This window comes from Dendrobates tinctorius, unplaced genomic scaffold (genome assembly GCF_039654945.1).
Source record: "Dendrobates tinctorius isolate UK_male_01 unplaced genomic scaffold, ASM3965494v1 ptg000022l, whole genome shotgun sequence".
Classification (NCBI taxonomy): Eukaryota; Metazoa; Chordata; class Amphibia; order Anura; family Dendrobatidae; genus Dendrobates; species Dendrobates tinctorius.
Genome location: NW_027361690.1, coordinates 41820831 through 42026793, shown reverse-complemented (window position 1 = coordinate 42026793; position 205963 = coordinate 41820831). Strand labels below are relative to the sequence as shown.

Below are 205963 nucleotides of genomic sequence, written 5' to 3'. Positions count from 1 at the left end.
ATTTCATCGGGGTCATCCAGGATAAGGATTTGTGGAAGGACATCAAGGAAGCGTATGTAGGTGACGTACTCTTGACTAACCCACCTGCTGATGTCAATCTGGTCCTTAAAGGGGGCATGTGGTTCAGAGGACAACGTGTTTACATCCCAGAGGCGGTCCGTCTCAAAATCTTCAGAGTGGTTCACGATTCCAAGGTGGCAGGTCATAGGGGGGTACAGAAGACCCAAGAGTTCCTAAGTCGCTTCTTCTGGTGGCCAACATGCCTGAAGGACACAAAGGACTACGTTCTCTCGTGCGAGGTATGTGCTCGTCATAAGACCCCGCGTATGTCACCTACGGGCCTCCTGCAACCTTTACCTATTCCATCCCGCCCATGGGGGTCGATATCTATGGACTTTATTGTGGAGCTGCCCATCTCTAAAGGCATGAATACGATCTTAGTGGTTGTAGACCGTTTAACAAAGGCCGCCCATTTCGTCCCATGCGCCGGTCTTCCCTCAGCTAAAGAGACTGGAGATCTGGTCCTACAGAATGTGTTTTGGCTGCATGGGGTCCCAGATGAGATCATCTCTGATCGAGGCTCCCAATTTACGTCAAGATTCTGGAAAGAGTTCTGTTCTGCACTCAATATTGATGTGTGCCTTTCTTCCGCCTATCACCCCCAGACAAATGGTCAGACAGAACGGACCAATCAGACCTTGGAACAGTATCTTCGGTGCTACGTCAGCCACCTTCAAGATGATTGGCTGGACTTACTTCCTTTGGCGGAGTTTTCTTATAACAACTCTCAGAACGCCTCTACTAAGGTAACACCGTTTTTTGCAAACCTGGGTTACCATCCCAGTATCTTTCCCAGGTCTCCAATAAAGTCTCCGGTTCTGGCTGTAGAGGAAAGGCTTACTACGATGAAACAGAATATGGAGGTCCTAAAAGAGAGAGACTTCAGCCCAAGAGCGCTACAAAAGATCGGCAGATAGATTCCGCAAACCAGCACCTGTGTTCAAGGTAGGGGATTCCGTATGGTTATCCACCAAGAATTTAAAATTGAATGTTCCTTCACAGAAGCTGGGACAGAAGTTCATCGGCCCTTTCAGGATTAATGGCATTGTGAGCTCTGTGGCCTGTCGCCTGAAGTTACCTAGGACTATGAAGGTACATCCCGTATTTCATGTTTCCCTACTAAAGGCTGTCTCACCTAATACTTTTCAGGGTCGTGTTGTGCCACCTCCACGGCCGGTGATAATTGATGGGCAAGAGGAATTTGTGGTCGATGACATTATTGACTCCAGAATTCGCAGAGGTCGGCTCCAGTATCTGATTAGATGGCATGGGTATCCCCCTGAAGAAGACTCTTGGGAACCGGTGGAGAACATCAGCGCTCAAAGGAAGATTTCTCTTTTCCATCAGAGATTCCCCGAGAAACCGGGTTCGGGATCGTCCTGAGGCCGCTTCTAAGGAGGGAGTAATGTCAGGACTCTGGACACTTTTGCTATCTTCTGGAATTTTGCCCTTCTCCAAGATGGTGGTCTGGCCTTCATGTGTTCCTGTCTGCTGCCTTTAAGACTCCACCCCAGTCATTAATCAATGCTGGAGTATTCTGCCTGTGTTCCTTTGAGTACTGGGTTGTCCTGGCTTCTCAGCTGCTGTAGCTTGCTGAGGTTGTTCCATTCGTGGTTGCTTCAAGAGACTATACTGCACTCCCCTGCTGCTGCCCGCTCCACAGCCGCTGGCTGTCTCCGCTGCTCTGCTGTCCTGTTACCTGCTGCCACCTGATCGGTGAGACTTACTGTTTGCTCCGTCCTAAAGAATCTACCGTATGCTTGCTACTTGTGGTTCTGCGATTCCGGCTGACTCAGCGGCCCTGCCGTGCCCTAACCGGACCAGGGTTAGGGTACCTACTGGATAGACTTTCTGAGAACTATACCGTACTGATAACGGCATCTGTTTCCATAGTGACCGGCTATAACGTTCTGGACTTTGTTTCTAAACTATGTTCCAAGCATTCGATTTTTTTAAAGGCGTATACCCTGCAACTGGCCGCTGACCTCTAGCGGCAGTTTATTGACTTTTGTGTTTGTCTTTTTCACACTGTGCACGCATGGTTTTGCTACGTTCTTATATAAACTCGATTCACTTAACTCTGGACTCTGCTGTGATTGTGCTTCTTGCCAAGAAACCCCTGTAGTATCCACTATAACTGTTACACTTGCACGGGATTCCTGAGAACATTGTATCTGACAGAGGAGTTCAGTTTGTTTCTAGATTTTGGAGTACTTTCTGTTCCAAGCTGGGAATTCAGTTGTCCTTCTCCTCTGCTTTTCACCCTCAGACCAATGGGCAGACGGAGAGAACAAACCAGACATTGGAGTCGTATTTGAGATGTTTTATTTCCGCTGATCAGTATGATTGGGTTTCATTTTTGCCCTTGGCCGAATTTGCTTTAAATAATAGAGCTAGTTCTGCCACTTTGATGTCACCATTTTTTTGTAACTTTGGGTTTCATCCTCGATTCTCTTCAGGGCATGATGACTGGGTGACTGGAATTGCTGACTGGATATAAGGCAGCCGACGCCCTTCTGCCTTGCGGGTGATTTCTCTGAGGGATTCTAGGAGACCAGTCTGATTCCTGCTCCTCAAAAGCTAAGTTTTCTGCTCTGCTCTTTGCATTTGTGTTTTGGTTTTGTTTTGTCTTGTTTTTCTGGATTTCTGCCATTCCCTGCTGGGGTGAGCTGAATTCCTTTTTGCTCTGTCTTCAGAAAATACCTGAGTACTGATATAGTCTTTTTGAAGCCTAGCGTCTTCAGGGCTTTTTTCCCTATCAGTCTGTTGGCTCTTGTTTTGATAGGGTTTTTGGCGGATTGCAGACAGCAGCTTTTCTATCCTGTCCTATTTAGTTAGCTTGGGCCCCATCATTTGCTCAGCCTATCTTTCTATCTGTGTGAGTGTTTTTTCATCTTGCTTCACCGTCATTATATGTTGGGAGCTGCCTATTGCTTTGGGGTCTGCTCTGGGGCAGTTTAGATTTCCCTTTTTGTCTTTAGGCTATTTAGTTCTCCGGCTGTGATCGAGGGGTCTAGGGCACCGTAGGAACCCCCCACGGCTACTGCTAGTTGTTGTTGATAGGTTCAGGGGTCTGCAATCCGATAGCTGCCAACTTCTCTGGTTTTCTGGACTTAGCTAGTATTTCTGTTTTTGCCTCCTCCGGTGACTCATTCATAACAACCTCCCTTGCCGAACACCACAGGTGGCGTCACGAACTATCATTCAATTAACTACATTCCACCATTCAATCCCCCTTTTACTTGGGCACCCAGGGCCACAGACCGGGTCACCGCTGCTGTGACACATCCCGCTGACACCGGCCCGGTACCGAGTACCCCACAGCCCTGGGAGGGCGACCCACAGGTAAGTGGAATCTTTGTTTTTACCTTCTGTGTATGTGGCATGGTGCAAGGGCCAGGATGCATAAATGGGGGCAGGATGGCTATATGGGGGGGGATGGATATGAGGCCAGGATGGCTATATGGGGGGCCAGGATGGATACATGGAAGATCCAGAATGGATATATGGAGGGGCCAGGATGTATATATAGGGAGGGGGGCAGAATGAATAAATGAATGTGCCAGGATAGATATATGGGGGACCAGGATGGATATATGCAGAGGCCTGGATGGCTATATGGAGGGGCCAGTATAGATATATGGGGGGCCAGGATAGATATATGGGGGGAGGGGGCTGGACAATAGACATATGGGAGCAAGGATGGATATATGGGGGGGTTGGACAAGGGACCCAGTTGGATATATGGGGAATCCAGGATGGGTATATGTGGGGGCAGGACAAGGGACATATGGGGGCCAGGATGGATATATGGGGGGTTTGGACAAGGCACCAGGTTGGATATCTGGTAGATCCAGGATGGATTTATGTGGGGGCAGGACAAGGGACATATGGGGGCCAGTATGGATATCTGGGGGCCAGGCTGGACAAGAGATATAGGGGGTCACTCTGGGGTGTATTATAAAATAAAGGGGGCAAAGTTGGGTGAGATTATTTAGTAAAGGGGGCCAGAAGACATCCTAAAGGGCTTGTCTAGTGAAAATAAGTCATCAGCTCTCTGCAGGATAAGTGGTAACGGCTGACCGGGGGGGGGGGGATCTGACCGCTGACACATGCACTGATTGGCAGAACAAAGAATTGTCCCTCCCAGGGGTCTCATCCTCATTACTATATGGCCGGATGGATGCCTGACCACCGCCATCTTCATTCTCTATGGAATGCGGCGCTCAGTAGCCCCGTAACCGATGAATGGCGCACAGGCCAGGCATGTGCACTGCTGCTCCATATTGGCAGAACTAAAAGTGCCTCATTCTGCCAATTAATTGGGGGGCCCAGGAGACCCCACCGATCAGCAAGTTACCACTTATTCTGTAGATAGATTACTTGATTTCAACCCCCTTAATCACAATGGCTGTAATGTAAAACACAATTCTGAACACGATTCCTAAAGCTTCTGATCACAGGCGCCCCCTAGTCTAACAGAAAAGCCCATCCTGATCCCACACCGCCTCCCTCAGCACTCTACAGACTGAGTCTGCCCGGGCCGCAAGTTATATAATTGTCTCATATCCATCAGATCAGATCTCCATCCTATCAGAGAGGATGGAGATCTTACATGAGCAACTGGTGCATAGCCATCTTACAGGACACCACAAGCACAGGGTAATTGGCCTATTTACAAATGGGCTCTTATCCCTGCAATTCTTGCCAATTTTGCAAATATCTGCGCAGTATTAAAGAATTTACGAATCTCCATGACAATTGGAAATTCAATATCAGAGATAGAATAAAGGACGAAAGGAGTTATTTACACAGCAGAATGCTCTGCACAAAGTTATACATTGGAAAAACAATCCAGGAATTCAGGAGAAGGATCTCCAAACACATTAGCACAATCAACAGCAAAGCCAATATCCGTACACGCTGTACACGTGCTGCTCACACGGCTCTACTCCGTACACGCTGTACACACACGCCTCCGCTCCGTACACGCTGTGCATACGCGGCTCCGCTCTGTACACCTCGTACACACACGACTCCACTCAGTACACCTCGTACACACGCGGCTCCGCTCCGTACACCCCGTACACACGGTTCCACTCCGTACACACGCGGCTCCGCTCCGTAACCCCGTACACATACGGTTCCGCTCCGTACACCCACGGCTCCGCTCCGTACACCTCGTACACCCACGATTCCACAACGTACACCCACGGCTCCGCTCCGTACACCACGTACACACACGGTTCCACTCCATACACCCACGGCTCTGCACCGCACACACGCGGCTCCGCTCCGTACACCCCGTTCACACACGGTTCCACTCCGTACACCCACGGCTCTGCTCCGTACACCTCGTACACACAGCTCTGCTCTGTACACCTCGTGCACACGCGGCTCCACTCCGTTCACCTCGTAGATACAGCTCTGCTCTGTACACCTCGTACACACGTGGCTCCGCTCCGTACACCCCATACACACATGGTTCCACTCTGTACACCCATGGCTCCACGCCGTACACCCCGTACACACACGGTTCCGCTCCGTAAACCCACGGCTCCGCTCCGTACACCTCGTACACCCACGGCTCCGCTCCGTACACCCACAGCTCCATTCCGTACACACGCGGCTCCGCTCCGTACACCCCATACACACACGGTTCCACTCCGTACACCCACGGCTCAACTCCGTACACACGCGGATCCGCTACGTACACCTCGTACACACGCGGTTCCACTCCGTACACCTCATACACACACGGCTCCGCTCTGTACACCTCGTACACACACGGCTCCACTTCATAAACCTCGTACACATGTGGCTCCGCTCCATACACCTTGCACACATACGGCTCCGCTCCGTACACCTCGTACACACATGGTTCCGCTCCGTACACCCATGGCTCCGCTCCGTACACCCATGGCTCCGCTCCATACACACGCGGCTCCGCTCCGTACACCTCGTACACGCGCGGCTCCGCTCCGTACACCTCGTACACGCGCGGCTCCGCTCCGTACACCTCGTACACGCGCGGCTCCGCTCCGTACACCTCGTACACGCGCGGCTCCGCTCCGTACACCTCGTACACGCGCGGCTCCACTCCGTACACCTCGAACACACACTGCACCACTCCATAATCCTCGTACACATGTGGCTCTGCTCCATACACCTTGCACACATACGGCTCCGCTCCGTACACCTCGTACACGCGCGGCTCCGCTCCGTACACCTCGTACACGCGCGGCTCCACTCCGTACACCTCGAACACACACTGCACCACTCCATAATCCTCGTACACATGTGGCTCTGCTCCATACACCTTGCACACATACGGCTCCGCTCCGTACACCTCGTACACACGTGGCTCCGCTCCGTACCCTTGCAGCTCTGCTCTATACACCTCGTAAACCCCTCCTGACCCCACACATAAACTTCCCATCGTCCAGCACCATGACAACAGCACAGCAGAGTCCTGCATACAGTGAGACCCCTGATCATGTGATCCCTGACTCCGCCCCTCCAGTGACCTCATCACAGGTCCTGTGTGCACAGAACAGTCATCCCCGCGCCTTCCACCTTCTAGCTTGCCTCAGGGACTGAGCGCGCTCCTGAATGCGCGCCTTCGCTGCCCTGGTCAAGTAATCAGCGTCAGGCAGCCAATCAGAGCACGGAGCTGCACAGCCAATGAGCGGCTGCAGCTCCCAAGACTGACACTCCCACTACAGAACTCCCCTTCCAAGTGCAAACTCGCACCCGGGCCAGGCAATGGATCACAGAGCAACTCAGACGGAAGTAATCGATGTTCCGGCCCGGGATCATGGCGGCCTCCTTGGTGGCAGCAATGTGTAGGCTCCGCATCCTGTGCACCTCTCATTGCTCGCCATTGGGCTGCCGCGGTTTGCGGACCCGTCACCCGGGAAATCCGTTCCCTGTAGATGTGCAGGAACCGGAAAGTGACGGGGAGTCGGAGGAAAACGTGGAGCAGGAGCTTAAGAGGTAGTGAGCGGCGAGCGCCTGTAGCGTGCACTCCGTCAGCACCGGCGTCTGTCACCAGTGTCACCGCATGTAATGAGCGGAGTGCCGGGGGCTGAGAGGCGTCCGTGCTGGGCGCAGTTCTTATGGTCGGCACTAGAGGGCGCAGCACAGACCTCCTATCTCCTGCTGTGTCTGTAGGCTGCAGGCTATGGTGACACATCACAGGTGTGCAGGGAGGCGCCTCAGCTCCAGGTCACTGCGCTGTTTCCCAGGATCTCCAGTTTCTTGTAATATATTCTCAGGCTATGTGCACGTGGAGTTTTTTGCCTCTGCGGATTTTGTAGTGAAAACTGCAGATAAATCCGCAGGACTTTATCTGTGGTTTTGTGTGTGGTACACCTCATAGTGGATGAGGTGTGAAACCGCAGCGTTTCTGCACAAAAGAATTGACATGCTGCGGATTGTAAACCGCAGCAAAACTGCGCGGAAAAATCCGCAGCATGTGCACTGCATTTTCCAGTTTACCATTGAAAACAACGGTACTGTACAATGCACCTAAATCTGCTGCGGACCCGCAGAGCCTGAAACGCTGCGCACCCACAGCAGAATCCGCACCGTGTGCACATAGCTTCGCAGTTGTCATAGCTGTCACTGACACTTGGCTGTATTTCCAGCCTGCAGTCTCCACACAGGGGCCTCTGGGAAATCTGCTTTAGTGCCCATTCACACACCGCACACGGATCAATGCGAGTGATGGGGCAATGCAGGTGAACATTTGTACTAATAGGCCTTGTGCTATGATCTCTGATTAAACCAAGTGGAAGTGAACACAGTCTGATCTGCCCCAGATATCCCACAGGCCATTGATCTTGACAGTGAAAAATGGGCTTTCTAGGGGCCATGTTGGACGGAGCATGTCTTCTGTAACGCCCACAGAAGGTCCCTTTCACCAGTTAGTACCATTCACCTACTTGTCTGGAATCTGTGGAGGAAATCCGGTGTCAGTCTTGTTCTCGTTAATTTGTGTCCCTCAGTGCCCTGAAGAGACGTCAGAAAGCAATCCTGCTGAAACGAATGAAGAAGGAGCTGGAGCCTCCTGAACCCGCTGAGAGGCGTCTGACCTGGAATGCCATCCAGCAGATTAGGTAGGTAGTGAAGATGGCAGCTCAAGTTATCATTTGTAACTTATCAAAGTCGTTTTCTTTTTTTGTCTTGGTATTTTTTTTGTGCCAAAGTCATCAAAATGGCGCACGAGAATTTAGCGCAAAACGAATCTGGTGTAAAATCCAAAATGCTTTTTTTTTTTTTTAATTTTGGTCTTTAACTGTCTTTTTGTGACCTTTAGCACTAAAAATGTAAATCTGTTAAAAAAAAAAAAAAAAGAAATTACCTTGCTGAATCCTACTCATATAGGTACTGTTCACATGGGCAGGTTTTAAATACATTGGTTAGGACTGCTCTGATGGTATACCTTGGCATTTGGTAGAGCGGCTTAGTATACATTTTTTGCAAAAAACGTATCAACTAAATACCCTGTTTTATTATCATCTTTTTACTAGCACTTGCTGTTTATTGTTAGATTTTCTTTTACAGCTGAGTATTTTTTCGCGTTTGTTGTACTGTTTCAGTCTCTTGGTGGTGTGAACACTGTCTTACCGACTTGTTCACTGTATGTGCATGGCCCAGGCATTTGTATTCAAAATCTGGTATGTGTCTGTTTTGCAATTAACAATAAAACCACGGACATGTGAATAGCCCCATTGACTAAAATGAGTAGGTGCTCTATACGTGACTCATGGATATCTGAATGAGGCCTGATTCTGTGAGTGATGGTGAGAATGACTTATGGGGCCTTCTTATCAAAGACCCCCTTTTGGCAATCTCTGAGGATCTTGCTCCCAGGAGCACCAGCAAACAGTTGATTATTGTGGGCAAAGCTGCTGTCAGTCGGGCATTGTAGTGGTCATCCAGGTAACACAAGGATGGTTTGAGCATGGCATAGAGTGGTCCTCAATATTTATTCAGAAAGTGGGATCCTACATAAGAGGCCCCTTCTATGATCTGCATATGACCTACTAGAATATGGTCTGGCGTTGGCTTTATTAGTGTGACTGCCGCTCGCTTCATACTCCTCACACACGCTCTGCTGAGCTTTGGGAATCTAAAGGCCCCATCTCACTAAGCAATCTCGGTAGCGAGATCGCTGCTGAGTCACAACTTTTGTGACGTAACAGCGATCTCACCAGCGAGATTGCTTTGTGTGACAGCGATCAGCGAGCGGCCCCCCTGCCGGTATCGCTGATCGCTGCAAGAAATCTCTGGACATTTCTTTGGTCGCTGGTCTCCCGCTGGCCAGCACACATCGCTGTGTGTGACAGCGGGAAACCAGCGATCAGGTGTAAAAAAATAATAAAAAAAATAAAAAATATAGTTATTCTCACCTTCCGATGTCCCGTTCAGCCATCCTGACTCTCTCCACGCTCCGGTCCCAGTGATCCTTTGCACGAATGACCGCGAGACTTTGTTATCCCGCGAGACCGTGACATCTCGCAGTCATTCATGCAAAGGATCACTGGGACCGGAGCGTGGAGAGAGGCCGGAAGACTGCGCGGGACATCGGATGGTGAGAATAACTATATTTTTTATTTTGATTCTATTTTTTACAGGATGGCCGCCGGCATCGCTGTGCTGATCGCTGGTGAAGCTGTCTGTGTGACAGCTCACCAGCGATCACATAGCGACTTACTAGCGATCCTGACACCTTGATATCGGTGTCGGTATCGCTGGTAAGTCGCTTAGTGAGACGGGGCCTTAAGGCTTTGTTCCCACAAAGAATATTTGGTTGAGTTTTTGATGTTGCAGATTTTCTTCTTTTTTTTTTTTTTTTTTTTTTTTTTTTTTATTAAAAAAAAAAAAAAAGGCTTTATTCTCCATTTTTTAATACAATGAAAATATTAACAGTTGCAACTAGAGTTGAGCAAAACGGGTCGGTCAAATTCAAAAGTAGCCGACTTTTGCTAAAGTCGGGTTTCACCGACCCGAGCGCCAAAGTCGGATTTCCCAGAATGCTTGCACGTGACTTTTTTCAGCCACTGAGCAAGGACGTACACTGTGGGCAACAAGATGACATGTGCAGCGGAGAGAGAGATTTTGCGCACTTTAAAAAAGCGGTCCAGCATGTAGGTGTGTTTCCTGTCCTCCACTCCCTGCCGACTTTGCATCCCCATTGACTTGCATTGGGTTTCGTGTTTCAGTCGGACCTTCGACTTTTCACGATAGTCGGCCGATTTCGTTCGACTCAACTTTTGACAAAGTTGGGTTTCATGAAACCCGACTCGATCCTAAAAAAGGCAAAGTCGCTCATCTCTAGTTGCAACCATATCAATAAATTAGAATCATCAATGTCCACTGAAGCCAGTTGAATGTCTGAGTTTAGATCAATATAATGTAGTTGTATCTCAACAACAACCTAAGGGGTACTTCACACTAAGCGAGATCGCTGATGCGTCACTGATTTTGTGACGCATCAGCGATCGCGCCCCCCCACCGGGTATCGCTGATCGTGCAGTAATGTCCTGGGCCATTTTTTGATCGTTGGTCTCCTGCTGGCCAGCATGCATCGCTGCGTGTGGCAGCGGGAGATCAGTGAGCTCCCAGCGCTGTAAGCAGACGCTGGGAGCTTGTATCCAGGGTAAATAGCGGTTAACTAAGCGTGCGTCGCTTAGTTACCCACTGTTTACCCTGGATACCAGCTCTCAGCGCGAGCACGCTGGTATCCAGGGTAAACAGCGGGTAACTAAGCAGCACGCGCACTTAGTTACCCGCTATTTACCCTGGATACCAGCGTCCTCGCTGGTCCTGATCGCTGGTGAGATCTGCCTGTTTGAGAGCTCACCGGCGGTCATGTAGCGACGCACCAGGTCGTATCGTTGTTGGGATCGCTGGTGCGTCTTTTAGTGTAACGGGACCCTAAGAATCATATGCATACACTCAGTACATACAACCTCATACACAAGCCCATCAGCCCTCTCCCCCGCAAGGTCATGAAGTAACACGTTATACAGACATATGATGGAACTATACAGAACACTCTGCTGGTAACTTATACCCACATCTTCTATTCATATAGAGGTCTTTATATAGTGGAATATATTTATTGACTAATTGCAGACAATTGGGCATACTTTGGGTTTCCATGCATTTCCACACCATTACAATTATTTTCCTGGTGCAGAAAAACAGAAATGTAAGAGAGACTCTATGGTAGGACCCATCAATAAGCTCATCTACAGTACCCAGCAGGAGACTACACCACAGGGAAATCAGTGTTCATGAAGAAACACAAGTAGCTCAGGCCAGAATAGAAGGATTTTCGGACAGGACTAAACTGAGCGCAGAAAGGAACCGACTGCCGCTGGGCAATGAAAGCACAAATCATTCCGAGCCACCTGAAACCTCAGCTTTCCAGCCCTAAGGCGACATTCACACGTTCCGTATTTGGTCAGTTTTTTACCTCAGTTTTTGTAAGTCAAAACCAGGAGAGGAACAATCAGTGGAAAAGTATAATAGAAACACGTCACCACTTCTGTATTTATCACCCGCTCCTGGTTTTGGCTTACAAGTACTGAGGTAAAAAAACTCATCAAATTCTGAATGTGTGCGCGTGGCCTAATAAACACTATTTAGTGTCGCTAGCATTCGCCACGGAAGAATAACACCTCTCCCCTTTCATCAATGTTGCAGACTTTCTGCACTTAGCTAAATTAGGTTACTTACATTTTTATCACTGCAGGTTTTGTCTCTTGTTGGTGTGTCTTTTTTTAAATAAAGCTGCTTGGTTGTTGATACTTCCTGGTATTTGGCTTTGACAAAACTTTATTCATACAGTTACATTGAGGGAATAAATATTTGATCCCTTGCTCATTTTGTAAGTTTTCCCACTGACAAAGGCATGAACAGTCTATACTTTTAACGGTAGGTTAATTTTCACATTGAGAGAATGTAAAAAATAAAATCCAGAAAATCACATTGTGTAAATTATATAAATTTACTTGCATTTATTTGCACCATCTTGCTGGAAAAACTCAGGGAACGTGCCATCTTCAGTGCATAAAGAGGGCAACACAACATCATGTAGCAATTTCAGATACCAGTGGCATTGAGGTTTCCATTGAAGAAGAATGGCCCCACTATCTTTGTACCCCATATACCACACCATACCATTAATTATGGATGTCAGGTCCGAGCATTCCTTCATGAACAGTTTCCTGGAAAGTAGATTGGTCGTTGTGGACCAGTTGAATGACCACCAAGGTCTCCCGATCTGACCCCCTTAGACTTTTACCTCTGGGGTCATCTGAAGGCAATAGTTTATGCTGTGAAGATATGAGATGTGCAGCATCTGAAACAACGGATACTGGAAGCCTGTGCTAGCATTTCTTCAGAGGTGTTGCCATCAGTGTGTCAAGAGCGGGAGAAGAGGGTTGCATTGACAATCCAACACAATGGGAAGCACTTTGAACACATTTTATAAGTAGTCATAAACTTGTAAGTAACTCATGAAAGAATAAAGTTACGTTAAAACCAAGCACACCATTGTTTTTCTTGTGAAATTCTCTATAAGTTTGATTTGTCACATGACCCTCTTCCCTTTGAAAAAAATAAAGTTGGATCCAAAATGGCCGACTTCAAAATGGCCGCCATGGTCACCACCCATCTTGAAAAGTCCCCCCCCCCATATACTAATGTGCCACAAACAGGAAGTTGATAACACCAACCATTCCCATTTTATTTAGGTGTATCCATATAAATGGCCCACCCTGTAGTATAACATGCATTATTAATTACCACTTGCTGTGTTCTCTGCTTCCCAGTGATGGTTCAAATTTTTTTTTTTTTTTTTTGCTGCTTGTGACTCCAGTTGTCACTACCTGGCCGAAATCGCTTTATCAGTAAATACGATCAGACGGCCATAGATTCTTTCATCTGAAAGGAACTGCATGATTATGCAAATGATACTGATCTGAGTGTCCGCATAGTGTGATCTGATTCTCTCAGATGAGGGAATCGTAGCACACTACAAGGAGAAGATGGAGAGCAAAATTTCTCCATGTTTACCATATTGTGAGTTCGTGGAAGTTGGACTGCACAAGGATGTCAAAGTACGGTCTGATGCTTTCTACGTACCCATAGACGTTGTGGTGTAATGACCACTGTGTCCGCTAAGGGGCGCTGTGTGGATGTCCCAAGAAAGAGGACGAGAGGCAGACTACGGAAGGACCGTTATGTATCTCAAGGTGGGAGGCCTTGAGATGGAGACTTATGTGTGTATTGAGCAGCAGTGATACTGCTGAGGTGCTGGTTCAATGTGTCAGGGAGAAGTCTCCAGGTAACTTGGGCGAGCCTAGTTACCTGCAAACCCACCCAGAGGGTGTGTTTAGTACACTATGGTAGAGTGTGTATCAGTGTGTGAAGGACCTGTGATGAGGTCATAGCCATGTGACCTGGTGGGTGTGGCTACGGACCATATAAGGTGGCCAGGGTAGGTCACATGTGGTGAATGCAGGGACCTGGTTGGTCCAGTGTGGAAGGTCCCACTGGGATAAGTGTCTCCTGGCTAACAGCCTGTGGAGTGGCTGTGTGTCATGGCTGCCAGCGTCTGAGAGTCCCAGAGGAGAGAGTGGATGTCTGCAGCGTGGAGAAACAGCCATGAGGAAACCCTGACGTGGGTGAGATAACTGTGAGGCTGAAGAGCCTGTGTATGCCAACCTATGTGACCACAGGGAGGACAGAGAGAAGCCCTGTCAAGGACGCTATGCTGATATGAACTTTATGTTGCTTGCTTTGGTTTATGCTGCATATTAAACCGCATGGACTATACTGGTTTTATGGAAAACCTGTGCCGGATCTGGTTTTGTGGCGGCTAAGCGAGAATCCCCTATGTGAATGACAGCGCTACCTCACAACGTGAATAGGTGAGTGGCTTCTGACTTCGGAGAGAATTGCAGCAAATTCTGTAAGTGAAAAAAATCGTTCATTATCACTGCCCCACCGAATGTCATTGGTACTATCCGATAAAACACTGCATTGTACAGGTCTGCTGTATACGCACTCTGAATCTCTGAGCCTTTTAGACCTGCACAGCTACTGCTCCACACACGACGCTGTACGATGAGGTAATTGACTTTTACTTGTTTCTGATTTTGCAGTTAAACAAAATTGCTCTTTATTTCCTTTTGTTTGATGCTACCTTCATGATGATGGTAGAAAATGTAGCAGCAGGCACATGGTGTAAACTGAATGATTTTATCATTTGTTGTGATTTTCTGTTCAGTTTACTGTGGAAATTACTTTGTCACTTAATTTTTCACAGGTATTTGAGAGAAGAGTTTCCGGAAGAATGGCCACTGACACGACTGGCTATAGGTTTTAATGTGAGTACCGATGCCATAAAGAAAGTACTGAAGTCAAAATTTATACCAAATGAAGCAAGAAGAACGAAACAAGATGCCTCCGTTTTCAGAATTCTTGGCCAAAATCTTCCAGTTTCCACAAAAAAACAGCTACAGCTCGAGGCTTCTTCCAAACACCCAGCGGAGCCAGTGTTACCGCTTCAGGGGAATAAGAGACAATTGCTTATCAGCCAGTCCGCCCATCTTCCTCCACCAAAACCATCAGACTCTTCAGAATTGGCTTTAAGGACTGGACATCTGACAAAATCTCTTGCCTTAACACAGGGGTCTCAAGACTTGGTGCAAGGCGTCTTCTCTGCTGTATCTGGTCAGGGTGGTCCGACCACAAATACAAAGGTAGAACCTGACCAGACCATGAACAAGAAAGAGGATGAAAGGACAGTGGATGAGAAATGGGACAGAGAAGTATTAAGTGACAAAGAGCTGGAAGAATTGGCCAACAGCGGCGCTCCGAATAACATGAAAGTTATGCAAAAAGGAAGGGAGTTTTTTGATAGTGATGGAAACTTTCTGTACAGAATTTAATTTTAGTAGCTGAGCATTATAATAAAACCAAAGTGTGCACGGTTCTCTTTATTTTCAGATGCATGGAAAATTGTCATTTTTTTTACTGATAAAATAAAATATTAGTGTGTTCCATCAGAACAACGGACTCCTTGGTGAAAGCTGGTGGACCCCAATATGAGACAGATGAGACAGAATCTATTCCAGGCATGCAGATGCTTTCTCATGTGCTGTTTTGTTTCTCAGACAACAATGGTAAAAGATTGAGTTATATAAAGGAAATTTTATTTATTTTTTTTCCTATTTATTTGGTTAAATCCACTAGCTTTGGCTTTAATGTCTCAATCAATTAGACACATGAAATCATCTGAGCTCTCTCTCGCCATACAGACAGTCTCTCTTCACTATAGTCTCCAGCTGGGATAATGTCACAGGAAGGCTGAGGTTGGGTTACCCAAAACCACGGTGGGCTTTGGATGTGCTGAGGATCTGTTAGTGTTTTTTTTTTTCTCACTTTGGTCAGCTGTACCATGAATGACAGCTAAGCTCGGCACAGATGAGCCGCCTTAGCTCCGTGAGCATTTTCATGTGTATAGCAGGGATGTCAAACTCAAATACACAGAAGGCCAAAATTAAAAACTTGGACAAAGTTGCAGACCAACCTTGATATTTATTAAAAAAAAAAATGTCTACAACTGAGGAATTTTTCCTTATCAAATATAATGATGAAACTTTTCATATGGAAGCAAACGTAAAGGGGTTGTCCCATGAACAAAGGACATTTTAATAGAGTAGAATAAAAATCACAATCACAAATGTGGCATACTGAAATAATATGTTAAGAGCAGTAAAAAGCATTTGACACAATAGCCTAATTTAAATATGTGTAACAAATATACACCGGCGCTACCAAGTGCAAATAATGATGGATATGTGCAATACAGCCGCTGCTGGCGAATGCCCAGGGTCTGTGCACACCCAAGGAAAAGTAAATAACAAAAAATCAAGAATTAAATTGCACCTGCGCTGACTGACTATATCCTGCAATGACCACCTAAGTAGGTCATGAATGAATGCTGTACTTACTTCCTGTGTACTGTGGGGCTGCAGATGAATCCAGCATGTGCCATGTGTAAAAATGGCTGTACCCCGATGGAAACCAGAGACGCAACACCAAGGAGGCGTCCCTCCTGTAGACGGTGGTGTGGGAGCGTCCCTTCAGCTGTCAGCCGCTGGACACGCTGAAAAAGATGGCGGCGCGCTCCGGCCGAGAGGCGCCGCCAGCGTGCAGCGGCAAGGAGGAAGAAGAACCAGGTGACGTCACCGGGAAAAGAGGAAGGGGGCGCGTGCAGGCCAAACTAGAAGCCAACGCGTTTCTAAGGTCTGCGGACCTTCTTCATCAGGGCTGTCAGACCCTGCTGCGCCTAACCCTATATGTGGCATAAACCACACCTCCCCCCACCTGTCAGCATAAAGGGCATGCTAGATTCCAATACATCTACCCACTGCCCGTCAGGAAATGATGCAAAAAACATCTAAAAAAAGGTATCCAATGAGAAAATATTCATATATATGATATATTTTGAGAATAATTTAAAACCATTTTTTTAATATCCAATTAAAATATATATCATATGCAAATAAACATAAAACTTAAGTGTTCATATTTTCTAAAACAAAACAAAACTTTCCCTTAAAAATGCATGCATAAAATTTGTGCAATAAAATTCGTTGCACGGATAAAAAGGTTTTTTTTTTTTTGTTTTTTTTGTAGACCGAAAAAAAGTTGAATTGTTATCTAGGCATGCTCTAATCCACAAATCTGATCCTGATGTGCTAAGTTACCCACTATCACTGAGCAAATCCAGGATTTACCTATTATCACCCAATATCATTCTGGTCATAAAGAATTCATGAATATTATTCGGAGACATTGGTTTATTCTTCGGGGTGATAAAATAATAGGTAATCTTTTGCCGGAATTTCCAAGATTTGTATTTAGGAGGGCTCAAACGGTGGGTAATTTGGTAGCCCCTACTATTAAACCGTTTTTGCCAATCTCATCAGGGGCACGTCCAAGGGGTTTTATACCGTGCGGTACATGCTCTTGTTGCAGTCGTACCAGTTTTAAGAAAATTTTACAGACTGCATTTACCGACTCTCATAACAAATTGTCGTTTAAGATTAAGGACTCGATTACTTGTTTTACCACTGGTGTTATTTATTTAATCAGGTGCCCCTGCGAAAAAATATATGTTGGTCGCACCAAACGCAGACTCATGGATCGAGTGAAAGAACATTTCAATAATATAGAAAAAGGCTATAGTGGTCATCCCCTCTCTAGACATTTTAAAGATTACCATAATAAATCTATTAAGGGAACATCGTTTTGTGGTATCCAACGAGTACACAAAAACGTGAGAGGTGGTGATTATTTGGCGCAAATGTCTCGGGTTGAGTCGCAGTGGATTTTCACTCTGGATTGTTTGGCCCCTAGGGGCCTCAATCAAGAAGTGGAGTTATATGCCTTTTTTGATGGATTTCAGATTTATCCAAATGGTTATCAACATATTTTCTGTTATGTGCAACATTCATGTTGATGGTTTCTTTTTTATTGTTATAAAAAAAAACCAAAAAACAAAAAAAACCTTTTTATCCGTGCAACGAATTTTATTGCACGAATTTTATGCATGCATTTTTAAGGGAAAGTTTTGTTTTGTTTTGTTTTAGAAAATATGAACACTTAAGTTTTATGTTTATTTGTATATGATATATATTTTAATTGGATTATATTAAAAAAATGGTTTTAAATTATTCTCAAAATATATCATATATATGAATATTTTCTCATTGGATACCTTTTTTTAGATGTTTTTTGCATCATTTCCTGACGGGCAGTGGGTAGATGTATTGGAATCTAGCATGCCCTTTATGCTGACAGGTGGGGGGAGGTGTGGTTTATGCCACATATAGGGTTAGGCGCAGCAGGGTCTGACAGCCCTGATGAAGAAGGTCCGCAGACCTTAGAAACGCGTTGGCTTCTAGTTTGGCCTGCACGCGCCCCCTTCCTCTTTTCCCGGTGACGTCACCTGGTTCTTCTTCCTCCTTGCCGCTGCACGCCGGCGGCGCCTCTCGGCCGGAGCGTGCCACCATCTTTTTTCAGCGTGTCCAGCGGCTGACAGCTGAAGGGACGCTCCCACATCACCGTCTACAGGAGGGACGCCTCCTTGGTGTTGCGTCTCTGGTTTCCATCGGGGTACAGCCATTTTTACACATGGCACATGCTGGATTCATCTGCAGCCCCACAGTACACAGGAAGTAAGTACAGCATTCATTCAAGACCTACTTAGGTGGTCATTGCAGGATATAGTCAGTCAGCGCAGGTACAATTTAATTCTTGATTTTTTGTAATTTAAATATGTAATAACAAAGGATAGAAAACCTTGAATTAGTAAATTATACAGATAATAGAGTTTGATGCCAAAAAAAGTGCCCCCCAAACACAGTATAACACTACTGTACCCCCCCCCCCAGCAAGGTATGGTGACCCATCACAGTATGATGCCAAAATTGTGATCCCCACACATACTGAATAATGAGCCCCATATAATCCTCCTTACAGTATAATGGGCAACACATAGTTCTCCATACAGAAAAATGTGCAACACGTAGTCCCTGGCGTCAAGTGCCAAATATAGTCCCCCTCAGGGCCAAAGCTTGACGTGTGGTGTATAGGGAAAAGCATAACCGGCAGCAGACCCATCTGGTGACACTTCTTTACCCCATGAATGAAGGATGATGCTTTTTTAAAATTAAACTTGTCCAAGCATTATTCTCCCTGATAACAGATCCTTAAAGGAACCAGTCATGATGAATCTGATCTGAAGGCAGATTGGAATATTGCAGGAAGAGCTGATCAGATTGATATACGGTACATTTTATTAAATGAAACCCCTGGTGTTTGTATACAGTACATAGGAGTCCAGTAGGTGGTCCTATTCAGTGATTGTAAGTCTTCCCTGTATGACAGTACATGAAGATATCACCGAGTAGGACTGGCCACTGGACTCACATCAGGCAAACACCAAGAATTTATATGAATAATATACAAGTTAGACTGAATCTTTTCCAAGAAACCTACAGTGGGTACGGTAATATTCAGACCCCTTTAAATTTTTCACTCTTTGTTTCATTGCAGCCATTTGCTAAATTCAAAAAACTCTCTCTGCATTCTGCACCACATCTTGACTGAAAAAAAACCAAATGTAGACATTTTTGCAAATTTATTTAAAAAGAAAAACTGAAATATCACACGGTCATAAGAATTCGGACCCTTGGCTCAGTATTGAGTAGAAGCACCCTTTTGAGCCAGTACAGCCATGAATCTTCTTGGGAATAATGCAACAAGTTTTTCACACCTGGATTTGGGGATCCTCTGCCATTCTTCCTTGCAGATCCTCTCCAGTTCCTTCAGGTTGGATGGTGAACGTTGGTGGACAGCCATTTTCAGGTCTCTCCAGAGATGATCAATTGGGTTTAGGTCAGGGCTCTGGCTTGGCCAGTCAAGAAAGGTCACAGAGTTGTTCTGAAGCCACTATTTTATTTTAGCTGTGTGCTTAGGGTTGTCTTGTTGGAAGGTGAACCTTCGGCCAAATCTGAGGTCCAAAGCACTCTGGAAGAGGTTTTCATCCAGGATATCTTTGTACTTGGCCGCATTCATGTTTCTTTCAATTGCAACCAGTCGTCCTGTCCCTGCAGCTGAAAAACACCCCCATAGCATGATGCTGCCACCACCATGTTTCACTGTTGGGATTGTATTGGGCAGGTGATGAGCAGTGCCTGGTTTTCTCCACACATACCGCTTAGAATTATCACCAATGTATTGTAAAGGGTTCCAATGGATTGTGATGAATAAGAAAATGCTCACACAAGAATTGAATTTACTAAATTGATTTACTTAATAAGTGATAAGATTAAATAATAAACAATATAAAACTATAAATACAAATGCATTAATCAGAAACAAGCATTATTCATACGTTACATTATTCAGATAGACGTCAACCAGTCATCCTCCATGAGCCAAGAGTGCCAGAGAACATGTGTCCTAGTTCTTTTAAAATGTCCAGCTAAAAGGTGTGTCCAGCCCCACCATGTGGGGAATGATGTCACAAGTCTATTGTCCATTGGCTATAAACACATCCCCTCAATACCTGTTTTAACCAGTATATAATACAAGAAGCTGGAGGAGGGGGCATCCTGTGTGCCACATAGCAAAAATACAGCAAGCTGGAGGAGGGGCTTTGGAGCACAAGATAACCTAATTATGGCAATGAAGGTCCTTTGTTGGTAGATAAGTGTAAGCCAGTTATTTGCTCTGCTTGGACAATTTGACCATCTCGCTGAAACAAGTTTCAATGACCTTCTTGGAAGGTTCAAAGAGCTGATTGAAACTATATCAATAGTTGGTATTAATTAATTGGAGTGTTGAAACCATTAAAAATAACTTGTACTATACAACCAAAAAGTTCTATCTTCATCTCATCAGACCAGAGAATCTTATTTCTCATAGTCTGAGAGTCCTTCATGTGTTTTTTTTTTTTTCACAAACTCTATGCAGGCTTTCATATGTCTTGCACTGAGGAGAGGCCTCCGTCGGGCCACTCCACCGTAAAGGCCAGACTGGTGGAGGGCTCCAGTGATAGTTGACTTTGTGGAACTTTCTCGCATTTCTCTACTGCATCTGTGGAGCTCAGCCACAGTGATCTTTGGGTTCTTCTTTACCTCTCTCACCAAGGTTCTTCTCCCACGATTGCTCAGTTTGGCTGGATGGTCAGGTCTAGGAAGACTTCGGTTGTCCCAAACTTCTTTCATTTAAGGATTATGGAGGCCACTGTGCTCTTAGGAACCTTGAGTACAGCAGAAATTCTTTTGTAACCTTGGCCAGATCAGTGCCTTGCCACAATTCTGTCTCTGAGCTCCTTGGCCAGTTCCTTTGGTCTGACATGCACTGTGAGGTCTTATATAGACAGGACATGATTTGTAAAGGCACACACCTATCAGTTTAATTAAACACAGCTGGACTCCAATGAAGGAGTAGAACCATCTCAAGGAGGATCACAAGGAAATGGACTGCATGTGACTTAAATATGAGTGTCTGAGCAAAGAGTCTGAATACTTATGACCATGTGATATTTCGGTTTTTCTTTTTTAATACATTTCTACATTTCAGTTTTTTTCAGTCAAGATGGGGTGCAGAGTGTACATTAATGAGAATGAACTTTTTTGAATTTACCAAATGGCTGCAATGAAAGAGTGAAAAATTAAAAGTGGTCCGAATACTTTCCGTACCCACTGTATATATTATTCTGTTGATGCTCTCTTCTCTATATCACACGGTCCACAGATCGAACGATACGTGCAACCTGACAGGTTACCTGTTACTTGCGGTACCATGCTGCTAGAACACAAGCAACCAATATCCACACCCACCTGCAGCAGCACCTCAGTCTTAACACAAAATTACTCTCATTAGCAGGGGTGGGATTAAGGGTAGCCAGGGCCCCGAGCTGTTTAGACTCTGTGGGCCCCCCGGTCATGTGATGGGGTCGGGAAGTCACTAGTTTTCATGACGCATAAGGTCCGTCAAGGGGCGGGAAGGGGTTAAATACTGAGGTAAAGAAAACTCTGCAAATACACAATGCGTGCACGAGGCCTCACAAATACTGAGGTAAAAAACACCAAATGCTCAGCGTGTCCATGAGGCCTTACAAATACTGAGTGAAAAACTCACCAAATACTCAGCGTGTGCACGAGGCCTTATAAATACTGAGGTAAAAACGCACCAAATACTCAGCGTGTGCACGAGGCCTTATAAATACTGAGGTATAAACTCACCAAATACTCAGCGTGTGCACGAGGCCTTAAAGATACTGGAAGGCTTCCACCCAACATCTAGTCCTGACTCACCTGTACCTAACGTCGAAACCAGCTAATATTCTGCAATCACCTGCTGACCTGGACCCATGACCTGTCAGACAAGTTACTTCACATGTCACACAAATGCTTCTGCTTCATGAACATCCCTATATAGAAGAAGAAGCCTCCGATGTGCAGCCTGTGGCTGGATACACAGGAAGAGAAGCTCCTCATCACAGGCTGTGCCCAACATGTCAGCAGAGGGGTTAACGCCACAGACAAGTCGCCGTCTCCTCACACACTGGACACGACGCTGTATCTGGCGACGAACAAGCGCACATTGCACAATCTTAGTCATGTCCCAGATGTTCAGCATGTGGAGGGCCAAGGGGGGACCAAAAAAGACCCCAGGATTGGAACAGGAGCATGGGAAAGTGGACGGCGGTCGGAGGGTCAGGGTTTATATAGGAGTAAGTAAATATATATACATGCGGGCAGCGCACACATGCACAATCCTCAGGTTGTATAACTTTCAACTGGTCAAAACATTTCTCTCAGTGGGCCAAGAAAGAAATGTGGCAGGAATAAAGTACACCTCATAGTAACTTATGTGTGAGGCAGAGGTGACAAGACCCGCCATCTCGTGCCCACCTTACTAGAGGTGCCCACTGCCCACATATAACAAAGTTGATGGAAACAGATGACTTACACTATGATGATTGGTTACCAGCCGCCCGATCACACCCATTTCACAACTAGTCACACCCATTTCACAACTAGTCACACCCATGTCCACGCACCAACCACAACCATTTAGCATTGCTGATCACACTGACTGGTACTGAGGGCACAGTGGCTGGTACTGTGGGCACACTGACTGGTACTGAGGATAAGAACGAAAGAACAGAGAGAGAAAAAAGAGAAAAAACAGAAAGAGAGAAACAGTGAGAAAGGAAGAAAGAACAGAGAGAAAGAAAGAGGGGACAGAAAAAAACAGAAAAAAAGAAAGACGGGAATGAAAGAGAACAGAGAGAGGGGAAATAAAGAACAGAGAAAGAAAGGGGAAAGAAAGAAAAAGAAAGAACAGAGGGAGAGCGAAAGAAAGAGGGGAAAGAAGGAACAAAGAGAGAAAGAAAGAGGTGAAAGAAAGAACAAAGAGAAAAAGAAAGGGGAAAGAAAGAACAGAGAGGGAGAGCGAAAGAGGGGAAAGAAAGAACAGAAAGTGAAAGAAAGAAAACAGAGAAAGAAAGAAAGACAAGGAAAGCGGGGAAAGAAAGATTCTATAAAGATACTATATCAGCCCGACTCACATTGTAGTGCCCACCATGATCCACTCACATGGCCGACATCCCCGAGTCCAGGGCGATCCCGCTGTCGGAGGAGGACATGGTGATGATCTGAAGCATTCCCTAAAGTGCCTCCATGGTTCCGTCACAATCTTTGGTCAGCTTCCAGCACGTCACTTCCGATTGAAAAGTAAGCTCCCGGTCGGGGCAGACTCTCAAAATCTGGGACAGTTGGGAGGTATGAATGCTTCCCATCATTCATCTTGTACATGCATGGCTCCGCACACCTCATACACACATGGTTCCGCTTTGTATGCCTCGTACACGGCTTCGCTCCGTACACCTCGCACACAAGGCTCCACTCAGTACACACATGACTCCACTCCGTAAACCTCGTACACATGCGGCTCTGCTCCATACACCTTGTACACATTCTGCCATGCTCTGTACACCTTGTACACACATGGCTCTGTTCTGCAAACCTTGTACACATGCGGCTTTGCTCCATACACCTCGTACACACGCGTCTCCGCTCCGTAAACACGCGGCTCAGCTCTGTACACTTTGTACACACACATGGCTCCGTTCCGTACACCTCGTACACACGCGGCTTCACTCCGTACATCTCGTACACACATGAGGCTTCGCTCCGTACACCTTGTACACACACGCAGCTTCGCTCCATACACCTCGTTCACACGCGTGGCTCCGCTCCGTACACACGCGGCTCCACTCCGTAAACACACGGCTCCACTCCGTGCATACAGGGCGCCATTCCGTACACCTCGTACACACGCGGCTCCGCTCCGTACATCTCGTACACACATGAGGCTTCGCTCCGTACACCTTGTACACACACGCAGCTTCGCTCCATACACCTCGTTCACACGCGTGGCTCCGCTCCGTACACACGCGGCTCCACTCCGTAAACACACGGCTCCACTCCGTGCATACAGGGCGCCATTCCGTACACCTCGTACACACGCGGCTCCGCTCCGTACACACACGCGGCTTCGCTCCGTACACCTCGTACACACGTGGCTTCGCTCCGTACACACATGCGGCTTCGCTCCGTACACCTCGTACACACGCAGCTTCGCTCTTTACACCTCGTACACACGCAGCTTTGCTCCATACACCTCGTACACATACACGGCTCCGCACGCGCGCAGCTCCTCCGTACACCTCGCACACACACACGCAGCTACATCCACCCTGTAAACCCCTCCTGACCCCACACATAATTTTCTCATCCAGCACCATCACAACCAGCACAGCAGAGTCCCGGCGCATACAATACATTGAGGGCTGTGTGCACAGGACCTGTGATGAGGTCACAGGAGGGGAGGAGTCAGGTGTCACATGATCAGGGGCCTCCGACTGAAGCCCCTAGTCATGTAACCCCTGACTCCTCCCCTCCTGTGACCTCATCACAGGTCCTGTGCGCACAGAGCAGGGATTTATCAGTGAGGGGCTGGCGCTGCGGTGGGTCAGGGAGGAAGGGGTCTGTACATGGGGGGGCGTGGCTCTATGGTGGCGGATTATAATGGGGCAATTATCCTTGGGCTGGTGGGCCCCTTCACACCACTGGGCCCTGGGCTACTGCCCAGATTGACCTCATTATAATCCGCCACTGCTCAAGTAAAGGCATGCAGCATCCACACTGTGGGATTCCAACCTTAACCCCTTTACCACCTTTTTTTTTTCCATCAATATTCCCATATGATGCCTTGTTTTTTACAGGATGAGTTGTACTTTTGAATTGACCAATTTATGTGTACCCAGCAGTGTCGCCCAGCTCTGCCAAAATGGGAGAGGATGAGATGCCACAGCTCGTCTCATTCATGATTGGTTCCTGACGCCAGAAATCTTACTCAAGCCCCTGACTGCAATAGGATTAATATGCAATGCACATGGAAGTACATCTTAAAGCTGTCAGGTTTGGCACAAAAGTCTTTAGTTACTGTGTACAATTTCACATAGCACTATGCCATGATTCAATGGGCTGGGAGGTCATTCAATATGCGTATTAATGGCCACATTATGAATAAACATGCGCGGCCTCACTTGGAACAAGTGAATTGATCATGGCCACATACATCTAGTTGGAATGTAGACAGAAGTATGCATATCAGTTAATTGCAGTCACATGACCGTCCGAGCTCACCGCCGACAGTGGAGAAACTTGACAATGTCTACTGTGTGGTTTCGCACAGAGTGACTGCAGACTTTCATGTTGATCCTGGATAACCCCTTAATGAATCTGGCACCTCTGACTCCCACTCCCCCCCTCCTCCTATCATGGCTAGCATAAAAATTACTGGCCTTGATGATTTGGAGTCTATGAGCCCAAAACAACAAGCCTGGCGTTGTTGTCCATGCTGGTCTTGATCAGATGAGCTGGAGTCATACTCTCTGGATTGATGAAGAGGCACAGGTGCTTCTCACAAAATTAGAATATCATCAAAAAGTTAATTTATTTCAGTTCTTCAATGCAAAAAGTGAAAATCTTATAGAGTCAATACAAACAGAGTGATCTGTTTGAGGTGTTTATTTCTGTTAGAATCATAGAATCGTAGAGTTGGAAGGGACCTCCTGGGCCATCTGGTCCAACCCCCTGCTCAAAGCAGGATTCGCTAAATCATCCCAGTCAGATGTCTGTCCAGCCTCTGTTTGAAGACTTCCATTGAAGGAGAACTCACCACTTCTCGTGGCAGCCTGTTCCACTCATTGATCACTCTAACTGTCAAAAAGTTTTTTCTAATATCTAATCTGTCTCCTCCCATTCAGTTTCATCCCATTGCTTCTAGTCTTTCCTTGTGCAAATGAGAATAAAGTTGATCCTTCTACAATGTGACAGCCCTTTAGATATTTGTAGACAGCTATTAAGTCTCCTCTCAGTCTTCTCTTTTGCAAACTAAACATTCCCAAATCCTGCAACCTTTCCTCATAAGACAGGGTTTGCAGACCGGTCACCATTCTGGTCGCTCTTTTCTGAACTTGCTCCAGTTTGTTGATGTCTTTTTTAAAATGTGGTGCCCAAAACTGGACACAATATTCCAGATGAGGTCTGACCAAAGAGGAGTAGAGGGAAATAATGACTTCACGTGATCTAGACTGTATGCTTCTGTTAATACATCCTAGAATTGCATTTGCCTTTTTTGCTGCTGCATCACACTGTTGACTCATATTCAGTCTGTGATCTATTAGTATACCCAAGTCTTTTTCACATGTGCTGTCACTTAGCCCTATTCCTCCCATTCTATATATGCTTTTTCCATTTTTATTGCCCAGATGTAGTACTTTGCATTTCTCCCTGTTAAAAACCATTCTGTTTGTTGCTGCCCACTTCTCCAGTTTATTTAAATCTTTTTGAATCCTCTCTCTCTCTTCTCTAGTATTAGCTATCCCTCCTAGCTTTGTGTCATCAGCAAATTTAATCAGTTTACCCTCAATGCCTTCATCTAAATCGTTGATAAAGATGTTGAACAATACAGGGCCCAGGACAGAGCCCTGTGGTACCCCACTTGAGACATTCTTCCAACTGGATGTGCAGCCATTTACGACCACTCTTTGGGTCCGATCACTAAGCCAGTTATGAATCCACCTAACAGTTGCCTTGTCCATTCCATACTTAATCATTTTTTCAATAAGGATTGTATGAGAGACTTTGTCAAATGCTTTGCTGAAGTCAAGATATACTATATCTACAGCATTTCCTTGATCCACCCAATCAGTGATACCGTCATAGAAGGAAATTAAGTTAGTCTGACATGACTTATTAGTTACAAACCCATGCTGACTCTGTTTAATCACTTCATTCTTATCCAGGTATTGACATACATGTTGTTTAATAATTTGTTCAAAGATCTTTCCTGGTATAGAAGTCAGACTCACCGGCCTATAGTTACCTGGGTCCACCTTCTTCCCCTTTTTGAAGATAGGAACAACATTTGCTCTTCTCCAGTCTTCTGGCACTTCTCCTGTTCTCCAAGAATTTTCAAAGATTATAGAGAGGGGTTCAAAAATTTCTTCTGCTATCTCCTTCAGTACTCTGGGGTGTAATTCATCTGGACCTGGAGACTTGAATTCATTTAGGCTAGCTAAGTGTTTCCTCACTATCTTTCTGTTTATAGATATCCTGGATTCTTCTATTCCCTTAATAGGACAGTGAATAACAGTTGATGTTACATTTCCTTTCTGAGAGAAAACAGATGCAAAATAGGAATTTAAAAGTTCAGCCTTCTCAACATCCTGTCTTACCATTTCATCATTTTCATCCTGTAAAAATCCTATAGCATCTTTGACTTTTCTTTTACTTTTGACATATCCCCAAAATCCTTTATTATTGCTTTTGACATCTCTTGCAAGCCTCAATTCATTTTCAGCTTTAGCTAATCTGATTTGTGCCCTGCAGGTTCTGCAGACAGCATTATATTCTTCTTTAGATATGCCTCCCTCTTTCCATTTTATAAACATTTTTTTCTTCCTTTTTAGCATGTGCTTAAGTTCTGTGTTCATCCATCCTGGTTTCCTTAACTGCTTCCTATTCTTCCCTCTTTTCGGAATTGTTAACAACTGTGCTTTGAGAATTTCATTTTTCAAGATTTCCCATCCTTCCTGGACATTTTTGTCTTTAAGGATATCCAGCCATTGGATCCCTCCAATTCTCTTTCTGAATCCCTTAAAATCTGCCTTTCTGAAATCTAACCTTGACGTCTGAGTCTTCACAGGTCTTCCGCCTCTAGTTATCCAAAATTCTAAAATAGCATGGTCGCTACCTCCTAGGGTCCCAGCCACTTTTACCTCCTCAACCATTTCCTCCCTGTTTATAGGATTGTTAATGTTGATGATTATGGCTTACAGCCAATGAAAACCCCAAAGTCATTATCTCAGTAAATTAGGATAATTAATAAAAAATACCTGCAAAGGCTTCCTAAGGGTTTAACAAGGTTGCTTGGTCAGTTTCAGTAGGCTCCACAATCATGGGGAAGACTTCTGACTTGACAGATATCCAGAAGGTAGTCATTGTCACACTCCACAAGGAGGGTAAGCCACAAAAGGTCATTGCTAAAGAAGCTGGCTGTTCACAGAGTGCTGTATCCAAGCATATTAATGGAAAGTTGAGTGGAAGGAAAAAGTGTGGAAGAAAAAGGTGCATAAGCATCCAGGATAACTGCAGCCTTGAATCGATTGTTAAGAAAAGGCCATTAAAAAATTTGGGGGAGATGCACAAGGAGTGGACTGCTGCTGGAGTCATTGCTTCAAGAGCCACCACACAGACATACCCAGGACATGGACTACAACTGTCGCATTCCTTGTGTCAAGCCACTCATGACTAATAGACAATGCCAGAAGCGTCTTAACTGGGCCATGGAGGAAATGAACTGGACTGTTGCTCTGTGGTCCAAGGTGTTGTTTTCATATTAAAGTAAATTTTGCATTTCATTTGGAAATCAAGGTCTCATGGAAGAGTGTAGAGGCACACAATCCAAGCTGCTTGAGGTCTAGTGTGAAGTTTCCACAATCAGTGATGGTTTGGGGAGCCATGTCATCTGCTGGTGTAGATCCACTGTGTTTTTTCAAGACCAAAGTCAACGCAGCCGTCTACCAGGAAATGTTAGAGAACTTCACGCTTCCCAATGCTGACAAGCTTTTTGGAGATTGAAATTTCATTCTCGAGCAAGACTTGGCACCTGTCCACACTGCCAAAAGTACCCATACCTGGTTTAAAAACAACAGTATCACTGTGCTTGATTGGCCAGCAAACTCGCCTGACCTTAACCCCATAGAGAGTCTATGGGGTATTGTCAAGAGGAAGATGAGACACCAGACCCAACAATGCAGACGAGCTGAAGGCTGCTTTCAAAGCAACCTGGGCTTCCATAACACCTCAGCAGTGCCACAGGCTAATCGTCTCCATGCCACGCAGCATTGATGCAGTAATTGATGCAAAAGGAGCCCCGACCAAGTATTGAGTGCATTTACTGAATATAAATTTCAGTAGGCCAACATTTCTTTCTGGCTGATGTTTTGGTCACTTTTGAATGTTGGTTGTGCTTTCACACTCGTGGTAGCATGAGACAGACTCTGCAACCCACACAAGTGGCTCAGGTAGTGCAGCTCATCCAGGATGGCACATCAATGCGAGCTGTGGCAAGGCTTGCTGTGTCTGTCAGTGTAGTGTCCAGAGGCTGGAGGCGCTGCGAGGAGACACCAGGAGATGTGGAGAGGGCAGTAGAAGGGCAACAACCCAGCAGCAGGACCGCTACCTCCACCTTTGTGCAAGGAGGAACAGGAGGAGCACTGCCAGAGCCCTGCAAAATGACCTCCAGCAGGCCACAAACGTGCATGTGTCTGCAGAAATGGTTAGAAACCGACTCCATGAGGATGGTCTGAGTGCCCGATGTCCACAGATGGGGGTTGTGCTCACAGCCCAACACCGTGCAGGACGCTTGGTATTTGCCGCAGAACACCAAGATTGGCAAATTCGCCACTGGCGCACTGTGCTCTTCACAGATGAAATTGCTGAAATGACGTGGAAGTGCAATAAGGACTGCGCTTGCTTCTGGTAGAGTAAAGGGTTCTTTATTCAGCCAACGCGTTTCCTGAGCCTGCTGGCTCACTTCATCAGGGCAGATTACATTGGAAGACAGTGAAACATACTTATAGAGAAAAAAGGCGCCAATACAGGGTCAAACAGAATCAGCAAAGGTCAAAAAAAAACAAACAATGAAACTTTATTACAAGCATAAAAAACACAACAATAAGAGTATATATAGAAAAGAAAAAATAAAAATATGTAAAAGTATAAAAAATTAAAATATAAAACAGAGTGCTATGGATCACGGGGTTAAAACATGGCTATAGTTAAAAAAGGTGAGTCCTCAAGGGGTATTAGAACCTGGCTCATAAAATGCAAATGGAAGGTATTAGTCCACTAGACCATTAAGCTTGACTGTGGTGGTGTGAAGAATAAATTGAGGGGTTGTTTGTCACTTTATTTAGAGGAAAAAAAAAAAAAAAAAACAATATAAGCAAAGGTCAAAAATGGTAAAGAATAAAAACAATGAAATTTAATCACAAACATAGAAAACACAACAATAAGAGTCTATATAGAAAAGAAAAAATAAAATTATGTAAAAGTACAAAAAATATGAAACAGAGTGCTAAGGATCACGAGGTTGAAACATGGCTATAGTTAAAAAAGGTGAGTCCTCAAGGGGTATTAGAACCTGGCTCATGAATTGCAAGTGCAGACTATAAAGTGCAAATGTAAGGTATTAGTCCACTAGACCATTAAGCTTGACTGTGGTGGTGTGAAGAATAAATCTTTTCCGCCTCTTCTATCAAATAAAAGCATCATTGATAATATTGAGGCCATAGGGACCAATTGTCTTTAATTTATAAATCCAATAGACCTCTTTTCTATTCAGTGCTTGGGTTCTATTGGAAACGTGTTCAGGGATGTGTTCTATAGGAAAAATGATAGCTTTAGAAAAATCTCTTTGGTGAAATAAATCAAAGTGACGTGACAAACCGTGTTTTTGATACCCAGTTTTAGTGTTGTGTCTATGAGAGTTCATTCTACAGTGAAGGGGTTGTGTGGTTCTGCCAACATACAATTTAGGACAAGGACAAAGGATGACATAGATGACAAAGGAAGACACACAGGACAGGTGGTTAGTGATGGTGAATTTTTCTGAGGTGAATGGATGTGAAAAGATGAATGTATTATGAGCAATATTACTGCATAGGCTGCACCTGGGTTTCAGGCATCTGAAAATGCCTGGTGTCAAGCCAGTGCAGTTATCAGGAGTACACTGGGTCAATCTGCTAGGGGCCAGATGGTTTTTTAGTGATCTGGCCTTCCTAAAAGTGACAGTAGGTCTATCAGGCAGAACTTTATTGAGTATTGGATCTTTTTTGATAATATACCAGAGGTCACCTAACATATTTTTTATCTCTTTATGTTGGGAGTTATAAGTAGTGATGAAGTTGGCCTGATAGTTATCATGTGCATCCTTTTCTTTAGATCTCTCACTTAAAAGAGTTTGCTGATTAAAATTTTTAAAAACATTATTAAAAGTAGAATGAACCAATTGGGAGGGGTATTTTTGAGCAAGGAATCTTCCCTTGAGGACCTCAGCTTGATTATTAAAATCCTCGTCCTCTGTGCAATTCTTTCGGATTCTCTGAAATTGATTATGAGGGATGTTAAAAAGCCATTTGGAATAGTGGCTACTCTTAAAATGGACATAACTATTGGAGTCAACTTTCTTAAAAAAGGTTTTGGTATGAATTTTGGAATTTTTTATAAAAAAAGTGATATCAAGAAAGTCCATCTGGGTATTACTAATGTGGGGGGTAAATTCCAAACCCCATGTGTTATTTTGTATAGAAGAAATAAAAGCATCAACTGAAACGTGACTGGTGTCCAGGATTAAGAATAAATCATCAATGTATCTTCTATATAAAACAATACCCTCTAAAAATAAATCAATAGTAATAAAAGCATTCTCAAAGACCCCCATAAAAAGATTAGCATAAGTTGGCGCGACCCGTGATCCCATAGCGGTGCCTCTGATCTGATGATAAAAATCCCCCAAGAAAGTAAAAAAATTATTATGTAAAATAAAATCCATCCCATTAAAAATAAATTCCTTTTGAGGGTCAGACAGTCGACTGTCAGTTAAAAGAAATTTTTTAAAACAGCTCAAACCCAGTTGGTGATCAATGTTGGAATACAAAGCAGATACGTCAAAAGAAATAAAAACATAAGAATCTTTCCAAGGTGTGTTATTAGTTAAATTGATCAGTTGTGTAGAATCCTTTAAAAAACTAGGGAGCTGTGAGACATGAGGCTGCATGATTCTATCTATGTAAAATGATAGATTACTGGTGAGGGAGTCAATACCCGAAATAATGGGTCTTCCTGGTGGATTAATAGTATTCTTGTGTATTTTGGGTAAATGGTACAGGAAGGGAGTGGAGGGGTTCTTGACTGTTAAAAACTTTTTTCATGGTCATTAAGAACCCCAGAATCATGCGCCTTTTTAATAAAATCATTGTAAAAAACATTGTAAAAAGGTGAGCACCTTCCTTACTGTTCCACAATTTTAATTGTTTTATACGGATTTCACACAGTGGATGCGCCCTGTATCTCTCCTTTTACTTCACAGATGAAAGCAGGTTCACACTGAGCACATGTGACAGACGTGACAGAGTCTGGAGACGCCGTGGAGCGCGATCTGCTGCCTGCAACATCCTTCAGCATGACCGGTTTGGCAGTGGGTCAGTAATGGTGTGGGGTGGCATTTCTTTGGAGGGCCGCACAGCCCTCCATGTGCTCGCCAGAGGTAGCCTGACTGCCATTAGGTACCAAGATGAGATCCTCAGACCCCTTGTGAGACCATATGCTGGTGCGGTTGGCCCTGGGTTCCTCCTATTGCAGGACAATGCCAGGCCTCATGTGGTTGGAGTGTGTCAGCAGTTCCTGCAAAATGAAGGCATTGAAGCAATGGACTGGCCCGCCCGTTCCCCAGACCTGAATCCGATTGAACACATCTGGGACATCATGTCTCGCTCCATCCACCAACGTCACGTTGCACCAAAGACTGTCCAGTTGTTGGCAGATGCTTTAGTCCAGGTCTGGGAGGAGATCCATCCGCCGCCTCATCAGGAGCATGGCCAGGCATTGTAGGGAGGTCATACAGTCACGTGGCGGCCACCCACAATACTGAGCATCATTTTGACTTGTTTTAAGGACATTACATTCTACTTTAATTTTGTGTGTGACTCCAAATCCAGGCCTCCATTGGTTAATAAATTTGATATCCATTGATGATTTTTGTGTGATTTTGTTGTCAGCACATTCAACTTTGTACAGAAAAAAGTATTCAATGAGAATATTTCATTCATTCAGATCTAGGATGTGTTATTTGAGTGTTCCCTTTATTTTTTGAGCAGTGTAGATCACTCTGTTTGTAATGACTCTATATAATATATGAGTTTCACTTTTTGTATTGAAGAAACTGAAATAAATTAACTTTTTGATGACATTCTAATTTTGTGAGAAGCACCTGTATATGTCTCCTTGAATCGGGAGCGCTGTACAAGTGGCGTTCACGTCTATGTAGGATTCGCCGCAGTAAGACTGGCATAGCAAACGCTGCCGCTTGTCATTCATGTGATAAACTGTGATCACCATGCCCCTGTCCCAGCTCCAGCAACTTTGTCAGAGCTGGGATAAACTGGTGTGAACAGCAAAAATCGCATCATCTTAGCACAGCCTTGGGTTGGACCAAAATTATGTAACTACCCAAAACTTTTTACACCAGAATACTAACAGAACAACTTCGGTGAATCAGGCCCAAAATGTACCTCAGTAATCTGCAAGGTGTGAATCTGTACTAAACTGCGCTTATTGTATTACACATTTGATGCACAAGTTAAAAGATTTTTCCCGCATTGCACTGAGCCGCCACGCCCCCCCATGCACCGACCCCATCCTCGCCATCCCAGAGAGATCCACCGCAGCCTGCAGTGATGTGGCTGGGCTGTGTGTTCTGTGTGCACAGGACCTATGATGAGGTCACAGGAGGGGAGAAGTCAGGAGTCACATGATCAGGGGCCTCCGTGTCTGCAGGACTCTGCTGTGCTGGTTGTCATGGTGCTGGATGAGGTGAAGTTTATGTGTGGGGTCAGGAGGGGTTTACAGGGTGGATGGAGCGGAGCCGTGTGTGTATGCAGCGGAGCCGTGTGTGTACGAGGTGTACGTAACAGGGCCCTGTGTATACGAGGTGTACGGAACGGAGCCCTGTGTATATAAAGTGTACGGAGGTGAGCCGTGTGTTTACGGTGCTGAGCAGAGCTGCTTGTGCACGGAGCGGAGACGCGTGTGTACAAGGCATACAAAGCGGAACCGTGTGTGTATGAGGTGTGCGGAGCTATGCGTGTACAAGGTGTATGGTGGGGAGCATTCATACCTCCCAACTGTTCCAGATCCAGCAGGACAGTCCCGATTTTGAGACTGCCCCGGCCGGGAGGTTACTTTTCCCACGGACACAGGAGTACACGGCGGAGCCGCGAGGAGCATTTTAAAATTTGCATGTGACGTTCCACCGGAAGTGACGTGCTGGAAGCTGACCGGAAATGAGGTAATTTCGGGAGGAGATTGTGACGGAACTATGGAGCCACTTCAGGGAATGCTTCAGATCCATCTCCGTGTCCTCCTGTGACAGCGCGGACAGTGGGATTGCCTTGGACTCGGGGATGCCGTCCATGTGAGCGGATCATGATATGTCCTGCATCAGGAGGCTCAGGTGGGCACTACAATGTGAGCCGGACTGCTATAGTATCTTTATAGAATCTTTATTTCTTTCTCTCTCTGTTTCTTTCTCTCTCTCTTCTTTCTTTCCCCTCTTCCTTTCTCTCTGTTCTTTCTTTCGCTCTGTTCTTTCTTTCTCCTCTTTCTCTCTCTGTTCTTCCTTTCTCTCTCTCTGTTTTTCCTTTCTCTGTTCTTTCTTTTCCCTATTTCTCTCTCAGTTCTTTCTTTCCTCCCTCTCATTGTTCTTTCTCTCTCTGTTCTTTCTTTCCCCTCTTTCTTTCTCTCTCCCTCTCTGTTCTATCTTTCCCCCCTTTCTTTTTCTCTCTGTTCGTTTTCTTTCTTCTTTCTTTCCCTGTTCTCTTTTTTTCCCCACTCTCTTTCTTTCCCACTCTGTTCTTTCTTTCTCTGTTTTCTTTTTTCTCTCTCTGTTCTTTCTTTTCCTCAGTACCAGTCAGTGTGCCAACAGTACCAGCCACTGTGCCCATAATGCCAGCCACTGTGCCCTCAGTACCAGTCAGTGTGATGAGCAGTGCCAAATGGGTGCGGTTGCGGTATGGACATGGGTGTGACTAGTTCTGAAATAGGTGTGGTCAGGGGCGTGGACTAAAACTTGATGTGGCGCGAGTAGCGCGCCACAGCCTTTGTCCCTCTTTCCCTTCTTTAAAAGTTGGGAGGTATGCATATACACACCGCAGCACATATACACTGCATCACGTATACACGTAAAGCACCTATACACTTCAGGACATATACACGTTAAACAGCACATACTGTATACACCACAGCTGAAGGTCACGTTCTACACACAATTTTGCCATTTTGATTTCTTTTTGCATTTTGTGCACAATACTTCCCCAGATCTCAGTCACAATGTTGTATTAGAAGAGCAGATCTTCTGGTCTGTATATAGCTGTATACCCTCTGTATGCTCTATATATCCTCGCGAGACCGCTACGTCATCAAAGGTCATTGTTGCAAGGCATCCCTGGGAACGGGACTTGCCGGGAGCATCGCTAAGTCCTGGTTCCACTGCGGGGGACGCCGGAAGGTGAGAATAAAACGATTTTTTTTTAATTATTTTTAACTTTATATCTTTTTACTACTGATGCTGCATAGGCAGCCTCAATAGTAAAAAGTTGGTCACACTAGTCAAACACTGTTTGACAAGTGTGACCAACCTGTCAATAAGTTTTCCAAGCGATGCTACAGATCGCTTGGAAAACGCTAGTTAAAATGCGGGAAATATGCGGGATTTACGCACGCGGAATTCTAGCTTATTTCCCGCAGCATGGAATTGCGTGTGCACATAGCCTCAAACACGAGACAACTGGAGCAGTTTGCTCTTGAGGAGTGGGCCAAAATACCTGTGGAGGGGTGCAGAAGTCTCATTGACAGTTACAGGAATCGTTTGATTGCAGTGATTGCCTCAAAAGGTTGTGCAACAAAATATTAAGTTAAGGGTACCGTCATTTCTGTCCAGGCCTATGTCATGAGTTTTATTATTTTTTTAAAGTCTGTGGAAGCATGGTTGAAAAGCAATGTCTGACTTTCATTTGTTCATTTTCATAGATTTTTGATTTATTATTATCAAGTTATTTCTGTCACCATTGTGGGTTTTTCTGTCATTATGTATATCCCCACTGTAGCTGTATACCCTCTGTGTGCCCCCCCCCCCCCGGCTGCACACAGGCTGCGCTTTACTAGCACTTTAGGTTTCTGGGCTTTACTCCCCATAAATCTCCAATACTAATAATCTGCTGTAATAACCCTCATTCACACGGACAGGAAACCAGGCGCAGGAAAGTGATCTAGTGCCTGATCTGCTTCGTGCTCACCCTGGCTCTCATTCACACTGTGCAGCACTTTATTACAGGGGAAACCCTCTGTCAAAGCCACGCGCGGCCGCAGTAAGCTCCTGTGAGCGGCGCACACATAGGCGGGAGTGCCACCTGCAGCCTCTTATATATAGGCAGGAGTGCCACCTGCAGCCTCTGATGTATAGGCGGGAGTGCCACCTGCAGCCTCTGCTGTATAGGCGGGAGTGCCACCTGCAGCCTCTGATATATAGGCGGGAGTGCCACCTGCTGCCTCTGACGAATAGGCGGGAGTGCCACCTGCAGCCTCTGCTGTATAGGCGGGAGTGCCACCTGCAGCCTCTTATATATAGGCGGGAGTGCCACCTGCAGCCTCTGATGTATAGGCGGGAGTGCCACCTGCAGCCTCTGATGTATAGGCAGGAGTGCAACCTGCAGCCTCTTATATATAGGCGGGAGTGCCACCTGCAGCCTCTGATGTATAGGCGGGAGTGCCACCTGCAGCCTCTGATGTATAGGCGGGAGTGCCACCTGCAGCCTCTGCTGTATAGGCGGGAGTGCCACCTGCAGCCTCTTATATATAGGCGGGAGTGCCACCTGCTGCCTGTGATATATAGGCGGGAGTGCCACCTGCTGCCTCTGACGTATAGTCGGGAGTGCCACCTGCAGCCTCTGTATAGGCGGGAGTGCCACCTGCAGCCTCTTATATATAGGCGGGAGTGCCACCTGCTGCCTCTGATGTATAGGCGGGAGTGCCACCTGCAGCCTCTGATGTATAGGCGGGAGTGCAACCTGCAGCCTCTTATATATAGGCGGGAGTGCCACCTGCTGCCTCTGATGTATAGGCGGGAGTGCCACCTGCAGCCTCTGATGTATAGGCGGGAGTGCCACCTGCAGCCTCTGCTGTATAGGTGGGAGTGCCACCTGCAGCCTCTTATATATAGGCGGGAGTGCCACCTGCTGCCTCTGACGTATAGGCGGGAGTGCCACCTGCAGCCTCTGATATATAGGCGGGAGTGCCACCTGCTGCCTCTGACGTATAGTCGGGAGTGCCACCTGCGCCTCTGCCGTATAGGCGGGAGTGCCACCTGCAGCCTCTGCTGTATAGGCGGGAGTGCCACCTGCAGCCTCTGATATATAGGCGGGAGTGCCACCTGCTGCCTCTGACGTATAGGCGGGAGTGCCACCTGCAGCCTCTTATATATAGGCGGGAGTGCCACCTGCTGCCTCTGACGTATAGGCGGGAGTGCCACCTTCAGCCTCTGATATATAGGCGGGAGTGCCACCTGCAGCCTCTTACATATAGGCGGGAGTGCCACCTGCAGCCTCTTATATATAGGCGGGAGTGCCACCTGCAGTCTCTTATATATAGGCGGGAGTGCCACCTGCAGCCTCTTATATATAGGCGGGAGTGCCACCTGCAGCCTCTGCTGTATAGGCGGGAGTGCCACCTGCTGCCTCTGCCGTATAGGCGGGAGTGCCACCTGCAGCCTCTGATATATAGGCGGGAGTGCCACCTGCTGCCTCTGACGTATAGGCGGGAGTGCCACCTGCAGCCTCTTATATATAGGCGGGAGTGCCACCTGCTGCCTCTGACGTATAGACGGGAGTGCCACCTTCAGCCTCTGATATATAGGCGGGAGTGCCACCTGCAGCCTCTTATATATAGGCGGGAGTGCCACCTGCAGCCTCTTATATATAGGCGGGAGTGCCACCTGCAGCCTCTTATATATAGGCGGGAGTGCCACCTGCAGCCTCTGCTTTATAGGCGGGAGTGCAACCTGCAGCCTCTGACGTATAGGCGGGAGTGCCACCTGCAGCCTCTGATGTATAGGCGGGAGTGCCACCTGCAGCCTCTGCCGTATAGGCGGGAGTGCCACCTGCAGCCTCTTATATATAGGCGGGAGTGCCACCTGCAGACTCTGCTGTATAGGCGGGAGTGCCACCTGCAGTCTCTGATGTATTATTATTATTATTTATTGTTATAGCGCCATTTATTCCATGGCGCTTTACATGTAAGGAGGAGAATACATAAAAACAAGTACAATAATCTTAAACAATACAAGTCATAACTGGTACAGGAGGAGAGAGGACCCTGCCCGCGAGGGCTCACAATCTTCAAGGGATAGGTGATAATACAGTAGGCGAGGGTAGAGCTGGTCGTGCAGCGGTTTGGTCGATCGGTGGTTACTGCAGGTTGTAGGCTTGTCGGAAGAGGTGGGTCTTCAGGCTCTTTTTGAAGGTTTCGATGGTAGGTGAGAGTCTGATATGTTGTGGTAGAGAGTTCCAGAGTAGGGGTGATGCGCGAGAGAAATCTTGTATGCGATTGTGGGAAGAGGAGATAAGAGGGGAGTAGAGAAGGAGATCTTGTGAGGATCGGAGGTTGCGTGCGGGAAAGTACCGGGAGACGAGGTCACAGATGTATGGAGGAGACAGGTTGTGGATGGTTTTGTATGTCATGGTTAGGGTTTTGTAATGGAGTCTCTGGGCATTTGGGAGCCAGTGAAGGGACTGACAGAGGGGAGAAGCTGGGGAATAGCGGGGGGACAGGTGGATTAGTCGGGCAGCAGAGTTTAGAATAGATTGGAGGGGTGCGAGAGTGTTTGAGGGGAGGCCACAGAGCATGAGGTTGCAGTAGTCAAGGCGAGAGATGATGAGGGCATGGACTAGGGTTTTTGCAGATTCTTGGGTGAGGAATGAACGGATTCGTGAAATATTTTTGAGTTGAAGTCGGCAGGAAGTGGAAAGGGCTTGGATATGTGGTTTGAAGGAGAGATCAGCGTCAAGGATTACTCCGAGGCAGCGAGCTTGTGGGACTGGGGAGAGTGGGCAGTCATTTACTGTAATTGATAGGTTCGTAGGGGGGGTCACGTGAGATGGGGGAAAGATGATGAATTCTGTTTTGTCCATGTTGAGTTTCAGAAATCTAGCAGAGAAGAAGGATGAAATAGTGGACAGACATTGAGGGATTCTGTTTAGTAGGGAGGTGATATCTGGTCCAGAGATGTAGATCTGTGTGTCATCAGCGTAAAGATGATACTGAAAGCCATGAGATTCTATGAGCTGTCCCAGGCCAAAGGTGTAAATAGAGAACAGCAGGGGCCCAAGGACTGAACCTTGTGGGACTCCGACAGATAGGGGGCGAGGTGAGGAGGTGGTGTATGAGTGGGAGACGCTGAATGTCCGGTCTGTTAGGTATGATGTGATCCAGGATAGGGCCAAGTCTGTGATGCCGAGGGATGAGAGGGTCTGTAATAATAGGGAATGGTCCACTGTGTCAAAGGCAGCCAACAGGTCCAGGAGGAGGAGGACAGAGTAGTGTCGCTTGCTCTTGGCGGTTAAGAGGTCATTGGTGACCTTAGTAAGGGCAGTTTCAGTGGAGTGGTGTGACCGGAAGCCAGATTGTGAGCGGTCGAAGAGGGAGCAAGAAGAGAGATGGGAGGACAGTTCAAGGTAGACGTGTTGTTCCAGTAGCTTGGAGGCGTAGGGGAGAAGTGATATAGGGCGATAGCTAGATACAGATGATGGGTCAAGAGAGGGCTTTTTGAGGATAGGTGTGATGGAGGCATGTTTAAAGCTTGAGGGGAAAACACCAGTTGTTAGTGATAGGTTGAAGAGATGGGTTAGGGTTGGGATGAAGACTGTGGTGAGGTTTGGTATGAAGTGGGATGGGATCGGGTCGAGTGCACAGGTGGTGAGATGTGATCTTGAGAGTAGAGTGGAGAGTCGATCTTCTGTAATGGTGGAGAAGTTGGTTTTGAAGGTGGAGGGCTGGGAAGTCAGGAGGAAGGGCTCTGGGGGTTGTTGACCAAAACTGTCCCTGATGTTATCAATTTTCTGCTTGAAAAATGAGGCAAAGTCTTCAGCTGAGATGAGTGGGGAGGGAGGAGGTGCTGGGGGGCGGAGGAGAGAATTGAAGGTGTTGAATAACTGTTTAGGGTTGTGAGACAGGGAGGATACGAGATATGAGAAGTAGGTTTGTTTAGCTGTGGCGAGTGTGGTCTTGAAAGTAGTGAGGGACTGTTTGAATGCGATGAAGTGCTCGTTGGAGTGGGATCTTTTCCATCTGCGCTCAGCAGCCCTGGAAGCTCGCCTCAGCTCTTTGGTCAGGCTGGTGTGCCAGGGCTGTCTGTTGATTTTGCGAGTTTTGGTATGTGTAAGTGGGGCAGCGGATTCCAAAGCTACAGCTATTGTGGTGTTATATAGAGCAGCAGCGTCATCTGCATTGTGTAAGGAACTTATATCTGTGAGAGGGAGGAGGGATTCAGAGAATGAGTGTAGGTCAAGGTGTTTAAGATTCCTGCGAGGTTGTGAAAGTTTGTGGGGTGGGGATTGTAGACATGGAGTGAAGAGGGAAGAGAATGTGAGCAGGTTGTGGTCAGAGAGAGGAAGAGGTGAGTTAGAGAGGTTAGATAGGGAGCAGAGGCGGGTGAAGATGAGGTCCAGTGTGTGGCCATCTTTATGGGTGGATGTAGAAGACCATTGAGTGAGGCCGAAGGAGGAAGTGAGAGATAGAAGTTTAGTGGCAGCCAGTGGCGGATTAAGTGGACTATGGGCCCGGGGCTGTTCATAAAACCTGGGCCCCTGTACCCCCCTTCCCACCTGAGCACTGCGGTCCCCGTGCGGGAATTGACAGCCGTACGGACCGCAGCACTTGGTTTGCTGCGGGTCCATACGGAAAACCCGCCACCATTCCACCACGTGTGGACATGGCCTAAAAAGACGTTGCACATAAGCTGTAGGCCTACGGCCAATACGCACAAAATCGCCCAACGTGATCCTGGCCATAGGGGATCCACTTTAATGTCCCCACTTTAATTTGAAGTCCCCTTACTTCATCCATTGCAGTCCCCTATCACCCACTCACTTCATCTGCAGTGCCGCTTCATCATTTGCAGCCCCTTATCCCCCCTTCCATTTCATCATGTGCAGTCCCCTTCCCCCCCAACTTCATGTGCAGCCCCACTACCCCATCATCATGTGCAGTTAATTTTACCCCCACCATCATGTGTAGTCCCCCTTACCCCCAATTCATCATGTGCAGCCCCACTCACCCCCCCTTCATCATGTGCAGCCCCACTCACCCCCCTTCATCATATACAGGCCCCAGTCACCCCCCTTCATCATATACAGGCCCCAGTCACCCCCCCTTCATCATATACAGGCCCCAGTCACCCCCCCTTCATCATATACAGGCCCCAGGAGCCGAGCCGAGGGAGCAGCCAGGGAGGCTGGGGAGAGGCAGAGCATCCTCCTTCCAAATGGTGACGCCGACCGACGGTGAGTGTCAGAGTCAGACTGTCAGTGACCCACCTCCCTGCCGCCTCTTCTCTTCTCTCCGAGTCGTCCTCCTCACTGTGCTCTGCCAGTCGGCCGGCCGCCGCCTCCACGCTTCTCAGTCCTGACCGCCCACAGCACACAGAGAGAGGAGGAAGGAACTTCTGCTCCTGCCTGGGACTGCCCGCCCCCCTTCCAAGTTCCTACCCACTGGGCGGCGGCGGGCGACTCACACAGTGAGCAGTGACATGACAGTCTCAGATCATATGCGATGCGATGCCGACCGACCGGATTGGCCCCTGCCTGGGCGGGTGGGCCCCCTAAAAACCTTGGGCCCGGGGCGACCGCCCCATCCGCCCCTATTAAGATCCGCCACTGGTGGCAGCTGAGAGGGAAGTGTCAATGGGGATGTTCAAGTCGCCCATGATGATAGTAGGGATGTCCGCGGAAAGGAAATGAAGTAACCAGGTGGTGAAGTGGTCAAAGAAGGTTGTGGCTGGCCCTGGGGGGCGGTAGATGACAGCCAGTTGGAGGTTGGAGGGGGAGTAGGTGCGCACAGAGTGCACCTCAAAGGAAGGGAGGGTAACAGAGGGTGGCAGTGGGATTGGGGTGAAGGAGCAGGTATCTGACAGGAGAAAACCAACTCCTCCGCCATGTTTGCTGCTGGGGCGGGGGGTGTGAGAAAGGTGGAAGCCGCCATACGAAAGTGCAGCAGGAGAGGCTGTGTCAGAAGGGGTGAGCCAGGTTTCGGTGATGGCGAGGAAGGAAAGTTTGGTAGTAACAAAAAGATCATGGATGTAGGAAAGCTTGTTGCAGACAGAGCGAGCGTTCCACAGAGCTCCTGTTAGTGGGACTGGGGAAGCGGGGGCTGGGTGAATGGGTATAAGGTTGGAGAGGTTACGGAAGGTTGTTTATTAGAATCATAGAATCATAGAATCGTAGAGTTGGAAGGGACCTCCTGGGCCATCTGGTCCAACCCCCTGCTCAAAGCAGGATTCGCTAAATCATCCCAGTCAGATGTCTGTCCAGCCTCTGTTTGAAGACTTCCATTGAAGGAGAACTCACCACTTCTCGTGGCAGCCTGTTCCACTCATTGATCACTCTAACTGTCAAAAAGTTTTTTCTAATATCTAATCTGTGTCTCCTCCCATTCAGTTTCATCCCATTGCTTCTAGTCTTTCCTTGTGCAAATGAGAATAAAGTTGATCCTTCTACAATGTGACAGCCCTTTAGATATTTGTAGACAGCTATTAAGTCTCCTCTCAGTCTTCTCTTTTGCAAACTAAACATTCCCAAATCCTGCAACCTTTCCTCATAAGACAGGGTTTGCAGACCGGTCACCATTCTGGTCGCTCTTTTCTGAACTTGCTCCAGTTTGTTGATGTCTTTTTTAAAATGTGGTGCCCAAAACTGGACACAATATTCCAGATGAGGTCTGACCAAAGAGGAGTAGAGGGAAATAATGACTTCACATGATCTAGACTGTATGCTTCTGTTAATACATCCTAGAATTGCATTTGCCTTTTTTGCTGCTGCATCACACTGTTGACTCATATTCAGTCTGTGATCTATTAGTATACCCAAGTCTTTTTCACATGTGCTGTCACTTAGCCCTATTCCTGCCATTCTATATATGCTTTTTTCATTTTTATTGCCCAGATGTAGTACTTTGCATTTCTCCCTGTTAAAAACCATTCTGTTAGTTGCTGCCCACTTCTCCAGTTTATTTAAATCTTTTTGAATCCTCTCTCTCTCTTCTCTAGTATTAGCTATCCCTCCTAGCTTTGTGTCATCAGCAAATTTAATCAGTTTACCCTCAATTCCTTCATCTAAATCGTTGATAAAGATGTTGAACAATGCAGGGCCCAGGACAGAGCCCTGTGGTACCCCACTTGAGACATTCTTCCAACTGGATGTGCAGCCATTTATGACCACTCTTTGGGTCCGATCACTAAGCCAGTTATGAATCCACCTAACAGTTGCCTTGTCCATTCCATACTTAGTCATTTTTTCAATAAGGATTGTATGAGAGACTTTGTCAAATGCTTTGCTAAAGTCAAGATATACTATATCTACAGCATTTCCTTGATCCACCCAATCAGTGATACCGTCATAGAAGGAAATTAAGTTAGTCTGACATGACTTATTAGTTACAAACCCATGTTGACTCTGTTTAATCACTTCATTCTTATCCAGGTATTGACATACATGTTGTTTAATACTTTGTTCAAAGATCTTTCCTGGTATAGAAGTCAGACTCACCGGCCTATAGTTGCCTGGGTCCACCTTCTTCCCCTTTTTGAAGATAGGAACAACATTTGCTCTTCTCCAGTCTTCTGGTACTTCTCCTGTTCTCCAAGAATTTTCAAAGATTATGGAGAGGGGTTCAAAAATTTCTTCTGCTATCTCCTTCAGTACTCTGGGGTGTAATTCATCTGGACCTGGAGACTTGAATTCATTTAGGTTAGCTAAGTGTTTCCTCACTATCTTTCTGTTTATAGATATCCTGGATTCTTCTATTCCCTTAATAGGACAATGAATAACAGTTGATGTTACATTTCCTTTCTGAGAGAAAACAGATGCAAAATAGGAATTTAAAAGTTCAGCCTTCTCAACATCCTGTCTTACCATTTCATCATTTTCATCCTGTAAAAATCCTATAGCATCTTTGACTTTTCTTTTACTTTTGACATATCCCCAAAATCCTTTTTTATTGCTTTTGACATCTCTTGCAAGCCTCAATTCATTTTCAGCTTTAGATAATCTGATTTGTGCCCTGCAGGTTCTGCAGACAGCATTATATTCTTCTTTAGATATGCCTCCCTCTTTCCATTTTATAAACATTTTTTTCTTCCTTTTTAGCATGTGCTTAAGTTCTGTGTTCATCCATCCTGGTTTCCTTAAATGCTTCCTATTCTTCCCTCTTTTCGGAATTGTTAACAACTGTGCTTTGAGAATTTCATTTTTCAAGATTTCCCATCCTTCCTGGACATTTTTGTCTTTAAGGATATCCAGCCATTGGATCCCTCCAATTCTCTTTCTGAATCCCTTAAAATCTGCCTTTCTGAAATCTAACCTTGACGTCTGAGTCTTCACAGGTCTTCCGCCTCTAGTTATCCAAAATTCTAAAATAGCATGGTCGCTACCTCCTAGGGTCCCAGCCACTATTACCTCCTCAACCATTTCCTCCCTGTTTATAAGGATTAGATCCAAGGTAGCAGTTCCCCTTGTTTTCTCCCTTACCTTTTGGAAGATAAAGTTGTCAGCAAGAGAGGATAAGAATTTCCTTGACCTGTTAGTTTTGCCTGAGAGAGATTCCCAACAAATGTCTGGATAGTTGAAATCTCCCATGACAACTATGTCATATTTTTTGGAGAACTTGGCCATTTGATGCATAAAGAGTTCATCCATATCTTCAGCTTGCACAGGCGGCCTGTAGTAAATGCCTACAATGGTGTCCTTTCCATTGTTCTGTCCTTGTATTCTTACCCAAACAGTTTCCACAGAACTCCCAGTCTCTGAAGCTTCAATCTCTGTGCAGATATACGCGTTTCTAACATACAATGCGACACCCCCTCCTCGTTTATCAAGTCTGTTTCTTGCAAATAAGTTGTATCCTTCTAGTCTTGTATTCCAATCATGTGTATTGTCCCACCAAGTTTCAGTGATTCCAATGACATCATATTTCTTTTCCTGTGTTAGTAGTTCCAATTCTCCTTGTTTGTTGCCCATGCTTTGTGCATTAGTATAGAAACATTTTAGTTTGTGATTGGTTTCTCTTTCTCCAATATTTTTATTAATTAGATTCTTTTGTCTTTGTTCTTCCTTTCCACTTCTAATAGCAGAGTTCTCAATAGCATTTGTCAGATGTATGGCTTTTTCTGGTCTTTTGCTTCCCTTCCCATGTTGTTCTAGTTTAAAGCTCTCCTTACAAGTGTAGCAAGGCGACTTCCAAATACATGCTTTCCAGTCTTCGTAAGGTGCACCCCATCTCTAGCAAGTAGTCCATTTTATAAGTAGTTCACTCCGTGATCCAGAAATCCAAATCGTTGCTGACGGCACCATCGACGTAGCCAGTTGTTCACCTGCAGAATCTTATTCCACCTCCTTGTTCCATGGCCATCCACTGGGAGGATGGAAGAGAAGACCACCTGTGCTCCCAGTTCTTTCACTTTCTTGCCTAAGTCTTCAAAGTCTCTGCAGATGGTTTCCAGGTCGTTTCTTGCGGTGTCATTTGTCCCCACATGTAGTAGCAGGAATGGGTAGTCATCTGTAGGTCTGAAGAGTCCTGATATCCTGTCAGACACATCTTTAATTTTTGCACCTGGAAGACAGCACATTTCTCTTGAAGTTATATCCAGTCTGCAGATAGCGGCCTCTGTTCCTCTCAACAGGGAATCCCCCATGACCACCACTCTCCGTTTCTTCTTCACAACATTTTTCTTTCTCCATTCAAGAGGACTCTGAAGGCGTACAAGGTTGCTGTTTGTTGGCAAAGTCTTATCCTGATGTATTTCTTCATCGTTTTCCTGCGTGAGAGCCTGGTACTGGTTCCTGAGAAGTATGGGTGCTGACTGCCTCCTGATCCTCCTGCTTCTCTGGGTCACATGTCTCCATTCCTCTGTTTCTTCAGGTGCACTTCGAATTTCTTCTCTTTCTGTAACATGAAGAGATAATTCTGCTCTGTCCAAGAACTCTTCACCTTCCTTAATGATCTTCAACGTAGCTAACCTCTCTTCGAGATTTTGCAACTTTTCCTCCAACAGGGACACAAGCTTGCATTTGTGGCATGTGAAGTTTGGCTTTTCCACTGGTAAATCTGTGAACATGTAGCAAGAAATGCAGCTCACCAAATGGCTCCTGGCCTCTTCCATCTTGAGATTTCTTAAAAACGATGAAAGATGAGCCAAAATTTTCCGATTTCCTCTTTTCAGCTGCAACGGCCAAAACCCAGTGATCGTTGAGCTCGCGGAGACTCTTCACTTATCCCAGAAGGCACTGGGAATATGCAAATGATCTCCTCAAGACTCTTCCCCTGGTTTGTGATAGAGCGTGGATGGGAGGTAGAAATGACTGTGGGAATGTGGTGAGGAGGACCAGGATTTGGAGAGATATCACCAGCAGTGAGAAGGAGCAGAGAAAGTGGGAGCAGGAGAGGGCATGAGGGGGCTGTCTGTGTTTGGAGACAGAGGATTGTATGTTAAGGAACAGTTTTGAGGCGGAGGTGAGGTGGATGGGGAGGATTGAAGAAGAGATGAACAGTTCCTTACTAGGAGTAGGGATTAGGGGAATTAGCAGAAAGTGAAGGATTATATGAGTGAAAGTGAAAACAAACAGAAACATTGTTTACAGTGACTGTACAGTTACCTTCAGTTCCAATTCTGGTTTTAATTCTTAAATTAATCTTCACACTTCTAGAACACACTTATAGGAAATCACACTGCAGACTGAAGTCTTTATGCAGACTTGTGCTCGGCAATATATGTACAACTAAGTGCATTGAGGTGTGAAGCAGAGAGGAGTGGTCTCTGCTCTTCTTGGTCAGACAATTAAGAGTGGACCAGATGTATATGATCAAGCCAGAGTAAACAAGGTCATAAATAACACTGGGGTAAGCTGGGGTTAGCTGAAAGGCATACCATGTGAATGCTAGGTGCAGAGGCAAGTCTATGTGCAAAGCTGGGTGATGCACTGTGTGCCCTTCATAGACAGACAGCAGGAGAGCAGGAGAGCTGGGTGGATGGACATACCTGTCGGAAGAATGTATAGGCGGGAGTGCCACCTGCAGCCTCTTATATATAGGCGGGAGTGCCACCTGCAGCCTCTGCTGTATAGGCGGGAGTGCCACCTGCAGCCTCTTATATATAGGCGGGAGTGCCACCTGCAGCCTCTGCTGTATAGGCGGGAGTGCCACCTGCAGCCTCTGACGTATAGGCGGGAGTGCCACCTGCAGCCTCTGACGTATAGGCGGGAGTGCCACCTGCAGCCTCTGCTGTATAGGCGGGAGTGCCACCTGCAGCCTCTGCTGTATAGGCGGGAGTGCCACCTGCAGCCTCTGCTGTATAGGCGGGAGTGCCACCTGCAGCCTCTTATATATAGGCGGGAGTGCCACCTGCTGCCTCTGACGTATAGGCGGGAGTGCCACCTGCAGCCTCTTAAATATAGGCGGGAGTGCCACCTTCAGCCTCTGCTGTATAGGCGGGAGTGCCACCTGCAGCCTCTGCTGTATAGGCGGGAGTGCCACCTGCAGCCTCTGCTGTATAGGCGGGAGTGCCACCTGCAGCCTCTGACGTATAGGCGGGAGTGCCACCTGCAGCCTCTGACGTATAGGTGGGAGTGCCACCTGCAGCCTCTGACGTATAGGCGGGAGTGCCACCTGCAGCCTCTGCTGTATAGGCGGGAGTGCCACCTGCAGCCTCTGACGTAAAGGCGGGAGTGCCACCTGCAGCCTCTGACGTATAGGCGGGAGTGCCACCTGCAGCCTCTTATATATAGGCGGGAGTGCCACCTGCAGCCTCTGCTGTATAGGCGGGAGTGCCACCTGCAGCCTCTTATATATAGGCGGGAGTGCCACCTGCAGCCTCTTATATATAGGCGGGAGTGCCACCTGCAGCCTCTGACGTATAGGCGGGAGTGCCACCTGCAGCCTCTGCTGTATAGGCGGGAGTGCCACCTGCAGCCTCTGCTTTATAGGCGGGCGTGCCACCTGCAGCCTCTTATATATAGGCGGGAGTGCCACCTGCAGCCTCTGCTGTATAGGCGGGAGTGCCACCTGCAGCCTCTTATATATAGGCGGGATTGCCACCTGCAGACTCATATATATAGGCGGGAGTGCCACCTGCAGCCTCTTATATATAGGCGGGAGTGCCACCTGCAGCCTCTTATATATAGGCGGGAGTGCCACCTGCAGACTCATATATATAGGCGGGAGTGCCACCTGCAGCCTCTTATATATAGGCGGGAGTGCCACCTGCAGCCTCTTATATATAGGCGGGAGTGCCACCTGCAGCCTCTGCTTTATAGGCGGGAGTGCCACCTGCAGCCTCTTATATATAGGTGGGAGTGCCACCTGCAGCCTCTTATATATAGGCGGGAGTGCCACCTGCAGCTTCTGACGTATAGGCGGGAGTGCCACCTGCAGCCTCTGACGTATAGGCGGGAGTGCCACCTGCAGCCTCTGCTTTATAGGCGGGCGTGCCACCTGCAGCCTCTTATATATAGGCGGGAGTGCCACCTGCAGCCTCTGCTGTATAGGCGGGAGTGCCACCTGCAGCCTCATATATAGGCGGGAGTGCCACCTGCAGCCTCTGATGTATAGGCGGGAGTGCCACCTGCAGCCTCTGACGTATAGGCGGGAGTGCCACCTGCAGCCTCTGACGTATAGGCGGGAGTGCCACCTGCAGCCTCTGCTGTATAGGCGGGAGTGCCACCTGCAGCCTCTGCTTTATAGGCGGGCGTGCCACCTGCAGCCTCTTATATATAGGCGGGAGTGCCACCTGCAGCCTCTGCTGTATAGGTGGGAGTACCACCTGCAGCCTCTTATATATAGGCGGGAGTGCCACCTGCAGCCTCTGCTTTATAGGCGGGCGTGCCACCTGCAGCCTCTTATATATAGGCGGGAGTGCCACCTGCAGCCTCTGCTGTATAGGCGGGAGTGCCACCTGCAGCCTCTGATATATAGGCGGGAGTGCCACCTGCTGCCTCTGACGTATAGGCGGGAGTGCCACCTGCAGCCTCTTATATATAGGCGGGAGTGCCACCTGCTGCCTCTGACGTATAGGCGGGAGTGCCACCTTCAGCCTCTGATATATAGGCGGGAGTGCCACCTGCAGCCTCTTATATATAGGCGGGAGTGCCACCTGCAGCCTCTTATATATAGGCGGGAGTGCCACCTGCAGACTCATATATATAGGCGGGAGTGCCACCTGCAGCCTCTTATATATAGGCGGGAGTGCCACCTGCAGCCTCTTATATATAGGCGGGAGTGCCACCTGCAGCCTCTGCTTTATAGGCGGGAGTGCCACCTGCAGCCTCTTATATATAGGCGGGAGTGCCACCTGCAGCCTCTTATATATAGGCGGGAGTGCCACCTGCAGCCTCTTATATATAGGCGGGAGTGCCACCTGCAGCCTATGCTTTATAGGCGGGAGTGCCACCTGCAGCCTCTTATATATAGGCGGGAGTGCCACCTGCAGACTCATATATATAGGCGGGAGTGCCACCTGCAGCCTCTTATATATAGGCGGGAGTGCCACCTGCAGACTCTTATATATAGGCGGGAGTGCCACCTGCAGCCTCTTATATATAGGCGGGAGTGCCACCTGCAGCCTCTTATATATAGGCGGGAGTGCCACCTGCAGCCTCTTATATATAGGCGGGAGTGCCACCTGCAGCCTCTTATATATAGGCGGGCGTGCCACCTGCAGCCTCTTATATATAGGCGGGAGTGCCACCTGCAGTCTCTTATATATAGGCGGGAGTGCCACCTGCAGCCTCTTATATATAGGCGGGCGTGCCACCTGCAGCCTCTTATATATAGGCGGGAGTGCCACCTGCAGTCTCTGCTGTATAGGCGGGAGTGCCACCTGCAGCCTCTGATATATAGGCGGGAGTGCCACCTGCTGCCTCTGACGTATAGGCGGGAGTGCCACCTGCAGCCTCTTATATATAGGCGGGAGTGCCACCTGCTGCCTCTGACGTATAGGCGGGAGTGCCACCTTCAGCCTCTGATATATAGGCGGGAGTACCACCTGCAGCCTCTTATATATAGGCGGGAGTGCCACCTGCAGACTCATATATATAGGCGGGAGTGCCACCTGCAGCCTCTTATATATAGGCGGGAGTGCCACCTGCAGCCTCTGCTTTATAGGCGGGAGTGCCACCTGCTGCCTCTGCTGTATAGGCGGGAGTGCCACCTGCAGCCTCTTATATATAGGCGGGAGTGCCACCTGCAGCCTCTTATATATAGGCGGGAGTGCCACCTGCAGACTTATATATAGGCGGGAGTGCCACCTGCAGCCTCTTATATATAGGCGGGAGTGCCACCTGCAGCCTCTGCTTTATAGGCGGGAGTGCCACCTGCAGCCTCTTATATATAGGCGGGAGTGCCACCTGCAGCCTCTTATATATAGGCGGGAATGCCACCTGCAGACTCATATATATAGGCGGGAGTGCCACCTGCAGCCTCTTATATATAGGCGGGAGTGCCACCTGCAGCCTCTTATATATAGGCGGGAGTGCCACCTGCAGCCTCTTATATATAGGCGGGAGTGCCACCTGCAGCCTCTGCTTTATAGGCGGGCGTGCCACCTGCAGCCTCTTATATATAGGCGGGAGTGCCACCTGCAGCCTCTGCTGTATAGGCGGGAGTGCCACCTGCAGCCTCTGATATATAGGCGGGAGTGCCACCTGCTGCCTCTGACGTATAGGCGGGAGTGCCACCTGCAGCCTCTTATATATAGGCGGGAGTGCCACCTGCTGCCTCTGAAGTATAGGCGGGAGTGCCACCTTCAGCCTCTGATATATAGGCGGGAGTACCACCTGCAGCCTCTTATATATAGGTGGGAGTGCCACCTGCAGACTCATATATATAGGCGGGAGTGCCACCTGCAGCCTCTTATATATAGGCGGGAGTGCCACCTGCAGCCTCTGCTTTATAGGCGGGAGTGCCACCTGCTGCCTCTGCTTTATAGGCGGGAGTGCCACCTGCAGCCTCTTATATATAGGCGGGAGTGCCACCTGCAGCCTCTTATATATAGGCGGGAGTGCCACCTGCAGCCTCTTATATATAGGCGGGAGTGCCACCTGCAGCCTCTTATATATAGGCGGGAGTGCCACCTGCAGACTTATATATAGGCGGGAGTGCCACCTGCAGCCTCTTATATATAGGCGGGAGTGCCACCTGCAGCCTCTGCTTTATAGGCGGGAGTGCCACCTGCAGCCTCTTATATATAGGCGGGAATGCCACCTGCAGACTCATATATATAGGCGGGAGTGCCACCTGCAGCCTCTTATATATAAGTGGGAGTGCCACCTGCAGACTTATATATAGGCGGGAGTGCCACCTGCAGACTTATATATAGGCGGGAGTGCCACCTGCAGACATATATAGGCGGGAGTGCCACCTGCAGCCTCTGACGTATAGGCGGGAGTGCCACCTGCAGCCTCTGACGTATAGGCGGGAGTGCCACCTGCAGCCTCATATATAGGCGGGAGTGCCACCTGCTGCCTCTGACGTATAGGCGGGAGTGCCACCTTCAGCCTCTGATATATAGGCGGGAGTACCACCTGCAGCCTCTTATATATAGGTGGGAGTGCCACCTGCAGACTCATATATATAGGCGGGAGTGCCACCTGCAGCCTCTTATATATAGGCGGGAGTGCCACCTGCAGCCTCTGCTTTATAGGCGGGAGTGCCACCTGCTGCCTCTGCTTTATAGGCGGGAGTGCCACCTGCAGCCTCTTATATATAGGCGGGAGTGCCACCTGCAGCCTCTTATATATAGGCGGGAGTGCCACCTGCAGCCTCTTATATATAGGCGGGAGTGCCACCTGCAGCCTCTTATATATAGGCGGGAGTGCCACCTGCAGACTTATATATAGGCGGGAGTGCCACCTGCAGCCTCTTATATATAGGCGGGAGTGCCACCTGCAGCCTCTGCTTTATAGGCGGGAGTGCCACCTGCAGCCTCTTATATATAGGCGGGAATGCCACCTGCAGACTCATATATATAGGCGGGAGTGCCACCTGCAGCCTCTTATATATAGGTGGGAGTGCCACCTGCAGACTTATATATAGGCGGGAGTGCCACCTGCAGACTTATATATAGGCGGGAGTGCCACCTGCAGACTCATATATATAGGCGGGAGTGCCACCTGCAGCCTCTTATATATAGGCGGGAGTGCCACCTGCAGACTTATATATAGGCGGGAGTGCCACCTGCAGCCTCTTATATATAGGCGGGAGTGCCACCTGCAGACTTATATATAGGCGGGAGTGCCACCTGCAGACTTATATATAGGCGGGAGTGCCACCTGCAGACATATATAGGCGGGAGTGCCACCTGCAGCCTCTGACGTATAGGCGGGAGTGCCACCTGCAGCCTCTGACGTATAGGCGGGAGTGCCACCTGCAGCCTCATATATAGGCGGGAGTGCCACCTGCTGCCTCTGACGTATAGGCGGGAGTGCCACCTGCAGCCTCTTATATATAGGCGGGAGTGCCACCTGCAGCCTCTGACGTATAGGCGGGAGTGCCACCTGCAGCCTCTGACGTATAGGCGGGAGTGCCACCTGCAGCCTCTGCTTTATAGGCGGGAGTGCCACCTGCAGCCTCTGATATATAGGCGGGAGTGCCACCTGCAGCCTTTGCTGTATAGGCGGGAGTGCCACCTGCACACTTATATATAGGCGGAAGTGCCACCTGCAGACTTATATATAGGCGGGAGTGCCACCTGCAGACTTATATATAGGCGGGAGTACCACCTGCAGACATATATAGGCGGGAGTGCCACCTGCAGCCTCTGACGTATAGGCGGGAGTGCCACCTGCAGCCTCTGACGTATAGGCGGGAGTGCCACCTGCAGCCTCTTATATATAGGCGGGAGTGCCACCTGCTGCCTCTGACGTATAGGCGGGAGTGCCACCTGCAGCCTCTTATATATAGGCGGGAGTGCCACCTGCAGCCTCTGACTTATAGGCGGGAGTGCCACCTGCAGCCTCTGACGTATAGGCGGGAGTTCCACCTGCAGCCTCTGCTTTATAGGCGGGAGTGCCACCTGCAGCCTCTGATATATAGGTGGGAGTGCCACCTGCAGCCTTTGCTGTATAGGCGGGAGTGCCACCTGCAGCCTCTGATATATAGGCGGGAGTTCCACCTGCTGCCTCTGACGTATAGGCGGGAGTGCCACCTGCAGCCTCTTATATATAGGCGGGAGTGCCACCTGCAGACTTATATATAGGCGGGAGTGCCACCTGCAGACTTATATATAGGCGGGAGTGCCACCTGCAGCCTCTTATATATAGGCGGGAGTGCCACCTGCAGCCTTTGCTATATAGGCGGGAGTGCCACCTGCAGCCTCTGATATATAGGCGGGAGTGCCACCTGCTGCCTCTGACGTATAGGCGGGAGTGCCACCTGCAGCCTCTTATATATAGGCGGGAGTGCCACCTGCTGCCTCTGACGTATAGGCGGGAGTGCCACCTGCAGCCTCTGACGTATAGGCGGGAGTGCCACCTGCAGCCTCTGACTATAGGCGGGAGTGCCACCTGCAGCCTCTTATATATAGGCGGGAGTGCCACCTGCAGCCTCTTATATATAGGCGGGAGTGCCACCTGCAGCCTCTTATATATAGGCGGGAGTGCCACCTGCAGCCTCTGACGTATAGGCGGGAGTGCCACCTGCAGCCTCTGACGTATAGGCGGGAGTGCCACCTGCAGCCTCTGACGTATAGGCGGGAGTGCCACCTGCAGCCTCTGCTGTATAGGCGGGAGTGCCACCTGCAGCCTCTGCTTTATAGGCGAGCGTGCCACCAGCAGCCTCTTATATATAGGCGGGAGTGCCACCTGCAGCCTCTGCTGTATAGGTGGGAGTGCCACCTGCAGCCTCTTATATATAGGCGGGAGTGCCACCTGCAGCCTCTGCTTTATAGGCTGGCGTGCCACCTGCAGCCTCTGATATATAGGCGGGAGTGCCACCTGCTGCCTCTGACGTATAGGCGGGAGTGCCACCTGCAGCCTCTTATATATAGGCGGGAGTGCCACCTGCTGCCTCTGACGTATAGGCGGGAGTGCCACCTTCAGCCTCTGATATATAGGCGGGAGTGCCACCTGCAGCCTCTTATATATAGGCGGGAGTGCCACCTGCAGCCTCTTATATATAGGCGGGAGTGCCACCTGCAGACTCATATATATAGGCGGGAGTGCCACCTGCAGCCTCTTATATATAGGCGGGAGTGCCACCTGCAGCCTCTTATATATAGGCGGGAGTGCCACCTGCAGCCTCTGCTTTATAGGCGGGAGTGCCACCTGCAGCCTCTTATATATAGGCGGGAGTGCCACCTGCAGCCTCTTATATATAGGCGGGAGTGCCACCTGCAGACTCATATATATAGGCGGGAGTGCCACCTGCAGCCTCTTATATATAGGCGGGAGTGCCACCTGCAGCCTCTTATATATAGGCGGGAGTGCCACCTGCAGCCTCTTATATATAGGCGGGAGTGCCACCTGCAGCCTCTTATATATAGGCGGGAGTGCCACCTGCAGCCTCTGCTTTATAGGCGGGCGTGCCACCTGCAGCCTCTTATATATAGGCGGGAGTGCCACCTGCAGCCTCTCCTGTATAGGCGGGAGTGCCACCTGCAGCCTCTGATATATAGGCGGGAGTGCCACCTGCTGCCTCTGACGTATAGGCGGGAGTGCCACCTGCAGCCTCTTATATATAGGCGGGAGTGCCACCTGCTGCCTCTGACGTATAGGCGGGAGTGCCACCTTCAGCCTCTGATATATAGGCGGGAGTGCCACCTGCAGCCTCTTATAAATAGGCGGGAGTACCACCTGCAGCCTCTGACGTATAGGCGGGAGTGCCACCTGCAGACTCATATATATAGGTGGGAATGCCACCTGCAGCCTCTTATATATAGGCGGGAGTGCCACCTGCAGCCTCTTACATATAGGCGGGAGTGCCACCTGCAGCCTCTGCTTTATAGGCGGGAGTGCCACCTGCTGCCTCTGCTGTATAGGCGGGAGTGCCACCTGCTGCCTCTTATATATAGGCGGGAGTGCCACCTGCAGACTCATATATATATAGGCGGGAGTGCCACCTGCAGCCTCTTATATATAGGCGGGAGTGCCACCTGCAGCCTCTTATATATAGGCGGGAGTGCCACCTGCAGACTTATATATAGGCGGGAGTGCCACCTGCAGCCTCTTATATATAGGCGGGAGTGCCACCTGCAGCCTCTTATATATAGGCGGGAGTGCCACCTGCAGACTCATATATATAGGCGGGAGTGCCACCTGCAGCCTCTTATATATAGGCGGGAGTGCCACCTGCAGCCTCTTATATATAGGCGGGAGTGCCACCTGCAGACTTATATATAGGCGGGAGTGCCACCTGCAGACTTATATATAGGCGGAAGTGCCACCGGCAGCCTCTGACGTATAGGCGGGAGTGCCACCTGCAGCCTCTGACGTATAGGCGGGAGTGCCACCTGCAGCCTCTGATATATAGGCGGGAGTGCCACCTGCAGCCTCTGACGTATAGGCGTGAGTGCCACCTGCAGACTCTGCTGTATAGGCGGGAGTGCCACCTGCAGCCTCTTATATATAGGCGGGAGTGCCACCTGCAGACTTATATATAGGCGGGAGTGCCACCTGCAGACTTATATATAGGCGGGAATGCCACCTGCAGACTTATATATAGGCGGGAGTGCCACCTGCAGACATATATAGGCGGGAGTGCCACCTGCAGGCTCTGACGTATAGGCGGGAGTGCCACCTGCAGCCTCTGACGAATAGGCGGGAGTGCCACCTGCAGCCTCTTATATATAGGCGGGAGTGCCACCTGCTGCCTCTGACGTATAGGCGGGAGTGCCACCTGCAGCCTCTTATATATAGGCGGGAGTGCCACCTGCAGACTCATATATATATAGGCGGGAGTGCCACCTACAGCCTCTTATATATAGGCGGGAGTGCCACCTGCAGCCTCTTATATATAGGCGGGAGTGCCACCTGCAGACTTATATATAGGCGGGAGTGCCACCTGCAGCCTCTTATATATAGGCGGGAGTGCCACCTGCAGCCTCTGCTTTATAGGCGGGAGTACCACCTGCAGCCTCTTATATATAGGCGGGAGTGCCACCTGCAGCCTCTTATATATAGGCGGGAGTGCCACCTGCAGACTCATATATATAGGCCGGAGTGCCACCTGCAGCCTCTTATATATAGGCGGGAGTGCCACCTGCAGACTTATATATAGGCCGGAGTGCCACCTGCAGCCTCTTATATATAGGCGGGAGTGCCACCTGCAGACTTATATATAGGCGGGAGTGCCACCTGCAGACTTATATATAGGCGGGAGTGCCACCTGCAGCCTCTGACGTATAGGCGGGAGTGCCACCTGCAGCCTCTGACGTATAGGCGGGAGTGCCACCTGCAGCCTCTGATATATAGGCGGGAGTGCCACCTGCTGCCTCTGACGTATAGGCGTGAGTGCCACCTGCAGACTCTGCTGTATAGGCGGGAGTGCCACCTGCAGCCTCTTATATATAGGCGGGAGTGCCACCTGCAGACTTATATATAGGCGGGAGTGCCACCTGCAGACTTATATATAGGCGGGAATGCCACCTGCAGACTTATATATAGGCGGGAGTGCCACCTGAAGACATATATAGGCGGGAGTGCCACCTGCAGCCTCTGACGTATAGGCGGGAGTGCCACCTGCAGCCTCTGACGTATAGGCGGGAGTGCCACCTGCAGCCTCTTATATATAGGCGGGAGTGCCACCTGCTGCCTCTGACGTATAGGCGGGAGTGCCACCTGCAGCCTCTTATATATAGGCGGGAGTGCCACCTGCAGCCTCTGACGTATAGGCGGGAGTGCCACCTGCAGCCTCTGACGTATAGGCGGGATTGCCACCTGCAGCCTCTGCTTTATAGGCGGGAGTGCCACCTGCAGCCTCTGATATATAGGAGGGAGTGCCACCTGCAGCCTTTGCTGTATAGGCGGGAGTGCCACCTGCAGCCTCTGATATATAGGCGGGAGTGCCACCTGCTGCCTCTTATATATAGGCGGGAGTGCCACCTGCAGACTTATATATAGGCGGGAGTGCCACCTGCAGACTTATATATAGGCGGGAGTGCCACCTGCAGCCTCTGACGTATAGGGAGTGCCACCTGCAGCCTCTGCTTTATAGGCGGGAGTGCCACCTGCAGCCTCTTATATATAGGCAGGAGTGCCACCTGCAGCCTTTGCTGTATAGGCGGGAGTGCCACCTGCAGCCTCTGATATATAGGCGGGAGTGCCACCTGCTGCCTCTGACGTATAGGCGGGAGTGCCACCTTCAGCCTCTGATATATAGGCGGGAGTGCCACCTGCAGCCTCTTATATAGGCGGGAGTGCCACCTTCAGCCTCTTATATATAGGCGGGAGTGCCACCTGCAGCCTCTTATATATAGGCGGGAGTGCCACCTGCAGACTCATATATATAGGCGGGAGTGCCACCTGCAGCCTCTTATATATAGGCGGGAGTGCCACCTGCAGCCTCTTATATATAGGCGGGAGTGCCACCTGCAGCCTCTGCTTTATAGGCGGGAGTGCCACCTGCAGCCTCTTATATATAGGCGGGAGTGCCACCTGCAGCCTCTTATATATAGGCGGGAGTGCCACCTGCAGACTCATATATATAGGCGGGAGTGCCACCTGCAGCCTCTTATATATAGGCGGGACTGCCACCTGCAGCCTCTTATATATAGGCGGGAGTGCCACCTGCAGCCTCATATATAGGCGGGAGTGCCACCTGCAGCCTCTTATATATAGGCGGGAGTGCCACCTGCAGCCTCTGCTTTATAGGCGGGCGTTCCACCTGCAGCCTCTTATATATAGGCGGGAGTGCCACCTGCAGCCTCTGCTGTATAGGCGGGAGTGCCACCTGCAGCCTCTGATATATAGGCGGGAGTGCCACCTGCTGCCTCTGACGTATAGGCGGGAGTGCCACCTGCAGCCTCTTATATATAGGCGGGAGTGCCACCTGCAGACTTATATATAGGCGGGAGTGCCACCTGCAGCCTCTGACGTATAGGCGGGAGTGCCACCTCTAGCCTCTGCTTTATAGGCGGGAGTGCCACCTGCAGCCTCTTATATAGGCGGAAGTGCCACCTGCAGTCTCTTATATATAGGCGGGAGTGCCACCTGCAGTCTCTTATATATAGGCGGGAGTGCCACCTGCAGACTTATATATAGGCGGGAGTGCCACCTGCAGACTTATATATAGGCGGGAGTGCCACCTGCAGCCTCTGACGTATAGGCGGGAGTGCCACCTGCAGCCTCTGCTTTATAGGCGGGAGTGCCACCTGCAGCCTCTTATATATAGGCGGGAGTGCCACCTGCAGCCTTTGCTGTATAGGCGGGAGTGCCACCTGCAGCCTCTGATATATAGGCGGGAGTGCCACCTGCTGCCTCTGACGTATAGGCGGGAGTGCCACCTGCAGCCTCTTATATATAGGCGGGAGTGCCACCTGCAGCCTCTTATATATAGGCGGGAGTGCCACCTGCAGCCTCTTATATATAGGCGGGAGTGCCACCTGCAGCCTCTTATATATAGGCGGGAGTGCCACCTGCAGCCTCTGACGTATAGGCGGGAGTGCCACCTGCAGCCTCTTATATATAGGCGGGAGTGCCACCTGCAGCCTCTTATATATAGGCGGGAGTGCCACCTGCAGCCTCTTATATATAGGCGGGAGTGCCACCTGCAGCCTCTGACGTATAGGCGGGAGTGCCACCTGCAGCCTCTTATATATAGGCGGGAGTGCCACCTGCAGCCTCTTATATATAGGCGGGAGTGCCACCTGCAGCCTCTGCTTTATAGGCGGGAGTGCCACCTGCAGCCTCTTATATATAGGCGGGAGTGCCACCTGCAGCCTCTTATATATAGGCGGGAGTGCCACCTGCTGCCTCTGACGTATAGGCGGGAGTGCCACCTGCAGCCTCTTATATATAGGCGGGAGTGCCACCTGCAGCCTCTGACGTATAGGCGGGAGTGCCACCTGCAGCCTCTGACATATAGGCGGGAGTGCCACCTGCAGCCTCTGCTTTATAGGCGGGAGTGCCACCTGCAGCCTCTGATATATAGGCGGGAGTGCCACCTGCAGCCTTTGCTGTATAGGCGGGAGTGCCACCTGCAGTCTCTGATATATAGGCGGGAGTGCCACCTGCTGCCTCTGACGTATAGGCGGGAGTGCCACCTGCAGCCTCTTATATATAGGCGGGAGTGCCACCTGCAGCCTCTTATATATAGGCGGGAGTGCCACCTCCAGCCTCTTATATATAGGCGGGAGTGCCACCTGCAGACTTATATATAGGCGGGAGTGCCACCTGCAGACTTATATATAGGCGGGAGTGCCACCTGCAGCCTCTGACGTATAGGCTGAAGTGCCACCTGCAGCCTCTGCTTTATAGGCGGGAGTGCCACCTGCAGCCTCTTATATATAGGCGGGAGTGCCACCTGCAGTCTCTTATATATAGGCGGGAGTGCCACCTGCAGCCTCTTATATATAGGCGGGAGTGCCACCTGCAGACTTATATATAGGCGGGAGTGCCACCTGCAGACTTATATATAGGCGGGAGTGCCACCTGCAGCCTCTGACGCATAGGCGGGAGTGCCACCTGCAGCCTCTGCTTTATAGGCGGGAGTGCCACCTGCAGCCTCTTATATATAGGCGGGAGTGCCACCTGCAGCCTTTGCTGTATAGGCGGGAGTGCCACCTGCAGCCTCTGATATATAGGCGGGATTGCCACCTGCTGCCTCTGACGTATAGGCGGGAGTGCCACCTGCAGCCTCTTATATATAGGCGGGAGTGCCACCTGCTGCCTCTGACGTATAGGCGGGAGTGCCACCTGCAGCCTCTGACGTATAGGCGGGAGTGCCACCTGCAGCCTCTGGCTATAGGCGGGAGTGCCACCTGCAGCCTCTTATATATAGGCCTGAGTGCCACCTGCAGCCTCTTATATATAGGCGGGAGTGCCACCTGCAGCCTCTTATATATAGGCGGGAGTGCTACCTGCAGCCTCTGACGTATAGGCGGGAGTGCCACCTGCTGCCTCTGACGTATAGGCGGGAGTGCCACCTGCAGCCTCTTATATATAGGCGGGAGTGCCACCTGCAGCCTCTGCTTTATAGGCGGGAGTGCCACCTGCAGCCTCTTATATATAGGCGGGAGTGCCACCTGCAGCCTCTGACGTATAGGCGGGAGTGCCACCTGCAGCCTCTTATATATAGGCGGGAGTGCCACCTGCAGCCTCTTATATATAGGCTGGAGTGCCACCTGCAGCCTCTGACGTATAGGCGGGAGTGCCACCTGCAGCCTCTGACGTATAGGCGGGAGTGCCACCTGCAGCCTCTTATATATAGGCGGGAGTGCCACCTGCAGCCTCTGACGTATAGGCGGGAGTGCCACCTGCAGCCTCTTATATATAGGCGGGAGTGCCACCTGCAGCCTCTTATATATAGGCGGGAGTGCCACCTGCAGCCTCTGACGTATAGGCGGGAGTGCCACCTGCAGCCTCTGACGTATAGGCGGGAGTGCCACCTGCAGCCTCTGACGTATAGGCGGGAGTGCCACCTGCAGCCTTTGCTGTATAGGCGGGAGTGCCACCTGCAGCCTCTGATATATAGGCGGGAGTGCCACCTGCTGCCTCTGACGTATAGGCGGGAGTGCCACCTGCAGCCTCTTATATATAGGCGGGAGTGCCACCTGCAGCCTCTGCTTTATAGGCGGGAGTGCCACCTGCAGCCTCTTATATATAGGCGGGAGTGCCACCTGCAGCCTCTGACGTATAGGCGGTAGTGCCACCTGCAGCCTCTTATATATAGGCGGGAGTGCCACCTGCAGCCTCTTATATATAGGCGGGAGTGCCACCTGCAGCCTCTGACGTATAGGCGGGAGTGCCACCTGCAGCCTCTGACGTATAGGCGTGAGTGCCACCTGCAGCCTCTTATATATAGGCGGGAGTGCCACCTGCAGCCTCTGACGTATAGGCGGGAGTGCCACCTGCAGCCTCTTATATATAGGCGGGAGTGCCACCTGCAGCCTCTTATATATAGGCGGGAGTGCCACCTGCAGCCTCTGACGTATAGGCGGGAGTGCCACCTGCAGCCTCTGACGTATAGGCGGGAGTGCCACCTGCAGCCTCTTATATATAGGCGGGAGTGCCACCTGCAGCCTCTGACGTATAGGCGGGAGTGCCACCTGCAGCCTCTGACGTATAGGCGGGAGTGCCACCTGCAGCCTCTGATATATAGGCGGGAGTGCCACCTGCAGCCTCTTATATATAGGCGGGAGTGCCACCTGCAGCCTCTGACGTATAGGCGGGAGTGCCACCTGCAGCCTCTTATATATAGGCGGGAGTGCCACCTGCTGCCTCTGACGTATAGGCGGGAGTGCCACCTGCAGCCTCTTATATATAGGCGGGAGTGCCACCTGCTGCCTCTGACGTATAGGCGGGAGTGCCACCTGCAGCCTCTTATATATAGGCGGGAGTGCCACCTGCAGCCTCTTATATATAGGCGGGAGTGCCACCTGCAGCCTCTGACGTATAGGTGGGAGTGCCACCTGCAGCCTCTGACGTATAGGCGGGAGTGCCACCTGCAGCCTCTTATATATAGGCGGGAGTGCCACCTGCAGCCTCTGACGTATAGGCGGGAGTGCCACCTGCAGCCTCTGACGTATAGGCGGGAGTGCCACCTGCAGCCTCTGATATAGAGGCGGGAGTGCCACCTGCAGCCTCTTATATATAGGCGGGAGTGCCACCTGCAGCCTCTGACGTATAGGCGGGAGTGCCACCTGCAGCCTCTTATATATAGGCGGGAGTGCCACCTGCTGCCTCTGACGTATAGGCGGGAGTGCCACCTGCAGCCTCTTATATATAGGCGGGAGTGCCACCTGCTGCCTCTGACGTATAGGCGGGAGTGCCACCTGCAGCCTCTTATATATAGGCGGGAGTGCCACCTGCTGCCTCTTATATATAGGCGGGAGTGCCACCTGCAGCCTCTTATATATAGGCGGGAGTGCCACCTGCAGACTTATATATAGGCGGGAGTGCCACCTGCAGACTTATATATAGGCGGGAGTGCCACCTGCAGCCTCTGACGTATAGGCGGGAGTGCCACCTCTAGCCTCTGCTTTATAGGCGGGAGTGCCACCTGCAGCCTCTTATATAGGCAGAAGTGCCACCTGCAGTCTCTTATATATAGGCGGGAGTGCCACCTGCAGCCTCTTATATATAGGCGGGAGTGCCACCTGCAGACTTATATATAGGCGGGAGTGCCACCTGCAGCCTCTGACGTATAGGCGGGAGTGCCACCTGCAGCCTCTGATATATAGGCGGGAGTGCCACCTGCAGCCTCTTATATATAGGCGGGAGTGCCACCTGCAGCCTTTGCTGTATAGGCGGGAGTGCCACCTGCAGCCTCTGATATATAGGCGGGAGTGCCACCTGCTGCCTCTGACGCATAGGCGGGAGTGCCACCTGCAGCCTCTTATATATAGGCGGGAGTGCCACCTGCTGCCTCTGACGTATAGGCGGGAGTGCCACCTGCAGCCTCTGACGTATAGGCGGGAGTGCCACCTGCAGCCTCTGACTATAGGCGGGAGTGCCACCTGCAGCCTCTTATATATAGGCGGGAGTGCCACCTGCAGCCTCTTATATATAGGCGGGAGTGCCACCTGCAGCCTCTTATATATAGGCGGGAGTGCCACCTACAGCCTCTTATATATAGGCGGGAGTGCCACCTGCAGCCTCTGACGTATAGGCGGGAGTGCCACCTGCAGCCTCTTATATATAGGCGGGAGTGCCACCTGCTGCCTCTGACGTATAGGCGGGAGTGCCACCTGCAGCCTCTTATATATAGGCAGGAGTGCCACCTGCTGCCTCTGACGTATAGGCGGGAGTGCCACCTGCAGCCTCTTATATATAGGCGGGAGTGCCACCTGCAGCCTCTTATATATAGGCGGGAGTGCCACCTGCAGCCTCTGACGTATAGGCGGGAGTGCCACCTGCAGCCTCTTATATATAGGCGGGAGTGCCACCTGCAGCCTCTTATATATAGGCGGGAGTGCCACCTGCAGCCTCTGACGTATAGGCGGGAGTGCCACCTGCAGCCTCTGACGTATAGGCGGGAGTGCCACCTGCAGCCTCTTATATATAGGCGGGAGTGCCACCTGCAGCCTCTGACGTATAGGCGGGAGTGCCACCTGCAGCCTCTGACGTATAGGCGGGAGTGCCACCTGCAGCCTCTGATATATAGGCGGGAGTGCCACCTGCAGCCTCTTATATATAGGCGGGAGTGCCACCTGCAGCCTCTGACGTATAGGCGGGAGTGCCACCTGCAGCCTCCTATATATAGGCGGGAGTGCCACCTGCTGCCTCTGACGTATAGGCGGGAGTGCCACCTGCAGCCTCTTATATATAGGCGGGAGTGCCACCTGCTGCCTCTGACGTATAGGCGGGAGTGCCACCTGCAGCCTCTTATATATAGGCGGGAGTGCCACCTGCAGCCTCTTATATATAGGCGGGAGTGCCACCTGCAGCCTCTTATATATAGGCGGGAGTGCCACCTGCAGACTTATATATAGGCGGGAGTGCCACCTGCAGACTTATATATTGGCGGGAGTGCCACCTGCAGCCTCTGACGTATAGGCGGGAGTGCCACCTGCAGCCTCTGATATATAGGCGGGAGTGCCACCTGCAGCCTCTTATATATAGGCGGGAGTGCCACCTGCAGCCTTTGCTGTATAGGCGGGAGTGCCACCTGCAGCCTCTGATATATAGGCGGGAGTGCCACCTGCTGCCTCTGACGTATAGGCGGGAGTGCCACCTGCAGCCTCTTATATATAGGCGGGAGTGCCACCTGCTGCCTCTGACGTATAGGCGGGAGTGCCACCTGCAGCCTCTGACGTATAAGCGGGAGTGCCACCTGCAGCCTCTGACTATAGGCGGGAGTGCCACCTGCAGCCTCTTATATATAGGCGGGAGTGCCACCTGCAGCCTCTTATATATAGGCGGGAGTGCCACCTGCAGCCTCTTATATATAGGCGGGAGTGCCACCTACAGCCTCTTATATATAGGCGGGAGTGCCACCTGCAGCCTCTGACGTATAGGCGGGAGTGCCACCTGCAGCCTCTTATATATAGGCGGGAGTGCCACCTGCTGCCTCTGACGTATAGGCGGGAGTGCCACCTGCAGCCTCTTATATATAGGCGGGAGTGCCACCTGCAGCCTCTGCTTTATAGGCGGGAGTGCCACCTGCAGCCTCTTATATATAGGCGGGAGTGCCACCTGCAGCCTCTTATATATAGGCGGGAGTGCCACCTGCTGCCTCTGACGTATAGGCGGGAGTGCCACCTGCAGCCTCTTATATATAGGCGGGAGTGCCACCTGCAGCCTCTGACGTATAGGCGGGAGTGCCACCTGCAGCCTCTGACGTATAGGCGGGAGTGCCACCTGCAGCCTCTGCTTTATAGGCGGGAGTGCCACCTGCAGCCTCTGATATATAGGCGGGAGTGCCACCTGCAGCCTTTGCTGTATAGGCGGCAGTGCCACCTGCAGCCTCTGATATATAGGCGGGAGTGCCACCTGCTGCCTCTGACGTATAGGCGGGAGTGCCACCTGCAGCCTCTTATATATAGGCGGGAGTGCCACCTGCAGCCTCTTATATATAGGCGGGAGTGCCACCTGCAGCCTCTTATATATAGGCGGGAGTGCCACCTGCAGACTTATATATAGGCGGGAGTGCCACCTGCAGACTTATATATAGGCGGGAGTGCCACCTGCAGCCTCTGACGTATAGGCGGGAGTGCCACCTGCAGCCTCTGCTTTATCGGCGGGAGTGCCACCTGCAGCCTCTTATATATAGGCGGGAGTGCCACCTGCAGTCTCTTATATATAGGCGGGAGTGCCACCTGCAACCTCTTATATATAGGCGGGAGTGCCACCTGCAGACTTATATATAGGCGGGAGTGCCACCTGCAGACTTATATATAGGCGGGAGTGCCACCTGCAGCCTCTGACGTATAGGCGGGAGTGCCACCTGCAGCCTCTGCTTTATAGGCGGGAGTGCCACCTGCAGCCTCTTATATATAGGCGGGAGTGCCACCTGCAGCCTTTGCTGTATAGGCGGGAGTGCCACCTGCAGCCTCTGATATATAGGCGGGAGTGCCACCTGCAGCCTTTGCTGTATAGGCGGGAGTGCCACCTGCAGCCTCTGATATATAGGCGGGAGTGCCACCTGCAGCCTCTGACGTATAGGCGGGAGTGCCACCTGCAGCCTCTGGCTATAGGCGGGAGTGCCACCTGCAGCCTCTTATATATAGGCGGGAGTGCCACCTGCAGCCTCATATATAGGCGGGAGTGCCACCTGCAGCCTCTTATATATAGGCGGGAGTGCCACCTGCAGCCTCTTATATATAGGCGGGAGTGCCACCTGCAGCCTCTGACGTATAGGCGGGAGTGCCACCTGCAGCCTCTTATATATAGGCGGGAGTGCCACCTGCAGCCTCTGCTTTATAGGCGGGAGTGCCACCTGCAGCCTCTTATATATAGTCGGGAGTGCCACCTGCAGCCTCTGACGTATAGGCGGGAGTGCCACCTGCAGCCTCTTATATATAAGCGGGAGTGCCACCTGCAGCCTCTTATATATAGGCGGGAGTGCCACCTGCAGCCTCTGACGTATAGGCGGGAGTGCCACCTGCAGCCTCTTATATATAGGCGGGAGTGCCACCTGCAGCCTCTGACGTATAGGCGGGAGTGCCACCTGCAGCCTCTTATATATAGGCGGGAGTGCCACCTGCAGCCTCTTATATATAGGCGGGAGTGCCACCTGCAGCCTCTGACGTATAGGCGGGAGTGCCACCTGCAGCCTCTGACGTATAGGCGGGAGTGCCACCTGCAGCCTCTTATATATAGGCGGGAGTGCCACCTGCAGCCTTTGCTGTATAGGCGGGAGTGCCACCTGCAGCCTCTGATATATAGGCGGGAGTGCCACCTGCTGCCTCTGACGTATAGGCGGGAGTGCCACCTGCAGCCTCTTATATATAGGCGGGAGTGCCACCTGCAGCCTCTGCTTTATAGGCAGGAGTGTCACCTGCAGCCTCTTATATATAGGCGGGAGTGCCACCTGCAGCCTCTGACGTGTAGGCGGGAGTGCCACCTGCAGCCTCTTATATATAGGCGGGAGTGCCACCTGCAGCCTATTATATATAGGCGGGAGTGCCACCTGCAGCCTCTGACGTATAGGCGGGAGTGCCACCTGCAGCCTCTGACGTATAGGCGGGAGTGCCACCTGCAGCCTCTTATATATAGGCGGGAGTGCCACCTGCAGCCTCTGACGTATAGGCGGGAGTGCCACCTGCAGCCTCTTATATATAGGCGGGAGTGCCACCTGCAGCCTCTTATATATAGGCGGGAGTGCCACCTGCAGCCTCTGACGTATAGGCGGGAGTGCCACCTGCAGCCTCTGACGTATAGGCGGGAGTGCCACCTGCAGCCTCTTATATATAGGCGGGAGTGCCACCTGCAGCCTCTGACGTATAGGCGGGAGTGCCACCTGCAGCCTCTGACGTATAGGCGGGAGTGCCACCTGCAGCCTCTGACGTATAGGCGGGAGTGCCTCCTGCAGCCTCTTATATATAGGCGGGAGTGCCACCTGCAGCCTCTGACGTATAGGCGGGAGTGCCACCTGCAGCCTCTTATATATAGGCGGGAGTGCCACCTGCTGCCTCTGACGTATAGGCGGGAGTGCCACCTGCAGCCTCTTATATATAGGCGGGAGTGCCACCTGCTGCCTCTGACGTATAGGCGGGAGTGCCACCTGCAGCCTCTTATATATAGGCGGGAGTGCCACCTGCAGCCTCTTATATATAGGCGGGAGTGCCACCTGCAGACTTATATATAGGCGGGAGTGCCACCTGCAGCCTCTGACGTATAGGCGGGAGTGCCACCTGCAGCCTCTGACGTATAGGCGGGAGTGCCACCTGCAGCCTCTTATATATAGGCGGGAGTGCCACCTGCAGCCTCTGACGTATAGGCGGGAGTGCCACCTGCAGCCTCTTATATATAGGCGGGAGTGCCACCTGCTGCCTCTGACGTATAGGCGGGATTGCCACCTGCAGCCTCTTATATATAGGCGGGAGTGCCACCTGCTGCCTCTGACGTATAGGCGGGAGTGCCACCTGCAGCCTCTTATATATAGGCGGGAGTGCCACCTGCTGCCTCTGACGTATAGGCGGGAGTGCCACCTGCAGCCTCTTATATATAGGCGGGAGTGCCACCTGCTGCCTCTGACGTATAGGCGGGAGTGCCACCTGCAGCCTCTTATATATAGGCGGGAGTGCCACCTGCAGCCTCTTATATATAGGCGGGAGTGCCACCTGCAGACTTATATATAGGCGGGAGTGCCACCTGCAGCCTCTGACGTATAGGCGGGAGTGCCACCTGCAGCCTTTGACGTATAGGCGGGAGTGCCACCTGCAGCCTCTGACGTATAGGCGGGAGTGCCACCTGCAGCCTCTTATATATAGGCGGGAGTGCCACCTGCAGCCTCTGACGTATAGGCGGGAGTGCCACCTGCAGCCTCTTATATATAGGCGGGAGTGCCACCTGCAGCCTCTGACGTATAGGCGGGAGTGCCACCTGCATCCTTTGACGTATAGGCGGGAGTGCCACCTGCAGCCTCTTATATATAGGCGGTAGTGCCACCTGCAGCCTCTGACGTATAGGCGAGAGTGCCACCTGCAGCCTCTGACGTATAGGCGGGACTGCCACCTGCAGCCTCTTATATATAGGCGGGAGTGCCACCTGCAGCCTCTTATATATAGGCGGGAGTGCCACCTGCAGCCTCTGACGTATAGGCGGGAGTGCCACCTGCAGCCTCTGATATATAGGCGGGAGTGCCACCTGCAGCCTCTGACGTATAGGCGGGAGTGCCACCTGCAGCCTCTTATATATAGGCGGGAGTGCCACCTGCTGCCTCTGACGTATAGGCGGGAGTGCCACCTGCAGCCTCTTATATATAGGCGGGAGTGCCACCTGCAGCCTCTTATATATAGGCGGGAGTGCCACCTGCAGACTTATATATAGGCGGGAGTGCCACCTGCAGCCTCTTATATATAGGCGGGAGTGCCACCTGCAGCCTCTTATATATAGGCGGGAGTGCCACCTGCAGCCTCTGACGTATAGGCGGGAGTGCCACCTGCAGCCTCTTATATATAGGTGGGAGTGCCACCTGCAGCCTCTGACGTATAGGCGGGAGTGCCACCTGCAGCCTCTTATATATAGGCGGGAGTGCCACCTGCAGACTTATATATAGGCGGGAGTGCCACCTGCAGCCTCTTATATATAGGCGGGAGTGCCACCTGCAGCCTCTGATATATAGGCGGGAGTGCCACCTGCAGCCTCTGACGTATAGGCGGGAGTGCCACCTGCAGCCTCTTATATATAGGCGGGAGTGCCACCTGCAGCCTCTGACGTATAGGCGGGAGTGCCACCTGCAGCCTCTTATATATAGGCGGGAGTGCCACCTGCAGCCTCTTATATATAGGCGGGAGTGCCACCTGCTGCCTCTGACGTATAGGCGGGAGTGCCACCTGCAGCCTCTTATATATAGGCGGGAGTGCCACCTGCAGCCTCTGACGTATAGGCGGGAGTGCCACCTGCAGCCTCTGATATATAGGCGGGAGTGCCACCTGCAGCCTCTGACGTATAGGCGGGAGTGCCACCTGCAGCCTCTTATATATAGGCGGGAGTGCCACCTGCTGCCTCTGACGTATAGGCGGGAGTGCCACCTGCAGCCTCTTATATATAGGCGGGAGTGCCACCTGCAGCCTCTTATATATAGGCGGGAGTGCCACCTGCAGACTTATATATAGGCGGGAGTGCCACCTGCAGCCTCTTATATATAGGCGGGAGTGCCACCTGCAGCCTCTTATATATAGGCGGGAGTGCCACCTGCAGCCTCTGACGTATAGGCGGGAGTGCCACCTGCAGCCTCTTATATATAGGCGGGAGTGCCACCTGCAGCCTCTGACGTATAGGCGGGAGTGCCACCTGCAGCCTCTTATATATAGGCGGGAGTGCCACCTGCAGACTTATATATAGGCGGGAGTGCCACCTGCAGCCTCTTATATATAGGCGGGAGTGCCACCTGCAGCCTCTGATATATAGGCGGGAGTGCCACCTGCAGCCTCTGACGTATAGGCGGGAGTGCCACCTGCAGCCTCTTATATATAGGCGGGAGTGCCACCTGCAGCCTCTGACGTATAGGCGGGAGTGCCACCTGCAGCCTCTTATATATAGGCGGGAGTGCCACCTGCAGCCTCTTATATATAGGCGGGAGTGCCACCTGCTGCCTCTGACGTATAGGCGGGAGTGCCACCTGCAGCCTCTTATATATAGGCGGGAGTGCCACCTGCAGCCTCTGACGTATAGGCGGGAGTGCCACCTGCAGCCTCTGACGTATAGGCGGGAGTGCCACCTGCAGCCTCTGCTTTATAGGCGGGAGTGCCACCTGCAGCCTCTGATATATAGGCGGGAGTGCCACCTGCAGCCTTTGCTGTATAGGCGGGAGTGCCACCTGCAGCCTCTGATATATAGGCGGGAGTACCACCTGCTGCCTCTGACGTATAGGCGGGAGTGCCACCTGCAGCCTCTTATATATAGGTGGGAGTGCCACCTGCAGCCTCTTATATATAGGCGGGAGTGCCACCTGCAGCCTCTTATATATAGGCGGGAGTGCCACCTGCAGCCTCTGACGTATAGGCGGGAGTGCCACCTGCAGCCTCTGACGTATAGGCGGGAGTGCCACCTGCAGCCTCTGCTTTATAGGCGGGAGTGCCACCTGCAGCCTCTGATATATAGGCGGGAGTGCCACCTGCAGCCTTTGCTGTATAGGCGGGAGTGCCACCTGCAGCCTCTGATATATAGGCGGGAGTGCCACCTGCTGCCTCTGACGTATAGGCGGGAGTGCCACCTGCAGCCTCTTATATATAGGCGGGAGTGCCACCTGCAGCCTCTTATATATAGGCGGGAGTGCCACCTGCAGCCTCTTATATATAGGCGGGAGTGCCACCTGCAGACTTTTATATAGGCGGGAATGCCACCTGCAGACTTATATATAGGCGGGAGTGCCACCTGCAGCCTCTGACGTATAGGCGGGAGTGCCACCTCTAGCCTCTGCTTTATAGGCGGGAGTGCCACCTGCAGCCTCTTATATAGGCGGGAGTGCCACCTGAAGTCTCTTATATATAGGCGGGAGTGCCACCTGCAGCCTCTTATATATAGGCGGGAGTGCCACCTGCAGACTTATATATAGGCGGGAGTGCCACCTGCAGACTTATATATAGGCGGGAGTGCCACCTGCAGCCTCTGACTTATAGGCGGGAGTGCCACCTGCAGCCTCTGCTTTATAGGCGGGAGTGCCACCTGCAGCCTCTTATATATAGGCGGGAGTGCCACCTGCAGCCTTTGCTGTATAGGCGGGATTGCCACCTGCAGCCTCTGATATATAGGCGGGAGTGCCACCTGCTGCCTCTGACGTATAGGCGGGAGTGCCACCTGCAGCCTCTTATATATAGGCGGGAGTGCCACCTGCTGCCTCTGACGTATAGGCGGGAGTGCCACCTGCAGCCTCTGACATATAGGCGGGAGTGCCACCTGCAGCCTCTGACTATAGGCGGGAGTGCCACCTACAGCCTCTTATATATAGGCGGGAGTGCCACCTGCAGCCTCTTATATATAGGCGGGAGTGCCACCTGCTGCCTCTGACGTATAGGCGGGAGTGCCACCTGCAGCCTCTTATATATAGGCGGGAGTGCCACCTGCAGCCTCTGACGTATAGGCGGGAGTGCCACCTGCAGCCTCTGACGTATAGGCGGGAGTGCCACCTGCAGCCTCTGCTTTATAGGCGGGAGTGCCACCTGCAGCCTCTTATTTATAGGCGGGAGTGCCACCTGCAGTCTCTTATATATAGGCGGGAGTGCCACCTGCAGCCTCTTATATATAGGCGAGAGTGCCACCTGCAGACTTATATATAGGCGGGAGTGCCACCTGTAGACTTATATATAGGCGGGAATGCCACCTGCAGCCTCTGACGTATAGGCGGGAGTGCCACATGCAGCCTCTGCTTTATCGGCGGGAGTGCCACCTGCAGCCTCTTATATATAGGCGGGAGTGCCACCTGCAGACTTATATATAGGCGGGAGTGCCACCTGCAGACTTATATATAGGCGGGAGTGCCACCTGCAGCCTCTGACATATAGGCGGGAGTGCCACCTGCAGCCTCTGCTTTATAGGCAGGATTTCCACCTGCAGCCTCTTATATATAGGCGGGAGTGCCAACTGCAGCCTTTGCTGTATAGGCGGGAGTGCCACCTGCTGCCTCTGACGTATATGCCGGAGTGCCACCTGCAGCCTCTTATATATAGGCGGGAGTGCCACCTGCTGCCTCTGACGTATAGGCGGGAGTGCCACCTGCAGCCTCTGACGTATAGGCGGGAGTGCCACCTGCAGCCTCTGACTATAGGCGGGAGTGCCACCTGCAGCCTCTTATATATAGGCGGGAGTGCCACCTGCAGCCTCTGATATATAGGCGGGAGTGCCACCTGCAGCCTCTTATATATAGGCGGGAGTGCCACCTGCAGCCTCTTATATATAGGCGGGAGTGCCACCTGCAGCCTCTGACGTATAGGCGGGAGTGCCACCTGCTGCCTCTTATATATAGGCGGGAGTGCCACCTGCAGCCTCTGCTTTATAGGCGGGAGTGCCACCTGCAGCCTCTTATATATAGGCGGGAGTGCCACCTGCAGCCTCTGACGTATAGGCGGGAGTGCCACCTGCAGCCTCTTATATATAGGCGGGAGTGCCACCTGCAGCCTCTTATATATAGGCGGGAGTGCCACCTGCAGCCTCTGACGTATAGGCGGGAGTGCCACCTGCAGCCTCTGACGTATAGGCGGGAGTGCCACCTGCAGCCTCTTATATATAGGCGGGAGTGCCACCTGCAGCCTCTGACGTATAGGCGGGAGTGCCACCTGCAGCCTCTTATATATAGGCGGAAGTGCCACCTGCAGCCTCTTATATATAGGCGGGAGTGCCACCTGCAGCCTCTGATATATAGGCGGGAGTGCCACCTGCTGCCTCTGACGTATAGGCGGGAGTGCCACCTGCAGCCTCTTATATATAGGCGGGAGTGCCACCTGCAGCCTCTGCTTTATAGGCGGGAGTGCCACCTGCAGCCTCTTATATATAGGCGGGAGTGCCACCTGCAGCCTCTGACGTATAGGCGGGAGTGCCACCTGCAGCCTCTTATATATAGGCGGGAGTGCCACCTGCAGCCTCTTATATATAGGCGGGAGTGCCACCTGCAGCCTCTGACGTATAGGCGGGAGTGCCACCTGCAGCCTCTGACGTATAGGCGGGAGTGCCACCTGCAGCCTCTGACGTATAGGCAGGAGTGCCACCTGCAGCCTCTGACGTATAGGCAGGAGTGCCACCTGCAGCCTCTTATATATAGGCGGGAGTGCCACCTGCAGCCTCTTATATATAGGCGGGAGTGCCACCTGCAGCCTCTGACGTATAGGCGGGAGTGCCACCTGCAGCCTCTGACGTATAGGCGGGAGTGCCACCTGCAGCCTCTTATATATAGGCGGGAGTGCCACCTGCTGCCTCTGACGTATAGGCGGGAGTGCCACCTGCAGCCTCTTATATATAGGCGGGAGTGCCACCTGCAGCCTCTTATATATAGGCGGGAGTGCCACCTGCAGACTTATATATAGGCGGGAGTGCCACCTGCAGCCTCTGACGTATAGGCGGGAGTGCCACCTGCAGCCTCTGACGTATAGGCGGGAGTGCCACCTGCAGCCTCTTATATATAGGCGGGAGTGCCACCTGCAGCCTCTGACGTATAGGCGGGAGTGCCACCTGCAGCCTCTGATGTATAGGCGGGAGTGCCACCTGCAGCCTCTTATATATAGGCGGGAGTGCCACCTGCAGCCTCTTACGTATAGGCGGGAGTGCCATCTGCAGCCTCTGACGTATAGGCGGGAGTGCCACCTGCAGCCTCTGATATATAGGCGGGAGTGCCACCTGCAGCCTCTGACGTATAGGCGGGAGTGCCACCTGCAGCCTCTGACGGATAGGCGGGAGTGCCTCCTGCAGCCTCTTATATATAGGCGGGAGTGCCACCTGCAGCCTCTGACGTATAGGCGGGAGTGCCACCTGCAGCCTCTTATATATAGGCGGGAGTGCCACCTGCAGCCTCTTATATATAGGCGGGAGTGCCACCTGCAGCCTCTTATATATAGGCGGGAGTGCCACCTGCTGCCTCTGACGTATAGGCGGGAGTGCCACCTGCAGCCTCTTATATATAGGCGGGAGTGCCACCTGCAGCCTCTGACGTATAGGCGGGAGTGCCACCTGCAGCCTCTGACGTATAGGCGGGAGTGCCACCTGCAGCCTCTGCTTTATAGGCGGGAGTGCCACCTGCAGCCTCTGATATATAGGCGGGAGTGCCACCTGCAGCCTTTGCTGTATAGGCGGGAGTGCCACCTGCAGCCTCTGATATATAGGCGGGAGTGCCACCTGCTGCCTCTGACGTATAGGCGGGAGTGCCACCTGCAGCCTCTTATATATAGGCGGGAGTGCCACCTGCAGCCTCTTATATATAGGCGGGAGTGCCACCTGCAGCCTCTTATATATAGGTGGGAGTGCCACCTGCAGACTTATATATAGGCGGGAGTGCCACCTGCAGACTTATATATAGGCGGGAGTGCCACCTGCAGCCTCTGACGTATAGGCGGGAGTGCCACCTGCAGCCTCTGCTTTATAGGCGGGAGTGCCACCTGCAGCCTCTTATATATAGGCGGGAGTGCCACCTGCAGTCTCTTATATATAGGCGGGAGTGCCACCTGCAGCCTCTTATATATAGGCGGGAGTGCCACCTGCAGACTTATATATAGGCGGGAGTGCCACCTGCAGCCTTATATATAGGCGGGAGTGCCACCTGCAGCCTCTGACGTATAGGCGGGAGTGCCACCTGCAGCCTCTGCTTTATAGGCGGGAGTGCCACCTGCAGCCTCTTATATATAGGCGGGAGTGCCACCTGCAGCCTTTGCTGTATAGGCGGGAGTGCCACCTGCAGCCTCTGATATATAGGCGGGAGTGCCACCTGCTGCCTCTGACGTATAGGCGGGAGTGCCACCTGCAGCCTCATATATAGGCGGGAGTGCCACCTGCTGCCTCTGACGTATAGGCGGGAGTGCCACCTGCAGCCTCTGACGTATAGGCGGGAGTGCCACCTGCAGCCTCTGACGTATAGGCGGGAGTGCCACCTGCAGCCTCTTATATATAGGCGGGATTGCCACCTGCAGCCTCTGACGTATAGGCGGGAGTGCCACCTGCAGCCTCTTATATATAGGCGGGAGTGCCACCTGCAGCCTCTTATAGATAGGCGGGAGTGCCACCTGCAGCCTCTGACGTATAGGCGGGAGTGCCACCTGCAGCCTCTGATGTATAGGCGGGAGTGCCACCTGCAACCTCTTATATATAGGCGGGAGTGCCACCTGCAGCCTCTTACGTATAGGCGGGAGTGCCATCTGCAGCCTCTGACGTATAGGCGGGAGTGCCACCTGCAGCCTCTGATATATAGGCGGGAGTGCCACCTGCAGCCTCTGACGTATAGGCGGGAGTGCCACCTGCAGCCTCTGACGGATAGGCGGGAGTGCCTCCTGCAGCCTCTTATATATAGGCGGGAGTGCCACCTGCAGCCTCTGACGTATAGGCGGGAGTGCCACCTGCAGCCTCTTATATATAGGCGGGAGTGCCACCTGCAGCCTCTTATATATAGGCGGGAGTGCCACCTGCAGCCTCTTATATATAGGCGGGAGTGCCACCTGCTGCCTCTGACGTATAGGCGGGAGTGCCACCTGCAGCCTCTTATATATAGGCGGGAGTGCCACCTGCAGCCTCTGACGTATAGGCGGGAGTGCCACCTGCAGCCTCTGACGTATAGGCGGGAGTGCCACCTGCAGCCTCTGCTTTATAGGCGGGAGTGCCACCTGCAGCCTCTGATATATAGGCGGGAGTGCCACCTGCAGCCTTTGCTGTATAGGCGGGAGTGCCACCTGCAGCCTCTGATATATAGGCGGGAGTGCCACCTGCTGCCTCTGACGTATAGGCGGGAGTGCCACCTGCAGCCTCTTATATATAGGCGGGAGTGCCACCTGCAGCCTCTTATATATAGGCGGGAGTGCCACCTGCAGCCTCTTATATATAGGCGGGAGTGCCACCTGCAGACTTATATATAGGCGGGAGTGCCACCTGCAGACTTATATATAGGCGGGAGTGCCACCTGCAGCCTCTGACGTATAGGCGGGAGTGCCACCTGCAGCCTCTGCTTTATAGGCGGGAGTGCCACCTGCAGCCTCTTATATATAGGCGGGAGTGCCACCTGCAGTCTCTTATATATAGGCGGGAGTGCCACCTGCAGCCTCTTATATATAGGCGGGAGTGCCACCTGCAGACTTATATATAGGCGGGAGTGCCACCTGCAGACTTATATATAGGCGGGAGTGCCACCTGCAGCCTCTGACGTATAGGCGGGAGTGCCACCTGCAGCCTCTGCTTTATAGGCGGGAGTGCCACCTGCAGCCTCTTATATATAGGCGGGAGTGCCACCTGCAGCCTTTGCTGTATAGGCGGGAGTGCCACCTGCAGCCTCTGATATATAGGCGGGAGTGCCACCTGCTGCCTCTGACGTATAGGCGGGAGTGCCACCTGCAGCCTCATATATAGGCGGGAGTGCCACCTGCTGCCTCTGACGTATAGGCGGGAGTGCCACCTGCAGCCTCTGACGTATAGGCGGGAGTGCCACCTGCAGCCTCTGACTATAGGCGGGAGTGCCACCTGCAGCCTCTTATATATAGGCGGGAGTGCCACCTGCAGCCTCTTATATATAGGCGGGAGTGCCACCTGCAGCCTCTTATATATAGGCGGGAGTGCCACCTGCAGCCTCTTATATATAGGCGGGAGTGCCACCTGCAGCCTCTGCTTTATAGGCGGGAGTGCCACCTGCAGCCTCTTATATATAGGCGGGAGTGCCACCTGCAGCCTCTGACGTATAGGCGGGAGTGCCACCTGCAGCCTCTTATATATAGGCGGGAGTGCCACCTGCAGCCTCTTATATATAGGCGGGAGTGCCACCTGCAGCCTCTGACGTATAGGCGGGAGTGCCACCTGCAGCCTCTGACGTATAGGCGGGAGTGCCACCTGCAGCCTCTTATATATAGGCGGGAGTGCCACCTGCAGCCTCTGACGTATAGGCGGGAGTGCCACCTGCATCCTCTTATATATAGGCGGGAGTGCCACCTGCAGCCTCTTATATATAGGCGGGAGTGCCACCTGCAGCCTCTGACGTATAGGCGGGAGTGCCACCTGCAGCCTCTGACGTATAGGCGGGAGTGCCACCTGCAGCCTCTTATATATAGGCGGGAGTGCCACCTGCAGCCTTTGCTGTATAGGCGGGAGTGCCACCTGCAGCCTCTGATATATAGGCGGGAGTGCCACCTGCTGCCTCTGACGTATAGGCGGGAGTGCCACCTGCAGCCTCTGCTTTATAGGCGGGAGTGCCACCTGCAGCCTCTTATATATAGGCGGGAGTGCCACCTGCAGCCTCTGACGTATAGGCGGGAGTGCCACCTGTAGCCTCTTATATATAGGCGGGAGTGCCACCTGCAGCCTCTTATATATAGGCGGGAGTGCCACCTGCAGCCTCTGACGTATAGGCGGGAGTGCCACCTGCAGCCTCTGACGTATAGGCGGGAGTGCCACCTGCAGCCTCTTATATATAGGCGGGAGTGCCACCTGCAGCCTCTGACGTATAGGCGGGAGTGCCACCTGCAGCCTCTTATATATAGGCGGGAGTGCCACCTGCAGCCTCTTATATATAGGCGGGAGTGTCACCTGCAGCCTCTGACGTATAGGCGGGAGTGCCACCTGCAGCCTGTGACGTATAGGCGGGAGTGCCACCTGCAGCCTCTTATATATAGGCGGGAGTGCCACCTGCAGCCTCTGACGTATAGGCGGGAGTGCCACCTGCAGCCTCTTATATATAGGCGGGAGTGCCACCTGCTGCCTCTGACGTATAGGCGGGAGTGCCACCTGCAGCCTCTTATATATAGGCGGGAGTGCCACCTGCTGCCTCTGACGTATAGGCGGGAGTGCCACCTGCAGCCTCTTATATATAGGCGGGAGTGCCACCTGCAGCCTCTTATATATAGGCGGGAGTGCCACCTGCAGACATATATAGGCGGGAGTGCCACCTGCAGCCTCTGACGTATAGGCGGGAGTGCCACCTGCAGCCTCTGACGTATAGGCGGGAGTGCCACCTGCAGCCTCTTATATATAGGCTGGAGTGCCACCTGCAGCCTCTGACGTATAGGCGGGAGTGCCACCTGCAGCCTCTGACGTATAGGCGGGAGTGCCACCTGCAGCCTCTGACGTATAGGCGGGAGTGCCACCTGCAGCCTCTTATATATAGGCGGGAGTGCCACCTGCAGCCTCTTATATATAGGCGGGAGTGCCACCTGCAGCCTCTGACGTATAGGCGGGAGTGCCACCTGCAGCCTCTGACGTATAGGCGGGAGTGCCACCTGCAGCCTCTTATATATAGGCGGGAGTGCCACCTGCAGCCTCTGACGTATAGTCGGGAGTGCCATCTGCAGCCTCTGACGTATAGGCGGGAGTGCCACCTGCAGCCTCTGATATATAGGCGGGAGTGCCACCTGCAGCCTCTTATATATAGGCGGGAGTGCCACCTGCAGCCTCTGACGTATAGGCGGGAGTGCCACCTGCAGCCTCTTATATATAGGCGGGAGTGCCACCTGCAGCCTCTGACGTATAGGCGGGAGTGCCACCTGCAGCCTCTGATATATAGGCGGGAGTGCCACCTGCAGCCTCTGACGTATAGGCGGGAGTGCCACCTGCAGCCTCTTATATATAGGCGGGAGTGCCACCTGTTGCCTCTGACGTATAGGCGGGAGTGCCACCTGCAGCCTCTTATATATAGGCGGGAGTGCCACCTGCAGCCTCTTATATATAGGCGGGAGTGCCACCTGCAGACTTATATATAGGCGGGAGTGCCACCTGCAGCCTCTTATATATAGGCGGGAGTGCCACCTGCAGCCTCTTATATATAGGCGGGAGTGCCACCTGCAGCCTCTGACGTATAGGCGGGAGTGCCACCTGCAGCCTCTTATATATAGGCGGGAGTGCCACCTGCAGCCTCTGACGTATAGGCGGGAGTGCCACCTGCAGCCTCTTATATATAGGCGGGAGTGCCACCTGCAGCCTCTGACGTATAGGCGGGAGTGCCACCTGCAGCCTCTGACGTATAGGCGGGAGTGCCACCTGCAGCCTCTGATGTATAGGCGGGAGTGCCACCTGCAGCCTCTGACGTATAGGCGGGAGTGCCACCTGCAGCCTCTTATATATAGGCGGGAGTGTCACCTGCTGCCTCTGACGTATAGGCGGGAGTGCCACCTGCAGCCTCTTATATATAGGCGGGAGTGCCACCTGCAGCCTCTTATATATAGGCGGGAGTGCCACCTGCAGACTTATATATATGCGGGAGTGCCACCTGCAGCCTCTTATATATAGGCGGGAGTGCCACCTGCAGACTTATATATAGGCGGGAGTGCCACCTGCAGACTTATATATAGGCGGGAGTGCCACCTGCAGCCTCTTATATATAGGCGGGAGTGCCACCTGCAGCCTCTTATATATAGGCGGGAGTGCCACCTGCAGCCTCTGACGTATAGGCGGGAGTGCCACCTGCAGCCTCTTATATATAGGCGGGAGTGCCACCTGCAGCCTCTGACGTATAGGCGGGAGTGCCACCTGCAGCCTCTGATATATAGGCGGGAGTGCCACCTGCAGCCTCTGACGTATAGGCGGGAGTGCCACCTGCAGCCTCTTATATATAGGCGGGAGTGCCACCTGCAGACTTATATATAGGCGGGAGTGCCACCTGCAGACTTATATATAGGCGGGAGTGCCACCTGCAGCCTCTTATATATAGGCGGGAGTGCCACCTGCAGCCTCTTATATATAGGCGGGAGTGCCACCTGCTGCCTCTGACGTATAGGCGGGAGTGCCACCTGCAGCCTCTTATATATAGGCGGGAGTGCCACCTGCAGCCTCTGACGTATAGGCGGGAGTGCCACCTGCAGCCTCTGACGTATAGGCGGGAGTGCCACCTGCAGCCTCTTATATATAGGCGGGAGTGCCACCTGCAGACTTATATATAGGCGGGAGTGCCACCTGCAGACTTATATATAGGCGGGAGTGCCACCTGCAGACTTATATATAGGCGGGAGTGCCACCTGCAGCCTCTTATATATAGGCGGGAGTGCCACCTGCAGCCTCTGACGTATAGGCGGGAGTGCCACCTGCAGCCTCTGATATATATAGGCGGGAGTGCCACCTGCAGCCTCTGACGTATAGGTGGGAGTACCACCTGCAGGTTCTGACGTATAGGCGGGAGTGCCACCTGCAGCCTCTTATATATAGGCGGGAGTGCCACCTGCAGCCTCTTATATATAGGCGGGAGTGCCACCTGCAGCCTCTGACGTATAGGCGGGAGTGCCACCTGCAGCCTCTTATATATAGGCGGGAGTGCCACCTGCAGCCTCTGATGTATAGGCGGGAGTGCCACCTGCAGCCTCTGACGTATAGGCGGGAGTGCCACCTGCAGCCTCTTATATATAGGCGGGAGTGCCACCTGCAGCCTCTTATATATAGGCGGGAGTGCCACCTGCAGCCTCTGACGTATAGGCGGGAGTGCCACCTGCAGCCTGTGACGTATAGGCGGGAGTGCCACCTGCAGCCTCTTATATATAGGCGGGAGTGCCACCTGCAGCCTCTGACGTATAGGCGGGAGTGCCACCTGCAGCCTCTTATATATAGGCGGGAGTGCCACCTGCTGCCTCTGACGTATAGGCGGGAGTGCCACCTGCAGCCTCTTATATATAGGCGGGAGTGCCACCTGCTGCCTCTGACGTATAGGCGGGAGTGCCACCTGCAGCCTCTTATATATAGGCGGGAGTGCCACCTGCAGCCTCTTATATATAGGCGGGAGTGCCACCTGCAGACATATATAGGCGGGAGTGCCACCTGCAGCCTCTGACGTATAAGCGGGAGTGCCACCTGCAGCCTCTGACGTATAGGCGGGAGTGCCACCTGCAGCCTCTTATATATAGGCGGGAGTGCCACCTGCAGACTTATATATAGGCGGGAGTGCCACCTGCAGACTTATATATAGGCGGGAGTGCCACCTGCAGACTTATATATAGGCGGGAGTGCCACCTGCAGCCTCTTATATATAGGCGGGAGTGCCACCTGCAGCCTCTGACGTATAGGCGGGAGTGCCACCTGCAGCCTCTGATATATAGGCGGGAGTGCCACCTGCAGCCTCTGACGTATAGGCGGGAGTGCCACCTGCAGCCTCTGACGTATAGGCGGGAGTGCCACCTGCAGCCTCTTATATATAGGCGGGAGTGCCACCTGCAGCCTCTTATATATAGGCGGGAGTGCCACCTGCTGCCTCTGACGTATAGGCGGGAGTGCCACCTGCAGCCTCTTATATATAGGCGGGAGTGCCACCTGCAGCCTCTGACGTATAGGCGGGAGTGCCACCTGCAGCCTCTGATGTATAGGCGGGAGTGCCACCTGCAGCCTCTTATATATAGGCGGGAGTGCCACCTGCAGACTTATATATAGGCGGGAGTGCCACCTGCAGACTTATATATAGGCGGGAGTGCCACCTGCAGACTTATATATAGGCGGGAGTGCCACCTGCAGCCTCTTATATATAGGCGGGAGTGCCACCTGCAGCCTCTTATATATAGGCGGGAGTGCCACCTGCTGCCTCTGACGTATAGGCGGGAGTGCCACCTGCAGCCTCTGATATATAGGCGGGAGTGCCACCTGCAGCCTCTGACGTATAGGCGGGAGTGCCACCTGCAGCCTCTGACGTATAGGCGGGAGTGCCACCTGCAGCCTCTTATATATAGGCGGGAGTGCCACCTGCAGACTTATATATAGGCGGGAGTGCCACCTGCAGACTTATATATAGGCGGGAGTGCCACCTGCAGACTTATATATAGGCGGGAGTGCCACCTGCAGCCTCTTATATATAGGCGGGAGTGCCACCTGCAGCCTCTGACGTATAGGCGGGAGTGCCACCTGCAGCCTCTGATATATAGGCGGGAGTGCCACCTGCAGCCTCTGACGTATAGGCGGGAGTGCCACCTGCAGCCTCTTATATATAGGCGGGAGTGCCACCTGCAGCCTCTTATATATAGGCGGGAGTGCCACCTGCTGCCTCTGACGTATAGGCGGGAGTGCCACCTGCAGCCTCTTATATATAGGCGGGAGTGCCACCTGCAGCCTCTGACGTATAGGCGGGAGTGCCACCTGCAGCCTCTGATGTATAGGCGGGAGTGCCACCTGCAGCCTCTTATATATAGGCGGGAGTGCCACCTGCAGACTTATATATAGGCGGGAGTGCCACCTGCAGACTTATATATAGGCGGGAGTGCCACCTGCAGACATATATAGGTGGGAGTGCCACCTGCAGCCTCTTATATATAGGCGGGAGTGCCACCTGCAGCCTCTTATATATAGGCGGGAGTGCCACCTGCTGCCTCTGACGTATAGGCGGGAGTGCCACCTGCAGCCTCTTATATATAGGCGGGAGTGCCACCTGCAGCCTCTGACGTATAGGCGGGAGTGCCACCTGCAGCCTCTGACGTATAGGCGGGAGTGCCACCTGCAGCCTCTTATATATAGGCGGGAGTGCCACCTGCAGACTTATATATAGGCGGGAGTGCCACCTGCAGACTTATATATAGGCGGGAGTGCCACCTGCAGACTTATATATAGGCGGGAGTGCCACCTGCAGCCTCTTATATATAGGCGGGAGTGCCACCTGCAGCCTCTGACGTATAGGCGGGAGTGCCACCTGCAGCCTCTGATATATAGGCGGGAGTGCCACCTGCAGCCTCTGACGTATAGGCGGGAGTGCCACCTGCAGCCTCTGACGTATAGGCGGGAGTGCCACCTGCAGCCTCTTATATATAGGCGGGAGTGCCACCTGCAGACTTATATATAGGCGGGAGTGCCACCTGCAGACTTATATATAGGCGGGAGTGCCACCTGCAGACTTATATATAGGCGGGAGTGCCACCTGCAGCCTCTTATATATAGGCGGGAGTGCCACCTGCAGCCTCTGACGTATAGGCGGGAGTGCCACCTGCAGCCTCTGATATATAGGCGGGAGTGCCACCTGCAGCCTCTGACGTATAGGCGGGAGTGCCACCTGCAGCCTCTGACGTATAGGCGGGAGTGCCACCTGCAGCCTCTTATATATAGGCGGGAGTGCCACCTGCAGCCTCTGACGTTTAGGCGGGAGTGCCACCTGCAGCCTCTTATATATAGGCGGGAGTGCCACCTGCAGCCTCTGACGTATAGGCGGGAGTGCCACCTGCAGCCTCTTATATATAGGCGGGAGTGCCACCTGCAGCCTCTTATATATAGGCGGGAGTGCCACCTGCAGCCTCTGATGTATAGGCGGGAGTGCCACCTGCTGCCTCTGCTTTATAGGCGGGAGTGCCACCTGCAGCCTCTGACGTATAGGCGGGAGTGCCACCTGCAGCCTCTTATATATAGGCGGGAGTGCCACCTGCAGCCTCTGACGTATAGGCGGGAGTGCCACCTGCAGCCTCTTATATATAGGCGGGAGTGCCACCTGCAGCCTCTGCTGTATAGGCGGGAGTGCCACCTGCAGCCTCTGACGTATAGGCGGGAGTGCCACCTGCAGCCTCTGACGTATAGGCGGGAGTGCCACCTGCTGCCTCTTATATATAGGCGGGAGTGCCACCTGCAGCCTCTTATATATAGGCGGGAGTGCCACCTGCAGCCTCTTATATATAGGCGGGAGTGCCACCTGCAGCCTCTGACGTATAGGCGGGAGTGCCACCTGCAGCCGCTGTTATATATGGACGCGTTCACACAAGCATATAGTGATGTCAGGTTCCCTATTACCGCAGCAGGCGCTGCTATCACTGCCCGTGCCGTGGTGCATGCTTCTGGGTGTTGTAGTCCCCCCACTGTCCGCACCCACCCTCCCCACACAGCCTCGCGGTACCCGGAAGTGAAGCTTTGTGTTGCTGCAGCGGGCGCGCGCACGGGCCCCCAGGAAGCCGGAGTGTCGCTGGTAGATGCCGGGGTGGAGGGGACGGTAATGGCGGAAGTTGCCGGTATTCTGGAAGCGGCGAACTTTGCTGCCGAAAAGCACAAAGCTCAGAGGAGGAAGGATGCCGAGCAGACGCCGTACATAAACCACCCCATAGGTGAGCGGTACTGCAGCGTCCATGTGCCGGTCATCACCTGCCGGAGTAACGAATGGAAAAGGGCCATAACTAGTGTTGAGCATTCCGATACCGCAAGTATCGGGTATCGGCCGATACTTGCTGTATCGGAATTCCGATACCGACTTCCGATATTTTTTCAATATCGGAATTCGGCATCGGAATCGGAAGTTCAGTTGATTGACGGCCTGACGTCATCATGATGCGCGGTGTGTGCGCATCATGATGCGCCGTCATTTCGGGCCTTCCGGGGGTCTCTGCCGGCCTGCCGGGGGGCTGTGCCGGCCTGCTGGGGGGCTGTGTGGACTGCCCGGGGTCTCTGCCGGCCTGCCGGGGGGCTGTGCCGGCCTGCCGGGGGGCTGTGCACCCTGTGGGGGTCTGTACCGGCCTGCCGGGGGGCTGTGCCGGCCTGCCGGGGGGCTGTGCTGATGTCCGGGGGTCTGTGCAAGCATCGTCCGATGGGACTACAAGTCCCATCGGGCGATGCCTGCTACCATGACAGTGATTGACACATTAGCCAATGATGGGACAGTAGTAGTCCCATCATCCGGCTAATGTGTTAAATGTTAAAAAAAAAAAAAAAAAAAATACTACATACATACTACATGCTACATACATACTACATATATACTACATACATACTACATACATACTACATGCATGCTACATACATACTACATATATACTACATACATACTGCATGCTACATACATACTACATCCATACTACATACATACTGCATGCTACATACATACTACATACATACTACATACATACTACATGCATGCTACATATATACTACATGCTACATACATACCACATACATACTACATACATGCTACATATATACTACATGCATGCTACATACATACTACATATATACTACATGCATGCTACATACATACTACATGCTACATGCATGCTACATACATACTACATACATACTACATGCTACATACATACCACATATATACTACATACATACAATACATTCATACAATACATACATAGACATACAGTACATATAACATAGAGTAACATACTTACCAATACTTGTCACATTGTTCCCCGAAGCCATTGTCTTTCCGGAATAAATATTAACATAACAAACCACAAAAATACTCACCCACGATCCGAAGCAGTCCACGAGTGTGTCCCACGACGATCTTGGGTAGAGAACTGCAGCATCAGCTGATGCTGCCGTTCTCTACGGGCTGCAGGAATCCAATGACGGAAGGTAGGTATCCTTCCGCACTGTATTCCTCCGCCACTTAAAAAAAAAAAAAGTCCCTAGTCTCACTTTATGCCATTGCTGTGTGGGAAATTCCCACACAGCAATGGCATAAAGTGAGACTAGGGACTTTTTTTTTTTTTAAGTGGCGGAGGAATACAGTGCGGAAGGATACCTACCTTCCGTCATTGGATTCCTGCAGCCCGTAGAGAACGGCAGCATCAGCTGATGCTGCAGTTCTCTACCCAAGATCGTCGTGGGACACACTCGTGGACTGCTTCGGATCGTGGGTGAGTATTTTTGTGGTTTGTTATGTTAATATTTATTCCGTAGACGACAATGGCTTCGGGGAACAATGTGACAAGTATTGGTAAGTATGTTACTCTATGTTATATGTACTGTATGTCTATGTATGTATTGTATGAATGTATTGTATGTATGTAGTATATATGTGGTATGTATGTAGCATGTAGTATGTATGTAGTATGTATGTAGCATGCATGTAGCATGTAGTATGTATGTAGCATGCATGTAGCATGTAGTATGTATGTAGCATGCATGTAGTATATATGTAGTATGTATGTAGCATGCATGTAGTATATATGTAGCATGCATGTAGTATATATGTAGTATGTATGTAGTATATATGTAGCATGTATGTAGCATGCATGTAGCATGTAGTATGTATGTAGCATGCATGTAGTATATATGTAGTATGTAGCATGCATGTAGTATATATGTAGCATGCATGTAGTATATATGTAGTATGTATGTAGTATATATGTAGCATGTATGTAGTATGTAGCATGCATGTAGCATGTAGTATGTATGTAGCATGCATGTAGTATATATGTAGTATGTATGTAGCATGCATGTAGTATATATGTAGTATGTATGTAGCATGCATGTAGTATATATGTAGCATGCATGTAGTATATATGTAGTATGTATGTTGCATGTAGTATGAATGTAGCATGTATGTAGTATGAATGTAGCATGTATGTAGTATGTAGTATGAATGTAGCATGTAATTTTTTTTTTTTTTTTTTTACATTTAACACATTAGCCGGATGATGGGACTACTACTGTCCCATCATTGGCTAATGTGTCAATCACTGTCATGGTAGCAGGCATCGCCCGATGGGACTTGTAGTCCCATCGGACGATGCCTGCACAGACCCCCGGAGCCTGCACAGACCACCGTCAGGCCGGCACAGCCCCCCGGCAGGCCGGCACAGCCCCCCGGCAGGCCGGCACAGCCCCCCGGAGCCTGCACAGACCACCGGCAGGCCGGCACAGACCACCGGAGCCTGCACAGACCCCCTGGCAGGCCGGCACAGCCCCCCGAAAGGCCCGTACAGACCCCAGAGAGGCTGTACAAGGGCAGGAAAGGGTTTTTCTTATTCCGATACCGGAAGTCCCATAGACTTGAATGGGACTTCCGGTATCGGAATCGGCGATACCGATACTTTTTTTAAAGATCGGCCGATACCATCCGATACGATACTTTGAAGTATCGGATGGTATCGCTCAACTCTAGCCATAACCATTCTATACAATGGCTGCGCTTTAGCCTTGGGTCCAGGAGGAAGGGGACTGTGGGCCCTCATCCACATCAGACTTATATTTGGGGGATCGTAGTTGTACGTGACATGTCTGCAGAACATTGGCTCCATGGCATAGACTCCAGCTCTGCTCCTCCGCATATAACACACGGGCACGGTATAAGGCCGGAGTCGCGAGCGTCCTGGTGCTGATTATGGGAACCCTGGATCCGATGTTCTCGCGTGGAAACGGTAATTGGACTGCAGTCAGATGAAATCTGAGTGCAGTCCGATGTTTTACGCTCACCCATACAAGCCTGTGTGAATAGCGGAGGCATTTGCAGCACGCTGTGACTGATTTGCGCTGCCCCATAGTATAACACTGGGCCGACTGATCTCTGATAAATCCTCACATAGCACTCGCCGTGTTATACGCCAGTGTGAGCGAGGCCTAGCGGGGATTACCTCTGTGGCCCCGATTCATCAAAGCAATAATGCCAGAATTCTGGTGAAAATCGATTTGAAGCGATGCGCAAAAAAAAGTTGCGACTTTTCTCATTTTTCCATCAGTTTTGTGGAATAGGCACACACCCCAGCTCGTCTCGTCCATGACCTTATACCAGAAATCTTACTCTAATCTGTAACTGGAGTAAGAATTCTGCGATTTGGCTGGTGCCCAAGTAGGATCCGATCCCATGTAAACCTTGTAGAAAACTTGACACTCGGGTAGATGTAGAAGATCACTTTATAGTGTGCAGGCAAACAGAAGAGTGTGCCGATCCACAGCGGTCAGTATTACCTGTAACCCTGCAATCGGGCTGACTGATGAAGGTCACTATATGGCCGAAATGGCGTCTTATTTTTGGATTGCCTGCACACTATAAAGTTATGTTCTTACGTTTTCTACTTGAAGTAAGATTTGTAGCCGGGCACGCCACACTTTTCAGATGCTCTTCATAAAGAAGCGTTCACCTTTTCATCAGGAGCATCTGTCTCCAGCACACCCCCTGATCGAGACCAGAGTGACCATCGCCCATCTTGATGAATTGAGACCCATATGTTCGATGGACAATTAGGTTTTGTAAGTCCCATCCATTCGCTCAAGGCTGTATAGAGAGTGCCCGCAGCACTGGGGTCCTGCCGTGTACCGGCACTCAGGCTCACACTGATATCATTAACCCCTTCACTACCAAGGGTGGTTTGCACGTTAACTACCGGGCCAATTTTTACAATTCTGACCACTGTCCCTTTATGAGGTCATAACTCTGAAACGCTTCCATTGATCCCGGTGATTCTGACATTGTTTTCTCGTGACATATTGTACTTCATGTTAGTGGTAAAATTTCATTCATATAACTTGCGTTTATTTATGAGAAAAACGGAAATTTGGCGAAAATTTTGAAAATTCCGCAATTTTCCAACTTTTACTACTACCCTAGCCAAATTATCAATAGTAATGCTCACCACAAATTAAGTACAAAAATCCAAGATCACCTCCAATTGGAGTACAGATCAACACCAGAGCATTTCAAATGGTAAAATATAATTACTTTTATTAATACAAATATCAAAACATTAAAAGACATACAAGTTTCCAAGATCAGTGCAAAAAGAGAGGGACCTGCAACTCCCATTATATGTATTTTTCTGCTGCATGGTATAGAACCTCATAGCTAATAAGCAATCAGTTGATGTATGCTCCTGGAAAGCTATACTATAAATGTCTGCTGTTTACTCAAACATGCAGAGTATAATGACTACACAGCACAAGCTCATCGGTTCAGATAAACCAAAGTTATAAAATAACATCCATGGTATACCTATGTAAACTAGTTAGCATTAAAGCTACTGAGGCCATTACCTGAATCCTGGCAGCGTTAATAGAAGTCCCCTGGGAGAAAAATCCCTCCACCCCTGGGGACTTCTATTAACGCTGCCAGGATTCAGGTAATGGCCTCAGTAGCTTTAATGCTAACTAGTTTACATAGGTATACCATGGATGTTATTTTATAACTTTGGTTTATCTGAACCGATGAGCTTGTGCTGTGTAGTCATTATACTCTGCATGTTTGAGTAAACAGCAGACATTTATAGTATAGCTTTCCAGGAGCATACATCAACTGATTGCTTATTAGCTATGAGGTTCTATACCATGCAGCAGAAAAATACATATAATGGGAGTTGCAGGTCCCTCTCTTTTTGCACTGATCTTGGAAACTTGTATGTCTTTTAATGTTTTGATATTTGTATTAATAAAAGTAATTATATTTTACCATTTGAAATGCTCTGGTGTTGATCTGTACTCCAATTGGAGGTGATCTTGGATTTTTGTACTTAATTTTCCAACTTTGAATTTTTATGCCCTTAAATCACAGAGATATGGCACACAAAAAAGTTAATAAGTAACATTTGCCACATGTTTACTTTACATCAGCACAATTTTGGAATCAAAATTTTTATTTGTTAGCAAGATATAAGGGTTAAAAGTTGACCAGCAATCTCTCATTTTTGCAACACCATTTTATTTTTACGGACCACATCACATTTGAAGCCACTTTGAGGGGTCTATATGATAGAAAATACCCAAAAATGACACCATTCTAAAAACTGCACCCCTTAAGGTGCTTAAAACCACATTCAAGGAGTTTATTAACCCTTCAGGTGCGTCACAGGAATTTTTTGAATATTTAAAAAAAATTAACATTTAACTTTTTTTCACAAAAAAAATTACTTCAGGTTCAATTTTTTTTATTTTACCAAGTGTAACAGGAGAAATTGGACTGCAAAAATTATTGTGCAATTTGTCCTGAGCACGCCGATACCTGATATGTAGGGGGGAACCACTGTTTCGGCGCATGGCAGAGCTCAGAAGGGAAGGAACGCCGTTTGACTTTTTCAATGCAAAATTGGCTGGAATTCTGATCGGACGCAATGTCGCGTTTGGAGAGCCCCTGATGTACCTAAACAGTGGAAACCCCCCACAAGTGACCCCATTTTTGAAACTAGACCCCCTAAGGAACTTATCTAGATATGTGGTGAGAACTTTGAACCCACAAGGGCTTCACAGAAGTTTATAATGCACAGCGGTACAATTAAAAAATCATATTTTTTCCACAAAATGATCTTTTCACCCCCAATTTTTATTTTCCCAAGGGTAACAGGACCCTAAAAGTTATTGTGCAATTTGTCCTGAGTACACTGATACCCCATATGTGGGTGTAAATGACTATTTGGGCACATGGTAGAGCTCGGAAGGCAAGCAGCGCCATTTGACTTTTTTGGCTGGAATTGAGATCAGACACCATGTCGCGTTTGGAAAGCCCCTGATGTACCAAAACAGTGGAAACCCCCCACAAATGACCCCATTTTGGAAACTAGACCCCCCCAAGGAACTTATCTAGATGTGTGGTGAGAACTTTGAACCCCCAAGTGCTTCACAGAAGTTTATAACGCCCAGGCGTGAAAATAACAAATAATTTTTTTTTCCACAAAAATGATATTTTTGCCCCCAAATTTTTATTTTCCTAAGGGCAACAGGAGAAATGGGACCCCAAAAGTTGTTTTGCAAATTGTCCTGATTAGGCTGATACCCCATATGAGGGGGTAAAACACTGTTTGGGTGCATGGCAGGGCTTGGAAGGGGAGGAGCACCATTTGACTTTTTCAACGCAGAATTGGCTGGAATTGAGATCAGATGCCATGTTGTGTTTGGAGAGCCCCTGATGTGCGCAAATAGTGGAAACCCCCAATTCTAGCCCTAGCCCTAACCCTAGCCCTAATGGGAAAATGGAAATAAATACATTTTTTTCATTTTATTATTTTTCCCTAACTAAGGGGGTGATAACGGGGGGTTTGATTTACTATTTATGGCGGTTTTTATGTTTGGCAGCTGTCGCACGCTAAAAGACGCTTTTTATTGTAAAAATAGTTTTTGCATCACCACATATTGAGAGCTATAATTTTTCCATATTTTGACCCACCGAGTCATGTGAGGTCTTATTTTTTGCGGGACGAGTTGACGCTTTTATTGGTATCATGTTCGGGCATGTGACATTTTTTGATCGCTTTTTATTTCGTTTTTTGGGACGCAGAATTTACAAAAACCAGCGTTTCATGAATTTCTTTTGGGTGGTGCGTTTACGCCATTCCGGGTGCGGTAAAATTTATAAGGCGGTTTTATTCTTCGGGTCAGTACGGTTACAGCGATACCTCATTTAGGTCGTTTTTTTATGTTTTGGCGCTTTTATGCAATGAAAACAATTTTATATAAAAAATAATTATTTTTGCATCACTTTATTCTGCGAGCTATAACTTTTTTATTTTTTCGCTGATGATGCTGTATGGTGGCTCATTTTTTGCGGGACAAGATGACGTTTTCAGCGGTACCATGGATATTTATATGCGTTTTTTTGATCGCGCGTTATTGCACTTTTTGTTCGGCGGTATGATAATAAATCATTATTTTTTGCTTCGTTTTTTATTTTTTATTTTTTCGCTTAAGGGGTTAACTATTGGGACAGTTTTATAGGGCGGGTCGTTACGGACGTGGCGATACCAAATATGTGTACTTTTGTTTTTTGTTTTTTTTATTTCAAAAAAATGAATTTATTGGGGAATATTTTTTTTTTTTAATTGGCGATTTTTTTAAATTATTTTTACACTTTTTTTAATTTTTTTTTTTACTTTATTACAATGTCCCATGGGGGACATCACTGTCCTGTGACAGATCGCTGATCTGTCACATCACAGATCACTGTGACAGATCAGCGATCTGTCACAGGCACTGCACAGGCTTCCTCATGCCTGCGCTTTGCAGGCACTGAGGAAGCCAGCTTCCTGCAGGCCCCCGGAGGTCCCCGTCGCCATATTGGATCCGGGGACCTGCAGGAAAGGAGCCCCCCGCAGCAGCGCTGCACATTGCGCTGCCGTGGGGGGCTCAGGGAAGCACGGAGGGAGCCCCCTCCCTGCCGATGCTTCCCTTTAACCCCCGGTACACCGCGATCGTGTTTGATCGCGGTGTGCAAGGGGTTAACGTGTTGGGGGCGGTCCGTGACCGCCCCTGACACATTGTGCCGGGTGTCAGCTATGATAATTAGCTGACACTCGGCCGCGATCAGCGACGCTCACCACGTGGGCGCCGCTGATCGCGATGACGTAATATTCCGTCCATGGTAATTAGGTCCATGGTCACATGGACGGAATATTACGTCAATTGTAGGTAAGGGGTTAAAATTATCACAAACGCTGTGGGATGTGAGGCAGCGGGTCGGTGTATGCCCTGTATGTTGGCTGTGCTGAACTCCCTGGCAGCTGTCAATTACGACCAGCCGGAGAGCAGAAAAACCCCACATGCAGACACAGGTGACGTGTAAATGCCCTCTCTAAGGCTGTGTGCACACGCTGCAGATTAGGTGCGGATTCATCCGCGTGGATTTTATAAAATCCGCAGGTGAAACAGCAGGTCAAAATACCTGCGGTTTTACCTGCGGATTGCTCTGCGGTTTTGCCCTGCGGTTTTTCATCTCCTCAATGGAGGAGATGGCAAACCGCAGGGGAATCCGCAGAAAGAATTGACATGTCAATTCATTCTGCGGATTGAAAACCGCAGATAATCCGCACGGAAAATTCCGCACCGTCTGCACTGCGGTTTTTGATTCCCATAGGGAATCATGGTACTGTACACCGCAGCAAAAACTGCTGCGGACCCGCAGAGGCCAAAACCGCTGCGGAACCGCAGCAAAATCCGCAGCGTGTGCACACAGCCTGAATATCTATCTTTACACCCTAATCACTTTTGTAATCTGCTTTTTTATAAAATTCCAAGTGAAGTGCCTGTGCTGCGGTCACCATGGATCCAGGCTGAGGGCAGCGCTGCCCCCTAATGACAACCTGTTCCAGGAGGGGAGTTGCTGCAGGGAACCGAGTGCAGCCTCAGCTTCCTGTGATGTTCATTTGAGACAGGGAGTGAAGTATAGAAACGAACACTTTTAGGCCCCTTTTACACGTCCTGATATTTCCAGTACCGGAAAAAACAGTACAGGAGATATCAGTGTCCGTGTGTGTACTACGTGTGGCAACCGTGTGCCGCATCAGGACCACACCAACGGCTGCTGGGGAAGTAGCGTTACTGTAAGCCGCTGTCCCCCGGCGACTGGTGCTGAAGCTGGCTGTCATCCATTCTCCCCTGCTCTGCCGTGATCATCGCAAGTAGAGGAGAATGAGTGAATGAAAAACTGACCTGCTGTGACCTCCGGACCGTGGAAGAATGCAAGGGATGAGGTCACTGTGTCAGAGCTTGAACTGCTGTGACCTCATCACTTGCATTCTTCCATGTTCCGGAGGTCACAGCAGGTCAGTTTTTCATTCATTCATTCTCCTATGTTTGCTGGCAGAGCAGGGGAGAATGGATGACAGCTGCCTTCAGCACCTGCCGCTGGGGAACAGCGCTTACAGTAGTGCCACTTCCCCAGCGGCTGTCCGTGTACACGAAGGACAGTGTGCAGCACTTTTTGCGGTCCGGGTGAAAACAGACCTGTCTGCGTGTTTTGCACACGGGCACACAGTCCGTGAAAATACGCTGTCATGTGCATAGACTGATTCATTACAATGTGTCTACGTGTGTCAGTGTCTCCAGTACGTGAGAAAACTGTCACCTCCCGTACCGGAGACACGGACGTGTGAGACCGGCCTCAGGCTGTGTGCACACGATCAGTTTTTGGTGCTGCATATTTTTGTGATGTGAAAAAGACAGCATCTTAGGCCTGTTTCACACTTCCGTTTTTTCAAATCCGTCAAAATCCGTTGGTTTCCGTAAAAAAACGGATCCGCCATTTTTTTGCAGGATCCGTTTTTTTGTCCCATAGACTTCCATTAGTTGTTACCGCGGATCCGTCAAAAAAACGGATCCGGATCCGTTTGCATCAGTTTCCGTCAAAAAAACGGAAACGGATCCGTTTGGCGGACACAAAAACGGAAGTGTGAAACAGGCCTTACAGTTCCAGCAAAGTGGATGGGATTTATAGAATCTGCCCACAGTGTTTTTTTTTCACTTCGCATCAACCAACCTGTGGTGCGTGTTTCACATCATCAACACGTCAATTTCTCTTGAGGGTACGCTGAGTTTTGTGTGTGGATTTTCCCATAGACTTTCATTAGATACAGAAAATCTGCTGTTAAAAAAACGCACGTGGTTTGTGTTTTCTGAGTCAGAAACACTCTAAGGCTGTATGCCCACATTGTGTTTTTAAGCGTTTCCGCAGCGCTTTTAGACGCGCGTTTCTGCTTCGGAACAGCTTAAGAAAAGCATCTAATGTAATAGAATGGAAAACGCACATGTTGTGCTAATGGTGCATTTTTTTCCGCTGCGGAAACGCTTAGCAGAAAAAAAGCGCAGCATGTTCAATAATTGTGCGGAATTGAATGCGATGCTGCATACATACACTGTTATTGCAAAAACGCATAGGAAAACGCATGTCAGAATGCTTGACAATCGAGTCAAAAAGCGCATGCGTTTTCCCTGGCAAGGGCATGCGTTTCTGCTCAGGAAAAAAACGCTTGAAAAACGCTACGTGGGCAAATAGCCTCAAACAGCATATAATGACTGTATCAATAAGGTTTTGTCAAAGCCAAATACCAGGAAGTCTGAAAAGCAAAGCAGCTTTATTTAAAACATAACATACCAAAAAGATAAGAAAATCCAGTGTCAAAAACACATGGAAAAAAAACACTCAAAAAGGCAATGAAAAAATACAAGCAACCTAATTTATCTAATGAGAAAAGGAAAACAGAACCCAAAAGTAACTAGGACGGGTGGTAAATTCAATCTGTATGTCATGCTTACGAAATGCGAGGAAAAGTCGTCTTGTTAGAATACCAGGAAGATTAGAAAGAGAGGAAAATGGTTAATTTATGGGAAAAAGTACACAGATTATAAAATACTTAATTTTTAGCACAAGTTAAAAAATTGAAATTAATTTCACCCAAGATGGAGTCACTTGAGGCGCATCTTACTGTAACATTGCGCTTAGTAAACGAGTAATGTCATCCCTCGAATTTTGTGTAATAGTGATGTATGACTGCGTGTCCTTTTATATTGTAGGGGTTGCCAGAATTCTGTCTCATGAGGCTGGAATCGGTGATGTAGCCGTGCTGCAGGTAAACGTGTGCCGCAGTATTCATTTTATATGTAGAGTCTGCCTTTTATATCATCAGTGACAATATATACTTTGTTGTTACAGTATACACCTAGGGTTGTGTTCACACCTGCGCCAGAGCCTCTGTCATCTGGTTTTGTCATGTTCTCGTTGCCCTATTTATCCCAGTAAAGTAATAGACATCCACTATAAATAAATCACTGTTAGTGATAGAAAATTACCTTTATTCCTCCTGGGAGCCGCCAGCTTTCAGTCATAGAGGCGTCCTGGCACGGCTAGGGTCACCGCTAAGTACACAGTGATTGGCAGTTGTAAACACACCTTGGAACATTGATTGATAGCCGGCTCTACAGCATGTGTGTGCAGAGTGAGCGGTCAAACTGCCGGGACGTGTTCACAAAGTGGTGACTGTAGCTCCTGGCGTGACTTTGTGACTGAAAGCCGGTAGCTTCTGGAAGGAATAAAGTTTGTTTTCTACTGGTAGCCTTGCTTCCCGAGATGTGTGGAAAAAATAAAACACAATGGGAATGAGAACTGTAACGCTGCGCTTTTTTGCGCAATGAAAATATTCATCGTCACAAAAACTCACTAAATACCTAACGTGGGAACGTAGCCTTAAAGGTTTTTTTTAATGCTGATCTGTCCACAGTATAGGTCATTAATCGAAGACTTTTAGGGTCTGACATCTAGATGTCAACGGTGAATATAGTGGAATGTAGCCGCTGTTTATAAACTGTAGTGGCCACTACCAGGTGCTGAAGATCAGCTCCTACTGAAAAGAATAGCAGCTAGTCTGCAGCCACTAAACGGTGTACAGAGCTGCCGTGTTCTGCTCTCTATACTGTTTGCGTTCAGCCGTTGTCATTTTTTGCTGAGTATTAGATTTGTGGTCTCAGAAGTAAAACGATCAGAAACATAGAAGCCCTCCATGTTGTTGGCTTCACTTGGGTACGCGGACTATTCTGTGAGGTAGCGCAGCACCATGGACTTTAGTAACCTGACACCTCATTTTCCTCCTTTGCCTCCTAGGCAGCTCTTCTACATGACACCGTTGAAGATACAAACACAACGTTCCTGGAAATTGAGGAGAAGTTTGGCCTAGAGGTCAGGCGGATAGTGGAAGAGGTGACCGATGACAAGACTTTGCCAAGGATGAGAAGAAAACAGCTGCAGATCGAGCACGCACCGCACTGCAGCCACAAGGCCAAGCTGGTGAAATTAGCCGACAAATTGTACAATCTGCGGGATCTGAAGCGCAGCACTCCGAAAGGTACCGGGACCCGCCTCGCCCATACAAGGAGCGCAGAATGAGTTTTTAGCTATTTTTATTGTTTGACCCTTTGTAGGAATTGAGCGATTTTGTGTAAAATCGTGACTGATCATTGCCTTTGGGTTACTTGGCTGGCATTACTGTCACAAAAGAACCATGAGATTACCAAATGATGACCATACAAACTGCAAACAGATGTCCCTTGTGGGATCTTAAAGGGGTTGTCCTCTTTATTTTAACCCCTTCACTGCTTGGTGATTTTCTGTTTTTTGTTTTTTTTTCTTTTAAAGTCCCCAACTTCCGAGAGACCTGTAACATTTTCATTTTTTGGCATCTGGAGCTATGTGCTGGCTTATTGTGACCTGAGCTGAAATTTTTACTGGTACCATTTGGGATTAGACATGATGTTTTGATTGCCTTTTATTGCAGTGTCGCGGCACTCAAAAAAACCTATTTACTGTCTTCAATTGTCCCCTTAGGACAAGGGGTCCTAAGCTGCAATAATCTGATTGCTTGTGCTATGTATAGTCATCAGCAGACCCCAGCTGATGTGACCGGGGCGCCGATGGGCAGGATTAATGATGCGCTTCTGGCTGGCATGTGTTAAATTATGCTGTCAGTGAGTGGCAGCAGGATTTAACTGGTTAACAGCTGCGGGTGGAGCACCGCTCCACCCGCAGCTGCTAGAGGCAGTTTATGGCTGATTAAATCATAAAGGATGGAGAAACATGTGGGCTCGCAGGAACACAACTTTGACTTGAACGTGAAAGGTAGTGAAGGGGTTGATTAAAAGGAACCTGTCACCCCCCCCCCCCAGGCATTTTTAACTAAAAAAGCCACCTTCAGAAGCACTAAGGCTGCATTCTGTGAAGGTGGCTCTTGTGTTTCTGACCCCATTAACGCCAAAATATAGACTTTTATAAATCGTTCCTCATACCTGCATTCTGTCACAGAGGTATGGAGTGTTGCCGCCTCCCAGCTGTCCATCAACCCCCCTCTACAGCGTCCCTGAACCGCTTCCTTCTTTTGTATTTGCCGCCGTTACATGTTGTCAGGCGCCTGCGCTGTGACAACAGTTCTCGGGCATGCGCAGTGCACTTCCCGGGAACTGACATCAGGCTATCACGCCTGTGTGTTTCTGCGTCCCCAGATCCCGCCCCGCAGTGTGTTATGAAGTATTCACACTGCGGGGCTGGGAATCTTGGGGGTGACAAAGTGCATGTATTTGGGGCTGAAAACATTTCTGAAATTGTGTTTCATAAACATTTCTGTAGTGTACTATTGTGGGCTGCAGAATGCGTTAACTAAATATGTCAGTGTTGTGGAAGTGTTTTTAGATCTTTTTTCTATTTTCATTCTGGGCACCTCTTTGCTGAGTTAAGCTAGGACTACACCGCAACTTTGGTGACAGCCATCACACAACCGAAGGTCACTTGGTGTCGCCACTATATCACAGCAATATACAAGTGAAAGGGTCCAATTGTGACACTTACATGACCTCAAAAAGCAAGTCGCCAAAGAATCAGACTGTTAGATTTTTTTTTTGCGACTTGCTTGTCCTGGTTGTGTAGATGTTGCAATGCGACCCATTCACTTGTACAGCAGTGGCACCGAGTGAACTCTGACGTGCTGCCAAAGTCACCGTGAGCCCCTGCCTTATGACGACTGCAGACCACATCAAAGTTGAATTTGCAGAGAAATCAAAGCCTGTAAAAGCCAAAACGGTGCTACATTGTCAAACGAGCCCAAATGCAAAAGTAATTTTTATCCCACAATTGCATTTGTTGTTGTCTCCATAGGTGGACAACTCCTTTAACAGAGGCTCCTAATGCTGAAAAGAAACAGTTATATGTTATTTGCGTTTTATTATTTTGTCAGCATTATTATTATTATTGTTGTTGGCCTCAAACCTAAACTTTTTTTTTTTTTTTTTTGTAGGCTGGTCAGAAAAGCGAATACAAGAATATTTTCAGTGGGCATTCCAGGTTGTGAGTGGTCTACGAGGCACCGATGTGGCGATGGAGAAACACCTGGACCAGTTATTCAAAGAGAGGGGAGTTTCAGGTTAAATTTGTTGTATGAGAATTCACATGTCCACAGGAGAAGGGCCACGTGCCATAGATGATCAATGTAATCCTGGAGAAACAGGATTAATGCACTGGTATAAAATAAGTATGTAGGCATTAAAGTCAGAACTATTTTACTTTTAAATACTTTTTTATTAAAAAAAAATAATCCATGCCACTTTACAACACTGGCTGCTTTTGCAACCACAAGAACTTTTTTTCTATTTGTTCTGAATGTGTTAATATCTTAAGTGGTACCGTAAATCCACTGATGGGCACATATTTTACATTGCACATAAGTTTGCCCATTATCGCCTATCCCCATTCTTATAGGAATGTCAAAGACCAGCCTAGTTTTGACTCTCCCATTATGAATGAATGGAGTGTTAATGCATTATTATCCATCGCTCCATTCACAGAGCCCCAATTCTCAGGATCGGTGGCGGTCCCAACATCCGGACCCCCAGTGATCAGGCAGTTGTCCCATATTCCAGGGATAGGGGCTAACTTTCAAATGTGGAAATATCCCTTTAAGTAAAGCCACTTTGACCGAATGGGTGCACTGCAATGTCGTTTGCCCATTGATTTGTATTGAAGAGTACAGCGCTCCAAAACTCCCCAAAAAACAACATGCTACGTAGCCAAAGAACAGACATCACTAACTGGTTGACATTTTTAGAAACCTAAATCGATTTAAAATGTTGAAATGCCTGAATGTGTGCGCAGCAAGATAATTCAACATAAAAATGCATACGTTCATTATTTTGAGCATTTTCTATTGCAGCGGTTTTGTAACGCCTTTTCAGACCGATTCCAGGTGGAATCTAATCTGCTTGATAAAGATGTTGTGTGTACAAACACTAAGAGTTTTCCAAAATTCCTCTTGCGCATCGGTAAAAATCCACACACTATTCTTAGGTCATTCAGTGGGTTTTCAGATTTGCAGCGTTCTCGGGGTGTGTGCACATGAGATCTTTTTCAGGCAGATTGCTCCATTGACAAACTTATCAGAAAACGCTCAGAAGAATATACATGTACATTTCCAACTAAAAATGACTTGCCGTGCATATGATCTGGTTTTTGGACGTGTCTTGACCACTTCAGGTTTTTAAAAAGGCAAATAAGTTTAAAAAAAAAAAAAAAATCCATTCTGACATTTTCTGCCCTGAATTCACTCTGAACTTTTTAATACTAGCCAATGGGAAAGCTGAAAGATGCCCGGACGTCTTTTGGAGTGTTTTGCTTAAAAAAAAAAAAGAGCTCAAAAAACACTGGAAGTTTCTTGATTATTCAATGAAGTGAAACAATCTACAGTGGGAAAAAAAAAATAAATTGGTTTTTATAATTGAAAGCACTTGGGGGGGGGGGTGGGATCCCTGGCTGCCAAAACTGTTGGAAGGACACTCAATAAACCATCTAAAAGAAAAACAACAATAAAGACACTTCAGGAAAAAAAAAAAAATCACCAGTTTCCTGAAGCATCTTCTGCTTGGAAAACCGCAGGTTCACCTGAATTTATCAGGCGTGTGCACGCACATATTCTAAATGTTACAGATCTGCAGCACAAAGAGTTAAATTCACATCTGATCCATGGCACCTTATCCACACAGCACATTCATTAAAAATACATTTATTATAATGCCGCAACTTTTTTAGAAGTGAACCAGATCTTCACAACTTATAAAATGCATTAATATGAGGATGTCATAATTCTGTACATTATAATAAATCTTTACCTTTTTGTTTTTTGATGAGCCAATGGATTGCCTATAGTTTAAAGACTTTTAATTAGAAATAATTGATAATTATTATGATGCTGCTTGTATAATGTGATATGAAAGAATATATGTCAGTGATTAATAAAAAGAATGGATCAATTATTGGATTGTTATGTGATCTTGATTTTTCTGAATTGTGTGACCACCACTGGAGAGTGAGGTAGAAACAAGACTGTGTCTCTTTCATTCACTGCTCAAAAAAATAAAGGGAACACTAAAATACCACGTCCTAGATATCTCTGAATGAAATATTCCAGTTGCAAGTTTTTATTCATTGCATAGTGGAATGTGTTCAGAACAATAAAACATAACAATTATCGATGTAAGTCAAAATTAATATCCCATGGAGGTCTGGATTTGGAAGTATACTCAAAATCAAAGTTTAAAATGAAATTACAGGCTGATCCAACTTCAGTGGAAATGCCTCATGACAAGGAAAAGATGCTCAGTATTGTGTGTGGCCTCCATGTGCCTGTATATCCTCCTCACTGTACAAAGCCTGGGCATGCTTCTGATGAGGCAGCGGATGGTCTGAGGGATCTGTTCCCAGACCTGGACTAAAGCATCCGCCAACTCCTGGACAGTCTGTGGTGCAACGTGACGTTGGTGGATGGAGCGAGACATGATATGCTCAATCGGATTCAGGTCTGGGGAACGGGCAGGCCAGTCCATAGCTTCAATGCCTTCATCTTGCAGGAACTGCTGACACACTCCAGCCACATGAGGTCTGGCATTTTCCTGCATTAGGAGGAACCCAGGGCCAACCGCACCACCATATGGTCTCGCAAGGGGTCTGAGGATCTCATCTCTGTACCTAATGGCAGTCAGGCTACCTCTGGCGAGCACACGGAGGGCTGTGCGGCCCTCCACAGAAATGCCACCACACACCATTACTGTCCCACTGCCAAACCAGTCATGCTGAAGGATGTTGCAGGCAGCAGATCGCTCTCCACAGTGTCTCCAGACTCTTTCACGTCTGTCACATGTTCTCAGCGTGAACCTGCTTTCATCTGTGAAGAGCACAAGGCTCCAGTGGCGAATTTGCCAATCCTGGTGTTCTGTGGCAAATTCCAAGCGTGCATTCCTGCACGGTGTTGGGCTGTGAGCACAACCCCCATCTGTGGACGTCGGGCCCTCAGACCATCCTCATGGAGTTGGTTTCTAACAGTTTGTGCAGGCACATGCACATTTGTGGCCTGCTGGTGGTCATTTTGCAGGGCTCTGGCAGTGCTCCTCCTGTTCCTCCTTGCACAAAGGTGGAGGTAGCGGGCCTGCTGCTGGGTTGTTGCCCTCCTACGGCCCCCTCCAAGTCTCCTGGTAGCGCCTCCAGCCTCTGGACACTACGCTGACAGACACAGCAAACCTTCTTGCCACAGCTCGCATTGATGTGCCATCCTAGATGAGCTGCACTACCTGAGCCACTTGTGTGAGTTGTAGAGTCCGTTTCATGCTACCACTAGTGTGAAAGCACAACCAGCATTCAAAAGTGACCAAAACATCAGCCAGAAAGCATTGGTACTGAGATGTGCTTTGTGGTACCCACCTGCAGAACCATTCCTTTATTAAGTGTGTCTTGATTATTGCCAAAAATTTCCATCTGTTGTCTGTTCCATTTGTACATTTGATATTAATGTTAGGACTCGTAAATTTGAGGAGCCGTGACTTGGCTTGCGGGCTTACTGTATCTATTTTGGCCAAAATATTAACCAATTCCTCATTTAATGTATTTATCATATGCATTAATTTTTTTGCGCTTTTTATCATATCAGTTATTGCAGGATGCAGCCAGGCCTCTTTTTGTTGGCTTGGTGTATTGGGGTGTCTTGTCCCTGTGTGTTGCATACTATAGTGCTGGTGCAGCCTGCCTGATAATACTATGGGTGTCATTATAAGGCTGCAAGCCAGACACTTTGCACATCACACTTACCTGTGTGACTGGCGTCCTATGCAAGCCATATCAATGTGCAATTTTTTATACTAGGCAGCCAACCTCTCCATAGTCTGGTAGGTGTGGGGTGGCAGTTTTTATCAGTAGTTTGCACCTGTGCTGCGCCTTGCCTTTATTAGTGGAGGCCTGCTGCATTCTGCTAAATGTGCATTTGCAATTAGACAGAGTTTTGGGAAGGCCATATCTGATGGTATGTGTTTGTTTTTTTTTCTGTTCCATTTGCACAACAGCATGTGAAATTGATTGTCAATCAGTGTTGCTTTCTAAAGGCCCTTTTACATTTAGCGATGCACCAGCGATCCGACCCGGTCAGGATCGCTGGTGCATCGCTAAATGATCGCTAGTGAGCTTTCATACAGAAAGATCTCACAGCGATGCAGCAGCGAACGATACTTACCATTCACACACAGCGATCCTGCGTCCTCCCGCCTCCACGCGTCGCTCGTCTCACACAGCAGGAAGCACCCGACGAGAAATGGAGCCGGACATTCTCGCGCGATCAGCAATGAGCAGCGGGGGAGCCGGTCGCTGGTAAGTATCACACATAGCGATATCGCTAGCAATATCGCTATAACGTCACAAAACCAGTGACGTTTTAGCGATATTGCTAGCGATATTGCTTAGTGTAAAACCCCCTTAAGGCCGGGGTCACACTGGCGAGGAATACGGACGAGTGAGAGGCGTTAAAAGCACGCATTACACACGGACAAATTATTCTCTATGGGGCAGCTCCCAACAGTCGTATATTTCTCGGGCGTATTCTACGGTCCGTGCCAATCGCAGCATGCTGCGATTGTCAGTGTACTACGCCCATAATACGCCAATGTAAGTCTATGGGTGTGCAAAAAATACGGATTACACACGGACCAGATGTGTGACTTGCGAGAAATACGCACCCGGTGTCTTTTAGAAAAGCTGGCAATTCATTGCGCTATACAGTAAACTCACACTGACAGGTTTAATAAAGATAGAAAGAATAGATATAGACACATAGAATACATATATATATATATACATACATGTCATTGTGACAAACATATATATATTTATATTTCACAGAGTTCTTCATAGCAGAATAGCCACTAATTAAACTGCCGGCTTCTATCAAATCATTCCCCAACCCGACATGAAATGACACATGGCTTACATTCAGTAAAGCATTTCATTTCATGTTTTTTTATATGTTCTTGACTAATAATTAGATGAGGGATTGTGTGCAAAATTTGGGAGTTGTAGTTGTTATTTTAAGGGGTTAATTCTTTGTTAAAAAATGCGTTGGCTTCCCATTGCCCTATATTGGTGGCGAGTGGGTTAATCTAACAAAGGGTTAATGTCACCATTCGCTTGTAAGGTGACATTAACCTTTTGTTAGATTAAACCATTCGCCACCGCTACAGGGCAATGGGAAGCCCACGCATTTTTTAAAAACGAATTAACCCCTTAATATAACAACTACAACTCCCAAATTTTGCACAAACCCTCATCTAATTATTAGTCAAGGACATATAAAAAAAACATGAAATGAAATGCTTTACTGAATGTAAACCATGTGTCATTTCATGGCGGGTTGGGGAATGATTTGAAAGAAGCCGGCAATTTAATTAGCGGCTATTCTGCTATGAAGAACTCTGTGAAATATATATATATGTTTATCTCAATGACGTGTGTATATATATGTTAGAAAACCTGTCATAGGGCTCCATTATATGTCCATTTTGCAAGGTGGCGAGAAAATCTCGGCATACGGATGCTGACATGCGCAAAATGCGCAACCACACCTTTCTTACGGATGACATACGGAGCACTATTTAGGGGTCATTCATCCGTATTACGCCTGTAAACTACGGACCGTATTTTTCGTCGGTTAGTGTGACCCCGGCCTAAGGCCGGAGTCACGCTACAGCGAGATACGGCCGAGTCTCGCAGGTTAAAACCAAGCTCTGGCACCGGTACACCGGAGCGGAGCGTGCAGCTCCATGTATTGCTGTGCAGCTGCACTCTCTGCTCCGGAGTGCCGGCGCCAGAGCTTGGTTTTAACCTGCGAGACTCGGCCGTATCTCACTGTGTGTGATCCCGGCCTAAGGCCTGTTTCACATTTCTGTTTTTTGACGTCATTCAAAATCCTCCACTTTTAGAAAAAATGGATCCGCCCTTTTTTTGGTGGACCCGTTTTTTCCCCCATAGACTTACATTAGTGGCGGATTTTGACTGACGGTCGTCCGTCGCATCTGTTTTTTAACGGATCCGTCAGAATTTTAGCGGCTCCCTGGTGGAGGAGCCAGACTCTGAAAAGTTTTTTTCTGAGCGACGGTGCGCTATTTTCTATTGCGCATGCCCACCAGATTTTCTCTGTCTCCCCCCCCGCCCCCCGCGGTTGCTTTAAATTTCTTCTACTTTCGTCTGCAGCGGATCCGACCTAAAATCGGAACCTGTAGCATCCGTTTGGCCCACAACGGAAACGGATCCATTTTTGTGACCTCTGGCGGATTTTGACTGACAAAAAAAGACAGAAATGTGAAACAGGCCTAAGTGGACAGTTTGATTTCACAGACGTTTGATTTACTTGGAGTTGTATTCTGTTGTTTGTGTTCCCTTTTATTTTTTGAGCAGTGTACATACCATACATGTACAGGATATACTACTGCTAAGCTAGGATTGGTATTGTGATCAGGGCTGATATTTAATGGGGTTGTCCCAAATAACGAAAAATCTGCACAGTGGAGGCTGCACAGGTAAAATAACCAAGAGTTATCATCTTGTTAAATGGTTAAAATTGAAAAATCTTTGTAAAAGCAATCAACTTTGCAATTTACATGTTAAAAATCTCCTTTCTCAACAATGGAGGGATTTTTAATTCTATAGCTTAGTTCTTGTTGCCTAGGTTAACGGCTACCTTTGCAGAGGTGGCAGGTTTCTTATGCAATTAGTGTGCTCTTCTAAGCTCTTTGATTAGACCATGTGCACATGTTTAGTGAGGTTTATACCTCAGTATTTGTAAGCCAAAGCCAGGAGTGGAACAATCCGAAGAAAAGTATAATAGAAACACGTCACCACTTCTGTATTTATCACCAGCTCCTGGGGGGTAAATAAGGCCTGGGTCACACTGCGTTATGGCAGTCCGTTAGACGGACTGCATTACACTGCAGCATAACGCGGTGTAACGCAGTCTGTTAACGCTGCCATAGACCCCCATTGTCTGGCGCATCGCGACGCATGCCGTAAAGCGGCACGCGTTCGTGATGTGCCGTCATTCAGTGACGGAGCCTTGGATGCGGGCTGTAGCGTCTGAGGCTCCGTCACCGCTAGCGCTGATGAATCATCAGGGCTAGCGGGTATAGCATAACGCGATCGCGTTATGCTATACTGTTAACCAGCCCGTCAATGCTATGCGGTGTACGGGCTGGTTAAATGTAATGTGAACCTGGCCTTACAAAGCTAATTGTTCCTCTCCTGGTTTTGGCTTACAGATACTGATGTAATATACTGATAAATAGTGAATGTGTGCACGTGACCTCAGTATCCTGCGCTTCTCCTCTGCCTGCGGCATCTGAGGGCATTCTGTTTGGTTCTGGCCAGTGGCCACCATGCCGCCAGGTCAAACTACTAGGCTATGTGCCCACGTTGCGTATTTTAAGCGTTTCATCCGCGTTTTTGCTGCTGCAGAAACGCATCCCATGCAGTCCTATGGGATTCCGCAGTTGCTGTGCCAATGCTGCAGATTTTTCCGTGCGGTTTTCAATCCACAGAAAGAAATGACATGTCAATTCTTTCTGCGGATTCCACTGCGGTTCGCCATCTGCTACATTGTAGAGATGATAAACCGCAGGCTAATCCGCAGATTTTACTAAATCCGCACGGACAAATCCGCAGAGCATTCCGCAGCGTGTGTACACACCCTAAGGCCTCTTTTACACCTCCATTTTTTGTCACACACGTTCTGTCCATTTCTTTTTCTTTAACAGCATGAACACGTTCATTTTAAATGGCATTTACTCAAATCGATTTTTATTTTTTTTACATACTGATGGCCCTAATAAACTCAAAACACTTATACATGATCTGCTTTAATCCAGTTTGGTCCTTTTTTTAAAAAAAAAAAACAAAAAACAATTGGATGCTAGTCTTGAGTAATCAGAGAGGTATTTGTTTTTTTATTTTACAATGAGAAAACTGAAGCATGGACCAAAAATGGATCCTGCACATTGAAAAAAAACCAAACTGTCAGTATTTCACATACAAAAGGAATAATAGAAGTGTGAATAAGGCCTGGGGTGGGGACAAAGCTTCATGTACTTCTATGACTGTCCTACTAGAGCTTTGCACAAAAGAAGCCATAACAACGCCATGTGCATGAGGGCTTCTGCAACAACACACAGGCCGCGGCACCACCCGGAGGCGGGCGAGGAATTAGTACTGGACACAACTTCCGCTTGCTTCGGGTGCCATGGTGACGGACATTTCTTTGGAACGCATGATTGAACCGGAAGTCGTACGTTCGATTCTTCTTCCCCCTGTGTGATGCTCTAACTTTAGTTCCTAGCGGATATCCAGCCTCGTGCTTTCCTCACGGTGTGGAGTCACGGAAGCTCCCGTGGAGGTGAGTGCAGGGGCCATGTTCTGGACTGAGGCTCCTGTAGGTGGGGCATGGCCGGTAGTCCGCCCCCACATCATGTAGCGCTGTCACCTGCTCAGCTCTGCAGTGTCTGTGGGTTACGTGGTCCTGTATGCGGGGAGCAGTCGCCCATAGCATCCAAGCAAGTCTCTACTCACTGTGACCAATGCTGGAAAATGAGCTCTGATTGCTGTGGACAACTGCTCATCTCCCCCCGGTGTCCCTGCGCCGTGTAGACATCGCCGTCCTCTCCTTGTGCGCAGGGCTCCCCTACCCCCAGTGACTACCGGTTCCCGAGTGTGACCCTCCTGAGACTTGTGTCTGTAGACGGCTGATCGCTGTACGTTCAGTGACCCGGTCACACTGCAGACAGGACTGTTGTTGATCGCTCGGTCCCTGTAACGCTTGTTGCTGACGATCGGTCTTGTGAACAACCATTTACCCATCACTGGCATTGACAGACCTCGATGTGGCCGCATTTACGTTTCCTATCAGAGTATCCGCACACAGCTTTTTCTGGGGGAAGACGTTTCAGGAAACTTGTTTTGTCTGGAGTTTTGTAAACCGTAAGCGTCTTTTAGCTTTTTTTTGCTGTTTCTTGAGCACTTTTCAAGGTTTTTTTTTACTCCTGGCGGTCTTTGTTTTTTAGCGTTTTTCCAGCATTCTGAAGGTAACTTTTTTTGCTGGCGTTTTTTGGTCTTTTTTTTTGTTACCTCCATTCAACAATTAAGAAATCTATCGTTTTTTTCAAGCAAAAATGTTGAAAAATAGCTAAGAAAAAGATGACTGAGCGAAGGTTGAGCTTTCCTACTGACTTGTATTGTACACTTCTTTTTAACTACTTGACGACTTTTGAACGTCTTCTACCCAATTCAGGGTTCCAAAGACTGAAAATATGAACATAGAGATGGGGATGTTCATTTTTTGGGGCAGTTTATGATGCTTTTTTCAGGTGAGTTTTGAAGCAGACCCAATCCAAAGGGTCATTCCATGGTAACTTACGTTACAATAAGTTTACTTCTCGTATGAAGTAATGGTATTGTAACGTAAGTTACCATCAACTTTGTAACGCAAGTTACTACATTGTGATGGTAACATAAGTTACCAAGTAATAACACTGTATTTTGTATTTAATTTGTATTCATGTAAAATCAAACTGTGAAATCTATTGAGAATAGTTTAATGTACAATATACATTCACTCATTTTTGTGCCTGCCTTCAAAGAACAGTCTGTAGCCATTATTAACTCAGTTTTTGGCTTGTGAATGTAACGTAAGTTACCATGGAATGACCCCAAACCCATGTCACAAATACGTTGTGTGAATATACCTTTAAAGTGGTTGTCCACTACTTTAATATTTATGACCTATCCTCAGGATAGGTCATCAATAGTGTTGAGCGATACCATCCGATACCCTAAAATATCGGATCGGATGGTATCGGCTCGATACGAAAAAAGTATCGGGTACCGCCGATTCCGATACCGGAAGTCCGATTCAAGTCTATGGGACTTCCGGTATCGGAATAAGAAAAACCCTTTTCTGTCCTTGTACAGCCTCTCAGGGGGGTGTACGGACCTTCTGGGGGTCTGTGCCGACTGCCCGGGGGTCTGTGCCGACTGCCCGGGGGGCGTGCCGGCCTGCCAGTGGTCTGTACCGACTGTCCGGGGGTCTGTGCAGGCTGCGGGGGGGCTGTGCCAGCCTGCCGGTGGTCTGTACCGACTGTCCGGGGGTCTGTGCCGGCCTGCCGGGGGTCTGTGCCGGCCTGCCGGGGGTCTGTGCAGGCTGCGGGAGTCTGTGCCGGCCTGCCGGTGGTCTGTACCGACTGTCCGGGGGTCTGTGCAGGCTGCGGGGGGGCTGTGCCAGCCTGCCGGTGGTCTGTACCGACTGTCCGGGGGTCTGTGCCGGCCTGCCGGGGGTCTGTGCCGGCCTGCCGGGGGTCTGTGCAGGCTGCGGGGGTCTGTACCGGCCTGCCGGGGGTCTGTGCCGGCCTGCCGGGGGTCTGTGCAGGCTGCGGGGGTCTGTACCGGCCTGCCGGGGGGCTGTGCCGGCCTGCCGGGGGTCTGTGCAGGCTGCGGGAGTCTGTGCCGGCCTGCCGGTGGTCTGTACCGACTGTGCGGGGGTCTGTGCAGGATCGTCCGATGGGACTACAAGTCCCATCGGGCGATGCCTGCTACCTTGACGGTGATTGACACATTAGCCAATGATGGGACAGTAGTAGTCCCATCATCCGGCTAATGTGTTGAATGTAAAAAAAAAACAAAAAAAACATGCAACATACATGCATACTACATGCATGCAACATACATACTACATATATACCACATGCATGCAACATGCATACTACATCTATACCACATATATACTACATGCATGCAACATACATATATACAACATATACTACATGCATACAACATATATGCCACATGCATGCAACATACTACATATATACAACATATATACTACATGCATACAACATATATGCCACATGCATGCAACATACATACTACATATATACCACATACGAGGGGCGATCCAAAAGTAATGATAATCAATAATAAACACAATGAAAATAGTGGAAAAAAAAAATTATTTTTCTACATAGTCTCCTAACAAGTCTATCCATTTAGTCCATCTCTTTTCTATACTTAGAATTTCCTTCTAAAAAAATTCTTGATCTTGACCCTCAAAAAAAACTCCCCAACAGCGGTTATCACGTCGCTATTGTCGTCAAATTTCTTGCCCCGAAGGTGTTCCTTGAGCCGAGGAAAGTGAAAGAAGTCACTGGGGGGCTAGATCTGGCGAATAGGGGGGTGTTCCACCAGTTCAAAGCCCGCTTCTTGAATGGTAGCCATGGCAACTGCAGCTTTGTGAGCCGGTGCGTTATCTTGGTGAAACAGCACTCCAGCCGCAGTTTGCCGCGCCTTTTCTCCTTGATAGTCTCCCGCAATCTTCTTATTTGTTCTGCGTAGTAGGAGCCCGTAATAGTGGCTCCCTTCTCCAAATAGTCCACCATAATAATTCCTTCAGCGTCCCAAAAAAGGACGCCATAACCTTCCCTGCTGAGCTTGACACTTTGAATTTCTTCGGCGTCGGTTCGTTTCCATGTCATCGATTGCTGTTTAGTTTCGGGATCAAAGTGGTGGATCCAGGTCTCATCAATGGTCAAAAAACGTGACAAAAAATTCTCCTTGTCTGCTTGGAACTTTTCGAGATTTGCTATTGAAATGTCAACTCGTTTCTTCTTTTGCTCGTCGGTTAACATTTTTGGCACCCAACGCGCGGAGACCTTTCTCATATGCAATTCTTTTGCAAGGATTCTTTGAATACTGCCATATGAGATCCCTGTGACCTCAGCTACATGCCTGATAGTCACTCTTCGATCTGCCAACACAACTTCTTCAACTTTTTTCACGTTTTCTTCATTGAGGGACGTGGATGGGCGTCCTTCGCAATGTTCATCTTCCGTCGATGTTCTTCCCAGCTTAAATTCCTTGGCCCAGTGTGCAACTGTGGAATATGGAGGAGAAGAGTCCCCCAATGTTTCCACCAAGTCGCTGTGTATGTCTTTGGTAAACATTTTTTTCAAGCAGAGGTATTTGATGACAGCTATGAGCTCGTTTTTTTCCATTTTGATGTTCACTCCTTGGCAGTTCATATTCAAATGAATGTAGCTCCCGGGAATCGTGGCCTATTTAAGCGATTTTTTTTTTTTTTTTCCTGGACTAGTGGGTACCTAACAGAGAAGAAAACATTTTATTTTAATTTCTGTGTGCAATAGAAATAACCGATTATCATTACTTTTGGATCGCCCCTCGTATATACTACATGCATGCAACATACATATATACTGCATGCAACATACATACTACATGCATGCAACATGCATACTACATATATACTACATGCATACTACATATATACTACATGCATGCAACATACATATATACTACATGCAACATACATACTACATGCATGCAACATACATACATACATACTACATATATACCACATGCATGCAACATGCAGTCTACATATATACCACATATATACTACATGCATGCAACATACATACTACATATATACAACATATATACTACATACATACTACATATATACAACATATATACTACATGCATGCAACATACATATATACTACATATATACTACATGCAACATACATACTACATGCATGCAACATACATACATACATACTGCATATATACCACATGCATGCAACATGCATTCTACATATATACCACATATATACCACATGCATGCAACATACATACTACATATATACCACATGCATGCAACATGCATACTACATATATACTACATGCATGCAACATGCATACTACATATATACCGCATGCATGCAACATACATATATACAACATATATACTACATGCAACATACATACTACATATATACTACATGCATGCAACATACAAACTACATATATACCACATATATACTACATATATACCACATGCATGCAACATACATATATACAACATATATACTACATGCATGCAACTTACATATATACTACATATATACTACATGCAACATACATACTACATGCATGCAACATACATACTACATATATACCACATATATACTACATGCATGCAACATACATACATACTACATATATACCACATGCATGCAACATGCATACTACATATATACTACATGCATGCAACTTACATATATACTACATATATACTACATGCAACATACATACTACATGCATGCAACATACATACTACATATATACCACATGCATGCAACATGCATTCTACATATATACCACATATATACTACATGCATGCAACATACATACATACAACATATATACTACATGCATGCAACATACATACTACATATATACCACATACATACTACATGCATACTACATATACCACATGCATGCAACATACATATATACAACATATATACTACATGCAACATACATACTACATATATACTGTACTACATGCATGCAACATACATACTACATATATACCACATATACTACATATATACCACATGCATGCAACATACATATATACAACATATATACTACATGCATGCAACATACATGCTACATGCATACTACATATATACTACATGCATGCAACATATATATACTACATATATATTACATGCAACATACATACTACATAGATACTACATGCATGCAACATACATATATACAACATATATACTACATGCATGCAACATACATGCTACATGCATACTACATATATACTACATGCATGCAACATATATATACTACATATATATTACATGCAACATACATACTACATATATACCACATGCATGCAACATACATATATACAACATATATACTACATGCATGCAACTTACATATATACTACATATATACTACATGCAACATACATACTACATGCATGCAACATACATACTACATATATACCACATATATACTACATGCATGCAACATACATACATACTACATATATACCACATGCATGCAACATGCATACTACATATATACTACATGCATGCAACTTACATATATACTACATATATACTACATGCAACATACATACTACATGCATGCAACATACATACTACATATATACCACATGCATGCAACATGCATTCTACATATATACCACATATATACTACATGCATGCAACATACATACATACAACATATATACTACATGCATGCAACATACATACTACATATATACCACATACATACTACATGCATACTACATATACCACATGCATGCAACATACATATATACAACATATATACTACATGCAACATACATACTACATATATACTGTACTACATGCATGCAACATACATACTACATATATACCACATATACTACATATATACCACATGCATGCAACATACATATATACAACATATATACTACATGCATGCAACATACATGCTACATGCATACTACATATATACTACATGCATGCAACATATATATACTACATATATATTACATGCAACATACATACTACATAGATACTACATGCATGCAACATGCATACTACATATATACTACATATATGCCACATGCATGCAACATGCATACTACATATATACCACATATATACTACATGCATGCAACATACATATATACTACATATATACTACATGCTACATACATACTACATGCATGCAACATACATACATACTACATATATACCACATGCATGCAACATGCATTCTACATATATACCACATATATACTACATGCATGCAACATACATACTACATATATACCACATGCATGCAACATGCATACTACATATATACAACATATATACTACATGCATGCAACATACATACTACATATATACCACATACATACTACATATATACCACATGCATGCAACATACATATATATTACATGCATGCAACATACATACTACATATGTACCACATGCATGCAACATACATATATACAACATATATACTACATACATGCAACATACATACTACATATACTACATGCATGCAACATATATACTACATATATACTACATGCATGCAACATATATACTACATGCATGCAACATACATATATACAACATATATACTACATGCATGCAACCTACATATATACCACCTATACTACATGCATGCAACATACATATATACTACATGCATACTACATATATACCACATGCATGCAACATACATATATAAGAAAATAGGGGGGGAAGCCAGCACTGCTTAAGGTTAGAACGCATAAATTGGAGTGCATATGCACATAATGTCTAGCTGTATTCAAAAATGAGATATTTAGCAAAAAAATTGATCAATTCAATTGAGCCACCCCGCCGCGCCAAGGCAATCTCATATGGGGGGTCCTACTCTATATATTTTTAATAAATGCTGTGCCATTACGGCCTCCTAAATACATTTAGAGCATGACCACATCAAGTGCAATCTGTACCTGAACATTACTGGATCGCTCCCATGAAGCCAGATGAAGCAAGTGCAGATGAAGGCCAACCAGGTCTGAACACAGACATATCAGGAATGGCCTCCACACATTGCCTGACCAGCAAACATAGATGAAGGGCGATGTTGGTCCAGACACAGGTGCACAATTAAATAAAGCTTGGGGCAGGGTGGGGCTGCCGTGTGTGTGCACAGCAGCCTAATCCATCACAATGAACACAGAAAAATTAAGGTAGGTATCCTTCCGCCCTGTATTCCTCCGCCACTGTAAAAAAAAAAAAAGTCCCTAGTCTCATTTTATGGCATTGCTGTGTGAGAAATTTCCCACTCAGCTTTTGCCATAAAGTGAGACTAGGGACTTTTTTTTTTACAGTGGCGGAGGAATACAGTGCGGAAGGATACCTACCTCCCGACACTGGATTCCTGGAGCCCGTAGAGAATGGTAGCATCAGCTGATGCTGCTGTTCTCCACGCAAGATTGTCGTGGGACATTCGTGGACTTCTGCGGATCAGGGGTAAGTATATTGGTGGTTTGTTATTTTAATATTTATTCCACATATGACAATGGCTTCGGGGATCAAAGTAACAAGTGATGGTATGTATTCTATGTTATATGTACTGTATGTCTATATGTATGTATTGTATGAATGTATTGTATGTAATATATATGTATGTTGCATGCATGTAGTATATATGTGGTATATATGTAGTTTGCATGTTGCATGCATGTGGTATATATCTATGTTGCATGCATGTAGTATATATGTAGTATGTATGTTGCATGTAGTATATATGTTGTATATATGTATGTTGCATGCATGTAGTATATATGTTGTGTATATGTAGTATGCATGTTGCATGCATGTAGTATATATGTTGTATGTATGTTGCATGCATGAAGTATATATGTGGTATATATGTATGTTGCATGCATGTGGTATATATGTAGTATGTATGTTGCATGCATGTGGTATATATGTAGTATGTATGTTGCATGCATGTAGTATATATGTAGTGTCGGGGTCGTAAACGACAATAAATCCTCATTCACCAGTCATTCCAAATCATTGTGCGAGCGCAAAACATCTGGTACCAATTAAGAATGACTCAGACACGCAGCTGATTCAGTCTTAGCTAATGTCCCGCATCCACACCTGTCAGGAGCAGTACAACAACTGGCTTTATTTACAAATACACAATACTATATTGAGTGTTAGGGGAAGGCGTGCATTAGGCGGGGTTTATGCAGTATACATCTAGTGTCCAGTCTCTCTCTGATTCGTCAAAACGTCTCCCGATGGTTACTTCTTCTTCACATTCCTGAGTTATCTTTTTTAGGAGAAATGAAACTTAACTTAACTCTTTAGACACTGAATTTAAGTGAAAGTGAACACTGGCAGCCATCTTTAATACAGTTACATTTGCATTAGCAAGCAATTAGGAAAAACTTATTGTTTCACAGTATAAAAGTATAAAAGTTATATAAGAAAATATATTTTCACCTTGACAGTAGTATGTATGTTGCATGTAGTATATATGTATGTTGCATGTAGTATATATGTATGTTGCATGCATGTAGTATATATGTATGTTGCATGCATGTAGTATATATGTAGTATGCATGTTGCATGCATGTAGTATATATGTTGTATATATGTATGTTGAATGCATGTGGTATATATGTAGTATGCATGTAGTATGTATGTTGCATGCATGTAGTATATATGTAGTTTGCATGTTGCATGCATGTGGTATATATCTGTTGCATGAATGTAGTATATATGTATGTTGCATGTAGTATATATGTTGTATATATGTATGTTGCATGCATGTTGTGTATATGTAGTATGCATGTTGCATGCATGTAGTATATATGTGGTATATATGTAGTATGTATGTTGCATGCATGTAGTATATATGTAGTATATCTGTAGTTTGCATGTTGCATGCATGTGGTATATATGTATGTTGCATGCATGTAGTATATATGTTGTGTATATGTAGTATGCATGTTGCATGCATGTAGTATATATGTGGTATATATGTAGTATATACATGACTGAACCTGTCAAAGACTGAACTCCTTGTGTTTCCTCCCGCTACTAATGTACCTACACCCGACATTGCCATTTCCGTCTGTGGTTCCACTATTACTCCCCAGCAACATGCCCGCTGTCTTGGGGTCATACTTGATTCCGAGCTTTCCTTTGCCCCCCACATTCGATCACTGGCTCGCTCTTGTCATCTGCACCTCAAAAACATTTCTAGAATTCGACCTTTTCTTACTTTTGACTCTGCAAAAACTCTTACTGTTTCTCTTATTCATTCTCGTCTCGACTATTGTAACTCTCTTCTAATCGGTCTCCCTCTTACAAAACTCTCCCCTCTCCAATCTGTCTTGAATGCTGCAGCCAGGATCATATTCCTCACCAATCGTTACACCGATGCCTCTACCTTGTGCCAGTCATTACACTGGCTACCCATCCACTCCAGAATTCAGTATAAACTTATTACCCTCACCCACAAAGCCCTCCATGGCTCAGCACCACCCTACATCTCCTCCCTTGTTTCAGTATACCACCCTACCCGCGCCCTCCGTTCTGCTGATGACCTGAGGTTGGTATCCTCAATAGTCAGAACCTCCCACTCCCGTCTCCAAGACTTTACACGTGCCGCGCCAATTCTTTGGAATGCACTTCCCAGGTCAATACGATTAGTCCCCAATCCCCACAATTTTAAGCGTGTCCTGAAAACGCATTTATTCAGACTGGCCTATCGCCTCAACACATTAACCTAACCTATCCCTGTGTGGCAGAGCCAAAAATTTTACCATAACCAGGTTCCCAGCATCATGTTCCCACATGCTTTATGCATCCATTAGCCCTCTGTGTCTGTACTGTTACACACTTAACATTATGGCTGGTCCATACAATCAGGGCAACTGTTACCACCCACCTTTCGTGTCTACCTCTTTCCTCATAGACTGTAAGCTTGCGAGCAGGGCCCTCACTCCTCTTGGTATTTGTTATAATCTACTGTATGTGATTATTGTTATGCTGTAATGTCTATTGTCTGTACAAATCCCCTCTGAAATGTAAAGTGCTGCGGAATATGTCGGCGCTATAAAAATAAAATTTATTATTATTTATTATTATAGTATGCATGTTGCATGTAGTATATATGTAGTATGTATGTTGCATGCATGTAGTATATGTAGTATGCATGTTGCATGCATGTAGTATATGTAGTATGCATGTTGCATGCATGTAGTATATATGTAGTATGCATGTTGCATGCATGTAGTATATATGTTGCATGCATGTTGCATGCATGTTGCATGCATGTTGCATGCATGTTGCATGCATGTAGTATGCATGTTGTATGCATGTTGCATGCATGTAGTATGCATGTATGTAGTATGCATGTAGTATGCATGTATGTAGTATGCATGTTGCATGCATGTAGTATGCATGTAGTATGCATGTTGCATGCATGTTGCATGCATGTAGTATGCATGTTGCATGCATGTAGTATGCATGTTGCATGCATGTAGTATGCATGTTGCATGCATGTAGTATGCATGTTGCATGCATGTAGTATGCATGTTGCATGCATGTTGCATGCATGTAGTATGCATGTTGCATGCATGTAGTATGCATGTTGCATGCATGTAGTATGCATGTTGCATGCATGTAGTATGCATGTTGCATGCATGTAGTATGCATGTTGCATGCATGTAGTATGCATGTTGCATGCATGTAGTATGCATGTTGCATGCATGTAGCATGCATGTTGCATGCATGTAGTATGCATGTTGCATGCATGTAGTATGCATGTTGCATGCATGTAGTATGCATGTTGCATGCATGTAGTATGCATGTTGCATGCATGTAGTATGCATGTTGCATGCATGTAGTATGCATGTTGCATGCATGTAGTATGCATGTTGCATGCATGTAGTATGCATGCAGCATGCATGTAGTATGCATGCAGCATGCATGTAGTATGCATGCAGCATGCATGTAGCATGCATGTAGTATGCATGCAGTATGCATGTTGCATGCATGTAGTATGCATGTTGCATGCATGTAGTATGCATGTTGCATGCATGTAGTATGCATGTTGCATGCATGTAGTATGCATGTTGCATGCATGTAGTGTGCATGTTGCATGCATGTAGTATGCATGTTGCATGCATGTAGTATGCATGTTGCATGCATGTAGTATGCATGTTGCATGCATGTAGTATGCATGTTGCATGCATGTAGTATGCATGTTGCATGCATGTAGTATGCATGTTGCATGCATGTAGTATGCATGTTGCATGCATGTAGTATGCATGTTGCATGCATGTAGTATGCATGTTGCATGCATGTAGTATGCATGTTGCATGCATGTAGTATGCATGTTGCATGCATGTAGTATGCATGTTGCATGCATGTAGTATGCATGTTGCATGCATGTAGTATGCATGTTGCATGCATGTAGTATGCATGTTGCATGCATGTAGTATGCATGTTGCATGCATGTAGTATGCATGTTGCATGCATGTAGTATGCATGTTGCATGCATGTAGTATGCATGTTGCATGCATGTAGTATGCATGTTGCATGCATGTAGTATGCATGTTGCATGCATGTAGTATGCATGTTGCATGCATGTAGTATGCATGTTGCATGCATGTTGCATGCATGTTGCATGCATGTTGTATGTATGTTGCATGCATGTAGTATGTATGTTGCATGCATGTAGTATGTATGTTGCATGCATGTAGTATGTATGTTGCATGCATGTAGTATGTATGTTGCATGTAGTATATATGTATGTTGCATGCATGTAGTATATATGTAGTATGCATGTTGCATGCATGTAGTATGTATGTAGCATGTAGCCTGTATGTAGCATGTAGTATGTATTTTTTTTTTTTTACATTCAACACATAGGCCGGATGATGGGACTACTACTGTCCAGGGCTGTGGAGTCGGAGTTAGTTTTGGTTGGAGTCGGTAGAAATGTACCGACTCCGACTCCAGCTTTAAAAAAAATGTATTAATATTTCATAATTGAACTTTCATATGAATTTTATAAATGTTACTCAAATATATATGTTCTATCAAACTATGAACAGTGATAAGCAGTTCTGCTGGAGATAGAGACATTTCTTACTTCTTGTGTGTCACTGTTCTCCACTGCCCTTATCTAATCTTATACTTGGTTAACCTCATGCTGCCCCAACCCCCCTACTTACAATGTATGAAACTGAAAGTGAAAATGTGTTGCAAATTCTTAGTAGTAAAGCTCCTCCTCTAGACTAGATCATACTAGGTGTGCGTCTTCCAAGCATCTCACAGCTGCCTGCTACTCAGAAGAGGAAGACTGTAAGAAGTATTATCCTTTCAACAAACTTTGCATCAGTTAACTGTGAGTACATGAGGAATAATAACAGTATTACTGACCACTATATCAGTTGTACGACCTGGCAATAATTTTGTACAATTGTTTTTAGGAAAAACAATTGTCATTTGGATTGTGAATGCAGAATTAAAAACCTGAGAATGTCAAAGAAGCATCACATTAAATCAGCTGTATTTGAACATTTCACCATCACTCAAGATAGAAAACATTATGTCTGTCAGTGTATGACAAATGATCCAGACGAAAGCAAATGCTGTGAAGCCAAGATGAGTGCATATTCAGGCAAAGATAAAAATGCTCCTACCAGAGCTTCTAATCTAAAGAGACATTTACAGCACTTTCATCCAGAAGTACTGAAAGCAGTGGATGAGAGAGACTGCATCCAAACCAATGAACCAGTGCCCAGCTCTTCCAGCCAAACAAAGGAGCAGAGAACTTTGCAGCCATCAGTTGCAAGATATTTTGTCAGTGACAAAGTTACTGTGACAATGACAGTAGATACATTTAAAAAACAGATCATAGAGCTTGTTGTAAAGGATAGTGTGCCTATTTCATTATTTTCACGACCAGCTTTTATGTGTCTGAATGGGGAAATGGCCCGCAAGCTTGGTGTTTCTCTGGAGAGAGAGAGTATTAGAAAATTAGTAATCGAAGAAGCTTTTAAACAAAAGGAAGAACTTAAAAAAACTCTCAAGGGACGCTTTCTGTTTCTTAAAATGGATGCCTGCACACGTCACAGAGTGAACTATTTTGCCATCAATGTCCGATTTGTTTGTGACAAAAATGAAATAGTTACCAAGACATTGGCAGTAAAAGACACCAAAGCTCATCACACCAGTGAGTTTCTCCAGGTCTTGGTGGAAAAGGTTCTGCAAGACTATGAACTTAAAAAAGAGCAAGTTCTTTCTGTCGTAACTGACAATGCTTCAAATATGATAAGTACTATTAAGCTAATGAATGAGTGTAATGATGGTGACCAGCAGCTAGAAGAACATTCTGGGTCCACAGACACAGAAATGTTTGAAATAGAGGAACACAGTATTGTAACTGAGGAGCAAACTGAAGTTGCTTCAGATGAACAGCAACATGATAGTTTAGATGATCTTGTTGAAATTGTGTCAATATGTTCTATCATTCATCACATGCGCTGTGTTGTGCATACGCTACAGCTGGCTATAAGAGACAGTCTGCAAGAAGGACATGCTGCTGCACTGATTGGCAAGGTGAGAAAATTGGCTACTGTTGCCAGAACCCCTAAAGTTGACTCAATTTTGAAGAGACGTGCTGGAAAAGGGGCAATTATTGATCAAGCAACACGATGGGGCAGTACTTACTTAATGATTCAGCGCTTGGTTGAACTGAAAACCTTTCTTGTAGACATGGCTAACCCTCAACTGACGCTAAATAAAAGTCAGTGGAATCAGGTGACTGAGCTGGAAAAATTGCTGGAGCACCCATTTATAGTGGCTAAAAAATTACAAGCAGAGGACTTAACTCCAGGTATTTTCTTAAAGGAGTGGAAGAACCTGATGTTTCGCCTGTCCCAAAGAGGAGGGTTAATTGCAAGTGGCATTGCTACATCAATGAAACGGAGAGAGGAGCTACTATTACAAAATAACATTCTTTTGGCAGCTGTTTATGTAGACCCAATGCATCGGATTCTTCTAGATGATCAACAGCTAAGTAAAGGAAAAGAAGCTCTGTTTGAAATAGCAGTAAGGATGAAAGGGTTGCAGAACAGTCAGGAGGAACAAGAAGAATTTGGTCGTCCTGCCACATCTTCACCCTCATCATCAACTGATGAAGAATTTAATTTCGAAAAATATTTGGATCACAAGGACCGTGCAAAGCGTTCCCGCATAGAAGAGTCATCCCCATCAAGGAACACAGCCAGTACATTTCGGCAGAATTTTTCATGTGCACTAAAAGAAATTGAGAAATTTGACCGTTCATCAAAAATAACAGTGCAACAAGTGATTCCTCTGTATCCTGACACTGTCAGAGATGTTGCCCGAGTGGTTACTGCTTTGCCACCAACACAAGTTAGTGTAGAGAGGTTGTTCTCTGCTATCAAAATAATTAGATCAGATTTGAGGGCATCCATGAAGGAGGATCTGACAGAGGCAATACTTTTTCTGAGGACAAATTTATAGATTTCTTCTTATTAACTGCATAAAAGTGTTTATTGCATATTTACTTACAGTTTAGAAAAGTTTATAAAAGTTATTTGCTATATTCTAATTGTATTCTAATAAATGTAGTTTTTGCTCTAAGTGGTCTGATTACTTATATGATGGTGAGAAACTGAATAAGCACGATGTTTAATATTTTACAACAGTAAATTTGTTGTTATGAATTGGCCATTTATGAAGGAGTCGGAGCCGGAGTCAGAATGCTGTAGATTAGCCCCCGATGTCTATGCCAGCAGCTGCAAAGCCAAAAAAAGGGTGACAGATTCCCTTTAAGCTAAAGACTCTTAAACAGAATATTATGATTGTAATTATCGTCATTTTGCAATGAATGCAGCCGACGTCTACATATCAGAATTATAGACGTGTCACTGATAATCAAAATGATTTATTACGGTTTTCTAATACGTCTGTAAAAAAATGTTGGCCGGTCGTGATTTTTTGATAAATTGTCCAGAAAAAAAAATTAATTTGGTAATCCTGTGTCAGAGCCTGGCCAAGTATGCTCCGTATAGAGAGGCGAAACGCTCCACAAGTCATCGCCAGCACCGATATTTGGTCACAGTGATAGAAATTATAGCATAATTTGTTCTGTTGAAATAAAGGAAATGATGAACTTATGTAGTAATAAATCTACTGCTCCCATATTACAAAATAACCATGTAGGATACGGGCAAAGTTGGCTGACAGGTTTCATAGTTACAATGCTGGCCATAAGGCTTGTAATTTAGTTTCCCCAGATATAAAATACATGGCACGAGATGGGAATTGCACTTTCACTACTTGACATATCAAGTGCAAATTCTAATTACAGGGTGGGCCATTTATAAAGTTGGCTCCAAATAGTCCGACTTCAAAATGGCCGCCATGGTCACCACCCTTCTTGAAAAGTTTCTCCCCCTCCCATATACTAATGTGCCACAAACAGGAAGTTGATCTCACCAACCATTCCCATTTTTTTTAGGTGTATCCACATAAATGGCCCACCCTGTAGACTAAAAAAAACAACTGTTTGTGAAGATAGGAATTGTTAACTTATTGATGGTCTTTTTCTTTTAGGTGGACTAGAAAGAGAGGGCAGTGATGGCATCAGAACGGCTCGATGCTCCAGAGCTTCCTGACTTCACCATACTAAAGAGGTTGGCACGAGACCAGCTTATCTATCTTCTGGAGCAGGTCGGTGTCTAACACAATGAGTGTGCAAATTGCCTCTTCAGAGAAAAAGAGGACTTGAACTCTATAGCGCCACCTGTTGGTAGTAGTGATCCTACAAGTCACAATCAACCCTTTAACGAGTCTTGTAATATGACTTAGGATAAAAGCCAAATCAGAATCTCAATTTGCAGACACGCTCTGTTTCGAGCTATTGGCTCTCGTCATGAGTGACATTCATGCGTCATACCATCATTTACATGCTGAAAAGAATACGTCCCTGGACACAGTCCTATTTACAACAGTCTTCATCCCGCACCTCATGGGTAGACTGTAGACCAGTGTTCCCCAACTCCAGTCCTCAAGAGCCACCAACAGGTCATGTTTTCTGCATTTCCTTAGTATTGGCTGTGTACGTGATGGAATTCTCACCGATCCTGAGAACATGACCTGTTGGGGAACCCTGAGATAGAATAATGCATGTAACATTGATCTATAGCCGGCGTGTAAGGCCCATTCTCATATGTGCACATTTTTCTCTACAACTACACATTTTACAAATTTTTGCAAATTTCAATGTGGCAGCGCAGTAAATGTTCTGCTTTCATGCTGTGCTTTGCTCCGCACCACATACTATTTCCCACTGCAGATTTTTCCTAGAACATGTTTGAGATTTGGAAAAATCCTGCTACTATAATATAGGAGATCCAGGGGAAGAGTCATCCCCATCCATCCCTTTTGTTTATTGCAAGTCTTTCACCGAAAATAAGCCACTGGGCTTGGTAGTGTGATGAAGCGCCATACAAAGGGGGCTGTATCTGTATTTTGAGATTCTTGCAGTACCAAGTCTTAATATAGGACCACTGGGTCAATAAAATGGGCTCATGAGACCTTACAGATCTGCTCCTTAGAGGAGAGTCTTGCGGCCATATTACCCGGATGGGGATCGCAACGCAATGCTCAGACTGGTTGTCGGCTCTCCCTACCTGAGCATGACATAGAAATACATGCTTTCGCCCTCCTGTCAGGAGAGCTGACGGTCAGTCCCAGCATTGCGTTGTGATCCCCGTCCGAGCTGTCAGGCCGGGTTACTCTCCCCTTATTGTTATACTGTTTCTCAAACAGCTTGGCTTGTGTTACGTTGGCTCCTAACCTGATGTTCCAGTGTCCATTACAGTTCATTCTGCTTCATTCATTGGGCTGTTTTGAACAACGTCTTTCATTTGGCACAGTGAGAAGTATTTCTGCGCAGCCATGTACACTGACCCCGCTGACCACTTAGGCCAGCATTTTGTAATCCATCCATTTTTCCCTTTTTTTTGTATCGGCTCTTGTGAGGGCATATGTCTGGCTTCCTTCATATATTCTTTATGTAGAAAGAAAACAGAGAGCGGTCTCATTATCAATAAGTTAGCTTATGGCCCTATGTTATGTTTTACCCTCGAACATATCGTTTGTTCTAACATGTGCTCCAGTTTTAACATCTATGTATATATTTTACTTACAGCTGCCTGGAAAAAAAGATTTGTTCATTGAACCTGAGTTGATGAGTCCTTTGGATCGGATTGCCAATGTCTCAATATTAAAGGTACCATACAATATACAGTATATGGGGCGGGACACTGGATAACAACTTTTAATGGCCTCAGTGTGCGGAGTTAAATTAGATAGAAAGCATACCTACCTTCCCGACCAGCACCTGGACATTAAAAATGTGTTCACCAGTGGATAAACCCTTTTCATTGAATTTATAGTGGATTTAGATCTGTTGATAAATCTGATTTATTACATCAATTATTTGTATTATTATAGCAACATGATATAGACAAACTATATAAGTTGGAGAACAAGCCCATTTATACCAACGCTGATCAGTAAGTAATGGTTCTTTCTCCTTTTTCTTACATATTTATATTCTGTGACATAAATCATTAAGTATTAATTTTCCTTTAATTTCCGAATGCTATTTTTTCAGTAATACTAAAAATGTAATTAGTAGATACTACCACAACAGATATTGAATCGGATGAGAAAAGACCTGTTTGTAAAAGGAACCTGACAGCAGATGTATGTTGCCCAAACAGTTTGTGTGAATGGACACTAACTGCATTAATTGCATGTGTATGTTTTTAGACCACTTTCACACGTTCAGTATTTGGTCAGTATTTTAACCCCTTAGTGACCAAGCCAATTTTGACCTTAATGACCAGACCAAATTTTACCATTCTGACCACTGTCACTTTATGAGGTTAGAGCTCTGGAACGCTTCAACGGATTCTGAGATTAGTTTTTCATGACCTATTGTACTTCATGTTAGTGGAAAAATTTCTTCAATATGACTTGCTTTTATATATGGAAAAAAAACAGAAATTTGGAAAAGGATTTGAAAATTTTGCAATTTTCAAACTTTTAATTTTTGTACCTTTAAATCAGAGAGTGGTGTCACACAAAATAGTTAATAAATAACATTTCCCACATGTCAACTTTACATCAGCACAATTTTGGAAACATATATTTTTTTTTTTTGTTAGGACGCTATAAGGGTTAAAAGTTGACCATTGAGTTATCATTTTTCCAACAAAATTGACAAAACCATTTTTCTGAAGGACTACCTCAGTTTGGGGGGTCAATATGACATAAAATACCCTAAAAGTGACACCATTCTAAATACTGCACCCCCCAAAGTGCTCAAAACCACATTCAAGAAGTTTATTAACCCCAGCCTCTCAGACATTGATGACTTATCAGTGTTAAAGTAGTGGCCAATCTTGTTAATGGTGCTGGATTACTATTTGTTGAAAACGTTTTGTCCTGATATTTTAATCCCGCAGGGACACAATAAAGGGAAAAGTGTCTTTAAGAATTTGTAAATCATTGGATATATTATTCAAAAGAATAAAAGGAACACTAAAATCCCGCATCCTAGATATTGTTGAATTAAATATTCCAGTTGCAAATCTTTATTCATTACATAGTGGAATGCGTTGGGAGCATTAGAACATACAAAATATCAATGTAAATCCAAGTTAATATCCCATGGAGGTCAGGGGTTGGGAATGTTACTCAAAATCAAAGTGGAAAATCAAATTACAGGCCGATTCAACTTCAGTGGAAATCCCTCAAGACAAGGAAATGATGCTCAGGAGTGTATATGGCCTCTACATGCCTGGGCATGCTCCTGATGAGGCAGCGGATGTTCTCCTGAGGGATCTCCTCCCAGACCTGGATTAAAGCATCAGTCAACTCTTTGACAGTCTGTGGTGCAACGTGACGTTGGTTGATGGAACTAGACATGATGTCCCATATGTGCTCGATTGGATTCTGGTCTGAGGAACAGGCGGGCCAGTCCATAACATCAATGCCTTCATCACGCAGAAACTGCTGACACACTTCAGCCCCATGAGGCCTAGCATAGTCATGCATCAGAAGGAACCTAGGGCCCATTGCAACTGCATATGGTCTCACGATGGGTCTGAGGATCACATTCCAGTACCTAATGGCAGTCAGGGTACCTCTGGCTAGCACTTGGAGGGCTGTGCAGCCCTGCAAAGAAATTCCTCCTCACATCTTTACTCCCCCACAGCCAAACTGGTCATGCTGGAGGATGTTGCAGGCAGCAGAACATTCTCCACGGCGTCTCCAAACTCTGTCACATGTGCTCAGTGTGAACCTACTCTCATCGGTGAAGAGCACAGGGTGCCAATGTCGACGCTGCCAATCTTGGTGTTCTCTGACAAATGCCAATTGCCCTGCATGTGTTGGGCTGTAAGCCCAACACCCACTTGTAGACTCTCATGGATTCTGTTTCTGAAAGTTTGAGCAGACACATGGATGTTAGTGGCCTACGGGAAGTCATTTTGCAGGGCTCTGGCACTTCTCCTGGTCCTTTTTGCACAAAGGAGGAGGTAGTGGTCCTGCTGCTGGGTTGTTGCTCTCCTATGACCTCCTGCACGTCTCCTTGTGTACTGGCCTGTTTCCAGGTATCTGCTCCTTTCTCCGGACACTGTGCTGACAGGCACAGCTACCCTTCTTGCCACAGGTCACATTAATGTGCCAGCCTGAATGAGCTGCACTATCTGAGCAACATCTGTGGGTTGTAGACACCTCCTTATGCTACTGTACAGTACCTTTAGGGGTGAGAGCAATGACAAAATGCAAAGTGACCAACACAACAGCTAAAAAGAATGAGAACAGAGAAATGATCTATGGTCACCCCTGCAGAACCACACCTTTATAGGGGCTGTCTTGCTAATTGCATACCGTTTCTACCTGTTGTCTGTACCATTTGCACAACAGCAGGAGAAATCGAATCACAATCAGTGTTGCTTCAAAACTGGACTGGCTGATTTCACAGAAGTGTGATTTCCTTGGAGTTACACTGTGTTGTCTAAGTGTTCCCTATATTTTTTGAGCAGTGTGTATATTTATGTGTGTGTATATGTGTGTATGTGTGTATGTGTATATATATATATATATATATATATATATATATATATATATATATATATATATATATATATATATATTACACACAAATTCTTAAAGAGAAAAGAGATTTTCCCAATCATTAAAATCTAGTTATGATTGGCCTGTTATGTACATTTGGGATGGTGATAGACATACTACATAATGGCAGAACATCGTTGTTTCATACATTGTAATAACTTTTTCTGGTGCGATTTGTCTCTAGGTTGTGCTTTCTCATCAGACCACGTGTCAAACATGTGAAGCATATTACCAGTAAGTAAATTTCCTTCTTCTTCCAGCAGATGGATGTTCATATTGCAGTCGCCGCCTCTTTTTTTTTTTTTTTTTTTAACTAAACACTTGACTTTTCTTCCAAGTAATAATGTGACTGAAAAGGTTGCGCTGTGAAATATGGCACTAGAAGACTGAAGGTTTGGAACATTTGTGGCTTGGAAATACAGCACCGTATTCACACAGGAAGATGACATAGATTGTCACAGAGCTGTTCAGTAGATATTAGACACTGTCTACAAATCAGTATAACACTAGTCTCATTATGTATATGTTTAACCCCTTTCCTACAATGGACGTAATATTCGTCCATGTGACCTGGGACCTAAGTCCCATAGACGGAATATTACGTCATAGCGTTCAGCGGCGCCCACGTGGTGAGCGCCGCTGATCGCGGCCGGGTGTCAGCTGATTATCACAGCTGACACCCGGCACAATGTTGTCAGGGGCGGTCACGGACGGCAATGTGCAGCGCTGCTGCAGGGAGCTCCATCCCTGCAGGTCCCTGAATCCAAGATGGCGACAGGGAGCTGACTTCCTCAGTGCCTGCAAAGCGCAGGCATGAGGAAGTCTGCGTCTATGCCTGTGACAGATCGCTGATCTGTCACAGTGATCTGTGATGCGACAGATCAGCGATCTGTCACAGGACAGTGATGTCCCCCCTGGGACAACCTAATAAAGTTTAAAAAAAAAAAAAAAAAGTGTAAAAATAATTTAAAAAAAAAATCGCTAAATAAATTAAAGAAAAAAAAAAAAATTCCCTAATTCATTTTTTGGAAATAAAAAAAAAACCCAAAACAATAAAAGTACACATATTTGGTATCGCTGCGTCCGTAACGACCTGCCTTATAAAACTGTCCCATTAGTTAACCCCTTTAGCAAACCCCTTAAAAAATAAAAAACGAAGCAAAAAATGATTTATTATCATACCGCCGAACAAAAAGTGCAACAACACACGATCAAAAAGACGCATATAAATATCCATGGTACCGCTGAAAACGTCATCTTGTCCCGCAAAAAACGAGCCGCCATACAGCGTCATCAGCGAAAAAATAAAAAAAAGTTATAGCTCGCAGAATAAAGCGATGCAAAAATAATTATTTTTTATATAAAATTGTTTTCATTGCATAAAAGCGATAAAACCTAAAAAAAAAAAACCTAAATGAGGTATCGCTGTAACCGTACTGACCCGAAGAATAAAACAGCTTTATCAATTTTACCGCACGCAGAACGGTGTAAACGCACCCCCCAAAAGAAATTCATGAAACACTGGTTTTTGTTCATTCTGTGTTCCAACAATCGGAATAAAAAGCGATCAAAAGATGTCACATGCCCGAAAATGATACCAATAAAAACGTCAACTCGTCCCGCAAAGAATAAGACCTGACATGACTCGGTGGGTCAAAATATGGAAAAATTATAGCTCTCAATATGTGGTGATGCAAAAACTATTTTTGCAATAAAAAGCGTCTTTTAGCGTGTGACCGCTGCCAAATATAAAAACCGCCATAAATAGTAAATCAAACCCCCCGTTATCACCCCCTTAGTTAGGGAAAAATAAAATTAAAAAAAGTATTTCCATTTTCCCATTAGGGCTAGGGTTGGGGCTAGGACTAGGGCTGAGATTAGGGTTAGGGGTGTGTTGGGGTTAGGGTTGGAGTTAGAATTGGGGGGTTTCCACTGTTTGGGCACATCAGGTGCTCTCCAAACGCAACATGGCATCTGATCTCAATTCCAGCCAATTCTGCGTTGAAAAAGTCAAACGGTGCTCCTTCCCTTCCAAGCTCTGCCATGCGCCCAAACAGTGGTTTACCCCCACATATGGGGTATCAGCCTACTCAGGACAAATTGCAAAACAACTTTAGGGGTCCACTTTCTCCTGTTGCCCTTAGGAAAATAAAAAATTGGGGGCAAAAATATCATTTTGTGGAAAAAAATGACTTTTTTTATTTTCACGCCCAGGCGTTATAAACTTCTGTGAAGCACTTGGGGGTTCAATGTGCTCACGACACATCTAGATAAGTTCCTTAGGGGGTCTAGTTTCGAAAATGGTGTCATTTGTGGGGGGATTTCCACTGTTTAGGTACATCAGGGGCTCTCCAAAGGCAACATGACACCCGCAGACCATTGCATCAAAGTCTGCATTCCAAAACGTCACTACTTCCCTTCCGAGCCCCGACGTGTGCCCATACAGTAGTTTTCTCCCACATATGAGGTATCAGTGTACTCAGGACAAATTGGACAACAACTTTTGGGGTACAATTTCTCCTGGTACCCTTGGGAAAATAAAAAAAATTGGTGACTAAATGATCATGTTTGTGGAAAAAATACGACTTTTTTATTTTCCCGCCCGGGCATTATAAACTTCTGTGAAGCACTGGGGGGTTCAAAGTGCTCACCACACATCTAGATAAGTTCCTTGGGGTCTAGTTTCCAAAATGGTGTCATTTGTGGGGGGTTTCCGCTGTTTTGGTACATCAGGGGCTTTCCAAACGCGACATGGTGTCCGATCTCAATTCCAGCCAAAAACGTCAAATGGCGCTGCTTCCCTTCCGAGCTCTGCCATGCGCCCAAATAGTTGTTTACACCCACATATGGGGTATCAGCATACTCAGGACAAATTGCACAATAACTTTTAGGGTCCTGTTAGCCTTGGAAAAATAAGAATTGAGGGTGAAAAGATCATTTTTGTGGAAAAATATGATTTTTTAATTGTACGGCTGTACGTTATAAACTTCTGTGAAGCCCTTGAGGGTTCAAAGTTCTCACCACACATCTAGATAAGTTCCTTGGGGGGTCTAGTTTCCAAAATGGGGTCACTTGTGGGGGGTTTCCACTGTTTAGGTACATCAGGGGCTTTCCAAACGTGACATGGTGTCCGATCTGAATTCCAGCCAATTTTGCATTGAAAAAGTCAAACGGCGCTCCTTCCCTTCTGAGCTCTGCCATGCACCGAAACAGTGGGTCCCCCCCACATATCAGGTATCAGCATACTCAGGACAAACTGCACAATAGCTTTTGCAGACCAATTTCTCCTGTTACCCTTGGTAAAATAAAAAAAATTGAACCTGAAGTATTTTTTTTTTTGTGAAAAAAAGTAAAATGTTCATTTTTTTTTTTTTTTAAATATTCAAAAAATTCCTGTGAAGCACCTGAAGGGTTAATAAACTTCTTGAATGTGGTTTTGAGCACTTTAAGGGGTGCAGTTTTTAGAATGGTGTCACTTTTGGGTATTTTCTATCATATAGACCCCTCAAAATGACTTCAAATGTGATGTGGTCTGTAAAAATAAAATGGTGTTGTTAAAATGAGAAATCGCTGGTCAACTTTCAACCCTTATAAATTCCTAACAAAAAACAATTTTGGTTCCAAAATTGTGCTGATGTAAAGTAAATATGTGGGAAATGTTGCTTATTAAGTTTTTTGTGTGCCACATCTCTGTGATTTAAGGGCATAAAAATTCAAAATTGGAAAATTGCGAAATTTTCAAAACTTTCGCCAAATTTCAGTTTTTTTCACAAATAAACACAAGTTATTTGAATGAAATTTTACCACTAACAAGAAGTACAGTATGTCACGAGAAAACTGTCAGAATCACCGGGATCCATGAAAGCGTTTCAGAGGTATTACCTCATAAAGAGACAGTGGTCAGAATTGTAAAAATTGGCACGGGAGTTAACGTGCAAACCACCCTTGGTAGTGAAGGGGTTAAAGGGAATCTGTCAGTAGGATCAACCCTCCTGAGCCGTCCATATGAGCATGTAGGTCATAGGAAGCTGAATAAAATGATCTTTTGATATTCGTGATCCAATGTCTTATTCCATCTTGGATCCGGAGACCTGCAGGGAAAGAGCCCCCCGCAGTAGCGCTGCACATTGCGCTGCTGTGGGGGTCGCAGGGAAGCACAGAGGGAGCGCCCTCCCTGCCGATGCTTCCTTTAATCCCCGGTACACCGCGATCATGTTTGATTGTGGTGTGCCAGGGGTTAACGTGTCGGGGGCGGTCCGTGACGGGTGTCAGCTGTGATAATCAGCTGACACCCGGCTGCGATCAGCGGCGCTCACCACGTGAGCGCCGCTGATCGCATTAGACGTACTATTCCGTCCTTGGGACTTAGGTCCCAGGTCACATGGACGGAATAGTACGTCCAATGTAGGAAAGGGGTTAAAGTGGCAATACAAGGTATGATCAGGATCGGTGTTAAGCCTCTTTCACACATCCTGGTATTTCCAATAATGGAAAAACCAGTACTGGTGATATCCAGGTTTGTGTGTAACATCCCTGTGGCATCCTTGTGCCGTCAGTTTGCACCATCAGTGTGATATGTACCGGTATCTGGGAAAAGCCATACAGTTAGCACTGTTCCCAGGTTCTAAATCCAGCTCTCATCATTGTCGCCTGGTCTTCCTGTTATCAGCGAGACCAGGCGACACTGATTACGGTTGTAGTCTGTACACGATTCCTGGGAATAACGTGAGCTACAACCGTCATCATTGTAGCCTGGTCTTCTTTTGACCAGGCGACGCTGATGAGTGTTGGAGTTAGCACCCACTGTCTTTGTATCGCACGTATTAAATAAATTGAAAAAAAAAAAGCGGCGTGGGGTTCCCTTTAATTTTTTTAACCAGCTGAGGGAAAGCAGACTGCTGGGGGATGGTGTTAATATTCTGGGAAGGGGCCAATAGCCATAACTGTTCCCAGCCTAATAACAGCTCACCACTTTTTTTTTCGCCTTTATTAGTTAGTAAAAAGGGGGACCTTAAAAACATTACGTGTGATCCATTTTAATAACTGGCAAAGGCTAAACAGACTGCTGAGGCTGATATTAATAGGCTAGCAAGGGGCCATGGATATTGATGGGCTGGGAGCCTTTATGGCTATTGGCCCCTTCTCAGAATACTAACACCAGTCCCCAGCTATTGGAGTTGCCAAAGCTGGTTCGGAAAATTAAGGGGGACACTACTCCGTTTTTTTAATTTACTTAATATGAGCTATGGTGATACCAATGGAGACAGACCTGAATATAAAAGAATCACATTAAGGATGCAAAGGGTAATTTGAAAATTAAAACACCTTTATTAAAGACATTGGTGAAGTGGTGGCACAACTAAGAGGAGTGCCTGCACATACAAACAGCAACAAACCATGGGGGGCATACATAATAGTAATATATACAAGATATTGCACCAAAAGAAAATTAAATACTGAAGGATGAATAATACAAATAGATATATCGGTGTCCAAGAGGACACACCTGACCATAAATAGGACAATATCATAGTTCTAAAGTGCATAAAGTATATAGTATATCCAAAAGAGGTCAGAGTGGATGACGAATGTCATCCGTGAGTCATCAGTATGCATATTTGCGGGACATATGCTGGTAAAAAAATGGACAGGGCAACATGTTTTGCCCAAGGAGACACTGCCCGTGGAAACACATTGAAATGTGCGCATCACCATACATTTGAATGGGACTACGTGTGTAAGTGTCTCCGTTACGCGTGAAAACTGTCCCCACACCTACCGGAGACACTGACATATGAAGGAGGCCTTATCTGTATGGGGATGTGGTGACTTATAGAAATGCCCCATGTGACACTGGGGAATCTGACAAATCTCTTAGTCAGTCATTAATAAATGTCTCTTCAAAATGACCTGATATGTAAGATCCCCTCCTGATTATATAGGCTACTAACGCCCATAAAGTCAAAGAGAGTAAGTGGGCTTACCAGAGATACCTGCTGACATATAGACATAAAACACGTACCTAAAATGCCTAATTTCTCCTCTTTAGATCTCGTAAAGGCAGACAAGAAAGCGGGTGTAAGCCGGAAGTACAAGATAATTTTTAGTCCTCAGCGGGTAAGCGCTGTCCGTGCTTCTCCGGTCTCTGAATTCATATCCTGTAATCATTGGAATTGAAGTGCCAAATATTTTTTTTACTGTTTTCTTAGTTTTACACATGTGATATGATTTTGGAGCAGGAAGGTGTTTATGGAGGTAAGTTGGAGCTGCAGATCATGATAATCTGAATTTATCTTGTTTCTTGTAGAGGGATAATTTACATTAATACTAACCCCTTCCCAAACGGGTGATTTTCCGTTTTTGCACTTTTATCCCCCTCCCACCCACATACATTTTTTGTAAATATTATTTCAGAGTCGATATCGCCATGTGAGGGCTTGTTATTTTGTGGGATGAGTTGTATGTTTGAAAAACATCATCCATTTTATTATGTGATGTACTGGAAATAAAATTCCAAGTCCTGCGAAAAAGAGTACAATTTTTGATTTTTTGGGGCGTTTTTATTTACCGAGTTCATTATAAGGTGAAATGAGCTGGCGCTATGATTCATCAAGTCTGGACAATTACAGCGATACCAAACATGAAATTTTTTTTTTTTTTTTTAATTGGTGAAAAAACATTTTTGTAAATGAAAATTTAGTTTTTTTATCCATTTTCTGAGATCCATAACATGAGCTGACTTTCACAGGAGTACCGTCATGGCAGGCACACGGGTCTTCAGCAGACCTCCAACTGTCATGGCAGCACATCTAGCCCCGCCATCACGTTGCGTGCACTGATGGGCGATTGTAACAGAGCATCCCCTTTGACATTTAACAGGTTAGCAGCAATGGGAGGAGATCAGCTCCACATGTATCTTTTTCAGGCAGATGATGCCTGAATAATACAGCCATCACCTGTCAGCAAAAATTCAGGCTCTCATCAGAGTTGAGTAGCCGGCATATGGTGTAACTGTATATGATATGTCGGTGAGGGGTTAACATATAACAACTATGTAGTGTTATAACGCAGTATAAACTGTATGAGAACTTGCCTCTATGAAAATGAGAAAGCTAAACTGGAATAACCTGACAAAAATCCTGTTTGTTTTTTTTTTCACAGATGTAACCAGTGATGAATGGCATTTTTATCTTCTCCCCTTGGATGATGATATCATCAGTATGGAGCTACCAGAATTTTATCGGGACTATTTTCTTGTGAGTATTACAGTGCTATTGCCTCTTCAGAGAGGAAGAGGACCTGAACTCCAGTGTCACTTATTGGAAGTTGCAATCCTAAAAGTTAGTGTTGGCCCTTTAACAAGTTTTGCCACATGACTTAGAGCTTCTGGTTTGGCTTTTATCCTATTTGGAGAAACGTATTTCGGAGTGTTGCCCCTCGTCAGTTACTAGAGGAGCATTGCATAGCCTATAAGTCTCCTTACACCTGCATGTCACTCTCCACAAGAAGACACGTTACCTCTCAGATCCCAGGCAGAGGCTTCTCATACAGTAAAATCAGATCTCTTGCGCTAAGGAGGGGCACATAACCTGAAATATTTGTCTGCAATAATGTTGTTAGTTTGGCTTTTTTCCTAAATCTTCTGATAACGCTCTTTAAAGGGTCAATATTGACCTTTAGGATTGCTGCTTCCAGTAGGTGGCACTAGTGTTCAAGTCCTCTTGTTCTCACAAGAGACAGTTTTCATTTTTATTTTCCCAGATGAGCATGGCATGGCCTATAAGTCTCCTTACACCTTCATGTAAGGCATGTCACTACCAACAAGGAGAGCAATACAGTGCTGGCACATATGAAATCACCACAATGTCTGTCATAAATCGATAGCATCATGTGTAGATAGATTTTCCTAACATCATTATTCAGAAAACGCACACATTTTTCAATCACACTTGGTTAGCATATTCCTGCTAGCCTGTGAAGTATGGAGGAATTACGAGAAAGTTCATGGGGACCTGCTTGACTTTCTACCTTTTTGGGCTCCCTCTATAACCAGGGATGCACAATCTTTTTTAGTACAAATCCCATATTGCCCAAGTAAACCACTACCTATGAAATATAAAGGGGTATTACCATCTGAGTTATTTATGGCTTATCAAGAGTATATATCTGATAGATGGGAGTCATTGGGACCTGTCAGCAGAACGGAGTTGTTTTTCTACCCATTTCAGCTCTCCAAAGTAATTTACATCCTGCATGTGACTGTTTCTAATGTATATTGCGGAAATTGCCGAAACAACTTGGCATTTCTCAACTCTCATAAACTGCACTGGAGAAAGCCGCAACCTTCCACTTTACTACTTTATGAGGAGCTAAACAGGGGTCAAGAGATCCTATTCTCTCTCGATGTCCACACAGTAGACCATTAATACTTCATACTACATCCTTGCTCCCACACTGGACATGTGAGCAGCCACCAGACAACCATGTCTGTGCCCAGATGGTTGAGGACCACATAGAATCATCATGTTTTCCCCATACAACAAGGTGTGCACTCTGGTCTATACTTATACCTAACATCTTAACTGTCTGTAAATCTTTGTGCCTAAAAGTGTTCTTAAAAACCCTTGCTTTAGTAATCCTAATGGTCTTTGTTTCATAGAGTGATGACGCTACCTTCTTCTGACCGCTGCAGCAAATTGCTGGCCTCAGTACTAATGGTATCTCTGGCTTCAGGTGAACACGGAGGCCAGTGATTGACCGCAGTGGACACCTGAAGGTAGTCAGAACGTCATCACTGCAGAAGAACTTACAGGACAATCAAAGAGGCGAGGAATTTTACAGGTGAGCTAGAACTATTTAACCCCTTCACGACCCATGACGCCTACGTAGGCGTCATGAAAAGTCGTGCCTAAACGACCCATGACTCCCCCGTAGGCGTGATGGTATAAATAACTATAGTTAATCCCAGGGGGCGTAGCTTAGCCCCCATGTGCCTACGATCTCTCTGATTGTCGGCTTCACTTTTAACAGCCAATCAGAGCGATTTGTAATATTTCACCAATGAAATTTGGTGAAATATTACAATCCAGCCATGGCCGATGCTGCAATAGCATCGGACATGGCTGGACACCAACACCCGACCCCCCCCCCCCCCACTACCGACTGGCAGGGGCCGTCATCCTTTGCCCCCCCCCCCCCTGTACCTCCGATGTCCTCCTGTGGCTCTCAGTGTTCCGCCGTCCGGATCATGTTCGCCGCCATCTTGGAAAATGGCCGGCGCATGCGCAGTGCGCCTGCCATTGTCCAAGATGGCGTCGCCCAGAATTTGCCGGCTGCCCATTCATATTTCATTTTGATCACTGTGATAAACTCACAGTGATCAAAATGAAAAAAAAAGTAAATACACCCCCCGTTTATCACCCCCATAGCCAGGTACAAATAATAAAATAAAAAAAAAAAAAAAAAAAAAAAAATTTTTCCATTTAGGGTTGGAATTAAGGTTAGAGATAGGGTTAGGGCTGGAATTAGGGTTAAGGTTAGGGTAGGTTGGGATTAGGGTTAGGCTTGTGGTTAGGGTTAGAGTTGGGATTAGGTTTAGGGGTGTGTTGGGGTTAGGGTTATGATTAGGGGTGTGTTGGGGTTAGAGTTGGAGTTAGAATTGAGGGGTTTAGGCACATCACGGGGTCTCCGAACGCGACATGGCGCCACGATTTATTCCAGCCAATTTTGCGTTCAAAATGTCAAACAGCGCTCCCTCCATTCCGAGCCCCGACGTGTGCCCAAATTGTGGTTTACCCCCACATATGGGGTATCAGCGTACTCAGGAAAAATTGCACAACAACTTTGGGGGTCTAATTTCTCCTGTTACCCTTGGGAAAATAAAATATTGGGGGCTAAAAAAAATGATTTTTGTGAAAAAAAAATTTTTTTTTATTTTTACGGCTCTGCGTTATAAACTTCTGTGAAGCACTTGGGGGGGTTCAAAGTGCTCACCACACATCTAGATAAGTTCCTTGGGTGGTCTAGTTTCCAAAATGGGGTCACTTGTGGGGGGTTTCCACTGTTTAGGCACATCAGAGGCTCTGCAAACGTAACATGACACCCGCAGACCATTCCATCAAGTCGGTATTTCAAAACGTCACTACTTCCCTTCCGACCCCCGACGTGTGCTGAAACAGTGGTGCCCCCCCTCCCCACATATGGGGTACCAGCATACCCAGGACAAACTGATCAACAACTTTTGGGGTCCAATTTCTTTTGTTACCATTGTGAAAATAAAAAATAGCGGGCTAAAAAATCATTTTTTGAGGGGGAAAAAAATTTATTTTTTTTTTCACGGCTCTGCGTTATACACTTCTGTAAAGCACGTGGGGGTTCAAAGTGCTCACTATGCATCTAGATAAGTTCCTTAGGGGGTCTAGTTTCCAAAATGGGGTCATTTGTGGGGGAGCTCCAAAGTGTAGGCAGACAGGGCCTCTCCAAACACGACATGGTGTCTGCTAATGATTGGAGCTAATTTTCCATTCAAAAAGTCAAACGGCGCTCCTTCCCTTCTGAGCCCTGCCGTGCGCCCAGACAGTGGTTCCCCCCCATATATGGGATACCAGCGTACTCAGGACAAACCGACCAACAACTTTAGGGGTCCAATTTATCCTGTTACCCTTGTGAAAATAAAAAATAGCGGGCTAAAATATAATTTTTGAGGAAAAAAAATGATTTTTTATTTTCACGGCTCTGCGTTTATAAACTTCTGTGAAGCACTTGGGGTTTCAAAGTGCTCACTCCACATCTAGATAAGCTCCTTGGGGGGTCTAGTTTCCAAAATGGGGTCACTTGTGGGGGAGCTCCAATGTTTAGGTACACAGGGGCTCTCCAAACACGAGATGGTGTCCGCTAACATTTGAAGTTAATTTTCCATTCAAAAAGTCAAATGGTGCTCCTTCCCTTCCAAGCCCTGCCGTGCGCCCAAACAGTGGTTTATAGCAACATATGAGGTATCGGTGTACTCAGGGGAAATTGCCCAACAAATTTTAGGGTCCACTTTATCCTGTTACCCATGTGAAAATGAAAAAATTGATGCTAAAAGAAAATTTTTGTTGGAAAAATTAAAATGTCCATTTTTTCCTTCAACATTGCTTTAGTTGCTGTGAAGCACCTGAAGGGTTAATAATCTTCTTGAATGTAGTTTTGAGTAGCTTGAGGGGAGCAGTTTTTAGAATGGTGTCACTTTTGGGTATTTTCTGCCATATAGACCCCTCAAAGTGACTTCAAATGTGAGGTTGTCCCTAAAAAAAATGGTTTTGTAAATTTTGTTGTAAAAATGATTCCAAAATTGTGCTGATGTAAAGTAGACATATGGGAAATGTTATTTATTAACTATTTTGTGTCATATAACCAGGGCTGTGGAGTCGGAGTCGTGGAGTCGGAGTCGGTGCTCATTTTGGTGGAGTCGGAGTCGGTATAAAATGGACCGACTCCGACTCCTAAAATATATAATAAATTGGGTACAGTAATTCAATGCAGGATGTGCTGAATATTTTTTCATAGGAGTTTGGGAAAGTTATGAAATGTCCTATAAATGGCTGTTATATTCCTGATCTAAGGCTACATTCACACACAGCGTTTTTCCTGTGTTTTTTGAGGATACGTTTTTCAGCTGCAAAAGTTGATCATCTTTTTAAAAAACTGCATCACCTGAAAGGTTTTTGAGCTCATAGATAATGTTCTCAATAGCAAAAGCAGATTAGAAATCTGCTCTATCCATTTATCCATATCTGTCTATCCATATCGTATCTGTACCAAAAAGAATGAAAACCGGGTAGTACACCAATATATATTCTGTTCTATCTAAATATCTTGATTATTGGATCATAAAAATGATTAAATGTCTGAGGTTCACATTGTACTACAATAAATTTTTCACTTAAATATAAGCAATATGTGTGGGAGTCGGAGTCGGTGTAAGGGAAATTGAGGAGTCGGAGTCGCAGGTTTGGCTTACCGACTCCACAGCCCTGCATATAACTCTCTGGTTTAGCGGAATAAAAATTCAAAATGTGAAAATTGCAAAATTTTCGCCAAATTTCCGTTTTTTTTTTACAAATAAATGCAAAAATTATCGACCTAAATTTACCACTAACATGAAGCCCAATATGTCACGTAAAAACAGTCTCAGAATCGCAAGGATCTGTTGAAGCCTTCCTGAGTTATTACCTCATAAAGGGACACTGGTCAGAATTGCCAAAAATGGCCAGGTGATTAAGGTCAAAATAGGCTGGGTCATGAAGGGGTTAATTATTTTAAGTTATTGTTTTTTTTGTCCACTTTTACACATATCTTGGACAACTTTCTGTGATGATACTTTGGTCCAGAACACAAACATCACTGATTTATGTTGCTTCATATCCAATTTTCTATTGAAAAATAGCCTATTAACATTCTTACCATAAACCTCTGCACATGTCAAGGAAGCTACATTTAACTTTTGGTATAATAGTTTGTGCGGTTCTCAGTTCTGCCAATCTTGGCCATTGTGGGTGATTTCTAAGAGCCTTCGCTGTGTCATTAGTTACTTGCTGTGTAACATCTCTGATGGAACATAAAGTGATGAGGGAGTTTATATCTTTAAGGAAGGAGACCAACGGTGGATTGGAACTGTGGTCAAGGCTCTTCATCTGCTGAATTCTATCTTTGGACCAATGTCAAAGGTCTATGGGATAGGAAGGAGTGCTAAGGTAAAAACTTTACTATAGTATTGTGCTATATATATATAATATTGTGAGGTAGCGCTGTCATTCAAATAGGGGATACTCGCTCAGCAGCCACAAAATCAGATTCGGCACAGGTTTTCTATAAACTCAAAACACAGTCCATGCGGTTTATTCCACCTTCATAAACCCATAGAAGCAACATAAACAGCATTATAGCATAGCGTCCATTGTAGCTTCACTCTGGTTATGCCTGTGGTCACACAGGTTACTCAATGTCCATACTCAGGCTCTTCAGCCTCATCATTATCTCACCCATGTCAGGGTTTCCTCATGGCTGTTGCTCCCCGCTGCAGACATCCACGCTCTCCTCTGGGACTCTCAGACGCTGGCAGCCATTACACCCAGCCACACACAGGCTGTTAGCCAGGAGACAACTCTCCTCACAGGACCTTCCACTCTAGACCAACCAGGTCCCTGCATTCACTACATGTGACCTACCCTGGCCACATTATATGGTCCATAGCCACGCCCACCGGGGTCACATGACTATGACCTCATCACAGGTCCTTCACAAACTCACAGTCTTTTACATTAGGGTTCTTAAACACACCCCCTGGGTGAGTTTGTAGGTAACCAGGCCCACGCCCATCTCTCTAGTTACCTGGAGACTTCTCCCTTACACCTTGAAACAACACCTCAGCATTATCATTGCTGATCAATACACATACATAAGTCTCCATCTTCAAAGCCACCCACTTTGAGATACATAATGGCCATTCAGTATTCTGCCATTCATCCTTTCTCCTGGGACATCCACACAGTGCCCCCTAGTGGACACAGTGGTTACTACGCCACTAATATAAATATATATATATATATATATATATATATATATATATATATACACACACACACACACACACACACACTTAGGTCCATATGTATTTGGACAGAGACAACATTTTTCTAATTTTGGTTCTAGACATTACCACAATGAATTTTAAACAAAGCAATTCAGATGCAGTTGAAGTTCAGACTTTCAGCTTTCATTTGAGGGTATCCACATTAGAATTGGATGAAGGGTTTAGGAGTTTCAGCTCCTTAACATGTGCCACCCTGTTTTTAAAGGGACCAAAAGTAATTGAACAATTGACTCCAAGGCTATTTCATGGACAGGTGTGGGCAATCCCTTCGTTATGTCATTCTCAAGCAGATAAAAGGCCTGGAGTTGATTTGTGGTGCTTGCATTTGGAAGGTTTTGATGTGAAGGAAACATGAAACTATGAAGTTGTAGATTCACTCTGAAGGCATCGAAACTATAAACACATGTGGAATTATATAATTAACAAAAAAGTGTGACACAACTGAAAATATGTCTTATATTCTAGGTTCTTCAAAGTAGCCACCTTTTGCTTTGATTACTGCTTTGCACACTCTTGGCATTCTCTTGATGAGCTTCAAGAGGTAGTCACCAGAAATGGTTTTCACTTCACAGGTGTGCCCTGTCAGGTTTAATAAGTGTCAATACAAAAAATGGTGGGGGGAACAAGAGGCACAATAGTGCCCTATCACTAGTGACACTTGAAGTATGAGCGGTATAATACAGTTCCACTCACCTATACCAGTTGTGTCACCCACAACTGGCTTGAGAGCATATCACAGAATCAGCTGCTGCAGGACCTCCACCAACCACTCACACGTGGAAAAACCTTCAGAAAGTTGTGGGAAGCAGGGTGTGTTGCAGTCCGAGCTGCCGAGATTGACAAATCACCTGGGAAACAAGATGTTGTAGCAGTGTACTCCTTTATTTCCTCCTACGCGTTTCGGCGCCCTTCCTGGCACCTTCCTCAGGGATATCTCTGCTTCCCACAACTTTCTGAAGGTTTAATAAGTGGGATTTCTTACCTTAGGCTATGTGCCCACACTAGCGTTTTTAAACGCTCAGGAAAAGGATCCCCTTCCCAGAAAACGCGCGTCTTTTGCGCGATTTTTGACGCGTTTTTTGACACACGATTTCTGGGATCATTGGGGATGGCTAAAAACGCTCAGCAATGCGGGAATTAATGGGCATGCTGCGTTTTTAGCCGCTAAGCGATTCCTGAGCGGTTAAAAACGCATGCATTGGCACAAAAAGCCAAAAACGCATGCTAATTAATTTGATGCATCTTTTAAGCGTTTCTGCAGCGTCTGAGCTGGCACAAACGCTGCGGAAACGCTTAACAAAACGCATCGTGGGCACACAGCCTTATAAATGGAGTTGGGACCATCAGTTGTGTTGTGCAGAAGTCTGGTGGATACACAGCTGATAGTCCTACTGAACAGACTGTTAGAATTTGTATTATAGCAAGAAAAAAAGCAGCTAAGTAAAGAAAAACGAGTGGCCATCATTACTTTAAGAAATGAAGGTCAGTCAGTCCGAAAAATTGGGAAAACTTTGAAAGTCCCCAAGTGCAGTGGCAAAAACCATCAAGCGCTAAAAAGAAACTGTTTCACACTTTTTTGTTAATTATATAATTCCACATGTGTTAATTCATAGTTTTGATGCCTTCAGAGTGAATCTACAATTTTCATAGTCATGAAAATAAAGAAAACTCTTTGAATGAGAAGGTGTCTCCAACAGCTGCAGGAACCTTTCCTTGCAACCAGAAAAAATGTAAAACCTGTCCATTTATAATGACCACGGACAAGATAAAGATCCCCAACTCACATCAGGACTACAAGATCGCAGGTACTTTCACCTGCACTACATCTAATGTGGTGTACTTAATTATTTGTACTAAATGTCCAACTGGGGGTCTGTATGTGGGGGAGACAGGGCAAAAACTGAGAACAAGGATGAATTCTCATCGCCACACAATAAGAGAAAAAAGAATGGATCTACCTGTGGCAAAACATTTCTGTATCCCTGATCACAGCAGCGTGGATATGAAATTACTGGTATTGAAAGGTAACTTCAAGTCTCAGAGAGAGAGACGAGTCTGGGAGTACAAATTTATGACGAACTTTGACACTCTCAGTGCTGGAATGAATGTGTCGCATGGATTTATGTCTTTTTACATCAATTAAGGAATTTCCTTTTAAAACCGTGTGGGGGCATCACAACACAGAACTAGACCCCAATCGGAGGACCATAAAACATCCGGACTCCTTATCTATGAACTGGTCCAATGTTTTTATTTATGTTTCTCCCTCTCCCATATTGATAGTTCTGCTTCACGTCACTTGTCTTATCTATTGCATTTTTTTCTAGGCTGTATTGTGCATAAATATGTGACTTCAGATTTTGTATTAGCCTAGCCTGATGAAGAGACCTGAGTAGACTCGAAAGCTTGCAAGGTGTTACCATCTTTTCAGTTAGCCATTAAAAGGTATCAACCACTGAGGACACTCAATCCTGAATATTTTTGAAATTTCATTGAATCAATTCTTCCCTCTACCCCTGAAATATTTCCCATGCTATTGGCTGCAACACCCCCCCCCCCCAGCTTGATTTATCCACCCCTATGCTTATTGGTTGGTAAGATGTTCTTTTCCTGAAATTCTGTGCCCTTTTTTCTCCACACATACCTTTTGATCATTGTGTCCAAAGAGTTCTATTTTAACCTCATCAGTCTACAGGACTTGCTTCCAAAATGCATCACGCTTGTGTAGATGTTCTTTTGCCTACTTGTAACAGTGAATGTTATGGTGAGAATGCAGGAGAGGTTTTCTTATGATGACTCTCCATTAAGGCCATATTTGTTCAGGTGTCTCTGAACAGTAGAGCAATTTACTACAACTCCAGAGTCTGTTAAATCTTTCTGAAGGTATTTTGCAGTCTTATAGCCTTCTCCTGCTTTGTGGGCCTCCACCATTTTCATTTTCAGAGTGCTAGACAGCTGCTTAGAAGTACTCATGGCTGCTGTTTTGTTGGTAGAAGGTTAGAGATGGCTGGATTTTTTTTAAAGCTGGAAAATTTGCATCACCTGGCCTTTCCTAACAATGATAGTGAACAAGCCATAACCCAAACAGGCTAATTAAGGTCTGAAACATTCATCAAAGTTATCTGAGTACACAAATCTCCAAGGGTGCCCAAACTTTTGCGTTGGCTCATATCCTTTTTCTAATTTTTAAAATGTAAAAAAATATATATTTTTTGTCTAAAATACAACAGAAATGTTTACTTTTAGGCCTTTTAGAGATCATTTCAATTTGCTTAACTGTTCACAATAACAGAAAATTTTGACCATGCCACTGTATATAGTTACCTAGGTTGAAAAAAATACCTTTCTCCATCAATTATGCATTTTTTGTCTTTAAATTATCTATATCCCACAATGTTATGTACTGAGGAAATCATCCAGCCCTTTTTTAAAGTCTGATATAGTGGCTAACATTACTACTTATTGCAGTATGGCATTCCACAGTCTGACTGCTCTAACTGTAAAGAACCCTTTCCTATTTAGCTGCCGGAATCGCCTTTCTTCCACCCGTAATGAGTGCCCCCTAGTCCTTAGTATGGTCTTTAGTATATGTTTCTTATAATGGTGACCATGTTCTTCAAAAGCAGACATCTGACTTACCTGTATTGGTATACATACATTTTTTACAGATGGCATATGAAATGTGGAAAGACCTCCTTGAAGATGAAGAGAATATTCAAAAGGAGAGAAAACCGGATCTTGGACTTGTCTTCATGATTGACCGAGGTTAGGATTATTTTTGGGTATTGTGGTGTAGTGACCACTGTGTCCCAGGACAGGCATATAAGCATTTCCAGTGTCCTGATAAGAGTAGGATGCTGAATGATGGTAATGTATCTCAAGGTGGGTGGCCTTGAGATGAAGGCTTGGTTATGTGCTGATCAGCAGAGCTGATCTTTCGTGCCAATGTGTTAGGGAGAAGCCTTCAGGTAGCTGGAGAGATTGGCGGCTCTAGCTACCTACAAATCCACCCAGGGGTGTGTCTGAAAACGCCTGTAGTAAAAGGCTATGTGAGTGTGTGAAGGACCGGTGATGAGGTCATAGCCATGTGACATGGTGGGCGTGGCTACGGACCATATAAGGTGGCCAGGGTAGGTCACATGGGTGAATGCTTGGACCCGGTTGATCCAGTGTGGAAGGTCCCGCTGGGAGATGGGGCTTCCTGGCTGCCAGCGTCTGAGAGTTCCCAGAGGAGGGAAAGAACGTCTGCAGTATGGATCAAGCAGCCATGAGGTAAAACCCTGACAGGGTGAGAACAGTGAGGCTAGAAAGCCTGCGTATGGAACATTGCATAGCCTGGGTGACCACAGGCTTAACAGAGGAAAGCTCTGTCATGGACACTATGCTGTTTTCCATTGCTTTGATGGTTTTGATGCGTGAATAAACCGCTTGGACTGTTTTGGTTTTATGGAAAATCTGTGCCTGATGTGATTTATTCGCTGCCAAGCGAGTATCCCCTACTGGAATGACAGCGCTACCTTACAGTATATATTTCAAATCTGCTGAAAAAGTATAGTAGTCCGAGTTTGATGATTCCTTGCTTGAGGGGTCAGTCCTACTAAAGGAGCACTTCAGAAAAAGCTGATAGACTGTCCTGCGTATTGCAGGGCATGAGGGTCGGGTACAGCAGTTTGTGTGGCACTTTTCTTTTATTGCAGCATACATTATTATTTTTTAGCATAAATATGAAGTTAAGAAGCACAGATGGATGCAGAGAAGAAAGCATTTCGTGGTTATGTAGAAGACAAAAAACATACCGTGTTTTGCGTATTATAAGACGCATCCCAAATATTGAGGAGAAAGAAACCCCAAAAAACCTTTTAATAAAATGGTGCCTCTTATAATCTGTGTCTTATTGTTTACCGGGGGCGGTGGGTGCGGTGATGCGGGGTCCTAGGGTCGCTGCTGGAGGAGGCAAGAGTGGAGCGTTGCTGCAGGCCGCAGTTTGGGATGAGGGGATGTTCCCATATGCGCCGCTGCAAGTGAAAATGGCTTTGGGAAAGCCCAGAGCCCCCCCCCCGCATATCCATTACTGCGATGCAGTGACCTCTGGGAAAATGGCCACCGGGGGCAGCGCATACTCAGATTGAGATCTCTGCAACAGAGGCCACCGCATTGCATTAGTGGACGTGCTGGGGGCTCTGGGAAAATCGCTGCCGGGGGCGGCATATGCTCAGATTGAGATCTCGTCTCCCGAGATCTCAGGACGAGAGCTCGTTGCCGAGTTCTCATTCTGAACATGCGCCGCCCTCAGCGGCCATTTTCCCGGAGGCCACCGCATCGCAGTAATGGATATGCGGGGGGCTCTGGGCTCTCACAAAATGGCGGCAGAGACCCCCACACCACAGAGCACCGCAGCCATTTTCACCCGCAGCAGTGGCGCACATTGGAACATCCCCTCATCCCAGCCTGCGGCCTGCAGCAACGCGCCACTCTTGCCTCCTCCACTCGCGACCTCGGGACCCTGCTCCACTGCGGCCGGTAAGGTATATCTGCAATATAAGACGCACCCTCATTTTTACCCCAAATTTGGGGGGGGGGGGGAGTGCGTCTTATAATCCGAAAAATATGGTAATTACTTTCCTTGAGTAATATTTTTAGCTTGGATTATGTGGATCTGTGTATTCATACTGATGAAGTGGAATAGCTTAGAATTAGGGCCTAGTCACGTTTTTTTTTTTTTTCATTACATTCAGAAAGCTCCTAGCTCCACTTAGGATGTATCCATGGGCCCCTAAGCACCCAGGTTATGCTGAAGGGTGTCCTCTTAAAATACACTAGGCCAATACCCATCAGCATCTCTTTTTTATTGTTCATTGTGTGGAAATCAATCTGTTTCAGTTTTTCTGTAAGGAAAATTTATTAAAAATGTTTGCATGTTGGATATGATTTTTTTTTTTTTTCTTTTAAAATACGCGTCAGAGACCAACATATGCGATTGTATGTCTTTACAGTGGGCATATGTTGGAAGTGTGTTCCATTACACCACTCAAAAATTCCTACAATGGAATAAGTAAATGAATTGAGAACGGATTCTAACAGGTTTGGATGCTTTAGGCTAGGTTTAGACGTTGTGTTTTTGATGCATATTTTTCCACAGGGAAAACCTGCTCTCTTGGCAGTAAGAAACCTCCTTCAAAAAAGCATGTATTGCTTAGTTGTTGGTGCGTTGTTGTTGTTGTTTTTTACTGTGTTTTTGTCAGGGTACATTTGTCTCTTGTGCATGCTGATAAAGTTTAGTGCATAAAAAAAAAAAATCTGATTTTGTATCATCAGGTTTTGGCACCAAAAACTGATACCTGCATTTTTGCAGTGTTTTTTTTTTTTTTCTATGGGTTAAAAACGCTGAAAGAAGTGACAAAAAAACAAGGTTTGGCACAAAATACTGAGGACAAAAAACCAAGTCTGCATGAGATTTCTGAAATCTCAGTAACTTTGCTGGTACTGTACAATGCAGCGGAAAATTTGCAACAAAAAGGGTGAAAAAACGCAATGTGTGAACATAGCCTTACATTGGCATTTTGGATCTTCTAGCATCAAGTAACCTTCATGATTTTCAGAGGTGACAATGTTCAGTGTGAGGTCCTGCCAATGTGTTGTCTTGCTCTTGCAGATGTGGACTACATCACTGCCCTGTGTTCTCAGGTCGTGTATGAAGGACTGGTTGATGATATTTTTCGTATTAAATGTGGTAAGATGAATTTAATTAAAAAGATATATGTACACAACATAATTACATGTATTTATGTGTTATACAATGACACCTAGCAATCCACTTAACCATTCAGTGAAAATGGTATGGTCTGTGAAAGTGAAGGCAAACATTATCTTCAGTCCTGATCGTCTGGTGAACCCTTCTTTTTTACTTTCTTTCCTTTCTCTCTTTCTTTCTTTTTCTTTCTCTTTCTTTCCTTCCTTCCTTGCTTCCTTCCATCCTCCTTTCCTTCACTCCCATCTTCCTTCCCTCCCTCCTTCCCTTCCTTGCTTCCTTCCATCCTCCCTTCCTTCCCTTCTTCCTTCTCTCCTTCCTTCCCTTCTTCCTTCCCTCCTCCCTTCCTTCTTTGCTTCCCTCCTTCCTTCCTTCCTTCCTTCCCTCCTCCCTTCCCTTCTTCCTTCCCTTCTTCCTTCCCTTCTTCCTTCCCTCCTTCCTTTCTTTCCCTCCTTCCATCCCTCCTTTTCTTTCTTTCATGCTATCTTTCTTTTTTCTTTCCAGATTTCTTTCTGTCTAACCCTCTTGTTTATTTCTGAGTTTCATTCTTTTTCTCTTTATTTTCTTTTTATTTATCTCTTTCATTCTTTCCTCTTTCTATTTCAGTCTATATTTCTTTCCTATCTTTTTTTCTTTCTTTTCTTCTCTCTTTATTTCTGTTTTTCTATTCTTTTCTTTCTCTTTTTTCTTCTGTATCTATCTCTTTCTCTTTTTTTCTTCCTTTTCTAGGTTCTCTGGCCTATTTCTCTCATGCTGTGTCCTGTAATTCCATGATGGATCAGTATCCTGCTCTTTATTATACTGGACACGTGCTTTTTTATTTAAATGGCTACTTCCGTTTCAGACTTGCATGGCTGAGAAAGAATTAAATACTTCCAGCTCTGAAACTGTGGAGGGAGACAGACTAGCTCAGCCGTTCTGGGCTGCCTGTGAAGCTCTGCCTCCCGTGTCCGGAATCTGGATGGAGTTGTTACGGTCTCAGCCATGAAGGACCAAAATGGAAAAAGCACTTTTAATTTTGCTGATCCCAAGTATCTACCTTTTTACTACATTTCTAACTGCGTTTGGAAAACCTTATTAAGCATATCATATCATATCATTGTAACACAAACTTGATTTCAAGCCAAATGTATACCTGTAGTGTCCGCTTTATATTATCTTCTTATGTTTCAGGAAGCGTGGAGCTTGGGCCAGACGTGACCTCATCTGATAAAAGTGTGAAAATTCTGCTGAACGCTCAGGATAAGGTGACACAATAGTTAACAAAATTCCTCTTTATGAGAACACCAGTTACCCAGGATTTTGCTCTAAATCTTTTGGATGTAGATCGGTTCTTGTGTGGAATATATCATTACTTTGTTAATGGAAAAGGATAAGCCAATCTTTAGTAATACTTGAAGCTCCTTTACTATGAAGTGTCATACCCTGCTTGTATCTGTTAGGAGTCGTCTTCTGGAGATCCTCATTGTTGTCATCTCCACATTTCAGGGATCATGACGCTCCCTCAATACTGAGCTGTGTGTGATAGACTGCGCAGATAGCCGTACAATGTACAACCAGCTGTGCTGCTTATATTTATCCAAATCATGAATTGAAGTTTCTCTATCGCTTCATTGGGGGACACAGGAACCATGGGTGTATGCTGCTGCCACTAGGAGGCTGACACTATGTAGAAAAAAGTTAGCTCCTCCTCCGCAGTGTACACCCCACCGACAGGAACTAGGATATTCAGTTTAGCTTAGCGTCAGTAGGAGGTGGACACGGCTCTTTCATTTCTACTTCAGTGTGTGTTGTTCCTTTTCAGGTACCCTGAGGGATACAGTGTGAACAGTCACTACTGTAATCCCATGCAGAGACTATGAGTACGGCGTATACTGCCACCCCGTATCCTCATATGTCTAGTCATCAGGACCCCAGCCCCTAGCACAGAAGTGTGTTTAGGTAATCTGGTCCTGGCCCCCGCCCACTCGCCCACCAGAGCCTGTCGGTGTTTGGAGACGTTGACGTCCCGCAACATACACATTAAATAATGTAGACTAAATGGACAATTTTGGCAGGATTGGCTGACCATCTAAGAATGGAGGTCGCCCAATTCATCATCGGCAGTGAAGAATAATTTGGAGTAGAGGAGTCTGACAGCGACTTTCTCTTTGCTCCCCATTGAAAACATAAAATGTATGTATGTTCAACTTAGCCAAGTGTTCATGTATGTGAAGAAAATGGGGAGACCTAGCTCTCAGCCGATGGCTATCTAAGGTATACAGGCGCCATTAAAGGCACTGAGATCTCTTATTATATCATTACCTTTTAATAATTCACATTTTACTTATATCACTACATTCAGTCTGAGTGGATGATTTTTTTTCTCAAGTTTTTTAGTACTGAGAACATTCAGAAGTACATTCATGGACCTTAATTAAAATCACCTTATTAATTTTTTCCATTCATGTCTTATTTCTACATGCATTGTTCATGTTACTGAATTGTGGAAGAAGAGCTGTGTTCATGTTCTAGGAAATCTTGGAACACACTCTCGCACAATGTGAGTAGGGGAGCTGTTAATCAAGGTACAGAGGCTGAATAACAGGAGCATATGATTTATAAACGTAATAAAAAAGCAGTAAATTACATAGTTTTGCTTCACTGCTACTGGTAAGATACACGTTGCAACAGCCCTATCGTATCGTGTATTAGCAGTAGCAGCGAGTCACCAGATATTATTCTGCTCAATATTAAGTGATACACAGCAGAGCGTAGCGTCCATTACACATCACACTGGTAACTCCCCTTCATGTAAAATAAGCTCTGGAGGCAGAGTTATCTTCCAGGCACCATCCTCCCCATAGCCTGGAAGAGGTCATTTATATAAAGTGATAAAAGATGATTTATCCACAACAAGACATCTGATATGAGGCATACAGGGATCACTCTCCTCCGCAGTCAATAACCTCTATGCCCATATTAATTCTTTAGATAGGTCAAATGTGGTGACAGATTACCTTTAATATGGGTATGAAGAATGAACAGAAGACTTCAGATGATATATGCTATATCAAAAAGCTTGCTATTTAAGGTAATTATGTGCAATAAATAGCTCCCGATCTCTCCACTCCCCCATGCCGAATGCCCAGCTCGACTGAGTGTGCATGTGTTTTCCATGGGGAAACTCGAGTCATTTGATACAAGACACCAGTGGCAATTACATACTGTGAAAACAAAGAATTGGGCATGGTGAAGTTTAGCGTGCTTGATCCTTTACTCCCGCGACATCTGCATTTGGGAAACAGTCAGTACGCATCCATACGCATTAGATGACTCGTCGGACCATAAAGAACATTACCAAAATATAATGTTTTTCTGGTAGGTTACAGAGAACAACTTGGCTGTATCTCTTCGTGACATCAAAGCTCCACACACCATACACCTTTCACATGTATACAAATTCCATACAATGACTTATACGTCTGTCTTATATTCCTAGGTGTTCGGGGAAATTCGGAATGAGCATTTTTCCAACGTATTTAGCTTCCTGAGTCAGAAGGCCCGCAACTTGCAAACCCAATATGATGTAAGTGGATTGTGTGGATTCATGAGTCCTTAAAAGCTATCATTGATAATTCACCATTTTTGATAGCTGAGCATTTTTCTCTTTGCATTTTTATAGATATGTATTTTATGCTGCAAAGACTAATATAAGCCTATTGTTCTGACCATTATGTATGATACATAAGATAACTCATACAAACGTTCTCTGGTTTATCACCATGGATGTGTTATTGTAGCTGGATGAATGGTGATTTCATACAGTTTTTTATTCTGTCACTAGATTGTAGAAACATTGAAATCTAGCCCTGGTGTTGTTGATACAGCCAGTTTAGCATGATTGGATGAAGAGGATCCAATCTGTAAATTATTAATGTCTTATATGTTTCAGAAACGTAGAGGAATGGATATCAAACAAATGAAAACTTTTGTTGCCGAGGAACTGAAAGGATTAAAGCAAGAGCATCGAATGCTGAGTTTACGTAGGGACCGACCAATTTCTTACATATCATACCCAGTGTCTATAGAAAATGTATTTTTTGTTTGATAAATGCCAAAGTAGTTCCCAGTCCTGTACCTGGAACATGCAGTCTGTTTGGAGCAGCATATGCTATACTCGTGGCCTAAGTAGCCACATATGAATACAAGGTCTTCCCATGTTAATACATTAGATCAGCTAGAACCGTTATGTAATACCTGCCCATCTAGGCATGCCTTAATTGCCCGTATACATTTTGAAAACACTTTTATTGGACATATACAGAATTATATGTCCGTCATAGAGGAGTGCTCGGAGTGGCTATGGTCACTATACTGTCCTCATACACATTAGCAGGGTGTGCAATGAGACATGTAGCTAAACCTCCTGTCTTCTTTAAGAAAAGAGGCTGTAAAATTGTAACCTTTTTTTATTGATTGCAGATGTGACAGGAAAGGGTGAAACTATAGGATGCAATAACAAGAGCATTTCAGAATAAACTGCACAGAGCATAAAATACAGATAGTCTGCAATACACAGTAACATGAGGTAATACATAGGTTCCATGAGGTAATACATGGGTAACATGAGGTAATACATAGGTACCATGAGGTAATACATAGGTACCATGAGGTAATACATAGCTGATGATACCTACTTAATACAACAAATGTTATAAACACAGGATTATAACACCTAGATAGTGCTTACCAACTATGCTTAGAGCAGGCTGTTTAAGAAGCATGAAGAACACGAATGGTGTAGTTTATCCTAAGACACGTGGAGGAATAAAGGCTGCTGTTCCCCTCACAGTGTCATAAACAAGACTATGATGTAACAGGAACAATCCCACAATACATTGCAAATTAAACAAGAATCTATGCATTAAACGGCCAGCAGGTGGTGCTGTGACCTTACAGTATGAAATATATGAAGGACTAGCTGAAGAGGCACTACCCGGTCATAGTAACTAACTGTGGTTAGTTATAGCAAATTATAATTATCCTCCATCCCATAGTCCCGTGCCCATATACCCATCACACATCCTCCATCCCATAGTCCCGTGTCCACATATCCATCATACATATCCTCCATCCCATAGTCGAGTGCCCATATACCCATCACACATCCTCCATCCCATAGTCCAGTGCCCATATACCCATCATACATATCCGCCATCCCATTGTCCCGTGCCCATATACCCATCATACATATCCTCCATCCCATAGTCCAGTGCCCATATACCCATCACACATCCTCTATCCCATAGTCAACCATTATGACATCATAATGAGCGGCGGGGCTTGCAACCTATGATGACATCAGCGTTGCCATGGCAACCATTATGACATCATAATGAGGGGCGGGGCTTGACACACACACACACTTTTTCCCCATTATGTAGATAGGGGCAAAATTGTTTGGTGAATTGGAACGCACGGGGTTAAAATTTCAAATTTCGCCTCACTACATAGCCTAGGACACTCTCGGTGTCCAGACATGTGACTATGCCAAATTTTGTGGCTGTAGCTGCGACAGTGCGGATGCCAATCCCGGACATACATACATACATACATACATACATACTTGAGCTTTATATATTAGATTAATACACACAACAATACAATGTCTGTAATAATCGAAGACATAAAAAAAATGACTAGACCTTCTAGACAGCAATTATATGGCTGGACAGAACAGTCACCGCTCAGTACACCGTGAGCGGCAGCTATAAGCACTCCCCAGCTGTTGGAGTGGCGGCTCACTCTGCAGTGCGTCTGTGCAGAACGAGCTGTCAATCAAAGTGCCAGAGCGTGCTTACAGTTGCCACTCTTGGTGTACTGAGCGATGACCATAGCCACGCCAGGCACTCCACCATGACTGAAAGCCAGTGGCTCTCGGGACATACAGAGCTCATGTTCTCCCAGTATTTACACTTTCATTAAGGTGGTCAGACATTATTGTGACGCTATTGCAGATTAACCTCCTATCTGCAGGTTAAAGGGAATCTGTCACCTATTTTTTGGAATATAAAAGGCATCCACCACCATCAGGGGCTTATCTACAGCATTCTGTAATGCTGTAGATAAGCCCCCGATGTAACCTGAAAGAAAAGAAAAACTAGTTATATTATACTCACCCAGTGGCAGTCCGGCGTCTGTTCCGGTCCGATGGGTGTCGCGGTCCGGTTCAGCGCCTCCCATCTTCTAGCGATGACGTCTTCTTCTTTGCTTCCCGTCGCGGTTCCAGCGCAGGCACTGTACTCTAGTGCGCAGGCACCGGACCTCTCTCTTTCCTGCGCCTGCGCACTGCAGTACTCTGCTCTGCCCTCAACAGGGCAGAGCAGTGCTCCTGCGCCGGAGCCGCGATGGGAAGCAAAGAAGAGGACGTCATCACTAGAAGACGGGAGGCGCCGGACCGGACCGCGACACCCTCCAGACCCAGACTGCCCCTGGGTGAGTATAATATAACTCGTTTTTCTTCTCTTTCCGGTTACATTGGGGGTTTATCTACAGCATTACAGAATGCTGTAAATAAGTCCATGATGTCGGTGGCCGCATCTTATATGCGAAAAAATAGGTGACAGATTCCCTTTAATAGCGTTTTGGGACATGACAGGTTTCTTTTTAAAGCGTACCTTCACTTTAAAAAAAAAAAAAAAAAAAAAATTCTGTAGGATTCTGCAGAATAATTGTTTTTGTTTTTTTGTTTTTTTAAATCATTCTATTAGAGGTTTATGCTGTCAATCTGCAGCCCAAATTATTGCAGTCTATGTTGCTAGCTGGAGTAAACTAGGCAGCGCTCTGGTCATTGCTTTTAGCTCCTGTCTTCACTATAGGAAGGAGCGCTGCATGATGCTCGCTGCTTTACTAATAGTATCAGGAACAGGACCCTGCCTAATGTAGTACAGTCCGCAGCACAGACTTCTGGTGCTGCCAGATAACCGCAAAACCTCCTCTAATAGAGTGATTTAGAGAAACCATTACACCTCCAGTCCTTGCACTATCATTGTTTTTCTATTGAAAGTGGAAGTTCTCTTTGATAGTTAACTTGTGTAGATCCCGTGTTACAGCCTTTATTTAGCCCAGACCTGAATTGTTAATGGTGCCAATTTTAGTGCTGAAATCACACAATGTTTCTTCCGTTGTCGTGTTACCTCAAAGCTTATTCTAGTGATTTTGTATTCTGTGAGGTGCAGTCTATACATCAACCACTTTATAGTAACCTGATGTAGGAAAAATTAACTTCCACAGCCTTGCACGTGTTTCTTATGCTTGGTTTTAAAAAGTATAGCAAGCAATTCTGTCTGAGATAACGTTTTTTTTCCCCTGTCAAGCAGTAAAGTATAACACAAGTGTCTAGATCAGAATAAAAATAGAAGTTGAGCGCATAGGGCATAAGTAGGTGACTCTTTCCGATTAAAAGTTTGTAAAGAATTTGTAGCGGTAAGTCGTACCGAACACCAATGTACTGTATATTACACTGCTTGTCTAGTTAAAATGGGAAATACATCACCACCCATATTACAATTAAGACCTCAAGCAGTGTGAGCTCTGCAGTATACATCACACAGGAGACACTGAGGTTTCAGTATATACATCACACAGGAGACACCTTGGCTACTGTATATACATTACACAGGAGACACTGTGGCTGCTGTATATACATCACACAGGAGACAACAGAGGCTGGGGCATACATGTGATAGGAGACATCAAGAATGCTGTATATACCTCACAGAGGAGACACTGAGGCTGGGGCATACGCATGACAGGAGTCACCGGGGTTGTGGAATACACATGACAGGAGAAACAGGGCTACAGCATATACATCATTGGAGACACTGGGCTCGGGCATATTATACATCACAGGAGACACTGGGCTGGGGCATATTATACATCACTGCAGACACTGAGCTGGGGCATATTATACATCACTGGAGACACTGGGCTGGGGCATACATATCACAGTAGATGCTGTTTGCTGTCTTCTGTGGGACAGGAGGGCGTTGCGGCGCGCTAACTCCACTCACAGAGTACGTCCTGCATAATTCAGCTATAGTCTTGATATTGATATAATAGTAAAAGTTGATAACTCATTAAACCGTTTATAAATGTTTGTGTTGTTGCTTTGATAGGGAAACCTTCCTTTTGTAACACCTTGTAAATCCAGTGTCCAGGGCCATCCTGAACAGTTAGTAAATAGGAGTAAATGTGTTTTGTTTCTTCCTATTAAGATATTGGAGCCTGTGAATCTATCATGAAAAAGAAGACCAAGCAAGACTTCCAGGAGCTCCTGAAGACTGAACATAGTAAGTTACTTCTCAGATGTTCACGCCTGCTGAGTGGTCCCGTTCCAAACTGGTAGATAAAAACTAGCACAAAGCAAAAAAAAAAGTCAATACTTTAGTAAATTTTGTTTAACAAGTTGTGTTTCTTTCTGCATATAGGAGAATAGCAGACTACCGATATTTTGCCACCCAACATTCATACTCTTCCAATGACAGATCTTTTTTCCTATGAAGCTATAGTTTCATCTCTGGTATCACTACACAGTCAGGAACATTTGCCATCAAAACACTATAAAAAAAAATCTGAATGACAACCTGTGTGTCAGATCAGTTGTCCTGCAGCTTTTCCAAGTGCAGATATAACTTACAAATGAAAATATGATTTTTAGCATCCATAAAGAAAAAAAATTCAACAAAAAAAATAAGACAAATATTGTGTTTTACAAACCTTTTTGAGAAATTTAGAAATATTTGGATGGACATTTTATCAGTGCAACTAATGTATATTTACCGCCAGTGGAGTGGCATATGTAGTACAAATACTTATATATAAGATATATCAATATTATATTATAAGTTTCTTATATATAAATGTCCAGCAAGGCCACTGTTAATGATGACTACATAAAAATTGGTTATTTTTTAGATGCAAGAATTTTATTAGTATTTAAAGGGCATATACAGTACATCACGGGTTTTTGCTATGTAATCTAAAGACAGCTGGAGATAGAGGCTGAGACACAGAATTCAGGGATGTGACACTTGTCAAAGTATGTGATGTTGTTTACTAACTATGAAGGATTAATCACTAAGAGACTGACATTGCTGGAATACATTACTCTTGCAACGCCCCCTCCCCCTGTGATAAGCAGCTCACTGTCTATGGACATTGTACATGGAAAGCCTAGTGTGGGCGGGGTCAGCTTTCTCAGCTCTGCTTCATGCTAAATAAAAAGCTCTGATTGCGTGAGAATGGCTGAACCCTGTAATTTAAGTGATACATCATTGGATTAAGCTTCTCTTTCCCTACATCAGGCTGCTCTCAGATGAGGTAGCAAAAAACTGCTGACAGATTCCCTTTAAACATAAAATTGTCATATTTCTGAAGCATCACTAATAAGTGCTCGCCACAAGGTGTCTTTCTCCTAATTTTCCAAACACTGCCTGGTGGGAGGTGTAATCTGCCTCTAACAGCAGAGACAAACAGCAGGAAAACCCTTGGACAATGAATGGCAGACACAATGCATGCTGGAGGTGAGCAAAGGGAGTTCCAGCACCTAAAGTGCTGTTGGTGCTTATAACGAGGAACCTCCAATTTGAAAATATTGAAGTGGATTGGTAAGTGCACCCAAAGCAGTTTTAACTTGTAAGAATTAAGGACAGCAAGATCATGAATTTCTACAGGTTTTATGTGAAAGCACAGGTGCACTTTAACTGATGCATATACTGATTTTTCAGAGGCGCTGGAACAGAGGAATGTGAGTGCAGTGAAACTGGACAAAAAGCCACCAATTTTGTCAGATTAAAAAACTGATAATAAAAATGAATAGATTCGCGCACAAACCTAAATAATAGAATTTATTACAAATAATGACACAATCACAAATAGAATAAAAAGCATAAACCCTCTGGATATAATGGACCACAATGGCAATGGCCTACAATAATAATGCTGTAATATTACTTTGCACCGTAAGTGCAATTGTACTGCCTAAATTGCACTTAGCCCAAATGAATGCGCAGGGGGGGAAACTCACCCAAAAGAAAAAGAAATTAAAATCAAAATCATTATCCAAAGGTCACCATTCGTAAACACACACTTAGCCCTTCTGAAACAGGCTTGTTAAACAAAGGTCTGAAGTATGCCCCTGCCTGTAAATTTGACAAATTTCAGGCCTTTACAGGCATAAAGTTGTTTATGAGGAAACTAGCTATAAAGAAACATTTCATGAAACCCTCTAATTTACGAATAGTGGATCAACCTATTAGCGATCCATATGTTCATACATCATACGCAAGAAATCTCATTTTCATCCCAGCAATGAATATTCTGAGGCAATCGAAACCTTTCAAAAAAAATGTTATTGATGAAATAAAAAAAAAATGGGGACAAAAAGTGCAATAAGTTTAAATATAATTTATCTTTTAATGAAAGGAGCCATTGTATCCCTGCAAAACAATAAAGAATTGGTGATCCGCCCCGCTGATAAGGGGGGGCGGCATTGTGGTTCTCAACCAAGATGACTATAATAAAGAGGCCCTTCTGCTCCTTAATGATACCAGAACCTATAAAGTAATAAAGACTGACCCTACCAAAGATTATTTGGCTGAGATGAAGTTTTTAATCACGAAAGGTCTGAACAATGGCTTTTTAACCAAACATGAATTTGAATTAATCTATAATCCATGCCCCAGGCTGGCAACTTTCTATTATTTGCCAAAGATACACAAAAACATTATAAATCCACCTGGCCGCCCGATCATATCGGGCATCCAATGTCTAACAGCAAACCTTTCGAGGTTTGTTGATACTTATTTTTGCAACTGCTGGTAACCTCAGTTACCAGCGTTTCTTAAAGATACAACTCATGCCCTCACGTTACTTCATAATGTTTCTTGGCAGGACCATTTTATCATGGGCACCCTTGACGTCATGTCACTATACACTGTTATTGAAAATACTAAGGGATGTGAGTCTGCATCATACTTCCTAAAAAAAAATTTCCACATTACCAATGGATCAGATTGACTTTTTAACAGACTGTATGCCATTCATCCTAACTCATAACTATTTTAAATATCAGGAAAACTACTATACCCAGCAGGGGGGCACCGCCATGGGTACCAGGTTTGCCCCCAGTTTTGCTAATTTATATGTGGGCAGATGGGAAGAAGATAACATTTACCCTGGGGGCTTATTGCATAAGAACCTGGTCCTATGGCGGCGTTTTATCGACGATGTTATCTTTATTTGGTCAGGGGGACCAGATTCCCTCAACCAGTTTTTAAACGATATTAACCATAATGATTTTTTTTTTTAATTTTCGGCAAATATTAGCAATGAAAAAAAAGCATTTTTTAGACTTAACTGTTTTTATTGAAAACTCTGCATTGCACACTTGCACCGTTAACAAACCCACGGACACAAATAGCTTTATCCCACCTCGCTGGCTGTTAAATATACCTAAGAGTCAGTCTATGAGATTATACCGCAACTGCTCTAGACCTTCTGATTTCGCTAGGGAGGCTGAATCCCTTACCTCCAAATTTTTGGAGAAGGGGTACAGCTATAAATCATTGGAAGCATCAAAAGATTTAGTCAGTAATATGAACCGTCAAGACATTCTAAAAGAAAACACAAAAATAAAAAGTAGTGAAAATGATTTTCTCCTTCGTCTCATTGGGGGACACATATACTGTGGGGACACAGATACTGTGGGTGTATGCTTCTGCCGCTAGGAGGCTGACACGAAGTGGAAAAAAAGAGGTTAGCTCCTCCTCAGCCGTATACACCCTCGCCCCTATTGCGGGCTTCGGAACTCAGTTTTTTGCTTAGTGTCCATGGAGGCACACACGTGTGGTTTTGCTCCAGACTTTTTCTTATTTTTTTTCCCATGAAGATGAGACAGGGGCGACGTACCCTATTGAAAGGATCCGATCCCCCAAACCAACAATGGGCGAGCAAGTGCGAGTGTCCCTCCACGTATCCTCTCCCGTGACGTGGGACACAATTCCGGACTTAGCCCTGACCACCCCTAGGTATTGAAACCATGAGCTGTACAGAGGCACAAGACTAGTCCATGCGGCCCCCACTGCTCCACCAATGCTCAGACTGCGGTGCTACAAGGTGGCAGACGGTCCCTCTCCTCACCCCCTGAAGGGGTTAGATGGAGCTAGGGTGCCTGCACAGTCCTATTTTATCAAGACCCCCTCACATACCTGCGCTCAGGCTGAAGAGGATCATCGGTGAGGAGAAGGTCTGGGAGGGCCCCTGCGAATATCTCAGGGATGGAGCCCCCAGCCGGCGGAAGCCACCGGCCATGCAAGGCTGATAGTGGCTGGACCCGTCAGGCGGCGCCGCGCAGTTAGTGGAGCCATGTTTTTTTGTGTACCGCGCGCCCCCCTCCCCCCGGTCGGGTAGGGGAAAAATTGAGGCCGCGGCTGGAAGTCCCGCCCCTGGAGCCGCGTGTCACTTCCGGCGGCCCGCCCCGTACTGGGCGGCGGCGAAGAAATTAGGCCCCGGCTTCGGAGTGTGACTAGGCCGCAGAACGGAAATGCTGCCCCTAGAGCGGTTTTACATGCTGGTTCACTCCCAGCTGGTGGCGCGCGGTTTGGAGGAAGCAGCCAAGATAGGGGGGGCGCAGGACTGGGGTAAGTGCTGCACGAGAGGCCACGCTACAGGGAAAACGAGGTGCTACCTCCTCCCCACATCCCCAGCAGCGGACAGATACAGCATGTCCGAAAAGGCAAAGACGCACACGTTCTTTTACACTTCATGCATCTCTTGTCGGGCTGCGTTTCCACGGGCGCAGAGCAAGCGATTATGCGAGGTCTACGAATCCGAACGCACACAGGAGCCCTCCCCTGTGACCGTGACCAATGTGTCAAATCCCCCCGGAGTGGGCCCGATCACTGTCACAGTCCATGGTGTCGCTTGCGAGAGCAATAGAGTCCCTCCAGCTCACAAAAGCATCCGGCCTGCAGGGGCCGCTCTCACTCCAGGTAGACCCGGAGGAAACGAATCCACATGGTGTCGCCCAGTTCATCCGGTGCCTTGGCATCCGGAAGCTCTGCTTCTCGCTCCCCGTCACCAGTGGTTGATAGCGAGCAGACCTCAGATTGCGACTCAGACGAGCCCCTTGACCTGGTCACGTGAAATAGTGGACAGCCTCATAGAAGCCGTCAATCGGACCCTGGGGATTGAGGATGATCCCGCAGCGGCTATGGGGCATAAAGTGGCATTTAAGTGAGTGAAGCGCAGGCACAGAGTTTTCCTCTCATCCAGAGTTTGAGGACATAGTGCAGCGGCACAGAGAACGTCCAGACAGGCGTTTCTCGGGTCAAAAGGCACTCGAAACAAGGTATCCGTTTGCTCCGGACCTCTGTAAAAGATGGATGGAATCCCTGATGGTGGATCCTCCGGTTTCGCACCTAGCCACTAAGACCCTGCTATCCGTCCCTAGTGGTTCCTCGATTAAGGATCCCACGGATCGCCTTATAGAGAGCTTAGCTCACTCAGTATATAAGGCGTCGGGGTCAGCACTCGCTCCCTTGTTTGCAGCAACTTGGGTAGCCAAGGCTATGATATCATGGTCAGAAACATTAAACAAGGTCGCGCAGGAGCTACCTGCAGAGATTTTGTAGATCGCAGGTCAGATGGCGATGTGTTGTGAGTTCATTTTCCCCTTCGTCACTGAGGTCTGGTGAACTCCCTATTCTGGTAAAGGAAGGTAATGAGCCTGATTATCAGGCACCTGAGCCTAATGATGATGACTGGCTGAGTGGAGTCACGGACTGGATATAAGGCTGCCGACGCCCTTCTGCCCTGCGGGTGATTTCTCTGTGGACTTCTAGGAGACCAGTCTGATTCCTGCTCCTCTAAAGCTAAGTTTTCTGCTTTGCCTTTTAGCATTTGTGTTTTGTTTTTGTTTGCCCTGCTTTTCTGGATTCTGCCATTCCCTGCTGGGGTGAGCTGAATCTCCTTTTGCCGGTTGCTCTGTCTTCAGAATATTCCTGAGTACTGACATAGTCTTTTTGAAGCCTAGCGTCTTCAGGGCCTTTTTCACTGTCAGTCTGTTGGCTCTTATTTTCATAGGGTTTTTCACGGATTGCAGACAGCAGCCTTCCTGTCCTTTCCTATCTAGTTAGCTTGGGCCCCGTCTTTGCTCAGTCTATCTTTCTGTCTGTGTTGTGTTCTTTCTTCTTGCTTCACTGTCATATGTGGGGGGGCTGCCTTTTGCTTTGGGGTCTGCTCTGGGGCAGTTTAGATTTCCCTTTCTGTCTTTAGGCTATTTAGTCCTCCGGCTGTGATCGAGGGGTCTAGGGCATTGTAGGAACCCCCCACGGCTACTGCTAGTTGTGTTGATAGGTTCAGGGGTCTGCAATCCGATAGCTGCCAACCTCTCTGGTTTTCTGGACTAAGCTAGCATTTCTGTTTTTGCCTCCTACGGTGACTCAATCATAACAGAATCACCCGCCATACCGCATATCCTAGGGTACTCAATAGCAGGAAAGAATTGTTTTTAAAAAAAAAAAAAAAGTGTGTATACTCTTTCCTCTATATCTCTGAGGCCGTAGGGGGAATTTTTTTTCTCTCAATGGAGATAAAGCAATTGTCTGATCGTGTGGAGCAGCTCGCTGCGGAAGTGCGGGGAATTTCCGCCTACCTTGCTCGTTCGCATGCTGTTGAACCAAATATCCCTACACCTGATGTGTTTTTTGGGGATCGATCTAAATTTTTGAGTTTCAAAAATAATTGTAAATTATTTTTTGCCTTGAAGCCTAACTCGTCAGGGAGCTCCGCGCAGCAGGTTAAAATTGTCATCTCTTTACTGCGTGGCGATCCCCAGGATTGGGCGTTTTCTTTGAAACCAGATGATCCTATTCTGACTAGTGTGAGCGCGTTCTTTCAGGCCTTGGGGTTGTTGTATGACGAGCCTAATGCTGTTGATCAGGCTGAAAAGACCCTGTTGGCATTGAACCAGGGTCGAGATTCTGCAGAGTTGTACTGTCAAAAGTTCCAAAAGTGGGCGGTCCTTACTACCTGGAATGATAATGCCTTGGCTGCTTTCTTTCGGAAGGGTTTGTCAGAAGCCGTAAAAGATACTATGGTGGGATTTCCTGTTCCCTCTGGTCTGGACGATTCTATGTCATTCAGGTTGATCGGCGTTTACGTGAACGCAGGATTGCACGAGAGGTGTTGCCACCGGTTGAACAGACGTCTGAACCTATGCAATGTGATAGAGCTTTGTCTAAGGCGCAACGTCAGGAGTTCAGAAGGCGTAATAAGCTGTGTTTTTTCTGTGGAGATGCCTCGCATATTATTTCTGTTTGTCCTAAACGAGAGAAACGCTTTGCACACACGTTTTCTGTTGGTGGTGTTCAACCTAAGTTTCTTCTGGCAATTACTCTGATCTGCTCCCTGTCCACATTTTCCGCCAAGGCTTTTGTGGATTCGGGAGCAGCGCTAAACCTAATGGACTTGGATTTTGCTAAACATTGTGGATTTCCGATGACACCTCTGCAAACGCCTATCCCTTTGAGGGGGATTGATGCTACTCCTTTGGCGAAAAATAAACCCCAGTTTTGGACCCAGGTGGTCATGCGGGTCGCCCCAGACCATCAAGAAAATTGCAGATTTTTGGTGTTGCATGGTCTGCATGATGCCGTTGTTCTGGGGTTTCCCTGGTTGCAAATTCATAATCCAGTTTTGGATTGGAAATCTGTGTCTGTGGTGAGTTGGGGTTGTCGGTGTGCCTTTAGTGAGGCTCCGGTTTTTTCCACCTCTCCTCAGTCGCATGATGTTCCTGACTATTTGGCGGACTTTTATGATGTATTTAGTGAGAATAAGTCTGCGTCCTTGCCTCCTCATAGGAGTTATGACTGTGCAATTGAACTGAGCCCGGGGTGTAAATTTCCCAAGGGTCGGCTCTTCAATTTATCTGTACCCGAGCATGAGGCTATGCGGTCCTATATTAAGGAGGCGTTGGAGAAGGGTCATATTAGACCATCCTCTTCACCCTTAGGTGCCGTTTTTTTTTTTTTGTGGCCAAAAAGGATGGTTCTTTAAGGCCTTGTATTGATTATCGTGCCCTCAACAAAATTACTATTAAATATCAGTATCCGTTACCCCTGATTTCGGATCTATTCTCTAGAGTTAGAGGTGCTTGCTGGTTTACCAAGCTTGACCTCAGGGGGGCGTATAATCTTATCCGCATTAAGCAGGGGGATGAATGGAAGACGGCGTTTAATACTCCGGAGGGACATTTTGAGTACCTGGTGATGCCTTTTGGGCTCACTAATGCCCCTTCTGTCTTCCAGTGCTTCATGAACGATATTTTCCGAGACTTTGTCGATAAATTTTTGATTATCTATCTGGATGATATTTTGATCTTCTCCAAGGATTGGGATTCTCATGTGGAACATATTCGGACTGTGTTCCGGATCTTGAGGGAGAATTCCCTGTATGTCAAAGGATCGAAATGCCTTTTTGGAGTACAGAGGATTTCATTTTTGGGATTTATTTTGTCTCCGTCAACTATTGAAATGGACCCGGCCAAGGTACAGGCCATTTATGATTGGGTTCAGCCCACTTCTTTGAAGGCCCTCCAGAAGTTTTTGGGTTTTGCTAATTTTTATCGGAAATTTATAGCAAAATTTTCTAGTATTGCCAAGCCATTGACTGATCTGACTAAGAAGGGTGCTGATGTGTTGAATTGGTCTCCGGAGGCTGTTGCTTCCTTTCAGGAGCTGAAGCGAAGATTTACCTCTGCCCCGGTTTTGCGGCAACCTGATGTCTCACTCCTGTTCCAGGTAGAGGTGGATGCTTCTGAGATTGGTGCAGGAGCTGTTTTGTCCCAAAAGGATCCTGTAACATCTAAAATGAATCCCTGTGCTTTCTTTTCCCGAAAGTTCTCTCCATCTGAACGTAACTATGATGTGGGGAATCGGGAAATGTTGGCCATGAAATGGGCATTTGAGGAGTGGAGACATTGATTGGAGGGAGCTAAACATCAAGTTGTGGTCCTCACTGACCACAAGAATTTGATTTACATAGAGTCGGCTAAACGCTTGAACCCTAGACAGGCTAGGTGGGCCTTGTTTTTTACACGTTTTGATTTTGTGGTCTCTTTTCTTCCTGGAACTAAGAATGTCAAGGCAGACGCCCTCTCTAGGAGCTTCTTTGCTGATTCTCCTGTGGTGACCAAGCCTGCTACCATCTTAGGCGAAGGGATAGTTCTTTCTGCCATCTCGCCCGATTTGAGACTTGCTCTGCAAGAGTTCCAGGAGGACAAACCTGAGCGTTGTCCCAGTGGAAAGTTGTATGTTCCTGACCAGTGGAAGAAGAGAGTGATGTCTGAAGTTCATTGCTCTGCTTTGGCTGGTCATCCAGGTATTTTTGGTACTAGAGATCTGGTGAGTTGCTCTTTTTGGTGGCCCGCCTTGTCTCATGATGTCAGGAATTTTGTGCAGTCCTGTGGGACTTGCTCCCGGTCTAAATCTTGTTCTCGCTCTAGTGGGTTGTTGATGCCTTTGCCGGTCCCCAGGAGGCCATGGACCCATATTTCAATGGATTTCATCTCTGATATGCCGGTCTCTCAAAGAATGACTGTTATTTGGGTGATTTGTGATAGGTTCTCTAAGATGGTTCATCTTGTACCACTCCCTAAGTTGCCGTCTTCCTCTGAGTTGGTTCCCCTGTTTTTGCAACAGGTGGTTCGCTTGCACGGGATTCCTGAGAACATTGTATCTGACAGAGGAGTTCAGTTTGTGTCTAGATTTTGGAGGACTTTCTGTTCCAAGCTTGGAATTCAGTTGTCCTTCTCCTCTGCTTTTCACCCTCAGACCAATGGGCAGACAGAGAGAACAAACCAGACCTTGGAGTCGTATTTGAGATGTTTTATTTCCGCTGATCAGGATGATTGGGTTTCATTTTTGCCCTTGGCCGAATTTGCTTTAAATAATAGAGCTAGTTCTGCCACTTTGATGTCACCTTTTTTTTGTAACTTTGGGTTTCATCCTCGATTTTCTTCAGGGCATGTGGAGCCTTCTGCCTGCCCAGGTGTTGACACTGTGGTGGAGAGAATGCACCAGATCTGGGACCAAGTGGTGGATAAGTTATCTCTCTCCCAGGAAAAGGCCCAGCGGTTTTCCAATCGACATAGGACCATTGGTCCCCAGTTTAAGATTGGTGATATGGTGTGGTTATCATCAAAAAATATTGCTATGAAGGTGGCTTCTCCTAAGTTTAAGCCTAGATTTTTGGACCTTACAAGATTTTGGAGATTATTAATCCGGTCTCTTTTTGTTTGGCTCTTCCTGTCACATTTAAAATCCATAATGTGTTCCATAAGTCCTTGTTGAAGAGGTTTGTTGAACCAGTTGTTCCTGGGGTGGCACCTCCGGACCCTGTATTGGTTGAAGGTAACATGGAATATGAGGTAGAGAAAATACTGGATTCCAGTCTGGCTAGACGGAGACTCCAGTATTTGGTTAAGTGGAAGGGTTATGGTCAGGAGGATAATTCCTGGGTCTCTGCCTCTGATATTCATGCCAAAAGATTGGTGCGTGCCTTTCATCGGGCTCACCCTGATCGCCCTGGTGGCGTGGTTGAGGGTTCGGTGACCCCTCCTCAAGGGGGAGGTACTGTTGTGAGTTCATTTTCCCCTTCGTCACTGAGGTCTGGTGAACTCCCTATTCTGGTAAAGGAAGGTAATGAGCCTGATTATCAGGCACCTGAGCCTAATGATGATGACTGGCTGAGTGGAGTCACGGACAGGATATAAGGCTGCCGACGCCCTTCTGCCCTGCGGGTGATTTCTCTGTGGACTTCTAGGAGACCAGTCTGATTCCTGCTCCTCTAAAGCTAAGTTTTCTGCTTTGCCTTTTAGCATTTGTGTTTTGTTTTTGTTTGCCCTGCTTTTCTGGATTCTGCCATTCCCTGCTGGGGTGAGCTGAATCTCCTTTTGCCGGTTGCTCTGTCTTCAGAATATTCCTGAGTACTGACATAGTCTTTTTGAAGCCTAGCGTCTTCAGGGCCTTTTTCACTGTCAGTCTGTTGGCTCTTATTTTCATAGGGTTTTTCACGGATTGCAGACAGCAGCCTTCCTGTCCTTTCCTATCTAGTTAGCTTGGGCCCCGTCTTTGCTCAGTCTATCTTTCTGTCTGTGTTGTGTTCTTTCTTGCTTCACCGTCATTATATGTGGGGGGCTGCCTTTTGCTTTGGGGTCTGCTCTGGGGCAGTTTAGATTTCCCTTTCTGTCTTTAGGCTATTTAGTCCTCCGGCTGTGATCGAGGAGTCTATGGCATTGTAGGAACCCCCCACGGCTACTGCTAGTTGTGTTGATAGGTTCAGGGGTCTGCAATCCGATAGCTGCCAACCTCTCTGGTTTTCTGGACTTAGCTAGCATTTCTGTTTTTGCCTCCTACCGTGACTCAATCATACCAGCGATGGCCGGAGACTATGTAATCAATGCGTCTTTGGATGCGGCCAATTGCTCAGCATTTGCTGCCGCTAATGCAATTTCGATCAGAAGGGCCCTATGGTTAAGGACATGGCGAGCCGATTCTTCTTCTAAGAGGACCTTGACTTCCCTGCCTTATCAGTGCGGCCTCCTATTTGGGGAGAAGTTGGATCAACTTATCTCCGACTCCACAGGAGGGAAGAGTGGGTTTCTCCCTCAACAAAGGGTCAAACCGCTTTTTCATCACCCGTTTCAGGCACGTTTTCGGCCTTTCGCAACACCGGGTGGACTACAGCGGCCAATTCCGCCGCCTCAGGCCGCCCCAACCAGGATAGGGAGCGGCAGGTCTCGTATAGAGCCAACCCATTGGGGAGATTGCGTACTCAGCAGCCCCGATCGAGGAGATCGAGATCCCAAAGATCGTCGGCCAAATGACTCGAGGCCTTTACCAGACGACACTGGCAAGGTGGGCAGCCGCCTACTCTGGTTTGTCCACGTCTGGGCCAATGTCGCTCACAACACATGGGTAAAAGAATTGGTGGCCTCAGGTTACAAAATAGAATTTGTCAGATACCCGCCAAGACGGTTTTTTCTTTCCCGGCTTCCCAGGGTGGATGCCCAGGCAAGGGCTCTATTGGGAGCCATCAAATCACTCCAGCACAACGGAGTCATTGTTCCAGTGCCGGAACACGAAAAAAATCAGGGATTCTATTCCAACCTTTTTGCGGTCCCCAAAAAGGACGGGTCGGTCAGGCCTGTTTTGGACCTGAAGCTTCTGAACAAATTCATCAGGATCAGACATTTCCGGATGGAGTCTCTCCGGTCAGTCATATCTGCCATGGAGCAGGGAGAATACTTGGCCTCAATAGGTATCCAGGATGCATATCTGCATATTTCCATTCTTCCTCCTCATCAGAGGCGTAGTCGTCTTGCCTTATCTGGACGACCTCTTGGTCAAAAGCCCTTCAATGCGGGCATGCAAGGAAAATGTCAACATCACGCTAGATACTCTTGCCCGCTTAGGGTGGTTGGTCAATGCGAAGAAGTCATCCCTTGTGCCAGCTCAAAAGATCTCTTTTCTAGGAATGATTCTCGACACTCGCCGAGGGTTGGTAATTCTCCCTCAGCAAAAGGTGCTAGCGCTCCGGCAGGGATTCCGGACACTTCGGCATCCAGTCCCTCATACCATCCGATCCGGGATGAGGAGTCTAGGGAAAATGGTGGCAGCAATGGAAGCGGTACCGTTTGCCCAGTTCCATCTTCGCCCCCTGCAGCACGCCCTTTTGTCAGCTTGGGACAAGAATCCCTTCACGCTCGATCGGCAGTGCCGACTGTCCTTTCTAGTCAGGCAGTCGCTTGGATGGTGGTTAACCAGTTCCTCTCTGACCCAGGGGAAACCTTTCCCCCCAGACCATTGGTTGGTGATGACAACCGACGCCAGTCTCCTCGGCTGGGGAGCGGTGTTTCGCTACCACACGACCCAGGGACGGTGGTCGCCACAGGAGGCACGCCTCCCGATCAACTTACTGGAGATACGAGCAATTCGGCTGGCTCTGCAGCAGTTTCATCACTTTCTAGCAGGACGCCCTGTCCGGATTCAGTCGGACAATGCCACGGCGGTGGCTTACATAAATTACCAAGGGGGCACCCGCAGCAGAGCAACCATGCGCGAGGTGGAGCTCGTGCTGCAGTGGACAGAAGCAAACCACTCGGTGATTTCGGCTTTCCGCATCCCGGGCGTGGAAAATTGGGCGGCAGACTTTCTGAACCGGCAGGGTCGTGCGTCCGGAGAGTGGTCTCTACATCCCCAAGTCTTCCAGCAGATTTGTCAGCTGTGGGGAACTCCAGATGTGGATCTGATGGTGTCCAGAGTGAACGCCAAGGTGCCCACATATGTCGCTCGGGCCAGGGACCCGCAGGCAATCGCTGTGGACGCGTTGGTTCTGCCATGGAGCCAGTGTCGCCTCCCATATCTATTTCCCCCGCTGCCACTACTTCCGAGGGTCATCAAGAAGATCAAGACGGAAGGGGTTCTGGCGATTCTGCTGGCCCCATCGAGCGTGGTACGCAGATCTAATGCAGCCTCTCGCCGATGTTCCTTGGCGCCTGCCAGAGCGCCCAGATCTACTTTCTCAAGGGCCGATTTCCCACCCGAACTCAGGGGCCCTGTGTTTGACGGCATGGCCGTTGAATCTTGGATTCTAGCCCAGGCAGGGTTCGGGAGCAAGGTGGTCGCTACAATTAGCGCCCGGAAGCCTGCTTCAGCACGAATTTACCACCACACCTGGAAGGTGTTCTTTGCTTGGTGTCGAGGCCGCGGTGTTTCTCCGCTGAGATTCTCGATCCCCAACATCTCGACTTTTCTCCAGTCGGGCCTAGACTCGGGCTTAGCCCCAAGTTCCCTCAGGAGACAAATATTGGCCTTATCCGTCCTGTTCCAGCACAGAATTGCTACCAATTTGCAGGTGAAGACTTTCATCCAGGGAGTCTCCCACTTGGTACCTCCCTATAAGGCGCCTATGGATGCTTGGGACCTTAACCTGGTCCTAAGTGTTCTGCAGGAAGCTCCATTTGAACCACTTCAGGATATCTCCTTCAGGTACCTTTCCTGGAAAGTGGTGTTCCTAGTGGCCATCACTTCTATCAGTCGGGTTTCAGAACTGGCAGCCCTGACCTGCCAAGCCCCGTTCCTCACTTTCCATAAGGATAAGGTGGTCCTAGACCAGCCCTTCCTTTTCTGCCGGAAGTCGTGTCCTCTTTTCACATTAATGAAGATGTTGTTTTGCCTTCATTTTGTCCAGCACTGGTGCGCCGTGTGGAAAAGGCTCTTCACACGTTAGACCTGGTAAGAGCCCTCCAGAGGTACGTGTCGCGGATGGCACCCTTTCGTCAGACGGACACGCTGTTTGTGCTCCCCGAAGGGCGCGGGAAGGGACTCGCTGCCTCAAAAGCAACCATAGCAGATGGAGTCGTTTGACTATTCAGGAGTCCTACCGCATTGGAGGCACGCCGATTCCAGCAGGGATCAGAGCGCACTCTACCCGGGCAGTGGGCGCCTTTTGGGAGCTTCGGCACCAGGCTTCGACGGAACAGGTTTGCAAGGCAGCAACCTGGTCCAGCCTGCACACATTTTCCAAACATTATAATATCCATGCTCAGGCCTCGGCGGATGCGAGCCTGGGTAGAAGGATTCTCCAAGCAGCGGTGGCGCACCTTTTAAATAAGAGGTGCATGTAGCTTAGATCGGTGAGTCAATCTCCCACCCAGGGACTGCTTTAGGACGTCCCACAGTATCTGTGTCCCCCAATGAGACGAAGGAGAAACATGGATTTTTGTGATAACTCACCGTAAAATCCTTTTCTCCAAGACGCTCATTGGGGGACACAGCACCCACCCTTTTAGCCAGTTGGCTCTGTTTTTGTTTAGTTAATACGCATTTATTTATGTGATATAAGGGTGGTCCTTTTCTGGACATGTTGTACCTGTATTAAGTTTGATTTTGTTGTTCTCCTACTGCTTTGACACCAAACTGAGTTCCGCCCGCAATAGGGGCGAGGGTGTATACAGCGGAGGAGGAGCTAGCCTCTTTTTTTCACTTAGTGTCAGCCTCCTAGCGGCGGAAGCATACACCCACAGTATCTGTGTCCCCCAATGAGCGTCTCGGAGAAAAGGATTTTACGGTGAGTTATCACAAAAATCTATGTTTCTGAATTTTACCCCAATAATAACACAATATAGCTCTAATTCTGGTATTTTAAGGAAAATTGTGACTAAACATTGGGGGTTATTGAAAGATGATAAAATTTTGGGAGGACTGGTTCCTCTGGCCCCCCCGTTTTATATATAGAAAAGCACGCAATTTAGGTAATATAATTGCACCTACGGTACAAAATAATAAATCTAGAAGCTCTAATACTTTTATTCACACCTTAAAATGTTTTTATCCATGCTGAAAATGTATTATCTGCTCACAAACTTGCACCAAGAAAAAGCTAGTAGTGACAAACGATGGTCACAGTTTTACCATAAAAGTTTTTTTCACCTGTTCTTGAGATGGCAATATATATATATATATATATATATATATATATATATATATATATATATATATATATATATAGCAAAGTCCAGCAATAACGTGAGCAATCCAGGATGCTGTTAAAAAATTTTTTCTTTCTTTTTATTCATAAATCCATTAAAATGCGGGCACAACGGAGTTAACCAGGTCAGCTGAGGTTTCAGGTGGTTCACAGGAGTGGTCTACATTGTTGGATATATATATATATATATATATATATATATATATATATATATATATATATATATATATATAATGCCCATGTGAAAAACTTTGTGAGTCGCACGAAACGCCCTCTTAAAATGCGAATTGGAGAACATATTAGAAATATAAAAAATAAATTTATGGGCCATCCACTTTCCAAACATTTTATTGAACATCACAATGGTGAGGTGCATAATATGGATGTCACGGGCTTTGTGCATGTACCACCACCTTGGAGGAAAGGGGATTATATAGCCCTTATGCCACGGACAGAAACCAAATGGATTTTCACTGTGGATACGCTGATCCCTAAGGGATTGAACAGTGAACTGGAACTATTTGGCTTTTACTAATTGGAGCATGCTCTATTAGACCTGCATTGCAACAGCTGAGCATGGGATCTGACAGGTATAAAATGACCACATTATCAGAAAGGACCATCCCTGAGGAAGGAAACCGTGTTTCCGAAACGCGTTGGATGCTTTGTGGTCCTTTCGGTCTCCCGTACTTCCCTACTGCTTTTACCAAGTTCAGATCACGTGTTATCACGTGACCCCCGTGTCATGGGAGATCCTGCTCCTAAGAACCCACATCAGCGAGGACGCAGCAACTGACTACGGCTGCCGGGATTACATCACCGCGGTTGTACCGCTATTACAGCTGCCTCTATCAGTGCAGAGAGCTCCAAGGACTTGGCTGGAGCCACGATCGGCAGTATACTACGTCTCATCACGTGACCACTGACGTCACGGCAGGTCCTGTTGTCCTCCACGCTCACTAACAAGGGCACAGTTACCGGCCGCGGCTGCTAGGATTTTCTGGATTACTTATTTCTGCACGGACTTCCATTGTGAGTGAGCACTCCTACATTGAGTCAGGTAACTCAGTTGAGATACTCCCTTGGGACCAGGCTTTTACCATTTTTGATATATTTTTTTTAAATATATATTTTTTGGACAATTAAGAGCTTCCACCGTCCGGGGCAGGCTCTAACATATTATATCAGTTGGTGGATGGGCTCATGTTTCAGTGGTGCAAATATGTTCCACACCTTTATGTGAGCTTTATTATGGCAGTTTTAACTCCTTAATCTCTCTTCATACAGGTGTGTTTTTGCAGAGGAGCGTTTTATGCGTGATTAACCGTTCTGCCCTTTTCACAGCCTCTTTTAGGCTTGGATTTCACGGATTTTCACCATTGTATTTCATCTTATCATAAATAACTTTTTGCAGTTCTTATTGTTGCAGATACTGTTTTATTTTATTTATTTTTTCCCCACATTCATTTGGGCTTAGTGCAATTTAGGCAGTACAATTGCACTTACTGTGCAAAGTAATATTACAGCATTATTATTGTAGGCCATTGCCATTGTGGTCCATTATATCCAGAGGGTTTATGCTTTTTATTCTATTTGTGATTGTGTCATTATTTGTAATAAATTCTATTAATTAGGTTTGTGCGTGAATCTATTCATTTTTATTAGCACTTTAACTGATGTTTAAAAAAAATTGTATTAAAGTGAACAGCAGAAATGAGAATGACCTGGATACGGCTCCAACTGTTGGAGTACTATATCTGATTATTTTCTTGCTTTTGTACACACAGCATTACTAGAGGGATTTGATATTCGAGAATGCATCAATATAATAGAAGAACACATAAACCGACAGGTCAGTCCATCACATATACGTTGCAGGGCACCAATGTGGCTGGTAGTACTGGTATTTTTCATGCATGTACTTGGTTATTGCTTCATTTGCAGGTTTCGCCCATTGAAAGCCTACGGTTGCTGTGTCTGCTGTCTCTCACAGAGAATGGTAGGCCTTGTGTCTTGTCACTAATCCCTTGTCACTTATTTTACAGATTGATTGCCTTATTTTTTTTATTTTTTAAGGTTTAATAACAAAAGATTACAGATCTTTGAAGACTCAATACCTACAGGTCTGTGTGGTTCTCTGTATATAATAAGAGAGTTCTTTAGGAAATGTCATGTGCATGTTTACAAACTGTGATACTTGCAAAAGGGGGTGTTACTAGATACTAACCATGCCGGTCGGAGGGCGCCCAAACTTTTGCATCAGTCCATTTTTCTTTTTGTAATTTTTAAAACATAATGACATATATCTACCTATCTATCTGTCAGACTGTCTATCTGCCTACCTATCTATCTATCTGGCCTAAAAATTAAAAGAAATGTGTCATCTTTAACTTTAGGCCTTTTACAGATCATTTCACCTTCAACTTGCTTAACTGTTCACACAACTTCAGAAGTTGTGCCCAAACTTTTACATGCCACTGTACCATTATATAGGCCCCTCAAAGACACTTAAAAATGGAATAGGGCCATACAAATAGGATTTGTCAATTTCCTTTAAAAACAAAAAGAAAAATTGCGCTAAACATTTAAGCTTCATAACAAAATAAAAGGATATTTGATGGCGCTAGTGTGAAGTAGACATATGGGAAATGTAATTTACTATTTTGTTTATAACTAACTGGTTTAAGGGTATTAAAATTCAGAGATTGAAATTTGCTACATTTTCTTCAAATTTTCATAAATTTTCACACATAAACGCAAAACAGGCCTACATTTACCGTAACATAAAGTACAATGTGTCATGAAAAAACATTCTCATAATCACTGGGATATGTAGAAATATTCCAGCGTTATTACCACATAAAGTAACACGTTACATTTGATAAATGGGGCGGTGTCATCGTGCCAGGGTTAAGCTACCGAGAGCGGTACTTTCGTGTCTTCATTGAACTCAGTTGACCCTTTTTTAACATAGTTTAAACATGGAAAGAAGCTTTAAATACAATACTAATGGCATTAAAATTAGGAAATGCAGAATTCACCTGATTACAGCTCCGACTGACTAATGTCTCCTATGCTTTCTGAAACCCAATTATCTCCAGGCGCATTGATTTGCCGCGGTCTGGTCAGTTGTATGAAGTTATTATAACTGGTTCAGTATTGATATGTTTTTCCAGAACTTTATTCCCGTCTTGAGTTGAACTCTGCATCTCCTGGTTTCTGTAGAGTTACGGCCCTGAGCATCTGCTGACCTTTTCCAATCTAAAGCGCGCCGGGCTGCTGACTGAACAAGCTCCGGGAGAGACACTGACTGCGGTGGAGAGCCGAGTGAGCAAACTGGTCACCGACAAAGCTGTAGGTGAGGTTGGGGTTTTGTTCTTTTACTGTCATAGGGTCCATCCCAACAAGAACTGGTAAGACTGTTCAGCCTAGTTAAAATGATTGTAGAGATGGCAATAGTGGCGGATGCATGAGACGTCCATTTGGTATACAGTTGCCATGGACATTATAACTTTATCAGTACCTTCAGAGATCAGCGGTGACAGAAACTAGAATTTTTCTTGCTTTAAACTTTTGTGTTTTTCTGTACGGTTTTCAGGAAAGCTTACTGATGCATTTTCATCTTTGGCAAAAAAGAGTCATTTCAGAGGGATCAGCAAAAGGCTTGGACTAGTAAGTAATCTGTTGTACCAGTATATTATACGATTAGTCTTTCTTACTTATAAGTGTGTAGATTAGTGTGACTAGCGTTAAAGGGGTTGTCCAGTGTTCTGGTGAAAGTCTGTAGTCACACGCTCTGCCTGCAGACTTTTGAATCCTCTCAACGCATGCTGTCACGATTTTTCAGTATTGCTGACAAGACCGGTTGGTTATGTGACTGCAAGTACGTTATTTGCATATTTCTGGTCATATTCCAACTAGACGTGCTCGACCTCGCACAAATCACTTGTATTGAGTGAGGCCAATATGTGTATAGTATCCATCACAGAAGGGCCGAACGCTCTACAGTAACTTTCTGAAAAAACACAATTCAATCACCACAAAAAGAACCCAGAAGTGGCATTCATGTTAAATCCCTCTATTTCATGACAGTCAGCATAAAATAATAGCAAGCACACCCTTCTGCATTTGCAATGTGTTCTCTGGCCTCAGACCCAGGAAGGATGCCATCCTGTTACTTTATACGTGTCTGATATGCACTCTGGTGACAATATAGTGCAATGTAGCAGAGAACAATCTGTACAATAAGACCGCAGCTTCACGAGGACTACCTACATAACATAATAATGGCAGGAAAGAGAAACGCTCATTTATAGGCAGTATATGACACGAAAGACTTAAGTAAAGCAATTTACTGCATTGAAAGAAAGGACGGTTCTCATGTAAGAAAGATGACAGATGTTCTTTTCCCTTCTCTTTCCAATAAAGGCCTTTGGCATTGGTTGTTATGCTGGCAATTAAAAATAATTTGCATAGAATTTGGGAGGAAGCTGCATTGCAAAAATCCATTATCGTATGAACTAGCTGTAGATCTCCCAACGTGCGCTCAACAGCCTCTTGGGCATATAATATATGAAGCTATCAGGTTTGGGTCAGGAGACCCATGGCCAGTCTGTGCATGCATGGCGGTCAGCACGTGGACTGTGACAGAGATCTGTCAGGTCTTAATTGTGGTTGCAATCTGAAAGATGCACTGTTTTAAGAAACCCTGTAATAATGGATTGGGATAAATGATCCCAAACGGGAATTACCAGTATGACCACAGCAACTATTGCAGTTTATTTTTTGAAGGAAAAGGTGCTGAGAGTGGACATTGTGACACAGTCAATCACTGTAAGTTGCAAGTTATGTCCTGGATGCAGACTGTTGCTCCTCTGGTCCTGGATGCAGACTTTTGCTCCTCTGGATGCTTTTAAATTGGCTAAACAATACTTCCAGTAAGTGCCACTTCTGCATTCATATTGTAATGATTGAGATGTAAAAAGCGGCTGTGTCGTACATGTGAAGGGAGTGCAGGAAAAAGCTTTACAGCACATGAGTATAGTGTGCATTATTATACTTCTGTCTCATCCAAGTAATCCTCACTTTAAAAAATATCAAAGCAGTCGTAGTGCTTGTGATCATACATTATGCCAGAGGTCCCCCAACTCTTCTTACCTTGAAAGGCACATTCAGCTCTGAGAGAGGGACATCCTGATCCCGTCCCCCCTCAAAGTTCTATCACCTAAAGCCCCCATTGGCGGTATAATGACTGCCAAAATTTTCCCTCACTTGGGCAGTATACTTACATGCAGCAGGCATACAGAGATTCCAACCTTACCCCGATTCTGTACGCTCCCATCAAGCACTCCCAAATCCAGCTTCAAACACCTTCCCCAACTGGCAGTATCATCTTAAATTAAATATAGCAATCTGAAGATATCTTTAAACGCCCAAAAGGCCAGTATAGGCAGCTCTAGATCTGTTTTTTCTAGTGGGACTACTCACAAAAGTCAGTAGACCTGCTCCTTTATAGCTGTTTGCTATAGGGATCACACGTCATAGACCCTAGAGCCACAAGTGACTCCCTAGCTATGGCTGCAGACTCCTGCACTATGATGTGCCGTGGTCGGGCTGAGTCATCAAGACTGGTGTAGCGCAAGCTCACTCTACGCCAGTCTTGACAGAGTGCACAGCACCAAATTTATTAAGAGGCGCACGCCACATAATGAATTCTGCACATCTAGCAAGTGACTTGCACTTCTATGCTCTGCATTTCTGGCATAGAAAATGCCCGTAGATTTGGTGAATATGAGGGGAAGGCGTAATCATGCCCTCACCCTTTCCCCAACTCTGCCCATTTCAGTGAGGTTGATACAAAAGTCACAAAAGTTTTTGCACAACTTGGCATTGTGCAAAAATGCTGCAAATTTTCAAAGCTTTTACTCCATATTTGTAGTGTACAAATATTGATGAATCGGCCCCATGGTGTGTGTGTGTATGTATGTATGTATGTGTATATGTATGTATGTGTATATATGTATGTATGTGTATATATGTATGTATGTGTATATATATATATATATATATATATATATATATATATATATATATATATATATATATATATATTATCTATCTGTGAATTATGTCAATTATCATTCAGAAGGATACAATGTAGTTTTCTTTCTCGCTTCATTGGGGGACACAGGTTACCATGGGTGTACGCTACTGTCGCTAGGAGGCTGACACTATGCAAATAAGAAAAAGTTAGCTCCTCCCCAGCAGTATACACCTACCGACAGGCCCAAATTACCTCAGTTTTTGCTTAGTGTCTGAAGGAGGCGGACCTGGATCTAACACCATATTCGCAGTATTTTTTCTTTACAGGTTTTGTGTGTTATTAATCTTTTCACCTTTATTTTTCAGATACAGCTCGTCGGGTAACAGGGTGCAGAATGCTCAACCTGTTTTCCCACATTTAAGCGACCGAGAGAGCAGTGTGGTGTCACCCACATAGCCTACTCTCGGACCCACTGGCAGGACTTTGTCCTCTGTTCCCCGTAAGGGTGTTTCAGGGTGACTCTTGGTGGGCAGTCCTTGCCTATTCCCCTCCACATCCCGCTCCTCGGAGAGGTCTGGGAGGAAGACGGTGGTCACCGGTGGTGGCCTTCCCCCTAATTCTTAAGGGGTGACACCGTCTTCTGCGCTGTCGGGACGCGGTGCAGGAAGGAGGATTGTTTTCCCAGGACCCTCTTCCCTGAGGGCTCCTGATGTCATACTCAGCTATGAAGAGGGGCCGGATTCAAGAGACAGGTAGGCCCCCTCCCCCGACCGCTAAGCCCCTGCAGCACCCACCAGTAAGCCACTGCAGCCCCTGTGTCTCCTCCATTCAGATTCAAATTCCGCACTTTTTTCTTCACATAGCGCGCGCTGTCCGACATTTTTTCTTACAACCCTCTTCCTCTGGGCTGTTCTCTGGTTAGGCCACGCCCCCTCTGGCCCTTCGGGCACGCCTTCTGGCCGGGGTCAGCCAATCGGCGCCTTCCTTTCATAATTCAGCGTCGGGCCCGTCCCCTTGCCTGTTCCTATGTCCCGTCTCTCCCTTTACTTTCATAGCACGCTGGCCACGCCCCCTCCGGCGGGCTAGCCTATCAGGACGCTGCTTTAGTTTTCTATGGCCAGACACGCACCCTTTTTGGCGCTCTCGGACTGTCTGGCCAATTACTAGAGGTGCCTAGGTTGTTAACCCCGCCCTCCGTCCTGCTCTTCTCGTGGCTGAGTGCACAGCCTCCATCTTGTGCTCCTGCAGCGTTCTTCTCTCTGGGACCTCAGATACCAGCCTCCTCATCTGTGTTCCGGCGGGGGACTTCGTTACCTGCGCTGCATCGCTGGGTGTTTGGTAGGCTCTTCTTTTCTTACCCTGACTGACTGTTAACTCTCCTCAGCAGTATCACCTCCATAGCGTTCTGCTGCAGTATTCACTTAGACTTTACCTATGCCCAATTCTGCAGGGGCCTCTGCCATTGTCCCTACGGTAGTCCACTACGCTTGTGCTCGCTGTAAGAGAAAGTGGGCTTCAGGCCAGCCGTTCCCTTTCTGCTCGTCCTGTAGTCCTTCCACCATGTCGGTGCCTCAGGACTCCTCTAACGCCTGGGATGAGAGCACTCCCCCACCTCCTGAGTGGGCCGTTGCCATGTGCCAGTCGGTTTCAGGTCTGACCGTTGCTATGTCTCAATCGGTTTCAGATCTCCCCAAAATCTCAGTCCCTGGTACAGGTCCTGGAACGTATGCCACATCCCTCTGCTGCCACCAGTGCTCCGAACACCTCTCACGGTGACTCGCACGCACCTGACCATGACCTTCCCAGGGACAGATCAGGAGAAAGGACTAGGAAGCAGACTCCGTCTAGCTCTTCCTCACATTCGGCAGCACCAAGGGTGCCCCTCTCTGCCCGTTCCCCCTCCTCGGAGGCGGATGTCGGGTCAGACGTAGCCTCTCTGTCAGAATCTGAGTCTGACGCAGATCACACCTCTAGAACGCAGGACATGGTAGATAGCCTTATTTCGGTTATTGTCCAAACGCTCGAAATTAAGGAGGAAAATGCTACTGTTCAGGACCAATCCGTTTCTTTCAAATGGGTAAAACGCCCTTCCAAGCTTTTTCCCAATCACAACGAGTTTGACATCGCTACCTCTAGAAACTGGGAAAATCCCGGAAAACGCTTCCCTGGAAGAAAACATCTGGACATCCTTTACCCCTTTAGTCCTGACCTCGTTAGCAAATGGTCAGAATCTCCTAAGGTGGACCCGCCGGTTTCACGTTTAGCATCTCGGACAGTCCTGTCCAGTCCCGATGCGGCATCTGTCAAGGACACTACGGATAGACAGATTGAGGCCTTAGCCAAGTCAGCCTTTGAGGCATCAGGCACTTCCCTTTGCCCTATCTTTGCCTCCTCATGGGTGGCGAAAGCAAAATCTGCCTGGGCCAAGATACTCCGTCGAGGCATTGTGGCAGCAGCTCCTCCAGAGGAGCTAGCAGATTTAGCAGATCAAATTGCGCATGCTGGTAAATATTTGTTGAACACCTCCCTGGATGCTGCGGCTTGCTCAGCAAGAGCTAACAGCAACATTATTGCTATTCGCCGCATCCTTTGGTTGAAGGCTTGGAATGCAGATCCGGCTTCCAAAAAATCTCTCGCTGGCCTTCCTTTCCAGGGCACCAGACTCTTTGGGGCCAAGCTAGACCAGATCATTTCGGATGCCACCGGAGGCAAAAGTACTTCTCTGCCCCAATCCAGGCCAAGACGCACCTTCAACAGAAAGGGCCCTCAGCCTTTTCGGCCCTTTCGGCCTTTCTCTTCCTCAGGTGGATCCTCTCAACAGGACCGTCCGTCCACTCAGGGAGAAAAAAGAAAACCTTCCTTCAAACCTGCCCCTCGCTGGAGGTCTAGGAGCTGCCCCTCTAAGCCCTCCTGTTCTCGCAGCCACAGATTTTCCTCTAAATGACGGGTCACCCCCACCTGGGAATCTTTCCAGGGTGGGAAGCAGGCTTCTTCTTTTCAAAGAATCTTGGTTGGCGGCGGTCGACGACGCCTGGGTCAGGGAGGTTGTCACATCAGGTTACAAAATAGAATTTTCTTTGCCCCCAAAGGGACGTTTCTTCCTTTCTCGTCCACCAAAACAGCCCTCTCATGCCCCAGGGCTTTCCCAGGCTGTCTAGTCTCTCCTAAACTCAGGAGTGATCGTACCCGTTCCTTGGCACGAACGGTTTTCCGGGTTTTACTCAAACCTGTTCGTAGTCCCAAAAAAGGACGGCGCCCTTCGACCTATCTTGGACCTCAAGCAGTTGAATCGTCCCTTTTGTGTTCGCCATTTTCGAATGGAGTCCTTGCGCTCAGTGATTGCCTCCATGGAACATGGGGAATATCTTTGCTCTGTGGACATTCGGGACGCTTACTTGCATGTTCCTGTTTGTGTGCAGCATCAGAAGTTCCACAGATTTGCCATACAGGAGTGCCATTATCAGTTCACAGCTCTCCCATTCGGTCTGGCGTCCGCCTCCCAGAGTCTTCACGAAGATCATGGTGGCGGTTATAGCCATCCTTCGTTCAAAGGGGATTCTTATAATCCCTGATCTCGACCATCTCCTGATCAAGGGTCCATCTCGCCGAGACTGCAATCACAGCCTCCAGATCACTCTGGACACGCTGCATCGCCTCGGCTGGATAGTCAACAAAGAAAAGTCTACCCTGATCCCAACTCAGCATCTCGTATTTCTGGGCATGGAATTCGACAACAGCCAAGCTCGAGTTTTCTTTCCAAAGAAGAAAATTTCTTCCCTCCGATAGGAGATCAAAGCCCTAAAGCACCCGGTCCCTCTTCCCATTCGGCTCTGCATGAGAGTCCTAGGGAAGATGATTGCTTCCTTCGAAGCAGTGCCGTATGCCCAGTTTCACTCCCGCCCTCTCCAGCTGGCCCTCCTGTCTGCTTGGGACAAGACGACATCCTCCCTGGACCGGCCTGTGCTTCTGCCTCTCAAGGTGAGGCAATCCCTAACCTGGTGGATGTTTCCCACCTCGGTCCTACGCGGGAGATCCTTCCTTCCCATTCGATGGCAGGTCATCACCACCGATGCCAGTCTCCTGGGTTGGGGAGCGGTTTTTCTCTACCTCACGGCACAGGGCCGCTGGGATGCTCAGGAAGCTCTCTTACCAATCAATCTCTTGGAGATCAGGGCAATCTTTCTTGCCCTCATCCGCTGGCAGCCTATCCTCGCGGGGAAGCCGGTCCGCATCAAGTCGAACAACGCCACGGCCGTGGCGTACATAAACCACCAAGGCGGAACTCGCAGCAAGCAGATCATGCTGGAGGTGGCAAAGATTCTGCGTTGGGCGGAAAGCCATGTTCCCGCCATATCAGCCGTACACTTTCCAGGTGTGGACAACTGGGAAGCCGATTTCCTGAGCTGTCAAGGGCTCGTGTCAGGCGAGTGGGCTCTCAACCCCGACGTCTTTCACCCAATTTGTCTGAGGTGGGGTTTTCCGGACGTCAACCTCATGGCATCTCGAGCAAACCACAAGGTTCCCCAGTACGTAGCCAGGTTTCGGGATCCAATGGCTATCGGTTGCGATGCTCTGGTAGTCCCATGTTCCCAATTTCGCATGCCTTATCTGTTCCCACCTCTTCCCCTGATCCCAAGAATCGTTAAAAAGATAAAGGCAGAAGGGGTTCCCGTTCTGTTAGTAGCTCCAGATTGGCCACGAAGGGCCTGGTATGCGGAGCTAGTTAACATGCTCTCGGATGTCCCCTGGAGGCTTCCAGACCGTCCGGATCTTTTATCGCAGGGGCCCCTCTTCCACCCGAATTCTCGGTCTCTGAATTTAATGGCATGGCCGTTGAGGCCGCGGTCCTGAGAGACGCAGGTTTTTCCCACAAGGTCATCCAGACCATGATTAAGGCAAGGAAGGCATCATCTCACATCTATCACAGATGTTGGAAAGCTTTTTTTCGGTGGTGTGAGGACAACAGTGTGTTTCCTATGACTTTTTCTCTTCCTTCTGTTCTGGGTTTTCTACAGATGGGTCTCGATTCCGGCCTTTCCCTCAGTACCTTAAAGGGTCAGGTGTCCGCTCTAGCTATCCTTTTCCAAAGAGATCTGGCTTCTTTTCCCCAGGTGAAGACTTTTCTTCAGGGCGTCGCTCACATAGCGCCTCCTTACCAGTCTCCTGTCGATCCATGGGATTTGAATCTTGTTTTAAGTGCTCTTCAGCTTGCGCCTTTCGAGACGATCCAGGGCATTTCTCTTTCCCTCCTCTCGTGGAAGGTCGCCTTCCTAGTCGTTATCACTTCTATTCGGAGGGTCTCGGAGTTGGCAGCATTGTCCTGCCGTTCCCCTTTCCTGGTTTTGCACCAGGATAAGGTAGTGCTCAGACCGGTTCCGGCCTTTCTGCCTAAGGTGGTCTCTGCTTTTCACATCAATGAGGACATCGTCCTGCCCTCTCTGTGTCCCTCTCCAACTCATCCCTTGGAAAGATCCCTGCACAAGTTGGACTTGGTCAGAGCAATTCGGATCTACCTTGCTAGGACTGACCATTTCCGTCAGTCCGACTCCCTGTTTGTCGTCTCGGATGGTCATCAAAAAGGGTTCCCAGCCTCCAAATCCACCATTGCTCATTGGATTCGTTCAGCGGTTCTGGAAGCATACCGCGTCCAGGACAAACAGCCTCCTCCGGGGGTGAGGGCTCGCTCTACCAGGGCTGTAGGAGCTTCCTGGGCCATTCGTCACCAGGCTTCGGCTTTGCAGGTTTGCAAGGCCGCTACCTGGTCGTCACTCCATACTTTCGTGAAATTCTACAAGGTAGATACTCACGCTTCTGCAGATGCAGGCTTAGGAAGGAAGATACTGCAGGTGGCGGTCTCACACCTGCCGACCTAAGTTCCTTTCTCTCAGCATTTCTTTCCCACTTTGGGGACTGCTTTTGGACGTCCCATAGTAACCTGTGTCCCCCAATGAAGCGAGAAAGAAAGGGGGATTTTTGGTACTTGCTGTAAAATCTCTTTCTTGGAGCCTTCATTGGGGGACACAGCACCCTCACTTAATGCTGTACCGTGTTGCCAATGTGCCTTGTTTGGTTGGTACATAGGTTGAGTTCTTACGGTTGAGTTTCTTATAGTAGCTCCTTATACTGCTTTAGCACCAACTGAGGTAATTTGGGCCTGTCGGTAGGTGTATACTGCTGGGGAGGAGCTAACTTTTTCTTATTTGCATAGTGTCAGCCTCCTAGCGACAGCAGCATATACCCATGGTAACCTGTGTCCCCCAATGAAGGCTCCAAGAAAGAGATTTTACAGTAAGTACCAAAAATCCCCCTTTATTTTACATTTAATAAAGGAACGCATAAGCCGGCAGTTTTCTTCTCTGAGCCTTACATTTTTTTTGCCAGATTCCTCGTGTAGATGGAGACTATGATTTGAAGACCCCAAAAGACATGGCCTATGTTTTCAGTGGGGCTTATACGCCACTAAGTTGCAAATTAATAGAACATGTAAGTCAGTCATCCATTCTTTTATTTGCCTTTTATTTGCCTATCTGTGTGTTTATATATGTATGTGTGTATGTACAGTGGTTTGAAAAAAAATTGTTTGCCCCCTTCCTGATTTCCTATTCTTTTGCATGTTTGTCACACTTAAAATGGTTCAGCTCACAAAACAAATTAAAATATTAAACGTAATTTGCAAATAACAACACCAGCGCCCTTATTGACAGAGGCAAACCCAAAACAAGGAGCTGCAGACAAACTTAGGATCCTGTGTGGAAAATCCAGAAGATATAATGAGCCAAAAATAAATAAAAAGAGTTTGTCGCGCTAATCCATCCAGTGACCATACAACAGGTTAAAACCGCACTATGTAGACTACACAATATATCTCCTACAGTGTCTAAATCACAGTCCAATAAACTCTAGCAGTGTCGAGAGACAATCCAAATAAACTCCAGTACTGAGTGTATTAACAAAAGTTTGTGATTCCTAATAATTAGCCAAACCTTTCCATCATCCCACAGTTAAGCTATTCAAAAAATGAAATTAAAATAAATGATAAAATACCCCTATATTGGAAAGGTGCTTGTAAGTGCAAGATATAGAAACTTAGAAACAGATGTAATAATGACTCACAGATACACCGCTCCAATAGTAAATGATATATGGCTATAAGAGCTCAAACACTGACCTGCTGCTGGTCCGTCTCCCCTGTTTAAGAAGCTAATATTGCTGCGAGTGACGATGCCCCTGTGCTGGTGTCAGGAACTGCTGTAAACGCTGCAGAGAGCACGGAGTTACCATGCAGAGCCAGGGGAACTCTGGCCAGTGGCGTCCCTGGTTGCACGGTAGGAAAAAAGATGGCCGACAAAAACTGACCGGCGTGTGACGTCACTGTACTAGGGAGTGCACAAGCGGCCAAAAGAGCTACCGATGCGTTTTGGGGAATACATGGTTCCCCTTCATCAGGGTATCTACGTGTGCGGTCATTAGATACTGCTTTATAGCATTCTATAATGCTGTAGATAAGCCCCCAACCCGACCTTTAAGAGAAGAAAAATAACTTTTATTATACTCACCTGCATGGCGGTTTGGTCCGAGGGGTGTTGCTCTTCTTGGTCCGGCGCCTCATACATATTAATGGAATTGGTTACACAAGAATTTCTAAACTATTGAAGGTTCCAATGAGCACTGTTGGGGGCCATAATCTGCAAGGGGAAAGAATATCATTTCACCATAAACCTGCCAGGTCCAGGTGCTTCCAGCAAGGTTTCAGACAGAGGAGTGAAAAGAATTATTAGAAGAGTTTTCCAAGAGCCAAGAACCATCTGTGAAGAGCTACAGGAAGACCTGGAATCAGCAGGTACAATTGTTTCAAAGAAAACTATAAGTAATGCACTCAACCGACGTGTCCTGTATGCACTCTTACCACGCAAAACTTACATTGCTGAACTAAAAGTATGTTCATAAGCGTTTAATGTTTGCTCAACAACATTTAGACAAGCCTGTGAAATACTGGAAGAATATAGTCTGGTCAGATGAGATCAAAATTGAACTCTTTGCATGTCATGATACATACCATATTTGGAGGCCAAAAAGGCACTATCACTCCCAAAACACCATACCAACAGTGAATTTTAGAGGTGGGAACATCATAGTGTGAGGCTGTTTTTTAGCATACGGCATCGGCAAACTTCTTGTAATTAAAGGAAGGATGAATGGATAAATGTACCGAGACATTCTTGAAAAAAACTGCTGACATCTACCAGGATGATTAAGATGAAACTAGGATGGACATTTCAGCAAGACATGATGCCAAACACACAGGAAATGCTCATTTGGTTTCAGAGACAGAAAATAAAGCTGCTAGAATGGCCCAGACATGTTTGCTTTGCACGTTATACGGTATACAATTTATTTTGGTTGCCATGTACATCCCCCCGCCCTATTCAGTCGAACCAGTAAAAAGAATCTTGTCTATTTTGGGTTCCTTTCCCCCTGCGCCGACTCTTCTAATAGGAGATTTTAATACATATTTGCATCCCTATTTGGATAAGTTGCATTCGGGAAACATATCAGAGGATGCAGCCTCAACCTCATTTGCTAGAACGTTAGTGGAGCTGGGTATGGTAGATCTTTGGCGTGTCCAAAACCCCACAGCCAGACAGTTTTCCTGCTACTCTAGCTCCCACCACGCTATGTCACGGATAGACCTGGCCATTGGGAATACACTCATGACCCCATATGTACGAGGGGTGGCCTACCTGCCTAGAAGTGTATCTGATCACTCGCCGCTACATGTCACACTTTCATGGGGACACCCCCTCACCCTATCTAGACCTATCTGGAAGCTTAATCCCTTCTGGATCCAGCTTATAGGGGGATCTTTGCATGATGCCATTCTAGAATATTTTCAACTTAATGAGTACTCTGCATCATCACACATAGTCTGGGATTCCATGAAAGCCTATGTCAGGGGCTTATATATTAGAGAAATATGCACACGGAAAAGCCAAAATAGACGCTACACCCAGAGTCTGATCCAGGAGGTGTCTGTTGCGGAGGCTGCGGTGATACTCAACCCGACAGAGGAAACTAAAAAAGCTTTGGAGAAGGCACAGGGGTCGCTCAGGGAAAACCTCATGTCGGCGGCAGCAAATAAACGTTATTTCCTCAAACAAAAATATTTTATAGAGGGGGAGGGAGTAGGACATTTATTGGCCACGGTCATTAGAGCACAGGACGGATCTTCATATATCAATAGGCTAAAAACGGACTCGGGTGGTCCTGTGACAGACAGTGCGGACATAGTGAGTGAGATAAGGAGGTATTATATGCGACTATACACATCAGATTGCAGTCTCACGGAGACTGAGATTGAGCAGTACCTGGATGCTCTCTCTCTCCCTGCATTGGCTGATAGCGATAGGGATTCATTGGATCGGGACATCCTGTTGGAGGAGTTGGAGGAGGCGCTTGGTCAGATGCAAAATGAAAAGGCTCCAGGAATGGATGGCCTGCCTGGCGAGTTTTACAAAACCTATGCACCCTTACTGCTACCTAAGCTACTTAAGGTATTTGAAGAGGCTGAAAGGCAGAGGGTCCTCCCGCCATCTATGAGGGAAGCTTTGATAGTTTTAATATTAAAGCCCGGAAAGGATCCAGAGGTTCCGGATTCATATCGCCCGATTTCCCTATTATCAACAGATGTTAAATTATTGGCCAAGGTACTCGCCAATAGGATGTCCCGAGTTATCTCATCTGTTATACAGAAGGATCAGACGGGATTTATCCCAGGCAGAGCCACATCTATGAACCTTAGGAAACTATACTTGGGGATTCAACATAGTTCTGGGGAGTTGGGGGGAAGAGCAATTTTGTCCTTAGACGCCGCTAAGGCGTTCGATAGTTTGGAGTGGGGTTTTTTGTGGGCGGTACTTCGGAAAATGGGCTTTGGACACAGATTTATAAATTGGGTGAGGCTGTTGTATGGCTCGCCGGTGGCGAAGGTTGGGGCTAATGGCAGGGTCTCTGAGTCTTTTCCTCTTGGGAGAGGTACTAGACAGGGGTGCCCGCTCTCGCCCTTGCTATTTGCTACTGCGGTGGAGCCATTGGCAGTTGCAATTCGGAAGTCCAGAGAAATAATGGGATTCAGATGTGGAACTGTGGAGTTGAGGATATCATTGTACGCGGATGATTTACTTCTATATTTAGATAAGGTACATTCCTCGATTTTGCCGGCAATGGAGGTCATTCGAGAATTTGGGCTGAGGTCTGGTCTTCGGATTAATTGGTCCAAATCAGCTTTAATGCCGATAGACCCTCTCCCGGCGGATTTCTCAGATTTGCAGATACCGGTCCCTGTAGTTCGGAGGTTTAAGTATCTGGGTATAATTGTTAGTCCTGCCCCGAAGGATTTTCGGGCTCTGAATCTGGAGCCCCTGTTGCAGCGATTTAGAGCAAAAGTACATACTTGGTGTCGCCTGCCGTTGTCGAATATTGGTAGATCTAACTTAATCAAAATGGTAATGATGCCACAATTATTATATTTGATACATAATTCTCCGGTGTGGATCTGTAGGGACTTTTTTGCAAAAATAAATACATTATTCCGGGAATTAATTTGGAAGAAAAAACAGGCTAGGATTCGCTTGGAGATACTGCAGCGAGGGAAGGAGGAGGGAGGATTGGCGGTGCCAAACCCATTCATATACTTTATAGCCTCCCAGATGCAACATCTTAAGGGTTGGGGTAGAGACGGGGCGTGTGACAATGGTGGTGATATTGTGAGGGAAGGATCGGTATGGAAATATCCAGGGTGCCGGTTGGAGGTGGGAAGACGGCAGATAAATGGGGCACGATACCCCACGTTGGCTATGATTTTCAAGGTGTGGGATAGGGGTAAGTCTCTTTTGAAGATAAATGGGCCTACGGAATTGTGGCCATTGTGGCGAAATCCGGATTTGCAAGAGATCAAAAAGCTGGTGGGGTTCGGAAGATGGGAAGATAAAGGGATTTATCTGGTGTCACAAATTTTGCAAAATAATACTCTTAAGAGTTTTGAACAATTGAGAACAGAATTTCACCTCCCGCACGTCTTCTTTTATCAGTACTTACAGCTAAGACATGCATTGGAAAAACAGAGAAGGACAAATCCGGTGATAGTGACACATAATCAAACACTACATATGCTACTTACATCTGAGTCTTCTAGGGGACTTATCTCTGAATTATATAAAAGATTATTACCTGCCCATCTGGAGACATATCCACTGACTGCTGCTAAGAATAAGTGGGAACGGGACGTTGGCCCCCTGACGGAGGACCAGTGGTCCGATATTCTAGAACAGGTCCCTAAAATGGCGGTTTCTGAGTGCCAGCAGCTTTCGCAAATATATCTCATTCACAGGGTATATAAAACACCCAGCTTATTATTTAAAATGGGACTTAGGCCCAATACACAATGTGTTAGGTGTGGGCAGGATGATGCCCACTTGATGCATGTTATGTGGGAGTGCGGGCACATTGGGGATTTCTGGAGGCAGACCCTGGGACTCATAGCCCAAGTATACCATATCACAATACGACCGTCACCTCGTCTATGTTTGTTGAATTTGTGGGAGGAGGGGGTTGACCCGGACTCTGCAGTGGCCCTGGGAATAGCACGCATCCTGTATCAGGCAAGAAAGATACTTGCATATCATTGGTTGGATCCTATGCCACCAACATTGTCAGAGCTTAAAAATAAACTAAATAATGTCATCAGATTGGAAAGGGGGGCTTATTTAAAAAGAAATGCATTAAGAAAGTTTTACAAAATTTGGCAGCCATGGATGGAGTCACCGGGTCTCCCCTCGGGCGCACTGGTACGGGATGCGATGTTGGACCAGTTGCTGTTGTGCTTGCGATGAGGGGATGCTTGGGGGGTGAAAATAAAGTCTAGTGCCCTTTGTGGCGAAGTAGATTTTGAGTGGCGCGGTGGGAGGGAGCTGGGGTGGATTGGACCTGATATCCGTGGGGGGCGGGGGGGGGCGAAATATGATGCGGAGTGGCGCGGCTGGCGGGGATGGTTTTCCCGCTGAAATGAGGCACTGATGTATAATTTTGATTTTTGTTTATTTGTGGAGCCATGTTGTTTATAGGCTCAATTTTATGCAAATATCTGTGTTTTGAGATTTCTTCTTTTTATTTATTCTTACACAGGAGGAGTTTTACCCTTTAAATAATATTTGCTCTCAATGTAAATTTTACTTGCTATATAAGATGTCATATTCTTTCTGTATTGATTCCTGAATGTTTAATAAAAAAGATCTGATTCAAAAAGAATGGCCCAGACAATCGCCTGGCCTGAATCCATTAGAAAATGTATGGAAGAAACTAAAGTTCAGAGTTCATAGATGGAGCCCACGGGACCTTCAAGATTTGAAGACTTTTTGTGTGGAAGAATGGGCCAAAATCACACCTGAGCAATGCATGCAACTAGTTTCTCCATACAGGAGGTGCCTTAAAGCTGTCATCACCAACAAAGGCTTTTGTACAAAGTATTACTTAAATTTCTGTAAGCATGTTCAATACTTTTTCCCTGAGTCATTTTTCATTATTACACATAACTTAATTTATTTGCCTGTGTGGATTGGAGGGGTTGTTACCGACATTTGGTAACAATTTCATGTCAATATCACCTTTAGAGATTATTTAGTTAGAAAATTAGTGACTTGTTCAATACTTATTTCATCCGCTGTATGTATTCCGCAGAGCCTATATTCTGTGACATTTAAAGAGATGTTCCTAGTCAGGAAAAATGTTCTATTTTGTATCTAGGGATGTAAAAAGTGTCAAGGGAATTTTATCAATGTGCAACTGTTATTAGATGCTGAGAAATGTAAAAATCGGTTCACAGGAAGGTGTCTCAGTTCATATCAGGGAAAGTAGAGTCTTTTTAAAGATTCATCCCACCATAGTACAACTGCTAATATTTAAGTAGAAAACAAGACAGACCATAGATCCACGGGAGAGATTCTATGTCATAATGAAGGTCCCCAACAAGTTGTTATTCAAAATCGTACAACTAGTACAAGCTTGACTTTACTGTTGGAAATCCCTGTGTTACTCACAAAAGCAGTGGACTTTGTCATCATAATGCTCATGTTGAGTAGCATGCATCTCAGTCAGCTAGATGCTGATCCGAAGCATGGTACCGCTAACGGGCTGATTCTTTCATAGGGTTTGCGCTGTTATTTTAAAGCATGTGAGATGCACTTTCCTAAAAGTAGAAAACCCCGTTAAGTTTTCATCCTGTGCTATTATAGTATTTAAAACCATATAGCATGTGTTTTATAAGTGTATTGATTTTCAGGTTCTGGTGCGTAAAAGTTGGACCGGTCTTGAAGAAGTTACACGTCTGCTCAATAGCCATGAGTTTTCAGGTATTTATTTTTCCATTGAATTGTGATTTCATAATATACCAGCCTGACAGAAGTTTGTGAACCTCTATAATAAATGTATTTTGCTCTTATGTGCAGAACAACTCTCGGAGAGGAATTCTTTCTCGGATTCTCATAGGACCATTGTTGTGGTTTTCCTTGGTGGATGCACATTTTCTGAGATCTCTGCTTTGAGGTTTTTAGGAAAAGACATAGGTAAAATAAGAGCAATTTAAAACATTAATGGGTTTTAAAGACTAGACAATTTTCTGCAGTCACACTATGTAACATGACAATGTGCACACTGTCACAATTCTCTTGTATTCCTATTGTGCCTGTGAATTGACCTTACCAGAAAGTCTTATATTTGGAGAAGACTAAGCTATTTTTTTTCGGTAAAAAAATAATGCCAATGCATACAGGCGCAGTTATGCCTTTTACGGGCTATAGGGCTCCTAACACTTTTTGGTCTTTATTTAGTGTCTGAATGCCTGAGTGTCAGTCTGCCCTTTATCATTCAGAATGTATATGTGTGATCCCTATTCGCCATCAAATTTTCCCAATGCTACCATCAAAGAGAGTAATTACTGCATTGGTGGCAGCAGCTACTCTAGCGGCAGTTTCTTAGGAAACTGGACAATTAGCGGACATCTTCTTACAATGCACGCCAAACTAGGGACAGAAGATAACAATGGATAAGTTGTTGAGGATGGGGGGTCCTTGACTGATCTATCAGCAACATGGAAAAAGGAGAATGCAGGATATGACTAGGAAATTAATAAGTAGCAGGTTGCAGTTGGAGTGTTGTCGTGATGATGAGCTACTGGCTCCATAGGCTGTAAGATCCAGTCATTACAATGACTACTGCGAGCCCATAGCTACCCACTGTTTGAAGGGAACAGTTGCGTATCTTGGCCATTTTTCCCCTTGACTTCAAAGGGAAAAAATATTATTGAGAAGTCTACATGTACAAACTCAGTGTTTAGCTTTTACATGCCGACCCATTTCTTGCATTTTCAGTGGGTACCACTGTTAGGATTATGTGCTACGACTGTATCATTGAAGTATTTTGTTTTTATTTTCAGGTTACAAATTTGTCTTTTTGACCACGGCAATTACAAATGGGGCACGGTTACTGGAATCAATGACCGAGACCAAGTCATGAGCCTTCGGAGTCACCTTTACTTTTTAGATCCCATCATTGTGTGAATTGTCAGACACTGGGATTTATTTTATAAACTATACACAGGAACTTTATTTTAGTATAAATCATGAGGTTTCTGTCCAAATGATCATTCCTCTGGAAAATGAATGAAGATATATAGGAATACCTCTAGTGCTTATTGAAGCGAATATGGGGTAAGGCAATTGGAGAGATGGCTGTCATGATCTCTTATATAATGACATAAGGAAATTCATCTATCAGATTCTTGCAGAAAGGACCTCCAAATTCCAATTCTCATAGGATGAAGCCGAATTTTGCCAATTGTGGTAATTCTTGTAAATATGCCCTCGTTTAAAGGCCTTTGTTTGTTCTGTACTGCATAATGTTTGTTCTCATTTGCCATTTGATGACTCCGTTACAGAAAATCAAGGTACACATAAACCATTGTATCTGTACCATCCGAATGTTTTAAAGAAATTTCCCTTTTCCATTTGCCAAAAAAAAATCTGATGACAACCCACAATAATAACATTGCCAATTAAAGTAAGTGGTAGCAGGTAGGGCAAGCTTAGATTTTGTCTTCTCGTGTTTGTTTTAAATTCTTTTACTTTTTTTGTGTTATATACTGTATAAAAGGAAAATAAATGTGCAACCCCAATTCCACAAGAGTTGGAACTCTGTAAAATGTAAAGAAAACAAGAATGCCATGGGTTTGGAAATCTCGTTGTGTTTTATTCGTTGTTTTCCATTTCATTTGAAAAAAATAACTCATTTAGAAATTGATGGCAGAAACGCATCTCAAAAAACGTGGGGCAAGGCTACTTCTACCATTGTGTATCATAACCTCTTATTTTTACAACAGTCTGTAAACATCTGGGAAGTAAGGAGATCAATTGTTAAAGTTTTAGGAGAGGAATATTGTCCCATTCTGATCGGATGTGAGATTCTAGCCGCTTAACAGTCCTGGGTCTTTTCTGGATTTTTTATTTCAGTATGTGCCAAATGATTTTTCTTGGAAAAAGGTCTGGACTGCAATCTGCCAGTTCATCACTTGAACTCTTCTTCAGTGAAGCCATGTTGTGATGGATGAAGTATGTGGATTAGCATTGTGTTGCAGAAATATGCAATGTGTTCTTTGAAATGGACATTGTCTGGATGGAGCATATGCTCTAAAACCTCTATATAATGGTCAGCATTGATAGTGCCACCTAAGATGTGTAAGCTGTCCTTACCATAGGCACTCATGCATCTACCACCATCAGGGATGCAGGTTTTCAACTGTGCTGATAGTAAGCTGGATGGCGTCTGTGGTTTCCCTAACACAGAACACTTTTCCATTTTTCCTCAGTCCATTTTAAATGAGCTTTGGCCTAGAGAAGATGGCAGCGTTTCTGCTTTTATATTTTCCTCTTTACATGACAGAACTTTCACTTGCATTTGTGGATTGCCCGGCCCATGCAGTGATTTGCAATGTCCTTGTCCCTTGTACAAATGAATTTCTCCAGAATCTCTGAATCTTTCATATTATGTGCTGTAGATGGTGGGATAATCTAAGTCTTTACAATTTTATGTTGAGGATATTTTTTTGGAAATTGATACACAAATCTTTAGACACACTTCACAGACTGGTGAACCTCTGACCATCTTTGCTTCTGAGAGACTCTGCCTCTCTAACATGCTCTATTTATACACAGTCATGTTGAATATTGATCCTCTGGATGTTTTTCATTAGTACAATATACTTTTTCCAGCCTTTTGTTAACCCTGTTCCAACTTTCTTTTTTCAGATTTGTTGCCAACATCAATAACTAAGTTAAAGAGGCTGTCCACTACTTTAACATTGATGACCTATCCTTAGGATAGGTCATCAATGTCTGATCGGTGGGGGTGTGACGGCCGACACCCATGCCGATCAGCTGTTCTCGGTACCGGCCGGAAGGGCTCAGTTACGGAGCTTCTTTTTTAGTGGCTGCGGTTGGGTACTTCACATCTGCCTCAGATCAATAGGGGGGATGTGGAGTGCCTAGTTGCGGCCACTATCAGTAGACGGACCAGCTCCATTACTGAGCACTTCTGGCCGGCACCGATAATAGCTAATCGATATATGATGCCACCCCACCGATCAGATATAGATGACCTATCCAAGGATAAGTTATCAATGTTGAAGTAGTGGTCAATCCTTATTTTTTTCAAATTACCGTATATGGACAAATGTCTGACTTTCACATGATGATCTGTGTTCTGTTGTGAATAAAATATGGCTGTAAGAGATTTCCTAAGCATTGCTTGTTTTCTTTACATTTTACATAGCATCCCAACTTTTCTGGCTTTCAGGTTGTATTTAAAATGTAGTATGTTGAAGATTGCACTAATTTACCTTGCAGCACATGAGTAGAAAAGTAAATGAATAAACACCGTGTACACAATGGACCCACACATTTTGACTCTGATATTAGGTGGCTGCTTCTCATGCCACTTTCCACAATTTCTAGCCATCTCAAAAATCATTGACTGTCCATATTCAAAATAGAGGATATTTCAACAATGACAGTGATTAATATTTTTATATAGATACATCTTATATTTTCTATGTGGTTGTGCCAGTAAGGATCTCTTTATTTTTGGATTTAGTTTAGGTCTGAGGCATAGTTTCATAAAGTACCTCTAGGCTCACATGCTAAAAAACGATGGTTATGGGTATTTGTAGAAGTGTATGCTGCAAGCCTAAACTAAGGATACCGTTACACTACGCGACGCACCAGCGATCCCGACAGCGATACGACCTGTAATGATCACTGGTACGTCGCTAAATGGTCGCTAGTGAGCTGTCAAACACTCAGATCTACTCAGCGACGCAGCAACGATCTGGCGATCCGTATAATGACCTCTGCAGTCGTTGGGACCTTGTCACACAGCAGCTATTCTGACGACTCCCGCCTGCATCCATGAGTTCTGAGTCACCGAGGTAGCTCGTCGGCATCAAACACAAAAATGCATGCTGGCCAGCGGGATACCAGCGATCAAAAAATGGCCCAGGACATTCGAGTACGATCAGCGAGATCACAGCGGGGGCCCTGTCTCCGCTATGTGTCACATGTAGCGAGATCGCTGTTGCGTCACAAAATCTGTGACGTTTCAGCAATCTCGCTAACTATCTCACTATGTGAGACGGGGCCTTTAATCAAAGAAAAAAAGGCTCAAATATTAAGAAACAATGCATATATTGATTAAAAAGCTTATTCATTTATGCTTTGTAGTGCAACTGGCATGATGAAACATACTACCCAAAAGGTATTTTACATGCACTTGGAGCACTCCTGACACATATGCCAAGTGTAAAACAAAAACTCTATGACCACAATACATCATGGAATTTGTGTTGGTTTTCTGGCATTAAACTATTTTGTAATGTTGCAAAATTTGTGCGCAACTTAGAGTTGAAAAAATATATATTATGACTTTTGGCGTTTTTACAACTGTTTAGACCAGCGCAATGAAGCCCACCCATCACATGCATTATAATTTATGCTACAATAGTGGAGTCATTTATACCAGAAATTAATGCCAACCCATAGCTGGTGTGACATTTCTGGTGGAGGCGCCCGCCAGCTCTGTTAAACTCCTGTTCCAGCGTTCCTTTCCATTACACTAGCATGAATGCACAGTCTTACTGAGTGGGGCCTCTATGAGCATTATTGTGATTGAAGACAGTCCATTTGTTCTTTTATAGTTAAGCTTTAGCTATATATGTACAGAATAACTCATATTAGGCTAAAATACAATTTTTGTGATAGATTTTTAACCAAAACAAGGAGTACCTCTGTTCTCTCCTATAATGAAAGTAAATATTTTCTTGAAATGATAGACCATCTGTTTTTTAGCAGTTTTTGTGACGTCCTTCTATTTACCCTGGGTATGTGTGGATACACTGACAGCTGGGTGTGACCAGTTAGGGGTGTGTCTCTACACTGTCCAATCATAGATGACAGTATCTGTTTCTGAAAGGATATACCCCCAATTGGTGACACCCAGCTGTCACTGTTCATACATATTTCGGCGGAACAACAGAGGCGCAGAGCCACACGGAGGTATCAGAAAATCTCCAGAATTGTTATGAAGGACACATGCCAGGAGTGATGTCAGGCTGATACTTTTTGTGTCTCCTTTTTTGTTGCTCCAAAAGCTGCATGTGTGATTCCAGCAGTATACAGGGTGGGCCATCTATATGGATACACCTAAATAAAATGGGAATGTTTGGTGTTATCAACTTCCTGTTTGTGGCACATTAGTATATGGGAGGGGAAAAACTTTTCAAGATGGGTGGTGACCATGGCGGCCATTTTGAAGTTGGCCATTTTCGATCCAACTTTATTTTTTCCAATGACACATCAAACTAATTGAGAATTTCACAAGAAACACAATGGTGTGCTTGGTTTTAACGTAACTTTATTCTTTCATAAGTTATTTACAAGTTTATGACCACTTATAAAATGTGTTCAAAGTGCTGCCCATTGTGTTGGATTGTCAATGCAACCCTCTTCTCCCACTCTTGACACACTGATGGCAACACCGCAGAAAGAAATGCTAGCACAGGCTTCCAGTATCCGTTGTTTCAGATGCTGCACATCTCGTATCTTCACAGCATAGACAATTGCCTTCAGATGACCACAAAGATAAAAGTCTAAGGGGGTCAGATCGGGAGACCTTGGTAGCCTACGACGACCAATCCACTTTACTACCAACAATTCCAATTTTATTTAGGTGTAGCCATATACATGGCCCACCCTGTACTTCTTATTTATTTTCTAAAGTTTCATCATTTAGCATGTTACAGTTGCCATGATTTAGAGAAGCATACAGTTTGGAGGTGTGTGGTTACACATGCATCTACATGCAGTAAGTTCACATATACTGTACATGGCCAAAAGTGGATACAAACCAATAGGTTTTAAATTGGTTTCCTATGACGTGTAATTGGACCAAATGTGGGGGGGGAGCACTGAAGAGGCTGTAGTGGTACTTAAATGAACAGCTTGTGCTTTTGCCATTTTTACTGCTGCTTATAATGTTTAAAGGGAACCAGTCAGCCGCCGTAGCCCCCCAAAATCATCACCATGTCTTATTGTACCCTAAATCTACTTTCTATCAAGGCCCTTTTCAAATCTTATTGATTGCTCAATCACCGTGAAATAAATTTTACAGCTGTGTTTGCGTTATGCTAATTAGTGGATGACTAGTCATGGGGGCGCTGATTTTCTCAGACTGATCCTCCCTTTAATCATGTTATCACTCTTCTGTGGATGTGAGTGACATGATCTGCAAGCGCAACGTCAGTCGACTCTTTACACATCATACATTACTGCTACCTCCAAAGACACACACACTCTTAATCACGCTTATTATCACACATTAATCACTCTTGGTGATATGCCAATAAGCAATGGCTGAGGGGTGCACAAAAATAAATTACAAGGATTTGTGTATTTTTAATAAAGTAATGTACACAGAAGGACGGAACTTTACTATTCTTTTTTTTCCACCCCCCCTCCTGAATTTGGTTCAAAAACTCCATCATTAAAGGGGTTATCTAGCCAGGCAAAATTATTTTGAATACTTTTTACAAATGGTGTAAAATAATAAAATTAAACCATACTCACTTTTCCAGTTTCATTGTTTCCTGCTGTCCTCTGCTTTCTGCTTCAGTTATGACAACCCCCAATTTGCACATGTGACCACTGTAGCCAATTACAGGCCGCAGTTATGAACTGTTGCACCCAGTGATTGGCTAATGAGGTCACATGGCCACTAGGGCTAGCATTAGAGACTAGTGGACACCCTTAAAGTGGCAGTGGCATGTATATGATTTATTTTATATCTTTTTCATCCATTTTCAGAATCTTCTTGTCTGGCTGGATACCAAATGCACAATGTCAGCATTTTATTTTGTAATTTTTTTTATTAGCTCCATAATGACGACGATGATGTATAATTATTTGGAATGTGACTTCAATAAAACAAAAAATTAAAAAATGTATAGCTATGTACAAAAATTAGATTAAAAATGGTTCTTAACCTCGTCAGGACCTTGGACGTATCCATTCCTCCAATAAATTAATACTTTAGAAAAAAAAAATAAACACAAACACATATTTGGTATTGCCGCCTCCTGAATGACTCGACCTATAAAACTGTCCCCTAGTTAACCCCCTTCAGTGAACACTGTAAAAAAAAAACAAAACAAAAAAACGAGGCATAACAATATGCTTTTTCATCATACAGCCAAACAAAAAGTGGAATAAAGCAATCAAAAAGACAAATGTAAATAAAAATGGTATTGCTGAAAACGTCATCTTGTCCCACAAAAATACAAGCTTCCTCACAGCTCAATTAGAGGAAAACTAAAAACAGTCATAGCTCTCAGAATAATTATTTTTTCTATAAAAGCTTTTCTGTAAAAGCGCCAAAACATTAATAAAACTATATAAATGTGGTATCGCTGTAATCGTACCGACTCGAATAAAGCGGACTTATCAATTTTACCACATGCAGAATGGCATTGAAAAAAAAATTCTAAATTGCTGGTTTGTGTTAATTCTGCCTCCCAAAAATCAGAATAGAATGTGATCAAATGTCATGTGCCTGAAAATGGTACCAATAAAAACGTCAACTTGTCCCGCAAAAAAACAAAAGCATCTTTTAGTGTGTGACAGCAGCCAAACCTAAAAACTGTATAAAACTGGTATTGCTGTAATTGCACCGACCTGAAGAATAAAGTTGTCTAATCACTTATATCACACGAGGAATGGCGTAAAGAATAAAAGCAATTCTTCACCTGCTGTTGATTTGTTCATTCTGCCTCCCAAAGATCGCAGGAAGGCTCAGTTCACATTTATCCTGCGCTCTGCCCCGAGCCCTTACACCAGGGTTTCCATGTAAATCTCTGAAATAAGTGATTCAGACGGAACCCCTGGCGGAAGATTCCCTATAATGGGGCAGATGGAGGCACTGTGGACGCAATCTGGCCTATGATCCGACGGTGTCTGTCTTTTTAAGCGTGCTTAAAAGCATGGTCCGCCACAGTTTTGTGCAAATCTGAAACGGACACACTCTGCTGCCTCATTATAGTGAATGGATCCCTCAGGGGTTTAATCTGAATCACGTCACTCCAGAGATTTAGATAGAAACCCCAATATACAGTGGGTACAGAAAGTATTCAGACCCCTTTACATTTTTCACTCTTTGTTTCATTGCGGCCATTTGGTAAATTCAAAAAAGTTCATTTTTTCTCATTAATGTACACTCTGCACCCCATCTTGACTGAAAAAAAACAGAAATGTAGATATTTTTGCAAATTTATTAAAAAAAAAGAAAAACTGAAATATCACATGGTCATAAGTAGAGTTGAGCGATACCGTCCGATACTTCAAAGTATCGGATCGGAATGGATCGGCCGATCTTAAAAAAAAAAAGTATCGGTGTCGCCGATTCCGATACCGGAAGTCCCATTCAAGTCTATGGGACTTCCGGTATCGGAATAAGAAAAATCCTGTTTTTCCCTTGTACAGCCTCTCTGGGGTCTGTACGGGCCTTTCGGGGGGCTGTGCCGGCCTGCCAGGGGGTCTGTGCAGGCTCCGGTGGTCTGTGCCGGCCTGCCGGGGGGCTGTGCCAGCCTGCCGGGGGGCTGTGCAGGCTCCGGGGGGCTGTGCCGGCCTGCCGGGGGGCTGTGCAGGCTTCGGGGGTCTGTGCAGGCATCGTCCGATGGGACTACAAGTCCCATCGGGCGATGCCTGCTACCATGACAGTGATTGACACATTAGCCAATGATGGGACAGTAGTAGTCCCATCATCCGGCTAATGTGTTGAATGTAAAAAAAAAAAAAAAAATTACATGCTACATACATACAACATGCATACTACATACATGCTACATTCATACTACATACTACATACATGCTACATTCATACTACATATATACTACATGCAACATACATACTACATACATACTACATGCATGCAACATGCATACTACATATATACTACATGCTACATACATACTACATGCTACATACATACTACATATATACTACATGCATGCAACATGCATACTACATATACAGTCATATGTAAAAGTTTGGGCACCCCTATTAATGTTAACCTTTTTTCTTTATAACAATTTTGGTTTTTGCAACAGCTATTTTAGTTTCATATATCTAATAACTGATGGACTCAGTTAGTTATATTTCTGGATTCAAATGAGGTTTATTGTACTAACAGAAAATGGGCAATCTGCATTTTAATAAAATTTGACCGGTGCAAAAGTATGGGCACCTCAACATAAAAGTGACATTAATATTTCGTAGATCCTCCTTTTGCAAATATAACAGCCTCTAGTCGCTTCCTGTAGCTATTAATGAGTTCCTGGATCCTGGATGAAGGTATTTGTGACCATTCCTGTTTACAAAACAATTCCAGTTCAGTTAAGTTTGATGGTCCCCGAGCATGGACAGCCCGCTTCAAATCATCCCACAGATGTTCAATGATATTCAGGTCTGGGGACTGGGATGGCCATTCCAGAACATTGTAATTGTTCCTCTGCATGAATGCCTGAGTAGATTTGGAGTGGTGTTTTGGATCATTGTCTTGCTGAATTATCCATTCCATGCGTAACTTCAACTTCGTCACTGATTCTTGCACATTATTGTCAAGAATCTGCCGATACTGAGTTGAATCCATGCGACCCTTAACTTTAACAAGATTCCCGGTGCCGGCATTGGCCACACAGCCCCAAAGCATGATGGAACCTCCACCAAATTTTACTGTGGATAGCAAGTGTTTTTCTTGGAATGCTGTGTTTTTTAGCCTCCATGCATAACGCCTTTTTATATGACCAAACAACTCAATCTTTGTTCCATCAGTCCACAGGACCTTCTTCCAAAATGTAACTGGCTTGTCCAAATGTGCTTTTGCATACCTCAGGCGACTCTGTGGCGTGCTTGCAGAAACGGCTTCTTTCGCATCACTCTCCCATACAGCTTCTCCTTGTGCAAAGTGCACTGTATTGTTGACCGATGCACAGTGACACCATCTGCAGCAAGATGATGCTGCAGCTCTTTGGAGGTGGTCTGTGGATTGTCCTTGACTGTTCTCACCATTCTTCTTCTCTGCCTTTCTGATATTTTTCTTGGCCTGCCACTTCTGGGCTTAACAAGAACTGTACCTGTGTTCTTCCATTTCCTTACTATGTTCCTCACAGTGGAAACTGACAGGTTAAATCTCTGAGACAACTTTTTGTATCCTTCCCCTGAAAAGCTATGTTGAATAATCTTTGTTTTCAGATCATTTGAGAGTTGTTTTGAGGATCCCATGATGCCACTCTTCATAGGAGAATCAACTAGGAGAACTACTTGCAAGTGGCCACCTTAAATACCTTTTCTCATGATTTGATACACCTGGCTATGAAGTTCAAAGCTCAATGAGGTTACAAAACCAATTTAGTGCTTCAGGAAGTCAGTAAAAAGTAGTTAGGAGTGTTCAAATCAAGAAAATGATAGGGGTGCCCATACTTTTGCACCGGTCAAATTTTGTTTAAATGCAGATTGCACATTTTCTGTTAGTACAATAAACCTCATTTGAATCCAGAAATATAACTGAGTCCATCGGTTATTAGATATATGAAACTGAAATAGCTGTTGCAAAAACCAAAATTGTTATAAAGAAAAAAGGTTAACATTAATAGGGGTGCCCAAACTTTTACATATGACTGTATACTACATGCTACATACATACTACATATATGCTACATACATACTACATATATACTACATGCATGCTACATACATACTACATACATACTACATATATGCTACATACATACTACATGCATGCTACATACATACTACATGCTACATACATACTACATGCATGCTACATACATACTACATGCATGCTACATACATACTACATGCATGCTACATACATACTACATGCATGCTACATACATACTACATATATACTACATACATACTACATACAATACATTCTTACAATACATACATAGACATACAGTACATATAACAGAGTAACATACTTACCAATACTTGTCACATTGTTCCCCGAAGCCATTGTCTTTTACGGAATAAATATTAACATAACAAACCACAAAAATACTCACCCACGATCCGAAGCAGTCCACGAGTGTGTCCCACGACGATCTTGGGTAGAGAACTGCAGCATCAGCTGTTGCTGCCGTTCTCTACGGGCTGCAGGAATCCAATGACGGAAGGTAGGTATCCTTCCGCACTGTATTCCTCCGCCACTTAAAAAAAAAATTCCCACGCAGCAATGGCTTAAAGTGAGACTAGGGACTTTTTTTTTTTTTAAGTGCCGGAGGAATACAGTGCGGAAGGATACCTACCTTCCGTCATTGGATTCCTGCAGCCCGTAGAGAACGGCAGCAACAGCTGATGCTGCAGTTCTCTACCCAAGATCGTCGTGGGACACACTCGTGGACTGCTTCGGATCGTGGGTGAGTATTTTTGTGGTTTGTTATGTTAATATTTATTCCGTAAAAGACAATGGCTTCGGGGAACAATGTGACAAGTATTGGTAAGTATGTTACTCTGTTATATGTACTGTATGTCTATGTATGTATTGTATGAATGTATTGTATGTAGTATGTATGTAGTATATATGTGGTATGTATGTAGCATGTAGTATGTATGTAGCATGTAGTATGTATGTAGTATGTATGTAGCATGCATGTAGTATATATGTAGTATGTATGTAGCATGCAGTATGTATGTAGCATGCATGTAGTATGTATGTAGCATGCATGTAGTATGTATGTAGCATGCATGTAGTATGTATGTAGCATGCATGTAGTATGTATGTAGCATGCATGTAGTATGTATGTAGCATGCATGTAGCATGCATGTAGTATATATGTAGCATGTAGTATATATGTAGCATGTAGTATGTATGTAGCATGTAGCATGCATGTAGCATGCATGTAGCATGCATGTAGCATGCATGTAGTATTTTTTTTTTAACATTTAACACATTAGCCGGATGATGGGACTACTACTGTCCCATCATTGGCTAATGTGTCAATCACTGTCATGGTAGCAGGCATCGCCAGATGGGACTTGTAGTCCCATCGGACGATGCTTGCACAGCCCCCCGGCAGGCCGGCACAGCCCCCCGGCAGGCCGGTACAGACCCCCACAGGGTGCACAGACCACCGGCAGGCCGGTACAGCCCCCCGGCAGGCCGGTACAGACCCCGGGCAGTCCACACAGCCCCCCGGCAGGCCGGCAGAGACCCCCGGAAGGCCCGAAATGACGGCGCATCATGATGCGCACACACCGCGCATCATGATGACGTCAGGCTGTCAATCAACTTTGAACTTCCGATTCCGATGCCGACTTCCGATATTGAAAAAATATCGGAAGTCGGTATCGGAATTCCGATACAGCAAGTATCGGCCGATACCCGATACTTGCGGTATCGGAATGCTCAACACTAGTCATAAGTATTCACACCCTTTGCTCAGATTCTCATATTTAAGCCACATGCTGTCCATTTCCTTGTGATCCTCCTTGAGATGGTTCTATTTCTTCATTGGAGTCCAGCTGTGTTTAATTAAACTGATAGGACTTGATTTGTAGAGGCACACACCTGTCTATATAAGAGCTCACAGTGCATGTCAGACCAAATGCGAATCATGAGGTCAAAGGAACTGGCCAAGGAGCTCAGAGACAGAATTTTGGCAAGGCACACATCTGGCCAAGGTTACAAAAGAATTTCTGCAGTACTGATGGTTCCTAAGAGCACAGTGACCTCCATAATCCTTAAATGGAAGAATTTTGGGACCACCAGCAGTCTTCCTAGACCTGCCACACTGAGAAATCGTGGGAGAAGAGCCCCAAGATCACTGTGGCTGAGCTCCATAGATGCAGTAGGGAGATGGGAGAGAGTACCACAAAGTCAATTATCACTGCAGCCCTCCACCAGTTGGGCCTTTATGGCAGAGTGGCCCAACGGAAGCCTCTCCTCAGTGCCAGACATATGAAAGCCCGCATAGAGTTTGCTAAAAAACACCTGAAGGACTCCCAGACTATGAGAAATAAGATTCTCTGGTCTGATTAGATAGAACTTTTTGGAGACTATTCTAAGCAGTATGTGTGGAGAAAACCAGGCACTGCTCATCACCTGCGCAATACAATCCCAACAGTGAAACGTGGTGGCAGCATCATGCTTATGGGGGTGTTTTCAGCTGCAGGGACAAGTCGACTGCAATTGAAGGAAATATAAATGCGGCTAAGTACAGAGAGATCCTGGATGAAAACCTCTTCCATAGTGCTCTGGCCCTCAGCCTTGGCCAAAGGTTCACCTTCCAACAAGACAATGACCCTAAGCACACAGCTAAAATAAAGCAGTGGCTTCAGAACTACTCTGTGACCATTCTTGACTGGCCCAGCCAGAGCCCTGACCTAAACCCAGTTGAGCATCTCTGGAGAGACCTGAAAATGGCTGTCCACCATCCACCCTGATGGAACTGGAGAGGATCTGCAAGAAAGAATGGCAGAGGATCCCCAAATCCAGGTGTGAAAACTTGTTGCATCATTCCCAAGAAGACTCATGGCTGTACTAGCTCAAAAGGGTGCTTCTACTCAATACTGAGCAAAGGGTCTGAATACTTATGGCCATGTGATATTTCAGTTTTTCTTTTTTAATAAATTTGCAAAAAAAATGAACTTTTTTGAAATTACCAAATGACTGCAATGAAACAGAGTGAAAAATTTAAAGGTGTCTGAATACCATCTGTATCCACTGTAAGTGCTTAGTGTAGTGCGCCGGATAAATGTGATCCCAAACAATATGTAAAATGTTCCCAATAAAAGCTTCAACTCACTCCATAAAAAAGCCCCCACTCAGGTCTGTTATCGGAAATACCATGGTATTGGTAGCACAAAGGCTCTGGAAAAGCGCTATGGCTCCTCACCCCCCAAAAGAAATCCAGCTAATTCTGCACTCTTAAATCCAAATGCCCCCTCCCTTCTGAGCCCCACAATGTACCTAAACCACATTTAAGGTCCACATGTTTGGAATTTCTGTATCAATGAGAGCCTGACAAATGTACTGGTGCATGTCTCCATAAGCGCAAGTTGGGCTTAACGTACTGGGCACAAAAATAGCAGATTTTACTCAATAACATCCACTACTGCTTGTTTCTGGAAAACATCCATGAAGTCAAAAATCATCACTACACCTTTAGATGAATTCCCAAGGGGGGTATAATTTCCAAATTGGGGTCACTTGGGGGATATTCTGCTCTTCTAGCACTTACAGGCTCTGTATATGGAGTCTGCAAATCATTCTATAAAATCTGAGCTCCAGGAGGCAAATAGCGCTCCGTCCCTTCCGAGTTTCTGAGTGACCTATCAGTGCTGTACATACACATATGGGTATTTCCACGTTCAGCAGATAGTGTGACAAATTTTAGTGCCATTTTTACCTATTTTCCCTTGCGAAAATGTAAAATCTGAGGCTAAAACAAATTTTTTTTGTGCTAAAAATGTAATTATTTTTTCTTCACTGCCCTGTGGTATAAAATTTTGTGACCCACCTGTGTTGTCAATATGATCATTGCACCCTTAGATGAATTTTTTGACCGTGTTTGTAAAATGGGGTCACTTATGGTGAGGTTCTGCAGTTCTGGCACCTCAGGAGCTCTACCAGTGGGTTATGAACCTGCAAACTGTAACAGTAAAATCTGTACTATATTATGCCTCTTCCCTTATGAGTTTTTGCACTATGCCTCAAAATTAGATCCCGATTACATGTAGGGTATTGGCATAGTCAGGAGAAATTGTACAACAAACTGTGAGGTCCATTTTTCCATATTAGCCCTTATAAAAATTAAACATTTGGGGCTATAACAACATTTTAGCGGTACAAATGTAATTATTCTTTCTTCACCGCCCAATGGTATAAATTTCTGTGAGGCACTTGTGGTGTCAACATGCTCACTTCACCCCTAAATGAATTAATTGAGAGGTGTAGTTTGTAAAATGATGTCACTTATGGGGGGTCTGCTGTTCTGGCACCACAGGGGCTCTGCCAATGTGACATGGCATCCTCAAACCATTCCAGCAAAATCTGAACTCTAATATGTTCCCTTCTGAGCTTTGCACTGTGCCTCAAAAGTCATTTTTGACCATATATGGGGTATCTGTGTTTTTGGGAGAAATTGCACAACAAGTTGAATGGTGCAATTTATCCTGTTATCCTTGGGAAAATAAAAAATTGGAGCTAAAATCATTTTTGTGTGAAAAAATGCGATTTTCTTATTTTTTATTTTCACAGCTCAACATTATAAGCATCTGTGAACCACCTGGGGTTACATGGGGCTCACCACACATCTAGATGCATTCCTTGAGGGGTCTAGATTCCAAAATGGGGTCACTTGTGGGGGGTTTCCACTGTTTAGGCACATCAGGTGTTCTTCAACCATGACATCGCATCCGCTAATGATTCCAGCAAATTTTGCGTTCAAAAAGTCAAATAGCGCTCCTTCCCTTCCAAGGTCTGCCAAGCTCACAAATAGTAGTATATGGGTTATCTGCATACTCAGAATAAATTGCATAGAAAATTGTATGGTGAAATTTCTCCTGTTTTCCTTGTGAAAATAACA

General features: G+C 46.2%; 3 protein-coding genes across 7 annotated transcripts; all 3 read left to right on the top strand.

Moving 5' to 3' along the window:
- The first annotated feature begins 6639 nt into the window (after positions 1 to 6639).
- On the top strand, positions 6640 to 15089 carry NGRN (neugrin, neurite outgrowth associated). 3 transcript variants are annotated; one of them, XM_073568643.1, is made up of 3 exons: positions 6640 to 7056; positions 8070 to 8180; positions 14408 to 15089. In XM_073568643.1, exons 1-3 carry the CDS (start codon positions 6860 to 6862, stop codon positions 15030 to 15032), a joined length of 933 nt encoding a protein of 310 aa, XP_073424744.1. In that variant the 5' UTR covers positions 6640 to 6859; the 3' UTR covers positions 15033 to 15089. The 3 variants fall into 3 exon arrangements, with proteins under 3 accessions (XP_073424744.1, XP_073424746.1, XP_073424745.1); XM_073568645.1 differs by lacking the exon at positions 6640 to 7056 and adding an exon at positions 7109 to 7260; XM_073568644.1 differs by lacking the exon at positions 6640 to 7056 and adding an exon at positions 7114 to 7287.
- Positions 15090 to 83417: 68328 nt separating this feature from the next.
- On the top strand, positions 83418 to 99970 carry HDDC3 (HD domain containing 3). Its single transcript, XM_073568642.1, has 4 exons — positions 83418 to 83808; positions 94700 to 94755; positions 95784 to 96024; positions 97963 to 99970. Exons 1-4 carry the CDS (start codon positions 83454 to 83456, stop codon positions 98091 to 98093), a joined length of 783 nt encoding a protein of 260 aa, XP_073424743.1. The 5' UTR covers positions 83418 to 83453; the 3' UTR covers positions 98094 to 99970.
- Positions 99971 to 101981: 2011 nt separating this feature from the next.
- VPS33B (VPS33B late endosome and lysosome associated) lies at positions 101982 to 193703 on the top strand. 3 transcript variants are annotated; one of them, XM_073568641.1, is made up of 24 exons: positions 101982 to 102006; positions 122085 to 122201; positions 123685 to 123765; positions 123990 to 124051; positions 126868 to 126917; positions 132733 to 132800; positions 132893 to 132938; positions 133845 to 133939; positions 139313 to 139417; positions 143985 to 144081; positions 146969 to 147046; positions 148238 to 148311; positions 150546 to 150632; positions 150999 to 151089; positions 155323 to 155397; positions 172447 to 172511; positions 172604 to 172658; positions 172736 to 172782; positions 173885 to 174017; positions 174258 to 174331; positions 183084 to 183185; positions 190036 to 190105; positions 190202 to 190318; positions 191188 to 193703. In XM_073568641.1, the coding sequence occupies exons 2-24, from the start codon at positions 122109 to 122111 to the stop codon at positions 191265 to 191267; spliced, it is 1845 nt and encodes a 614-aa protein (XP_073424742.1). In that variant the 5' UTR covers positions 101982 to 102006; positions 122085 to 122108; the 3' UTR covers positions 191268 to 193703. The 3 variants fall into 3 exon arrangements, with proteins under 3 accessions (XP_073424742.1, XP_073424740.1, XP_073424741.1); XM_073568639.1 differs by lacking the exon at positions 101982 to 102006 and adding an exon at positions 106277 to 106413; XM_073568640.1 differs by lacking the exon at positions 101982 to 102006 and adding an exon at positions 106457 to 107380.
- Positions 193704 to 205963: the final 12260 nt, after the last annotated feature.

What these genes read in the sequence shown, in the direction of transcription:
- NGRN (XM_073568643.1), top strand. Translation starts at nt 6,860, where the DNA reads ATGTTCCGGCCCGGGATCATGGCGGCCTCCTTGGTGGCAGCAATGTGT. An exon ending in GTGGAGCAGGAGCTTAAGAG is followed by an intron (nt 7,057 to 8,069) that starts GTAGTGAGCGGC and finishes TGTGTCCCTCAG; the next exon opens with TGCCCTGAAGAGACGTCAGA. An exon ending in AATGCCATCCAGCAGATTAG is followed by an intron (nt 8,181 to 14,407) that starts GTAGGTAGTGAA and finishes AATTTTTCACAG; the next exon opens with GTATTTGAGAGAAGAGTTTC.
- HDDC3 (XM_073568642.1), top strand. Translation starts at nt 83,454, where the DNA reads ATGGACGCGTTCACACAAGCATATAGTGATGTCAGGTTCCCTATTACC. An exon ending in GTACATAAACCACCCCATAG is followed by an intron (nt 83,809 to 94,699) that starts GTGAGCGGTACT and finishes TTTATATTGTAG; the next exon opens with GGGTTGCCAGAATTCTGTCT. An exon ending in GTGATGTAGCCGTGCTGCAG is followed by an intron (nt 94,756 to 95,783) that starts GTAAACGTGTGC and finishes TTTGCCTCCTAG; the next exon opens with GCAGCTCTTCTACATGACAC.
- VPS33B (XM_073568641.1), top strand. Translation starts at nt 122,109, where the DNA reads ATGGCATCAGAACGGCTCGATGCTCCAGAGCTTCCTGACTTCACCATA. An exon ending in TGCTGAACGCTCAGGATAAG is followed by an intron (nt 148,312 to 150,545) that starts GTGACACAATAG and finishes TTATATTCCTAG; the next exon opens with GTGTTCGGGGAAATTCGGAA. An exon ending in TCAGCAAAAGGCTTGGACTA is followed by an intron (nt 174,332 to 183,083) that starts GTAAGTAATCTG and finishes TTTTTTTGCCAG; the next exon opens with ATTCCTCGTGTAGATGGAGA.